The sequence below is a fragment of the Sphaerodactylus townsendi genome, linkage group LG05 (assembly GCF_021028975.2).
Source record: "Sphaerodactylus townsendi isolate TG3544 linkage group LG05, MPM_Stown_v2.3, whole genome shotgun sequence".
In the NCBI taxonomy this organism is placed as follows: domain Eukaryota; kingdom Metazoa; phylum Chordata; class Lepidosauria; order Squamata; family Sphaerodactylidae; genus Sphaerodactylus; species Sphaerodactylus townsendi.
In genome coordinates, this window is record NC_059429.1 from 93,726,727 (window position 1) to 94,015,084 (window position 288,358).

The window sequence follows — 288,358 nt, forward strand, 5'->3', positions numbered from 1 at the left end:
AGAGGACAAGTTCTCTCATAGATTGAGAGCTAACTTTAAAAAAAAGCAGGATGTGAATGTCCTTGTCAGTAGGATTTGGCACCATTGAAGGATGGCTGCATGGGAGATGGGTCTTTATAGAGCTGCAGTCAGGGGGAATTGCGCCTGGAGCACATGTGCACCCTGCACTCCTGCCATGCTCCCGCCCACCCCCGCCCCCACCATGCCCCTGCACCAGCGCCCGCCCGATGCATCATGAACCCCCTGTCCCCTTTATGCTACACCACTGGGTCTGTGTCTAAAGAACAATCTCCCTAGAAATCCCACTGAAATCAATGGGAGAGCTACTCTCGTATATGGTGTACAGTGCCCCATATTATTTGGTACGAGGGATAATCATTTGAATCTTGTACTTCAAGCATGGAAATGTTTGGATGGAGCCCAGCCCTGAGTTCATTGCAGGGCATGTTTCCATGTGGTTATTATGTGTTTCAGTTGTCATGAGAATAAGCTGTCCATCTTCTAGTCACAGAGAACTGAATAATCACAACAGTTACTGACTGCAACCTACTCAGTGGCCGCTTTGCCTCTAGCTAATATTTTTTTCTAGAAGATGTATGGCAGCGAAGGTATTAAGACCAATGGTCATTTGGTTCCCTTGCAATGTGCCATAAAGCACGGACTAAAATATACTTTATGCAGCCACAGGGCATTTAGTCAGCCAATATTAGTTTGTTGCTATATTACCTTTGCTTCCACAGACAGTAGAGAGCTGTTCTGGGCAAGGTAGATATCTCAGCTCAGTGATGACAAATATTTGTATTGTTTAGCTTTGCTCTTTGCAATTTACTTGGATGGTCCCCCGCAGACAAAACTTGGGTCCCAGAGCAAAACAGGGGAGAATGTTTAGATTACTGCTGTCAGAAACAGTTATTTGGAGGTAGGATTGGACAGCCAAAGAGATATGAAGGGGGAAGCTATTTTTTCCAAAGTCTCTTGCCTTAATGGATGGGGTGTGTTTTGATAGAGAGACAATATTGTGCTATTAGAGGAATAGCCTGGGGAGTATTTGCATTTGTGAATTTTGTGTGTTCAGAGTGAAGTAATCCACCCACAGCTTATTTCTGTGGATGATATATCAAAACAGAAATGGTTAGAAGATATATGTGAAGATTGGGTAAGCAGGGAGGGGAAATTATTATTATTATTGAGCAAATAAGTTTAAAAAGGCAGAAATGACTTGGGATTTTAGATGCTCTTGTGAAGTGGAAGATACTATATGTTCTAACTATTTTGAAAGTGTTCGCTCTAGAAAGTTGATGAGAAGCTGGAGAGAGGCAGAAATTCATGTGGTTAGAGCAGCAAAGTGCTGTCCCTCTTTCTCCCAAGCAGTGAGATGTTCCAAGGTCAGTGTCACCCAAGTATGGTTTCCTTGGGACGCAAAAGGAAGGCCAGGTCTAGTGAAAAGGTAAGCAGCGGCATCAGCCTGCCTGCCAAAAAAAGTCTGTTTATGAAGATGTTCATGTGCTGCCAAACACACTTCAAGCAAGCAGGGCAGAAGCCTGGCTTAGGATGCTGTGATTTGGTTGCCTAGCCCTAGTCTACTGTCTTTTCAATAGTTGCTTTAATTACTAGTATGCAAAAAACCCACACTCTTACAAGGCAGTGAATCTGCCACATCAGATCCCCAGAGGAAGAGACCTTGTGCACCAAAAGGCTTTGCTTTTAAATAGCTCACCACCCTCTTTCTCTGTCTCATTCTCTGAATTTTGCAAAACTACTTACCTGCTGTTTCTTCACACACACAAAATGTCCCCCCTGCCCCCCTGCCAGAGGCACCTTGTGGCATCTTACAGATGAATCACATTTTATACAAACACAAACTTCCATCAACTACTAGAGCCTATTTCCCAAACCCCCTTTCAAGAATACAGAACTAATGAAAGATTGTCTGTAGCCATTGGCTCCTATGGGGGAAACATGTACAGCTATTGACAGATATTAACATTCTTTTGTCAAAGGTTATCAAATCCCTTTACTTGTCAAATTATGCAGAAAGTTAGTGAAAATCCAGAGTGATCTGAGGCTAAGTTTACACTACAAAGAGCTTTCAGGGCTTCCTCTGTGCTGAGGTTTTTTTGTTCCCCAATGTTTGCCACTCACTCTTGCTTGGTTTTATGCCCTCTCTCCTTGCATGTTTAGTTAGTGAAAAGGAGAAGAAACTGAAATCTCTATGTAGTTTTGCTAAATCTGTCCTTCACAACTTCTGAAACAATTGGAAGCAAAAAAGTACACCTACAGTATGTAGTTGAAAAATTATTAATTTCACATTGTAATCTCAAAAAGGGCATGATGGTTGTTTTAATTAAATTTCAGGAGTATTTTTATTGTACTGGAAAGTCGTATCAACAAAAATTTCCATTAGCACTGGATCAGATGTCTGCCCATTATCCCCTATGGGGGAAAACAAAGAGGGAGGGGAACAATGGGTTTTCCGGAGTGGCTGTTTTTTCACCAAACGGCACCAAACTTTAAAAAAAACCTAGAAGTCCTTCCTCCCTACTAAATACCCACAAGTTTCAAATGAATTGGAGAACGGGATCCAATATTATCATCCCCCGAAGAAGATGTCCCTCAGTAAACGTTCTCATCGTTGTTGCATGTGTGTGTGTGTGTGGGGGGAATGGTGGGTTTTCAGAATGGCTGTTTTTTCACCTGAAGGGACCAAAATCTCAGTGAATCAATCCTTCCTCTCCACTAAAGCCACCTGCCCCCCACCCCCATTTTCAAGTTATTTCAATAACAGGTGCATGGCTTTCTGGAAAGGTGTCACTTGCTATCTTCTTTGTGGGGAAAAATGCCAGATTTCCAGAGCTGCTGTTTATTTTGAGGAAAAACAAGCAATGCACAAAAGTTAAAATAAGAACAGTATATTAATAACAACAAAGCATCTTCCCCTCTCTCCTACATAAGAGAACATAAATATGTTCCCTTCATATCTAATGCCCACAGGGAAGAAGGCAAAGCTTGCTGCTATTAATAACATTTTTTGTAGTTGTCATATGTGTATGTTTGCTGGTTTTGACTCAAGCCTCCCTCAAAGAGTTATTTACCCCTTAGCAAGTTTTTAGCTGTTTCCTCAGCAATTATCCCTGTCTGACCTACAATCTCACCTGCAGTGCTACATGGGCCATGTTGGAGTGTTGCCTGTGATCACTGATTCTGATATGGGATGGAAGTCAATGATTCTGGTGGTCTCTGTGAGGGCAAGGCAGATGCCAAGAGGCTTAATTGTCACAGTGCTTTGAGATGCAGTACTGCAGTACACTGACAAGGGACAGAGCAGGACTCTTCTGAGTGTGCCCTCCAGTTAAAAATCTTCATTCCCTGGAGCAGATCTGCAGTGACCTAGCAAGTGGATTGTCTAAATTTCAATATTAATTCTACTATGCCTCTCCTTTTTTTTAAAAAAAGAAAATCATTTTATTAAGATTCATTTAAAGGACAAACAAAAGCAACTACCAAAAATACAAAAAAATTAATACATTGAAAAAGGGAGAGGGCTCTTGATTTCCCCTCCGCCAAGTCTAACCGTAGTTAACGAATTGACCACTTGCTCTTTTGTTACAGTGAAATAATAAATTGTTAATTGATATTACTAATAAAAATCTTACCTTTCTCTATTACATCTATTTTATTTTTCTTCTACTTCTCAAAACCACTATTCATCAGCTCATTTTTTACTCAAAAAGTCTATCAGGGGCTATCAATTGCCCATGAATTTAGAAAAGTTCTCTTCTCTGATCAAAGAGGTAAGTTTGGCCACCTCTTCCAGTTCCACTAACTTCAAAAACCATTTTTTTAATTATCGGTATAGATGTAGGTATTTTGTACATATAATATTCTTGCTGCTGACGTCATATATAAAAACAAGGTGTTTTTTTTTCAAACTTCCTGTCCATAAGACCCCGAATCAAAACTTCTGGTTTCATTTGTATATTAATCTTCAAAACTTTATGAATTGTTAGATGTATCTATATATCCATTTTTTTTGCTTTACAAGTCTAGCATAAATGATAGAGAGACCGTTAATGATGTTCATATTTCCAATACATAATCAAAATATTTTATACATCTTTGCTGATTTCTCTGCTAACAAATATCAGTGATACATCATTTTGTAAAAATTATCTTTAAAACTTTGTATATTTTGCCCAGTTAATCTTTCACAGAATCTTTTACTCTTTCTTCTTCTGTTTGAAATCTTATACATTTTGGCAACAACAGGATTGTCCTTTATTCATAGCTCCACTTCAAATTCAGTCTTAGAAGCTTCAAAACCATAAGGTCTTTAATCTATTTTAAATCTTTCTAGTAATTGTGCATTAAAAAACAATTACAGGTATTTCTTTAACAGTCCAAACTCATCAAGACTTGGAATGTCCTTGTTTTAATTTAATCAGCATTGCCCAAAACTCATGAAGTCTTGATCTCTCCCAGGTTTTAATTCCATCAAATCATTTCCAACATCATTGTCTGTGCCTGAGAGAGAGTCAATTTTTCCTGCAACTAGACCGCCAAAATCCAAGGCAAATTGTACCCCTTTTTCTTTTCAATTCTGATTCTGAGTGGATTTCTTAAGGAAGTGACCTTTGTATACACTGGCGAACATCTCCTGCCCACCTCTTGCATTGCTGGTCTGTTTCCAGTTAATTTCCTTAACCATTAAAGAAATAGACCAGACCAATTTGGGTAACAGCACCAGGACTATTTATAATGCAACTACTTATTTAATTTATTTTATTTAAAAGATTTCTATGCTACCTGTCCAACCACATAGGTTCACTAAGGCAGCAAACGTCAAAACATTAAAAAAAATCAAAGCAGCCTTTAAAATAAGATATATAGGAATTATTTAAATAATTCAATAAAAACATAGGTGGATTCTGCATGGGCCAAAAATAGCAGTGTGACAATGGTGTAAAAGGGTTTAAAAGGGTGTAAAAGGGTATACACCATTTTCACACTGCTGTTTTTGGCCCATGTGGAATCCTCCACAGAGACACAACACAACCAGGGAAGAGGGCCAATAAAAGTAACTGGGATATACCAAACAAAACCAAAAAGTCTTCTCCTGTTGGCAGGAGAAATGATAGAGGGAGACAGATGGATCTCACTGGGAAGGGAGTTCCAAAATTATGGAGCAAGGACCAAGAACGCCCTTTTTGGGTAGCCACCCATCTAGCCTCAGCTGGTAGATGCACCCAAAGCAGAGTCTTCCAAGATGACCAGAGTGTACATGTATGGGAGAAAGCTTCAGGTATGCTGTCCCCAAGGCTATAAAGTTCAATACCAGAATCTTGTATTGAGCTCAAAAGCAAATTAGGAGTCTGCGTAGATGGAACAAGACTAGAGCACTATGGTCTATTCAGATCATTTATGACACAACACAATTTTAGCTTGGTCAACTGAGATGCAAGACCTGATGAGACTTAGAGCCAAATCACAATGATTAACATAGTGTAATGGTTAGAGTGTATGACTAGGATTGGGGAAGCCCAGGTTCAAATTCTCACACTAAAAAATGGGAAACACATATCTGAGCATGACCTATCTCCATACACAATTGGCATCAAATTTTCAGGAACTGAACTGGGAACTCCCCTTTTAAATTTCAAGAAAATAAGGCCCCTTCCGCACACGCAAAATAATGCGTTTTCAAACCACTTTCACAACTGTTTGCAAGTGGATTTTGCCATTCCGCACAGCTTCAAAGAGCATTGAAAGCAGTTTGAAAGTGCATTATTCTGCATGTGCGGGATGAGCCCCTGAGAAAGTGTTCCCATTCTGTAGACAGTATAATGAGTATGGATGGGCATGAAATGTATGAGTAAACTTTCCTTTCCTTTTCCAGACAGTGAGCCTATTATTTTAAAAGAAAGCAGAAATAATGGGAGCCAAACTGACCTTGAGGAACCGTTTCTGCATTTTTCTTCTGCCCAGTGGACTTATGGTATCAGAATCTGCCTAGGAAAAAATGTGCTTCAAGCACCAGAAAAAGATGTGGGGCAAAGTTTGGCATTCTTGACCTCTTTGCTCTAGTTGTCTTTAGAATGTGCTCTGTCCTTTACTTCCTGTCATGTATAAAGGAGAGGTTGCCTTTATTTTTCTCTTAGATTTGATTGCAGATGGGTGAGGGGTTCTGTGATTTGTGTTTAGTAAAAAGTTCCTCTGCTTACTGCTTTACCATGATGTTATAAATGTTGAGAGACCTCAGATCCCAAATCAGCAGTTTTTTCTCACATAAAGAATAATCTCATTCTTCCACATTACTGATCTCTTGCCTCTCACTGGGTTTGGTGGATGAGCATGATAGTTCTTAAAAGGCAGAAAGATGCATACTCTCAATAACTGTTAACACTTATTCTTCATTCTGTATTTCAGTTACAGACAGGTGATACATCTCAACAGCCAGCTTAGAGAATTGCAAAGATGAATGGAATTTATGCCTTTGTCAACTAAGTCTAGACAATGGCCTCCCAGATAGTTCTTCTCTCCCCTTTTGGCCCCATCCTAAGTCTATTTCTTTCCTCCTTTGTCCCTTTCCTTTTTTCCTTCTCCTCCTCTGTTCTTTCTCTGTTATCTTCCTGGCTGCTGAGAGGGAGACAAGAGGTAGGGAACAAAGTTCCATGCAGAGGCGAAGCAAGGGAAAACTGCACCTGGGGGGCACCGCCCACCCCCACCCGCAGCACCACCCATCCCCACCCTGCCCCAGAATGCCTCGCCCCTTCATGGCCTGGTCACGCCTTTGCCACAGCTCTGCCCGGGGTGTCGCATTCTCCCCTGCCCCGTGGGCACTACACCACTGGTTCCATATCTCATGTGCATTAAGCACTTCAAATTCCCAATTTTCATTTGAAAAGGATGTCTCTAGCCCTTTTCATTGCTGAGGTATGCCTTTCCCTTCTATGTCTGCAATGAAGGAGCATAGATCCTGCATGCAGGGCTAAGCTAACCTAGGCCCACATGTATGATCTGTACATCTATCCCCCTCTGATGCTTTTCAAGCCCTGCAAAACTTGAGAAGCATGGAAGGGGTAAATCCTGCATGTGGGGCCAAGCTATCTCAGCCCCGCATGCAGGATCTGGCCATCTATCCCCCTCTAATGCCTTTCTTCATAGGACTTGAAAAGCATTGGGGTGCGGGTTAGATCTTGCATGTGGGGTTGAGCTTTCTCTGCTGACAAAAAAACTGTGGGTTTGGGAAATGACAGTGGAGGGGAAACAGATTTTTAAAGTAAAAAAAACAAAAGTTGTTTGGCTTTTTAATCTTCAGGTGTATTCAGCTTTTTGAATACACCTGGGTTGTTGTTTTTTGTCCATAAAAGAAAACCTTGAAAAAAGTCAATATGGCTTTTGGGGGCTTCCCCCCCCCCCCGTGATTTGGGTTTACTGGATCACCAAGCCTATCTCCATTTCCTTCTTTTCTTGCTGCCAAGCCCTTCCTGCTGATGGACCATATCTAGTCTGTGCTGGTCCCCACTGACACTGTCAGCAGCCATCTGTCTCTTTCCCTTCTCTTGTTTCCTCTTTAGGGTGGGCAGGGTGAAGTGACAGGCCATCTTCATAGGAGCAGCTAGATTGGGATGGCCTCACTGTGGGGTTCTGGAAGCTGCATCATGGCCTACTGCAGTTTCTTCCTGCTCCTGCCTCTTAAATTGCGGGAGGGGACTCCTACATTGCTGGAATTGGTGGGGCTGCTGCTTCCCCCTTGTGTCCTTCATAGTGATTTTTGACAGCTTTGGGACAAAACTTTAGCTTCTGCCTCTAGCTATCTCACCAACTCTATTGAGAATATGATCATAAATGCATCAAATTAAACTGATCCATCAAATATTAATCCCAGTGTGCCTGCAGTGCAAGCAGGCTCTACATCAGCCACTGAACAAAGCCCAGCTGTCGGTTTCTCCCATCCCTGCAGCTCTTCCTGACAGGTAGTAGTTTTCCCACTTAGCTATGGTGCTTGCATGTGGGAAAACTGTAGCCTCTCCTTCTGCTCAATCCTTTCTGTTAGTGGATACAAGCAGTGCCGAATTTACCTATAGGCTTGGAAGGGCCTCAAAATCTAGGGGGCCTGCAGCAAAGTGTATAATATTTTTGAAAAATTCTTGCTCATTCCACAAAATGTTTACAAAGTTAAGTTTTGGCAAAAGTTTTTCAGGTTAATTATACCATTTATGCATTTTCCCCCAATCACTCCAGTAGTTAACAATAACACCTTATGTCTGTTAGAGGGGAAATTGTGAATTATGGAATTCATAACACCCATCATCATCATCCTTGACTTTACTCAGTTTTGTTTAAAACACTCTTCTATCTTTCTCTAGTCATGAGGATGGAGTATTGGGAGAGGTCTCTCAAGTGGAATAGCCTGGACCCTCTCTTCATATACATCTGGCACTGGATACAAGCAGAGAAATTCTCTGTCTCTCCTCTGCAGGACATATTGACAGCTTTTTCTTTTTCACTTTGGGGAGTAGGTAGAAGAAGAAGAAGAGGAAGAGGAAGAGGAGGAGGAGTTTGGATTTATATACCCCCTTTCTCTCCTGTAAGAGACTCATAGGGGTTTACAATTTCCTTTCCCTTCCCCCCTCACAACAAACACCCTGTGAGGTGGGTGGGGCTGAGAGAGCTCTGAGAAGCTGTGACTAGCCCAAGGTCACCCAGCTGGCGTGTGTGGGAGTGTGCAGGCTAATCTGAATTCCCCAGATAAGCCTCCACAACTCAAGCGGCAGAGCTGGGAATCAAACCCGGTTCCTCCAGATCAGAGTGCACCTGCTCTTAGCCACTGCTCTTAGCCACTACACCACTGTAGCAAAGATTCTACTTCCTGTCCATCTGCCCTGCCAACAAAGTCTTTGTCTTTCCCCTGTTTGCCTAGGATTCATGAAGCTCTGCATAATGGAATAACATAGGTAACCAGGATATTTTTCTCCCTGATTCCTTAAAAATGTTCATAGCTGCCCATGCATATACCCTGCTCTCTTTGTGTTTGTTTCTGTGTGTGTGTGTGTGAAAGAGAGAGATTTTTTCCTGGGGTGGTGGTGGTGGTGGTGGGATATAAGATGCCTTTAACCCATGAAAGAGTAGCTTTGAAGAAAAAGTGACATATCCTGCCTTGTTTCCTTCTTAAGCCCTCCTCCTGTCTTTCCATGCAACAAAAAGAAAATTCTGAGTATTCATATGTTCTAAGGATCACTCTGCAGTACATATACATACCTGTTTCCTATTGTCCCCTTTCTATCAGATAGAGGTTACAGCTGATTTGTTCTTGCACAGTAACCAATGCTGCTTCTTTTTTCCTCTACGCAATGTAGTTACTTTTTATTTGCCCTCATTTCCTTTTCTCTCAGTTCATACAAGAAATGACAATCCTAGACAAAAAGCGCATAGTGGATTCTTAGCAATGTTCTAGCCAACTCTTTCTGATTTGAAAGGCAACAAGGTTGCTTCAAATTCTTTTAACTGCTGGTCTGAAATGCTGATTATTCTGTGGTAACTGAGCTGGGGTTGAATGCCAAACTACCCCAGAGAACTACAAAGCTTCCCAGGTTGGTTGCATTTCATTTATACTTCCAGCGGTGAAGCAATGGCAAAGCACTCATCTGAAATTACACAGAAGCAGACCCAGAGAAGTGCTGCCCATTGAATTCCCTGCAGTGACAGCATGAAAAGCCAAGCCACACCTGTTTAAAAAGAGCTCATCTCAGCCTGCTTTCTGATATCCAAGATGCACTAAGGAGCCCACTGTGTTAGACTAATTGAATTTTCTTCCTAGTGTTAAGCCTAAGTAAATTAGTCTTTTCTAAATTTTTGCTCAGGGCATTAACTTTACCCAAAACAAATTGTCCTGCTGTGAATTAATAATAGTCAAGGATCTTTGTTTCACCTGTAGGTTTGTGAAAGCTGATGTGTATATATGTGGGAGCATGGAAAGGATGACAAGAAAGAGGCATTTCCTTTGTATTTTTTCCTTTGTATTTTTTGCCATCAAGCTTCAGCTGAGTTATGGTAACCCTTTAGTGGTTTTGAGACAAGAGACATTCAGAGGTGGTTTGCCATTGCCAGCCTCCCAGTCACAACCCTGGTATTTTTTGGAGGTCTTTCACCCATATATTAGCCAGAGTCAGTGCTGAGACTGTCTGAGTGGCGCAAGGTCGCCCAGTGAGCTTCCATGGCACCAGTAGGGACTTGAAACTGGGTTTCCCCTGGCCTAGTTCAACATCTTAATACCACACCACACTGGCTTTCTTTCTTTGCACTAGTAGGTTTGAAAGGTGGGACCACATTCTGGTGGAAAAGAATTCTGGTGGAAAATCTGAGTGTGAATCTCCCATCCAATATGTAACTGAAGCCTCCACTATTTCCATGAAGTATGCAAATTGGTTCAGTCTTGGTTCAGTGGATTTTTTTTAGAATTTACCTGCATTTTCCAGAGAAAGTGGAGATTTTTCTACCTGGGCAAGTGTTTGATCATTAGCTCCACATACCGAAATCCAGAGGGGAAAAAAGAACAGCACAGGTTTTCTCCCATTTATAAAAATGATGGTTACATTAACTGACATGTTCAGTTTTTTTTTTTAAAAAAGCAACCTGTTGTTGCTCTGCTCACTTAAAGGAAAGATAACTTCCCCACATCTTGAAACCTTGCTTTTATCAGGAAGTGGAATATCTTTTGCTGAATTCTCTGCTTAGGGTAATGAAGACTGTCTTTGTATTGTCAAAGGCTTTCGTGGCTGGAATCACTGGGGGGTTGTGTGGTTTCTGGGCTGTATGGCCGTGTTCTAGTAGCATTTCCTCCTGACGTTTCACCTGTATCTGTGGCTGATTCCTCTGAAGATGCCAGCCACAGATGCAGGCGAAACATCAGGAGAAAATGCTACTAGAACCGTGGTGGTGAACCTTTGGCACTCCAGATGTTAATGGACTACAATTCCCATCAGCCCAATTGGCCATTCCATTCACATAATGTATGTCTATAATTTGGATCTGAGCTGAGCATTTGTATATTGTGATTACCACAGAAGGTCACTTGGCTCACTTTGCTATTGACTGCTAGTGACCTTTCAGGGCAGAAGTTCAGTGGGAACTCTTCCAATAAATTGAAGGGTTACTGTGTCCTGGGCAGTTCAATGTATCAAAGTCTGGTTTTACTTTATAATGTAGATATTTCCTAAAGAGAAATGATTCATTTGTCTGCAATAGTCACATCTCCATGGAAATTAAATATCTGAGTACTTCAGGGAAGTATCTGATCAGAGGATGGTCATGTGATATTTTGTTCAAACCACATGATCAGTGGATGGTAACATGATATTTTGTAATTGCTCCTGCAAAAGGTATGATCTAAATTATTATGGGCTTCTTAGAAATAAAGGTTTTCAGGTAGCATTGAGACAGAAGTGTCTCTCTTTGCAGGATCTTCCCTTTGCTATGGTCCCAATTTGTCAGAAGAACAGTTAGGTGCACTCTTCCATTCTGAATGGTGAGACGTTCTGGGACTAGCAATTTCTGGGTTTAGAGGAAAGAGCACCTCAGTCTTATGGTGTTTTTTATTCTTTGCTTTTACAGCAGAGGCAAAAAGCATTCTTTCAGGGCAACAGATCTTGCCATTCCACAGCAAAGAGTGAGAAATCCTGTTCCAAGATGTTTCAGCCAACTCAGACTCAGTTTCTCTCTTTTTGTTCCAAACTCAAACTTGCTGTTTGTTTCTTCACATACAAGAGACATCCATATTTCGCTCCTCAAATTCACCCTCTTGAAGCCCTGAGTAGTAACAGAACAATCAGGGCAGTAGACTGGTGTTATTTTGGCACAGCTACTCCACTGGAATCCTTTTGTCATATGATCTGGCTCCTACTTGTCATGCCATGTTTTATGCCAAGCCCACTCATAGTAATTAGCCAGCCAACACTTCATAATATTTAAAGCCAGCTTCTGCAGAACTTTACTGCTTCTGTGCTTCAGGTTGCTCGGTTAATAGCTTCTTCTCAGCCCACACACAGTCAGTGAGGTTGTGTGAAATAATCGATCAGTCACAGACAATACTTCTCAAGACCGGCCTCCTGTAGGGTTGGAAGGAAGGCAGTTGTAAAAGCCTGCTGGGTAGAAGGTATGTACCAGCATGTGAACTAGGCTGGCCTCTGTTGGTAGGAGATAATTAGCTAGCTTCCCCAGGAGCTGGTGGGTCATGATCTATAAACATGATTGACACAGAAGGTGTCTGGTGGGACTGGAATGAGGCAGACTTGGCATCAAAAGGAGGAACAGTCAAGTGTTATGGGGCTGAGATCAGCTGTGAAAGTGGTTATTTCTTGGCAGGCAGCTTGGCTTTGCATTTGTGTTGTAAAAAGGTCAAAGCCACTGCAAAGGAAAGAAGTGGGAGAAGGACAATGTTAAGGATATGAGTGGGATAGAATTGGAATTAAAAGATACCTGGGAAGAAAGATTCTTTGGAGGAATCAGGGTGAAGGTCCCTTGTGGCAGGCTGTGGAGGAATCATAAAATGGATAACATGGTAAGGGTCCTTAGGATGGCAGTTTAGAACCTGCTAAGGATTGCTCCCTTCATTAAAAAAATTCCAATTTCACTTTTCATACCACGTTAACATTCCACAGAAATGACATATTTCCAATAAAAATGTGTAATTTGCTCAAAAGACCTGAATGGTTATTTCAGTGACCATTCTTTGCCCCTCTGTTCTGGTGCAGAAGTAGTTACATAATCTGGAACCAAAGTTCTCTTCCTGCCATTTGATTATTTCATACTTTAAAGAGTTTTTTCCCCATATATCATTATGAAAAGCAAATGAAAACAGGATGAATAGTTGAGAAGAATTATGCTAATATTTGTGATAGCATCATAAATTATCCATATCATGGAAATCCAAAGACTGTTATTGTCAAATGGCAATATAATCTCCACCAAAGATTCTCATTCCAGGCAGCACTTCTGTCTTCAGGATGAAATGTAACGTGGGAATACAGCTGAAAATGGCCACCATATGTTGAGTTTGCTGCTTCTCCTTCAAAACATTTAACATCACTTACCTTGTGTTTTGACATTTTACTGTGAATTTTCCTGCTTCTGTTCCACTACTGCTGGTAGGGATAGGACAATTCAAAACATGGTGATGTTATGGTGAGGTAGATTAATCTCTGTTATTTAGGAAAGTGGGACAGGTCAGTGCAGGGATGCCATTTTCAAAGTTGGCTCCCATTCTCACAGTGTCCAAAGCATCTTGACTGCAATCTTTCCAAAAAGATCCTGTCAGAAGCAAAGCAGGATTGCAACAAAATGGGAGTAACACTGAGGCAGAACTAATAGAAGATAGTATTGTATAGATGTTCCTGAAACAGCATTGTTGTAACAAAGCCAAGGCAGAGGAAAACATCCATATAGAAGAAGACTTAGTTGTCTGCCTTTTCTTAGAAGTAAGGACTATGGACCTACCCTTCAGATATAGCATTTTCTAATCCCTGTAGTGATAGTTGACAGTGATTCTTTAGACACATTATTTATTTCATTTATATCCCATCTTTCTCCCCAAGTGGAAACTAAAGAAGCTTACAACAGTTCCCTCTTCACCATTTCATCCTTGCAACACAGCCCTGTGGAGGTAGATCAGGCTGGCTAGCCCAAGGTCACCTACCAAGCTTCCATAGTAGAGCGGGGATTCAAATCTGGCAGAGGATGATGGGAATTGTAGTCCATAACATCTGGAGGGCTGAGAGTTTGACACCTGTGCTCTACACCAATCTGACCCTTAAATGGAAAACTTACTTCTGAAATGGATTGTGCATATAACTTTCCCAAAGATGATACTGTGAGTTAGAATTACTCAGTGTACTAATTCATGGTTTATTGCATTCTCATGTGCAAAATTCTTCTTAACATTTTTGATACGATGCAAAAAGATAGTTTTCATTTGATGACAGTAGTTTGGAGCCTCTACCTTCTTTATGGGTCCATATAAAAAACTGGTTGCAAATCTCAAGGGAAACTCAGGAGGAATGGAGGGGAGGAGCTTCATTGGGAAGGGAAGGTAAAATCATACCGCTTTCTTTTGTATGTGAACTTCTGTCCTACGAGCACAAGAATTTATGTAAGAATGAGCTGAGTGGATTCTACAGATGCCCTTTTCACCATAGTCCACATAGTTCACAAAAATCTCTCCCTATTTAGGAGAAGCTTTCAGTGGGGCTGCAATGACTTTATAAAGAAGAGGAAGGTGACAAAGATTCCTTCTGCAAGCCACTCTGTTCATGGTTAGTCAATGAAGTTCAATAAAATATGCAGATTTTCTATGCTTTATTTTGAACCTGTCTAATGAATTCATAGAAGCTGGGATATTTTCCCTAAAGAGCGAGCGGAAGGAGAGGCTGGGTGAGTGATTAATAATTGATAGTGTTTTATTATTCTGTATTTTAATTTTTTGTAAGCCACCAAGAGAACCTGTTTGATTGAGGAGCAGACTAGAAATATTTCAAACAAGTTTAGCCACCTTGGCAAGTTTAGCCACCTGCAGGACTTGGATGGTATTGAGGCACTCCTGGTGGCCTGGCTGGAAAAAAACAAACATGGCAAGGCCATAAGGGACAATTGGATGTCAGATGAAAGGCTGGGTCCACTCCAGTAAGCCACACCATCAAAGAATGGCCAACGGCTTGAGGAATGGGGTCAGCAGGTGGAGGAGGTGGCAAGGAAGCTCAGGGGGCAGGGGGAAGGAGGTGAGGCCAGACCTGAGAAGAAAGCTGAGCTGGGCTGAGGTGGCCAAGAAGTGCAGGCTGTGACAAGGCAGCAGGAACTGGGAGTGGCTGAGGAGCATTGCCAGGTAGTGTTATCCTACAGAACAGCCTGGGGACCCAAGAAAAGAAAAGGTGGAGTTGGAAGTGGGCAGAAGGTGGAAGGAGGGCATCTAAGCCCAACAGCAGCCAAGGAGGCTGGCTGACAAGAAGGCCTTGGGCCAGGGATATCCTCCTTCTGGTAGTAATTTGACCAGGTTCAAAACCATCTTACTGTTTTTTTCTCGTTTTTGCATTTAAAATGGTGTGTGTGTGTGTGTGTGTGTGTGTGTGTGTGTGTGTGTTCTGTATATGAGTCTCTTATCTGCCAACAGAGAAGCATACCTCTGAGCCTGTTTTGGACTTCCAGATTTCATGTTTTTGACAACAAGCTAGACTTACACATTTCTCTTTCTTATTTGATGCTATTTTGAGGCAGGCAGCTGTGGAACAAATCTTTGTATCTTCCCAAAAGGAATGTCTTCTGAACTGCCTTTAAAACTTCTGTTTGGATTTTTTTTCTCAGCAACAAAGCATTGTAAGACTATAAGAGATTAGAAGTGGAGCTAATTTTTTTGGGCACCCCAATCAGGAATCTAAAATTGAACAACTTGCGTCAGCAAGAAAATACTTCTACATATTTGTACACAAGCCTAGCCTGCATTCGTTCATAGACAATGCAGGAATATTGAACATGGGGCTCTCAGTCTAAAGCAATTGTAAACTCCTTTTAAACAGAATTTAGCAGAAGAGGTCAGGAAAGTTGGTTGTGGCCCACTGGCAAACTAGGAGCTAATTTCAGATAGACTATCTATGGTCTATTAACTACTGGACTCTTGCAAAGATTGCTATATTCAATGGACCTTGTGTAGAGCCAGCATGAGTCTGTTGCCCTGTAGGTCTAAAGTTAGCAGATGTTTTGGGTACTTTTAAGAATAGATACTTGTTAGGTGCAGCAGCATGCCATTTGAGACTTTTCTTCCTTGTCATTGGGTTTTCCCCCCTTTTCCTTGACCCCATGACATTTTTCTCCATATTTTCAAGAGATATGCTACTCTGAGAAAACGTCATAGGCCATTTATGCATGCACTACTTACCCCATGGCTGAGAAGCAGTTGATTCTCTAACTTTGCTCTGCAGTAGGGTTTTCCTGTTTACACAGCCTCTCCCCCCTCCCCCACACAGTTTTTTGTTCACACAGGTTACCCTTCTGTGAAGTGTCCCTATCTGAGATGATTTGCCATTTTGCCCACCCACCTGCCTGGGAGCCCCATTGTTTCCATGCAACCTCCATTTGGGGAGGTTGGCCTGCTGCCTTTTTGTTGTTGTTACTGTCTTTGGTCTAGCATTAATCCATGTATCTGCTTCAATTAAAGTAGGCGGTCAATAAGAAAAAAGAGCCTATCATGCTGAGCAATAAAAACTTATCTTGCAGGAGGCGAAGGAGAGGAAGGAAGGAAGAAGGCAGCAGTGGTTTGTGCAGGGGAGAGACAAGGAAGGCCAGCAAGAGCTTTGTTAATAAACCCAGCACTGTCAGTTTCACTGGGTTCACTGCTCCAGTGATAGTCCTTATCATAAAAAATACTTCCTTTTGAACGTTTTGAAATAGTGGTCTGAAGAGTGGGAAGAACTACTGTAGTGTGGGCAGGGAGAGGCAGAGAGGAGTGAGAAAGCCCAAGGAAAGTTTAACATATGGTGATCTCCTTTGTTTTCCCTGCAAAGGGAGAAAAATGCCACACTTAAAGAGTTTTCCGAAACTGTGGGGATTATCTGATCTGAGGGCAGGGGGACTGCCAACGAGGGAAAAATATGTGCACAACCAAGAATCAACCCCAAAGGGAATGTACCCTCAAAGCAACAGAGACAACACATTTGTAAATGGCCATAGTCTTTCACCTGTTTGTTCATAGAAGTTTCATCTGTACATTTTTATCCTATTAAGCCCTATTTATTTTACTGTCCCTAATCCAGCATTTGCATTATAGGAACTGTAAGTTTGTCTAGACAGTGGGCTTTTTATCACATGTTGATTTGTGAATAAAGTTTCATTCATGAAAAAAATTCATGTCCACTGTCTTGCAAACTATCCTTGGGGTCAAGAATAACTACCCTACTTCTGTTCAGCAAAACTGATAGGCTTTTCATTAATTATTGTGTAATCTTGGGTATACACTTCTCCATTGTAAATGAAACATACATTGGAGAAGAATGGGAATTCTAGTTAAAAGTTGGTTATTTTAAATGGAGGTCAGCCCACTCATGGGATAATGAACATTAGCTCCTCTATTTTCTGTGTTCAGCACAATTCCCCCCACCCCTTTTTAAAAAATTCTCAGCTGCTGTGTTTTATAAAAACTAGGGAAAGGATATAGACTGTGATATTGGAATATTGCCTTTCAAGTCACAGTCGTAATGCACTTTCCAGCAGCAGAGTGAAGAAGTAATGCACTCTCTAGCAGCTGAGATTATTTTTTTTGGGGGGGGGACGACACTTTGGTGGCCTTTAAACCAGTCTGTGAATAAATGAAACCTCTAGATCATTGAAACACCAGAGAATGCTTTAAAACAGCCTCCTTGGTGCAACACATTAGTTGACTATGTAGCTTCAGAGTGTAATGAGCAATATATTAATTTATAATTAGTGTAATACAGTAGAGCTCAGCAAATAGCCTGGTGCACTCTGGATAATTCATCAGCAAAAGGAGCATCCTTTAATGGGTTCAAAGGTTTGCCTGTCCCAGTAATCGGGAAGGGCAGGATTTATTGTGATGCTGTTTAAGGGGCAATTTGATTGCAACCACATATCTTCGTTTTGTACTTTCCCTTCCTGCTGCATGCTGCAGCATGGAGGTTGCTCTGAAACCAAATCATTACAATGTATCTTAAATGATCTCTTTTGCAGTTGGAATTTGACTCACTTGAACTTTGACCCTGAGAATTTCCTCCAGAATGTGCTCTGCTCCATAATGTTTAAGAGGGGGCCTTGCCAGCTATTAGTAGTTTCCTGGGTTGGGCTGCTTTTTTCTTCTAAATGTGAAGCAGGCAGTTTCCTCTGAGTGAAGAGGCAGAGACAAGATTATAGGAAGTGAAGAACATCTGGAAATAAGACGGTCAAGATGGCGGTAGAAACTGGCAAAGGGCAGAAGAGAAATGACAGATGATGAGAATGGGAGATCTTGTTTTTGAGAATGCAGCGGGGAAGGAGGAAGATGAAACCTATAGCTTGATTATGTAAGGAGAGACAGCATGGTGTAGCAGTTAAGAGCAGGTGGTCTCTAATCTGGAGAACCAGGTTTGATTCCACACTTCTCCATCTGAGCAGTAGTCACTTATTTGGTGAATCAGATTTGTTTCTCTGCTACTACACATGAAGACTGCTAGGTGACCTTGGCCTAGTCGCAGTGTTTCAGAATTCTCTCAAGCCCACCTACTTATTGTGGGGAGAGGAAGGGAAAAGAGTTTGTAAGCTGCTTTGAGTTTCCATACAGGAGAGAAAGGAAGGTATAAATCCAAACTCTTCTTCTTCTGTAATGTGTGACTTGGCCCTAGCATGAGTAGGTAGGTTGGTGTATAGTTGGCAGACTTTGAGAAAGAAAAGCCAACACTACTATTGTAGCCTTTCAAGTAAAGTATTTTTCAGGAGTTGCTTTCAAAGGAGACAGAAACAGCAGAGGAAAGAGGGAGCCAAAATTCAGTGATGGTAATCAGCTGGAAGGGTAGATAGAAAAAGGAGATCATGGTTTGCTTTCACAGGAAGCAAGTGGTGGTTCCAAAGAAAGCATAACAAGAAAGAGAGAAGTGTTAGTGTCAGCAAATAAGGGTGAGATCAGAATGGACCTAGTGGATGGGTTCCATATTTCGAGAAGTTGCCACCAGAAGGTTGAAGATAACACAGAAAAGGTAGGAAGGCCCAGACAGTCAGGAAGAGCTCCAGGAAAGGAGGAGAAGACTTTGATAGGACTGTGAGATAGGTTATCAATCTTCAAGTGGGGCCTGGAGTTCTCCTGCAATAGCAATTGATCTTCAGACTGTTGGAAGAGAAGGACTTTATGCTGTTTCCTGCCTCAACCCACAGAGGGGGTTTTACTAGATAGCCAGAGCCTAGATAGGAACCTAGGGATTGACACCTTTAGCATGCTGGCTCTATCCCTTTGAAGTTAGACTGATACTCTCAGGGACTTCCTTCTGCCTTCTTCTCTCTCTCTCTTCATCTTACTTCAACATGCCTAGAGGGAGGATGGATACTCCTCGTATCCATTTCCATCCAGCTAGATTAGATTAGTGAACCTATCTACCTACCCTTCTATCCAGAATGGAGTTCACTAATAAATACTCTTTTTAGTAGATTAGAAACTATGATTGACTCTGACTTTTCTTTGTGCTGAAAGCTTACACGTGTGTTGGGATCCGTGCATGTGCACATGTATGGTAAGGTTTTGCTGCGCTCTAGGCTCCAGTTGAACTCTGCTTGATGTGAACTGGCATAATCTCACAGGGGAGATTATCCAATACAGACTACTGGGATTGGTTTCCCTGGATATAATAGCAGCTTTGGGGGGCAGACTATATAGCATCACACCTCTGCAGAGCTCCGTCCCCTCCTCAGACTACCTCTCCAGTCACTGCCTTTATAAAGGCAATCCATCTCATGCTGGGTCTTCCTCTTTACCTGCTTGTGAAGGAGAGCACCACATGTTAAGCTTTCTTCAGGTTTTCTCTCTCCTCCCTGCCTTCCTCCACCCACATTACAGCAGTTCCTCCCAGTTTTCAGGCTACCATTTCAGAATGACCAGAAGGGCTTTCTTTTACCCCCCTTTAAATACCGAAGGGGGAGGGGATATTCAGTTGTGTGGTTTCCCTAGAGTAGACCAAAAGACAGCTTAGCAAGGAAAATTCACTAACATACTATTTTCCCATGCAGAGCAGGGTGTGTGCACACACCTGCATGAGAAGTGTATGGAAAATGGTGCTGATGTTGTTTTTTCCCCATTCAGAGCAAAGGTGTGTGTGCTTATGTGCACCTCCTCCTTTGCATGAAAGAGAAAGAAGAGAAAAGCTGCTGCAGCAGCTTTAAAAGGAAGGGTAAGAAAATGGGCAGCAACACTGGAGGAGTAGTGGAGAGCTACTTTTAATTGCCTGGAGAGGGACTGTTCACGCTGGAGTGACCTTCTGTCCATAGCTCATCTATAGCTCTCAACAGTGGGCAGAAAGTCATGTTTAACAAGTTTCAACAACAAGCTACTGATGACAGTGTGGATCTCCACTATGTCTGTTTTTTTCTCCTTGACTGCAGAATTGTCCTTGCAATGATTGCAAAAGAAAAACTACCTAGACTCAGCATATTCCGTTCCACACCTAAAACATTTTTTGTCATCTAAAAAGAGAATGTCTTCAGTGGGACATGGTTTTCATGAACTGTGAACAAATCCAAAACAATTTTGGTTATATAATCATATCAACAAGATGTCAATTGCATAAAATTTATCAAACAATAATCTGGTGTAGAACATAGGAGGATTAAAAAAAACACATTTAACTCATTCTGTCGGCTATTGGTTTTTCAGTGATAAAAGGTTATAACCTGAAAAGCAACATGCTATTGGGGAGTATTATGGGCTTTTCACTCAATTATTTTATTAATATTAAAAATGCACTTGATTTAGCTTCCTTGTTCAATAACCATTAAATTATTATTGCTATTGTCTTTGAAGCATTATGATCTCTGCAGTCCAAGGAATAAAATGTTAGAATGACCCAGGGCTCATTTTAAATGTGTGGATTCTTGGAATGGATTGCTCGGCCTGATGCAATTAGAGTGCTATTTGTTTGCATGGTTCCCACTATACATTTCCTCTACATGTGAATTATGTTGGCAATCCTTGGGCATGTGCTCACACGGAGAAAATGCTGCCATTGATTCGTTTTGATATTTATACCTTGCTTTTGTCCTCAGCAGGGAGAAAATCATTCTTCCCACATCATTCTCTCCTCCTGCATTTTATCTTCACAATAACTACCCTGTGAGGTGAATTAGGCTGACAGAGTCACTGGCCAGAAATCATGCAGCCAGCTTGCAGGGAAGAACAAGGATCAGAGCCTGGACCTGGACCTCTGACACTCTAACTACTGGCACACCCCACCTGCTTTCTCCTGGTGGTCAGCTGTGTGTGACGCCCCAGCACTTGCATACCAGGGAATGGCTGGCCCTGGGCTGCTCCTGGTTCACAGCACTTTCCAACCGCCCAAACTTATTAATCAATTCTTTCCCAAAGAATATCTCGGCAGTAACTATAAATCCTGGTGCTGAGCCTGGTGTCACCCTGATGAAACCCTGATGACCATCCTAACTGGAGAATAAGCGATTCAAGTTTCCCACTAGCCCACCCTCTTCCCTTAAAGAGATGGGGAGAGCAATTATCCCCTTCCCTGTTTGCTTGTCAAGGGAGGAATACCTCGCTGCTCACCCCTCCCCCATTTTTATTAGGGGCTCTTTGTCATATCGCTGGCGGCCATAACAGGGAAAGGTGGGAAGGGACAACTAGCACGGCCACGTGGGGACAGTTTAAGGGCGTCCCCAAGAAGGGGGTCTGCCGGCCGAACGTGTCGAAGGGACTTTTCAACACGCAAGGGCGCGGCAGGGAGGGAGACGGAGGGCAGGCAGCGGCGGCGCATCTCTCGGCGCTCCAGCCGTCCGGGCCGGGTCTCTGCAGTCCTCGCCGGGGACTCTAGGGGGCGCTGCGGCCCTTCCTTGCGGCCGCGCTCCGCCTGCCCCGCCACCCCCGGAGGAGGTTGAGGCTCAGGTTGGGCGCGCGGAGAGCAAAGGCAGCCCGATGCTGTGCCGCGCGGAGCCGCCTCCTGCGAAGGTTGCGCGCCGGGGTCGGACGGCAGGAGCGCGCAGCCGGGCCGCCTTGCCGGAGGGACGCGGAGAAGCGATGCCAGGCGTCCGGGGCACGTGGTGGCGCTGCTGACGGACAGGAGGACGCCCCGGGGCGCAGCCAGGGCCGGGGGAGAAGGGCTGCGGCAGGGCCCGTCGCAAGGACTCGCCGCTTCGAAGGCGACCCAACAGGTAAGCCGGCGGCAGGGCGCGACGGGATTCTCCGCCGAGGGAGCGGGGACGCGCCCCCGGACCTGGAAAGTTAGCCTTTGGAGCCCGCCCAGCGCCGTCGAAGTTTGGTGGAGAGCTCGGCTGTGACAGGCGCCCGGGCTGCTGGTCTCGCTGCCTGCTCTGGGCAAAGGTCCGGGCACTGCCGGGCCGGGTGAGGTGGCAGCGGCGAAGCGCTGGATCGCGGCCGCCCGGAGGACAACTTCGGCTACGGGGCTTTTTTCCGAAGCACAGACGGGGCGACTGCCTTCCCCCCTTCCTCCTTCCCTCAGGGAAAAGGGGAGCTTCGGCCTTGGCGTTGTGCTGCAGGCTGGGGGGACTAACCCCGATGGCCCTGGAAGGCGCGATCTCCGGAGCCGCGGAGGCTAAGCCCTTGCAGAGCAGCGGCAGGCAGGGCGTGCAGGCGGGCTTCCTTTTGTGCAACTCCGAGACAGCCGCAGAAAACGGAAGCGTCCCAGGCATGGCAAAGTCTCCTTACGAGCGGAAATCCAATCCCAGCCGCCGCTCGCAGGCGAAACGCCCGCGGCTGACTTCGAAGAAATTAGTTCTCGGAGACAGCCCCTCCTTTCCTGCTCTTCACAATTGTGTATGTGGGGAAAGGACAGGGGAGGGGAAATCAGGACCCCCCCCCCCCCATCGGCCCCGTAGCTGTAGCAACAGCTGAGAAATGATCTCCCTTTTGCAGCCTGCAAGAGTCCGCAGTTGGATTTCCTCGCTGTTTGCAGAAATGGGCTGCGGAAGCTGCAAAAAGAGGATTGCCGCCCACCGACCCTGACTGACATCCCGGAGTTCAGCTGTCAATGGCCTCATTATGGTCTTGCATGATCTTATGGGGATTGGCTGGCGGGGGATGTAGATCGTGCCAGGTAGATTCTGTCAGAGTTGGGAGTACAGCTGGAAACTGTAGGGTGGCGAGTGTGCATCTTCTTGGGTGCAGGAAATGCATTCATCCAACTCCACCTTAGAGAGTTTTTGGGTTATTTACAGAATGTCTTGAGTTTGAAAGGGGGCTGCTTCTTTGACAGTGACAGCTGAATCCTGTTCCGTTGCAGGCGATTCAGCAGCTACGCCTGCGTTGCCACAGTTTCAGTAGGAGAGCCCGGCAGCTGTTTGGAAAATTGTGGTTGTACCGGAGCTCCACTGAGTGCTCCCCTAGCCTGGGCCTGTCTGTTTGCATTGATGTCTGTTTCTTCCTGGCTGGAGGCAAAGCCTGCAGATGACATATTCTCCCACTAGTCAAGAAGCCCTGTCTCAGTTCTTGCATGTGCAGGAGGCAAAAGGCTGATTCATTTCTTATATGAAACATAATTCTACTTGCAAGCAATACTTTATTCTCTTACCTGCGGTATCTTTTTTTCAAGTCTCAGGAATGATCCTGTCAGCCACTCCCACAGTTGCATGCTTGAGTGGTCCAGGAGCACCCGATCCTATGCTGTTGGGTGACATGAAAGAGCAGATGTGGTTAATGCTTGCATGGCCAACCACTGGGACCTCTGTGTCAGCCGCTATGAAATTCCTAAAGGGAGAACAGCTTAAGAAGTAAGATGATAATTCTAAAAAGACATGCGGGCACACGTGTGGTTTCCCAAATGTGCACCCTGATACAGATGGTCTGTCTACAGTCTGCTGCTTTCACTAGATTGTGATGTGCCTTCAGCTGCATACTCTGCCGAAAGCAGTGCAGTGTGGATTGACCATCTGCGCTGTGGTGCCCATCTCCTTCCCACTGGGTTTGGTTCTGTGAGGAGATGGAAATGAGACTGGGAGGCTGCTCGTCTAAGAGTGTGCATGTTCTGGGTCAGTTCCTTCCCCAGCATTCCTTTAAGCTGAGACAAAGCAGTCGGAGTCTAGGTTAGACTACTGTAACTTGCTCTCTGTAGGGCTACCTTTGAGATTGCTCTGGAAACTCCTGCTGGTCCAGAATCCAGTGTCGTGGGTCCTCACGGGGATGGACCCCATGGAGAGCACAGATCCAACCAGTTCTCTGCCAGCTGCACTAGTAGAGTACTGAATGTGGTGTACAGGTGGTGTACTGAATCAAACTCAAAGTTTTGGTTCTACCCTTTAAAGCCCTAAACAGTCTGGGACCTTCATATTTCAGGGACTGGCTCTCTGATATACCCTCCCCCCCACAGAGCAGTTCACTCAACTGAAAACAACTTATTGGTGGCACCTGGGGGATCATATAGCTGTCCTCAACCAGAGCCAGGGCCTTTTCACCTGTGACTCCAGCCTGTAGGAACTCTTTGTCAAGTGAGACGATGGCTCTGCAGAATCTGATGCAGTTGCACAGGGCCTGTAATACAGAGATGCCCCTCCAGACTGATGTTCTGCCTTTACTCCTCCCATCTGGTTTTTTGTTTCATTTTTTTTCCTATACTGGTTGGTAATAAGCATTATTATTGAAAATAATAAATATTATTATTTTGCCATACTTATTTCCTATCTCCATAGTCCCTGTCAGTGATTCAGTTATTGTCTCCCTCTCTGACTGGCTTCCCTGTTTTTGTGTATTTGAGGACATGGTTCAGGGTTCATTGACAAAGGTTTTAATTGCATTATATGGCATTTTAAATTGTGATGTTGTAAACCATCCTGAACCTGACCTAGTTGAGAAAAGGCAGTGCAAAAATAAAATTTATAAATAAATAAACATGAAAGGGAGGAGTCTCTTGGCTGGTGCCTCCACGGAGCTGGAATAACCAGTGGAGTCATGTTGGCATTGACCAAGACACCCCCCCCTTTCCAGAATTCAAAGGGGCATTTGCATTGGTTTATTGCATTGGTTTATTAACTAAGTTAATAAGTGTGTGAGAATCTCTGAACTAGCAAAGGGACTGCATCACAGGGCATAGACTTTTCTGAAGCTGGGCTTGCTGCACTTACTGCTGAGGTGAAATGGGGACAAAATCATGTGGAGGTGGCAATTGTGGTTTAGGGGTCACAGACTTAGCTGCAAAGACCTCTTTGCATGATTCCAGGAGCTGCACACTTATGAATGAATGCAGAATTGATTGTGACTTGTCACTTTGGAATTCCTGATTAGAAAACATGCAAGATGAAATAATTCTGACATCTTCCTCCATACATGAAGGAGCTCACGAGGAGTGAAAATAGTCGCTGTTTGCTTCATAAGCAATTTAATTTTTGCAAGCCTGAGCAAGCATCACTTCAGCCAGTACAATTGTAGCTGCCACTATTTTTGTCAAAATCTTCTGGAAAGTGGGTGATGTTGCTTTATATTAGATGGTCTGGAAAACCACCATTCTTAGGCCTACAGGGATTCAGAGTTTTCTTTCCAGTGTAGCCACTAATTTGCTTTCCAAATTTGAGCAAACTCCTCCTTTCTCTGTAATGGTCTAAAATATATTGCCTATAGTCCTGGGGGGGAAATTCAGGATGCTGTATTGTCACTGCGTGCCTGACACTCAGTGATGAATATATCTTTTTTTTCAGCTGCCAAACCGTGAGCCATCATGAAATCAGTAGCGTGCAACATTATAGCTAGATTTTGAAAAGAAATCCTCCAGTGTTTGGCATGATATGCCCTAGCCGCTTGCTGTGCCATAAAACCTTTAATCTACTTGCAGTCACCAAACAAGAGAGAGAGAGAGAGAGAGAGAGAGAGAGAGAGAGAGAGAGAGATGGTGTTGGTTTCTCAGAAATCCATGTGCCTAATATTTTTGCACCACCAACTCAGCCACCATCCAAAACATGTTGGAGATGTAGAAACCAAATGAGTTTTGCTAGCGCACAGTACAAATGTTGAGCTGTAACTATTCATAGTAGTGGTGGGTCATATTGTTGTCCTACTTAAATAGAATGTTCTTTAAAAGTAGCCAAGTTTCAGTTTAAGAGTGGAGAAACTGTAAGCAAATCATTGAGGTTGGAAAATTTCTATTAAAGTTGGGAACATGTTGTAGATACTTTCATTTTGAGTTAAGTAATTGGAGGACTTCAGAGGAGAGTTGCATGGGGGTATCTGCTGCCTTTATCTTCCAAGAAGCTTAGCATAAATGGTTATACTTGCAAAAAGTGTAAAATAATTAGGATGACAGTACACGACAGGCATCAAGTCCCCCAGCAAATTTCATGGACAGTGTCAGGGTCTGAACACAGGTCTCCCAGTCTTCAAATGCTACACCACACTGTGTCTCTTATTGTGGAACTGAGAAGGAGAAGAAGAATTAGTGGGATATAGCCAGATGTAATAAGGGTAGAGGGAGTAGAAGCAGAAAGAAATGGGGACAATTTGGGAGAAATTATTTGGATGGAAGGAAAAGAAGAACATAAGAACATAAGAACATAAGAACAAGCCAGCTGGATCAGACCAAAGTCCATCTAGTCCAGCTCTCTGCTACTCGCAGTGGCCCACCAGGCGGAGCTCCCTGTCCTCCTCCCCTGGTGGCTTGTAGAGCTAAGAGCTAAGATGCCTGTGAAAAACTGCATGTGTGCCCATCTAAACAAGGTAATGTGAAGATCAGAGAGCTCTACTCAATGTTCTGTAAATTGTATATTTATAAAACATATTTAATCAGCTGTGACCACAGCAAATCAGTGTGCATCTTATGGGACTGTTGTGTTGATCTCAGGCAGCATAAGTAGCCAAAAGTCTTTGTTTTTGACAGTTAAGGTACATCAGCCCCAAAAATTTAGGGCTCAGGTGACTGGAAAGGAATCACCTGCTTGTGCTTTTATCATTTGCTTAGTGAAAACTTGGTTATTCCATCAGTGTTCCGGGATTTTTTTTGTAAAAAGCCCTTTTTCCTGTTGAATCAAATGATATGGAAGAGCTTCATTCTTTTTGCAATCAGGAAGAAAAACACGCACTCTGCAGCGGACATGTGACCTGGAAGAGCTAATCTGTCATCCAGAACTTTGTAGTGATCTAAACCTGAGAGAGGGAATCTGTTATATGTTGAAGTGGGCCCAGGAGATGACATTTTCACTTAGGGCCACCCCCGTTGTGATTCAGCAGCTTCTGTTTGTGTGTGTTAATTGCCCCTGAGAAGAACAGTCTCTTAAATGCTTTACCACCTTTTGCTGATTTAGCTGCTGCTGACGTTGGGTTTCCAGTGCTGCCGTCTTTTCCTCATTTTAGCTGCATTGTGAAGTCTGGGAGTTTTCCGGCACTGGATGAGATGAGGGGGAGACCTAGCAGCCGCTCTGACCTTCAGGATGCCAGATAGGCTTCAGTAAGTTAGAGTAATTCTCAGTTGTTGGGCTGAATTAAGGACTTCCTGGGTCTCCCCAGGCAAAGGAAGTTGTGATACAGAGGGAGAAGATAATTGGAATAGGAACAAGTTCAGTGCACAGGTTGATGGAACAGGCATGATTGTTTCTTCTGCACAGGGCTGTTCACTACTACCTGGTTATGGGAAGTTCATTGCTGAGAGCATCTTGAATGTGTGGCATTAATAAACATGGGATTTTTCTTGTTCTTTCTGTCTGAGCTGTAACCACCAACATTACAGGGCTCCACCTTTTCTCACAACATTCCAATGGCTTGTGGACCTTGCTTCCATGGAACAATATTTAGAATGCAATCCTCAAAACACTTTCCCAAAAGTCAGTGCCATTGAATAACTATGGACTCATTTTTAAGTGGACCTTTGTAGGATTGCTCTTCTAGGCATTTAATATGACAAGGGACCTGACTGGTCATCTGGAAGAAGGCAGCATGAACCCTGACATGATGTTGCTGTTTACCTAGTGACTCTTTAGCAAGCTACAGGTCCAGTTGATACCTTGCCCTTGAGTGGCAGCTGGGGATTCTCTGCCATGGAATGTACCACTTTGGCACAATAGTTTGGGCCAGTATGTACCACTTTGGCACAATAGTCATGAGCAGTATATAAATATCCTTGCCTCTATCTTGATCCTGTCTTCCTGTTAGGGGTCCAGTTCTCCAGGTGAGGTGAGGGGGGTCTTCTCCCTGCAGTTCCGGTTGCCTGGCATCGGTAGAAAATAAAGAAAAACCCTGCAGTATTGCATGTAAAACTGAATCATTTCTGATGAAAACCCCACACAAACCTGGTAATGACCCAGAATAGCTGTATTAATCACAGGAGACTATGGTTTTAGCTTCAGTGTCTTAAGTTACTCTGAGTAAATGACCACTAGCTCTTCCAAATATATCTTCAGGGTTTATTAGTTCTGGTGTGCAAACACCCTGCCTTAAGTGATGGGAGAGCTTCATTTGGGTTAGGGCTTATTGTTATAACCCATCTTGAAGGCTGAGGGGAAAGTTAGGGTTCAGATGTTTTAAATAAATGGACATTCTATTTATGCTTCTATGATCATCTATGGCCTTTTAACCAATTTACATTGGAGGAGTTTCATCAGTTCTTCCCTCTGCCCTAATTCAAGTGATTTCATTTCCAGAAATGTCAGTATCCAAATGGAAAATTGCCGAACTACTACCAATGATGTGTAACATGTCCCTAAGACATTGGCCTCTGGCTAAGGTAATACCCATTTATATATATATAAAAGTGTTCTGGAGGAGGGCACCCAGGAAATTACAAACAAGTTAGCTTAATGCCTGTTCTAGGTAAATTGATAAAAAGCATTATGGAACATGAATTACCAAGCATGTAGAAGGGCAAGCTCTGCTGAGCAAAAACTAACATGGCTTCTGCAAAGGTAAGTACTGTCTCACTAAACCTTTTAGAGTTTTTTGAAATTGTCAATAAGCATGTGGACAGCAGTGAGCCTGTGGGCATTCTATATTTGGATTTCCAAAAGGCTTTTGATAGAGTCCCCCACCTAGTGGTGTAATGTCCATTAGGCAATGTGGGCAGCTGCCCAGGGCTCAGGAATTTTGCAGGGCATGCTCCTGCGTTTTTGTTTTTTTGGTGTTTTTTCACATTTTGGCCTGCAGAGGGTGCATTTTTAGAGATATCGGCACCAAAATTTCAGGGTATCATAAGGAGACTGTATCATAAAGAGATGATGCCTCCCAAGTTTGGTGCAGTTTGGTTCAGGGGGTCCAAAGTTATGGACCCCCAAACAGGTTGCCCCATCCCCCATTGTTTCCAATGGGAGCTAAGGAGATGGGGGCTGCACCTTTGAGGGTCCATAACTTTGTCCCCCCTGAACCAAGCTTCACCAAACTTGGGGGGTGTCATCAGGACAGTCTCCTGATGATACCCTGAAATTTTGGTATCACTAGCTGAACAATTGCACCTCTAAGAGGCACCCCCAGAAATTTGCCCAAGAATCTTACTTCTGCATTGATTTTTTCCATTGATGTCAATGGGGAACTTGTGGTGCAGCCTGTGGGGTGTACATTTCTGAAGGCACAGTCACAGAACTTTCAGGGTATCTTCAGGAGACTGTCCTGATGACACCCCCCCCCCCCCAGTTTGGTGAAGTTTGGTTCAGGGGGGCTAAAGTTATGGACCCTCAAAGGGGCAGCCTCTATCTTCTATTAGCTCCCATTGGAAACAATGGGGGATGGAGTCTATTAACTTTGACCCCCCTGAACCAAACTTCAACAAACTTGGGGGGTGTCATCAGGATGGTCTCCTGACGATACCCTGAAATTGTGGTGTCACTAGCTTTAAAAATGCTGTTTTTTGTGGAAGCCAGCAGGCTTCATGTGCTGGAGCAATGATACCCTGAAATCTTGTTGCCAATATCTGTAAAAATACGCCCCCTGCAGGTTGAAATGTGAAAAAACACCAAAAATAAAAACGCATCCGAGAATCTTGGATGTTACCGCAAGTTCAGATCGCGCAGAGTTCAGAGGGGGTGGGCTCGGGCCCTTGGCCCTCCAAGCGCCTCCGAACCGGCTCAGCTTGGCCCAATCCATGGATTGGGCCGAGCCAAGCCGAACTGCCAAGCCTTGCTGCCTGTACTCTGCCTCTTGTCAACCCTGCTGCATCCTCGGATGGATCTTTGTGGGGTGGCAGGACTAGCAGTCAGGGGTGCACGCACACCTGGCCGACCCACCGACTGTGCCGCTCTCCCCTGGATGCCGCTGCTGCCCGCCACCAACCACCTGCCCCCCACATTTCATGCTCTTTCACCGGTAAGGGGGGTGCCTAAGTTCAGCCGGCAGGGAGGGGGGAAGCCACAAGCCACCAGGGGAGGAGGACAGGGAGCTCCGCCTCCTTCCGCCGCCCATGGGGGACATCAAACTCAGGTTTTTCCCAGGGCTCCACTTTTCCTCGTTACGCCCCTGCCCGCACCAAAGCCTGCTAAGCAAACTTCACAGTCATGGAATAAGAGGACAAGTTATATGGATTGAGAGCTAGCTAAAACATAGGAAGCAGAAAGTAGGATTAGATGATCCATTTTCACAATGGATGGATGTAAGTAGTGGGGTCCCTCAGGGATCCGTGTTGTGACTGGTGCTTTTCAACCAGTTTTATCAGTGACCTGGAGTTGAGGGTAAACAGTGGAAAGGTCAAGTTTGCAAATGACATCAAATTATTTTAGGGTGGTTAAAACAAAAACAGATTGTGAAGAACCCAAAAAGGATCCCTTTTTGAAGGAACAAGCATAAAAATGAGGTTTAAGTGTAAAGTGATGCATATTGGGGCAAAAACTCCCGACTTCACATATACACTGATGAGATCTGTGCTGATAGCAACAGATCAAGAAAGAGTTCTGGGGGTGGTAGTGGATAGCTTGATGAAAATGTCAATCCAGTGTGCAGCTGCTGTGAAAAGGGCAAATTCCATGCTGGTCATGAGTCTACAAAGAATAGAGACTAAAACTACTGTTCTCACACTATACAAATCTATAGTGGGTTCACACTTGGAATACTATATACAGTTTTGATCACTATATCTTAAAAAAGATATTGCAGAGCTTGAGAAGGTGCAGAAAACAGCAACAAAAAATTATCAGGGGGCTAAAGCTACTGCCCCATGAAGAGCAGTTAAAAGTCTTAGGGTTCTTTAGTTTAGAAAAATGATGGGCAAGGGAAGATGTGATATAGGTCTATAAAAGGGTGTGGCAAGAGTGGACAGGAAGAAGCTTCCCCCCCTCTCATAATACTAGAAAGAGGGTCATCTGCTGAAGTGTAATTCAAAACACATAAAAGAAAGTATTTCTTCGCATGATGCATAGCTGAGCTGTGGAACTCCCTGTCCCTGAATGTAGTGGTGGATGCCAACTTGGAAGGCTTTAAGAGGGGAGTGGACATGTTCATGGAGGAGAGGGGAGTGGACATGTTCATGGAGAATGCTAGTCATGATTCATATCTATTCTCTCTAGTATCAGAGGAGTATGCCTGTTATGTTAGGTGCCGAGGACCACAGGCAGGGATAATGCTTCTGCAGTTGTCTTGTTTGTGGGATCCCTGGAAGCTCCTAGTTGGCCATTATGTGAATAAACTGCTGGACTTGGTCTGATCCTGCATGGCTTTTCTTATGTTCCTATACATTCTTCTATTTCCATTAATTTTTTTAAAAAACCCAAAGAATCTGTTAAAATAAAAGTGCCTATAGCATAAGCAATTTTTCATTTTTTTCTTTTCTCACACAATTCAAAATGACAGTCTCCCTCCATTCTCCCTCTCCCATTACTCCCATTACTTCCAGTTGGCTGGCTGGACCCTGCAGAGCAATTTGAAAAAAGAAGGTTAGTAAAACCAGTCAGACTGGTTTCATTGTGTGTGTGTGTGTGTGTGTGTGTAAAACCTATGTGGTGGTTACTCAACAGCTGGAACAGATACTCTGTGTGTGTCATTTCATGCAAGCTTTGCCTGGACTGGTGATCTTTGAATGTTGAGCTTTCCAACAACACAGCAACCTATGTAGGAGGTAAAGTTTCTGTATAGGATATGATGAAATGTGTGAAGGATTCTAGAAATCCACTACTAGTTAGTGAGGTGCTATAGATATGTGGATTAAGATCTGGGATGCCCACATCTGAATCCTTACTGTTCTATGGGAACTTGCTAGGTGACCTTGGGGGCAGTCATATCCTTTCTGTTTAACCTACCTCACAGGTTTATTGCAGGGATAAAATCAAGGTGGGGAGGATGATGTAGGCCTTTTTGAGTTCCCTTTGAGGGAAGAAGTAGAGTTTAGATGTAAATACATTTACTTAAACCAAATATTGAATTTTGGTGACTTAGTTTTATCCAGAATAGTTGGTTTTTTAAACTGATGCCAGTGTTTCTTGGTTTTATCTATTGTTAGTTGCATTTGAGCACTTTTGGTCAAGAAGCCAGAATGTTAAACTAATGAATAAACAAGATAGAAATAAGAAAATATAATTACCCTCCGGGGATGGGGCGGTATAAAAGCTTAAAAAATAAATAAATAAAATAAATGCACAACAGAGGAGGGAAGAGAGGAGAACTGGTGGTTTGGGTGCATTGGATATTTCTGTGGTCAGAAGATATTTCCATTTGCAATGTAGGACTTCCGTGCCTTCCTTTCTGCATCCCTTGAAATTCCTAAGGTAAAGCATTCCCACAGGAACAGCACTGGGAGGGGAGAACTGGAGGGAACAGTTCCTCCACCTGTGGAAATTGTCCTTGGGATTCAAATCAGCACCTCTGAGTTTTCAAAAGTGATTATATTGGCAACTCTAGCCACTCTTACTGGGAGCCACAGGAGCTGATTACTGATTTGTGTGATCCATTAGTGAGACCTTTAAAAAATATGCTGCCCGCCAGCCTTAATATAAATCTATTGCTGATGTCATGCCATGTGGAGCAGTGTTGAATCTTCATGGTTATGTGCCTCTGATGCATTTATGTAAAAGTCCTGTTTGCACATTTTGGATCCATTTCTACAAAGTGTTCTTGATCCAGAGATGCTGCTATGTTTAGATTTGCAGACACCTGTTTAAGTATAATTGTGCTGCCCGCACCGTATCTGCTAACAGCAGTATTCTGGCTTCCCTTAACTCTGGGCATAATTCAGTGTGATAGAAAGGCTCTCATTAGCACCAGTAGGCAGTATTCAGCCTGTTACATTCTTTGTAGCTTGTTGGTAAGTGTTGGTGGTTGGGGGTGGGGTGGGGGTTGAAATTAAATGGCTCTTTATTCTAACCATATAATCTTTCACAAATGAAATCAACACTTTAGTGTTGAGCTTATAATTTCCCTTGCTCTCCATGATAAACCTTTGCTAAGTCGCAATAACAATTTCTCACTCAGGGTTCAATGCTGATTTTTAATATGCATGGATTAAAAAATTTAACAAATGGTTTTAATGACTGTGGCACAATGGGGAATTGAGTGGACAAGACTTGGGAAATAGAGGATGCTTAAAAAACTACTCCATTGCATAGTAATGATTAGCCTTGCTAGAATCTAGGGCATCAGATGGTGCTTCTCTTTAATCCTAATAATATAATCTCAGCAGCATTTGACAGGCCCAGCTAGTTGTACTCCTGGAGTGTCAGATTGCTGGTGGGGCTGGGGCATGAAAATGTGAAAATCATAAAGCAAGTTACAAAGCTGGGAAGGAATGCTAGCCCTGGAAAACATGGTTTGGCTGCTTAGTATTCCTGCCAGAGCTCTTTTTGGCAACTGAGCTGACAGGAGCCCGTGGTATTTTAACTGGCATTGTCAGGAAACACATTGTCTAGTTTGCAGTCAGGGCTCCATGCCTGGCATGCTTCATTTGCTGATTACAATATAGCATTTTGGCAGAGGTTGCACAGGCTTTGGGCTTTGCAGGGGGGACCATCTTGTCAGTTCCCCCTCCTGCCTGCTTTGCTGGCTTTGGGCAAAGCATGTTTTCATGACAGCGGTGTTCCCTGAAAAGAGTGCAGAGGAGCCAGCAAGAGGAGAAACAGAGGAAAGGCACGCACTGCTAGCTTGTAAGGAAATGTAAAAGGCACCATGTAGTGCAGGAGTCAAAGGTGTAATGTCTGTCATCTCTGGAGACCAAATACTGTGGTTATATCATAGACTGGATAGGGGAAAGTATGCCTTTACCAGCTAGTTCAAGAGGAGGTCTGAGGCGCCAGGCACATACACAGTTGCAGGTTCTGCATAATGAGATGAATCTGTTTGGACCATTGTTGACACAACTGAAATGAAGTCACCCCTACAGAAAACATTCCTGCAGAGTATACATGATGGGGATGTGTATGTCCCAGTAGATACTATATATGCACCGGAACAAATGCTGTACCCTGCTTCCCTTCTTCCACAGTATTCAAGATTTATGAGTTACTTTTGTATCAACTGTGAACTTGATCAATATTTGGGAAAGGCATTGTTAGGATTCCACCCCTCCCCTAAATTTAGGATACCTTGAACTTGCTGGAAGGATGCAGGTATAATATGCTTTGCTGCTGCTCCGTTACACCTAGCTCATGTGGAATGCCATACGGGCATTCATTAGGTTCTGTGAAGGATTTATCTCATGCATCTGTCTGGGATAGCAGCCACTGAATTTGTCTTGGGAAATGTATGCATTTTCTCTTGAAAACAAACTTTGAAAAGCAAAGGTACCATTATGGCAGAATATAGTCTTCTTTGTGTCTGGACTTCAGAGACCAAATCAGTCAGCACAAGGAGGTGACATGCATGACTAGTGCCTTCTGTCACCTACTATGCTAGTGCTGTTGCACCTGGGAGGACAAAGTAGGCTGCCAAGGTGTCTCTTATCCAGCTGGATTTCTGGAGGCTGTGATGGTGACATGGGAGGAGGGCACTTGCAACAGCTCACTGTGTTGAACTGGCCATGAATAACCCCCATGTCACCACACATCAGTGCAACACAATTCAGGGTACTGCTGAGTCACATGTACAGGCAAAAAATGCCTGCAGAGCAGACAACTGGTACAGGTAATCACAGCTGCATATAAAGGAATGAAGCATTTAGAAGACATTCTAGAAAACAAGTGTTTTACAGATAGGGAAGATGGGACAAGGGTGATCTGTGAACTCAAGTCATGAGATTCTAGGTAGAATTTTACAAATGTGTAATAGTCAGCATAAAATGCGACTATTCTAAGCAAATTGGTGAATCCACAATGGAGCACTTGAACAGATTTAACCCCCAAAGCCCACCTAGATGGGTTGACTTAGTGACTACAGGACAAAAAAGTCTGGAGAAACTTACTGCTACCAGCTTTGAGGTCTTGAAATTAGCCTGCTGTCACTGCTTTTGTCCACTGGTTGTGATTGCTCCCACTAGGCCCACAGATACCCTGGTCTTCTGGTGTGTGCTGCTGTGGCATCACAATTGGAGTGTATAAATGGGGGGTGGGAAACCCATGAAAGTTGCCACTTACACTCCTCTATGACTGGAGCAGCTGTCAAGTGAGAATTGCTGCTGCAGGTCCAAGAGAACAGACAGCAGAGCATAGTGGAAACATTCATTTATTACCTCTGTTCTGCATTACAAATGCCCTAGGTGGCACACAACTATCTTTCACCTGTTACTTTTCAGACACACAGGCTAGTGCTGTGTATGGATGCCTTCAGGTTTTGGGCCTGATGCTGCTCTGTTGGTTACCTGAACAAGGTACTCCGAGCATGAGAAGCAAAAGTGACAGTGTGGTGTAGTGGTTAAGCACAGTGGACTGTAATCTGGTGAACCAGGTTTGTTTTCCCCACTCCTCCACATGAAGTCTGCTGGGTGACCTTGGCCTAGTCACAGTTCCCTCAGAGCTCTCTCACAAGGTGTCTGTTGTGGAGAGGGGAAAGGGAGGTGATTGTAAGCCACTTTGAGACTCCTTAACAGAGAGAAGAGCGGGGTATGAAAATGAACTCCTTTTCTAATAATTTGGACAGTGAATCCTAGAGAGGCAGGAAGGGGGGGGGGGTGAACAGATGGTTGTGGTTAACTTGAAACCACCCTGTAATCTACCAATAGATTGCAACTGTTGTCCTGCCAGCCCTTTCCTTAGAAAAGGCTCCCTTGTTAAGGGTTACCCATTTTGTATTTTTATAGAAAGGGTTATTTCACTCCTGTCACACGAACGTACTGGAGAAGTTAAAACTCCTGATTGTGTTGTGTTGCATGGTGACTATTCATGTAAAAAGACAAAGAAGTGTCTTCAGGAGATAAGTCTCCAGTTGGTGCTAATAACAGAGGCACAAGAAATAGGGACATTGAGTCCAGCGAGACCTATTGAGGATGCAACGTGATTTGGCAGGTTGTCTTCGGGCTGTTGGGCAGAATGTGGCAAAGCCTTGTAGGTCTGTTCTTGCAACCTGGCTGTCCCTGTGAGAGAAGCAAACCGTCTATTCTATATGCAGATGGTGATGCTCAAGTAATTCATTCATGTGATAAGCATTTTTCTGACTTGCTCAAGGACGGAGGCTCACATTTCAATTGCCTGGAGGATCTGGAAACATCTGGCTGTTCTTGAGTGACCTTCAGCAGATGGATAAAGCACCCGGGTAGGGGAAGGTGGGGGACCCCATATGATCACATCTGCTCTTGGGACTTGGGGCAGTGCTCCTTTCTGGGAACGGTTTAGAAAGTGTGCCATTACAGTTGCAAAGTGATGTGAAAATAAACTGAGAAAACTGGGGAGCATTAAGGGTAGATTTCTGGAGAGGGAATCTGCCTGTGTCTACTTTTGTCCACGTGCAGCGCAATGCCAGCTTTTCAGCTCCCTGTGTCCCACAGTAGCGAGCAGTCTGTGAAGGTAGTGGTAGCTCTTAGCATGCCAGATAACTCCCCCACCTGCCCTCCACTAATATGGGAGTTTGATTCCTGACACTACTGAAACTTTCTCCTCTGTGCTAACCTGATTGGGTTAAATGCCATTATTGTGCTACAAGAACACACACTGTCAATGTCTGTGCCATCTGTCACATCTGCTCTTGGGACTTGGGGCTGTGTTCTCCAGAAACAACCAATACCTTACCCATATTCCACAAAATTTTGTTTTTAATCTGTGAAGGAAAAAGGTAACATGGGGCAGTGTCTTCCTCCCTCTTGTGGCACCATGAGGCCCAGCCTGTCTCATTGGGCAAGAAATAAACTTTTGTTTCCTCTGGTTCCTTGGACTCTCACCAGATATTTATCTGAGACTGCAGCCTTGTCTGTTCTATCTGAGTACTGGCATGTAGGTATTGTAAGAGATGTTGTTTCTGGAGTGCTTTCAGCACCATCAAGTGAAGGACAGCTCTATGGTTTATGTTCTGAAGCTGAGGCTTGAGCAGCATTGGCCAATACATACTTTGTACTTGCTTTGTAAAACTGATGGTCTTGTCAGAAAACTGATAACAGAATCCACATTTTCTTGTTGCTGGAGAATTCCAGGTATTGGGAAGAGAGAGGCACAGTGGCATGCAATTTTTTTTTTAAAAAAACACGTATTTTAAAAGTGTAGTGAAATGGTGGGGTATTTCTGCAGGGAAGGAGGTTGCATGCTTATATGCAAGGTCCTAACTATTGTTTCCACATCCAATAAGAACAGGCTATTTGGTGCAGTTGTTTTTTTTACTGGTTTATGATTTCTGATTTCTGATTTCTGTTACTCTTTCCTAGATCTTTCTCTCCTTATGTGTGAACAATGAAGGTGGGTCATGGGAGAGGCTTTGGTGAGATGGAGCAGTGCTTTCCAGTGATCTGCTGGTTAGCAGCAATTTGATGGAAGCTGATAAATCAGCAGTAGCACCCCTCCTTTAGTACTGAACTGTGAATGACCTCCACAGAACCAGGGATCTGATGGCAGGTTGGGAGGTGCAGTGGATGAAGTGTTTGATTCAGAAGAAATAGTTCTAGTGGAGGCTGTTCTAATGCTTTGCTCTCTTGGATGGATAAAAAGGACTCCCAGAAGTCAGACATGATCTAGAAAGTGAAAAAATGGGGTATTCAAAAGTGTTTGTTCTCCATCTCCCCTTTCTCCTATCTCCTGATTTCTATTCCATAGTGATGAGTGTGGAGCGCATAGTGCATTCTTTGGCTTGCTCTGTTCACACACATAGAGCCAATGTGGTGTAGTGATTAAGAGAAGCAGACTCTAATCTGGAGAACTGGATTTGATTCCCAAATCCTCCACATGCAGCCTGCTTGGTAACCTTAGACCAGTCACAATTCTCTCAGAACTCTTTCAGCCCACGCAATAGCAAACAACTTTTGAACATTTCTTGTTGAAACCTACCGGCGCCAGTATAACTCCGCACTTTCCACCACCGCATGCATACACATTGTTGCCAATAGTCACCCAAATAGAGTTAGCTACCCATATGTATTTTACGTAGGCCTATTTGTCAGAGGAGATATTGGAGCTCCAGATGGAGGAAATGATTTGCACAGGGCTTCCTAATGAGGAAGCCTTAATTTTATTCCCATTCACTCAAAAATTGCAGAAAGGGAATAATGAATTCTCTGCCTCCCAAAAACGGAGTTTTCAAAAAATCCCTGCTGGGATATCTTTGCCCTGCTGTCTTTGCCTTCTGCAGTGCTGTGTGGTTCTGCTGCTTATTGTTTATGTGTGCCTGTGCACACACTATCCTTGTTCCTTCAGCTTGTCTTGTAGCTGCTTGTAATTTTTTTTGTATAGCAGTAACTCTTTAATTCTATTTTTCTATTGATAATCCAGTTATATGGAAAAGGACTGAGCAAATGAAATAGGAGATTGGTGGGGAAAGGCAGTCAAAGGTAGTCTGGTAAAAATCCAATGGAGGCCAAACACCAGAGGCTATCTACTTTGTAACTCTTTGCCTGAAACAGTCATTGCTGCGCACTTGGAATTCAGGTGTTTCTGGAGGAATATGCAGCTTATTCGTTGTATTTAAAAGGTTCCTTTTATGTACTAGACATGGTTCTCCTATAGCACAATTCTTTTCCTTGCTTAAGTCTTCGGTGTGTAGCAAGGAGATCCCCTTAGACCAGGGGTAGGGAACCTGCGGCTCTCCAGATGTTCAGGAACTACAATTCCCATCAGCCTCTGTCAGCATGGCCAATTGGCCATGCTGGTAGGGGCTGATGGGAATTGTAGTTCCTGAACATCTGGAGAGCCGCAGGTTCCCTACCCCTGCCTTAGACCCACCTGCTTGAATAAACCTTCACTTCTTTTCTGAACTCCAAGGTGACTGTCCTTTTCAACACTGCTCTGTCACATAAGGTCTACTCAATGCTGGTGTATATAATTACCCACAGCTGTTCGTCCAGGTTCATTGCATCTTTTCACATGAGGAAATCAGTGATACCAGCACACTGGATTGTATCACAGCGTTCTGGATCATTTTCTACTTTTAATAGGCAAAAATGTTTCCTTTCTGTCGCATTGAAGCATTTTCAATTCTCTTTTATTTTATAAAGAATATAAAGAATAAAATTTACATCACCACATATTCTGTTTATAAATTGCAAACCTAAAAATGTCTACATATAACATTTTTCCTTGTCCAAATGACCACTGGTGTCACTTGTCCCAGATCTTGATCTAGATAATCCTAAAAGACACTCCATTTCTGTATAAATTCTGTAGGTGATCTGTTATGTATCAAAGATGTTAACTTCACCAAGTTGTGTCAGGCCTGTGCCATACTCGGCCTGGCATCTCGCACATCTGTTCCAAGGCCACAGCTGGCCCTGCACTTATCTCTGCCCAAGGCTCAGAAGGTTTCCATTCTTCTGCATGTAGCTAGTGAATAGTGCTGAACTGTTCCCCCTTATCTGCAGTTTCCTGTAGGGGGGAGGCGACTGTCTCACAACAATGACTCTGTTCTCACCATGTATTCTTATGCAATGTATTGGGAATGCGAGGGAGGGGGGACTGTGGGTTGAGCCATGTTGCAACTTATAGGTATAAACTGAGGTTTAGAGAGCAAAATGGTAGCTTTAGCTTTCTGAACTTCGGGCTGACACAGTTCCATTAAAGCTCTTGAAACTTTCCTGAGTCTTGTTTGCTGACTGGAGTAACAGACCCTTACAGTTCGCAACATTTCAAACACTCAGTAAAACTTTCTGCATGAAAGAGAAAGGATCTATTTTAAGCAATGTCATGTTGAAGATAGAGCAAGCTTGTTTTCTGCTGCTCCAGAGACTGGGACAAGGAGCACTGGCGTATTTGCCAAGGGACATGGGGTACCCCTTGTCCCCGGGCGCATCGATTGAGATCACGTGGGGGGCGCCAAAACATCCTCCTACACAGCGAGTGATTGAGCAAGCCCTAGCAAGCAGGCACTGAAGCAGCAGACTGCTCCCAGTGCCTGTCGTAGCCCCACCCACTCTGTATGGTGGCCTGGAGTGTCCAGGGGGCGGGGGAGAAATCCCACTGGGCTCCCAGGAGCAGGACTGGGGAGCTCCGCCTCCCATCCCTCTGACCTAGCATGCCTTATTCACCTTAAATTAAGTGTGGCATTACTCAGAAGCCTTCTCCCCGGCAGCCAGGCACCAGCAGGCACAGGAAAAGGCAAGCTGAGCAGGGAGCCCAGCAGCAGCAGAACTGAAGATGATGCCGACGTTTGTTTGGTAAACCTTCAGATGGGGGGTGACTTGTGAGAGATTTACATGCTTAAAAGTTAATTCCCCTTGGTTTGGAGCTGTTTCTCAAGCTAGCAGCCTACCTCACAGGGTTGGTGTGAGGACACAATTAGGAAAGTGGTGGGAAGAGAGCCATGTATGTTTTGCTGGGGGGTAGGAGGTGATTTGTGAGAGATTATGCTGATGTTTGTTTGGTAAACCTTCAGATGGGGGGGATCAGAGATTTTATGCTTAAAAGCACTCCTGGTTTGGAGCTGTTTCTCAAGCTAGCAGCCTACCTCACAGGCTTGGTGTGAGGACACAATTAGGAAAGTGGTGGGAAGAGAGCCATGTATGTTTTGTTGGGGGTGGGGGGTGTTTTGTGAGCTGGTGCAAAAAATCATTTTTTGGTCGTTGTGAAGGAGGGTGGCCACCTATGCCGGGCAGGGGTGGGGGTGGGGACAGGGTGCCAAGCTCAGGTTTTGTCCCTGGGCTCCAGTTTGCCTAGATACTCCTCTGACAAGGAGTAATGGATTCAAGGTACATGAAAGGAGATTCCACCTAAACATTAAGAAGAACTTCCTGATAGTAAGGGCTGCTTGACTGTGGAATACACTGCCTTGGAGGGTCGTGGAGTCTCCTTCTTCAGAGATTTTTAAATAAGCTGGATGGCCATTTGTCAAGGGAGCTTTGATTTTGTATACCTGCATGGCAGGGAGTTAGACTTGATGGCCCTTGGGCTTCCAACTCTATAATTCTGTAATTCTATCAGATTTTTATATGATGTCTCCTATATCTTTGGGACCTTTTCTGTGCATTCTTCTGCAAACATCTCAAGAAAGAAATAGCCATATATGGTGCACTAAGTGGCAGATTTGGATTCCATAAACCAGCAGTGGCTTCTGGAATAGATTCTGGGATCTCTTTCAGGTTAAAGTTTTAATTAAGAGAGTGACTTGTTCAGATAAGCTCACTTGAGGCACAGATTGTCCTCTTGTGGAAAGTGGTACATAATGCATATTCTGTACTGTAGCACTTTAGACCCTAGTGAGTTGGGTATGTCTGTTTCACATCATTTGTATTCTTTACTCCACAAAATACTATAATTTTCCTATTTGTTCTTAGAGTCCGAAGAGCATGGTATTCCCTACCTCTACCCCCTGTATGTTTGTCGATGAATTCTGGGATTGAGTTATTTGAGTAGATAGGAGGTGGTAGTGCTTCACAGTTGTTAAGCAAGTAATATTATATGTGTGATGTGTGGATAAAGAAGGGCTAGTGCTGGGGGATTGTTCTTTTGATGTCAGGTATCAATGCAAATGCATTAGTAGCTCACTTCACACTGCTGAGGATTAATCCTGACAGTGGAACCTTTGAAATCTAGTAGTGAAATCTGGGTGGAGATTTTTAGTGATTTAGATTGTTGTTTGACTCTGGAAATTGATAATTTCTGCAAGGTCACGAATGGCAGGAGAGAGAGAGGGAGGGAGGGAGTCAGTCCCTTTTGGCACCTTTAAGACAAATCAGTTTATTATAAGTTTTTAAAGACTAGTGCCCTGTAGATCTAGCCCACAAAAACTTATGCCATAATAAACTTGTTAGTCTGCTTGCTGCAAAACAAGCAGTAAACACCAGCATAGCTACTCATTGGGAATGGTGGTTCTTTGATGTTTTTAAACCACTTTCCTTCAGTTTTCTTGCTCTGCTAAATTAATGCAGGGCTGAGCTCTGACAGCCATTCAGCCTGGCAGAGAATTCTAAGACATAGCTGCTCTTTAGAGTTGCAGCATTAGAAGATGGGAAAGGCAGGCATCTTTCTCTCAGCTTAGCTTAGCTTTGCTATCCTCTGGTATGGTTGGTAATTAGTTACAGGTAGCAGTATGAGAGCAGCACAGTCTTATATTTAAAATATAATGAGCGCTTCCTGAGAAGTGGCATTTCCCTGCTGCTTCTACCCAGGAATCTTCCTGGCACAGCTGCATCCTCCTAGCAGCTCAAACCAAGCCCTTTAGAAAGACTCTTGCAGAATTTTTTTTTGGGTTGCCCTCTTCCTCCCTTCCTCTCTCTGGCAGCAGTCTGTTGAAGCTCAGTGGAGCTCAGAATTTCTGAGGCAGTATTACTAGAAGGATACCTTTGCAATCAAAATGTGTGTTGTGGTTCTGTTCTCTTGACACTTGGACTTCAGCAAAAATGGTGAAATTGGCAGGTTGTAAGATTAGGCATCGAATGCAGACCCAGAAAAAAAAATTCTTTGAATGGGAGGGGTGTGTGTGTTCCTTGTTAGTACATGTCACTTGCCTGATTCTCTGCAATATTTTGTACTGTTGATCCCCTGCACCAGGAAGTATATTACTAAAGTGATATGAGGGGCCTTTTTCAGGTGGTACAGTACATTCTATAGTATGGTATACTTCTAAACCATATTAGAACAAATTACTTTGGTTTGTCTATTAAATAACAATACACTATACAGTTTTAACTTGTGTGCTTAACAGAAATACAGTAGAAATCTGGACAGGCACTAAAACAGGAATATGTAATTTCACACCTCTTATGTAGTAAAAACATCTGCAGTAGCAGAACATACTCTAAACAAAACTGGACATAACATTTTATTTGAAAACACTGAAATTATGGACAACTCGGAAGGTTACTATGTCAGACTACACAGGGAGACCATTGAAATCCACAAGCCCCAAGAAAACTTCAACAAGAAGGAAGGGACTCTGAGAATTAACAGAATGGCAACCAGTACTTAAAAACACCAGAATCAAAGACCAAGGGCATTCTGGGTTCATGGACAATGGACTCCACCCAGACACAGGGTTTGCATTCACTAAGACTGTTGCTGCTGCAGGGAATGCAAATGTGAATCACTCCCTGGCAAGGACACAAGTAAAGGGTTTTTTCCCCCGGGTTCAACCTCCCCATTACATGTCCGAAGCTCCACCCCCATTTGTGGTTTCTTTTGTATTTTTAGTAGTTTTTCAGTTTCTGGCCTGTAGGGGGCACAGCTTTTAGACTAGCAGCACCAAAATGTCAGGGATTTTTTAGGAGACTCTCCTGATGATACCACCCAGGTTTGGTGAGGTTTGGTTCAGGGGGTCCAAAGTTATGCACTCCCAAAGGGGTGCCCCCGTCCCCCATTGTTTCCAATGGGAGCTTATAGAAGATGGGGGCCTTTGAGGGTCCATAACTTTGAACCCCCTGAACCAAACTTCACCAAACCTGGGTGATATCATCAGGAGAGTATCCTAAAGATACCCTGAAATTTTGGTGGTGCTAGCTTAACAGCAGGCACCCCCCCCAAATTTCCCCAGATTCTCCTTTTAAATCCACCCCCTTCGGCATGGATTTAAAGGGAGAATCTGAGGTCCCCAGTTTAAACATTGAAAGTGATGCTGTTTCAGGGTGGGGGATAATCCATCCCAAAACAGCATCACTTTCAATGTTGTTTTAACTGGGGACCCCAGATTATCCCTTTAGGGTGGATTTAAAAGGAGAATCTGGGTCCCTAGTTTAAACACCATTGAAAGTGATGCTGTGTGTGGGTGGATTCCAGCATCACAGTGGCTGCCCCTGTGGGGGGAGCAAAACTCAGATTTCTCACCGGGCTCCATTTTCCCTAGCTACGCCTCTGCCAGCTGGGAGCCCAGCAGGTGGGGCGGGGCAGGGTGGGCGGGGCAGGGCGGGGCAGGGCGGGCGGGGCAGGGGAGTCTCCTGTCCCTGGCTTTGGAGAGCTGCTTTTATAAGCACTGAGGCCGGGGACGGGGCTTGGGGTGGTGTGGCCATGCCCCTAGAGGTGGGTGGGGGCATAGCCCCGCCCCATAAAAAATCTATAGCTACGCCAGTGCTCCCTGGACTGAAAAACCCCACCCGCATTACAATTCAATCACCCACACCTTTGCATAGCAAGTTCCACCCAAACACACACTGATTGGTTCCCCACACTGGGACATGGACAATATATACCCCACTAAACTTTCCCTTCTCACTGAACACAGTGTGAAACAGACTTCTCTCTGTGATACACCTCTGAAGATGCCAGCCACAGATGCAGGCGAAACATTATGAACAAGGTCTGCCAGACCACGGCCACACAGCCCGGAAAACCCACAACCCCCCCCCTTTTGTTTTTTAGTGAATTAACTACAAAATTTTAGTAAATAGGCAACACTAATTATTAAGAACAAATTGTATCAAGTGCAGAATCTTCAGTGTACTGGAAGAAACGCTGTTTGACATTAAGCTGTCTTCTTAATGCTTTTTAGGAAGAATCGAGGCCATAGCTGAACACTGTAGTCCCTGAATTCTGCAGTTTGCTGCTTTTAAAGCATATATTGATCTCCTGAGAGATCTCCCATCTAGGCATCATCCAGCCCAAACTCTGCATGGCGACAGCAGGGTTGCTGTATTCTCTTTCTTCCAGCCGTACCTGGGGCTATTTTTTTCTCTTTACACTCAACCCACAAATTCAGCTGTGTTGACCTTTCTTCTTTGGGACAGCCTGCCGTCTATCAGCTGTCCTGACCGATGGGAAAACCAGGCGGGCAGAAGCGCCTTGAGTGTTTCAACGGTAGCCATTGCTGTAAGCATTAAGCAGAGATGCTGAAGCATGAAATTAGAGTCCATTTGAGTATGTCCTCAGGTGTAGGGCAAAGCCAGAATTTGTTGGCATTTCAGTTTCTTTCTTGCCTTTTAGTCTTGTAGTTTTGAACACCAATTTATATTTGGAAGTTGTGAAATTTTATTGGTAACTGGAACCATAGTGAGAAGAGTATTGAAATAATGAGAAAAAAGGTGACGTAGTACAAAGTTGCTTGGGCTCGGAGCAACAGGTGAGACTTTAGCTGAAGCCTTGCTCACAGTACCTCCACTGAACTCCACAATGGCATAGCGTAGGGCTTTTGTGCTTTCATTTGGAACTTTCTGTGGCTTGAAATGTACCAGGCCTCTTTCCCATGTTTTCCATGTGCTCTTTTCATGTCAGACACAAGCTTGCCTGTTTAGGGAAGCTTTAAAAGTATTATTAGATTGCTGAATTGAGCTTGATTTTAAGGGAGTGTTTTATAGCTGTTGATTCTAAACTTCTGCCACATTTAAAGGTTTTTTAAAACAGATGGTTTAATTTCTTTTATTGTACATCATTTTGAGTATTTTATAGAGTATTTTTATAGAGAAGGGACTAAAGCTTTATAAGCAAAAAGAAATGCTGAGTGTTTATGAGTGCTTGGTTATTGCGTTGAAATGGAAGTCTTTCACCCCCACGCTGCTCACTTCTGAAATGTTTCTTGGCCAGTCGAGCAATAATATGGACCCTAAAGCAGTGCAAGGCCAAATTGCACATTGTAGATATTGGGTGCTGGTAGGAGTTGGCACTGGCTTAGCTGCAGCACATATATTGCGTGTCTGTAGGTTTTTTAAAATCAGGTTATCTATCACTAGCATGGGGAACACAACCTAGAAGTAATTAAAAAAAACAGCCAAAACAGCAGAAATAGATTCATGAAATGGAGGAATGTTTGCTCTTCTTGTATGCATTACTGTATTCATTTTTTGTTTTGTTTTTTGCTTTCAAGTTGCAGCTGGCTTATGATAACCCTGTAGGGTTTTGAGGGCAAGATATGTTCAGAGGTGGTTTGCCACTGCCTGTCTTCAGAACAACCCTGGCATTCTTTGGTGGTCTCCCATCCAAATACTGACCAGGGTCAACTCTGCTTAGCTTCTGAGGAGATGGACTAGCCTGGGCTATACTCATTTACCATTCATCAGAGCTTGCACTTGATTAAGAGGTGGTGAATACTAAGCCTTCAATGATGATCTCAACAGTTGCATGCCTTCCACTGTCCTTTTGACATAGTGTGGTTAACTTTGTAACCTCTCCCTCAAACCACTGTCATGCCTTTACCCAAAGACTGGGTTAAAAGGAGCCTATTGCCCTACCTTGCAGGTTGGAGAAAAAAGATCAGAAGGAAGTGAGGCAGAAACTACCAACGCCTCAGACGAAAACTGAAAGTTTCATTGAAAACTTAGCTCTCACTAGCCAGATAACAAAAATTGGGGTACATGTGCTAAAATAGCACAGGGTGCATCAGCTTGCAGTTTTCTCTCTAGTATTTGGTATATTAGTAATCTGTTTGTACAGAATTAAGCCATTTAGATCCTGAAAAGGAAAGGGTGGTGTAAAAATCCCATAAATTAAATAACTTCTAAATTCCATAAATATGTCAACATTGTAATTTTATATTCTAAGTAATAAATTATGCATTTCATGTTGTTAAATCAGTTAAATTAGTTGAGGTTTGATAGGACAATAAAAGTGTTGCATGTATTTCAGTTCCCCCCAATTTTTTTCAAAAACAAACTGAGATAATTCTCCCCTCCCCAATGGCTTCAAAATTTCTAGAAATGTTATATCTCTGAGTATGCTTAATCTATCATCAGCTGTTAATAAGAGGAGCAAATAGTCAGTGTCAGAGATAGCTAGCACTGGGAATCTGTGGAAGTTGAAGGACTCACAGGTGATGATATAACTTTTCCTCCCCAACCAACTTGTACAGTAAAGCTGGCAGGGGCATATGTATAGAAAATGGAACCCAGGGCAAGATCACAAATTGAGCCTCCCCTTCTCCCATACTAAATAAGCTTCAGAAAGTGGAGAGTTGGTGGGGAGCTGGCCCGGAAGTTCTGCTGCTGCACAGGTTGCTCTACCATGATATAGAATTTTTTGTTTGTTTGCTTGAAACATGATACTGTTCTTCAGTGATGGAATGAATTTTATTATTATGACTTCATAATGGAAAGGTCAAACTATATTGACTAAACCATTGTGTAATGAGAATAAAGACATTCTTTTAAGGCACCTTTTCCAAATTCTGCATTTTCGGTCAAAGGCAGCAAAAGAAGTACAACTGAGAGATCTTACCACAGTGGCAGACAAAATCTAGGTAGAGCCCGATAAAAGAGGCTGGAAAACACCTTGGATAGCATGTCTGACTTTTCATGTTTCTTTCCACCTTTCATGTTTATTTCCATTGATAAGATACACTCTGTATAAACATTTGAGGGGATAAGTGCCCTGGTATAATCATGTTCCTGTCAGGGTTCATTTTTAAAAATCTCTCTACATCCTTTCTGAACTGTCTCTCACAACACAGACCTCCAGACAAGCCATTACCCTTGTTTGTACTTACAACCCCCAATGTCTGGCACACACACATTAAACTTCATAGTTCTTTCTTAGAGAAGTTCACTGTACATCCATGCTCATTCACAAACACCCCCTATGATTCTCTCACAAACACCTTCACACATATACATGCATGCTCCTATTCTATCTAACACCCCCCCTTACAATCCTTTTTGCAGTTCACTCACAAGCTTTCTCACCTCCATTCTTTCTCCCTCTCACACACACTTTATACTTTTCTCATGAGTTCAATCCCAAGCTTTTTCACAGAGATGTTCCAGTTTTCTCATGGGACTTGTCATTAGGCTCCTGGTTTTCCCTCATGAACAGCACACCCAGCCCGCACTCACACACATCTTACAGTCTTGCATCTCTGATTGCATTGGCGCCTTTTCCACCATAAAACTGCACGTTACTTAGTTATCTCCCTTTTAGGTTGCTGTGCACTGATACATGAAAAACACAGAGGAAAGGAAATGGGGTGCAAATGGGGTGGGGAGGGTGGTTCTGTTGACACAAAACAAACTCGTTTGCTAGAATGGACGGCAGATTCCTCCTGTCAGGATTTTCCCCAATCTATTTCCTTCCTTCCCACCTGTGGAGTCTAAAATTCATAGGGAAATTGATCTGCATATATAGTATTCCTGAGCAAGCTACAAAGTGTAAAATACGCATTGTCAATGAGTTTGCCAGCTCCACAGGGATAAAGGAGTGCATAGGGGGTGGTGGTGGTGGGAATTTTAGAAGTGTGCCTGCTGCCAGTTTCATGCTCCAAAAGGGAAACAGCACAATTTCAGATCTTTTTATACAGCTGGAATGTTGAGACAAAAGGGAACAGTTGGGGAGTTCCTAAGTGCCAGAAACACTTTGCAAGGGCAACAAGAGCAGGTGTTTGTCTGGCATCATGAAGAACTACATCAAACCTGGAAAGCTGTAAAAGGGCTGAGTTGGCAGGAGCAGATGAAGGGTGCAGTCCTAAACAGAGTTACACCCTTTTAAATCCAGTGGATTAAGGATTGCACTGTGAAGGACTGCACTATAGAGCAAAGCATGAGGGAGGGGGAAACTGTGGATCCTGGGAATAAAAATATGTGGCTTGTAAGGATGCTTGCTTCCTTGTAGCATGTTTGGAAATAATGGCAGATTTAGTTAGGAAAGGAGAATCAAAAGCTGGAGACTGAGGCACAGCAGGGAACATTTTCTTGGAAGAGAGTTTGGCAAAACAGAAAACCAGACCCTTCCCTCCACACTCCCCCAGCTCCCACTCATCAGTACTGCTCCTGCCCAGCAGGAGGCCAACTCCCCGAAGAGTAGCAGCAAGCACTGACCAGGCCACCTCGTTTCATTTGCTGCTAGTCTCTGTTGCCTCCATGCCTTCCTGGTCTGCCGCCCCCAGAAGAAGGATTCTTCGCAGCCTGGCATGCTGCCCCAACTTCTCGTGGGAGGGAGGGGCATTACAGGGAACATTGCCAATCGCCAGCCTGCTCCTTCTTGCCCTTCCTGGCCGGGGTGGGGGGAGGAGGGAGGAGGGAGAAGACAGGTGGCCAGATGCACTCCATGTGACCGAGGTGAGTGAAGCCTGGGCTGCGAGACTCTCCCACCCTCCATAGATATGCCTATGATAGATGGAAGACCTCATAGCCAGGCAGAACTTGTATGGGCCGACAAATCATGTCATATTCTTCCAATGATATCTTTGTTGTGCAAGTCAGGTCAATTTTCTTTTTTTATAGCATCACAGAGAGGTATTAGTTTTGTGCCTCACTGATATAGTATTGGACAATATTAGGGTAGAAGTGGGGAAAAAGAAGCCCTTTTGCTGTCATCTTTTAGAATTCTTCAAAGGATAGATAGGCAACAAGCATCCTTGCCAGGATCTTTCTGTTTTTAATATCAACCATTCCCATAGCTATCAGCTGCCATCTGCACTGAAATAATGCATTTGTTAAGCATCTGCTGCTGGTATAAATTGCTCCCAACACCACTAACCCCCCCTCACCCATCCATGGTAGTATCCACTGAGCCATTTCCAAAAAATAATTCGGGTGAAGAGTTGGATTTAGGAGCTATATCATGAAGCAGTCAGCAGGGGAAGAAAGCAGGAATGGACTAATCAGGAGACTACAAGAGAGACAAGGTTGTTGTTGTGGGTTTTGTCCTTAGTAACAACAAAGAGATAGTGTTGTGGAGAGTGTGTCTTGATGGCTAGGTCTGTATCCCAGATGAGAGAGTGGGATGGGGAACAAGAGAGGGTTCCTTATAACAAGTAGTAGCACTCTGGACTTTGCCCTAATATATTCTATGCCAGAAAATTCAGATTTGAGACCTAGGTCTTGTGACAAATGATTTATCAGCCAGAAATGAAGTAAACTTCTCTGTTGGGAACCATAAGCAGCTGACTCAAAAGCAAATTGCTTCTTGCAATTACAGTAATCCTGTGCCCTACAAGATATCCATGTTCTGAGAGGACTGACTTTTTATAACAGAGGTTATCACTTGCTTAAAATCTCCATTCCTTTATTTTATTTTAGGATAATCTGCTTTGAGATATCTAGGGAGTGGGAGGGAAACACAAAAACAATACCGGGCAGTCAAAAGAATAGAGAACTTAACACAGAGATCTATGTAGGGACTTCTGTTGTGCTTGCTTAAGTCCCATAGTGTGAGTTTCTTGTCTTCTATGTTTTCCAGAGGCAGATAGCTTGTGCCTTGATCATAAATATTTACTGTGAGTGTGCACGTACATGCATGCACAGTGCTGTAATAAAATCGTCATCTGGGAAGAGAACAATTCTTGATTGTTCAAAGTGGCTCACAGTGTACGTTACGTTACTGCTGCAAATTACTCACCCCATCACTTAACTCTGCTTGAATCATTTATTAAGGTAGGACGCTGTGTAGCAGTGCCTGTAGGTCGACTAGGATAACAGCCTGCCATTGGCGAGAGTGCTTGGGGTACAGTTTGGGGAAACTGTCCAGTTGCTACAGGCTAAATGGAGATCCCTGTGGGACAGGATGCTCTGCTTGCTTAAGGGTCTGTATCTTGACACCAAGATCCCATTTCACTTCTCTGCCAGCATGAAGGGGATGGAAATGACATGAACACTTGCTCTGAGACTCTTCACTGGCAGTGCACTGTGAAGCAGCCATTGTGTAACTGAGATCTCATTTGCACAGTGGACTTTCCCCCCCCAGAGGATCAATTAGCTTGCATTAGTTAATACAGGTAATTTTAGGCTACAAAACCCTCCTTCTTGCTTTTCCACAGAGCCTGCTCTGCCATCACATTTTAAAGATGCACTCATAAAATGCTTTATGTGAACATGTAAAAATGTTATCTTGCTCAGTGCCATGTTCAGTAGTCTCTCTCGTAAGAACCTGTGCATTGTCTGGGATTCTTTCCACTATTTCTTATGGCTGTTCCTAAGCCAGGATCTATCAGATCAGTTGCATCTTGATCATGAATGTTCTTGGCTGTGGCACCATCCCTGTGGATTAGATTCCTGAAAAGAGTTCAGAGGGTACCTTCTTGTTTGTTTCCAGAGGACCTGTAAAATAGTACTGCTGAAGAGGACCTTGAATGGGCACTGACAGTTTTGCCTAATGGTTATTTTTGGTGGAGGAGAAAGAGCTTGAGAATGTTGGGCTGTTTGGTTAGTATTTTATTTAAGTTGTTTAAACAGTTCTAATTGTTCTCATGCTGTGTTGTTTTGGCACATGCCGCTCCAAAATTTGCTTTGAGCCTCTTTGGATGTAAAGGTGGATGTAAATCTTTTAATAAATATAGGTTCACTCACCAGGAAACTGGAGTTGCCTATAACTTCCTATTGAGCTCAAATGCAAACCCAGATTTATCATTATTGTAAATATGCAGCATGAAAGGACCAATTTCAGAGACTGTTAATAAGCCTTGGTTGGTTGGTTAGTTAGTTAGTTAGTTAACATTTATACCTCGCCTCATTCCTACATCTTTAAGGCCCTTCGTGGCCTGGGGCCCTCGTACCTTTGTGACCGTCTCACCCCATATGTCACAAGTCGGCCTCTGCAATCTGCAGAGGCCAACTTGCTGACAGTCCCCTGCCTCTCCATGATGTGGCTGGCCTCTACCCAGGCCAGGGCTTTTACGACCCTGGCCCCGGCCTGGTGGAACACTCTTCTATCAGCTGTCCGGGCCCTGCGGGACCTTAGTGAATTCTGCAGGGCCTGTAAAACCGAATTGTTCCACTGGGCCTTTGGGCCGGCCGCGGATTGCCTTCCCCCTCTGATGCCCCCGTGTTGTTTGTTATGCCATCTTTGGCGCTGCCAATATAACATCTATTCTGCATTTTCAGTCCCTTCCCGGCCTTGGGAATGGGCACCACCTCTATTATCGATTGGGTTTGTTAATGCTGCTGTGTTTTCTAGCGTTTTAAATCACGGATTTTTATTTAATTATTTATCAAGTATTACTGTTCTACCCACTGTTTTGTTGTACACTGCCCAGAGCCCTTTTGGGGTGGGTGGTTTATTAAATCAAATTATTATTATTATTATTATTATTATTATTATTATTATTATTATTGTTGTTGTTGTTGTTGTTGTTGTTGTTGTTGTTGTTGTTGTTGTTGTTGTTGTTAATCTCTAGGTGTGTTGTTGTTGTTGTTGTTGTTGTTAATCTCCAGGTGTCTTACACAGGTTAAACGCAACAAATAAAAAACCATCATAAATAAAACAATTAAAATAACAATTAAAACAACAGTAGGACCTGAAGGGCTTTGTCAGTGGGGCAGGGGTGCTCAGGAGCAATCATGTCAATGGCCTTCCTGATCTCACCATTGCAAAGGGAGATCAGGACCTCAATGGGAGCGTTGGCCATATCACCAGGAAAATTTCCCAGAGTTCTCAGGAATCCTTGGGATTCCATCCTCCTCCAAGGGTGGACCATCCACTGCTGCAATGCGGGAATGCCATCCCAAACTTCACCAGATAATGATCCATCCATGACAAAGGACAAGATCCTAAGTTCCCAACTAGCAGATCACCTCAAACCCACCCCATTGCAAAGACCACGTTGAGAACATTTCCAGCTAAATGTGTTGAGCAAGAAACAGACACAGCCTCGTAGTTGCCATGGCTGCTATGAGGTCCTGAAATGGACCATCAGAGGCATCCTCAATGTGGAGGTTGAAACCCACTGGAACCACTGTACTGGAAGCCTCCAACGCTACCTCCAAGTTGGCCTCCACCAGCTCAGGCAGGGAGGCAGTTGGGGAGTGGGGTGGGCAGTACACCAGCAGCAGTTCCAACTTGCCTCTCTGGCCAAGAACAAACTTTCTGCACCAGTCACAGAGGGTCATCTGGTGAGGGTGATGAAATCTCTATGGACCACAGCCACTCCCCACCCATCCCGATCCATTTAGGCTGGTGTTGCACACAGTCATCCAGGTGACAGAGCTGGGCAAGTGCTGGGCCCCCCATCTCTCCCACCTGGGTCTTTGTGATGCACACCAGGTTGACCCTCTCAACCAGGATCAAGTTGCAGATGAAGACAGATTTATTTTGGGCTAACCTGGCATTCACAAGCAGCACGAACAGGCCAGAGGGTTGGACATGCATCCTTGCTCTCCAAGGTTGGGGGGCAGAGTAGAAGGGTGATAGCATACAAACATCTAAGGCCCCTTCTCTACAACCTATTTCTCTGTGCTCACTGCCCATCAGCACTAGAATACAGTTCCCAGACCCCCCTTCCTCCTTGCCCAGACTCATGCCCCTGATCAGCAGAGGTGTAGCTGGGCCAGAGTGCACCGGTTTGCACTCTGGCTTTTTCGCCTCCCCCCGCGCAGCGCCCCCCCGCAGCGGCGCCCCCCTCCCTCTCCTATTTACTTTAGAAAACCAAGCTGGGCTGGAGAACAGGCCTTCCTGTTCTGGTGGGAACTCCATTTCCCAGGGTCTCTTGGGAAATGTAATTCCCACCAAAACAAGAAGGCCTGTTCTGCAGCCTGCTCAGTTTCCTAAAGTAAGTGTGGGGGGCCTCTGTGGGGGGAATCACGCCGGCCCCCCCGCGGTGCCCCCTCAATCCCACTTACTTTAGAAAACCGAGCAGGCTGGAGAACAGAAAGGCCTGTTCTGCAGCCTGCTCGGTTTCCTAAAGTAAGTGTGTTTGTGTGTGTGTGTGTGTGGGGGGGGGAATCACGCTAGTTGGCAGGCAGACTACTAGGTCCTCCACCACCAGCAGGATGCTGTTGAACTGCTGTCCTGTCTCCACTCAGAATTACAACCCACTCTCCCAGAGTTACCCTCTCACCCAGCGCTGTGCACCACCAACATCGACCACCACCATGCCCAGCCAGAACAGGACACAGAAAACCGAATTAGCACGCAGCTATATGAGATGGAGGAGGTGTGTGACTGGAATTTTTATTTTTTTATTTTTTTATTTAGCTTTAACAGGCTGCCCCTCCCCTTCCATGCTCGGGATGGCTTACAACATAAGTGTAAATGTACATTAAAAACATAAAATCACCCACAAATATTACAACCTTCAAGTAATTCCAATTGATTCCAGTTATGTTGGTGTCTTTTATTTAAAATTTGGAGCCATGGACCCTGAATTGGTCTGGGGCCATAGTTCTAGGGAAGAGAAAGTTAACTATCCTGTTGCAGACCCTGATTGTTAATTGTATGTGATAAAATGAAGTAGGCCTGAGGATTTACTGTCATGATTTCAGCAAAATTCTTACTGCTATATGCTTGGAAAGCCAACTATGAATCATTGGATGCATGCCCAGAATCAAATCTTACAAAATGATGAATGATAAGATCACTGATTTGCAAGATTTCTGTGGGAAATTTCATTCCAAAGTTAGATACGCTTATATTATATTTTTGAGGAGATTAATTAATTGGTTTTGATAGAGTTTCACAAAACACATAGCTAACTCTGTCAGATGTAAGTTATTGTGACTGTCTAAACTTTATGAAGGCACTTTGGTGAAAATCAAAAATGGTATTTTATCTTTTAATCTTAAAATCAACAATATAAAGGTTGATATGTATGTCTGCCTGTTTCTGATTTCATTTATTGTTCTTTGATTGTGATTCTTTCAAAGCATTTTAAGAGTGGTTAGATTGATTTTTTAATGAAAATCTCAGAAGATAAATATAAGTGATCTTTGTTTAGTCATACAAGGTTTTCACTTGACACCTGGAATAAATAAACTTCTGACCTCTTTAGTCAGAGGGCAGGTAACCTATAGATCGGTTACAGAGAAGAATAATCATCTCATCATAGCCCTATGGTTTAGTGGTTAAAGTGTTGCTTTGGAACAGAAATAGATTCTTCTTTTCTGTGTGTTTGTTTTAAAAGGAATCCTTACCTCACAGATGGGATAACACTCTGTAACAATCCCTCCTGTGCAGTTTTCTTTGATGGAAATCCCCCCTCCCCTTTCCTGACTAAGTCTACATCTTTCCTCACTAAGGAAAAAAATAAAGTTATCTGTATGTTTTCTTTGGGGAGAGCAATTTAGATTATGAAAATTCCACAGAGGAAAAAGTAGATCTCCCCCAAGACAACTCCAATCCAATTAGGAGTCCTTAATGGCAGCTAAGTAAAATTAAAGATGTTGGGAGATCTGATTACATATAGCCTAAGTTTTGTCTAATTTATCCCAAAGGACCAGCTCCTGTGGGGTATTGGAAGTTCCATGATTGAAGCTCCTAGCATTTCCCCCTTTAAACAGTAGGTTCACTGGGGTTCAGTTTAGGTCAGGACCATTTGGAAGAGGGATTTAAATTTGTCCTCCCCCCATAATTTTCCCAATCTGAAATGTTCCATGGAGTTCTTGTTTTACCTGCTAGGGAAATCTGGAGGTACAGGTACCTGCATTGTAGCCATTGGGCAGGTTTCTCTCTCCCCCTCCCCTTGCCTTATAAGTAGGAATGAATTGGCCATTCCGCCAGCCTATATCCTTTTTAGGTTATTCAAGCCATCTGGTGCTGTTTGGTCAGCAGCTACACACAGTAAAGCTGCTGAAAGCACTAAGTCTCCTCTGCTGTTTGTATGAAGATTGGTTAGCTGTGCAGACCCCCAGTTCAGACAGATTTCTTCCTCCCTCCTCTTTGGTTGGACGAATATAATATATGATGTGCTCTGATCAAGTAGCATATTTTGCAGTTCTGTCACTGGACAATATATGGAAGAACTTCACTGTTGAAGGGAAACTGACTGGTAGATATTGTTTTTTCTTCCTTATTCTTGGCTTATGAAGGAAAGCTACAGTTATACAGTACAGATCCTTGTGTTTTACATTTGAAGTACAGGCAAAACAAATATCAAGGTAGTTTTTCTTAAAACGTGGAGCACTCTTCAAGAACTAATTGTACTCTTTCTGTTTATTCCTAAGCTCCACAGTGCCTGCAGTCAACTGACAGGTTTTTTTTTTATTTTACAAAATTTATAGAGTTCTGTTTAGCCAAGGCTTTATAGTGGTTCACAACACATAACAAATCATGTAGAATAAAAACGGTAAAATCAATATATAAACATCACAAAATCACAAACAAAAGCAGCTGAATGAAAATAAACAGCCAGCACAAATTCCAGCTCTTTCAGCCTTATGTCAGAAATGGTTGGTGGACAGACTTAGTCTGAATTTACCTCCTAGAACTGCTCAGGGAGAGGACGCAAGCAAGCTTCATGAGGAAGAGTATCTCCCAGTGTTGGGCCAGACAGACTGGAAACTTTTCTCTAAAGCAGTCCTCATTGGCAGTATGTAAGGAGTGTACTGGTTCACAGGGAAACTGACATTCCCTTGTGTACTTTGGGCTCATCCCAAACTGACAGTTCTTTGCTCACCGGCACTGAGCATTGGGGTGAGGCCCTGCCACCTCTTTTTGCCTTTTACAGACAATCTGTGACTGCCTAGAAATAGTTACTGAGGAACCTGTTGCTTAAACCTACAGGTTCTGCTTTTCTCTTTTGGGTTTTTTAAAAAAAACTCACTAATGTGTGTGTACATGTTTAGATTTCACCTTTTCCTGCAAACTTGGGCTATTTTTCAGGTTTGGTGGATGATGTGCTTTCCCCGTTCACCACTATAGTCTCTGGATTTAAGTATAATCAAATTTGGCCAACTTCACTTTATAGACAGGAAGCTGCCAAGAGCAGCTATCCCATTTTCCCCACCTTTGCTTATTGCCCTTTCCCTGGATTTCTCTCATTCTTTCACTTTTTCTCCTTCCTGCCACCCCTTTTCTTATTCTTTCCCCTCCATGCCTGTCACTTTCTCTCTCTCTCTGCTCCATACCATCTTTCTTTCGCTCACTTCCCAGCCCATTGATTTTGCTTTCTCCATTGAGCAAGAGGACATCTGGGTTTTGCTGGTCCACCAATCAGGGAGGCAGGAAGTTCTGAAGTTTTTTTGGAGTTTCCCCTCTGTGTCGTGGACCCGCCCTCTGCTTGCCAGTTTGCTTCCTGCCTCCAGGGAGTGCAGTCGCAGTGGTCTTAGTGACCACTCTTTCTTTACAAATTCTGTTACTATTTCTATTTCTATCCTTATTCTTATATTCCCCTTCAACTCTACTAACCTCCTTCCCTACCCTCCGCTACGCTCCAGCTTTGCCTTTTGAGGGAGAGGTGTATCCAGTTAGCTTGGAAAAAGGGGCTGCTTGGTTTTGCTTTTGCTTTCACAGCCGACAAGCAGCATGCCCAGAAGGAAGCAGGTCAGCCTATCCTCTGAGGAGGACAGTAGGGAAACAGCCTCTGGCAGACCGCACAGAGGTGATTCGGGGCAAGAAGACCACTCTCCTTCCCCCCTGAGCCATAGCCGTAAGAGTGATCCCCTTCAGGATGGCTCTTTGCGCCAAACAGAAAAGGCTGCCGGCAATGCCAATTCTCGTGGCTCACCACAGCATAGCCCAGTGCACCCTGGTGTCCCGGGACAGGGCTCTCCCACTTCCAAAATGGCCCAAAATGACCAGGTGGCATCTCAGGCCACACCTGGAGTACTGTATGCAGTTCTGGGGGCCTCTTTTCAAAAAGGATGTGGACAGAATGGAGCAGGTACAGAGGAGAGTGAAAAGGATTATCAGGGTCCTACAGACCAAGCCCTGCAAGGAAAGGCTAAGGAACTTGGGGATGTTCAGTCTGTAGAAGTGGAGGTTGAAAGGGAACATGATTTCTCTCTTTAAGAATGTGAAAGGCTGTGACTTAGAGGAAGTTGGGAGTTGTTCCTGTTGGCAACGGAGGATAGGACTTGCAACAATGGGTTTAAATTACAGGCAGAAAGCTACCGACTGGATATTGGGGGGGGACGGGACTTTTTTTTAGAACAGTAACAGTAACAGTAGTTTAGCAATGGAATTGGCTATCAAGGGAAGTGGTAAGCTCCCCTCACTGGTAGACTTCAAGCTGTGGCTGGATGAACACTTGTCAGGGATGCTTTAGGCTGATCCTGCATTCATTGGGAGTGGGACTGGATGGCCTGTATAGCTCCTTCCAACTGTATGCTTCTATGATTCTAATCCTCAGTAAAAACGAAAGGGGAAAGAATGTTAGATTAATGATGCAGAAGGGTAAGAAGTGGTGCATAATACCTAATAAATAAAATTAATAATAATAATGTGGTGTATTGGAAATGCCATTCTCAAGTGGACACCTTTATTCATTTATGAATACATGTCCTTCTGTTAAAAAGACAGGAAAATGCGCCTGTGTTGATGAGTAAAATAACAGCTCATGAGATCCAGCTAGATCTTATTGTGTTGTTTCTGAGGCATTTTCCACTCTCGATACAGAATGCTATAAATCAAAAGACCAGAAAGAAAATACCAGTAATTTATTAAGTGGCTAATGAATTATGTTGTATAGACAGCTGATGCTTTTTATCAAAACAGATACAGTTATTGTTTTTATTTTGTGGGGAATTATATAAAGTGAATAGGTGAAATGTGTGCTATATGTTATTAAATTCCTTTCTTCCTTCCTTTCTTTCTTCCACATGAGCAGTGGACTCTTATCTGGATTTGTTTTCCCACACCTACATTCCTTCTGGGTGACCTTGGCCTAGTCAGAGTTCATTCAGACTCTCTTAGCCCCACCTACCTCAAAAGCCCCACCATCTATTGTGGGGAGAGGAAGGGAAAGGAGTGTGTAAGCCTCTTTGAGTTTCCTTACAGGAGAGAAAGGGTGTGGGGTATAAATCCAAACTCTTCTTCTTGTTTCCTCTCTTCTCTTCTCAAGCAGCTTCTAATCTTTTAAATTTGACTTTATTTCTGTCACAGAGAAAGAGAGAGGTCATGGTGTATCCTCCCAATCAGTATTAATTTCTAGCACAATAGTATTGCATTGTCGATCAGTTGTACTGATTTCCTCCTTGCCGTGTTGAAAGCAGGAAGGACATATGTGGTGATGTGTACATGCAGAGGCACAAAAAAAATTCACCCTAATAATGGCTCTTCTGCAGATGTCAGTTTAAATGCATGCAACGTTGCGCTCTGCATAGCAATAAATGACTATGAAACAAACAGATAGCAAACAACCTTTGTTCCATTTATATGCCTGAGAGAATTCTGAAAGGAAGGCATACATTTTAATATGGTCCTCTAGTCTTGTATGGACAGCACCACTGAAGACAGTGAGATGGGGGTCATAATGTCTTTTTAAAACTCTAGCTGGAAACAGTTAACCTTTTCCTGCTGGGAGGCTGCCATTCAGGAAACACCTTTTAGGACAGATAATACAACTAGAGTTTCTGCTCTTGTATAGTCAAGCAGGGGGTAGTTTGGGAATGAGAACTAGAAGCCTGATATAGTAATGTCTGCCTAAGGGAAAGAAACAATCTCAAGCTTAGAGCCCCATTCAAAGAGGGGGCTGAATCTGCTCTTGGGAGTACCACACTGGCAGATTCACCCTTCCTGGGGCACCTACCCTGGTAGAGGGATGATTTCATTGGTGTGCAGCCGCTGCTCCCCCTCCCGGCATTGGAACATGATGCCAAATGACATGCTAGTGTCAGGGTGTAGCAGGGTGGGCTGGGAGTGTGGGCTAGAGATGGAGCTGATGTTAGTCAGCTCCCTCCTGACCTTTGCTGGTGGGATTTTTCTCAGACTTAAACCACTCTTTTGAGTACCATAGATCTATTGAGGCCCAGAGGCTTTTTGGTGGTGGGGAGACTCCCAAAGGCACCTGGTGGGCCACTGCGAGTAGCAGAGTCTTGGACTAGATGGACTCTGGTCTGATCCAGCAGGCTCTTTTTTTTGTTCTTATGTTCTTATGACTCTTTCAGTTTTCAAGCCTCCTCGCATCTCTGGGAAGCCTCATTGCAGGGGGGGGGGGGCAGCTGAGCACAGCCATGATGCTACAGCTGGGTGCCCAGCTCTTGGTTGGGGCTGCTCTGATAGCATAGTGGCTTTGGGTAGCTTTGGTGGAAAATTAGTCATGGCAGGCAGGATGCTTAACCCTTTCTCCCTGCACAATTTATCTGACCTCAGTCATTCCTGAAGATGAAGTTAACTGCCCAAAAGAAAGATACACATATAGGGAAAGGGTTTAACAGCCTTCCACCAGTACTGCTGCCCTAATCCACCTTGGGCATGATCAGCAGTGCCTTTTAATAAGGTTAAAGATTTGGAAGAGTTTCTCATTGCCATTAAACCCCTCCTAAATAAAACTGCCCTACACAACTTTCTAAATGTCATTAAGTTGATGACCTTTCTGTCTGTTCTGGATGGCCTTTCTAAAAACTTGGGAGTTTTATAGAGAAAGACCATGAGTAAGTTGAATCTAATATTACAAACTTGAAGGATTGAATAGCCAACAAGAGCTCTTCGGAAGGGTATAGTTTTCACACAAGTTCATAGAATAAAAAGAAGAATTTGGATTTATATTTTGCCTTTCTCCTCTGTAAGGAGTTTCAAAGTGGCTTACGAACTCCTTCCCTTCTTCTTCCCACAACAGAAACTTTGTGAGGCAGGTGGGGCTGAGAGAGTTCTGCAAGAACCGTGATTAGTCCAAGGTCATGCAGAGGAGTGGGAAAATCCAGTTCACCAGATAAAAATTCGCTGCTAATGTGGAGGAGTGGGGAATCAAACCCGGTTCTCCAGATCAGAGTCTTCTGCTCTTAATCATTGCACCACACTGGATCTTTGATTCAAAGGCAAGTATGTGGGTCCTAGATCAAGAATGGTTTTAAGAATAAAAATCAGTACCTTAAATTGAGCCCAAACGAATATATGTAACTAGTGCAGGTATATGTTATAATCAGCTTGCTGCTATCCAAAGACAATTGCCCTAGTTGTTTAGTTGTCTTAAGAATGGCCCCATATGGAGTATTTCACAGTAACCCAGTACTGAGAATTACTATTCCATCGATCGATATGCCTGTCTGGCTGAGTGTAGAAGAAAAGATAATTTTTATTCCAGATGTAATATAGTAATTATGTTGTATATTGAGTTTATTGTGGTTTTAAGAGTTTTAATTATAGTATGCATTTGTTGTTGGCACTCTGAGCCCTACTAGACAGGCAAGAGCAGATTATCAATGTAAACAAATACATTTAAAGAAGGCTCACCAGGCAGCCATTATAAACTACGTATCCAGGTTGAACCTGCAAGCAAAAGAATCACCCCACCACAGTAGGTCACTCAGTGCCCTCTAGAACATCAGCCTTGTTAATAAGCATCTCACTATTTTATCAAGATTCAATTCTAGGTTGGTCTGAGAACCTGGAGAGTGATTGACAATGTAAATAGACAATGCTGATCTTGACGGACCAAGGGTCTGATTCAGCATTAAGCACCTTCATGTGAACAGCAAACAAATAAACTTGCTTTTCCTCATAGGAAAGTCCTCATGTGACTTTCTCCTTGTCTCTGATGGTTTTTCTCTCCTGTTCATTGACCACTGAATTGTATGCTCTGTGGGGAGAAAGTATATCTCATTGGAGCTGCATAGTGATTAACGGTAAATTTCTGATTGGTTTCCAGTCTTTTTTTCCCATTAAATTTTTTATTAGTAATTTACGTCACCAGAATCACACAAAAAGAAATTCACCAAAGTACAAGGTATATACTCTGTAAAGACTCTCAGTTTCTTCTGTACCGAATACTAACTGCTTGATTCGAGGTCTCATGTGCTGATGATTGATTCTGAAACAAATTAAGCTTATCCCCATTTCCAGTTCAAATATAATTAGGTTGATTGTTTAACAAGTCAGAACTTTGGTTCAATTAGAACATGTTTAACTAGTTTGAATTTGTTAAAATTCAATTAAGCTACCTGCATAATGTTAATAACAAATTACAGAATTATTGAATTGACAAAACCTATTAGCAAATTATTGAAGGCTGCTGTGTGTTTTGGGTGCAAAGCATGTTTCCATTTGCAATCTTTGACAAACTTTTGCAGCAAGCAACGACTCTAGATGCTCCTTTTGTGGGGTTTGGAACAGTAGAGTTTAGGATCCACAATAGCGTTAGATCAAGAGTGTGGGGTTTGGTTTCCCATTGGTGTGCTTGAATTTTGAGTACTGAACTCAGAAGCATGTACAGAAGGTGAAAGGAGGACAGCAGAGTGTTGGGATAGAGTGATTGAGTTACTAGGATTTTGGACTGGCTTGGGCTGGTCTAACAAAGCTCCCTAAGCTTGGAATTGAACTTGTGACATAAATTGAGTAGTAAGGAGGGTTTTGTATGCTCAGGTTGTCATCCAGCAAACTTGAGTCAATTACTTCTGGGTTGAGAGAGCTTTTGGAGGCTGAGGATAATAAGGCTTTTACTCAAGGTGCTCCTTGGGGCATTTTATTAGGTGAGTTACTCAAGTGTAAGAGCATTCAGGAGAAATTCCTGTTAGTTCTGGGGCTCCTACTTTGGCATTAAACTACATTATTTATTCAGAGAGTCTTTTGTGGTGTACAAAGATAGGGGTTCTTGTGAAGGTATAATATATACTTAAGCTCATTCTGACCTTAGAATGTTGCGAGCTTAAAGGGTTACCAGAGACTGCAACCTGATTGGCTAGAGAGAGCTGCTGGACGCTCTTAACCTGAAGTTGGTGCTGAGGTGAGAACTGTTGGGAATACCAGAGTGAGTGTGTTATTCTGATATAGATCCATGTTATGGAGGCTGAGGGCCAGTTCTGTGAGAGCTGAGCAACTTGGAGTCAATAAAGGCAGATTTCTGTGTAGGAATCTGCACCAAGGCCCTGTAGGTAACCATTACACCATTAATCTCACTGGTGATTTGGGCCGTTTCCCAACTCACCTTTTGTTATGTGCTACTCGTGGCAAGTAGTGCGGGGTCCAGCCGCACTCCCCACTACAGCAGCGGTGACAACGCAGCTGCTCCAATTCTGCTGCTCTCCTACCCCCTCAGCGTGCGTCATTTCTGTTCCTGTTCGGAACAGCGCCTTTTGGAAAAACAGTGGGAAAGCCCAGGGGGCGACTCCGGGTTTCAATTTTCCTGCCACTTAGTAATGTGACCCTCCTGTCCAATCAGGCCATGGTGGGGTGTGCGCGATGCGCGCACAGCCGGTTATTAAATTTTTTATTTTTAACACTAGAAATCTACGTCTGCACATAGTTTGAGCACACATGGGTATAGACACATATTGTGTGTGCTCAAATAGCCGTGGAGACGTTAATTTGTCCCTTTGAAAACAAAACAAAAAATTCCCGCCCCAGCACAACGCAGCAGCCAATCAGGACACCCCCTGAGCAGATCATGGGGAATCCTACCTGGCTGCTGCATGGCTGCCACGTTCATTGGACCAAGGGCAGAAGCTGTGGTGGGGAACATGACCCCGCGCTCAAAAGGTCCTGGAACAAACGAAACCGGTGCATATCAACCACCATCTTAGAAGTGGGGAAACAACCTTGGTTTAGTTTCTCTGAAGAGAACTCATCCAGATATGGGACAGTGAAGCTCCTGAGGGTAGTGGAAATGTAAATAGAGAAAGAATTAGGTTTTCTGGAGGAATACCACAGGTTGTTCTCTAGTAAGCATGGTGTGCAACAGATGACTGGGATAACTGAGATAGTCTAAGAGTTAGTGGTTTATGACCTGTATTGGTTACCCTTAACTGAAATAAGGAGTCTTGTCAGCACTGGAATTGGAGATTTCTAAACAGTAAAAGAAACAGTTCTTGAGGATTAGGATAATTTTTTCTAAGCGACTGTAACAAACTTTAAGGCACTAGAGTTAGTGCCCAGTGCTACACTTGTAACAGCAATTTAAAGGCATTGAAACTGTGGCGCTTCCCCTTCCCCCCCACCCCCCGGGCCTTCAGGTGTGGGCTCCTTCCCTCCCTCCCTTTCCTGGGGGCTGACTTCCCCAGAGGTGTTCTCTTCCTGTTGGCCCGGAGGGCCAAGAAACAGTTTTGCCCACAGGGCACCTAGTGACGTAGGCTGCCCACCCTGGTACCCAAACCTCACCACCCAGGTCCCCGGTGGCTTCCCTCCCTTGGACTGGCTGTAGTTTCTTCACTAGCAGCCAGTTGTAGTTATGCCTGCAGTCCCGTCCTGGCCAGTTGCTTCACTGAGCCTTTGACTGCTTCTCAACGTCAAGCCAGCTCCCTGGCTTGCCCGCTCGTCCTCCTCCCTTCCTGGGATTTCTCTCTCACTAAACCATCCCTCTTCCCTCCCTTCAACAGCCCGCTGCAGCGGCAGCTCCTGAGCTCTTGGGCTCCCCTCCTTAAGTAATCTCTCTCGCTCCAAGGTCCTCCCCCTCCCCAGCTGCCGCCTCTCTGAGCTGAGCCAAGCCGGCTCAGCTGTGTTTCGGGCGCGGCCAGGTCTCTGCTCTCTCCCCACTTCCGCATTCCTGGCTGCTGGCTGGATGCGCCTCCCCCACGGCGACGCGTCTCTTTCCCGATCGCCCATTAGTCTGGGTGCGGGGAGGGAGGGGGCGGGAGTCCCAAATGCCGGGACTTCGCCCGCACCCGGACAGAAACATCTTGTAAACAAGGATCTTCTTTGAACAGTTTCTTTTATATTATTGATGTGATTCTTGGCTTAAAACTCTTCATGATTTACTTCAATTTCCTTGTAAATAAACATTTAAATTTTGGTTTGAACTCTACAGGCCTCTTAATGTTTGAACTCTACATGCCAATTTAACTCTACATGCCTCTTGATGTTTGAACTCTACATGCCAATTTAATGTTTTTCTGAGTGAAAGGATAGATTACTGAGTGTCCACATGAAGCTACCCAACTTCTTGAATGTAAAGTGCCAGGTATGTGTGTGGGGGGAGAGTTCTTGCATGAAATAGTTATGCAGTGGTGGAGAGCAGAAGAGCCAAACTCAGGCCATTTATGCACTTGTGGTCTCCTGAGCAATGAGCATATATTCCCTTTGGGTCTGATTCTCAGTTATGCACGTGTTTTCCCCTCTTTGGAACTCACCTCACTCTCAGATTAGGGAGAGTAAAGAGACCACAAACAGGGGTGGGTGGGGGTGGGGGTGGAGCTTTGGACATGTAATGGGGGGGTTAAACCTGAGGGACCCCCCCCCATTACCTACGTCCTTGGCTATCTGTTTGTGGAGTGGTTGAGGTCCTTGTTTAAGTCTCACGCTGGTACCTTAAAGTGGTTCTCCACTTCCTTTTCTTACTTTGGGTGCACTGGTTTGAAACAGATTGTGGAGACTGAAATGTGGGAAACCCAATATAGGGAAAGATAGATCTTGCTAGCTCCGGCTTCTGTCACTGCTTCAGAAGGCTCCTCTAACTGCTTTTGCTAAATGCTGTAATCAGGGATAAATCAATTGTCTCAGATGGGGCATTCGGAAAATCAAGCTTACTTTGTTCATATTGCCTCAGCTTTTCTGCTGAGTTGACCCATCTCATATAATTACACTGATTAATAGTTCACATTTTAAAACACACCATATTGAATAGTTTTGTGTATTCACAGTGGCTGCATGGCACTTAGCCAAGTAGCTGTTGTTAGTTCACACTCACCATTTACTTGTTTGCTGAGTTTGTGAAGCATGGATAAGACATGCATCACTGTTTAAATCAGTACATTTCAAATACACATGCTGCTTTTGTGCCTGTGTAGTCAAACAGCATTCATCAGTCTGGAACATTTATGATGTTGACACATGCTGAAATCTTAGTACATTGAACTAGTTTCCAGATGGCAGTGAGAGAATGTGTACTATTCAGAACTCATAACAGATTCTCACTCTACTTTGGGAGATAGACATGAAGACAAGGCTGTCCCCGCAGGCTCTCAGATCACTAAGGAAAGTACCTTGGGTTTTTTCTCCCCATTCGGTGTGTTGGTTGGACAGTGGAGGGAAACAAGGAGAGCCTTGAGAAAGTAGTGAGAGAATTTATTTTTGTAAAGCGCTTATAACGTAATTGAGAACAGTGTTGAATGTTGGGGGAGGAAGGGGCCAGCAAACCATGATAATGGTCTGTCATAAAGTGTTTATGATTTTTTGCAAGAGAATGAGACACACAAATGCCCACAGATATATAATCAGAAACCAAGTGTAATTTTTGACAAGGAGCTGTCCTGAGCAAGCCCTATGCCCTGGCTTAGGCTATGTCAATGAAATGCACTTACTCTTCAGCTTACTGTTAATAAATTCTGATTGGGCACTAAAGTTTTACTGCTTCTCTGGTTGTTCACTCTGGACCCTGTTAGATCCCAGGAGGTGATAAATAAGGCCATGAAATTGTCATTTCCTCTCCATATCACTGGTAAATTGAGCTTGCATTGGCTAGGCCACTTTCTTTCCATAAGCTTGCTACCCCTTGTATTTCCTGGTGAAAGGGCCAAGTGGATTAATATAAAAGGGTTTGTGTATGAACTTTAGGAAATAAAATTCTGACTAGTGTTATCAGTCAACAGTGTTTGTATCACAAAGTTAGCATTAGCTTTTCTGCTTTGGACTGTAGCCCAACTCCCCCTCCCCCTTTTTCCTTTGTGGCTCTTGAATTTTGGCCATGATTCCAGCCTAGCTTTCCAGATATATTCCGAAATCCATTTAGCTGCTGCAGCCAGCCTTTCTTATTCTTGATGAGGCTGAAGTCCTTGGCCAGTCACTTTGTAGTGTTCAGAAGGTACTTGGGAAAAGTGCCTAGGAGGAAGATGCCTGGCTTCCTTCCCCTGCTTGCTGGCACACTCCCACACCTGTTCCATAATTGGTCTACCTGTGCCAGTAATTGCTGCCAGTACTTGCCAGACCATTTTGCAGCAGCCTTAGAATTAAAATTACCCCAAGACTGCAATATAATAGAATCTGGGTTCAACGTTTTGTTGTTGGTTTTCAGCAAGTGAATGTCCCTTGGCAACCATCTGAATGTTGATTGGAAAATATCTTTGTTTATTAGAAATTAGAAACATCAACATCCAAATTATATGAGAAAACATCATTTTCCATAGCTTCTATGCTTAAAAGGGATATTAGAGATACTGACATACTGAAAATTAACCAGTCTATATAGTTTGACACAAGAATTTCAGTCCATTCCTAGATAGATAATATTGAAGGAGGAATAGTAGAGTTGCCCTAAAGGGACTTTTCTCTTAGTTTTTTTTTTTTTTGTGCTAGTGGTATCTTACTATACCATGTTCCCAACAAAAAACCGGAAAAAGCAAATGACTCTGGGAGATGTAGTTCAGAGGGTGCCATTTCTCATGTACAGAGGGGCTGATGGGATTACAACTCCGATGACACCTCCTCACTCAGCCAGTAACTCTGGGGCCCTTGCAAGGCTGTCCTATTCCTTGCCTAAACCAACTCTCCAGTTGGGGTCCTTGCACAGCTGTCTTATTCCTTGCCTGATGCAACTTTTGAGTAAGTCAGCAGCAAACCTTGACCAGCAGCCAGGACTGAACAGGCTGCCCTGCCCAGGCTGGGGGCGGGGGGAAAGGGAGGAGGTCTCATTGCACCCAGAATGGTTCTGGCTGAGATGGTGAGAATGGGGCTGTGGCAGGGAGAGACCTCACCACACCCATTGTGAGCACTCCAGGCAAGCTACCAAGTATTGGGCTGAGGGAACAGAGAAAGAGAGAGTTGGAGTAGGGGCAGAAACATAATGAATGCTGTGGAGAAGTAGAAAGAGAAAGAGAGAGGTAGGGTTGGTGGCCAGAAAGAGAGAATGAAAACTGGGTTGGGGTGGCAGAAACATAGAGAATAGAGAGTTGGGGAAGGAGGAGAGAAAGAGAGAGCTGGAATAAGTGGGCAGAATGAGAGATCTGGGGTAGCAGGGCAGAAAGGGAGAAGCAAAGCTGGGGTAGTAGAGCAGAAAGAGTTGGGGTAATGGGGCAAAAATAGAAAAAATTAAGAGAAGGGGTGAAAGGATGGGAAGTGAGAGCCAGAAAAGAAGGGGGAGAACAGAAGAAAAATGATGGGGGTAATGTGTTTTTGAGTCCCCACACACAGGTTCCCACTTGTTACAGCACTTGTATTTCTTCACATAACAGGCTCCCCATCTTCACAGGCTCCCTGCTGGCTCCCCCTTTTGCAAAGCTAGGAGGATGCCTATGGATATGGGGAGAACTCTGCCTATCTTCACAGGCACCCTGCTGGATCCTCCATCCTTTGCAAAATTGAGATCCAGCTTTACAAACAGGGGAATGCCTATGAAGATGGGAAGAACTCTTCCCATCTTCACAGGTACCCTGCTGTCCCTTTTGACATATGATTTGGGGGAAGGGTGCAATTTCAGTGTTTGCTCTGGCACCATTTCCTATAAGTATGCCCCATCCATATATCTTGCTCTAGGAGGATTAGTTTTCTAGAGTCAGTTGTATTTTTCCCCACAACGGGCTTTATTGTTAGTCTTATTATAATTTACATGTAACCACTTGATAGGGTGGTTTGCCAAGCTAGTATTGTATCCTCTCTAGATTTCTGATCAGATGTAGAAACATGGCGAAAATCTTCATCCATTTGGGCAAGAAGCCTCAATTTGCAGGTTTTCCAGCTGCAAGTTTTGAAGAGGTTTTTGCCTTCATATTCTCAAAAGTAGCTTGTAGATTTCATAATCCTGGTTTCTTGTTATAGCACCTTTCACATATATAAGGGGATATCATGGATGAGCATGATAGAAATTGGATAGCTGTAACAAGCTCTTACCTTGCTTAAAGTATCTTTGCTAGCATGTTTGTAGAGAGCCTGTACAGGACTCAGTGTAATGGAAACCCCTGGAAAAGCAGATTGAGTGGATGGAGCAGTTGTGTAATTGATTCTCTGTGTGGGCTATTCCTGGTTTTTAAACTATCCCATCTTTCACATACTGCCAGAGACAGTATAGTTAAAATGCTTTTGGGTTGTGTGTCAAAAGGTGTCTATATTGTCAAGCTAAGGATTATTTCAAAGTTTGTTGGTAGCTCTCTGGGACAATAATTTTGCTGGTTTTGTCCATGGAAACATCTAAGTAGCTGTTTTTTTTCCTCCACTTTCAGATGCACTGATGTTTGCCCTTCTTCACAAATACCGAGTCTATCTGAGATTGGCAAATGTGCAGACGGTAGCTGTGAAGCCCTAATAGGAGGTAAATAAAATTGCTTAATTGTTTGTTGGAATGATTGGCCTTTCCCTGCCTTCTTAAGAGGTGTTGCTGTGAGAAAGCTGTTTGAGTCTTTGCAAAGGAAACTATTTTCAAACAGGTGAACATATCAGCAGATGGAACGGGAAAGGTTTTTGAATGCCAAGTTGTCTTTAAACCATTCTTTCTTCTCCCCACCCCTTAACTTTTTAATCCTAATTTTTTATTTTGCTACTTTTGGCAAAGCTACTTTTGGCAAAGCATTAGACCCTGGGAAATGTAGTTCCCACCAGGTCGTTTGCAGCCTGGAAGAGAACAGGCAGGCCTTTTCTCCAGCCTTCTCTGTTTGCTAAAGTAAGTGGGGGGGGGGGAGCGCAGGGGAAGGGGGAGGGATTGGGGGGAATTTTCTGCCCCCCATGTGACCCAAAGCCGTGTGCCCGGTGCATGGCGCGCACCCCCCATGCTCCCTGGTAGCCCTGCCACTAACTCGCGTATAAGTCAAGGGGGAATTTTTCAGCCTAAAAAAAGGGCTGAAAAACTCGACTTATACGCGAGTATATACGGTAGTTATTTGGAAATTTTAATAGTATTGATCGTTAGGAGTTTCCCAGAACTTCCTGACCTTTTTAACTACTTATGAACTGCAACTCAAGGAAGTGGTGCTTACAGCACTATGCTATTTGCTGTGTTCAAGGACAGGTTATTATCATGGCCATTGCTCAGCGTTATTTTCCTGTAATTGCTGGGTAAATGCCTTGCCCCACTGAAGTTTGTGATGTACCCTAGAGTACTATGCACAGAGAATATATCATTTTTCCTTAGAAATGTGTGGCTTCAGGTAACACCACTCTTTAAACCAATCTGTAGGGGGTTTTATAGACTGTGATTTTTTTCCAAATGTTTTAATTTAGAGATGTTGAACAGTCCATTGTATAAGTTCTAAAAAAAGAATAACTTCATCTAGTCTGCATGAGGTGAAGTTGTAGTTGTATCTTTCAGCACTTGGGTCCTCAGGCTTTCCATCCCTGTCATTTGAATTTTAAGAGTGTTTTTTTTGTCCTTCCATGGCAGAATGAGTGAAAGGGATATCCGAAGCTTGAGCAAAGGGGTATTGGTGCTTTCTCTCTGCCTTATAACACTATGGGGAAGGCTGACGCTGGCCTCATCACACCACAGAATCCATTCAGGTAGGTCTAAGGCTTTTTCCAGCTGTGCAGTAATATTGTAGCTATGGTCTTTTCTGCACAGCACAAATATAACATTTTCAGGACATTATTAAAAGCGTTTTGGGGAGGATGTTTGCACAGCTTTTTCCCCAAAACAATTTGAAAACGTGTTGTTTGTGCTCAATCCAAGTTTTTCAAAAATCGCTAAACTAGTGTTCTTTTTTCCCATGCTGGGTTGAAGACGTCTTCTGCTTGGCTTGCGTGAACAAAGGAGGCAAGAAACATATTATTTCTCCTGCCCAATTTTAACCCCCCCATTCCACTCTGCTACTTAAATTTTTACTGCCACCTGTCATTTTAGGCTGACTCTGCCCCTCCTAATATTTTGTGAAACTCCCAAGTAAATGTTCTCCTTTAGTAGCAATACTGTCTGCCATTTCCCTCAATGGCACAATTATTACAGCATGCCTGTTTCATTAAAGTGCTGTTTTACCTTTAAAAAAAATCATCTGTTGAAAGTGCAAAGCTACACAGTTGCACATGAGGGAAACCATGACGGGGTGTTTGCAAGGGGACAGGGAAGATTCTCATGTTTATTAACATTGTATTTTTATTGATTATATCATTAATTTTTAAGAAGGATGGGGTGGGGGAATTCATTCCGTTGTTATAGTTCTATATTGTACTGCAGAAAAAGAAATCTGAGGGGAATGTTTGCTGTGCTGACCAATAGAAGTGAAGGAGACAGGGAGCAATGCGTCTATCCAATCAGACTGCAAGAAACAGCATGGCTGCAAAGATTTTTGTCTTTGTGGTTTTGAAGCTATGCAATCATGATAAAAAAATAAAAATAAAAAGGAAGTATTTTCTGTGTAGAGCCCCTAAACCAACCTGAATTATTTTCAGGAACTTCACAACACTTGCAGAACATTATGAAAGGCATACATGTGAAAAGGAAGAAAGAAAACTGATCTTTTTATAACATCCTTAAGGTGGTATATTTGTGCTGTGCAGAAAAGACTTTTGACTAAATGGTGCTGGGTGGTAATTTGGCTTTATTCACCTCCTTTGGAGCAGTTGTGACTGGTCTTTCTATGGAGATGGAACTGATAATTCTGTGGGGTTTGCACTACAGAAATGTGACCTGGGGGCACATGTAAACTAGTGTTATGTTAGGAATGTTTCTGATAGCTTCAACAAACCACCAGGCTTTTCACAGTTGGAGAAGGAAAGAAGCCAGACCCATGTGCACTTCTTCCAGCACTGAAAACAATGTGTCTAGGGCACAGGTCCTTCTTCCTGTTTGTGAGGCTTCTGGGGAAGGGAGAAACAGCTTTTGTGTCTGCCTTGTTTTCTGTCAGGCAGAACTGAAATGAGCACTTTTTCAGAGTGGGTAGAAACTGGAAGCAGTTTGGTACTAGTGTCTCCACTTGTAAGACACTGCATTGTTGATTCAGTTAAGGAATTATGTGACATATTGCAAGTCTTCCTTAGATAACAGGTCCAATGTGACAGCCAAGAAAGCCAATGCAATTTTGGGTGCATCAATAGGAGAATAGCGTCTAGATCAAGGGACGTAATAGTACCTCTCTGTTCTGCATTGATCAGACCTTACCTGGAATTCTGTGTTCAGTTCTCAGCACTACAATTCAAGAAGGATATTGACGAGCTGGAATGGGAGGGCAATCAAAATGGTAAAATGTCTGGAATCTCTGCCCTGGAAGGAGAGATTTAGGGAGGTGGGTATGTTTAGTTTGGAAGAGAGAAGGTTAAGAAGGGACATGATGGCGATGTTTAAACATTTGAAGGGATGTCATCTTGAAGAGGGAGCAAGCTTGTTTTCTGCTGCTCCAGAGACTAGGACAAGGAGTAATGGGTTCAAGGTGCACGAAAAGAGATTCCACCTAAACATTAAGAAGAACTTCCTGACAGTAAGGGCTGTTCGACTATGGAATACACTTCCTCAGAGTGTAGTGGAGTCTTTTTCTTTGGAGGTTTTTAAACAGAGACTGGATGGCCATCTGTCAGGGGTGCTTTGATTGTCTTTTCCTGCATGGCAGGGGGTTGGACTTAATGGGCCTTGTGGTCTCTTCCAACTCTATGATTCTATGGTAGGAAACCATATTCTTAGAAGTGTAAGACAAGCTCTTAGCCATGGGTTGGGTGGCCATTTGTGCCTGGATAGAGGGGGGGGGGGAAGTAAAGTTGATTTTGTGGCAGTTGGATCCAGCATTGGCTGCCAGCCAGCCAGTCAACTCTCAAGGAACTTCCTGCAGCCCCCTCCCACCCCACCCCCACCCCCAAAAGTTTGCCTATCACCAAAATGAGCAGGGCATGCAGACCTCTGTCCTGACAAACAGTTGAGTTAAAAGGATCAGACTGAAGATGTACTTGGCATTCAGCTACTCTCTCTCTCGATGAAAATTCATTTCCCCACCCTATGTTCCCGGTGTTTATTAACGGTGGTGCTACTCATCCTTAACTATGACTCCAATGGGTTTCTGGTTAAACAGACTGGAAAAGAATTTTACCCAGCACTAATTGGCTGATAGGCCCTGAAAATTTCACCTTTCCCATAGTGAAGAATATATTTACTGTGTTTACTGTTTGCACTGTTAAAAAGAGCATAATTGTCACAACTGTCTGCTGGCATTTAGGCACTGGCTGGGGAACATAGTGCAGGGTGGGCTCCCTCAATGACCAAAAGGAGCTCGCAGGTGAGACACAGGATAGCCAACCTTGGGGCTGGCCATGCCCACAAGAGGATGGTGATGGGTGTGTATAGCAGTTTCTACCACTGCCAGCCTTCTGTTCTCAGTTACTCCAACAGTTGGGCTGTTACTTGCACCTGCTGTCCCCAGCCTATTCTGTGCTGAGATCTGAGGAACCTGTAATAAATAAAGTTATGGCCTGATTTCCTCCCAGTGTGGTGCATCTGTTATTTTTCTTCTTCCCTTCTCTCCGTGGGCTGGTCTGTACTTCAGGCACAATATATCTGACCTAGTTGTTTGCATTGTTTTAAAAAAAGAAAAGCAGAGATGCCGTTTCCTAGCGGCAAGGCAGCAGAAACTGGGGTCCACCTAAGCTGCCTTTTTTCTCCTCTTCTTCTTGCAGGGTTTTAGCCTGGAGTGAGGTAGGGAAATACACTAAGGGGGCAATGGGTTTTTGGCACATGACTCACAGTTTAGGATTTGCACTAGGCAGCTTAGCAGAACTGGGCCAGAACCCCTCCCCCCCCACCGAGATTCAGAAGTGTGTATGTAGTAGCAACACACATGTATTGTGTATGCCAGAAATCTGTTTCACTGTTTCTTCCATCTCTGAATAGAGTGCTATGAAACCCTAGGCAGAAGGAGAGCCGAATAGGATAACTTCAAAGGGTTTCTGCCTGAGTCTTGCTTCCCTAATTGCTCCATGCTATAGGGAGCAATTAAAAGAGAGTGGCTGTCTAAGAAACTTCTGGAGCCATTCCTATTCGCAGGCTTGGGGGAGCCCCTTTAGTTTACTGCAGGTGCTGAAATCCAGTTGCTACTGTCTAGCATGTGTCTCAGAGTGTGGTAGGAATTATAAAGAGAGAGAGAGATCAAGAAATGCATAATAAGCACCTGTCTGGGGAGAATAAAGGCAAATGCGGCTTCAGTCTCTGAGGCATGCTTGCAATGTAGTCCTCTGAGTTGTAAATACAGTTTTGTCATTTTTAGTATGCAAGTTATTTTCAGTTCTCATTTGGAAGCTGAATTCATTCTTTTTTGAAAGGGGTGGGAGTTGATAGAAGTTGAAGAAGTACCTGCCTATTATGATTTCAATTCCACTCACATACGTTGCATCTTGAACCAGAGTTAATACTTCAACCTCTGTGCCTAGAAGTAGGCTGTAATTGTAGGCTTCTGAGATTAAAGAGCATGTGTGTAGTGGGTCTTTGGCATGTTTTGGCTTCCTGGCCAAACCAATGTTCCTCCAAATTGCTTAGCAAGCCAGTGTGGGACAGTGATTAGAAGGCTGGACAGCAGCAGCTCATGGGCTCAAGGAATATCCCAGCCTCCACAACTATGAAAGGTGGAAGAGGGAGATGATACCCTTACCAGCAGATAAATGACGGTGATGGTGCTGCTGGGCTGCAGCTGCAACACTGTGTAGACGCACAGCTTTTAAGAGGCCATTGGAATCTGGTGGCAGCAAACGTCCAGTTGTTATCCGTGCTTTTATTTTTTAAATTATATTTATACCCCACCCAATTCCCAATTGAAGTCGGGCTCAGGGTGGCTTACAAGCATAGATTAAAATAATACAATAATTTTCTCAGATGAAGGGCTACAATAAATTCAAATTTAGCAATTATAGGTTACTGCTTAAAACCAACACAGATGGCTGCCAATTAATATCCCCAAGCCTAATAGTACTCTCTCTCCATTTTCCATTATTAATTTACCAAGGAGAGAAAAAGGGAAATGGAGGGGGAGGCAGATTCTAATGGTATGGTGCTGATGGTAATGAGTCAACACCAGATGTAAATATGGTATGGGAGGCTGACTACTATAGATGGCATACCCAACTCATGAGATGGCCTCAACCAAAGACCCAGTAGAACATCTCTGTCATACAGGCCCTGTGGATCTGATTAAGGTCTCACAGCTGACAAAGAGTTCCACCAGACTGGAGCCAGGGCCAAGAAATCTCTGGCTCTGGTTGAAGCCAACCAGATATCTTTCAGGCTGGGGACAACCAACAAATTGCCATCAGATGATCGAAGTGACCTCCATGGGCGATATGGGGAAATACTGTCTCAAAGATATGAGGGTCCTAAACTGCTCAAGGTCTTAAAGGTTAGAACCAACAGTTTGACCATGATCTGGAACTTGACTAGCAGTCAGTGCAGCTGATGTAAGACTGGTGTAATATGCTCCCTTACCAGTGTCCTGGTGATGAGTCTTGCTGCTGTGTTCTGAACCAGCCTCAATTTCTGGGTCAACCTCAAAGGGAGGCCTGTATAGAGTGAGGTACCTGCTTGTGCCTGGTTCCATTAGCCACTCAGAAGCTAATGGAACACTCCAAATCCAAATCCAAAACCTTTATTAGGCATAAAACCAGTGCCAAGAATAATGGAACACTCTATATGGTGTTGCTTCTGTGACCCTGACAATTGTCTTGCCATTTTTCACTGCCTTCTTTTCCTTTTTCACTGATGTAGGCTGGGATATTCTGTCTGTCACACCATACAAAATTACTGATGCTTTTTGGCTGAGACTGGGGAGATGCAGGTTCAAACAGTGACGCAGATTGAATGACCTTGGGCCAATCACTTGCTCTTAGCCTAGTCTATCTTTGGAAACAACTGTTCCTAATGGTAGAGTACATGCTTTACATGCAGAAGATCTCAGATTCTTTCTCTGGTGTTTTCAGTTAAAGCAGATGATGTGATCAGCCTCAGACCTGGAGACTAGACAGTGCTAAGCTTGAATAGACCAAAGTTGTGATTTAGTATAAGGTGGTTAGAGATGCTCTGTCTAAAAACCAGCCTATTAATAGGGTTAGGGTTAGAGTTAATGGGGGGGGGGCACTAATTACATTTCTATTGCAGACTGAACATGTAATAGTGTCAAAATGTCCTTGTAGTACTTTTCATTTTTTCTGGGAGCTCCGCTCTTGATTTCTTAATGGAACGCCAGGCTTTCTATACATCAAAAATTCCAGTCTGTTCTCCTCGAGCTTTGGGCATCCTTCCCAAGTATAGAGTTATAGCCAATTACCTAGCAGCTACTTTACCGGTTGCCCACCGTCGGGCATTTATGTTAGCCAGATTCAACAGTTTTCCTTCAGCCTCTACCAACGGAAGGTATCACCAAATTCCAAAACAACAAAGACACTGTCGCTGTGGCTCCACTGACTCTCTTACCCATGTCCTCCTAGAGTGCCAAATAAATGCTGATGCGGGTCTCAGATTAATCCACCCTTTATTAGTGGCAAGGAAAAATTCTAATCCTACTGTTGCCATACGTTTTCTTCTTGGAGATTACAATGCTCATACAACACGTATGGTAGCTCTATACTTGACAACCATTTTAAAGTGCTAATTTATTCCCATTTTATTATTTTTAACTGTATTTTAAAAATATATAACTATATATATTATACCAGCACACCAAACCAAATTGGTTCATTATTATTTGGCACAGAATCAAATTTTAAATATCAAATATGATATACAAAACAAACGTAGATCTTCTTATAAAAGATAGGTATCTTCCCTAATCTGTCTAATATTCGGCATGGTAGGATACCTATTGCTGTATTATTTTGCTTTTAACTTGCTAAACAGATCTATTTTTATTGTAATTTTATATTAGATTGTATTTTTATATCGATGTGTAGAGGTATTTATTATTGCTCTGGTTATTTCCTTTTAAAAAAAAATCTGAAGTGATTTGAATCCCTCGAAGTCAACCGTCAAGTTATGTGGACTATTTCCTTGCTACTGAACTATACTTGAGACTGCAGAATGTGTCTGTGTAAATCCTGATCCATTTATGCCTATTAAAGGTTGATAAAGATAAAGATAAAGATTTCTTAATGGAATACTCGCATGTTTGGAAATTAAAGCGAGGAATGCAGAAAGTCTGAAGTCTGAGCTTTCCCAAGGAACAATGTGGTATACGTATATCAGATAAAGCTGTATTTGTTACCTGGATGTATATGAATACCAAGTCAGATAACTGAGCCATCTAGCTCAGTATTATCTGCTGTAGAGGTGTCTTTCAAAGGTCTTCTAACTGCAAATGCTCTGGATTGAATTTGGAGCCTTCTACATGCCCAGAATATACTTTATCTCTGAGCCTCAGTTCCTTCCTGCTGCTGTATTTTTAGTATGCACCTCATATTGAATAATGCAATGCTATTCACATGGATGTAGGAATTAATTATGATCTCTGTGCCTGTGGAATTCCAAGATGACAACAATGAAGCATGCAGCAGAGTTTATTTTTTATGCACTACTGTCCAGATTTTCTGGGGAAAGCTGGAGGAAATGTGCTTCGGGCTAAGTTGCCATTTTTGACACATTGAATGTAATAATGTACTTGAGGTCACAATCAGGGGGAGAGGTTTTGAGTGAATCAGTCCTCGATATTTTGTCGTGTCATCATCCTATTAATCGGAATTAAAAAACAACATTATTGTAATGGTTATAAAATCAATAAAAATTATTTTTAAAAAGTGTTCAAGTGTGATGTTTTTGGGGTTGTCAACCTCTGGGGGGTGACTGGAAATCTTCTGGAATTACAACTTGGAGAAAATGGCTGCTTTGAAAGGAAGATTCTATGGGAGGGGTCTCTACCCTTTTCAGTATGAGGGCCACATTTCATGCTTTACAAATATTCATTGGGTAGAAAAAAAATCAGTTTTATAAAATAAAATGAAATAAATTTAAACTAATTAATAAGTTCTCCTTAGAAGGTTCTCCGCAATTCTTCCAAATTGCATGCCCTATGCAGCCCTTTGTCTGGAGTTAGGTCAAAACTCCTTGGAATCAGCCGCTTGCCTGAGGGCTTTTAGATTCTGGCTGCGGATCCGTTTTCTCTCGGACTGTAATTCCCTGGTCCACCGTCTGCTCTCTGACACCCATTCCAACCCCTGGTTTTCCATAATCGAAGAAAAAATGGCTTCTATTGGACTGTCAGTGGATTCATTTTGCCCTTTGTCCTATTCAGAAGCCTATAGAAAATTAAAAGGTCAACTATTGGATAGAGAGTTCTCTACCCTAATCACTGCAGCCAAGAAAACATGCTCCCCCCTGTATTTTTCTCTCTCATTTGAACAGGGCCGCTTGGCACACTACCTGTATTGTTTAATAAACCCTGCTCAAAGGAGAGCCATAATGCTCGCCAGGTTTAATGTTATGCCTTCTGCCTTGTTACATGGCAGATTTAACAAGCAAGAAAAGGCTAAAAGATTGTGCCCGTGTAATGATGGCTCAGTTGAATCTCTGGCCCACCAATTACTACACTGTTTCAGATTCAAGGAAATCAGATCCAAGTATGTGAATCTTACTCCTTTACATTTACCCGATCTCCCCGATTTATTTAGAGTACACTACTTGCTGGACAATCCTGATCCTTCTCTCTGTATGATAGTGGCAGACTTTCTCCTGGAAATTACTAAATGCCAGTAGATTTCCCTCCACTTAACATTTATTTCCTGTACTGTATATATATTAAATCAATTTTTTTACTATTGCTGTACTGTTGTCTATGCCAATAAAGGCTTGCTGATAATAATAATAAAAAGTTCTCCTTAGATCTTTTTCATAATCAGCATAATCATACTTTTTCATAATCTCCACCTTTGCTTTTCCCCAGGAGCCAGCCTTTAAAGATGCAAATAGCCCATCCCTTCTCTGAGTGTGGTGTTGATTCACTCCTGCTTTGTTTCTCCTACTGGGTTGCTGGATCACCCCTCCCTTCAGCTGTCCTGACACCAAACTGAGAACTCCAGCAGGGCCCCAACAGTCTTTCCTTACTGTGTTGGGTCCTAGCTGTTTTTTCTGCCTGCATGTGGAGTTGTGGTGCCAGGGAAGGACCCTGTATGTTGGTGTACTTTTCCCACCACCCCCAGTCCTTAAGACTGCAGAAGTCTGCATCCATTGGATGAATTTTTCAATCCTTTTGTAGTCATTGTGAAGAAGCACTCTCTTTAGGTTCTGTTCCTCAGAGTTCCATATAATTTGAAAGAAGGTTGTTGGAGCAAAGCTCCTATATTATAGAGAGCACAAATCCTGATCAGGATAGATCAGGTAGAAAACACTCTTCCCCAGTATTCACACATGGCTTTGCTGAAGTGAAAGCAACAGCTTCTAGAATAGAATAGAATAGAATAGAATCTTTATTGGCCAAGTGTGATTGGACACACAAGGAATTTGTCTCCGGTGCATATGCTCTCAGTGTACATAAAAGAAAATACATTTGTCAAGAATCATAAGGTACAGCACTTAATGATTGTCATATAGGTCTAGTAAGCAATCAGGAAACAATCAATAGTAATAAAAACATAAAATGTAAAATCATAAAATAAAATGAAATGTAATGTCAGCACAGGCTATAGTCATACAGTCATAATTGGGAGGAGATGGGTAATAGGAATGATGAAAAAAGTAGTGCAGTAATTATATAATAAATATATAATAAATAGTTTGACATTATCGAGGGAATTATTTGTTTAACAGAGTGATGGCATTCGGGAAAAAACTGTTCTTATGTCTAGTTGTCTTGGTGTGCAGTGCTCTGTAGCGACGTTTAGAGGGTAAGAGTTGAAACAGTTTATGTCCAGGATGCAAGGGGTCAGTAAATATTTTCACAGCCCTTTTTTTGACCCGTGCAGTATACAGGTCCTCAATGGAAGGCAGGTTAGCAGCAATTGTTTTTTCTGCAGTTCTGATTATTCTCTGAAGTCTGTGTCGATCTTGTTGGGTTGCAGAACCAAACCACACAAAAGTTATCAGAGGCTAGGATAACAGGAACTCAATGAATTCCTCTGTAGAACTGTATCAGCAGCTCAGCATTGGGCAGTTTGAGCTTCCTGAGTTAGGCATGCAGAAAGAACATTCTTTGTTGTGCTTTTTTAATGACATTTTTGATATTAGGTGACCATTTTAGGTCATGAGATATGATGGAGCCTAGAAATTTAAAGGTCTCTACTGTTGATACTGTGTTGTCTAGTATTGTGAGAGGAGGTAGGATGGGAGGGTTTCTCCTGAAATCTACCACCATTTCTACGGTTTTAAGTGTGTTCAGTTCTAGATTGTTCCAGTGGCACCACGAGGCTAGTTGTTCAACCTCTCCGGTATCTGTATCGCGGTTTCATCGTTGTCTCGAATGAGACCAATCACTGTTGTATCATCTGCAAATTTCAGTATTTTAACAGATGGATCATTTGAGATGCAGTCATTGGTATACAGAGAGAAGAGAAGTGGTGAAAGTACACAGCCTTGGGGGCCCCCTGTGTTCATTTTACAGGTGTCTGATGTAATAATACATCAATACTCTAATATGTGGGAGAAGATGTGAAAAATCTTTCCACCGCTTCATTTGCTAATGTATGACCTTATATCCAACCCCTCTTTCATTTCTGCCATTTCATTCTGATCCTGTAATCCTGAATTCAGTTGCTAAAAAGCAACCTATATCTCCCTGTGTCACTGTTTCAGACTAATGGGCATCCATTTTCTACCCTCTTGCTGACCTGCAGTAGGTGTGTGTGTGTGTGTGTGTGTGTGTGTGTGTGTGTGTGTGTGTGTGTATAAGAACATAAAAACATAAGAAAGAGCCTGCTGGATCAGACTAGAGTCCATCTAGTCCAGCACTCTGCTACTCTCAGTGGCCCACCAGGTGCCTTTGGGAGCTCACATGCAGGATGTGAAAGCAATGGCCTTCTGCTACTCTCAGTGGCCCACCAGGTGCCTTTGGGAGCTCACATGCAGGATGTGAAAGCAATGGCCTTCTGCTGCTCCTGAGCACCTGGTCTGCTAAGGCATTTGCAATCTCACATCAAAGAGGATCAAGATTGGTAGCCATAGATCGACTTCTCCTCCATAAATCTGTCCAAGCCCTTTTTAAAGCTATCCAGGTTAGTGGCCATCACCACCTCCTGTGGCAGCATATTCCAAGACAGAGCGCCAATCACACGTCACAAGCAGTGAAGAAGTGTTTCCTATTAGTCCTTATTCCTCCCCAGCATTTTCAATGAATGCCCTGGTTCTAGTATTGTCAGAGAAAGAGAGAAAAATTTCTCCTCTGGTCAAGCATTTTCTACCCCATGCATAATTTTATAGGAGCTTTCCAATCTATATCCCCCCCCTCAGGACGCCTCCTCTCCAAACTAAAGGGAGTCCCAAAACACTGCATAGGCCTCTCCTCATAAGGAAGGTGCTCCAGTCCCTCAATCATCCTTGTTGCCCTTCTCTGCACTTTTTCTATCTCTTCAATATCCTTTTTGAGATGTGGTGACCAGAACTGAACACGGTACTCCAAGTGCGGTCGCACCACTGCTTTATATAAGGGCATGACAATCTTTGCAGTTTTATTATCAATTCCTTTCCTAATGATCCCCAGCATAGAGTTTGCCTTTTTCACAGCTGCCATGCATTGAGTTGACATTCCCATGGAACTATCAACTAAGACGCCCAAATCCCCTTTCCTGGTCTGTGACTGATAGCACTGACCCCTGTAGCGTGTATGTGAAGTTTGGATTTTTTGCCCCTATGTGTATCACTTTACATTTTCTACATTGAAGCAGTGAGATATAATGTACATATTATTATTATTATTATTATTATTATTATTATTATTATTATTATTATTATTATTTAGATTTAATATATCGCCCTATCCCAACAGGGCTCAGGGCGGTGAACAGTATAAAACATCATAAAATAACAATTTAAAACAGTTACATTCTAAAACAGTAGCCCACAACCCCACATATAAACCCCAAAACAACCCCCCCTCAGCGAAGAACAATGGGTCTCAGTGGTGTTAAAGACCCTTATAAGCAGAGGGGGACACGGGCATGGGCATGGGCACCATCAGTGGCTGGACTCTCTGAAGGCCCAGTGGAACAATTCGGTTTTACAGGCCCCGGCGAATTTCTCCGGGGTCCCAGCGAGGGCCTGGATAGCTGGTGGTAGAGTGTTCCACCAGGCCGGGTGCCAGGAAGAGCCATAAAGGCCCTGGTCCGAGTAGAGGCCAGCCGCGTCATTGAGGGGCCAGAGGGATCTCTCCAGTGAAAGTTGGCCTGGCCTGCTGACACGCAGAGGTCGAGCCTGAGATATAAGGGGTAATGTGGTTCCAAAGGTACGAGGGTCCCAGGCCGCGTAAGGCCTTGAAGGTCAGTACCCACACCTTACGAAAATAATTCGGAATTCAACTGGTAACCAATGGGCGAGCGCTAAACTCCAGGGTGAATATGTGCTAAAACTTTGAAAGGCGCCTCCTGTAGCGAGCAATCGAGCCATGCGCAGATTTTGGACCAGTTACAGTTTTCTTGCAGATCAGACGCAAGCGGAAAGGCCTGCGTGAGAGCGAGAAATTACAATAGTCCTAGCCTGGAGGTGACCTCAGCTGTAATGGGATCACAGTGGCTAGATCGGTGTTGGAGAGGAAGGGAGCCAACCGACGGGCCTGTCGAAGGTGGAAAAACGCAACCCGGGTTATATGGGCCACCTGGGCCTCCATTGAAAGAGACAAATCCAGGTGGACCCCCAGGCTGTGGACGGAGGAGGTCAGCGCCAATGTGACCCCCTCCCACACCGTATATGTATGTATGTATGATTCCAAAGTATGGATTCGGTAAGAAAATTTATGAAAGACTGCAATTTATAACTAATTGAATGCAACACAAGTACTGAATGCTCTGAAATGTCCCTTAAGGCCAAATGCACTGCTCCTCATTATTCAGGGCAACAAGGAGCAGGAGAAAAGGAAGTACAAAAAAAGTACTCTCAGACCTAATTGGACCTCTAGTCCCTTCTGTTGGTGGAAACAATTATATATAGACTTTTATTGATGCAGCAAGCAGATTTGCCCATGCGTATATTCTCAGATCAAATGATCAAGTATTGAATAAGCAGCTGTTAAAACAAGCATGGAAGAACGCCAGAAATTTTATTCTCAAATAATAGGACTGAATACAGTGCTAGTAAATTCCAAAATTACCCAGGACAAGAAGGTATGCAGCATGCAAGATCAGTGATATATTCACCTCCTCAGAATGGTCTGCCAGACTGTTTTAATCATACAATACCAAAAGCTGGGATGAAATATAAAGTTGTCTCCATGAGAAAAAGAAAAATGGATGTTGGCAGTAAAAGACGAATTAGACTCTTTACACACAAAAATGTTAGTGAATGTACTGACAAAACCACTTACCAAGGTGCAATTTGAGAATTTCTGTTAGAAATTATGCCTGGTTGTCTTCTGAAGCTAACACTTAAGAAGGGGTGTGTTAGGATTTTACAAGTGCCTGCTTCATTCAGTCAAGCAAGAGTTAACTGCTGAAGTCACCTGCCTAGAATCACATGAGCTTCTGGAAAGATCTCTCTGCTTCTTCTTCCAGCAAAAGTGGAGAGACAGACACACAGGCACATGTAGACTGCACAGACACCCAGAGTAAACACTTGCATGGAGTTTGATATTCCTATATTTAGTGTAAATTCATTTGTTATCAAGTACAAAACAGTTCTACAAAACAGTTCAGTCATATCTCTGCCCTGTTATTTGTTCTGCTAATTCATTGCAATACAATAGTTTCTGAACTAGACAAAGAAAAAGTTACCTTTGGAACAGAACTATAAACAAATTAAGCTTAGGTGCATTTTAAACTACTAAATACTTTACAGACTTTAGAAAATCTGCAAGTGATAAAGACCTTGTCCCTCTTCTCTTACATTTAAAATATTGTTTATAACCTGGCTTTTCTGAAACTTATGAAAGAAGTTTCCTTTGACAACAAAAGCAAAGCAACTTACCTATAGCAAAGAGGGGGCACCATCACCATATATCTGCAGTTTTTTGTCCATACTCTTCTGTCTTAAAAGGTAATTCTGGCCTTCAGGAATACTGTTCATATTAACTTTCTTTCCAGGTCTCCCCTCTCCTAAGGAGCTCCTAAGGAGCTGTAAGGAGCTGGATACCTTAGTGAGTGTCTGCGCATAATTTTGTCCTAGAGAACTGAACATCTGGTGAAGATCTCATACTCCTTTCCTCCTTCTCTCTTCTACCCCTCTTCTCGGTTCTCTTTCCCCATTCCTCTTTATGGTTAGCTAGAAAAAGGGTATTATGATAAGAACTAATGATGGAAAACAGAAGCTGCTGACTGCATCTATTTAGACAACCTTTGCCAGCTTAAGCTGGAAATTTATTTCCTTGCTCAGCCTAATGCCACCATTGCGTGCAGGAATATCTTAATCACACGGTTTGATTTATGTGTCTATTTAAATTCCTTGTTGAAAAGCAGTACCATGATACTTTTTCATCCTGCTTTCTCAATGCACTTATTGGGCCTTGCTCATTTCTAATGTCATAAACTGAGTTTTTATTAGGAAAGAATGCTCTTGAACTAGCAAATTTTAAACTGAAAGTGCTAATTAGAGAAATTGATCTGATTGCCCTACATATGAATTCCAACTCTGAGTGCTTGGCTCTTCCCAAATGCCTTGGAAATGATTGATCATGATTTTTATAGGCTATGCTTTCCATAGAAAATGCTCAAAGTGAGTTACAAGTTAAAACTGAAACAACATAATTGTTGACATCTAAACCTGTGAAAGTCTTCGACGATACAAAGCTAATTTTGTCATACACATATGTTGAGGATTTGTAAAGAATTTTGCTAAGGTTGTATTTAGACAGTTTATGAACTGTGGTTTAATTAAAGACCAGTTAGATGTGATAACTTAATGAAGATACTCCAGAAAGTTTTTAGTTGTTGTTGTTTAGTAGTTGTTACTAACATGAGATTTCAAACTCAGTTTTGTAATTGGTTTGTTAACTGCAGTGTGCACTAACCATGTCATGATGGATAGCAGGACTACCCCTTGTAGTTTAACAAGTATTTATTAAAGTCAACAACAAGAACAATTAATGGCTACTTATCAGCTCCCAGTCTGAACTGTCTCAGTTCCCACTCCAACTGCATTTTCACAGTTCTTCCTTAACCCTGTCCGTCAACTCAGACTCCCTCTTAAAGGCACATGTCACCACAAACTATACTATGCTGTGAGTTCTCAGTAACACTGTCCCATGCAGCCACTTGGCCACAACGAAGATGCATTCACTGGTGGGAGAGGCAAGGGAACACACAGAGGAGGCAAGGGAAAACAGACTGGGTTATGTTACATGGCTTGATAAACAACTTGACCAGCATCTGGAATCATAGGCCTTTTCCTCAGGACTTGTTGACAATGTGTCTTGCCTCCAAATGCTACTATTTTTTTCTTTTTCATTCTGCACGTTTTCCCTCTGTTTGGTTCCAGACATGTTGTCCCTTCATTTTTCCACTTTGGTTTTCCTGAGCACTTTTAATCAAGCTTCCTTCGAGCATGCATTCATATTGAAACAGTCTATTTCTCTGCCGCACTGTTGGAAATAAAAGACCACCAAACACTGGGGGTGTTGGTAAGGTAAAGTTTATTAGCTGGCTGATAAACAGTAGATCATGCTAGAAAGGCAGTTTCTCAACTGGTGCTGTGCAGAGCACCATTTTTATACTCATGAGTAAACAACTCCAAAAAAGGTAATTTTCATCTTAATCATCTTGAGGGTATTTGTCATAAGTTGATCGGTTTTCCACTGTATTACACTTTCTATTAGCTCTGTGCATGTGAGGGACTTTAATCAAGCAAACTACTTCATGCTCATTCAAGACTGGAGCGAGAGGAAACTGCGTCTGCAGCACATGTGCACCCTGCGCCCCTCCCCATGCCCTCGCACTGGTACGCACCCGGTGGATCGCGCACCCCACCATCCCCTTGGCGCAACGCCACTGTGTTCACGTACTGCTCATGTTAGGGACTTTCCTTAAGTAAACTGAGCAATTCTACTTCCCCTTTTCCTTTACAGGGTCAAATAGCAGACAAGGAGTTAGTTAGGCCACCATAGTTGCTGCATCGGCCATTGGACATACAATATCTAATCATCTGCTGTTTGGTCTGCCCTGACTGTTTGTCAGCGACCTTCTCCCAATCCAAAGGTATACCCTTTTGTAGCACCCTTTGACTGTCCTTCTCCCATCTCAGCGATTCTCCCTATGGGTAACTTACACATAGAGAAATTACATCCCGACTTACATGGGTCAGCCCTAATGGATAGGGAACTTACTGGTCAACCTTTTTTCATTACCTTCCAACACTGTTAATTTAGTGAGGACTCTCAACCCCGAGCCACTGCGCCTGAACTTGAGACCCAGCCCTGGGAGCTGGCCAACACAGCCGGGGGGCACCGCTCCTCTGTCAAGCATAGCATGTCAACCCGGTCACAGCTGGAATTTCCCATCTGGGTTGTCAGGAAATCTATTGGAAATAAAAGACCACCAATGCTGGAGGTAAGGTAAGGTTTATTAGCTGGCAGAGAAACAGTAGTTCATGCTAGAAGTGCTGTTTCTCAACTAGTGGTGTACAGAGCACCCATTTGAGTAAACTAACTCCCAAAAAAGTAATTTTCATCTTAAGAGTATTTTTCATAAGTTGATTTGTTTTCCACTCTATTATACTTTCCATTAGCTCAGTGAATGGTAGGGACTTTCCTCAAGCAAGCTAAAAGTACTGTGCATGTTGGGAACTTTGCTTTTGCAAGCTAAGCAGCTCCCCTTTTCCTTTACAAGGTCAAACAGCAGGCAAGCAAGTGGAGTTAGTTAGGCTAACTGATGAACAGACCCTGTACCCTTCACCACCAAACACCTGGTCCTTATTCTTGTCAATAAATGGGTGAGGTATAAATGTAATAAAATAAAAAATAAAATCCATGTCCCTATGTAGTCGACCAACTTCGCCCTTCACCCATTTTCTCCCTGGCCCCCATCCTCCATTTTCCAGAGGAAATTTTAATTTTTCTCTCTCTTTGTCATATGACATTGGCAATGTAACATTCAGACAGGTTGCTTGTATCTGCTTTGTCAATTTCATCTCTAATTAGCGATGTAATGTTAAGGCAAAGATACACTGCATCTGTGGTTAAGAGTGAGTGAAATTGACAAGAGAAGTTTCTTTTGCAGAAGGAATTTGCAAAGTTATTGCAACACTTAATTTGGCTGAAAAAATGTGATTATGTGTTTATGGGATATGGACTATGTGTTTCTGTTCCTTCAGATAACAGTACCTGCCCAATTTTTGTGTAGGGGGCTTCCATTTTATGTATGTAGTTCTCAATGATAGAAATGGAGGCTGACATTCTTTGAATTTCTTCTTCAATGTAACTGTTCAGTAACACTAGAGTGACTGCACAAAACAAAAAAGGAGGAGGGTTGTGTCACAGATGACATCCCACCTCCATTAGGAATAATATGTTTTCAGCAGTAGCGTATAGAATAAATGTAACTGAACAGGCAAGGGTGAAAATGTTGGGGGAATAGAGGTGGGTGGAATGATTTCACAGAAATTGTTTCCAAGACATGAAGTTTGACCACTGGAAAAATCTGCAGTAATCTGTGCATACAGTGACGGCCATAGAGGCATCACCAGGAATTGAGTCCAGGTGTCCTGAATCATATGCTGTCCTAGTAACAATAGAAGAATGCTGATTTTTTATTCCATGAGCAAATGCATGAGAACTTACCATTGAAAATCTTAGTTCATATCCCCTCTTAATGCTCATCTATTTTGGAGTTGATTGACTCTGAGACTGTGTTGCACATATGAGAGATAGAATGCTCATTATGGGTTGTATTGGCAATCTGATAATTTCTCACTACTCACTTCTGAGAACTTTGCAGACAGTGTTTTTCCCCCTGTGTGTGTCTAGGGATCTGAGGAGCAATTGCATATCTCTAGTGCTCAACACCTTGTGCCATTCCAGGTTAAGCAATAAAGAACATGTGTGGCTGCTCATTTAAAGGTCAACTGGAATAAAACAGGCTTTTAATTTTATTTGTATATGCAGGATTCAAAAGCTTGGTGCTCTTACAATACCTATATGCTTCTACAAGATAAGATTTTTCATTTTAAAAAATCAAAAGGGGAAATAACAGTTGGAGCTGGAGTGGAAAGCAGTGCGTATAGTGCAGGAAATTGTCCCAAGTCCTCAAAGGGTTTCCTGTTGCTCAATATTAAATACTCTCTTTGATTTACCTTTTCAGTAGCCCATAGGAGATTTCTTTCAACTCAGCATAAAAATGGGAGAGAGGGTAGATTTTCAGGGGAAAAAAATCTTCTCACAATCGTTACAGAAGCTTTCCAACTCAGGTCTTCTTTCCTTCATGGATACAAGATGAAGAATGGTAGTCCTAACAGATAGCTAGATTGTTGTATCTAGAAAATCTCAAAGCCACTTCAAATGCCATTGCTGCATGAGATGAGTAGCTATGAACTTTCCAAGTTTCTTGCTGTTTAGTGATATTGAGTATATTTTTCCTGGATTCTTCACTGGGTAAAGCTAAGAAATGCGGTATGGAGATTTTCATGTTTCCCTGAGGTTCGTGAATGCAGTTTGGATCAGGACCACAGCTATAGGTGGAAGAGTTAAAGGCTTCTCTGATGTACCATTTCCTTGCTGTGATGTGAGCCTGAGAGCTGGTTTCAAGTCAGGAAAATGACAGCAAGCAGAGGAGACGTTTTAAGTTCCTTTCAGTCCATCAATCAAAAACTCACACTCCTGGAAAGCACAGAACTCTCTGTGGCGGGCTTCGACCTGGCCTTGCTCAGGGAGGCCTATTTCAGCCCACCTTACCCGGCTGTTGTCTGAGCCGTCCTCAGCCCCAGTCTCTTGGCACACAAGAGCTTCTTGGCCCACAGGATGCCAGCCCCAGTTGTCTCTCCCTAATTAGTGATCCCTCCTCGCCCCTTTTCTGTTCTTCCACCCCTCCAACTACCGCTCTCCCTGCAGTCACTCACTGTCTTTCCTTCCTCCTTCACTTGCTCTCTCCACTCTCTCTCTGCTTTCGCCCCTCCACACACACACCACCCCGGCTGTGCCAGCTTCCTTCTTTTGTATCTCCTGCCCACCTCCCCTGACTCAATCCCACCCCGGCCAGCCACACGGCTTCCCACCCCCTCCGAGCCTCCTGGGCCCGTCTCAGCTGGGGGTTGGACAGTGCTTGCCAGTCTCCTCCCCCCATGGCAGGTGACTCGGCATCCTCCGGGTGGTCTGCCACCGCTCCTGGAGCTGCCCTTTCAGGCTGGCCTGACCCCAGTGTTTCCTGGTGTCTGCTACCTCTGCCCAGCAGTTCGTTCCCCAAGGACCCATCTACCAGAGCTGGGGCTGTCGTCATCTTACCGGCCTCCTGCCTGGGTCTCCCCATTGCACTCCCTGGTGGCCTCCCCACCCAGAGTAAGCTTGGCGGAGCGTGGGGGTCCCCAGGAGGGTTGGCTAGGGTGGGAAGTTGCCCTGACCTCAGACACTCTCAGGGGCTGTATCAAAGAAAAGTGTATCATGTAATTAGGCCTAATGAGTCTAATACTAAAGAACCTTTTCATACATTGTTAGGTATGCAGGAAACATTGCTATATTACACATGTTCTAGTGGTAAAAACTGTGCATAATTGCACCTGAGGTAGCAAGAATTAAGACAGCTGCTTAAAACAACTTTCATGACCCATGAAGAATGGATTCCTCGCCAAGTGGAATATTGACCTCCAAACAATTCTTCACCTAAAACAACTTATTATCTATTTAGAACATTTTTATTCTACCTCTCCAGGACCCTGCCTGAGGCCCCTTATAAAATAAAACTAATAAAAACAAAACATTAAATGATATTAATTAAAATTCAGCGTTAAAAAGCTCCAGCATAAAATTAAAGCAATAAAAAAAATAAAAATAGATCAAAGACAGCTTGAAATGAGAATTGCCAGGATAAAATAATGTGTAAAAATCACTATTTTAATTAAAAGTCAAGATGAACAGAAATGTTTTGGTCTGGTACTTAAAAGAAAACAATATAGGTTTCAGGTGAGCTTCAAGTGGAAGGGCATTCCACCAAAAAGTTTCAATTCCAAAAAAAGTCTCGTCTCTTATTGCCAGCTACTGGTCCATTCCGTATAACCCAAATAATACATTTTGAGGTAGGAAATAAAGCATTTCCTCAATGGCATGTTCACCATTTGATAGTTTCTGATAGAAGAAGTTGTTATACTACTTGGAGAGTGCTGAAACTGAGGAGTAGGATGACCCCCCCCCCCGTGGAGGCAAGAGATATTGTACTGACGATAGTGTTATCACAATAACCTTTTATTGATTCTATTTTTCTTCCTATTTTTTTCTCTTTTCCCTTTCTATCTTTCTAACTTGCCTGATTTTCTCTCTATGTCCTTTTAATCTCGTATCTCTCATCTTCTCAAACTGAATTAAAATGAATAGGTAGACAAAGTTATGATTATAATGAAATAATTATTTTACAAATTATAACAAGAATACTTTTCAGTTTTGTTACTAGACAAAAACGATATTATATTCTCTGTCTTCATATCTCTTTCTTTTTCAATTTCTGTAACTTCTTTCCTTTTAAATTTAATAAAGCATTTATAAAAAAAGAAGTTTGAAACTAAGACCTTCCTCCTTAATTTATTGGTGCTCTCCCTTCCTTAGAGTACAAGAGTACAAGAAACCCTCACAGTAAGTGCCAGTGTTACTCTCCATAGGCATAAATATAATATTTTGGTTTTTTAAAATAAAAATGACCTTGTTGTCTAGGAAGAAGGGAATAGTATATAAGAATGCTCCATCAACATTCCCAAATGTATGGCTACACTTCCTGTCCATTTCAAGCAAAAGACCAAAAGCTAAAGACTGACTTCTTTCCCCTCAAAATTCTCAGCCCCTTTTCCTGCACAAAAAGGTCAGAATAGACTCTGGAATGCTTATATATAGACTAGCAGGGTACCCACGCTTCACTACGGGGAGAGGGAAAAGCGGATACTCCACCCGTAAGATGGTTATGGCCAGTAATATCTTGGAGCATCCTATTTAGGGCCTCGAAATCTCATGTGTGAGCCATGGTGCAGTCATGGTGCTGGGGTCCCGCCACGAGGCTTCCTATTCTGTGATCACAGCATTTGTATGAATTTGTTGAGTCACCCTGTAGCGGTTGAAGAAGAAGGAATGGGTTGCTGTGTGTGGAGGAGCGTCGTGTTGGATAGCAGGGCACCCGTGGTTTGGTATGTGTTGTTGAGCGCGGAGTCTCTGTGAACTTCAGGATGACAGTCAGCATACTTCTTTGCAGTGTGTTTGTGAACTGAGGGGTGACATGCAGCATGTTTCCTTACAGCGTGCCTGTGGTGTGACGGGGTGGGTTTTGCATATGTTGCAGCAGCTTTCTGGCTCTGTCTGTGTGTAATGCAATCTGTAAGTTGCTGTGTGTATGTAAGGCATCGCACCAGTGGATCAAGCGTGCCTGTTGTTTGGTGGGCAGTACCACAGCTTGTCAATTTGGATAGTGGAGTTAGAGCAGCAATGTCGCCGTCACTGAAAAGTCCTGTGACATGAAGCTGTATATGTAAATGCGGAATACCAATCACTGTTAGAGTGAGTGACTCATCAAAGGAAGTGGGAAGCTGTTCCATTAGTGGGTATTTTCAGTGGGTTGTTCCATTCTTTTACCCAGAAGGCAGGAGGGAGAACCCTTTCTTATTGAGCGCCCTGGGCACACGAGGAACCGGCGTGCCAAATTTCAAGTGCGTAGGTTCGGCAGTTTCTGAATTCCATTGGCGAATGAGTCAGTGAGTGGAATTTGCTTATATATATATAGATTACCCTGTTTCCCCGAAAATAAGACCTACCCCAAAAATAAGCCCTTGCATGATTTTTCGGGACTTTTGGAGGATGCTTGAAATATAAGTCCTACTCTAAAAATAGTTACATATTCCCCAGCACAGCTTACCTGGTCATGTGGGGGGCACAAAATATAAGACATCCCTTGAAAATAAGCCCTAATACATCTTTTGGAGCAAAAATTAATATAAGACCCTGTCTTATTTTCGGGGAAACACGGTAGTAAAACCAACAAACAAAAAAGATTCAAATAGAAAATTTGATCACTAATAAATATTTAATATGGATACATTTTACTACATCTGCAGAAGTAAGTACATATATCATTTTAAGCAGGAAGAAATATAAATATGCTGGTGCAGAGTCAGACCCCATTGTTTTTTTTGGTTGCTATTCCTGTGCGATGCCATTGTCATTCCAGGTGCCTAATTTGTTCATGCCATCGCTGACCTTTTTTTTTTCTTTTGAAGAGCAAGAGAGAAGCTTAGAGCCTTTTGGTTTTTCATGGCTCATTGCCTGGAGATCTGGAGCTCGTTAGCAAGTAGAAAAATGCAATTAGCCACAGAAAAACAAGCTGGCAGCAGGATAAATAGTGCCTGATGTCACCCCTCTCTGGTATAGGGGATAAGGGCAGTTTCATATCTAATCTTTATGGCCTAATTTCATCTCAGTGTCACCTGTTTACTCTGCCTATTGATTCTGTGTTCTATATGGCCAGCTCTCCAATTGTTATTACAACTTCAAATGAAGCATGATCTGTGTATCTTTCCAGGCACCTAACCTGGAGCAAGCCCAATTTGCTGCAGGAAGAAGTCGGGGAAACTGGCGGATATGAAAGATCACTTTGAAGCAATCACAGAATTCACATATTTCCATTTTCTCAGAAACTCCTTCCTCCCATTTCATCTTTGTCAAGATATACTACAACTTAAAATAAAATCTATGTAGGACTACTTGGTTGAACAAGAGGAGATACCTGCAGTAATCCAGAATTCTTAACCCTAGCAGTGCATCTGGTGCTACTGTGACACTGAGGTGCCTTTGAAGTATGTACACAGTTACTTCTACATTTACTATGGCACCACTGATTCTAAGTAATGATTCCCACCCCACCACCTCTGTTTCTGTGCAGTTTTTGGAATGATTTTTAAAACGTTTTTTTTAAAGTTCAGTAAAGGCTTGCTGTTTTAGCTTAGTCGTGCATGCAGTACTTCTAAAAAAGCAAATAAATGGAAAGTTATCTTCTTTCTACTCCTACCCTTGCCAGCAATAGTCCAGATATTTGCAGAGTTTTTGTACTGTTTTTTTCTTTGAATGGCTACTGAGAAGGAGAAACAAGTACAAAATTTCAGGGGCTCTGGTGCTCCAGAGACCCATGAAATCAGGCAAGATACCAGTGTGCATAGTGACAGCATACCTGGTGCAAGTGTCCTGTGTGTCTATTTTTTAATGTGAATGGAGCCAAAATGATGGAAAGCTCAAAGACAACTGTTGTTGGGAATCCTGTGGTGGTGACAAAGAGATATTTTCCCCCATTATCCCATCTTCCTTTTTTTTTTGTAAAGAATTTAACAGCGTCATGGGGAAAAACATTAAGCTTCATTTATTATTATTAATCCATTTAGTTTAGTTTATGTATAGCCTACCTTTCTCATTGAGACTCAGGGTATCTTTAGGAAACTATCCTGATGATACCAGCCAGGTTTGGTGAAGTTTGGTTCAGGGGGTCCAAAGCTATGGACTCTCAAAGGTGTAGCCTCCATCTCCTATTAGCTCCCATTGGAAACAATGGGGATGGGGGCACCCCCTTTTGGGAGTTATAACTTTGGACCCCCTGAACCAAACCTCACCTAACTTGGGTGGTATCATAAGGAGAGTCCCCGAAAACTCCCTAAAATTTTGGTGCTGCTAGCCTAAAAACTGCACCCCCTGCAGGCCAAAAACTGAAAAACACTAAAAATACAAAAAACAAACCTGAAATTTTTGCTGCTTCCTCCTCCCCCCAGGCACGTGCCTGGTGCAACACACACACTCTGGCCCCCTTGGGACTGGCACAGCACATGGCAGCCAAAGGTTGGTAACGTATGGGAGGAACCTTTAGAAGACTTTGCTCAGATGTCCTGACAGAGTACAGTGAGAGAGGTGATCCTAGGCCATGAAGGGCTTTGTAAGTGATAGCACTTCAAACTCAACCTGATTAACTGATCAGTAGCTAGTGAAGTGGCTGTATGCAGTATTCCCAAAGTTCTAGCACCACATATTTGTAGAAAAGCATTATGAAACTGGCTGGTTCTTTTTCAGCCACAATCCTAACAATCCATAGCAATTTGATGTATTTCTGATGTAATATTCCTGCTGACATGCTGAGAAACCAAAGAAGTTACTACAAAGCTGGAGTTGGTAAAATCCATGATACATTTAAACATTTCCCCTCCTTTTAGCACATTTTCAATAAAATATGTCAAGAATATCAAATATATCTTTGTTCCTCATTTTTATAAATAATATGCTTTCTATTTATCTTGAAAAATAGTTGTTCTTTTGTTTTCATTGTTCATTTTGCCATTACTACATATTCAGTTTATTTTACAGTCTTCCCAGGATGGACACTCTTTTGCTTTCTACTTTGCCACGAATTTTGCTGCAGCTTCAGCTATCACATATCTAAACAATTCTTCCAAAATTTTGGATTGTTTTTTGACAAAATGCCCAACAGCATACACTTAGCTTATATAGTCAATTTAAATTTCAAAATTTTCTGAAGTTCAGCATGTATTTCTTTCCATTTTTTTGTCGTTGCACATTCACTATATATGATAAAAGGTACTGTCCATTTGTTGCATTTCCAACATTTTATTTTATATTTTTTATCCATCTTCTCAATATCCTTTGGAATAGTATAGCACTTATAAAAGATCTTTTACCAATTTACTTTTAATGTTTGACTGGCTGTGAATTTTATATCTTTTGCCATAAGGTTTCCTATTGTTTCTAAAATTTTTGCAACATTTTACCATACATGTTCTAACTATGTCTGTGTCAAATTGAAGTAATAACTTGTAAATTCATCCTAATAAATGTTGTTTTTCTGTGATCACTTTTTAAAATTCAGTCAGCTCCCTTAATGTGCCTCTTCCTATGTGCCTCTTCCCTTTTATAATATTGAAACTTGTTGAAAATATTAGCCATTGTACTTTTTTGCCTCCACCTTTTGCCAGGACTGAATCCCAAATTCTGAATCTGAATTCTGAATCCATCTCTAATTACATACCTTCCATTTTGCATTGATAGTATAGTTTAATATTGGGTATCGCTAGTCCTCTTTTCTTATCTTGTAAGACAAATTCTTGGTTTTTTGGCATTCCAGATAAATTTAGTTATTCGTTTCTGCCATTCCTTCAATTTTTTTTCTCATATTTAAATTGTTAACATCTGAAATAGAATGTTTAATTTTGGCAGTACATACATTTTTATTGTATAAATTGTTCCTAGCCATGAGATCTTTAGCTTAGACCATCCTTGCAGGTACTCTTATATCGTTACTCACATTGCTTTGTAATTATGTCTGAGCAGCCACTGTTCCAAACTTCACCCATTTGCCTGGGACCCATCCCCACTGCCATGGTTGCCTGGCACTCCACCCACCTCCCTCACAGACTCTGGGGCAGTCCAGATGCTGAGCCATGGAAGGTGCCATCGCTGGGCAATCTCCAGGGAGTGGGGCAATGAGGCTGGTGGAGCTGGTGTCTGATGGAGGAGGACGGCAGCGGCATGAGCAGCAGATGAGTCTGCGAGGATCCAAAAGGTCCAGGCCACCCTCAAAGATTAATTCCTTTCCACAGGGCCCAGCAGCAGCAGGCAGGCTGTGCCAGCACAACAGTGGGTGGAAGAGGACATGGGCACTGCCCTTCCCGGGCTTAAAAGAGGAGGTGGGACCCTTGAAATATGAGACCAGCAGGGGCCCTGGCTGGGCCAGACAGATATCCCGTAGCCCAATAGGGAGCTGGGGGAGGGTCTTTGAGGGGCAGGACTAGGAGTGGGAGAGGATAAGAAGCAGCAAGAGAAAAAAGAAGGAGCAAGCACAGGAAGGAGACATGGAGAGCAAGATAGAGAGAGAGACAGGGAGATAGAAAGGATAAGAAAAGGGGTAAAAGGAAGAGCCATGGAGGAAGGGGGCCTTTCAACCTCAGGCAGTGAGGCTCTGCCCAGCCCACAGCCTGAGACCACCCACCATGATTTGCCAGCCAGTGGAACCCAGTTCAGCAGCCTGAGAGGCATGGCCAACCACTTCCCAACCATCAACATTGAGAATGGGCTGAACATCACCCAAGAAAAAGAGGGAGGAGGGAAGTCAACCCTGTCCAGTAGGAAGGAGAGTGCCCACAAACACATTTATCCATGTAGGTATTGATATGTATATCTATATATAAAAATGCTTAGCAGGTATTTCCAGTGAAAGCATTCCCACACTGTGTGTATGTGTGAAAAGTTCTATCAAGTTGCAGCTGACATGGCAACCCAGTGGAGTTTCCAAGGCTGATTTGACAAGAGCTGATTTGCCTTTCCCTGTCTCGGCATAGTGACACTATTATTCCTTAGAGGTCTCTCATCCAAATATTAACTAGTTCTGATCCTGCTTAGATTCAAGATCTGAGGAGATCAGCCGAGCTTGGGCCATCCCAGTCATGGCATTTCCCACACTATACATATATAATGCATGCAGCTCCATCTGTGCTTCTGAAGTGCATTGAAATCATGAGTTTTAGACTAGTATTGTCCTTTTTCCTTACTGCAAGACCCCTGTAATTGAAACTAGGGTTGAACCAAGAACACTTCGTCCTGCCAATTTCACCATCCTCTATCACCTTCATCACCCTCTGCTTGGAGAGATGAGAAAAAGTAGGAAGTGTTTGCTACACATCAGAAGTGATGATTGGCTCATGTTAATCATCCTGAATCTGTTTTAGCTCGGTGATATAAACGATAGCCCTCTTCAGATGACATAACTCATGCTGAAATCAGTGTATTTAAGGGACAGCAGGAATGAACATACCGGCCTCACATTTGTCTATATATAGATACTGAAACATGAGTATGGCATCTACACACAGTTTTGCTATTCAAAGCCAGCTTCCCAATGTTGTTGTTAGCAGTTTAAAGGAATAAAGTGGCTTTTTAAGAGGACCTATTTTTTAAATGTGCCCATTACCGCACATAACATGCAGTTTTAATTAGTATAATCATGGGCAATTGAAGCATTAACCTCTGTCTCATCTCTATGCATAACTCTGATCTGAATTGGAATCATACATACTATCAGTTTACCTTTTAAAGGTGAATGGATATGTCATCTTTGTCATGGCTGTTTGCCTCTGAGTAGGGGTGTGCTCCAAGAAAAAATTCATTATCGATTCAGAGAGGAGGCATTTACCATTTATTCCTAATTTTCAGGTAGGACAATACTATTTCTGGATTCAAATCCCAGGATTTTAGGGTCATTATTCAATGGGAGAACCAATTTGAAGGTCCTGTGCAGGTTATCTAGAAAGATAATGGCACCAAATTTGCACAGAACATCGTCATTCTTCTAATATAAAGACCTCCTAAAATTTGAGTGGAGTAGCAAAAGCGTTCAGTTTTACAGACCTCTGAAATAGGTGTCAGTTGGTGCACTTCTTTCCACTGATTCCTACGGTTTCCTACGGCTATATCCAGGGTTTTTTTTAAAAAAAATATCTTACACTCATTGGCACACAAACATATATTTACATCTCCCACACCCTGCTTGTTGTGGTCCACTTCTTTTTACAGTGTTATGATGGTTTCCTTTGCAACACCCCGCCCGCCCTCTCCACACATTGCAATCTTTGGAAACAGTTCAGTTTTCTTTTTTAAAAAAAGCACCTGTGTTTGCGGATTGCTCATGATGAATCAATCACCCAGTTGCTATCAGACACATGTCTTCATGCTGTAGGGGTATCTTAATTACTACTACTATTTAAGGAGTTCCTCGCCTATGTAGTTTGCTCACCTATGGTGGTCATACCTGAGGACACACTCTCACAAAAACCCACATTTTTTTCCCTTGGGTATTTTTCTTAATGCCTAAGAATCCCAGTATGGGTGAGCAGAAGAACCTGCCTTCAAGCTGATTAGTTGAAAGTCAACTTGGATTCCCACCCCAAACCTCAAGGTGTTTAGAACAACTTTTCCCCAGAGGTAGACCAGAAACTCACTCAGCTGATCGCTCATCAGCTGGGAGTCGGCTTCAAATAGCTGCAAGTACCAACAGGTTGTAAACAGCTCATCAATAAATAGGCTTCTTGATCACCACTGATGAAAAGGAAGTGAGCCAAACTGGCAGGTGTTTGAGCATCCCTAATAAGCATAAGGAGCTTCCATATACTGAGTCCAACTGACAATCCATTTCCACAAAGTCGTTTTCTTTCCAAGGCCTTCTTCCTAAGGTTTTTTTTAACTGGAGAGCCAAGGAAATAAGCCTGAGCTCTTCTGTATGCCAAACACATATTTTTAATCTCCCAGCTAGGTCCCTCCCTATGGTTTACTGGCAATATGAAATGTTGTTTTCATGTCTTTAGGGGCAAAATGCCCCATTCTCAATGATAAATGCATTCCTTAAGAGGATTGTGGTGTAACAAAGCACAAAGGATGTGATTAAAAATGAAGTTCTGTTCAGAAGAGATTTAGAGAAACAATTATCAATGAAAGTAAGCAGGTTTTTGCCTTAAGTATGGCTTGGTACTCATGGTGATGATAAACCTGTGTTTGGGCTCTGCTGCTTCAGATTGCTGCTTGTCAGAGATCTCCTACACATGTAAATCTACATTTCAGAAAATGTACCAGACTGGAGTCATTTTCCTTTGCATCTAGCTTTCTATGTTAGAACAAGGGCTTGCATGTTAACTGTAGAATCAGAACCAAAGTCCTCCTTTCCTCAAATATTAGTGTGGGTTTTATAAAAGGAACTCTTCCCACTTGGGAATTGCATGTTCCAGATGTTATGGATTAAAAGCAGTGGATACATTTTCATCTTCTGCTGTTTATACAGATGAACTTCTGTTTATAGAGATGAACTAGTGTTGACAGAGACAGCTAGCTTGGGAAAACTTCAGGACTCCTGGATCACTAAGTTTTCATACCCTGTATGGAAAATAACAGATACCTTCTGATGTGAATCCCATGACAGTAGTCCAGTCATCAGGACTTCAGAGCCCAAATTGGTCCATGACCTTTGATGCACCTGAAGAGCAATTGAATAAGAGCTCTTTGTGTGTGTGTGTGTGTGTGTGTGTGTGTGTGTGTGTGACAGCCACTGAGCTTCCTCCATGCATTAACTCATTTTCTTCAGCATGGGGAAAGGGGGGGGGGAGCAAATGCCAAGACAGAAATGTTCTGTTAAAATATAAAAACAGAGCCTGCATCCTCAGTTTTGTAGTCTGTTCTTCCTAGAGATGTTGATAGGGGATTCAAACTTGGTAATGTTTAAGAGTTAAAGAGATTCCTTGTTGTTACCACAAATAGCCCCATTTGATGGTCCCTCTGACATCAAACTGAGGAGAGGAGTGAGTTCCTGGAGGCCACTGTAAGGAAAGGGCCTCCAAAACTTTTAAGAAAGTTGGGAAGCAGTGAGGAATGGTTGGGCTTTCCTTATATGAAACAGATTCCTCCTAGCCTGTGGGAAGGGTTGCAGTTCACTTGCCTTCTTGCTGACTAGTCAGTCAAGGCAGAAAAGAAATTAACCTGAAGGATGCCAGGGTGGAAATGTTACAGTTTTGTTTTTTGGTCATCAAGTCACAGTCGACTTACAGCAATGCCATAGAGCATTCAGGGCAAGAGATGTTTGGAGGTGATTTGCCATAGCCTGCCTCTATGTCAAATTTATTAGCTCCCATTTTATGATTATATTTACTTCCACTCATTGAGACAGTTAAGTCATTGGATGCTAATAAAATTCATGAATCACTGTTCAAAAGGGATACTTTTTGAGATATCAAGAGAGCATATAGTACGAAATTTTCAACTTGGTATCCTAAAGGATCTCTCCAATCCCTCCTTAAGGCATTTACCAGCCTTCGTTTTCATTCTTTTCCTACCAAATATCTCCCTGGTAGATACCGAAAGCTTCTAAGAGACCAGCACCTCTGTCTGTGTGACCTCGACCAGCCAGAAGACTTAGTCCACCATATCTTATGCAGCCCTCTCTATGTTGACATTTAAAGCAAATACCTTAGCCAAATTCTATCTGAAATTGATGATAGGTTGTGTGAAAGTCATCCTGAATCCATTAGCCAGTAACATCTAACTGAACTATCTTTAAGTAAAGAACTTCTCATAACATCTAAGCAACTGGAAAAACTTATGAAGCTTAATTAAGAACTGGGCCTGTGCCAAAATTGATATTTGCACATGATTATCTCCTGGCTGATTTTCATCCACAGAAATATCTCCTGATCCTATCTAGTTTGTTCAATAAATTTTACTTCTGTTTGATGAATTTGCCTCAGTTCTCTGGTGCCTTGAAAAGGGTGATTTGCCATAGGGGGGAAAAAGACTTCCTTTACCTTTTTGGAGTTCTTAAAACTGAGCACCTCACACACTAAGATGAAATCAGCTCAGTTGTTTGAAAAGGTGGGAAGAAGTGGCGAGTGTGGCTGCCTGAGCCTGCCACTAATAGTTCTGAGGGTGAAGAGGCCTGCCACACTCTGCTAATGATGACTATGTTGCTTATTATTCTTGTGAATGTGTCATTCAGTTTGGAGCAGGCTGTAAGATGAGAAGAATGGTTGGTTTATTGGCCTTGATTTATGTGTAGAGAAGGGAACAATCATGACTTTGGCTCACAGATGGGTAGGAAAATCAATATTCTCTACTTTCATGGTTAGATTCAGGCCAGCTTGTTGACGTTCAGTGGAAGATTTTGCCAGAGATAGTAGTTAACCATAGGCCCTCAGCTGCTGGCTGAGAGTGCTCATTCTAGAAGCTAGCCCTGCTCCCAACCCCCATGACTTGAAATCCATGCTTCTTAGAGTTATCTTCTCTGCTAGCCACTATTTGTCAATATTTTCTAAAAGGTATATAATAGGGATGCCAGCCTCAAGATGGGTACAATTCCCCTGGAATTACACATAATATCCTGTCTCCATGAAAATTGCTCCTGGAGAAAATATTCTTTGGAGGGTGAACTTTTTGACATTGTACCCCACTGAGGTTTCCTCATCCCCAGGATCTATCACCAAATCTCCAGGGTTTTCCCAAACTTGATCTGGCAACCCTACCTCTCCCCTCACCCGTAGCCAGGGTAACCTCCATAAATACGGAAAACATGGTGACCAGAGTACCTGACAGTTCTCACTACTTCTCTTTCTCTCCTAAGAATTATCTAGAATTTCACTGCCAATTTGATGCTTGTTCCTAGAGACCCCTGAAGCAGGCATTCACATTCTTCAGCTGCTTATTTTAGATGCTTCTCAATTGATTGAGCTGTTAGGGATGCATGAATGATAAGTATGCTATGCCAATCTGAAGACTCGTAAAGGTAGAGAAGTGTTTTGCTGTTCCAATGACTTGCAGACAAAATCAGCTCAAAACCTCCTCAAGAGATATAAATACTTCAGAAATCTTGAAGCCACACAGACAGCTTTCTTCTGTGTTTTTCCCCTGAAATGGATATGAGGAGGGGAGATTGAAATATATGTGATTCTTTTTTATTAGGTTTAAGAATGTAAAGAGCATCATTCATAACTTTGTTGATCATATGAAATTGTTCTGTTTGGCATATTTATTCAATTTAAAAACATAAATGCCTTGATTTTGTTCCAGTAAAATTGCAAATATACACTGCAAACTGTTACATGCTGTGCTACTTAAGTGCATATATCTTGGGTTTTGCTATCAGAACTGTAGGGAAATTAGAAATCATATATTTTGAGGGAAGCCAAGGCAGGCTTACTTGGACTTAACAGCAGTCATCAAACAGTTACAGTATTATCATATTTGAATATTAACAGTATGGAAAAATCAACTTCAATATTATTATATGCACATAAAATTACTCATGTTTAAAATATATATATCCTTGAAAAGTTGTATAGATCTATAGCATATCAGGAATTATTACCAAATTTTGTAGATTGACTTGCATAGAAATCTTCATATTATACAGTTGTACTATTTATTTAAAACATCATTATCATGCCTTTCTTTCCAAATAGGTCCTCAAAGCTGTAAAACATCAGATATTAAAACAGCTTTTAAAATATAAGTGTATATAAAATATTTCAACAATGTAACAACACATAAACACACCATCGCACATAACAGCACAATCAGGATTAGGGTTGTCAGCTTCCAGGTGGTGGCTGGAGATCTCCCAATATTATGATGGATCACCAGGTGACAGCGATAATCTCACTTGAAGAACATGGTTACTTTGGAAGATGGACTGTAAGGCATAGGGGGGGTCATTTCATTTCCACAGTGTGGCGCACCAAGTGACGCTCTGTGGGGAACCCGTAAGCTAAATCATTCGTAGACTCCACCTGATTCTGGGCCTGGGTTTCAGATGCAGGGCAGAGCAGCTCCCTCGCTGCGATCTATTGAAAGTCAGCCCTCGACACACGCTTTTGTAAATAAAAGAAAAGGAAAAAGGACTGTAAGGCATTATACCTCACTGAAGTTCCTCCCCTCTCCAAACCCTGTCCTCTTCAGGCTCCACCCTCCAAATCTCCAGGTAATTCCCAACGCGAAGCTGACAACCCTAACCAGGGAGGAGAGCCGATAACAATTAGTGGGGGAAAGCAGGGCCTCCAAAGTTGGCCTGAGGGGATGGGTAGGTTCATACAACAAAAGCTGGTCATGGTATTCAGGTTCCAAGCTGTATAGGGTTTTAAATGTCAGTACCAACACACTGAGTTGGTCCTGGAGGCAAATTGTGTACCATTGTACATGGAACAAGACTAGAGGGATATAGTACCTATGACCCACATCTGTCAACACACATTACACCCATTCAAAACACACACACACACACACACACATTTCTTAGAAGTTTCCCTCCAAATTCAGAATTCCAGTTTTTCCTTGGGAAAATTGAATTCAGTTTTTTAGCCGACGGAAGGATGAGGGAAAAATAACATGCATTTCTTGCAGATTTTTCAGGGGCCTTGATATCTTTGACTTCCCCATTTTCTTACACACTGTGGTGCTAGATAGAAATGAAATTCCATTGTACAGCTGAGAGACAGTTTATCCCCCAAAGGCTTTATAAGCTACAAAGAACAAGAAAGAAATAGGAATAGTGGTTGTGTCTTGAACTGAAAAAAGGCTTTTAGAATATATTTTACTATGTTGTACTCAAAATTGAATCTGAGAAAAACAGATTAAAAGTGTTGAATTAATAGAAAGAAATGGCTAAAGGACAGTAAAAACAATGCCAAGCATGGAAGAAGTAACAGCTAGGCTATAACAAGATTGCCAACACCTACCTAGAATACTCTAGGGATGACAGGACTCCTGCTTTTGGGCACCTCCTCCATTGCCTGCTGGCACCTTAAAGGCTAACAGATTAAGGAAATAGGGTGGGCACACTAGTGTTGACTAGTGAACAATATCACTTCAGAGGAAAACTGAAAGTGATGTCATAACACTAGGTGAGGGGGGGGGAACACTCTAGGATTTCCCAAAAATCTATTGTGTAACTGGAAGAGAAAGTGTTTGCTGGTGTGATACTGGTGCCCCTGTCCCACCCTTCAAATCCTCCTGGGGATGCCAGGCAGCCTGGCATATTTAGGATAATCCTGGCCAGATAGGAAATTGTGAGTTCAGCTGCCCAATTGAAAGGCAATCCTCATAGTCTTAGTATGCACTGAGGATTCTACAATTCAATCCAGCGCTACTGACCAAACTATGGCTGCATTCCAGACCATGTGATTAAACTGTTTGGTTGTGATGGGGACAAACATGGCGTATTGTGCTCAGGTGCTCCCTACTTCTTTCTGTTGTGCATAGAGTGTGATTGAAGGCTTCTTGGTTCTAGAATATTTTTATTATTTGCTAATTAAAATATTTATACTCCACTTCTCCTCTGTTGAAGGTGACTGAATAGAGCATCTTGATTTATGAATGGCAGCTCCACAGCAAAGCTTCCCTAGAAACCCACATTGGTTTTCAAAATAATTTGCAGTGAGTTTGACAACTTCAAACACCTGGAAGTCTTCAATCACTGTCTTAAGTCTGATTGCAGACCTGTCTTGAACTTTTTTTGCCTTCCCTTTCTCAGCTTTCCAGTGCTCTAGGTTACTCCACATCTTTCTGTGTAAGGCCCATTACTCTTTTGAGCATTGTCCTTGTTATTCTGCTGTATTTCTGCTGTCTGTGCTTGGGCATCTGTAGTTCTTGCCATGGCTTTGTGAAACTCTTTATGGCTCAGCGAGCACATAAGACTCTTCAGCATTTTGCACATTTCTTAGCACCCGCTATTATATTTGAGCTCTTTCTGCTTCCTTGCCTGCTTGCCAGATCTAATGAACAAATGAGCTAAGCTGGCCAAAATCCTCCTCTAAGAGCTATAAGAGGCTGGCGGAACTTGAAAGGAGGAAATGAAAGAGACAAGCAGCACTTAGCAGGCGCCTTTCTGAGCTGAGGAGAGAGAGCCATTGTCTTTTAAATGGGTTTGTGCAATGGGCAGCCAAGGACGCTTTGTCACCTGTGTGGCTTTGGCTTGACAAGACAGTGCCCATTTATGAGTTACCATCCAAGATTCAGAGTTGTATTCTGTGGCCCATAGATTCATCCCTCATTTTTTATTTGCATGGGTGTCCTTATCACAGAGCAATCATACACTGATAAGAGTAGGAGTATCCCTTAAGAGTGGTCTCTCACAATGATTAAAATAATATTTACTACTCATATTAGACTGTTCAATGTGTATCATCTTGTGCATTCTTGTTGTATAGTAGATCATTATTATGATCATACATATATCATTGCAGATGGGCGGATTTTTATTTAGTTCATTTTATTTACTTCATTCCACCTTTCTCCCCCTTGGGGAACTAAAACATCTTACACTGATATCCTTTCCTCCATTTTATCCTCCCGACAATCCTCTGAAGTAGGTTAAGCTTAGTGAGTGGCCCAAGGTTATTCAGCAAGCTTTAATGACAAAGTGGGGATTTGAACCTGGGTCTCTCAGAGCCTAGTCTAGTACTTTAACCATTACATTACACTGTCTAACTGGATAAGGCTAAGAGAGGTTTTGTTAGGGCCATCTAATGACTTCATGTTAATTCTGAACCCATTCCTGATTCATAAATTAGTTTAGCCACTAACTTTACACATTTGCCTTAACCATAGCTAAATGTTATTTCTGAATACCTAGCCTAAATCATAGCAATGGTGCCCAATTGGATATGAAACCATTGTTCAAAGTAGATTAAGCCACTTCTGTCTGCACTGAGGTGATCACAGTTAAATGCACCTTCCTCCACCCTTCTTCAAGGTAATAGAGGTCTTGCTGGTGCATTTCTCTGTCATCCTCTGAAGGGCTTAGTTTTGCACGCACAGTCTTAACTGGACTTAAGTTAGCCATCCATTGTTGGTTCTATTGATCATTCATTGTGAAGTGCTTACTGGACCAATGAATGTTAGACCTCACTGATACAGGACTGTGCCCTCCTGGATGGCTATGTGCAACAAACACTGACTGGATATAACTTCATAGTACAAACTGAGTAAGCAGCTCCCTGTGAGACTTGATTGCACCTTATTTTATTAACATGGTTAAAAGTCTTCCAGGCCATTTGGGAAGTTAGTCTCACAAATGACTTATCATGTGGATCTGTTTCCATGTGATTTCATTGTTATCTACTTTCACTCAGGCCAATGTAGATGGGTAGGAAACCCAATTGTGATGGTTTATATAGAAGAGACGAATTATGGTATTTGATCCAAGAATTGGAAATAGTCAAGAAAGGTGGATAAGGTAGTACATGGGTAAATGGAGTATAAGGAAACTAGATAGCTGGCAAGAAAGGTGAGGTCATATATTCAGGAGTGGAAAAAGCATAGCAAGTTTATTAAATCATGACCCAACAATGCTCAATCTACACAATGGAAAAATACATAGTAAAATCCTTTGGGAATGTGGCCACTTTGAAATACTGATGGGATATATCTTCAAATTTGTTGAACATACAAAACTAGGATTTCTCCCTGACATAGTAGTTTTCTGTGGGCAAAAGGGCTCCCAGTATGGGAGAACCTCAACCCAATTTATCACTTTTTTTTGCTAGAGGTCATTATTGCCTGAGTCAAGAGTTCTTTAATGGATTGGAGTAGTCAAAGAAGCTCAGTGAGGCAAGGTACCTTGACAACACAAATATATTTAAATTACAGACAAGAAAACAAACCATAATATTCTTGAAGATAGTTTGTTCCATTGCTTTGGTTAAAGGAGGCTTCCTACATCAACAGCTGTTTTCAGCTGCTCTAGGTATCCAGCCTTACTTGCTACTGCTCCTCTTCTTCTTTTATACTTTTCAGCCTGCTTATATACAGCCTTCCAGTATGAGCATGCGCCCAGTACTTTCTTATTAGACAGGCTTAAGTTGAGGAGGAAGTAATCCTGCAGCTACTTCCGTGATGGAACCTATCTGCCAATATGCTCAACACCATTCCCTGATCTTCTGGGGGTGGGGCAGGGTAGTTCTTCCAATGCCACTACTACACTCACCTACATTTGCAGCATCACTCTTTGGCTTTCCTACCCTCAGTGGAACCAGGCAATACCTGTTTGGGAAATGAGCACAAGTTTATTTAAAACTGCCATTCATAGTTGTTGAAACTCAGGCATTTTTGTTGACTCATATTTCAAGTTATATCTCATTAATCACAGAGAAAGGAATACTGGATAATTTACTCTATTAAAAGTTGCATCTTCTTCTCCTTCGTTCCTCAGTCCTTAAGCAGCTTTGTCATAGACTGAAAGAGCCTCAGTTTTGTCGTGATGGAGCATGGGGGACAGGCTGGATCTTGGGACTCCATAGTACAAATGCCATGGAACCAAATAGCAGTCCACCAGCATTACCTTCTAGAATCTGTCAGTGAAATAAGAACAGAACCACTGAAGCATTATGCCCCTCTCAGCTTTTCCAGAAAGATGTCATGGTCTACTTCTGTTAATATCCATATTCTTTCACATACAGAAAATGGAGACAAGGTTTCAACACAGAGTTAACAACGGTATTTAAGAGAGTCAGGGAGGGAGAAATTTATGGCCAAGAGTGTTATTACTAAATAGGTAATTGTGTAATTATTATGGGCAAAAATGAAATGATTGTTCATTAATAGAAAATATCCATGAAATAGCAGTAAATACAGTCAAATGGAACTGGTAGTAATGCAAAGCCGATATTAGCCCTGAGCCAAGGGCTTCTGTGGGTTTCTTGGCATGTATCTCTGTTTGGCTCTTGTAATGGAATAGTCTTAATCAGCCTTATACATTCTTATTCAGAAGTAAATTCCATTTAGTTCAGTCAAAAAAGTATGCATAGGACTGCTGTCTAATTCATAGTGTCAGGGGTGAGCTCTCTGTCCAGTGATCTTCTCTGGTACCTGGACTTGTATCCATGGAACTGTGCGACTGATGATTTGCTGAACAGTACTGGACCTGAAGCCAGGCAGCAATTGTTTGCCTCTATACCTTTTTATGTTAGGATCAGTAGGGAAAACCTGAACTATCTGGGTCAAACTCTGACAAGACAGCTGTGAGCCCTTGGGCCATTTGGGCAAGAAAAATGGGATATTATGGGTACACAAACAGCCTATCTCAAATCCAAACAAGGATGTTTGCAGTCAGCAATTTACAAAGCAGTTTGGTTTAAAATCCCTTTTTCTTTTTGTGGATGTCCATTTTTTGGTATGTACCACATGAGGCTTTTGGTAGAAATAGTCCCAGTTTGAAGTAATTATTAAAAGTGGAATATTTCTTTCATATTAATAAGTCAACAAAGAATAAAACCCATTTCCTTTTTCTGGCCAATTTTGAATCAAATTTATGTGTGTGTGTGGGGGGGGGGAGGGAAGTAAAAGTAAAGTGAATGTTGTTGGTCTAGTTTTGAATAACGTTACTAGACCATTTGGAAGTTTTCTTTGACATCCCTTCCAAGGGATATGTGTCTCCTCCTGCTTATCAGTATTCTTCAATCTAACAAGAAACCTGTTGGAGAGACAAGAAGCAATATAATATAACTTGTTCAGGATAAAGATGACAGGAGATTTGTCTATTTATCTGCCATTTTCTGGACTTTGTTCTAGAATGCTCCATCTTTGTTCTAAAATACTCCGTTTGGCTCCTAGCTCCTTGGGGGCAGAACTAGGTAGGCCCTAGGACACAAGTGAAGCATTCTAGAAGAAAGACAGTTCAGAAAATGGCAGATGAATTCACAAATCTCCGGTCATCTTCATCCTGAACAGGATATAGGAGGGGTTTTCAAGAAAAACCTTTGCAGACTTTTCTTACTGAAGTGGTACTCTGACTCCTTGAACACAGCCTTAAATGTTTCAAAGAAGGATATTGTACATGATGTCAAAGCAATCTTGATGGAAGATGTTAATGAAGAAGATTCTGTGCCATTGTGCAGCAGGTACAAAGGAAGTACTTTTTATAGTCCTGATAGCCCTTTATTAGAGCTAAAGCCAGATAATTTGCTCAGGCTCTCAGCAGCTGTGATTACGTACACCTTCCAAACACCTTTCTTTCTGCCCAGGGGCTGATCAGCCAAGGAGATAAGTGCATCCAATTTTCCCACCCCATGCCCCTGCAAATGGTGGGGAAACGCTCTTCAGAGACTCTTTTTGGAATATTTGTAGCTATTGTTCAGATGACAGACAAGTTTGGCTGAGAAGTTCTGCTAATTTGCTCAAATTCTGTCCATTTTTTGAATCTCTTTGACTTTGTTTAAAGTGGCCTTCTTGCTAGTTTACTCAACTTTGCGGGGGGTTTTGCTCTTCCTCTTGGCAGGAATTTTTAGCTACTTTGACCTGACATGAAATTCTAGAGGACATTTTTGTAAAAGTAGTTTTTGGGTTTGGCTTACATATCCCCAAGGTTTATTAAAGAACTCAAATGTAAAATTGTTAATCTTCTAACCCATATATTTTCCTTTCTATACTGTAGGACTGGAAACTAGCAGATGTAATAGCAGTTTTTTAAAAAGGAGCTGAGATCCTGGAAATTATTGACCAGCTAGCCGTAATGTCTGCTCCAGAAGTTATTATTAAAGATGAACACAGAGATGAACAAGACCTGCTGAGGAAAAATCTGCCTGGTTGTTGGGGTTGGAAGTCCTACCTTACCAAACTATTGGAATTCCTTGAAAGTGTTAGCAGGGTGAAGCTCCTGTTGTAGATTAAAAAATCACTAAACAGAATACAAAGAATAGGAATAAATAGGCCATTTTTGTTTGTGATGAGGATGTCCTGATAACATTTGGGTACTCTTCCGATTGTCCTAAGGAGCAGGAAATGCACAGATTCTTCAGGCTCTGTGGAGTGTCCAGATTGAAAAATATTTACCTTCCATGTAGCTAAACTTCCTTGTCAAAGCTGTTTGGAGTCCTTACTGTGTAGATGTTACACTGGAAAGAAAGGGAGGAAGGGAGAGAAAGAAAGAAAGAAGTCTGCCTCACCTTTCTTCCCTCCTCTTCTCAATTAGCAGATCCTTGGGCTTTTCAACATGCACAGCTTACCACAGATTTTGCCAGTAATAAAACTTTGTGTCTTGGAAACATTTTCTGTGAAATAATTCCACATACCTCCATCCCCCCCTGTTGTTTCCCCCTTGTCTCTTCAGTTTCATTTATTCCACATACTATTTCTTAAAATGTGTTATTCCTAATGGTAATTGGATGTCATCTATGACACAGAATAGCAACTCTCTCCTTCAGCCATTTTCTCCTCCCTTTTCCCCTTTATTTTCAAAAAGGATTTTAAAAAAATGTTCTTGAACACAAGAGTGCAGTTGGGAAGATCTAATCCCCAACAGCTGGCTGCCATGTACATGGAAAAAGTGCCTGGGAAGGTGAGTGAGCAGGAAGCTTCAACCCTTCCTCCCATTTCCTTTTGGCATTCCTTCATTCTACTACCATAAAAGTAATTTCTAGTTAATACTGGGTGCTGTGCTTGGATTTCATGAAGAATAGATTTGTGCAATTCGTTATCCTCTTTGTGAACTGGGCCTCTCTATGTTCATTCACATGGAGTGACCTGTCCAGGATAATAGATGATATCCTCATGGCATAAAGGAGGTGCTTTTACCTCTCCTGCACCATGAAAATGGAAGAATAGCCTCAGCAAATGTGTGAACTGGGCGTTGTGTTGGCAAACACAACAAAGAATTTTGAACAAAGACAGGTTTGTAATTTTCCACAGTTATACCAACTCAATTTTGAACTAAAGTAGCCATTTTAAAAAGCATTTCATAAACTGTAACTGTAAAATTAGAGTACTTACTTTATCTTGTTAATATGCTGTGAGATCTTTTATTAAAGACTAGCAGGGCACCCGTGCTTTGCTATGCATACTTCATCACAGGCTCTCTATGAATTTCGGGGTGACATTCAGCATACTTCTTTACAGCCTGTTTGTGAACTTTGGGGAGACATGCAGCATATTTCCTCACAGCCTGTCTGTGGACTGTTTTCGCATATGTTGCAGCAGCTTCCTGTAGTTGTCTTTTTCTAATGCAATGTGTTATTGCTCTCTTTCATCTGGTGGGCTCCAAAAGACGTCATTTGGAAGCAGCCATTGTGTTTTCAGGATGCAGAAAGGAAGTGTTCTGTCATTGGATGCTGATGTGTGAGAAGACTGTGAAGAGGTTCAGGGTAGGGTTGAAGGGCAGGGAGCTGGACTGTACCACCACTGCAGCACATTCCTGGGGACTCATCCCGCCACTTCAGAGCATGACACAAAGCACAGGGTGATCGGAGGCCAAGAGCAATAAACTTTTCTCCACAGTAAGCAATCTGATGTCCATATGCAAAAACCGACAAATGTTTAGTAGTCCAAGGTGATAGTGTGGTAGTCCAAGGTGATAGTGTGGTTTGTAATCTATTTTGGTAGTATTTGGCTGTAGCGGTGTTAACGTGAGGGTGGGTGGAGGAGTACTTTTTCACAACCTGTCTGTTAACTTCGGGGTGACATTCAGCATACTTTTTCCGCAGCCTGTTTGTGAACTTTGGGGTGACATGCAGCATATTTCTTCACAGCCTGTCTGTGGACTGATGGGTTTGTTTTCAAATAGGTTCACATACATTGTGGAGGGCGGTGGTAGAGTGCAGTTAGTGAAGGACATGAAGCTGGTGGTGTTTAACTGTCGCCCTTAGAATGTCCGTGCGGCATGTCTGTGGACTGGGTGGTTGGTTTGCCCTTAGAATGTTCGTGCAGATGGCCAGAGATAAGCATTGAAAACAGTAAATAGGTAATAAATCGAGTGAATTTGAAAATTTTGGGAAACCCTTTCTTAGTGAGCACCTGGAGTACGTAAGGAACAGATGTGCCAAATTTCATGTGTGTGGCTTCGGTGGTTTTTGAGTTCTGTTGATGAGTCAGTCAGTGAGTGAGTGGTATTTCGCATTTATATATATAGATTAGAGTGGGAAAAGTTGGGTTCTGTTTCCTCTTCACAGAAAAGGTCACATGTTCCATTTTAAGTGATTTAGCAAGGTGCTTTTTAAAGTAGTTAATTATTTAAGTATTTTGTCCTAAAGAGCCTTTAAGAGCAGCTATTTGGATCTCTGAGTATTTGGAAACTAAGATGGTTCATGAGGCATTTCACCTTAACGTTCTGTGACTATTATCACATACCTTTTTTGTTTTTGGCACACATGCAAATGTTTGTTTTGAATGGTGTCATCATAAGAAGGATACCAGTTAAATCAAGTTGTTCTGTTGTAGATTACAGTGGTGTATGTTCTTTTCAAGATTCCAGTGGGAACAAGCCCAGCTACATATATTAGTGGATAAATTTATGAATCAAATCAGTCTATTAAATATAACAGCATATTACATTAGCAATTGCAAATATCAAGTAAAATAATACAAAACATGATATACTACCTTATTCACTGAAATTAAGATACTACCTGAAGCTACAGAAGGGCCAAATGATCACTTCAAAGGTAGAGAAATTGTCTGGTCTTGTTGGGGATCTTAAGGATAAAGCTGTAGTAGCAGCCTGGATATGTAGGGGTATATTTTATTAGACATAGATAGTGACATAAATTGGTCCTTTGTAGCATGGCTGAATCAAGGCGAAAAACTAGTTCTTTCCTGTTTACTTAAGCATTTTGCCTTCCTTGCATATACTCCTGAATGAAGGTCTTTGTCACTGCATGCTGCCTCTGTGAAATAATAGTAGATGTCTTGAAGGCCATAAGTAATGCAGGGCTCTTTTTTGCCCAGCCAGTAGTTACCAGAGATATAAATATAGTCTGCATCTTTGAAGGAAGGGTCCTTTTGTGCAAATACCAGCTCATTCAGGCCTTCAGAGCCAGATACTTTTTTCCCTTTTAAATAAAACTTGGCATTCACTGGGATTTCTTCTTCTAAAATTATCTGTATACCCAAATAAGCTGAATACCATTTTCGGTGTACCCGAATATATATTCGGATATCCGAATATATTCAGCCCCAATTCGGGCATATTTGACGATTCGGGCAACTCAAATCGCCAAGCCTAGTGCTAGCTCCGAACATGGAGTTCTCAACAAAGCCACCATCCAAATTTGTGCCTGTATTTGCGCCTGCAATGTTGGATTTGAAAGGTGTAGAAAAATCTTGTTTTCCAGGGATAATATCTCTGAGTTACTTTGGATTGCTCTGAGTTCCCTTCTTTAAATGGTCTATATTTAAAGAAAAACATCTCTATTGCTTTCAATGAGAAGGTCAAAGGTTAGTTACACCTTCTCTCTGTTGCTGTTTCTTCCATTTGTATTCTCAACCACATCATGTCTTTTGCCAAGTTTCAACTTGATTATTTGTACATCTTGTACCCTAAATTCAAGGGGACACAGGCTACATGGTCTTGTCATACTCAAGGAGAGAGTAAAAAAATAACTGCTACTTTAGGATCACAGCATTGTGATGCAATGTGCATGCTAACTGATTAATGCAAGTTATTTTATCTTGTCTGGGGAAAAGCTCGTTTAATGTGGAACTCTTGCAGTCAGCTACATGGCTCTAATCTGCAGTTTGACAGATGTTCAATTTAAATGAACATCTGAGGTACAGTGTTCAACGCCATTCCTCTTCCAAGCTGCTAATTATATACTAGTATAATAATGAAGAACATTTGGTATTGGAGGTAGCCCCTTAGCAGCCTCAGCTATCATCATGGGCATATGTCACCAAGGATTCAGTGTAGACTTCAGAATGTAGGTGGAGGACAGTTGATATGAAAACATTTTCATATCAAAATTCCTTCAATATGCAATGGAGAAGAATTCTAGCATGGTCTTGTATCTGCTTTACCGGGTTGCCATCTAACTGTTAGGTTTGTTGTTGGTTTGTTGTTTGTATTTTAAATTAATTGTTTTTACTGTTACTTATGACTTTTACTTGTTTTTATGTACAATGCCCAGAGCCCTTCGGGGGTGTGTGGTACAGAAAATTAAATAATAAATAAAATAAATTAAAATGCTAGTTTTCTTTGTACAGGGAGGTTCTAAACCTGCAGTTCCCCACGTGAAACATTTGAATGTGATCTCAGTTTCAGAATACAGTTCAATTATGTTTTAAAAATTTGTTTTGCTACAATGATAATCAGAAATGAATTGACATTTGTCATGAAAAAACTGATACCATTGCCACACAAATCTATTAAAGATTTAGAAAAAATCAAACATTACTCCTATTATTTAAATAACTGATTTGATCAACTTGGTTAACAACCCCATCCAAGGGGCCAGGCACCTGTCTGTGGTGCCACCATTGCAGCAGGCTGGCCCCCTCTGCAACGAGGCTTCCCCAGTGGTGTGGGGAAGCTTAAAATGCCTTCCTGCCACCAGGAAGCCCCCATTGGGCTGCATAGACTAGTGTCAGGTCCCTGCACACCATGTCAGAAGCCTCGGATAGTGAGTCTGTAGAAGAGAAGGCTGTGGCTGGGCCATCAGAGGTCCGGCCATCAGAGGTCCAGCCATCTCAGGCAGACTTAGAGCCTGAGCCTTCAGTAGTGTGCACAGGATCAGGGCCAGGGGATCAGGCAACACCTGAGGAAGCAGCCCCTGGGATGGAAACTGCTACCCCAAAGCTATTGCCAGATTCCAGCTCTGTCCTTCCCCAGTACCCAGTTCTCAGTCACCTGAGTCCCGGGAACAATGATGAAGGCAGCTGCAGAGCCACCTACAGGAGTGGAGGCGCAGCAGCAGGTTGGCAGCTTTAGAGCAAGCAAGGAGAAACAAGGAGTCCTTGCAGGAGCCAGACTAAGTAAGGGAGCACAGCTGGGGGAGGTTGGCAATTAATGGGAAGGCCATTCTGTATATAAGGCTGTAGGAATGGAGCTGCTGTGGGGAAGCAATGTTGTTTTGGGATGAGTGAGCCTTTGCTTGTGTGGATCCTTGCCTTGGACTAAATAAACAGTTAAGTACCGGACTGCTGTCTTGACTTCTGCTTGGCAGGGGCCTGGGCCACAGCAACTTATACCACTTTTTCAGTGATGTAAGTCTGCAGTTGCAGTGGGGCAAATGGCTGGGAGGGAGCTGATGCCATGCCCCCAGACTGTCTGTGTTGTGTCCCGAACAACTGGGGAGGGTGGTGGACACACATCAGCAGATTCACCCCCTGCCAGGGCAAGTGCCCTGGGGAGGGCAAATCCACTGGCACTGCCGTGTGCCACTCCAACTGGTGGATTCCCCGTGGATGGAGCTATTTGTTTTGCAAGTATAATAAAGAACATTTTGTGTGTGTATATATTATGTCACCTAAATGCTAATAAAATATAGAAGGCAATGGGGTGCCCTTTTTAAGTCCTGAATTACCTAGGAAGGTCTTAGATACCAAATATTTCCTGGGTAACTGTCCCAAGGGAATAATTGCCTCTGGTCACTGGAGGAAAGCCAATGTGTATCTTTAATATGACTGAAAGGTAAGTAGCCTAAGCAGGTTTGGATCTGGTCAGTGTCTGGATGGGATAGTAGTACCTGGTTAATCTGTTGAATTGAGCTCTGTAATGGGTTATATCCATGATGTAAATGTGCTGCTTGTATCTGAGTGCAAGCTCAGTTCCACTTGGTAAAGACACCCAGAGTTAGCAGCAGCAAAAAATACTGTAAGTGCTAAAAGATCCGTGTGAAGCAGCAGCCTCTCAAATAATTGCAATTGAAAAATGAAGAGCCATAATTTGGAGGGGGGTTGGCATGGAAGAGGAAATAAAGAGGCCTATCCCTACTATCTGTGGGAGCATCTCTCCCCTGTGCTTTTGGATCAGTACTCATATCTTTCAGCTCTCTGGAAGGTGCAAGACTGTATCTTAATTTGAATGTGAAAATTCCTGTGTTTTGTTGCATGGGAGGGCAGGTTCCCCATCCCCTGAACATTCTTCATTTTTGTTTTGTCTTGTGTTGCTTTCCCTGGTGGTCTGCTGAGTATTTATTCATTCACAGAAGAAAATGCCGTCCTCCCTGAAGAGACCAAAGTGGCATACAACACTAGAATAAAACTATGTGATTTAAATAAAACAATTAAAGAAAAAGAATCACACTTTCAGTCTTGAGGCTGAAATGCACAACCTGTGGGCCATGGGCAAAGATCAAAAGGGCCAGATGCCTTTGGTTTGTACTCAAGGCCACATGCCTCTGTCATGAGTTGCCCTTGTACCTGCAGATAGGAAGGTGGGAAAAACACAGCTGAGATGGTGTCAGCTAGAGATGTGAAGGCCCAGAAAAATCTGGAAAAAAATCCTGTTTTTTTCAAGGACCCCTTTCAGTTTTATAAAATAGATTGGGAGATTTAATAGCCTATTCTTATGAAAATAGATTTCTCTGGGGTATTTTTTGCTCAGGTGACACACAAATACAAACGAATTTACTTAAAAGCAATTTTAAAACAACACAAAATCCTAAGAATGTGAAGGCATGGGTTTTGTGTCACAGCACAAAATTGAAAATCATGTCTGTGACTCTTATGGAACCTTGTCAGATTTTCCTAAAAGCATATACTGTGTCTTGAACCCTTGGAAAATGTGGTCTTTCCTTACACTGGGAAGAGACTAGTGAACAACAAATGGGAAACATGTATTTATTGTGCTAAGTAAAAGAAAAGGCCTTAAGGTAAGTTGTCTATGAACAACTGGTATTTGGAGAAACAATTGTCATTAAAAGCTTCAAGGAACCAATTGACTTCTTGGACAGATGATGTATTCTAATCATTTGGTCTGTTAGTCTGATGAAAGTGAAACATGTAGCCCCTAATCAGCTGACATGATGAAGTCCTGGTACCTGGAAGCTACCAAAGGGAGTTTGTCATCTCTGTTTTTTGCTTCTTACTAGTTGTCAATAATTTTTCATGCCTTTGCAGCAAGGAGCTTTCATCTAGCCATTCTCTTTTGGGATACTGGAAAAGACCTACCTTTCCTGCTATTGCTTTCTGCCCCAATTTAAATGAATGTCTTGTTTTCTTCATGACAGCTTTGATCTAACAGGGCTACATACAGGCCAGGCTTTAAAAGAGGAACTGAAAACATAATGGTTTGTTATAGCTAGATAATCAGCAACTCTGATTCGAAGATTTGGCATTACACTAATAGGATACTACCCATAAAATTAGCATGATCATTTAACAGCTTTATTGTTGTTTTTTACCCTTATTCCTGTTAAGAATTGTCCTGGGGAAAAATGGCAGTCTAGCTCATTGACTTGTGCTTTGGATTGAGAGGTTTTGTTTATCTTATTCAGTTGCTTTTGACTTGTGACCAGTTGGTTGATTCAGGAGTTTATTGATCTGCATCATCTGTTCTGAACACATGTGCGCAATTTGCTTCTCTCAAAAGGGAGACAATTTTTAGGTGCATTTGAACTATAATATAAAAATCGTCAAACAGAAAACTCAACTTCAGTGTTATTATTATACCTATCTCCTTTGGGGCAAGATGGTTGGTTCCTTGAGGTTGTGGTCCTTGTTTTCAGGTGGGCTGAGTTTCCATGTTTTTTCATGGAGTGGTATCTTACAAGTCTAGTAGGATGAGCTACAATTCTGCATCACCAAGACCATTTGCCCAAGAAAATTATCTAAAATGTGATCTACAAATAGTGCCAGTGTAAGACTGTGAAGGAAAGGCATGTAGCTGTAGACAAAAACTTAACGTTCATGTTTTTCAAATATGATCATAATCACAACAGCTATTGGGGGGGGGGGGGCTGTGACTGAATGATATAACTAGCCTTGCATGCAAAAGATTCCCTGGCACGTCCGGCTTAAAAAATCTCCAAAAGTATATACTAGGAATGGTCCTGCTCTGCCTGAGATCCCAAAGAGTTACTGTCAGTTAAAATATCGGTCTTGATCTAGACCAGTGGTTTGATGCAATATAAGGCAGTTTCATGTACAAAATTAGGAGGAAATCCTCTGTGCAAGCACCAGGTCATAACTGACCCATGGGGTGATGTCACATCACAACATTTACTAGGCAGTCTGTGTTTATGGAGTGGTTTGACATTGCCTTCCTCAGTCATCTGCACTTTACCCCCAGCAAGCTACTAATTTTACCAACCTTAGAAGGGTGGAAGGCTGAGTCAACCTTGAGTTGGCTACTTGAAACTGATTTCCATCAGGATTGAAGTCAGGTTGTAAGCCGAGCTTTGACTGCAGTACTGCAGTTTACCACTCTGTGCCATGGGGCTCCTACATGTAAAATTATATTTAAAAAAAATGAAAAGTGGGGTTCATAGGTAGTAGATTTTGCACAAAACTGTATACACATGTATTTGTAGATAATGAAGTTTAGAGAGACGATGTAACACCATTTCACACATTTTCAAATTAGTAGATATGCATCTGTAAGTCATATATATTCCACTAATGCAAGACACTGTGAAAGTAATTACTTGACGAAAGGGATCAATAGGCATTGCAGAATATTCAGGGTTGGGTTGTTGCTTGTATAATAGGGGAGAAATATCAGCTTGTACCAAGAGGTCTTTGGGCCTTCAGATGTTGTTGCTTTCATTCTAATCTCAGTTTCTAATGCTGCAATTCTTCAATGATATAGTGTTTCTGAATTAAGGAGCAGGCTTACATGTGGATGCTTAGTTCTAATCAAGTATTGATTAACTAAAGAGAGAAGAGCAATAGCAGTATATGCTTTTCTTCCCCGAGGACATGAAGGCACTGTTCTAACTACTGAAAAGTTTCAGAATATTGATTATCTACAAAAAGGTTTGAATTTATGAAATCCCTCCCTGGACTTAATTTGCTAAGTGTTAAGACTTGTGCTTAAGCTGCAGAAGTCACACTGTGAGTTCCACACACATATATATCTCCCCCCCCGCCCCTGGTACTAAGCTAGTAGTGACGGGTAGTGATCCCACCTGGTAACAGAACTGAGGTTTTTTTAAAGCCAATGTTTGTGGAAGAAAATATGTTAGTAAAATAAATTAGCTGGATCAAATGTGGAGATTTGATTGAAGAAAGTTGTCATTTCTTTAAACCAAAAATCTTCAATAAAATATTTGGGTGATGGGGTAAGGAATTGAAAATTAGGTTAAGTAAAACACTTTAATGCACTGGGTCCAGAAAATGTAAGCATAACAGCCCAATCCATAGAGCTTTGACAACTGGTGATGGCACTGCTGGTCATGCTGCCTCCAGAGGGCTTTCAGGTGGCAGGGGAAGGGCAGCAAGCTTTTCCAACTCCCCGGCCTCCTGAAAGCCATTCATAGGATGGTGCAAGTCCAAAGCCTATTTTGGGGGTGTTCCCTGTTCTAAATCTCAGTGGAACTGATTAAAGTCAGCTCCACTCCTGGGAATGCCCCTAGCCTGCTCCCAGCCATGCCTACAGCTTTAGACTAGTGTGGCTCTGTGGAGTATAGACATTTCTGGATTGGGTGGCCCAGAGCTCCGCAGCACCCAGTCACCTTCTAGTTTGTCCTCCCAATTGGCGTGGATTCCCTGCACAGGCTCCAAGAGTCCAGTCACGCCCCCTCCTCATGATTGGGCTCCCCAACTTGTAGAAGTGTGGGCTTTCCCTGAAGCAAACATTAAAAAGTAGGAGAACTTGTTGTGTAAGGAAGAAGATTGGAAAATGAACAGTGCTAGTCATCTACATTTTGAAGACAGGAATGATTTTGGGGGACGTGATTTGGGTATTTCACAAATACTTAACATGCGTGTTGATCTTTAGTAAGGCAGATATAAAGCACAGGCTGCACAAAAATTCCTGTTGATGCAAAGAATAGAATAGAATAGAATAGAATAGAATAGAATAGAATAGAATAGAATAGAATAGAATAGAATCTTTATTGGCCAAGTGTGATTGGACACACAAGGAATTTGTCTCCGGTGCATATGCTCTCAGTGTACATAAAAGAAAAATACATTTGTCAAGAATCATAAGGTACAACACTTAATGATTGTCATATAGGTCTAGTAAGCATCAGGAAACAATCAATAGTAATGAAAACATAAAATGTAAAATCATGAAATAAAATGAATGAAATGTCAGCACAGGCTATAGTCATACAGTCATAAGTGGGAGGAGATAGATAATAGGAATAATGAAAAAAGTAGTGCAGTAATTATATAATAAATATATAATAAATAGTTTGACATTATCGAGGGAATTATTTGTTTAGCAGAGTGATGGCATTCAGAACTGTTCTTATGTCTAGTTGTCTTGGTGTGCAGTGCTCTGTAGCGACGTTTAGAGGGTAAGAGTTGAAACAGTTTATGTCCAGGATGCGAGGGGTCAGTAAATATTTTCACAGCCCTTTTTTTGACCCGTGCAATATACAGGTCCTCAATGGAAGGCAGGTTAGCAGCAATTGTTTTTTCTGCAGTTCTGATTATTCTCTGAAGTCTGTGTCGATCTTGTTGGGTTGCAGAACCAAACCACACAGTTATAGAGGTGCAGATGACAGACTCAATGATTCCTCTGTAGAACTGTATCAGCAGCTCCTTGGGCAGTTTGAGCTTCCTGAGTTGGCGCAGAAGTACAGATATCAAAGCATATGAATCTGAGATTAATGTGATTAATCCTTCATGTAACAGATTTTGGCACAGTGTGCCTGTTCAATAATAAGATATGTCAGCACCAGTTCCTCTTGTCATGTTTCTTTTCTAGCAGGTTGTCCTTCATGTCTGGTCCTTCTGTGCACAAGCTTTCTTCTTCTGGAATTGAGGATTTATTTGCTATTTGATGATTCTGAATACGTATAACTGCACCCATATGCACTCCCAATAATTGTTATGCAGTATGCTACAAGGGAGGACAAATCTTGTGCTGTCTTTGCAGAATTGTGAAGAAACTGGAAACATGTAAATTCAGAAATTCTGCTCCGTGATACAAAGTTGACAAGAGATGGGAGGAAAGCATGAGTAGATATTATGAGTAGATAAATATATGCAAATTAACCTGTAAGGACTTTATAGAGAAAAAGATTTAAGTAATAGTGAACAAAGCAAATGGGTGCCCATGTGCTAATTTAACAGAAAAAAATTCTGAGACAAGTAGCATAGATAGGAAAACATCAAATAATTTTTTTTCATATACAAGCATCAAAATTGTGAGGTACTTGGTACCTCTCTATACCTCTCTATTAAAGCACTATGAAGAAGCAAAGACATCAAGAGTTTTATGGACAGAAAATGGAATGAAGTGCTGGCTGCCCCATCTTCTTGCTTTATAATTCAATTACAGTTGGTGCAAAAATGAACTGGTGCAGACATGCACGTTTTGACACATGAATTTATAACAATTTCCAGTGTGTCAAGTGAGGCTTGTCAGACACTTAGTGACAATTAACACTGCACATATTTTACAACACTCCCCTCTTCCTCGGGAGGTGAGAATTTTCTTTGGATGGGAGAATGCTAATGGCATTGTTTCCCTTACTTGCAAAAATGCAAGTGCACAGCATAAATGGAGGCAAAGAAGTACTTGAACAAACCAGCAGATTTGCTCCCTCACATCAGACTGTAATCCAAAGTACAAGGTATTTTCAGCTAACACAGATTTTTGTCTTCCCTTTCCTATATGTTTCTCCTGTGTTTCTTCCAAACTGCGCACACACTGTCCTGTTCCATCCAGCTGGAAATTGTGTCTCTTTCTCTAAGCACGAATGGGCTATACTTCGCCTATCATGCTCTGATGGATGTTTCCACCATATCAGGAAACCTTTGCTAAACACATTTATAAAGCATCAACCTACCATCCTAAGCTATTAACCAAGCATTTGCCAGAAGAAATGTAGATAAAATATGCTTGTTTGCTTAGTTTCAACAACAGGTTTAGCCACTGAAGGAAAAGGAGAAAAATATAGAGCAGAGTACGTGCTTTTTCTTCGTGGACTCAAGTAATCTGACATACAGTTTTGCAGTTCCCAGAGTTTTCTTGCACTCTAGACAGGAAATGGACATTCTTTTGTAGTGCGTTCACTAAAGCATTTTGTGCTTCAGAGACAGCCCTGATATTCAAGTTTCCTTTTGTCCACCATGAAAGCAGCAACCATCTCTGAGCTCTGCTCACATTCTTCTTTTGTGGGGTATGGCTGGTTCTTTTGTTCCCTTGCCCCACAGTTTTTATTTTATTTTAGGAAATGTTCTTCTCATTGAATCATCTATGCACCATTGGCACAGCTGGTAATTTCTAAAAAGTGTCGTGGCTCTGGTAAGAAATCCTAATTTCAGTACCTTTGAGTCCAGCCTTATTTATGAAGACTGCAGTGCTCGTCATAGCCAAAAATTATCACCTTCTCAGCCTTCAGTGTGGTTTCTGGTGTTTAAATTTGGGGATCTGTGTAGGAAGAAGAAATTTAATGTGGACTCGCTCTTTGGGTCATGGTAATACTTTAGCCCAGTGATTCCCAAAGTGGGCACCCCTGGTTGGTGCTGCATCAATCCAGGGGGGAGGTGATGGCCACAGGTAGAAACATTAATACATATATCTTTCTGTTTAATTGCTATTAAAAATTTAAAAAAAATAATTTCCAGGGGCCGCTAAGTAATATTTTTTCTGGAAAGGGGGCGGAAGGCCAAATAAGTTTGGGAACCACTGCTTTAGCCCAATCTGTTTAAAACCTACCAGCACATCAGGTGCCAAGACCTAGTTTCTCTGAAAGATTCCTTCAAAGAAAATGGATATTTGGGGCACTCCTTTTGCACTGCTTGGGTCCAAACATGTCAGGCTAGCAGATGACTGGGGTGATCAGGAGGTAGTTGTACAGGTTAAACAGCTCAGTTGCCTAGGCAGGTGAGGCAAGGCAGCACAGGTTTAAAAGTGCAGAGGTCAATCAGGTAACATCTGTAGGCAAAAGTCAGACAGTCCAGGGGTCAAGGCAGGCAGCATTCCTAAGCAGAGATGAGGCAATCCAGGAGTCAGTGGCTGAGGAAGAGCTTCTCAGGGAATCACACTTGTTGCACCCAGGCTGAGACAAGCCCAAGACAGGGCTTAAGTAAGATGCCCTGCTAATGGGCCAGGCTCCCACAAATACTTAGTCCTCATAAAAAGTAGATATCTCTAGCTCACAGAGGCTTTTGACATACCCAGCAGTCAGACAAGCACTTCTCCATTAACTGTGTAGCTGAAGCCTCTGTCTTTGTTTCCTTCATGCAGCTGGCTTGTTACTTAGCTCATCTGAAGTTACTGATGGCTCTCCAAGCTGCACAGCATTAGGCTCTGCCTTGGCTGGCAGAGAAGGTCTTGGAGCTGGCTCTGTTGCTAGTATCTCCTTACAAGGAGCTAGTTCTGGATCCATGGGGCCGCCAGGCTCTATGTCAGAGTCTTTGTCATCCAGGGACTGGCTCATAATTCCTTACCTACTTCATAGGATTGTTGTGTGGATAAAATGGAGGAGAGGAGAATGATTTAAACTGTTTTGGATCCCAATGAGGGAAAGGCTGGAAATAAAGTAAAATAAAAATATATTTCTGTGAATATAGTGGAAAGGGGAAGAAGCATTCCTAGTCTTGGGAAGCCTGTAGAGTACTTTTCCTTGCTGTCCCTCCCTTTGTAAACTCTTTCTTTTCTTAAAAAACAATACTACCACCACTGTAGCATTTCTATTATTTCTATTAGGGAGGATGAAAACATTTAATACATAATACCTTCATGTATAAGAGACAAAGAATCACACTATTTATTTATTTTGTTTATTTAAAACATTTCTGTGCCATCTTTCCACCCAAATTGAGTGCTCAAAGTGGCAAACATTAAAACAGCATTTTAAATAAGGCGCGGATATATATATTATATATATATATAAAACAGCATTTTATATGATATTATATAAAACAGCATTTTAAATAATTGGTTCTAGAAGAAAATAGGAAGCCAGTGTAGATGGAACAAGAGAAAAATGATATGGTCCCTGTGACCCACTGTAGTCAACATTTTGGTCACAGCATTCTGTGCCAACTGTAACTTCTGGGCAGGCTTAGATGGCAGCCCTACATAGAGCACATTGCAGTAATTTAACCAACTGTTACCAGGGCATGTACCACAGAAGGGCTGAAGGTGGTGGCAACCACTGTCACCTGTTTATTCAATAGGAGACCCAGGTTCAGCATCACCCACAATCTATGAATCTTTTCCTTTGGAAGAAGTGCATCCGCACCCCCAAAAGAAAATATCCCAGTTCCTGAGTCAAACCTTCCTTCCACTGGTAGCACTTGCATTTCATCAGGATTAAGATTCAGTTAGTTAGCCTACATCAATCACAGAAAGAGACTCTAGGCATGTGTTCACAGAGAACAAATTTTGAATGAATGACTATAGCAACCTTCATGTGGTTAGTCAGAGGTACATAATTTTATGTTAAAATAAAAAGTTGTGCAAGAAAATTATACATTTATGAGAGATTTAAAACGATAGCAAGCAGAGAACTCATACAAATGTGTGTGTTATATACTGTCAAGTTGTTTCTGATTTATGGCAATCCTATGAGTAAATGATCTCTAAAACATACTATCTTTAACAGATTTTCTCAGGTATTCAAACTGAATTTATACTTCCTTTGATTAAGTAAATTGGGGCCCTTTCTTGCCACGAGGTGCCATTTACAGCGGCCCAGGGACGGCAAAAATGCCTGGGCAGCTGTTCGCACAGGAGGCACTGCTGGATCGCAGCAGCGCCGTCCTGGCTGCCCAGGAGTGGCGTGAAGCCCCTCCTAATAACCTCGCTCATTGAGTGAGGTTATTCTAAAACGCCATCTTCCCATTGGCGCGGTGCGAACCGCACCACTGGGAAGATGGTGCTTTCCCCGTCCCTTCCACTCACGTCCTCCAGTATGCCAGGGGTCAGAGGGCAGCGTGGGTGGGTCCCTGACGGCCTCCAGAGCGACACTGGAGGACGAGGTGAGTGGAGGGGACGCAGAAGAGGCGGCTCCATGTGAAGCCACCTCTTCTGCGCCGGCTTCTGTGGGGCTGCTCGCACACTCCCGTGCGAATGGCCCCCACCCCTCCACCAGCATAATTTCTGCCGGTGGAGAGGTGCCCTTTCCGCTGTGCAGAAAGGGCCTGGGTTTTTTAATCTTCTTTTAATGCTGCCTTCCACTTTGCCAAGTATTATTGTCTTTTCCAGTGAGTCTTTTGTTCTTATAATGTGATCAAAGTATGATAGCCTTTGTTTGGTAATTTTAGTTTCTAGGGAGAGTTCAAACTTGATTTGATTTACAACCCAATTATTTGTCTTTTTGGAAGTCCATGGTATTCATAAAACTCTGCTCCAAGAATAGATTTGAAATTAATCAACTTTCTCTTTGTCAGATTTCAAATGAATTAGCTTTTTCCTGACAAGAGCTTCCTTCCTGTCATCTTCCTTCAATGCCCATCTTTCACATCCATACGTAGTAATGCGGAATACTGTTGTGTGAATTACCTTGATCTTGTCACCAGTGACACATACTTACACTTAAAGCTCTCATCTAGTTCTTTCATGGCTGCCCTTCTCAGTGTCCTTCTGATTTCTTAGTTGCAGTTCCTCTTTTGGTTGTTAACTGAGTCAAGGAATAGAGAGTCTTTGACATTTTCAGTTTCTTCATTGTAAGCTCTAAAGTTGTGCAATTTGTCATAAAACTCAAATCACAAAATAGGGAAAATAAAAAAAATATTCATGCACTTTCTGGTGCCAAGAAAAAAAAATCCAGCCAAGTTATGAATTTTATTCAGGTTGTTGGAATTGTCCCTTTTTCTCAAGCTGTTTTCCAAATGCCTTAATATTATTCAGTCTTCTCTGACCAAAGAAGTAGCTGGAAGTATAAGCTCCATCTGACTACTGGAAGATCCAAACTTCAGTGAGTGAGAGGAATAAAGTCTTCAGCTTCAGTTGGCAAGCTTATGTTTCTTAGCCATCTACAGAAAAAAAAATCAAGCGAGTCAATCACAATTAGTGAGACCCAGATTTATTTTAAACCAAGTGGGTCATTGTAAAAAAAAATCAATTTTCTCTCACAACCCAATGAGCCTTCTTTGGGAAGAAAAATGAGATTATAAAGGGTATTTCACCAGGATTTGTGACTTTCTCTTTCAGATACTTCCCAGTACTTTGTTATTTGTTGGCTGCTCCATTATGACCTGCCATAAGGTTGGAGAAATCTGTAGATCTGTTATGTGATTGGCTCTTTTTTTTGTCCCTCCAACCATTATTTCTGAAATTGAAAATCAGAGTGGTGATAATGCCTCTGTAGACATCTCCTGAATTTAATTATTGCACAATCCAGGGTAATCTTGTAGAGGTTAATAACCAGTGGTAAATTTCGTTAGAGCAGAGTACAGAAGGTTTTAACTCAATTGATAAAAGTATAAAGATCTCTAAAGAGTTTTTTCTTGGTATCCTCCTATATCCATTTTATTGAAGGTAAAGCCTGAAAAATGTGCGATGTGTTCGGTCATAGAAATTGTTTATTCTTTTCTGTTTACAGTACAATGCTTATATGAACAGGAATGTTGGTATTAGTGGTTGTAGCAGATCCTTTGGTTGGATGTTTATTCAAAGTAGCTGGACCTTGTTTTAATTTCTTGATAAAGTATTCTCTCTCTCTCTCTCTCTCTCTCTCTCTTATATAGCACTTCTGTGGGCCATTCAGTTCATAAAGATAGATAGTTCTTCATTTGTCAAAAGATATCTTTCCAGCAGACTTAACTGGAAATGACTGTCAAGTAAAACTGCATAGTCTACATATCATTAAATACATTTTCTTGACAAAGTAGAAGACAGATTACCATGTTCACAAGCTCCTATCTCCTCCCCTAGCATAAGTGCCATTAAGGGTTTTTTGGCTACTCCAGTTTTCTGTGACATCTGAAAGCAGGTGGCTGGGAAAATTGGAGTGTTTCTTCTCAGCAAATCAGAATTTTAAATCATTGTTTGTGAGAGAAACGAGCTCCTATTTTCTCAGGCATCTGCATTTGGTTGTCACATCAAATTGGAGTTTAAATGAAGGCTTCTCAAACCAGAAAACCTGCAGTTTTCCACAACTGAGAGGAGAAGGGAAGGAGCATGTAAACATAGCTCCATGGCTACATGCCCAAAGATTTCATCATGATAGTTGAATGTAGCCCTAATCAGTTGTCTGGGAACAACTTTACACATTTCTGGAGATCATTTAGCACAGATACCAAATCCAGATGACCAAAGAATATTACCATTAAGCTGCCTAAATCTTTTTAACTGGGGCAAGTGAAATACCCCAAAATTTGGGTATTTTCACATTTACAAGACATAGGCTACAATATTTTGAAGTAAATGGCTACTTAAATTGGAACAGATGGTTAATGAATGATGTTTAAGTTGTGAGATGCAAGGGTAATTGCCCAAATGGAAGATGCCGTAGCTCTAATGAAATCCTTGCGTTAACTCAGATGGAAACATTTTTTTCCTCGAGGACCAACCTTAGGACTATTATGTTTAGTATTTTTGTTGGCATCTTTAGTGAGAGAAGTAAGAAGTGTTAATGAATGACATGAAACTGTGAAGAACTTTCAGTTCAGCTGAGAACTGGGGAAGTAAATGGGATGATTCATAAACTGAAGAAACAGAAAATGTAAGGGATTTAATAGATCCAAATGCAGTGTCATAAGCTTGGGACATTTTTGGTACCTGCTAGAAATTTATAAGCAGAAAATGCTACAAGATCATAGGTGAAATTGTATAATATCTAAGATCCACCAGTGTTATGTATTCATTGGGAATGTGGTATACTGCTAGAAATATTATCCAAATCACTTGGCACTTTGGGACAGGATGAGCTTGCATTTCAAAACCTCATTTCGCATATTGAATCCTGGTTTGTTTGTTTGTTTGTTTGTTTGTATTCAAAAAGTTGGGACAAGTGCTTGAGAAAGCAAATGGAATAGTGAAGGAGAAAGCATATGCAGGATCCATTCTGAGTTAGACTTGCACCACCAGCATAACTCTTATTTCATCTTGATTCTTTTAACTTCCAGTTCCTTGGGGTACAATATTTCTATGTGCCGTGCCATAGCAGAATTATAAGATGAGCTGTTCGTGATTGGTTCAACTTAACTGAAGGGAGTATATGTCCTGTTATCTTTCTGTGACTTTTACCAAATGGTATCCAGGCTGGTGTACTTCTGGAAATTATGGCAAAAAAGTTTTATCTCACCTATTCTTATTTTTTATTTATATTCTTTTATTTTATTTTATCTCACCTATTCTTTTTATTTATTTATTTATTTATTTATTTTTATTTATTTATTTTCAAGCACTAGCTGCGCTCTCAGAGTCAAATGACCATCAGTTGTCCAATGAGAATCTATGAATAGTGTGATAAATTTTTGTGTCCAGGTCTTTCTTTCAAAGCTATTTTTACCATGCTTTATGTCATACTTGGTTCTGTGATATTTGCACTCTACGCTGGCTAATATAATGAATCACCTTGTATAATTTACTGTGCTTTCTTTCCTTGCAGTGCACATAGAGCCTGGCACATGTGAAGTCATTGCTGCCCACAGATGCTGCAATAAGAACAAGATTGAAGAGCGTTCACAAACTGTGAAATGTTCTTGCTTCCCAGGCCAGGTGGCTGGGACAACCCATGCTGCTCCTTCATGTGTGGATGGTGAGTATACAGACCCTCACTAAACTGATGTGTGGTAATATGGAGATGGATGAAGAAATCCACTCATTGCTCTGCATCCTTTAACCTCAGGGGAGATTTACATCAAAATCTTCCTATGTTACAGTAGTTTAGTTAAAGCCCAGGGCTGAGCTGAACATTCTCCTGTGTTCAAAGCAGGGTCTTTTGAAAGAACTCCCAAAACATACCATGTTTTGTGACAGTTCGCTGCTCAGAAGCTGTGGCTTGGGTGCCATATTTGTTTTGAAATTGTTTTCCTCTGAAATTGTTTCCACTCTTAAGTAGGGTCCTTTATCCCTGAGTGATGTCATCATGTAATCCAAATGCTGCCATTGTAAAAGCTTTTAATTACTTGTGAGCAAAGCTTCAATCGGTCAAGAAAGCCTCAGCTGGACAAAAAAATGGGCATGTTGAAATTTGAATGTTGAGGCATGTACCTAGGATGCACTTGGCACTTTGCTAGTCAGTCAGCTGGTAGGAATGACCCCAGACTCCTTTTTTCTGTTCTGTTCTGACATGTTCAAGAACCCTCAGGTACCAGAATGAGAGTTGTTACTTTTGGAAAATGAGGATTCCTCACTAGGTGTGCTCACAGCATGCAGATCCTTAAATAATTTTTCCCACACATGATTCTATAAAATGTTAAAATTACTATCTTCTTACTTGGCTATCAAATGCCTATCTCCAACAGGTCCTTGTCATTTTGAGAATGAGTTCAAACTCCATACTAAAATGAGCAGTCTAGCTCCTGGTGATGCTCTGGTAGACTGTCTTTATTCTTTCCTGCATCCTTGTTGGTTATCTGTCTTTTTTGGATTAACAATTGAGTCCACTAGCTCCACCATGGCTTTATTAATACTGCAAAGGGAACCATCAGTGAGACAAAAAGCAGACAAAGCTGGTCTCCAATCCTGTCAGCTAGGTAGCTAGTACAGTAGAACATGGGCAGCATTCTTATGATCCCACTCCAGTTCTCATAATTCTAGAGAGAAGTGGTATAGTAAACCCATAACCCTAATTTCGGGGGCTGTCCTTCCATTCTGCCTGACTATGCAGTTGATAGGGAATGTACGATGAGGAACCCCAACATGTACAATATGAAGGAGATGATAGTAGGAATCTGCTGGTGATATTTCAAGATTTTGTACTATTGTGAATTTTTATGTATTGTTTAGCTGGTTAAAGCAGCACAATTGATCAGATCTGTTTACTGTGGAAGAATTCCATAGATTTTAAGAATAGTTTTGAAATAAATGGCTTGTGGATTAAAGTTTTAATTAATTCACATTCCTGATTTTGAATTCAGAAGCAATTTAGTATTCTTGTCTATTGTGTTAAATTAACTCTGGAAGAGGCTCACTTATGCCGTGTCTCTCCTTTGGTGTTGGCTTGGCACAAAGCAGTCTAAGCTGCCTTGTCCAAAAGTTCTGCCTTTTTTTTTACATTGAGGAACCTGATACTGCAGTGTAGGTGCTGAACACATGAATAAGAACATGCTGTCTAATCACCTGTGCAAAGCACTCCACCCCCCCCCCCCAAAAAAAAACAACCCTCACAGCCCATCTATTTTTTATTGAGCACTGCCATTCTGGATCTATCTGAAGTGGCTGGAAGCCTCTGCTGGTGCATTATTGATTTGTTTGGCAGCTTGACTAGTGCAAATGGATTTGTGCATGATGCCAAGAAACTACTTTAAAAACACAGGATACAATTCCCATGAAAGACTGCATCCCAACCTGCTTCACAAAGGTATTTCTTTCTGTGTGAGTATAACAGTTTCCCTGAAATTACCAACTGAAACTTCACTGAAATTATCATGTAGGCAAGAGATAAAAACTAGATACACAGTTCTTAGGCACTTTATTTACCTCAACAAATGAAATACAGAGTGGGGAGGGAACTAATAGGGAGTTAATGCATGGTTGTCCAAACTTTGAAATGATAGGGCCTGAACCTGAGCATCTATCGTTGATTGTGATCTGATGAAGTTTAAGAATGTGCTCAGTGGTGGTTGCTTTTTTAGCACTTTGCATACTGGGATCTTAGGCTTCTGATCAGTGATATGGATTTTCCAGAAAAAAAATATGGATTGGAAAATTTACAGTACTCTAAATAGAGTGTGGTCTGATTTTGCATATTTATTTTGACATATTTAATGAACAGTTTTTTTTAAAAAAAATGTGTTCCATATTATCTGTGCCAAAATAGCAACAAATACATGAACTGAAACATTTGATTAAGAAGAAAATATAGATCAAATGTGGTTTAAATGTTATATTTAGACAGAGTTTTATATAGAAATTATTTTATTGGAGCAATATTTGTAAAAATTTAAAGACAATAGAACCTTTACTTCCTTTACATTATTTAAAGTTATAGGGGCTGGAACCCATTAACACTGTGACAGTGCAATTATATGCGTGTGTGTATATATATGTGTGTATATGTGTGTGTGTGTGTGTGTGTATATATAGAGAGAGAGAGTAAATGGTTTTATTATTTAGACTTTGAAAACATACAAACAAAAAGGAAGAAAAAACACAAAAAGTACATATAGCAAATTTAGACTCTGCAGTCTTTCATAGGATTGAGCGATAATGCTGCAGTGAAAGAATTATGCATGATGTAACACAGACATGGTTGTCCACCCATCTCTTTCAACAAATTAAAGCTCTTTTTTATGGTGGTCACTGGAGCATCTCAACTTGCTTGACTTATTCATTCCATATTAGATTGGTGATTATAATATCCCTTCCGCTATATGAGAGGATGCACGTATATAAGAATTTTAGCAGTGGTTTTGATTTGACCTGCACTGCTATTCAAGTGAATTGATAACCTGATTTTTGTTTGCATTACTGTATGCATTTGTGGTTGTTCCTCTCTCCCCCCCCCCCGCCCCACTTTTAAAGATCAGTAAAACTCTCTTACACAATTCCTAGGAATAGCTGATCACCAGGAAAATATGAATTACAACTTTGATAATGCCATGCTTGTCAAATATTGTGTCTGCAATAGCATCAGTTCATTGTTAATTTTATATGTTGAATTTTTAGGTTTTCCAATCCACATCTCTGGTTCTGATTGCTGCCCCTGAATGGATTATCCATGTAAACTGCTGTGTATAGTCTCAAATGAGGAGACAAAAACTCTCAAGTTCAGAATGCTTTCCCATGATATCTTTTTTTACCTTCCCCCGCTCCAGCCTCAATAGTGATCCAGAAGTGGTGGTGCCAAATGCAGCCATGCCTAGAAGGAGAGGAGTGTAAAGTGCTACCAGATTCATCTGGATGGAGCTGCAGTAGTGGCAACAAAGTGAAAACAACCAAGGTATTTCTTTGTTGATTTCTCTTTGAAGTAGTGTTAATCCAAAGAACAAGAGAAGGTGTACAGACCCATCCAAAGGAGGGGGATCCGCAACTGGTGGTGGATTGGCCCTCCCCAGGGCAGTTGCCCAAGCAGAGGAGTGGATCTGCTGGCAGTCAGCCACTGCAGCCCTCCACAGCAGTCAAACACAATGCAGAGCACTATGCCAATGTTCTTGCGCCCCTGGTGCAGGCATAGTGGGGGTAGTCCAAAAGCACAGACAGGGGAGGAACTGACTCTAGTTGGCTTCCACCCAGCTGTTGTCGGCACCTGGAGCTTTGGACTTATGCCACCTTTTCAGTGGCATGTGTCCACTAAGCCTAATGGGGGCTTTCTGGTGGCAGGGATGATTTTTGTGTGTTTTGCCTGCCTATATTGCCAAAAAGCCCTCTTGGAAACAGTGAGGCGGAGTGGCTGCAGCGCTGCATCCAGGCACCTAGCCCTTTGGATGGGGCTGTCTGTCACACAACCTCTTTTTTTTCCTACTACAGAATATTTTTTGTAATCTCTTTTTAATGAGCTCTTGTGAATGGGGAATACAATGCATTGAATCACTTCACCATCTTGTACTTGATAGATCCAAAAAGAAAAACTCAGACTTGCTGAAAAGGTGGTGATTCAAGAACCTCATTATACATATTCTCAGTTTAAAAAATCAGTTATGGAAAGAAAGGACTCATAGGCCAATTACACGCAAGGTGTTTGCTATGTGGTGGAGGTAAATTTCCCCTGTGGCAAGATTTCTTGTATGGATATATTTCCTCTAGCTCTGTTTTCACTTTCCACTCTCTCCATGTCAATCAGATCCACTTATAGCATGATTTTAATTTTGCTTTGCTACCTGAGCAGGACAGATTTGCCAGTGGGCACAGCTTTGCTCTGGACCTCTTCCCTCCACACACAGCCAGCCTGTCTAGTCCTACCCCCTCACTCCCTCATGCTGTTTTGCTCGCTTCCCCATCTTCCTCCTCCCTGTTGCCAACTACTTCTCACTTTTTGTCCTGTCGTATTATTTGTATTGTTCATGACCTCCCTGCTCCTGCATATCTTTAGATCTTTTAAAAAAATTAATGACCATATTGATAGATTGAATCGATGCTAACACTAAAAAATGTAAAAATAATAAGACCAATTGATCAGTCCAAACACCCAATTTTCCCTTGCACTTGATCAACAAACTGGGATGTCTCTAGCCTCATAGTTCTATACAGAAGCAATCCATGATTCCTGACCACAACAAGAAAAGCCCCTTAGTCTTGATGCTTGGGTTTACAGCACATTGGGAGACAGATGATCATGAACCTGGGAAGCTTACCAAGTGGCAGTTCAAGTAGTCCTTTTGCAGTTTTGCAGCTGTGGGCTACCATTATTCCCCATTCACTTCCCACCATAAAAGACAATCAGTGTTCAGGCAGAGTGTATAGATGCCGTTTTCAAGACTTTTATTTAATAGTTCACCTTTTTATGTTGATAATCGATAGATTAATATATCAATCTATTGATAAATTCAAGATAAACATTAAAGATTATATTAAAGATTAAAGCACATATGCACAATAGAGAACCAGTGAAACACGCCCCGCCCCCCCCAAACACAAGCAAAAAGCCAACTGATGGGTAAAGCCTGCCCCACTGCAAACAGGGCGGTGGGTAATAATTTTAAACATACAAACAAAACAAAGACTCCCTGGCCAATTCACTTTGAAATCATGGAAATCTTGCCATTTGTAATCGGCCATAGAACTGCCAAGGAGCAATTGAATCAAGGGACCCATTGGAATTGCCTGATGTAAATCTCAATTAAACTTCAAACATGCGGGCCAACCTGCCAAATGCAGACTAGGTTTGTTGTAGGCAGTACTGTTGTTGTTTCCAAGAATGGTGGTCATGATAAAAAATATAGAAAGACTAAATAAGTCTTTATAGAAGGAACATGTAGAAAGACTAAACAATTTCTTACTTCAACGGGTAATTTAAAATGGCTTTGGATGAAGAAAGCATACAAAGCCAGCAAGACTGTACAGAATGCTTGAGTTGTTTCCTAAACTTCTCCATCATGTCTAATGTTTTTCTGAAGAACTTTGAAAATCACCTGCAATGAAGGCTGCCTTTTGATTATTCAAAGCTAAAGCATCAGCTCAGATGCTTTATGAAAAACACTTGGTTCACCCAGTACAATAAAAGGTCCTAAGAGTTGCACTTCAACTCCCAAAATGCATGTCAAACTCTATGGTTCAGTTAGAAATTGGCATGCTGAGTGTCAACGCAAGGTTCTGTCTATCCTTAATTCATATATATCCATGGTGGCGAACCTTTGGCCTTCCAGATGTTATGGACTACAATTCCCACCAGCCCCTGTCAGCATGGCCAATTGGCCATGCTAGCAGGGGCTGATGGGAATTGTAGTACATAACATCTGGAGTGCCAAAGGTTCGCCACCACTGATATATATGGTTTCAGATTAACTTTATCTCAAAAGGTCTTCTCCCACCAATACCAAATGACAACTTTAAATCAAAGGCTGATTCCGCATGGGCCAAAAACAGCAGTGTGAAAATGGTGTAAAAGGGTTTTAAATGGTGTAAAAGGGTTTATACTGTTTTCACACCATTTTCACACTGCTTTTTTTTGGCCCATGCGGAATCAGCCAAAGTGATGTAAAGCCATAGAAAGTAAATTAAACAGCTTGGATTCTCCCCTTTAGCATTGTTTCAGATAGGGTAGGAACAAGCTAGGCAAATTATAACTCAGTGAGTCAAACATATTGAGCGCAAAGCTGGTCTTTCAAGGGACTCTTGGTACCTCCTCATAGCAGATATATTTCAGCACCATCTGCTTACCTTTATTAGCTAGAAATAAATAACGACAGGAGGGCTTATTCACTTGCAAAATGCTCAGCCCTACCTTCCACCATTTTCGAAGGGAAATTTAATAGGACTTTGACTATTTGTCTGTCTACCTATTTATCTACCTACTACCTACCTCCTCCCATGCCTTGGCTGGAAGCCTTTTAGACTCTTGTTTAAAATATTCAATTATATCCTTTTCTTATTTTCAGCCAAAAATATTTTTAACAAAACCAATTTTGTTCAATACAAATTATTCATTTGCGTTTAGCTCATTCAAAACTGTGCATCTATGAGTCATAATAAAATAGTACAATAAGAAAAACTAGAAGATGACAAAATTTTGGGGAAGTAAAGCATCTTAAAAAAACTAATCTCATCTATTAATTTTTACAAAATGGATTATTTCTGAAGGAACTAAACTTTTTGTAAATCATTGAAAATTGCTATTTTTATCTATTGAAGAGTTTCATTCAATAATTGTGACTAGATTTTCTCTAAATACCTTGCACAGAATTCATAAGCAGAATTACCCAACAGAAAATGACATAATACTGCTGAGGAACAAACCGAAATAAATATGATCCCAGAGACATAATTTTTTTATCTAGGGCTTCTTTTTTGATGGGATTCTAATAGGAGCTGTTCGTGTTAGGATCAGGGAAGTTATTGATCGAAGCTTATCATCCCACTCAGGTTTTATAGTGACAGGTGCTATATCTATCAGACTTCTGCCAGTCACCTTCTGGTGCAGTGGGTCTCTTTTTCTTAATCACAATCTAGCAAAAATCTTTCCAGCCTGTCACTGCTTCTCCAGTTGGAGCAATCATCTGTGACAGAGAGCTACATGATTATTATTTTCATGGCTTGCTGAATATCCTGAAGAACAAGGTATAATTAAAATTTTTATCAAACTCATTAGTAATTACATGTATGTCATGGTTAATCAGTTGCATAATTTTGTAATCATTGTTCATACAATGGAGCATAATTATTCTTCAGGCTTTGCTTCCTTCGTGCTTCCATCTCCATTCCACACAAATACCCCATAAAATTATCCTGTAAAATAGCAATGTGTTGTATTTTTCTTACCTTATCTCCACAAATAGCATGTTCACACTGAAAGTCCCCCCCCCCCAAATATTAGAGCAGCCTCAGTTGGCTCAAGAATCAGAATGATGATGAATAATCATACCAACTTCAAACTATCCCCTTTGTCTTATCTTTTACCTGCATTCATTTTGTATATATATCATTTTTGTGAACAACGTTGCTTTTCCGTCCAGAATGCAAAGCTCTTGGCAATAACCTGCAGCTACATTTATACGTACCTTCCATCAAGAAAACACTTGATCTTATGGCACCTTTTTAACCTATGTTTGACTTGGTCCATCTATGAACAGCTTGAAAACAAATTGCTTAGAGCCAGTACTGGAACCAATGGAATGTCACTTACCGTATATACTCGTGTATAAGTTGACCCAAATATAAGTCAAGGCACCTAATTTTACCACAAAAAAACTGGGAAAACTTATTGACTCAAGTATAAGTCTAGGGTGGGAAATGCAGCAGCTACTGGTAAATTTCAAAAATAAAAATAGATAGCAATAAAATTACATTAATTAAGGCATCAGTAGGTTAAATGTTTCTGCATATTTATTTCAAAGAAAAACAGTAAACTAGCTCTGTAAGTGGAAAAGAGGGTCAACAAAAACAATATGGTATCAACAATAACTTTAAAAGTACAAAAACCTTAGCTCAATCAGCAACCAAGCTAAAACACAAGAGTTAAAATCCTTCAAAACTGGATTCCTCCTCATAATCTGTATGTCCAAATGTAAACCAACTTAGATTTTAAGAGGGATATTATCAGAAATGGAAAAGGAGTTCAAGTCTTTGACAGTGTGATCCAACCTTGTGACCCTTAACATTCCCCAGACTTACAACAAAAGAAACTTTAAATCTGTTTTCTGTTTCATAAACAATAGTGTGCAGTATAACAATGACATATGGCAAACCAATACAGAAACAATAATCAACATATAATAGTTCTGGCCTGCTATGCAAAACAGACTAGCAATTAACAATTCTGAGGAAAATAATATTTATATAGCACCTATTATAACATTTTATAACAGGAGACCAAAATACAAACGAATAGTCAATCTATATTAACACAATATCCTCTTCTCAACAATTAATTCAAACATTCTCATACCTGAAATATGCAAATACAGTTCATAACAACTGAACTCTGAGGAGCTGAATTCTGAGGAAATGGAGCCTTTTCTTCCTTATATGGAAAATCTGAGCTCTTTAGCTCCCCCTAATGGACCCTGGGTTACACAAACAGAGCTTCAGCTATAGCACATACAGTTGTACATAAATACCATTTATACTTGAGTATAAGACCCGAATATAAGCCGAGGGGGGCTTTTTCAGCATAAATATGTGCTGAAAAAGTTGACTTATGCACGAGTATATACGGTAGTTTGTGCTGAATGGGTCAACTTAGGAAAGCATATGCCCTTATGAAAAGATCAAAAGCCTCTAATGCTCAGCAGATAGGACAAAGAACTTTATTCTGCTATAGGGATGAAATTAAAAGTCCAGTAATAAACAAGGTGAAGAGATGGACTGATATCTACTAAGCCAGAATATGCTGTTCAGTGACAAGGGAGAAAAATCGGTCATCACTGCAGGATTACTTCTGTTCAATTCATTCTACTGACATTATGAAGTGAACTTTCAGTGGGGTGCTGAGAAATGCGTCCCAGGTTACTTTTTGAAGATGTTCCTTTGACATAAAAATAACATAGAGACAGAGTGGAAAGTGTAAGGAATGTTTCCATTTCCCAGAGAACACGTGGATTCAGGTTTCATAGGACACATGATTTCTCTGGAAAATAAGGATGCAGGTCTGACCTTTGCAGAATTCAAAAAAGCATTACTTTGGTGAGCTGCTTTTTCCCCAGGCTGATCATTTCAGTCTCTGCTTTAAAGCAGATCACTTTGGTTTACTCTGTCCTCTTTGAAGCCTGAGATATAATATCTACCACATTACCAGCTGGGCAGTTGAATAATAAGCGTATCTCCCCTCCTTAGCTGTGGCTTTCTCGGCTATGTACAAATTGAACTTCTTTTTTATGGTTCCAGTTTGATCTCTCTGCCATTTTGTGATGGATTTGCTAAATTGTTCCTGCTGAATCTCTATCTTGTTTGGCATGCACACAAGGCCAGGGAGAGAATTTAAATAGCAATATTTCAGATGCATCCATGGTTCTGATGGCTGCCTTGACTGAAATCACTAGTCCTACTGTGAAATCTGCAAGAAAGGACATTGTAATGGGTAAATAGGGTATGGAATGTCTGACGGCTGTGAAATCATCCACAGTCATCAGCACAACCCTACATTTCAAAGGCCGAGACACAATTTTCAGGCTGCTACTCGGGGAGGAGAATTTGTGTAGATTACTTACTGTATACCAGGCATGTAAAATGAAAGAAGGCAGCTACTGGACTTCTGGTAAATCTTTACCTTTAGAGCAAGGAAATCTTTAACTCTTCCCACTCTTCAGAGCTTCCTTAATTATTTCTCCTGTGAAATGCACATGCACTTCGGTTAATTTTTTTCCCAAAGGCTTGCAAACCTCTGACTTTCTTTGCAGATAAAATGCCAATGTAACGGTGTTAGATTAATTTTAATTCTTAAAAATATCTTACACATTGGTTGTTAGAAAGGTCACTTGAGGTAATTGTGAATATGGAGGGTCTGAAGAGTTTGAGGGTATTAATTTTTAAAGTACTTTTAATATTTAAGTCATTTGGAATAGATTTCCTGTACGCCTGTTCTGAAGTAAATCTTGATTCCTGCATTTTCTTGGCTGGTGTGTTTAAACCTGGGCATCTGTGGATATGTTAAATCTGACTAAGTTGTCTCCCTTATTGCCTCTTTCTGTGTAACTTGCAAAAAAAGCATATTCATTGTGAACACAAAGCAGCAAAAGTACACAACATTGGACTACTTCATATATATTGCAAATCTTCAACAAGGTAGTATTCATATGTTGGGTAAATTAAATGGCTAGATGAAGTATCGTTTTTTATTAGATATGATTGCACTCAGCTGTCTTCGGGTGACTTCCAAGCTTATGATTCTATTAGATGCTTTTTTAATGGATGGTCCAAGATTTAGCTATATGAAATGAAAATCTATTGATTTTGGGAATAGAGCATTGAACGCTTTCAGTGCCCACTTAGTATATTTTATAAAATAGTCTCTTGCCTACCAATCTTTGTGCTAAAATTCATGTGCTAGTTTGAAAGTGTTTTGAGATTGTTCTTGTAGCTTTTACTGCAGCAGACAAATATTGTCAGTATTCCAGCACACAAGAGACTTCCTTTCCTTGATTAATATTCTTTCTAATCAGAAACTATTTGTAATCCTTGGGAACTTGCATAGGATTTTACTGCCCTCCAAACAAAATGTTGTAGCTTTTTTCAGTGAGTTATGCCCATAATTCATGTTCCAAAGTTTATTGATTTCTAAAAACTGTACCATTGTAAATGGAACTGGTTCACCTGCAGAGGCTTTTCCATTCTGCAGTCCATGCATTTGCAAAGGTCAACCATACAGAGTGACTCCCCATTGAGCTGAATAGAAAAACCCAGTCAAGCAAGAACTCCATATGCTTTAGAAGCACATGAGGCACAGTATTTATTGAAATTATACTATAGGCCAACAGAAGTTTGTCTGATTCATTGTTCTTTGTTTGCAGGTCACACGATAGGTCTGGAAAGATCTACTCTTCTGTGACATGACCTGCATTAACATGGCCAGCATTGCAGAAGTGGCACACCATGGCTTTTGTTCAGTTGCAAGATGTTTCCTGCAAAACTGGAAACAGGAGGACTTCCTTGGCACAGGATAGAATGCGTCTGTGTTGGTATAGGATGGCTATTCTTCATGCGCACTTTATTGTTCTTCCTCTAGTACATCTGCCAAGGGAATGGTACCACAGTTTGCTTCCTCCTGCTAGAACAGCTCCAAGGATTACAGAAAGGCAATGGCATACTTGCCTGGGCACAGATCTTGGGATATATACCTTATTTATGAAGACAAAATGTTGCACCAGTGACTGATTCAGTGCAGCCCCTGAGGTATTTAACATCAATTGCTACTAAGTCTACAATAATGGGTCTTGAGTGTATCACACAAACTCTCTTCTGCTCCACATTTCTCCTCCATATCATGGATGTATCCGCAAAAAAAATGCATTTCTTTCCTTTTTGCTCAATGAATGTTAGAATCGTACAGTCTCTTGATGGCTACAGAGAAAAAGCCGCTTTCCTTCCTTTTATTTCTCATGTGTCTGTAGGTTGGCTATAATGATTGCTAAGAGAATGAAGTTCATGGGTGGGTCTTGCATTTACTGTTTAAAATTAGTGCTTTTAATGAGATCTTTCCAATTTATATTTGTGTTGTTTTCATAGCAAACAAATTTGGAATTAAAGGTCTGGAAACAATGAACCAAATTCTGATCTCCAAGGGTATGAAAAGAAAGGAACTCCAAAGAAAACTATGGAGTTTCTCGAGTACTGACCTAGGTATGAGTTTCAAATTCTGCATCAAAAGTATAAAACACAGACAAAAATGTATTTCGTCTTGTTATGAATACCAGGCACCTGATGAGAGCAGCCGTTCATAGCATGTTCTAATTTGGGGGTGGGTGTTCAAGAAACAAGGAATGTTCTCTCATGGTCTCTCACCCGCCCTTTTTATCCTTGTATAGTAGTTACAATTAATTATGCTAATAGTAGTCTCTGTATTTTCATAGATACAGGAATAGCACTATTTCTGACATCCACAATAGAATTTGCACTGCCTACTGCAGTTGGGGGAAAGTGTTTTTCTCTTGGTTGTGTTGTATCTGGTATAGTCAGAATCTTATTCAGAGTCTTGAGGCTAGCTTACTTAACATTTAGCATTAAATATTTTATCTGATGATTATAATGAGCATAGACCCCTTTCAGAACCCAAATTATTGCTTTTTGTAATCCGATCTCCAGACAGTAAAGTATTTCCTGACTGGCATTAAACTCTCCAGTTTATGATTCTGTTGCTGTTTCTCCTAATATCAGAAGGGGGAAAATCCCACTTCATTGGAGAAGCACAGAAATTCATTTCAAATGTTGATGCACAAGCAGAAATACATATTCAGAACCTACTTAGCATTATTTATAGGAGGCATGGAAGAGAAAGTTTTCTGTAGCCAAGAGTGGTTGTTTCCATGAGGGCTGTTTGGATTCATTCCTAGTTATTTAATATTCACAAACACTCCTATATGTTTTTCTCTCATTATAACTACATTGATTCATGAAGATTTTGTGGGTGAGGATGAGAATGGTTGCATCCCATGCCATCCCATGCCAAGTATAACCCAAAGTGAACATCTGACATTGACTGAAATGGAAAACATTTCAGAAATACTCAGAGAATGGAGAAGGCAAACAAAACTGTACCTCTGAAACTCTGCCCTGACCTGTCCTGTTTGCAGTGGCCTGGCCTCCATGCTGTGACTGTACTACTTGCTGACTTGGTTATCTAAACTTTTTTTGTAACAGACTATGTTATACCTGCTTCAGATGCGATGTAAATACAAGACTGTGAAATATTAAAATTCATTTTAATCTCTGCAAAATGATTTACTCATTTAAATTAGCTGAGGGAGGGGTGTTCTTGTCATGTCTCATGGGGATCCCTTTTCTTACAAGTCCTTTGCCCATTGGGCTGGGATCAAATCCATATTTTATGTAGGTGATTGTTCTTGATCAGAATGCTGTCGGAATAACAGATGGTGCTTTGGAATAAAGGCCATGCAGATTCATTTTACATCATATTTGCAACTCTCATGCTTATTTGAGGCATACCTTATTTGGAGATCTTTTGTCCCCAAATGCATATTTTTATATTTACATTGACTCTTATATGCTGGTCTATCACACATTCATCCAGTTTGTAGAGATCTTATTCTCAATCTTCTTTGGACTTTACCATCCAGAATACTTCATCCTCTACTTTTTATTCCAGATCACTTTTGAAAGATGAAATACCGTCAGTTGTAGTAGTTCAGTTTAACTCCTTTTATAAAAATAGTTTTTCATTCAACTTTCTCTTTTCCACCAGTTATTGATCTCATGATTCTTAATTTTTCCGATGGCCTTGTGAAGATCCTTTTGGTAAGTCCAGTACGTGCCATTTAGCCCATAAGAACTATTGATAAATCACAATTTCATTGCCTCAGCAAGGCTTTTTCTTCACTCACTGCTGAGTCTCTAAGGATCATTCCAAACTGTATGAATGAGCCACAAAATGCCAAATGAGGTTGATGGAAGTGAATGTAAATCCTAGCTTCATATATACACTGATGGGAGTTAATTGGCAATGGCTTACCATAGATATAGATTCTGTAAATCCATTCTGCTTACAGTACAGCCTTCCTCTGGTGCAAAAAAGCTTCTGCCAGTGTAATATGGCTCTTCTACTGGAGCAATGTGCCTTGTCAAATGGATCTCTAGTACCCAACTCCAATGAAACATCTTGATTAAGTTGATACGAGGCAGCCATGAAAAATGCAGATGTTCTTTATACCTTTATAGCAATCCTTTATATTGTGTGTCCATAGTCAAATCCACTTGTCAGTTCAGTGTCTCCCCCCCGACCACCACCCACAGTGCCAGAAGACACACACAACTAGCAAAATGAACAAATGATTTGAAAACCTTTCCTATGAAGCTGATTTGTAGTAGATTCAGGAAAGACAACAGGACTGTACTTCACATAATGGATTTATAGAATTCACTGCTATCAGATATGGTGATGGATTGAGATGTGGACTATACACATTTATGGAAGTTATCAAATTTGTTATCTGAATGGGAAATGGTCACCTTGCATCTTTTGGCTACTCTCAATAGGACTTTTTTCAACTTGATTGTGTTTTTTATTTTAAATGTTCTCTGGGTCTTGTGTTTGGGTTCTGAGTACAATTACAGCATGTGCTCATGACTACATTTTTATAATTTCAGAGTTGTCATAAGCCTTAATTTAGACTTGTACACAGAGTGGGGAAGAAAAACTTTGGAGAAGTCCTCATCTGTTCTGGTGATTTTTCATCAACCCTCCATTCCAATGCATCTGTTTGTTCTGATGCCATCTCCGGTTCCAGTGCAGTTGTCTGTTCCAAAAGTCTTCTTGACTGTGAAAGCTCTGAAAAGAAAGGGACAAGGCACAGGGGAGGAGCAGTCTAAAAGACACTGCAAGTCTAAAACCAAAGAGGGGAAAGGGTCCAAACCCTTTAAGACCATGACTAACACCTCAGCCACCATGGCTCTGGAAGAACCCCCAAGACTCCTTTGATGCACCTGGAACTGCCATCATCTGCCTTCTCCAATCCTACCTAACCAGGCACTTGCCACTAAGGTCTGGAGGGAACCCAGGTGGTTGCAATTTGGGAACCAGGAGTACCAGGGATCCTTGAGACAAGAACATTGGGAAGTGACTACATGTTCATAGGCACAAATTGGCACTGGGTTCCAAGACCCACTCTGCATTACAGAAGAAGAAACTGGACCAGTAGAGGGTGACATCTCAGCTGAGACTAGTCCAGAGGAGAATCCAGAAACCTCCCCAGATGAGAGGGTAGGTGACCCTAACCCCATTTTGCCTTCACTTCACATAAGTGAGGATCTTGGACTCCATGCCGATAGAGGTTCTGGATTTGGACAGCCTTAGTCCTGGATGTTGCAGTGGTTGACACCAGACTGAAGGACAGGATACTAAGTTATCTACACCCTGATACACCAGGGATAGTTGCCTTTCCAGAATTAGAAGGGCTCTTTGAGCTTATACTTCCTATGTGACAAAAAACATTCTCTGTTCCACCTTCCTCTCAGAAGATAGAGAACTATTATAGGATATGGGTGAATCCCTGATTATGCACCCACAACCCTCATCGGTGGCCAATAAGGAATTGCAAAGTAAACCTAGGTTGGGCTATCATGTGCTCCCATCTGATGAGAGCAAAAGCCTAGATGCCTTTGGCCAAAAAGGCTTACGGTATTCCTCAGGAGCACTTAACTTTGATGTGGCCAATATCCAAACCATCCTTGGAAGATACCAGTTATTCCTCTGGGAGAATATGTCACTCCACCTAGATGCCATCCCTTCCAATGACAAGATCAACGTACTGAACCCCCAAAGATTCATGTTGCTAAACAGCAGATTGCAATCCAAGAAAGGCTCACAGCAGATATCTGTCTAAACTAAACCAATTTACAGGACAAGTCCCAAAAATCATAAAGAATCAGTTAACCCAGACAGATACTCTGGTGTTATTTTTTGTAGGTTCTAGGTATACAAAGTATTCTCAAAGGTAATACAACTCAAACCAGCATCCAAAGGTGCTACACAGTTACTTCAGTGTTAGCATGCATTTTTTGTCAATACATTCAAATGAGAAATCCAGTCATTTAAACACAAAGCTAGTTGGTGTCCAGATAAAAACTGACCTTGAGTCCACTTCAATGGCACCAAAGACCTCAATGAACAGCAGTTACAGATAAATGCAACTCTATTTTCCTATTACTTCCAAATAGTATTTTGAAATAACAAAAATTTCCCTAGCAGCTCTGAAAGGAACACACTATGATCACTTATCAGATGACAGTAGCAGCAGTGAAAAAAATTAATTTATCTCTTTGGCTGACTACTTTTCACTTCTAGCTATTCCCTGAATTCTAGATAGTGACTGGTTTCACTGTATGGGAAAATTGAGGCAATTTGCACATACTGAGATGCCAACATCTTACTGGAGCACTTTGCAAATTCGTCACTGCTCTTGGAAGATTTGGCTCAAGTGTTAGGTTTGTGTTAATTTCATTAATCTTTGAGACAGCTTTTAAAGTGAGTTAATGGGCCAGTGAATAATCAGGACTTTACTAAGCCACCACATGAGGAGATGTGCTTAGAAAGTAACATTAGGCTGGCGGGTGGTGGGGGTGGGGGTGGTGGTCTATAATATGTCAAAACATACTGTATTGTAAGAGTTTGAAATATACGGTGAAAGTAAGAATTTTACAGAATAGGATTCCCAGAAGGAAATGCTTTGTGCCATATTTTGTAATGTGTCCAACAACACTTGTGAAGAATAGGTTAGTCACTATTCAGTGGCTAAATTATTAAAATGTTGATTGGAAAGTCTGATTAATTGAGAGTAATTGCAAAAATATGTGTTTACAGCTTGTAGACAAAGGAGGCAGGATAAAGTAGGAAGTTGAATCAAGACTTCTAGAAAGTTCAGATTGTTGATATATGGTGCTATAAGTGATTGTAACTGTACACATCCACAGAGGAAGCTGGAACTAGCTGCTACTGTGGTGGAAAGAATCCTAATGCCAGCATAAAACTCTAGTTTTAAAATACTTTTTTAATTTTAAAAACTCTATACAGCCAGGAATCTGGCCATTTGGCAGCCATCTATCCTAGTCGGGAGAAGTGACATGGGGGGACAAGGCAAAAGAGGCAGTACCTGCAGTGTCAGTGCTGGTGGCCAGCCAGTCCCAGATTATAAATAGAGATGGAACATAATCATCACTGCCCTCAACCATAATCCAGGCAGAACAGCTCTACCTTACAGGTCCTACAGAATTAAGAGATATTCCGCAGGACCCTTGTTACCAGACAGACCCATGGAGGGTGCGGGAGGTCTGTTTCTAGGACAGCAGTTTCTCTACCTATCCTGCCAGCCTTAGGCTCATTCCGCACATGCAGAATAATGCACTTTCAAACTGCTTTCAATGCTCTTTGAAGCAGTGCAGAATAGCAAAATCCACTTGCAAACAGTTGTGAAAGTGGTTTGAAAACGCATTATTCTGCGTGTGCGGAAGGGGCCTTTGAGACAGCTAGCAGTACAGTCTCAAGGTGGATGCCATCCCTGCTCAGTGATACCAACAAGGAAAAGGTATTTGTCTGGAAAGTCTGCTGCCAATATTAACTTGCAAATAGCCAGCTTTACCTTTTCTATAGCAATTAGGAAAAGACAAAGCCTTGAGCCTGGGAAAGACCAGTTCCCACCTCATCTGCTGCACACCTGTCTCAAGTGAACAAAGGGCATGCAGATAGCCTAATGCAATCAACTTCTATTCAGCCATTCTTCAAACTCACTAATCTATCTTCACATTTGCTGACTAACCTCTAGAAAAGATAACCTCTATTTGAATTGGCATTATCCTGGAGCTGTAACTGTATCAGTCCCACCCTAAAATCTAATCAACTTGGGACACTTCCTGGGCTTGGGTTATTAAACCTAAGTGTCCACCTCTTGTTCCTCTCCAGAGAACAAGAGCCACCTTTGTCGAGGAAGATTTACCTCTTTTAACATTGCTTGAGGGCCAGATTTTCCTATAAATAAGCTGCCCACCTGGAAGTCAGTGCCCAGTGTGTCTATTGTACTTTGTGTGAGCTGCTTTCACCCCATCTTTTTGGAGCTCAGTTCAGGTGTTGAACTCTGCTTCTCTGGACCCCTTCTTCAGAATCAGGTAATTATCACCTTATTCCTCCCAAACTCCAATCTATTCCAGACTCTTTCTAAATCCTAGGACTGTAAATTCTCTGTGTGGTTGCATTTATCATTTGTGTGCTTGTAAGTTTATTATTTTCACTTTTCCCACATAAAACTGTTAAACTCTATGTCACTGACTCTTATGGATTTCTAAGAAGAAAAACTTAACCTATACACAGGTGGAAAAGTTATTGTGTTAGTTGCCTCCTCTCCTACGCAAGGTCTCACTAATTTCCAACTCTAAAAGGGCAGACTCCAGCATTTTGGGTAACATCCTGGTCTCCACACTCATTGTGTTCCACCAAGCAGGGCTGTGACCGAGAAGGCCCTGGTGCTGGTTGAGGTTAGCTGGCCAGACTTTGGGCTAAGGACCCCCAGGATGTTTTGAACACAAGCACCTTGATTTTGATCTAGAAGCTAATCTGGAGCCAGTGCAGCTGGCAGAGTACTGGTGTAATGTATACTCTCTAAGGTGCCCTCATAAGGATTTGGGCAGCTGCATTTTGGACCAAATGGAACTCCTGAAATAGCTTCAAGAGCAACCCTGCATAGAGTGAATTACAGTAATCAAGCCTAGAGGTGACCAATGTATGGATTGGAGTGGGACAGATGGGGGCTAGATGCTGAGCTTGCTTTAGATGGTAGAAAACTGTTCGGACAACTATGGAAACCTGCCTCTCCATAGAAAGGAAGGCATCCAGCATAACACCTAACTCTTGACTGAAGTCAAGAGTCAAGTTGCACCCCAGTCTGACTCAGCCACAAGGTCTCTGTCTTAGCCTGACCTAATTTCAGCTGATAGTGTTTCAACCATCTGATGGCCTTTAGATACCCAGCTAGGTCTGGGATCATATATCCCACTTGGTTGTCCAACAAAAAACAGAGTTGGGTATCATCAGTATATTGGTGACAACCCAGCCCAAAGCTCCAAACCAACTGGACACAGTCATGTTTGAAAGATGGTGTACAATGTTGGTCATCCCATCTTTAAAATAGCATAGTGTAGTTGGCAAAGGTATAGCCACAGCTGCTGGAGGTGGTGTCGGACTGGGCGTTGCGGTTTCCAAAGCTTATTGTTTTGGGGGACTTCAACGCCCATGTCGATGCCGCCTCATGTACAGCGGTTGCGGACCTAGTGTCATCTATGGCGACGCTAGGCCTCTCCTTAATAAATTCTGGCCCCACCCATGAGGCTGGGCACACGCTGGACTTGGTCTTCGGGTCGGGGATAAACCTGGTCGTATCCTCTACTGAAAGAGTGCCATGTGGAACTCACCGACCACTGGGCCCGGAAGGTGCGGGTGGACTTGCCGCGATCACCTGCTCTAGGCGACGGGCTAATTCTGTACGCCTGCCCGCTGGAGACTTATGGATCCACTTGGTTTCCTGAATGCTCTGCGGGACCCTGAACCCGCCGGCACGCTCGATGAGCAGGTGGAGGACTGGAATTCCCAGCTCTCCGATGCCATCGATGCTGTTGCTCGGCGCGCTCTACGCTCGCCCGCTACAAGGCGACGCTCTCCGTGGTATACAGCGGAGTTGCGCCACATGAAGCGGGAACTTAGACATCTAGGAAGCGGAAGTGTGGAGAAAAACTTCGTGACGAAGCTGCTTGTGAACACCCTATAGGTACGCTTTTATGAAAGCCTATGAGGTGGGCGACAAAGAGGAAGTGAAGAGCAGGGCTTTCTTCTCCTCCTCCCTCGCGATCCGCCCAGCTCTCGCCCAGCACAATTGTTCCGCATAATTCGGTCATTGACTCTCCTTATCGGAGCAGATCTTCAAATTCCCAATTGAGTGGTATTAGCTGTAGAGGCATTTATGAGCTTTTGGCGGATAAAGATCAAGCGTCGCACCGGCCATGACCTTTTGTCCACATTAGCTGCTAATTAGGTGAACCTGGAGACTCCCTTGCCGCCTTCAGGCCCTTACTTTGCTTTGGGCCCAGTTTTCCCTGCTCTCTGAAGCCAGCTGGCTCGACAGAGCCTTAGCTGCTGTTAGACCTACTAATTGTCCTTTTCTGGATCGATTCGCAGGCCTCGCCCTGGTTTGTGAAAACCTGCCGGGTGGAGCTACGACACTTCCATCTGTTGAGTATAATCAACGGTTCCTTTGAGCAAGGAACCTTCCCGGATGGGTTAGCGAAGGAGGCAGTGGTCCGCTTCGCACTCTTAAAAAAAAGACCATATCCGTTAGATCCGCCAAGTGGATCTGGCCAATTACCGCGCCTGCCTCTGAATCTTTCGCTTCTGGGGAAGGTAATTGAGAGGAGTGGGTGTTGGAGCAGCGCTTCAAGGTTTTCTGGATAGACGCATCGGCTTTAGAGCCCTTCCAGTCCGGCCTTCCGTGGCTGGGCATGGGACCGGAGACTGTTCCCTCGCCAGCCGTCACAGGGCTGCATCACTCCGTGATTCAGCTTGACCGAGAAGGATGCGGCGCTTGCTGGTGTTGTTAGATCTCACCGCAGCGTTTGGAAAGCGTGAGTCGACCTCACGCACCTTTGACCCACCGCCTGGCTGCGCTCTGGAGTGCGAGGCACTTTGTCCTTCTAAATGGATTGTCTCGCTTTCTCCGGGTGCCGGAGTCAGCAAGTGAGGTCGCGGGGATCAAGCCTCCTCCTCGAAGTGCCTCGGGCTTCAATGGCCCGGTGTACTCCCAGGGGGCACTACTATCCCTTCGCCAAGCTATTTAATATCTATATGCGACCCCTTGCTCAGCTGGTACCGAGGTTTCCGGGCTGAGTATGGGTCATCAGTACGCTAGATGACACACTCAGCTCGCTCTGTTGGATGGAAGGGGAGCAGCCGCCGCCTCCCTGTGGCCTCTGGGCCAGCACTGTTTGGAGGCGGTCGCTGGTTGGCTACGCGGCAGAGCAGGCTTGAAACTGAATCCATCGAAGACGGAGATCCTCCTGGCTGCGGCCGTGAGGGTGGGTGCTTTCCAGCCGCCGGTGTGGGAGGGGGGGCCACTTTGGCACTGGACCCCCCTCTGTGGTCGCAGGCGAGGCCTGGGGGTCCACCTGGATTCGCCTCTGTCAATGGAGACTCCAGGTGGCCTCTGGCTACAACCCGGGCTTTGCTTTTCTTCCATCTTAGCTAGGCCCGGCGGCTGGCGCCCTTCCTCTCCCAAGCGGACCTTAGCCACTGTGACATCCACGCGAATGGGTCATCTCCAGATTAGACTATTGTAACTTCGCTCTACGCTGGCCTTCCCTTCGCGCTTGATCCGGAGATTAAAACTGGTCCAGAGCATGCAGCGGCACCTTCACCTGCTTGCAGGTAGCGCCCACCTGGCTACATATTCAACTCTATACTGGGCGCCAGCTGCACTGGCTCCCGGTGGAATTCGGATCATCTTCAAGGTGCTGGTATTGACCTTTAAGGCGCTTACAGCCGCCTGGGACCATCGTGGGTCGCCGTGACTGCATCACACCCATACGATCCCTGCACGGCGCTCCTCCGGGATCGGGTTTGAGGCCAATTTACTGGTGGTCCCTGGCCCCTCTATGATACGGTTGGTTTTCTCACACGGGCCAGAGCCTTTTACGGCTCCTGGCCCCGGCCCGGTGGAACGCTCTCCCTCCAGTTGGGTCCGGGACACCTGCGGGACCTTGGTGAGTTCCAAGCAGGGCCTGTAAGACGGCGAGCTGGTGTTCTGCCGGGCCTTTGGAGGAACCGCCGCTGATGGGTGCCTCTCGCATTTCTGTGGCCCGCCCTGACACTCTGGGCCGGGCCCTGACATCTGGGCCAACTGTCATCTCAGACTCGCCATTCCTCCCTTTTGGAGGGGGGAGGGAATTTTTAGATTAGAATGCTGGACGCCTTCCCCCCCCCTTTTTGGGGAGGGGAGGAAATTACAATAGTATTATTAGACTATTGGAAATAGCCATCTATTTTACTGTAATTTATTATATTTATTAGGAACGTTTTTTATGGTTGTCGCTGCTTTTAAATGTTTTAATTACTTATATTGTTTTCCCTCTGCTGTACACCGCCCAGAGCCCTCCGGGGATGGGGCGGTATAAAAGCTTTAAAAAAATAAAAATGAATAAAATGACAACTATGATGATCAAAGACATTCAATGATTTATATATGAAGAAAGGCTAAAGTGTCTGGAGCGTTTTAGTTCTGAAAAAAGGCAACTGGGGTGAATGGGATGGGGAGTGTACAGAGATTTTTCTCCTCTTGTACAGTTAGAAGTCAAGTTTATCCAATGAACTTGATTTGTAGCATGTGCAGACAGACAAAGGAAAGGACTTCTTTGCAACAAACTTCATTAAGACAAGAAATGGTGGTTGTATGGATGCATATCAATAGTTGATATATATTAACAGCTATATAATTAGAGTGGGCCACTTTTGCATAGCCGTTTCCTGCATGCCTCAGTAATATATATAACAGGAATATTTCACAGGAGAGACCTATGATGGACTATTTCCCATAACAATTCAGCTTGCTCCAGCGGATGTGGGAGATTGATACTGGGATATAAATTGGCATATGCCTGACTCACTGGTCCCTGAATTACACACGTTATTGGAGTATAATTATTTTGAGAGGCTTCATGGCTCAGTGAAAAAGTATCTGTTTTGCATACAGAAGGTCTCAAGTTCAATCCCAGAATCTTGTGAAAAGAATAAAGTAGAAAATAACATGAAAATCTTCTATATGTAGACTCTGGAGAGCTGCTGCCAGCCAGAGTAAGTAATTCTGACTTTGGTTGAACAAAGGTCTGAATCAGTATAAGGCATTATTTGACTCCTTCCGCACATGCAGAATAATGCACTTTCAAACTGCTTTCAATGCTCTTTGAAGCTGTGCGGAATAGCAAAATCCACTTGCAAACAGTTGCGAAAGTGGTTTGAAAGCACATTATTCTGTGTGTGCGGAAGGGGCCTTTGAGAAGTCATAAGAAGAAACAACCAGAGAGGTATGATAACATAAGCATTGATCAAAAAGTGTGAGAGCCACATGATTGTTTCATTGCTTAGTTCAGTGAGCTTGAGGTTGAAAACATGTATGCAATTGGTGAAAGGGGAAATTCTCCAGGAGAAGGCAGCCTGTTAGAAATTACTGTGAGTCAGTCAAAAATTCATGAACCAAAGCAAGCATCTAGTGCTTTTGCTCTAAAAAGATGTATTTGGAATTCATGCATTAATTTATGTCAGAGCAAATATGTGCAGGATAGAGTTAAGGGTTGTTTTAGAAAGTTAAGGGAGAAAAAGGATACCTAATTACTAGAGATGACAAAAGATTGAAAAGAATAAACCTTCTGGTAAAGATTGGGCTTGGGAAAGTTCTTGAATTTTTAATTTACACTTTGAACTCTGTGTTACTCTGGTATCTAAATAAATCTTCCCAGAAGAGCAATTAAATGGAATGACAGACTCTTACTGCCCGATTTGAGGGGAAATTAAAAATGACACAGGGAAAATGAATGTCTGGTTACAGACAACTGAACCTACACCATAAATGATTCTTATAAAATAAGATGAACTATGAATATTAATGTTTGGTTTGTTCACTTATGGAGTATGGAATGGAATATGAAAACAGGAAAATCCAAGACATGTTGATATCACTCGCCTGTTCTTGCTGCTATTGAAAATTCTAGCCCAAAAGCTCAGAATCAATTGGAAATGATTGCATTTGAGAATAATCCTAAACAGGTCTGCTCAAGAATTTCATTTTCTTCAATGGTCCTTAATCCTGGAAAGCTGTTTTTAGGCTTTCAGCCTTTGGTCAGTCTCATACTGAGCTTTGGAAGCAGATTAACTGCATATGTGTACAGTGTGTGCAGTGTTTATATTTCTTTGTGTCCTCTTCTTCCAAATAAACCTGTTTTGGTGTCAAAGATTGTGACAGTGGTAAAGCACATGCTTTACATAAGAAGATCTTAGTTACAATGCATGCCATTTCCACTTAGAGCTACAGTATAATGATTAGAATGTTGGACTAGGGGAAATGTGGACTGAAATCCATACTCAGTCACAAAGCTCACTAGATGGTTTTCGGCCAGTCACTCTTCCTTAGGCTAGGCTGCTTCACGGAATGGTTATGGGATAAAATGGATGAGATGAGAACTATGCACACCATTCCTGAGCTCCTTGGGGGAAAAGAGTGGAATAAAATGTGATAGATGTTAGGTAGAAGGTATTGAAAAAGGACTGCATAAAGCCCTGAAGAACAGATGCAAGCAAGTCACAACAGATAGTACTGGAGCTTGATGGACCCAGTGACCTGACATAGGCCGATTATGTACAACATGTCTGCTGTGTGATGAGGGCAAATATCTGTTGCAGCAAGATTTCTTGTACAAACCTATTTTCTCAAGCCCCACTTTCACTTTTTATCCTTCCCACGGCAAACAAGAACACTTCTTGCATAAATTTAATTTTGCAGCAGCAGAGAGAGGGGGAGGGACAGAGATGGGAAGGGAGGGGGCAGAATAGCAGTGGAGTTAAGAAAACCAGAGGTGGGTAGAGTTCAGAGAAGCAGCAAAAAGGAAAGGCTGGTTGAGACTACCAAGCAACTGTGAAACAACCACTGGGCTGTCTCCTCCTGTGTAAACAAGAAACGTGAGGAAACCACAGGAAACATGAGGAGACCACACTTCAGCCTCACTTCTCAGCTACCAGCCCCGAGGTAAGTGCTCTATGAGTAATGGGCCATAGTAAAGGGCATCTTTCTATGGCATAAAACGCCACTTAAAATCTTGGCTTCTGCCTTTTTGTTTGATTGGTTTCTAATTTAATTGTGACATTGAGACTGTGGAATCTCAAAAAGTTCAGAGTCCCTGCAGAGGAAGTCAATGTCAAACCACATCTGCCTCTTGCTTTCCTTGAAAGTCCCTTACTAGGTTCACCATGAATCTGTGACAATGCGAATGCATATACGTATGCAAAGAATCAGATTAGGACTAAATGGGGAAAGAACTTCTAAACACAGAGGCATATCTGCCTAGGGACATGGGGTAACCAATGCAAAATTGGCCCCTCACGTAACCAGATGCCTTTTGGGAACACTACAAGACTACAAGTTCTGCTGCCTCGTCATCTTTGGGCCCCACTCTGCCATGTCATCGTAGAGGCGGAGTACGGTGCAGAGGGAGGCTGAAGACCACTCCCCTTCCCCCTCCCCCGGGCTCCCTGTAGCCCAGCTTCTCTCCCCAGAGACTTGGGTCATGCCCCCAAGCCCCGCCTCAGCCTCCCATTTTTTAAAAGCACGTTGCTGGAGGCCATGTTACTTCTCTCCCCAGGCTCTAGCCATCTCCAGAGCTCCACTCCTGAATGCAGGGGGGGGGGCACAGGGGGAGGGGGGTGCCTGGAGAAGGAGTTGTCTCTGTGCACCATTTTCCACCCCTCCCACCCCCACACCTCTGTCTAAACCAGTGGTTCTCAATCTGTGTGTCGCGACCTCTTTGGGGTCGAATGACCCTTTCACAGGGGTCACCTACGACCATCGGAAAATGGTCTTTTTATATTTTATATACACCAATTTTATGGTTGGGGGTTGCCACAACATGAGGAACTTAAAGGGTCACGGCATTAGGTAGGTTGAGGACCACTGGTCTAAACAACACTAAAAATCATTAGACCAGAGGGGAAAAAGCCAGGGATCTTTGGCCTTTGTACCTTTTAAAAAAAAAACGCTGGAAGCAAATTGAAAACATTTTAAACTAAACCTCTGAGACAATGTAAATTGTTTGTTTAATTCAGTGTTTTGTTTTTTTGCCTATTCACAGCACTTCCAAATGGCTGCTTCCTGAAGCTGAAACAGTCCAGACAGGAGCTAATGAATGCAAACAGACTAAACTGTTCATCATAAGTAGAACAGCAAAAATTGCATCTAAGCCACAGTAGCAGCACTAAACGTGCACAATACTTTGTAGCTCTTTTCTTAAGTACTTTCCCACCACTTGAGACACTGCCCAGTTATAGAGCCACATGTCTTGAATGCTGAAGATCCCAGCTTCAGTCCCTGAATATCTAGTTAAAGTATTTCAGTGGTAGGTGCTGGCAACAACCTCAGCAGAGTCACTGTCACTATTGAGCAAGATGGACTGACTTCCTGAGTCAGTTTAAGCTAGCGTCACCTGAACATTCCTTGTTTTTTGCAGCATCCTTTCAGCCAACAAGAGCTCCACACTTCTGAAATGTCTTCATCAGCCACACTCAGAATGCTTCATTTTATGTCCTTCCAGGCTCCAAAATAGTCAGCAGCCTGGAGTATCTAATTGGTCAACTGGCCAGAGGAGATTTCACCAGCCATCACCCACATTTTGAACTTCGTTTTTCCACCAAAATGCTGAAGGAGGAGGAATAAAAAGAATGAAGGGAAATGCAATGTAAACCATTTATTAAGACCCAGCATACTTCAAATCAGAGATTTCTTCAAGGATAAATTTATAGCCTAACCCAGAGAAATTCTATTCTTGCATGTTGTAAAACAAAGGGTTTGTTTGTGGGTGGGGACGGGAAGGAGGCTTAATGGCTGCAGAATTTACCCAGTACAAAGTTCTATGCAGGAACTGCACACTTAGGAGGAATTGTGGGGCTCACATAGCATCTGTGACTCCTGTTTTTCCCCAAACATTCCATGAGGGTTATCCTAAATTTAAGCTCAGTCTGGCAATTCATATCTCTCAGCACACATTAGATTTTCCAAGAATTGCAGACATTGTCAATATTCATATAAATATTTTCTTGTTTGGGGCAACAGAAATGTGTGCAGTTGACATTTCATAAAATAATATTCTGTATAAATATTCTCCCTTAATTTTGCCACTTCACTAAATGGCTTTCCCACAGAGATTTCATAGTTATACAATAGACTGAACTGATGAAAGGCAATTTTGACAAAATGTGCATAATGACAACATTTGTCATTCTTTCAGTCATCAGACCTATTCTTGAGGAAGAAGACAGCATTACAGGTAGCAATATGATTTATGTACAATTTTTATGCTAATGTTTGTTGAACTTCACTGCCATGGTATCTGACTATAGATCCATAATCTTAGTTAAAACTATCTCTTGGGCCAGTTGTGTGTGGAGTATACCTGACAACAGTACAGCAATGTATAGAAAAGTGAGAGGGAATTAAGGGATCATGGAACACTGAAAGATTATATAAGGGCATATAAGGACAGTCATGCCTAAGGCTAATCAAGGTCTACAAAGAAATTGTGTTTATCCATGTGAATGCAAATTGGAAGGAAGTCAGAAGACAGGAAGGTAGTATTTGGATGCTTGGTAAGTAGGTTGAGAGAGCAGAAGCAGCAACACAGAACTTAGTTATCAACAGATATGGGAATAAACTGAGGCAAGAAGATCCATGTATGTTGCTCTGAACTCTTTGAAGGAAGGAGAGGACAAAAGTCTGACAGAATAGCTTACCATGTTCATGGCAAACTTAGAACACGGTATTTTTTAAAAGAAGTCTTCAAACCTATGCTTGATTCACATATGCAGGATATATATCATTTGATTTCTCTGTACTTAATTATTCTGATTTGAATGAGTAAATTGATTCCACTGAAAAATAATGCATGTGATGTGACATGAAAGATAAACCCTCGTGGTCTTTCTAGACTGAATCAAAGAGTCTAATGAGGAATCAAATGGCTTTGCAAAAAAAACTGTTCAGAGACATGCCAAACTAGGAATGTGTTAGGCTGCATCAGGGAGGAAGTATATAAGATTAATTAATTAACAACAACAACAACAATAATAATAATAAAAAATTCAGAGACAGTAAACCTCTGAATACCAGTGTTAGGAGGAAACATCAGGAGAAGGCCTCAGCCTCTACGCCCTGTTGTTGGACCTCCCGAAGAACTGTTGACTGCTGTGTAAGGCAGGATGCTGGACGAGATGGATCACTAGTCCTATTCAGTAGGGCAAGGGTGGGTGGGCCAAAGCAATTGGTCCTACAATGCTCCTAAATGTACTTGCAGCACAAAGTCTCTCTATTTATAAAATTGACCACAAGCATAGCTATTACTCAACTGGTAAGAATGAGTGGTGGTCAGGCTGGACAAGAGGCACATTTTGTACAGGGCCTGTGTCTGAATCTGCCTGTGCCGTCTTGTTCATCATTTTGGTATATCTCTTGATGTTCAGCTGGTGTTCCTCTCCCTGTCTTCATTACCTTGACACTGCTGGACACTGTCTTCCTTACCTTGACACTGCTTGACACTGACACTGCCTAGATCAGTGGTGGCGAACCTTTGGCACTCCAGATGTTATGGACTACAATTCCCATCAGCCCCTGCCAGCATGGCCAATTTGCCATGCTGGCAGAGGCTGCTGGGAATTGTAGTCCATAACATCTGGAGTGCCAAAGGTTCGCCACCACGGGCCTAGATACTGAAAGGTTGTACCACAATCCTACAAGATTCCTGTGAATGAAAGCCATATGGCTGTTCAAGCAGAAAGACCTTATGAAGCTCTTCATCCCATATACTATGACATTCTATCACAGTTTTAATTTTTCCTACTATAAAGGAAATGTTTCTAAATTTTGTTGTATCCTAGAACCTGGAACGTTTAAACACTGCCTATCAATAGCAGTGACAAAAACATTAAGATCAAATCTGGCACTGAGAGGATATAGAAAGTGATGTGACATTGATAATGGGCCCAACTTCAAAAGTATTCTGTTGTCAACAACTGTTAGCTCTATGTTTTTTGCACTGGAAATGGGTGGCAGTCATAGAATGGAATCAAATTAATTTTCATTAAAACCTCATTTACTTTGGCTGCAGAAGCAGAAGGTGATATATCTTGACATTTTTTATTACTATCCAAAGCCCAGGTAGTTCTTGATTTATTCTGAAAAGGCCGAGGGCTTCATTGCCCACAGATACCACAGTGATGGTGATTAATTATGATACTTCTCTTTCATTGGTAGGAAACCAGTTAACCCTAGCAATATATCCCTAAATCAAGGTATTGGGTTTATATGTACAGGCTATCCTTGTTAAGCAGTGCACATGTAACCTCAGCTTGTGGGTTCTGTGGGGCAGTACTTGGAAGGAGTTGCAAAGAACCAAATTTAAACAAAACAGTTTACTTCTCTTTACAAATAACATTAAACATCAACATTTAACATTACAATTCAAGGTCCTGTTCAGGTTGCATTTCAAGTCCTTCTAGTTACAGTCTACTGATACTGCCAAGTCCAATTCTTCTTTGCAAGTGGGTTGGCTCCTGAAGACTCCAAGGGCTTGATGAACAGGATGCAACATGATGAAGATTTCCAGGAGAACTCTCACCCATTACAACCACAAAAAGAAACCCTGAAACAATAAACTCCAACATTTACAACATACCAAAAACAAACAACTACCTTCCCAGTAGTTCCCAACAATATTGCTGTTTACCTTAACAAGGTGTTAAGGGCTTATAGAAATCAAGGTCCGAGTCTGGTAGCCTTGTCTTCTCCAAAGAGCTCTGCAGCCTTTCTGCTGCTCTGAGTCTCCACCCCCTTACTGGTTCAACCCATTCTGGGCATGGGGGTTACACACACACAGGGAAGAAAAAACACCAGGCATGTTACCTGTCTCATTTCCTTTAGAAGGTTTGAAGTGTATGCGTGTGGAGGGGTTGTATGCTGATTTGATTATTTCTTCACTTCTTTTGTTGTTTCTAATTTATTTTTATATCATGGTGTAAAGTTTTAATACAGAACAGGGAAAAGATGATCCTAACAGAAAAATCCTTAGTCTTTAGAATTAGATTAGCTTTAAACTTGTCAGCTGGAAGCTTTTATTTATTTATTTCTCCAATTTATACCCCACCCTATACCGTAGTCTCTGGGCAGCTAACAGATGGGGATGAAAACCCGTTGAAACATACAAAGTTAAAATCAGAATAAAAACATAGTTAAAACAATACATAAAGTCTGTTTTTTCCAAATCGAATACCTTTAATACCTTTAAAGTCTGTTAAAACCCCATCAAAAATCCCCACACCACACCCCCTGTGACTGGCAGTGAGAGGTCCCAGGGGTGTCAACCACTTTTGGCTCCATTCCAGTTCTGGCCTAGTCTGCCCCTCAGTAAATAGTAAACCTTTGTGAGGCAGAGATATATGAGGAGAGATACTGCTTTTTAAGAAAGGATGTCTACTTTTTGCAGTTTTGGGCTGTTTAGTTATTCCCCTTCATCTCAATTATTGCAGGTTTTGATAAGAAGCTGGTAGTTCTGGTAAATGCCACTTTTATGGCAATTAACTAGTACTGAAAATGCTTATGGAGTAATCTATGAGGCTTATCTTGAAGCATTCTCCCTAAGGTTTGTTTATGTGATGCTGGCATATTAGTAGTAGTAGTTTATTATTACAGTTACAGATCATCATCATCATCATCATATAAATAAAATATAGAGAAACAAATCAGAAAAAAAAGTTTGAATAAGATAAAATGAGTGTGTACAAAATTGATATTGGGATGTTGTGGGTTTTCCAGGTTGTATGGCTGTATTCTAGCAGTATTTTTTTCTGATGTTTTCTGATGTTTTGCCTGCATCTGTGGCTGGCATTTTCAGAGGATCCTCTGAAGATGCCAGCCACAGATGCATGGAAAATGTCAGCAGAAAATACTACTACAACACAGCCATACAACCCAGAAAACCCACAACATCCTAGTGATTCCAGCTGTGAAAGCCTTCGACAATAAAACTGATATTATAAATACTATATACACAAAGAATAGAATAAAATTATTTAGGGTCATTACCTCAGCACATCTTCACTTTCTTGCTGCAGATTTTAACAACATTTGCATGCTGGCCTTTTGAGATTTTTATTGATCAAATTCTAACATTATAGTTAGAACGAGAAAACACTGGAACTCAAGTTCCTTGGTATCTAGTATCACTTCAAATTTTGACTCAGTCTATCCATTGTTTTGCAGTTGTGTTTTCAGTTACCTTAGAAAAAGCCTGTGAATTAGATTAATGGCTACCCAGTAAGCTTCCACAACTGACCAGGAATGTGCATTTTCTTAGTTCAGAAAAAAAATCATACATCATAAATAGTTGCAGGGCAAGGCTTGCTTGACCTTAGCATACAATTTTGGGAACCTTTGCCTTGGTATCAACAGTACTATTGATAGTGCGAAAAAAACTTCAGTAAAAGACAGAAGTTCTGGCAACATCTAATTTCCACTTTCATTAAAGGTCTAATGTGATAAATGGAAAGACTTTCACACATTTATGTCATTTTTTTTGTACAAAGATTTTGAACCTACTGAAAGACAAGCAGAAATTCAGTAGGTTTAACTTTCCTCCAGAATGATAGAAGTCATACCAGTTGAATTTATGTGGCGATTCATATGGCTATTACAGGTGGCAACACTAACTCAAAGATTACTTCTCTGCAGTTCATATTCTTTAAGTTGGGTGTATTGGGGCAGGCTTAAGAGCCTCGCTGGACGAGAGACACACTCAGGGAAATGAGGAAAATTTTGGTGAGGCTGACAGCTTGAAAAGATGTAGCTTTACCCAGAGAGTGACCTCTGTCTGGCTTTTGCATTGATCAGTTGTTTGCTAGAGTAAATAATTCATCTAGTTGCTTTTCAGACTGATGTGGTGGAGACGGAAAATTAAGTGCAGAAAGTGATGTGTTTTGATTTCCCCCCTTTTAAAAAAGGGCTTTTGCACTTCTGAAAATCTCTTTCTACTTTGGATTTTGCAGCTTAACTTTTTAATCAGTTATTTCCTTACAGCAAGTACCTTAACCAAAGAATTAAGGTGTCAGGTGCTTTACATTAGGAATAGCTAGGCTTTGCCTTTCCTGTCTTTGTAGTTTTTAGTTCAACTTTTATTTTTAACTCTGCATTGATAAAGATGTGTTTTTGTGAATTTGTTTTTGGCTTTTCCTTTGTGCATAATCCTTTCATAAAATATATGAACCTAGAGCTCAACAGCAATAACTAAATAAAACGAATCTGCTAAAGTGGAAGCATTATGTAAAGAGAAACCTCAAGAATTACATTTAAAAGGGAGTGTGTGTGTTGGGGGGAGGGGGTGGGCTAAAGTGGACTGTGTCTGACAACCACTCCAGAGACCTGTAAATCACCTGAAAGCTGATTTAAAATTTAATTTCTTAACAAGCCAAATTTCTGTGGCAACAAATTCCCTAATAAGATCTTTAAAAATGTGCTTTCAAGCATTCAGGGCATTTGAATCAGACTGAGGGAGGCACATTTAACTCTTCCATTCCTGCACTTTTAAAATTATTTTTTATTATTTTTGGAATTTTGTTTAAAGACACACATCCATTTTCCCCTTTTCAAGAATAATTGGAGGGGGAAGGGGTTGATAGCTGAAACTCCCCCTCCCTTTACTCCTTGCACTCCTCCCCAACTAGAGCCAAGTATTCCTGCAATTTACCTTCAAAAGTTGGGAAATCCATCATCTCTGTCATTTTGACTCTGATAAGATAAAGTAGTTCTCAAACTAAATGTTGGGGGAAAGTATATAAAATTGTGACCATAAATATGGTTATTGTAGCTAAGTCGACGAGCAATGGCCAACCCCAGTTTTTTTTTATTTTCTTTTGGCACTCCCCAGTTCTTCCATTTTAATGTACTGCTGTCTCTGCTTTCCCAGATCCTGCATTGTCACTCTGGCGTGTTTTCATAACTAGCAATGTTTCTGGTTATGGTTCATTTCTGTAAGTCCTTTATCATATTGACCTTTTGCTTTTGGACCTGTTAATATGGCAGTTTCTGTTGATCCCTTGTAGGCAGTGATGGAAAACAAAAATTATCGATATTTTTTGAGTTCAGATTTATTAGACCTGGAAATTTTCAAAACAATCTGAAAAAGCTGATATTGCACACCAGCTATTTCAGTTTTTTTCTCCCTGAAAATGTCCAGGTTATAAAATTCGATTTTTTCCAAGTTATTAAACTTGAAACTGAAAAAAATACATCTGCCTTTGGGCTCCATGAGGATCTGGGAGGCAGAATCTTAAGAACTAAGATTTTACATTTCCAATAGTGCAATACTGGAAAAGGGCACCATACAGGAGTTGTGCAATTGATTTGGCTTCACAAAATTTAAGTGCTGCGGGAATCATATAATGGCCACGTTTCATCTTAAGGAGTTTCAGGATGGCAAATGAGCTTCTCTGTGCATTTTCAGCAACATAGTTCCCATGGGCCTCTCTGCTACCAGAGGAATGGAGGACTACCCCCAGATATTTGAAGCAGGGAACATGTTCAATCTTATGGGCTTTTTGGCAAATGTCATGATTGTGGTATTATGGTAATTAAGATCTACAGGTAAGAAAGGGAAAAGGGGAGGGAGATGAGTTTTTTTAAGGCAGAAAGCTGAATTGGCCCGAAAGTGCAGAAACAAATCATCATTTTTTTTTGGGGGGGGGGGTCCAATTTGTTGACTCTCTTTTATTGCCATCTTTTTTCAGGTAAAAAACCTGACAAATACCAACAAGGTATTTTTCAGTAAGGGGAGGGGGATTTTACTTCAGATTTACATCCACTACTACTTGTAAAAACAGCACTGCAGATAGAAATAGCATGGCTTCTAGCATCTGGCAGATTAAGGGATTTTACTAGAAAAGACAGCTTTCCTGAGAATTATCAGTAAATTGTTTTCTAATAGTCACATTTTTTTCTAAGGAAGGGTGGGTACGTTCAAAATGTGTATACACTGATTTTTTTTCTTTTTGAAATAAATATAATTTTTTTATCCTGGATGACAGCTCATTAATCACACTTCCTGCTACTATGCTTGGGAATGTGTTCTTTCTTCCCTCCAAAAATATGGCTTCATACCAGCTCAGAAATTCTGGTCCAGAAAAGTTTCCTTTGTTCTCAGCTCAAAAACAGAGGTGGGTGTGAGCATGTCTGTATTAATAAATGGTAACTCTGCCAAGACTGCTTATGATTTCTTGAAGCAATGGAAGAACATACATTATAGTTTCATCTTGTAGTCCTTAACTTTTCCTCGTTACATAGCCTCTTGCAGTGTTATCTGTTACAAATGGCTCTTCAGCATCTCTAGGCAGATAAGACAGGTGAGCAGAAACTAATGTCTCCTCCCTATTTTTATGTTGTTGACTAGTTTTCACTTTCACCCAATCTGAAACAGCTTTGGAAGTCCAAGTGCCTCTTCTCTGACTGCTAGTGAGTTGTATATTAGACCTTAAATTGGGTTCAGTGGCTATCTCTGGTAGCTTTCACTCAGGAAATATGACTTGCTCTTGCTATAGCAAAGGATGAGGTGGTAAGGCAATAGGCAATAGGTAAGGCAATAGGTGAGGCAATAGGTGAGGTGATAGCAAAGGATGAGGTGGTAAGGCAATAGAAATAAGTGAACAAGCCATTACAAAATTATTATACTCAGAACCTGTAACTGCTAGAAGCAAAATAATAGATTTGTAGGTAAAATAAAATTAAAAATATATTTCTAGCTCACTCTATGCCACTGCTATGATTTAAAGCAAACTATTTTCATGTGTTTAGTTGCATTACCAGATAGGAGTTCTGAGATTTGGCATGGCTGCTGGCAAGCCTATCCCTACCATGTTTCCTTATCAGACAAAAGACACATGGTACCAGAAAGCATCATCCTGTCAAAAGTAGGTGGTTCAGGGAGTATCTACCTGTGTGTCCCCTTCTATTGGGTTTCCTCAAAAGGTGTATGGGTTAGTTAAGTGCCATCAAGACACTTCCAACTTATGGCAACACTATGAATTAACGACTTCCAAAATGTCCTATCATGATCAGAGTTGCTCAGGTCTTATAAACTGAAGGTCATGTCTTCCTTTTTTGAATCAATCAATCTCCTGTTGGGCCTTCCTTTTCTTCCTGTTGTGTCCAACTTTTCCTAGCATTATTGTCCTTTCCTCATCCCATTTTTTACTCCCCTCCCTTAACACTATCGCAGCAGCTGCCTGTTCAGTATGGAATGGCAAAGTAATGCTGAAGTGCCTAAGTGAGATAGTTGGTTAATAAGTGAAATTTCCAGTTTCTTTTGCTATTCTCTCCATGCTGTTTTGTTTTTAGACCTATCATTTTGCCCAAGAGTTGATACTAGTGCGCTCATGAAAAGAAACCTCCCTTCCTTGCACACGGCAAAGGCAGGAGAAAAAGAGGGCTGCCACCTGATCCTCCCTCCCTAGTCTAGCATCCTGACTGCTTCATCTGTGAACTGAATCTGGTGGAATTTACTTCTGCATAAATATGCTTAGGATCATATCCACAGGGGTGGGGATTATAGAAGTGCTAAAGAGAAATATGGAACCTATTATTCAGAGGAACCATAATTCTAATTTAAAAGAAGGATTCCTCAGTAGCATCAGCAGACATAATTATGTGAAAAAACAGTTTGTATGGAAATTGGAATTGTCTGCAAACTATATTAGTACAGTAGTTGGTACTAGAGAAAAATGGTAATGTTCCAGGAACTGGTTTAGCTGAGATCTGCATTTTTCACATTTATGACACCTCTACAGTAGGCAAACAAAAAGAGTAACCTTTATAGCTGCTTTCCCCATATCTAAGAAAGCATGTTGTTAATTGCATCTTGAGCTTAAGTGTATGCCTTAAATGTCTCTGTGAAGATGAGGCAGTGATGGCAGGCAGGGAGCCCTCCTGATACTTGCAGGGACTTCATTCAATCCTCTGACTGAAGTGTCTGTCTATCTTGTGGTGCCAATTCTTTAAGAGCAGTTAAATATGAGTATGTTTCCAAGGGTTCTCATCATCAGAAACAAGAGCAGATGGGGGTTAATCTTTATTCAGAGAAGGACAGTGTCAAGGACACAAAATGAGGAGCAGCTGTTTGCTTCTCAACTGTAGATGGTATTTACAGATTACTAGCCTGGCAGTTGATAGGGTTGGTTGACATTTTCTGGATTCTGGTATTTTCATACAAAAGATTTCTGAGATTTTCTTTTCTGAGGGGTCCAACAAGAGTGGTTTTGGCCTGAAATGGAGCAACTCAGATAATTTGATTTGCTTGGTAAAGGCAGAACAGGTAGGATTCCTCTTCAGCAAATGCTACAAACAGCTTTCATTTTATGTACCAAGTGTGGAACTCAGGTCAGCATACATAGAGTTCCCAGGTGGTTTCCTGTTCAAGCACAAACAAGACCCAGACCTTCTGAACTTCAGCAATATTGCCGCACCACATGCCTTCAGGACATTCCCTTGGAAGCTGGACCGATTCTGATTGCGTTGTATTCTTTTTTTTCCTTTTGCCATTTTAGTGTAGGACTCAGTTACTCTCCAGGCTTCCCTCACCTTTACTGCCATAATGAAGGAGGCAGCTGAGAATAGGGAGAGCATACATGAAGGTTTTTGACTAATGAATTTGCCATCCCCTGAAGCATAGTGTTTGTTTGAAATAAGCTCTGAATGTCTCTTTAGCAATCAAAGAATTCTACCACATGCAGTTGCCAGCTGTGTGTTTTGCTGTGCGCTATCTTCCACAGTTTCTGCTTTTATTCCTTTATCTTCAAATACAAACAAACTGCAACTTTTTTTCTATTGGGAAAATAATTGATCAGTCACTTCAAAAACTGAACACATACCTCCGCAGATGTGTTAAAACTGGTGCTAACTTGGGAAGTTGTGACACAGGGGGCTGATTTCAAAGTTAGTAGCTTTATTCTCCTCTTAAGGAAATTCTCTTTTTAAAAATGATTTGAATGAAACTGGAATGGGGAAAATGCAAAACTTCTAACAATTGATTGCCAAAGAAATGTTTTTTAAAACCTGCAATAAAAATACCTTTGCGTCAGTTTTAAACACACTTACTAGAGAGTCAACCCTCTGAATTCAGTAGCAGCATGCAACTGAGCAGACCTTCTTATGGTTCTGCTGCTGAGATGAATCAGGAGTCAGCTAAATCAGCAGCGAGTATTAGAGGACAATGAGGTAAAAAAGAATACTGAAAGAAGGATGGGAAATTGCAGGGTCACAGAATTAATCCATCTTCAGTGCACAAGACATCGGAAGGCAATCCCAAAAATCTGGAACTGTTTCAAATGGAGGTGATGGAGCAAATTTTTAAAACAGAGATTATTAAGTAAAAAGTCAGGACAGTAGAATGAGAATTAACCTTTAGACTTTTACAGAAAAGTGCAATAATTTGATCTTAACCAAGTATAACTTTAAAATATAATATCAGTTTTTGTTTTTGTGGAGCAGCAGGATTGTCAGAAACAGGCCAGGAACTAACAGTCCTGCCCTATCCCAAGGAAGCTGGCAGAAAACTTTATTAAGGCAAGAATTATTAAACATGCAAATGAGGAAAGCTTTCTCGGAGAGGATTAGTGTGCCTTTTGCAAAGAGAAGTGTTGGTTCACTAACCTTGTACATTTTTGTAGATCCAAGCATGTCAATAGACAGATCTGATGATGCTGAACATTATTTGCTGGGCTTTTCAGAAGTCTTTGACAGTTGTTTAATGATAATTTCTAGAGAGAAGTAGAGCTTTATCTTCGTACTCCTGGGCTGATACAGCAGATTGCTAACTAATTAAAAGACAAGAAGCAGAGTGGAGGGAGCATTTTACAGCACACGGAGGTAAGCACACAGATTCCACAAGGACTGGTATTTCAGCCAAAAAGATAGAGATTCAGACTTGGTGACCAGACAACAGAACAGCAGATGAAAGTTACCATAAGTGCTAAGTTAATTACTTTGGGGAAACAATCTGATCTTCACTTACATGCAAATAGTGTCTAAACTGACTGTATCCATCAAGACAAGAAATCTGGCTTTCCCCCTGTCCTAAACTTGTGACTCTGAGGATTTCATATATTATTACTGCAACGTGTCTGTTTCTGCATGGCTGAATTCTGTCCTTCTCCATTAATGCCTGTAAGAAGAAACGTCACTTGGGCAAATGGTGTGCTTTCTTCCCACACAAGCATTATCTTTACTAGGGACTGATATAGGAAAGCATCACATCATTTGAATCATACAGTTTCTCCTTTCAATACAGATATTGCACTGGAACAAGGTGAGAGTCTGTGCCACTATGGTTGTGCACACATTGGACTCTAGCTATATGAGCAATTTTTAAACTGCACACACACTACCAGAAAGGGAGGGGCAGCATAGAAATCCAATAAATAAATAAATGGAACCCTATTGAAAGTCAGGCCCTTTGACCTGCCCGTTATTAATGTGAGTTTTTTGCCCATCCTCGACAATGAGGTTGTAAAATATTGAGGTAGCCATAAATGCACTACTTAGTTTGGATGGCAGGTGGTAGAGTCAAGTGTTGGGTGTTCCTGTGCATTAAAAGCTCAATGCAAACAAAAAAGGAGCACAGCATGGAGAAGAATGCCTCCAAGCCATAACTTAGCTTGTTACCTTGATTTTCTGTTTGAAGAAAGTTTTAGTTAGGTGCAAATGTTTGAAGTTTTGGTAACTGACTTTAAAAAAGCTGATTTCAATAAACTTAGGGAACTACTAGGTGTGATCCCGTGGTTAAGAATACTGAAAGAGAAAGGAGTGCATGATGAATGGGAGTTTGTTAAAAATGAGATCTTGAAGGCACAATTTGAAACAGTTCCAATGAGGAGGAAAAATAGGAGGTTTCTAAAGAAACTAGGATGGATGTTTAAAGAACCTTCAACTGAGCTGTGAAACAGACATGTAGAAATAATGGAAAAGGGAGGAAATCACCAAAGAGGAATTCAAAGAAATAGCCAGGATGTGTAGGGAGAGAGTCAGAAAAGCTAAAGCAGAAAATGAGCTCAGGCTTGCTGGAAAGGTTAAAAACACTTAAAAAAACCTTTTTTTTTTTTTTGCTATTTTGATAGCAAAAGGAAAACAAGGATATGATAGGGTCACTGCATGGAGAATATGGCAAAATACTAATGGGGCAGAGAAAAGGCAGAACTATTCAACACCTTCTTTGCCTCAGTCTTTCCCCCCAAAAGAAAACAGTGCTCCACCAGGGGAAATGGAATGGAAGATGAAGTTAGGGAAATTCAGCACAAAATAAATAAAGAGGTAATACATGAATACCTGGCTACTTTGAATGCATTCAAGCCTCCAGGGCTTGATGAACTACGTCCTAGGGCAGTGGTGGCGAACCTTTGGCACTCCAGATGTTATGGACTACAATTCACATCAGCCCCTTCCAGCATGGCCAATTGGCCATGCTGGAAGGGGCTGATGGGAATTGTAGTCCATAACATCTGGAGTGCCAAAGGTTCGCCACCACGGTCCTAGGGTATTAAAAGAATTGGCAGAAGTAATCTTAAAATCACTGGCAATAAATCTTTGAGAGTTCCTGGAGAACAGGACAAGACACAGCAGAATGGAGGAGGGCTAATATTGTCCTCATCTTCAAAATGGAGAAAAAGAGGACCCAAACAATTACTACCCAGCCAGCCTGACATCAATACCAGGAAAGATTCTAGAGCAAATCATTAAATCGTCAGTCTGTAAGCAATTAGAAGGGAATGCTATGATCACTAAAAGTCAAGATGGGTTTCTCAAAAACAAGTCATGTCAGATTAATGTTATCACTTTTTCTGGTAAAGTGACAAGTTTGATAAATGAAGGGAACACTGTGGATGTGGCATACCTTGATTTCAGGAAGATCTTTGACAAGGTCCCCCATGACATTCATGCAAGCAAGCTAGTAAGACAAAGCTGCTGTTAGATGGATTTGTAATTGGTTGATTGACCAAATTCAAAGGGTGATCACCAATGGCCCATCTTCATCCTGGAGAGAAGTGACCAGTTGGATGCCACAGGGTTCTGTCCTATGCTATTCAATATTTTAGTGCTATTTAGTGCTTTTCAATATTTTTATCAGTGACTTGGATGATGGAATAGAGGACCTGCTAACTAAATTTGCAGATGACACCAAATTAGGAGGGGAAGCTAATACCCCAGAGGACAGGGTTAGAATTCAAAATGACCTGGACAGATTAGACAGCCTGGCCAAAATTAACAAAATGAATTTCAACAGAGATAAATGTAAGGTACTACACCAAGTCAGAAAAATTAAATGCACTGATATAGGATGGGGGACACCTGGCTTGACGACACTACATGTGAAAGGGAACTGGGAGTCTTAGTAGACCACAAATTGAACATGAATCAGCAGTGTGATGTGGCAGCCAAAAAAGCCAATGCAATTCTGGGCTGCATCAATAGGAGTATAGTGTCTAGATCAGGGGAAGGGAACCTGCGGCTCTCCAGATGTTCAGGAACTACAATTCCCATCAGCTCCTGTCAGCATGGCCAATTGGCAAGGGCCATCAAGTCCAACCCCCTGCCAGGGGCTGATGGGAATTGTAGTCCATAACATCTGGAGTGCCAAAGGTTCGCCACCACTGATCTAGGGTATTGGGATTTGTTTGGGTTTACCTCAGTAGAGAGTTTATGTTTTATTTTGGTTTACATCAGTAGAGAATTTATGTTTATTTTGAGGGTTTTTCTCACTGTGGGCTGTGTGAGGGTACTGTGTATAAGCACCAAGCCATTGTTAGGATTCCATATGTGAAGAAGCCAATTGCCAATACCAGCTATAAACCAACTGTACAATCTGTAAAACATCTGAGAAACTATAACATCTAAGCTGAACTGAAACTGTACAATCTTATTAAGTGTGCTGAAAAACAAAACCTCTGAGCCTCTGTATCAACCTTTTGTGTATTAGATAGATAGATAGATAGAGAGAGAGAGAGAGAGAGAGAGAGAGAGAGATCCTGCCTCCTGCCTTATTTGTTTCATCAAAATCCAACTCTAAGTTAGTATTCCTCCTGTCCCATCTCCTCTATCTGTTAATTAATTTTAATCTGTTTTAAATCTACCTCAAGAATTTATTTTAGACAGCCTTAGTGAGGGTTGTGCCTGGAAAGGAATAAAGTCAATGGGCATCTTCACCTTCAGCATGTGTTACAGAGCTGAGGGGAAGTGCTGTAAACCAAACACTACCATTTTCTGAAGCACCTCAGTCCCTGAAGGGAAACAGAATAAGTCAGTGAATGGTTCCCTGTCTGAAGAAGATAAGTAGGTGTCCATAAGTGGTGATCTGTCTCAGCTCCATTTTTTTCCAGAACCATGTTAGTCAGACTTTTTTAGGACACTAGGGGCAACAGTATCCCCTTGTGGTCTGTTTTTGGCATCTGTTATTCAGAGATATTCTGAAAATGAATTTCATTTAGCTATTATAGCTAATATGAAGGACTCCGTAGATAGAATGGGGGCAGGAGCTTTGGTGGATCTAACTAACAGAATGTGTGATGTGTGATGTGTGATGTCTGATAAAGAGGACTTTTGAGGGCACCAATAACACTTTATTATGGCTACCACCTCTGCAGAAAATGGGCAAGTCCAGATTTACACATACAATATGATTTAGGAATATAGGTGTAAAATGCTGATGTAGTAAATGACTGCATCATTTCAAACAACAGGAAGGAAATCGCACATTACAATATTCCCCTATGTTAAATTGTAAGAGACAGAACTGAAAGCTGCATTGGCTCCAGCTATTCCCCAGTCCCTACTTCCAGTTACCATTTAAATCCATATAGAGGGTCATTAATACTTCTTTTACATAAACATTACATATTTCTTTTACATAAACAACTTCATGACTATTATGTGACTTGCTTTGAGTTAATGATATGGTTTTAGTCTTTCACCATCTGGCTTTACTAAAATTTGGGAAGATGACTGCTTGCATGAGTGTGAGTTCTAGGACAGCCAGGTCTCATAGAATCATAAAGTTTGAAGGGACCACAAGGGCCATCAAGTCCAACCCCCTGCCAGATGGGTTGATGGGAATTGTAGTCCATAACATCTGGCCAATTGGCCGTGCTGGCAGGGGCTGATGGGAATTGTAGTTCATAACATCTGGAGTGCCAAAGGTTCGCCACCATGGCCCTAGATCTACTGGTATACAGGACTCCTTTCCCCAACAGAAAATATTTCTATCCTGGTTTATTATGGCCCTACAGCTTGGCCTTCCAATAAACCCTTCCACCAGTATACTTTGTCTGTGCATATATTTGCTTTCACCCAGCACTCAGACTGATAACAGTAGCAGTCTCACACTTTGACTGATTACTTCCCTCAGAGAGGTTTAGTTTTTCACACACAGTTAAGGTAGACAGCACTTAACAGCAGGAATGCTGAAGGCCAAAAAGCCTCACTGATTTTTTGACAGGGAATTTATCTCCTCCCCCTCTGCATGATACAGAGTGCAGGGGGCCACAACCAATCAAGTGACTCCCATGTTCTTAGGCCTTTCTGCCTCATTCTGACTGTAAACAGTAAGTTGTTTTAGACAAAACTGCGATTTTAAAAATCATTTTTCCTTGCAGTCTGTCACAGGAGACAACTTGGCCAAAACCAGAAACTGGATCTCTGCCCTTTGACCTATTTCAGGGCACTGAAATCCAGCACGAACAGTTTTCTGGGCTCACTGAATTTGTGTATGTAAAGCGCCCTCTGGTTGCAACTGACTTGTGGTGATCCCAGCAAGGTGCTTTAAAAGCAAGTGAAAAGCAGAGGTGGTTTGCTATTGCCTTTCTCTACAGAAGCTTCCTTGTAGTCTTCCTTCCAAGTACTGACATTGCTTAGCTTCCAAGATCTAACAAGATTGGGCTACATACCATGCCACTTTCCCTCCTGAGTAAACCCTACTATCAGGAGGGACAGTATGCATTTTAGGAATGAGAATATGACATGAGTTTGTTTCAGAGCTAAGATTTTAAAACAATCCCAGATGCAATAAATTTGGCATGTATGCAACTATTCTTAAGAGACAGGAATAACCCTTTAATTCCCCAAGCCTTGTGATTGGTCATTTTCCAGCACTGCTTTGAATGGGGAGGCAGGGGAAGAAGTTGTGATTGGGACAAGAGGTTGAGTTGAACAGTAGGAGTAGTGGTGGGATTCAGCAGGTTTGCACCACTTCGGCAGAACCGGTTGTTAAAATGGTGCTTGTAAAGAACCAGTTGTTAAATTATTTGAATCTCATCACTGAGTAGGAGGTACTATGCTTCGATTTCTACAAGGTCAGAAAGCTGAAGCTCTCATTCAAATTGCAATATAGAGAAGGGGATAGAGGGCCACAATGCTTACGAGCCAGATGAAGCTCTTTGGATATGAGTTCTATCCTGTTGGGGACCTAGCAACATGACTTATGGTGCCTGTAGTTCTCTATAAGAACAGGACACCACCCTGTGTTATACTTCACTTTCAATATTAACATCAGTTCATGGTTCACATCAAGGAAAAAAGCTGTAATTCATTTTCTGATATGCTGATAAGATGAAAGATAAAGTGGATGAGTCTTGTCATGTTCTAAAACGGTTTGCATTTTATGCCTATCTCACTTCATGCTGCATGTAAAGCTTGATGATGTTGCCCAAAAAATGAGAATCCACAGCCCTTTCACATTCCTTGTGTTTAACTCCTCTGATTAAAGGAAGGATTTTCTCTGTTCCCTGTACTGACATTAGAGAAAGTGCTAATGGAGCTGGGAGTTTTAATTGATTCATCTCCATAGGCCAGCATTGGCTTTTCAGTTCAAGTGAATACTGAAAATGTCCCACATACCAATTCTGTCTCTTCCCCAGAATCACCATTTCTAAACCAGGATTTTCACTATCACAGTAGCTGAAGTTAACCAGAATGCTAGCAAAGCAAGGCAACCCAGAATACAAGGAAGCCAGAAGACAATGATAGTAGAACAAGATACAGGTCCATCGTCTTAACTGAGTATTCAGGAAATAATCCCATCTCATCACAGAAAATCTCTGCTGTACATTTTGCTTTCTACTTTGAGGTGCTGCAAATAAAATTCTGATTAGGTGCAATCCATGATCAGTTTCCTTCCATTTCACAATGTTTAAAATAAAAGAATAAAGAGTTATGTTTTGTTTATTGCCTCTGGTTAGATATGTGCATTGTGGAATTCCCGAACCGAAGATGCTCATTGAAAACTCTGGTTCAAGTTGTGATAGTGATAGGAAATACAAATCTGGGATTCTTAAAAATTACAACTCCATGTTTTTTACAACAATCCATGGGATTCCCCCCCCCCCCCACCCTGAGTTCAGATGCTTACCAGCAATGCACATGCATGTATATTTTTCTGTGAATTTACTGATTTCCCAGGAAATGGCAGTTCTCCCTTCCAGTCAAATCTTTGCAAGGGAGGTTTGGTCAATGATGTTGGTTGACAAGCTGCAGAGAGCTGCTCTTCTCCTCAGCTGCCTGCTTTGGGGATATGGAATCTTCTCTCTCTCTCCAAATAGGAGAGCTGGAAGTACATTGTTCAGGGGCCTTTGGTCCAATTTGCTTGAAACTTGAGGGTACTTTTGTGGACATGCAGCAGTAGTTCTGCTGAATTTTTTTTGTATAATTTAGTTGAAAAATAGCAACTCCAGCCCAGGGCCACCCTGAAGTTCCTCCTTCAATTTGTGAAAAGAAACTCCTCATCAGCCACATAGGTAAGTAAGACATGAAGAAATTTAATTCATTTACCTACTTTCTTGCTGAGACTCAAGGTAGATTACAATTAAAAACACTGCAGTAAGAAACACTGCAGTAAATAGAACCATCAAAATAAAAGAACACAATAACACAGACAATAAAGACACATTACAAGCTTACAATGCAGTGAAAACTGGTTTTATGACAAAATATACCCAGTAAGGTAAGTCTCAAAACAGGTGATAACGTGATGTACATTTGGCAGGGATGTTAATTTTAGTCCAGCTGACTCACTTTTAAAACAATGAATCAGCCAATTAAATGCTGAAGGATTTTGAGAAGGACATTCTGCAGCTGTTTGAAGATGATGTATTGCTTTTGCCTCTTTTTTCTTCCAAAAAACTTATGGCACTATCTGGTGGTGCAGGAGAGCATGCTAGGAGCTGACTGGTGCTACTTCAGCATATACCCAGGATATACCAATGGAGCACTGAAGCAGCACTGAGCCCTAGCTGGGTACCAGTGTGGTAATGCCATGGAGAAATACTGGTGCAACCCCCTGCACAGCAAGGATAGAGGTAAGATAACAGTTGGTTGGCTTTCTAAATCACCTCAGCTTGGGAGTGCCACCCCAGCAGAAAGTTATGTAATCAAAAACCACAGCATAGCCATAGCCTATCGCACCCATACAATAGAGAAGCCCAGGTGCTCTCCATAGGTGCAGCCATGCCCAAAAGTTCAGGTGGAGACAGGATGCTGAATAAAGATGCAACTAATCACCTTGTCGCAGGGTTGATCAAACCCCTTTTCCAACACCCAATCACAGCTCCTCCCCAGCACTATATAAACCCCAGCCAGGGCACCCCATAGTTCAATAGGTAGAAAGCACAGCACTAGACTTGTTCAGCTGTATCTGCCATGCATACTAGTCTCATTCATCATTGCACTTTGGTGGCAGAAAAGGCAGAGAGAGCACTTAAAATTAGGAAATTTATCATTAACAGTCAAGGGAGAGAGTGGTATTTCAGATGGGGGTCAGGTATGTTGGCATTCCCATACCATGCCCTTAGCCAGTATGGTGTACAGGCTAAGGGCACCATGTATGATTCCCCACTCTTCCACATGATTGGCGGACTTTAATCTGGTGAAGCAGGTTTGTTTTCCCACTCCTCCACATGCAGCCTGCTGTTCTCTTCGAATTTTCTCAGTCTCACCTACCTCACAAGCTGTCCATTGTGGGAAGGGGAAGGGAAGGAAATTGTAAGCCACTTGGAGACTTCTAAAAGGTAAAGCAAAGTGGGGTATGAATCCAAACTCCTCCTCCTCCTTTTCTCTTTTGCCAGAGTGTCCCCTCTTCAAAGGGAATTTGGGATGCCTGGCTAAGAAACCATGGAACACATTGTCTTGCAGGATCAGGGCCCTATGCAGCAGCAATGAATGGAGCAGCTGCAATTGCAGAACACTTCCTCACAGGCTCAGTAAATATTATTTGAATGGCTGTAGCATGCGCCTCAGGGGCCTTCCTGTGGCAGTTAAATTGCAGACCCTGCCAAGGCCCCATAGGTATTTTCCATTGTGGCATATATTTCTGTTTAGCCTCTGTACAGATGCTAATTCTACAGGGAGACCTGGGAGCATGACCAGTGCAGGCTGTGTCACCCTGATCAGTGATCAGATTCTGGAGTGTCTTGCAAAGGGCAGCTTTTGAACCAGCACGTCAGCCTCACTCACATGCAAGCTGTACTAGGGACTGTTCAGCTAGTCTACCCATAGCTCCTGGGAGGAGCTCATGAAGGCACAGGTGCCAGACTGAACAGAGGGATTTGGCAACCAGTGGCTGGCCGCCATAGCTACAGTGGCCCTTGGTATTGCACGGCCTGTTGAATTAGAAATGTATTTTTTCTACTTTTCCTAAACTTTGAACATGTTTGTTACCTGCATACAACCATGTTTTGAGCACTAAACCTCTTACCTGATGACATCTTGGATGGAAATCCACATTTTAAAATGTTGATTGCTGTTTCATTAATTGATGAATATCTCAGTAGTGGCAGGCACATTCACGTTTATACGGAGTTAGTAATTTTGATATATTCAGCCTGTTCTTGATTATGACTTATTCAAGCTGATTCCTTTGTTTCTAAATATGCATCTGTGGTGCCTGCTATTTGGAGGAGGTGTGAATCTGATTGGCAGTTCATAGCACAAGAATGTCATAAATATTTATCTATAATGCATGAACAGCCTTCCCTTGCTGTTGTGGCTCAAGCTGCTGCTTAACTGTGGACTCTGGTTAACCTGTTTAAAATTCCAAGGATCTGTTTTTCAGGAATCTGACTTTGCTGTTATAAAAAACATTTTATTGTTCACACAAGCAACCACCTCTGGTGCTTATTTTTCACTTGCTGCAGTTCTTTAGCAATGCAATAGCCCCTTGGTGTCCGTACTAAGTGCTGACCTTGCATCTTCCACACTGCCATCAAGGTAATGCATATAAGTACAGAAAATCACCAGCTTTTCTGTTGAATGTAACACATTTTAGAGGTGCAGTTACTGCTAGACAAAAGCAGCACCCTCCCTTCTCTATATCATAAGGAGAACAATCAGAAAATATGCACCACAATGTTTTTTAGATAAAATATTAAAAATTGAATGTGCTGGGCATATTATACAGCTATAGGATGCTAGATTTATGATTTACAGAGCAATTTTATTTTGAGAAGAGAATAGCCATCTGTAAAAGATCTTTTCTCTCTAAAATTAGTTCCATTATAATTTCTTAAGGAAGAATTATTTTTGAAATAAAAATAACTCTATGGATAGCAGGCAACAACCAACGACTAGAGCTTTGGTGGTAAGAAAATGCTCATGAAACCGAATATGGACTAGGCAATTGTCTTCTCACTGGTCTATAGGGCAGGAAAGTGTTCTAGAAACAAAGGCACAGCCTAACCGTGAATACAATAGAAAGCAGTATTCTGGTACATTTAATAATTACATAATTACATACAAGAGGAAACTGGAACAGATGACCCTGGTCTGTTTTAGTACTACTGGAGTGGCTACTATTAAAGGTCACAATTCCATAAAATCACCCTAGGTGGGAAAAAGTGGGTTTGCAAAAGTCTACTAAGATCTGTACTTGCTGGCCTGTTGCCTAGATGACTTAAGTCAGTAATTGCTGTTTTAATGGGGTTTTATTGTAATTGTTTTATTGTGTTGTTCACTGCCCAGAGCCCTTTGGGGGGAGGGGCGGTATATAAGACCAATTATAAATAAATAAAATAAAAAATAACTGGAGAAAATGCCCATCCCTACAGAAAACAGGATGTCAGGAATAAAGGTTCTAGCCCAAGGATATACAAGTTGGACTGGAGCTTTATGCAGATAATATGTATGTCTGTGTTGGTTTAATTCTTCCACCAAGTGCTATTTTCCTAACAGAAATTGCTTCCCATGACCTGCTAATATCCTCAGAAGGGGATAACAACACATGGTTCTGTCTTTTTCCCTGGCAGAGCTGGTATTGCTGAAAGGGAGGGAGGCAATCATGCTCAGTGACCCATTGGTGCAACTTTGCATCCTGTTTGCTGGTCCTGATCAGAGTGTTAATAGTTTGCTGATCTATTTGGATGTGTCCAAATGATTTTGAATATTTTTGTGTGCATAATTGGACTCCTTTCTTACAGCTGCCACTTCTCCACTACTTGTCTGCTGCCACTTGCCTCCAATTGTTGAAAGGGACAAAAAAACTCCTGAGATGTTTTAGTTCAGTGATACTACTGAGATGTAACTGTGCACTTTTGTTGCCTGCCCAAGACCTTAGCTAATTTTGCAACCAATTCTTGCAATTATTTTATAAGTAAATGTTGCTGCAAAAGTGAAAAAGCAGGCTGTATATCCATTGTTGTTCATTTAATGGATACACTTGCCTGTGTAAGAGTAAAGCATAGATGATCTAGTAAGCAGCTTGCCTCACATGTAAGCATGGAGGTTTGATTAAAGTAAGTTCATCTAGCAGCCATGTTGATGTTAAAGTTCTCAGCATGACTAATTCGCATAGAGAAAGCTGGGAAAATGCAACACAGGGAAATGACTAAATGTTTCCCAGATTAAGTGAACTTTAAGTATGCTGGATGATGCATTGTGTTGCCACAAATGCATCTTGTTATGTGTCCTCACCCATATGCATCCTCTATGGACAGCTTGCTTTAGCCCAGAAAAGGATTCCCATATTTCCTATCACTGTAAAACAACAACTAGTACCATTTCAGTATCAAGCACACTCCATAGGGTTGCCAACTTCCAGGTGGGGTCTGGAGTTCTCATGGAATTACAACTGATCTCCAATCTACAGAGATCAGTTCCACTGGAGAAAATAGCAGCTTCTGTAGTATACCATAGGCTGATTACGCATGGGCCAAAAATAGTGGTGTGAAAATGGTGTGAAAACAGTATAAACCCTTTTACACCATTTTCACACCGTTTTCACACTGCTGTTTTTGGCCCATGCAGAATCAGCCATAGATTCCAGGTAAAATTTCTCCTCAAATACCTGCCTCCACAGGCATAGCCCCAAATCCCCAAGAATTTCTCAGACTGGAGTCAGCAACCCTACATAGCGGGTAGTGATCCAAGAAATCAACTGTTGTGCTGTGTGGTTGGAAGAGCTTTTACTTGAGTTGAAAAAAATGGTTAAGTACCATTAAGCAGTGATGTATCTGCCAGAGGGACAAGGGTGGTCACATGTCCTCAGGGCCCCACGTGTGGGGGGGGCAAAATCACCCCTGGCCCCCTGCTGCCTGCCTCTCCATATCAGTAGGAAAAAGCATCTCTCCTTAATTATCTTGAGTCCTCCTGATTCCCTCTGGCCCACAGCTCTATGTTTTCATGAGGGAGGGTAAATTAGCCCTCCAACATTCTGAATGCGAACAGCAGAGGCCGAGGGAAGATGAGTCTTTCCTGAAAAGGCATGCCGCCGCTGGCCAGCAAACCAGCTGTAGGGAGTAAGTTAGCTGGTGATGGGTGCAGGGGGTGGGGGAGGTGTTGCCCCAGGTGCCATTTTCTCTTGGTATGCCTCTGCCATTAAGCTAGTTACCAACCGCACCACTCTGCAAAGCAGTCTCCTGTTCTTAGCTGAGTCTGCATAATTCTGATAGTGTTGATTTATAAAACTGAAATAAACCGATATTAGATATACCATTTCCCCCAACTTTGCCTCCCATTTCAATTTTACAACTTTTGTCATAATGCTGGGTTATTAATTATGTTTCTCTTTTTTGGATAATGTTCTTCTTGTTCTTTGTCTTGTAGCTTCTCTAATCTTTTTTAAATTTTTATCTTTCATTTCTTTTTCTAACAGACTCTAAATTTAGTTGGCTAGGAATTTTAGGATATTTTATATGTGCTGCATTTATTATTGTGAAATAAAATGGAATCTTTGTCTTTTAATTCACTTACTAATCATTCTCCATCAAGGCTTTAATGCAAAAGTTTCTCTTTGCCCTTCCCCTTAAAGTAATCGATCTAGGTGTAATTATAAAACCCCAGGAGATTAACATACCTGACTGTGACAATCCTATGCCTAAAAGCACACCTCTTGAGCTGTTATAATTCTTGCCTTTGTAAGTTGCCATATCAACTAATGCAGGGGGTGTTCAGAATCAGAGTTAGTGCTGACCTCGATCCTTGGTGGCTCAATGGCTGTGACAGAAACAAACTGAAAAGCTGGGGTAACTGCCAGCAAAATCCATTAAAGTATACTCAGTGATCTTTAACCTTTCCAGACCTATGGCCCATTTCCCCTCATATCCACACTTTCTTCTTTTTAGCACATAAACACTTTTTCTATGTATCACTTTTTCATTCTTACCATCCTCCCTAGGTCCATCTACTTTTCTCTTTTTATCTTCTCTGTCCATCTCTGTCTTTCTTTTCCATTTCCCTTCTCTCCCTTCTCTTCTCTTATCTGATGCTCTCTTTTGCTTCTTCAGCAATAAATTAGAATCCCCACATCATCCATAAACCTGTACAGGAATTATTAAAACCCCTCTTTAATTACCCTAATTGCTTTGTGGCTACTGGGTGTAACTAATGAAAAGGGTAACTAATCTGTAAGAAATAATGTTTAGTGTGAATTCAATTTATTTTGCAGAAAGGATACCAAGGGTATCAAGGAAATTTTTCTCTGAAGAGAGTGGAAAGGGGTATGGGAGGGATTGTAGCATTGAGATGACTTGGTTGTCCAAAGAGAGAGACATTACAGATGTATTGTGGAAGGCTTTCATGGTCAGATTCAACTGGTTGTGGTGGGTTTTTTTCTGTAGCTGGCATCTTCACCTCTGTGATACCCCTCTGAAGATGCCTGCCACAGATGCAGGCGAAACATTAGGAACAAAATCCACCAGACCACGGCCACACAGCCCGGAAAACCCACCACAACCACTTTACAGATGGTTCTTAGTTGTCCATTATCTAATGAGAGAAGTTCAATAAATTTACTTATTTGCCTCAAAAATGATTTTTTAAATTTCATAATTCATTTATAAAAAACCCCACAAACCCTACCATGTTTCTTATCAACTGAATGATAGAATGATATAGTAAAGGTATAAAATACCTGCAGGACTACAGTACTACAGAAAAATTAATTCATAAAATTCATGTAATCACCAGCAGCTCACTGATCACTGGAGAAGTAAGGGCTAAAGGGACAGTGAGCTCATCCTTCAGAGACTTGTCCATGTGATTTGAAATAAAAAAAATAGTTTAATTTAGCTCAGTTTGATTTCTTTGGAATATCAACAGATGAATCTTACTTTGAATTCATTTAAAACTGCCCAAGAATTAGAACTGCTTTGCTTGCTATGCCCAGGTGTATAGACTTCACAGTTCAGGGGAAATTGCCTGAGAGTGACCAAGGGAAGAATGGGTTTGACGAAGACGTTTGGTCTACTGTTGTAAGACTCTATGGACCTCTAACTTTAGATGAAGTAGAGATTGTTTAGTGCATCACTGCCCCATGGCCCCTCAAAAGTTTATTCCTGTTTTTGGCCTGTACTGTGAAATGGAGAATGGACTAAATCAACAATTAAGCCAATGTTCCTGGGAGAGCCAGAAATAGAATTCTTGTCTCTTTTACCTTTTAGGCTACAGGTTTTTGAGCCTTTCTTGTTGATTGCGCACATCTTTCTATTCCAACACACCCACTAAGAATACCTCTCACTGTTAAATTACATGGTATATGCAGCTCCTTCAGAACAATGCTATTATGAACCCAACGTGTTTGTTCTGCTTAATGAAACTATGATGGGTCCTGTTCAGAAGGCAACCAAGGAGATGCCAAAAACATGGTCTCATGTTTTATTAAAGTGCATATCAGTGAGAATGGGCTTGTGGAACAGAATAAATGAAATATTCATGCTCAAACTTGATGTGCAATAAAAGCCAATGGAATGGGTAGTGTCCTACTGTAGGCATAATTCCAAAGCATGGTCTTTTGCTCTCCTCCAGCACAAATTTACCCCCCCCCAAAAAAAATCTCTTTATGCTCTAGAGAGGCTGTTGGACAAACACCATTACATCAGTGTTGATTTATTTATTTCTTTTCTGGAGTACCACTGACAGATTCAGAAAGAGGTGATACATGTTTTATGAATGTAGAAAGAAAAATTTCAAAAGCGTAGAACAGGGGTCCCCAACTTTGTCAGCCTTTGGAATTCTGGTGGACGTAGCCACAAAATTGCTGTCATAAGATGGTTATCACAGGAGGTAGAGCCAGCCACAAAATGGCTGCCACTGCTTATTTTCAGACTCACAGTGAACATTCTTGTGTTGTGGTGGCAAATGCTGCCAAAGCAACACTTTAAAAATCTGCAGAGCCAATCACATTTCCAGTGGGTAATAAAAATCCATTCTGGGCAAACTCTCCACCTGGTCCTGCCCACTTTCTAAAGGCAGGCAGAAGGAAAGGTATCAACGGGCCTTTCCCCACTTACCTTCTGCTGCACGCTACTCTGGCCAAGTAGCATGGGGTCCCGCGGGACTCCCCACTACAGGGGCGGCGACAACACAGCCACCCCGACGCTGCCTCTCTCGCGCCCCCTCAGCGCGCATCATTCCTGGCGTTCTTCAAAACGATGCCTTTTGATGACCCCGTGTGCGGGGTCGTGGGGAAGCCCGGAAGCGCACCAGAAATGACGCACGCAGTGAGTAGCGCGCAGCAAAGGTGGTACAGGGAAAAGTGGGGAAACGGCCAACATATGCTAGGGTTAGGGACTAGGCTGGGGATAGCAGGTGCTAGGGTTGGGTTTTGCTGAAAAAATCAAGGGGTTGGTAAAAACATTTTAAACACCCTGAGATAAAACTCTCTTTATTAAATTTGGGACAAGCATATTTTTAGGGAAAATATCAAATGTTGTCTTCGGACAAAAGGTATTTTAGAAATCTGTTTTGGTCTACTTGCTTCTTCTTGACTTCATGCCTCATTGGGTTTCATGCAGTCAAAGAGGTTGAAAAGAAAAAAATGATGGAGGAGAGGTTTAAACAGTCCCTCTCTTGCGGTTTCATCACAGCTTGTGCATTTCTTTTTCATTAAAAATATGTTTCCTATGTAATATCTAATTTGAAGCTTAGAAGCTGACATTCATGCAGTTAGACCAGACTAGCCTGTACATGCAGGAGAATGAAGCAGTAATGAACTTGTGGACCATTGAAGTAGTAGTATGGACTGTACCACTTCAAACTAAAAGGAAGGGATTACGTGTTTCAAAATCATTGTAGTTATTCACTGTAAATGGAAAGCTAGCACAACACAGAAAGGCTACGACAGAATTTTTCTCCCTGCTATCCTACTTTATATTTTATTAATTTGTGTTTTTTTAAAATATGGTGTTGTGGTTCAGTGGAAGAGTATCAGTTTTGCATGGAGGAGGTGAGTGAAGGATTTGAAACCAGATCTCCCATGTTGTATTCTGGTATTTTGTTTATAGCACAACACTGGCTCTTATATTGGGTTACCTACCTTTTAGCAAAAACCTTGGAAGCAATCACTGTTGCTATTTCCTGGCTTTTGGTGGGGACATTTTCCCCCTGTTATGTAAGGGGCTCATAGAATTTCACTTTCTATTAAAAAATCTGGGCAATAAAGAATCTGTAAACAAAGATTTGCTGTGGGACATAGTATCCAAATTGTGTGCCAGATAAAACCTATGTCCACAACTTGTCTTTTAAACATATTGTGCAAGGAAAAAAGAGTTGACGCCAATCCAGCAGTTTTAGGAACAGAATATTAAATGCCCAAAGGGTGCTTTTAAGTGCTGCTGTACTCTTACTGATCCAATGCATGCAGCAGGGTTATTTTAATTGAATGTGCAACTAGAGGAACTATTTATTTACTTACTTATTTTAAGGCTTGTCTTTCATGCTGAGATTTCAGGAAGCTCACATAATTAGGAACAGTATAATACTGCAGGTAATGCAATAAAACTGGATTACAAAATCAAAGAACATTGTCTGTCTGTCTGTCTGTCTGTCTGTCTGTCTGTCTGTCTGTCTGTCTAGCTGTGTTGTATATCTATGTTGTGAACCGCCCTGAGCCCTCCGGGGGAGGGTGGTATACAAGTTTAATATTATATATATCAAGGACGTGTGTGTGTGTGTGTGTGTGTGTGTGTGTGTGTGTGTGTGTGTGTGTGTGTGTGTGTGTGTGTGTGTGTGTGTGTGTATATATATATATATATATATATATATATATATATATATATATATATATATATATATATATATATATATATATATGGGACATAGGCATAGATTTTTTTATGGGGGGCCCCTCTGGGGCATGGCCATGCCTCTCCAAGCCCCACCCCAGCCTCGGTACTTATAAAAGCAGCACTATGAGGCTGGGGATGGCACTCCCCTCCCCCTCCCCCTCCCCCGCCCTCCCCTACCCCCCATCAGCTGGGCTTCCAGCCAGCAGCCGGTAGCCCCTTCTACCCTCCCCTCTGGGCAGAGGCGTAGCTAGGGAAAATGCAGCCCGATGCAAAACCTGAGTTTTACGCACCCTCCCCCCCCAACGGGTGGCCACTGTGATGCTGGAATCCACCCTCAAACAGCATCACTTTCAGTGGTGTTTAAACAATTCTCCTTTTAAATCCACCTTAAAGGGAGAATCTGGGGTCCCCAGTTAAAACAACATGGAAAGTAATGCAGTTTTGGGGTGGATTATCCCCCACCTTTCAATGTTTAAACTGGGGACCTCAGATTCTCCCTTTAAATCCATGCCAAAGGGGGGAGATTTAAAAGGAGAATCTGGGGAAACTTGGGAGGTGCCTGCTGTCAGGGGTGCAATTGTTAAGATAGCAGCACCAGACTTTCAGGGTATCTTTAGGAGACTCTCCTAATGATACCACCCAGGTTTGGTGAAATTTGGTTCAGGGGGTCCAAAGTTATGAACCCTCAAATGTGTAACCCCATCTTTTATAGCTCCTACTGGAAACAATGGGGGATGGGGCACCCCCTTTGAAAGTGCATAACGTTGGACTCCCTGGACCAAACTTCACAAAACCTGGGTGGTATCAGTAAGAGACTCTCCTGATGGTACCACCCAGGTTTGGTGAAGCTTGGTTCAGGAGGTTCAAAGTTATGGACTCTCCAAGGTGTAGCCCCCATCTTCTATTAGCTCCCATTGGAAAAAATGGGGGATGTGGGCACCCCCTTTGGGAGTCCATAACTTTGGACCCCCTAAACCAAACCTCACTAAATTTGGGTAGTGCCATCAGGAGAGTCTCCCAAAATATCCCTGAAATTCTGGTGCTGCTAGCCTAAACATTGTACCCCCTGCAGGCCAAAAACCAAAAAAACTCTTTAAAATATTAAAAAACACAAATGGAGCGGAACTTCGGACATGTAATGGGGTTGTTGAACCCGAGAACCCCCCCCCTTACCTACTTCCTATATATATATATATCCCACACAAAATAAAGCATGATTACAAAATAGAAGAAACACCACAGTCAAGGAGAGTGTATTACATACAAACAATGTAATGAAAATCCATGCCTGTTTGGCATGAACAAGCTATGTTCAAAATTAGACAATGAACACAGTAGTACACATTATGAACACTGCACTGAATACTCTGTAAGTTTTTATAGACCTCAGCTGCATATAGGAAGAGCTTTCTGTGTGACTGTAGCATAGCAGCATTTGAAAGCATGACTCAGAACTTGTTAAGAGCTGAATCCAAAAGCTCCATGCCACATTGCCTCCATACCACATTGACCTTTTGAAGGTCAGAACAATCTACCACTTCTGCAGGTTGTCTGTGACCAGGGCCTGCCCACAACAAGAATGTTATTTGCATGTCGTACCATTAGATTGTCTGCCAGTGTGCTTTGGGACCCTATGCAAAGTGCTAGGGTTAACCTTTCAGGATCAAAATGGCTTGGTAGCTGGTAGACAGTCTCTACAGGTAGCAGCTCATGTTTTGAGGTTGCCCAAGGAAGCCTTATTGTGGGAACCCTATATAGATTCAATTGGAAAGCTTTCTTGGCAGCTGCCTCTTCTCTGGCACTTTCTCTTAGGGCTGCCAACTCTGAATTGGAAAATTCCTGGTGATTTAATCGTGAAGGCTGGGGTGGGTATGATATAAAGAGGGGTGGGACTTCAGCAGGATATAATGCCAAAGAATTCTTCCTTCAGTTTGGATATTTCTCCAGAGGAACTCATATCTGCAGACTTGGGATCAATTGTAGTTCCAGGATATCTCCAGACCTTACTTCAATGTTGGCAACCCTAACCACTTCACACTGCAGAGGATTCCCTCTTCAGGGGTCTTCTGATTTCTATGGGATACTTTTAATTTTTTTTATTTTAGAAGTACTTTTTTTGTTAAATCTGTCCCTAGCCTTTGAAAGGTTCATTGGCCACAATCTATTTGTTAATCATTTTGTTTGGATTTTAATATTGTAAACTTCCCTAAACAGTTACTTCTTAATAAAAGGGTGAGGTATAAAATTCTAGTAAATAAATAAATAAGGCTATGTGCCAAACAACTCATGACCTAGTGCTGGCCAGGATTCTAAGTAAGTGCAGATAATTTCTAAAAAGAACAGATAGCTGAGTTATGAAATCTTTATGTACATTTTGATCTACAATTTCTGAATGTTTTTCTAAGAAGGCTGAACAATAGAGCAAACAAAGTGTTAAATTGGTTGTTGTGGGTTTTCTGGGCTGTGTGGCCATGGTCTGATCGATCTCGTTCCTAACATTTTGCCTGCATCTGTGGCTAGCATCTTCAGAGGTGTATCACAGAGTGAAGTGTGTTACTGTGTCCAGTGAGAAGGGAATGTTTAGTGGAGCATATATTGTCCATGTTCCAGGGTAGGGAACCAATCAGTAAGTGTTTTGGGTGGAAATTGCTATGCATAGGTGTGGTTGACTACATTGTATTGCGGGTGGGGTTTTCAGTCTATTTACATTGGAATCCCATTTACATTTCCTGCTGTAGCAACAGTATTAGTGAATGCAAATCTTGTGTCTGGGTAGAGTTCATTGTCCATGAACCTAGCATGCCCTGAAATACTAATTCCAGACCACGGCCACACAACCTGGAAAACCTACAACAACCAATTGAGTCCAGCTGTGAAAGCCTTCGATAATACAAAGTGTTAAATGTTTAACCAAGTGCTATTGCACATTTGTTTTGTCATTTGAAGAAACGAAAAACCAATCATCCTCATAATGTACCTTGGAGTTCTTACAATTTTAAAATAATAATTTGTACTGTTTTCAGAGTACAGTCTATATGTGCTTGTACTAGTGAGGCTTTGACAGCAATTTGCTGAGCTGATGGAGTATCTGCAATATTTGTGACATCACAATTGATCAGGGAATGAGAAATAATAGAATGTTTGAATTCTAGGTTTTTCAAGGGAAAGCAATATTGTATATTTTGCTGAGATTAGTACCTCACATAAACCTTGAAGATACGAGATTTTGTGTGAGACAGGTTAGAAAGCAGAATGACAAGAGGCCCCAGAATGAACAGGGATTCCCGAGGGAGGGTGAGTGGTGGGTCTGATATAGGGTACTAAAGAAACAGTAGCTGGGGGATCAATGGTTTTGGGGAAAAGGAGGGTAGCATGGAGAGGGAGCTGAGGAAAAAACAGCTGACTGGGGTGGGGGGAGAGAATGCTATGAAAAGAACCAATAGGGCCAAAAGGCATGGTGTTGGGACCAATTTCCCATCTTGATTTGAAATACCAAACCAATTCCTTGGCAATAGGCTTCTAATGGGCTAAAACTGCAGAGTTAGAGAATCATGGGGAAGAATGTGTATTTGTAAGATCACATTTAGTCAATAATAGAAAAGGTTGTGGTGGAATACCTGCTGGATCAAAATTTCTCCAGAAAGATTTTCTTATTGATCTTGTTGTAGGAGGAGGTTGAACTAGATGACCTCTGGATCATCTTACATCTTTATTTTCTTTCAACTTTTTAAATGTTTTCCGCAAAGGAATGTGTCACTTGTTGGAAGTGAACATTTCAATTGAAAGTGTTGAGCCATGTAATTAATTGCAGTGAGCTATATTATTGTGAGAGTCTTTGCAGGAAAGAGTGACAGCTGGAAAGGCTCTGATAGTTTGATGGCCATTCATAACCAGGGCTCTTTAAGTGTCCAGCAGTGACCAAAACACATATCTCAAACCATCTACAAGCAATACCAAGACTGTTAGTTTAGTTTATCTCAAGGCATGTAAATAAGCAATGGCATGACATACTCATAATCACCAGATAAATCAGAGCTTTCAAGGATGAATAGAAATGTTGTCAATTATGGCAGCAGTGAAAAGACTATGGAGCCTAGTTCAAGTTGTGTGAATTCAGTGTTCCACCTCCTGACCAGTCAAAATTTACACAGAAACTATCATGGGCCAGGGGGAGGCACACAGTCCAATTTTAAAAATTAACTTATGGTGAGTTATCTTTTACAACAGATAAAAAAATCCTCTCTGCTGTGGCACATGGACTGCCCCACTCAAGCATCAGTTAAGCTTGCAACTGTTATTTCAATTACATTGAGGGAGGGAGGGATAATAGGATGCAGTATTCCACACTGTCATTTATTCATTTAGCATTTAAACTGCAATCATCCAATAATAAGACTCATCAAAACCACCCAGAGTTTTTTTCCATTGGATTCATGTAGTGTTTCCTAATTTTGAATAACTGTGACTTCTAGCATATACCTGGCCCCTTCCGCACATGCAGAATAATCCACTTTCAATCCACTTTCAATGCACTTTGCAACTGTGTGGAATAGCAAAACCCACTTGCAAACAATTGTGAAAGTGGATTGAATGTGCATTATTTTGCATGTGCGGAAGGGGCCCCTGTCACTTATCTGGTCATTTATGCATGCCTTACTTACCCTGCAGGTGAGAAGCAGCCAATTCTCTAATTTTGCATTACATTTTTTTTGTCCCCTGTGGCTGTTTGCTTTCCTATCCCAGCCAATCCGCCATTTTGCCTGCCCCTCACTTCTTTGTTATTGCCATATAACCTCCGCTTGGGAGGTTGAATTGCCACCTTTTGGGGGAAGATAGTTTGTCTACTGATAGTTTGCTGAAACAGCCTTGTCAATTTCACCGGGTTCACTGCTCAAGTTTACTACTCCAGTGATAGACATTAAACATGAAAATTAAAAGAAGAAGCCAGTAAGGGAATCTCCCCAATCATTCTGAAATTGTGGCTGCTAGTATGAGAGGGGAGGGTGGGGAAAGATGGGAAGGAGTGAGAAAACCCAAGGAAATGGTAACACACTGGTAACACTCCTTCACTTTCCTTGCAAAGGGAGAAAAAAAGTCACACTTAAAGAGCTTTTGGAAATTGCAGGGATGCTCTCATCTGAGAGCAAAGAGGGGAAAACATGTGTGTAACTGAGAATCAAACCGAAAGGGAATGTACAAAAGAGACCACATGTATAAATGGCCATCTGTCTCAAGAAGTTTGTGGAATTCTAGGAATTGGTTTTTCAGCCACTAATGGTCAATATACATATGACACTAACTGTGTTTAGTATCTTCCTTCCTTCCTTCCTTCCTTCCTTCCTTCCTTCCTTCCTTCCTTCCTTCCTTCCTTCCTTCCTTCCTTCCTTCCTTCCTTCCTTCCTTCCTTCCTTCCTTCCTTCCTTCCTTCCACCTACCTACCTACCTACCTACCTACCTACCTACCTACCTACCTACCTACCTACCTACCTACCTACCTACCTACCTACCTACCTACCTACCTACCTACCTACCTACCTACCTACCTACCTACCTACCTACCTAAAACAGTCACACAGACTATAATACCTAACAGGAAACTGATGCAGAAGGGTGAGGAAAGAGGTATTGTATCTTACCTAATTGCTGTCTGTTTTTTACTTCTAGGTTCCTTCTCCTCCTCCTACCAGCTCCTTTTGGTCCTCGGTAGGAAAATAAATGTTCAGTACGAAAGGCACTGTTTTTGTAGGCACTGATTTGGAGATAGAAAATTCTGACACCCTTCCCCTGCCCTGTACCTTCCACAAAGCTCCAAAACTGACATAATTTGGAGGACAAAAATAGTCACTGAACAAAGAGGAAAAGTAGGGTTTTATACCCAACTTTTCTGTACCTAACTGGCCTCAAAGTAGCTTACAAACATATTCCCTGCATCTCATCTCAACAGGCACCTGGTGAGGCAGGAAGGGCTGAGAGAGTTCTGAGAGAATTGTGTCCAAGGTCACACAGCAAGTTTCATTTAGAAGAGTGGAGACTCAAACCTGGTTCTTCAGATTACAGTCTGCTGCTGTTAATTGCTACACCATGGTGGCTCTCAGAAAAAAAGTAGTTCTTTGACTTACTGGAGTGGAAGCGGGGGTGGGGGTCATGGAGAGCTGCAGTGCGGGAGAAGCCGGGAGAGTCCTGCTCTTTACAATATGGTTCTTTGAATCTAGTTTGATCTGTACCATGGCAAATAACTTACAAACTATTATTTCAAGTCTGTTTTGGACTGGGAAGGAGAATAAGATTTTATGGGATTAACTCACAAACCAGGCTTAACTCCATGTGGCATGTGAATTTCATTTATCCTTTAAAACCAGTCCCTACATATAATATCTCTCAGAAAACCAGAGGAGTCTGCAAACTGGAAAGACAAAAAAAGTCCAGGTGTTTTGCCTTGGACGAAATCTAAACAGCTCCCCCTCATTCCATTTCTTTGGGATTTGCTTCCTGTTAAACAAAGGATTGCAGTGGTGCTTGGTTTTTATGCACTCTGCAAATGAAATCCCCATTGAATTCTGATGATTTCAACATCCTGTGAAATATCAGCGGGGGAGTGGGGGCTAAAAGCAATCCGCAAAGACTCTAGCTCTGTGCTAATGGGCTGTGTGTGTGATACTACTATATAGGAGCGCGAAGGCACTTCGGCTGTTAGAGAGTGCTCAGAATAGTTTGCATCTTGTCAGGATTGCCTTTCATCACACACTTCTTTTCCTCTCAGGCAGTTCTTTGCCTCCAGCATTGTTAGCCACAGGGCATACTCACAAGCTGAAGGAAGGAGAATGCACATTTTATTTCCCTCACCATGCTGAGCAGAACCCAGAAAATAATCTGCTAAGGGTTCACTTACAGAAAGGTTTCCTTAATAGTCCACACTTCATCAGTTACAGGAGAAATGAAAGACAGAAGTGCAAATCTAATCAGTCTTTAATAGGAGAAGTATTTTAGGAAGACTAGTGATTATGGTTGCCAATTTTGGTTGGGAAAATTCCTGAAGATTTGGGGGTGGAGTATGGAAAGGCAGGGTATAATGTCATACAGCACACTGTGCAAAACAGCCATTTTCTCCAGGGCAACCCTATGACGGTATATTCTTCTTGGCTTCATATATTATAAGTTTGCTTAGCAAGTGCTTGAAAAAAACATTCCTGACAAATTTTTCTAACTGGTACTATTGGCACATGGACATTGATGGCATCACACAGGCACACCTTATAATATTGCCCCCTGGGAATTCTAGTTTCCAGCCCTAACTGCAAGAGAGAGCTGTAAGAAGATTCATTTCTGGGGGGAAAAATGGAATTGATTTTAGATTTAGATTTATCGTCAAGGAGGCAGACAACAATCATACAAAATATTCTCAAGGAATGATCAAGAGTCTTGATTTGAATAGGGAAAATATGTAACAAATAAAAGTATGTTTGGTTGGGTGGTCTGTTGTTATATTTGATAGCCATCAACAAAAATTTCAACCATTGTAAAGACTTAACATTAGAGAACTTATGGACAGTTTAAAAATGCAAGAAAATAACTTTGGGGCAATGTTCTTTGATTCATAATTCAGATGCTTTATAAATATAAATGGAGAATGGAGGATATTGGATAAGAACTTTCCTCTGCTATCTCTCTTTTACACACACACACACACATGCGTGCACAAACAAACATTACACACATACCATACATACATTCACACAACCAAGTCCTCAATTAATTGTTTAAAAAACAAGAAAAATGAAAATTGCCTTCAACTAAGCAGGTTGGTTTTTAAAAAAAACCCAAAAACAAACCCTTTGTGTTGTAAACTGATTGGGATGAAAATATTCAGCGGCGGATGGGGAGAACTAGCAGTGGATTTGTTGTGTGTATAGGAAAGGAACTGCAGGTCCTTAAAACCCCTGTTTAAAGCCATGATCAGAAAGCAACCTGTTTGTGTATTATACCTGTGGAGAGGCAGACAATGGCAGTAATCCAGAGGTGTGGAAAAGGGAACTATGTTCTCGTGTTTGAAGCAGAATGCTGCACTAAATCCCAGTGATGTCTTGGCATAAATTAAATTGGGGGAAGAACCAACAGAATGCACGAGGAGAGATTGCTTAGCACAGGAAAGAGGAGGAATAGTTTCACACACTGAGTTTGTTTGCGAAGCATTGTGGAGAGATTTTAGGAAAAACTATACACTGGGTTGTTGTGTGGAAAGGAACAGACTACGCTATCTTTTTATGGTTTGGTGGCCATAGGGGTGAGGTCAATAGAATCTGTGTGAAAATATGATCTTCCAAGTGCATTGGGAAGGGAAAGGGCATAGTTGCTCACTGGGGAGGGGAAAGCATTCTGCATGTGCTCAGATGCACTTTGTTATTACTTGAGCTAGCGATTGATTGCTGTTTCTCAGTGTTTCTCAGCAGCTATAAAAAGTTTTGTCAGTGTCAGAAAAGGCAATCTAGTACATATATGTGCATAGGACATCTATTTGACTTGCTTTGCTGCTTTTATCACCTAGAGTCATCAGCTACTGTGCAGTTCTGATTTGCACATTTGAGCTGGCTCATCATCATCCACCAGATTCACAGCCTCTTCCTCTTTCATTACTTCATCTGTGGAATGCAGATGGGAATGCAGTGCAGCAGTTCAGTTCAGCATACTCCATTCACTAAAGATTTATTCCATTAGGATTAATTAATTGGGATTAAATTAACAACCTCAGATTTATGCTTCTAATTTATCTACTCCAAAATCCTATTACAAGTAAAGTGGTGGCCTGCCAAATTATATTATCATGGGAAATGATGCCTGTTGGTGCCATGTAATTTGGAGGAAGGTGTTGGTTTCACTGAAATGGCATAATTTCTGCAGGATGTAGGAGCTAGGATTAATGCTCACTGAATATTTTTTAAAATTACTTTAATATTGGGTGAAATAGCTACTCTTTGGAAACTTCCTGCACACCAGGTGTTTTGGAAACATGCTGTCTAATCCCACATATTCAGGACCAACAGAACATCAAAGACTAATGTTTGTTTTTTAGATTTATAGGCCATCCTTCTCTGGAGGACGGGTTCAGAGAAGCTCACAATGATAAAAAAATTACAATATTAAAACTGATCAATTTCAATACTGTTTCCCTGAAAATAAGACCTATCCCGAAAATAAGCCCTAGCATTCTTTTTTCGGATTTTTGGAGGATGCTTGAAATATAAGCCCTACTCCAAAAATAAGTCCTACTCACAGATTTCCAGGTGCAGCTGATCTGGTCACATGGGGAGTGCAAAATCATGGGAAAAAAATAAGACATCCCCTGAAAATAAGCCCTAACGCATCTTTTGGAGCAAAAACTAATATAAAACCTGTCTTATTTTCAGGGAAACACAGTATACATATCTCAGCACCTCACTATTAAGGATAATAGTCAGCCAGAGGGAATAAATGAATTAATGAAGAGGTATAAAATCTCTAAAACAAAAACTAAGAAAGACAAAAAGGGAAGGGGAAGGAGGAGAAAGAGGAGAGAAGGGAGACCAGCCAAGTTAGATACCTTTGAAACCCCCAACTTGGTACAACAGCTCTGCTTTGCAAAATTGTAACAAGTTCTGCAAGGCCTGGGTCTCACTTGAGAGAGTATTTCAGGCCAGGGCAAAGTCAGGGCAAAGTCAAAAAGGCTGTGGCCCTGGCTGAGGACAGCTGGACATTTTGGGGCCAGATTCAGAGTTCCCAGGCTGTTCAGGTTCTTTAAGGTTACTACCAAAAACTTGAACCTGATCCCGTACTCCACCTAGAGTCTGTGCAACCGATGAAGCACTGGTTGAATATGTCTTTGTCATGGCATCCTCATAAGGACCAACACAGCTACATTTTGGGCCCGCTGCAATTTGGACTGCTCTGGAGTTTCTAGAGCAGTCTCAAGGGTAGCCTTGGGTAGAGCAAGTTACAGTAGCCTAGCCTGGAGGTGACCTTTGCATGGATCACTGTAGTTCCGGGGTATACTGCCCACAGGAACAGGGGGTCAAATGACCCTGGGCACAATGGCAGCCCCCCACAAAATTGTCCCCCTCCCCCATGCTAGCTCAGAAAAGCTGGGTCAGCGTGGGGGAGATGTCTAAAGACAGAGTCAGCCTGCTGCCAGGAGCCGGCCTGCTGCTATACCGCCCATCCAAGCCACTTTCTTCCCTCCCCAGCCCTCAGGGGTGGGGGCTGCTTGGATGGGCACTGCGGTGGCAGGTCTTGCCCCCCATGGTGCCTTGCCCCCCACCTTTTTGCAGGCTGGCTTTTGCCCTCCTGAGGGCCTGGAGAGGGCAGGAGGAGGCCTACAAGGAGGCGGGGAGTGGCTCGGGGAAAGCGACTTGGATGGCAGCAGGTCAACCCAGGAGCTGGTCTGCCGCTGTGGTGCCTGTCCGAGCTGCCCCCGCCCCCCACTCCTGAGCACAGGAGGTGAGGGGGCAGGGGGCACCTGGAGCAGGTGTTGTTCCTGGGCGCCATTTCCACCCAATACGCCTCTGCTGTAGCTAGGTGTCAAGATGTGATTGATGAGTCTTGGCATGAGTTTCCAGCTGGAAGCTGGGGATGTGGCAACTGGGGCCACTCGGAGTACCCCAGCCTCTGACTTCGATGGATTTAATTTCAGCTGCCTCTGCTTCAGCCATTTCACTCCAGCCTCCAAGCGACTGACCAGTACATTTGGGTGGCATTCGGTTAGTCACCCATCAATAGATATAGTTGGGTCTCAAAAGCATATTGGTGACAACCCAGCCTGAAACCTCTGAGAAACTGGGCAAGAGGGAGCATGCTGAACAATATCTGTCTCATCACTATTAGTGTAAAATATTTATCCACACGAGAAGAAGAAAGATCCCAGGATGTAAAATCAGTAGAATCCCTATGGCTCATATATCAAGGAAGGCAAGATCCAGCATGGTGCAGTGGTTAAAGTGTCAGGCCAGGATCTGGGAAACCCAGGTTCAAATCTCCACTCTGCCACAGAATCTTACTGGGTTACCATGTGTCAGTCATATTCTGTAAGCCAAACCTCACAGTGTTGTTGTGAGGACTAAATGGAAGAGAGGGGGATTATGTGAGCCACTTGGCAGGACAGAATGGCTATTTAACTTAAAGGGAAATTTCCCAGTGGGCCACTGGAGGCCAGGAGCAGGCATACCCAAGTTCTAGTAACTGACCCTTTCTGCACAGCACAAATAAAACATCCTGAGGACAGGGGAAAAACATTTTGGGAAAGAACTCCACACAGCATTTTCCCCCAACATCTCTTCAGGATGTTTCATTTCTGCTCAACCTGAGTTTTTTTAGAAAACACTAAACTAACAATTGTTTTTCCCCAAGGCCAGGTCAAGTAATTTTCTCTTGGCTGTGCAGAACAAGAAGCATTTTATTTTTCCAGCTCGAGTTTAAAGCTCTCACTTTCAGTTTCTCTGCAGTTCGTGCCTGCCATTTTCTGCCCTCTTCAGGAGGCTCCATGCTGCTGCCATTTGCAGAATGTCCCCACACAATTTCCTCAGCTTACAGCTCATCCATGTGTCCTTTCAGTGAATAAAGTGCATTAATAAAGTTAGTTTTTCCCAGATTTTTTTTCTTTTTTAAATGAGATATCTTCAAAGCTACAATGTCACCAGAAGCATAGCTGCAACAGGGAGGGAGGGGCACCCCGCCTCAGGCATGCACCATTGGGGTCATGTGGGGGGGGGGGAAATCGCCCAACAACCCTTCCCCCAAGGTCTCCTGGGAAGTGTAGTTCCCACCAGGCTGCTTTTTCAGCCTGAACTGAACAGGCTGCTTTTTCAGCCTGAACTTTTTTGCCATGAACATCTGCATTATATTTTTTCTCGTTTGAATAGCATGTAAAGTTTATAGGTGATGCAGCATTATCAACAACAACTCTTATTAGCAGTCACTGGTGCTGATGATGTCATTGGTGCTAAGCTTTTTTATTACATCTGATTGTTGTGTGATTGATATTACAATGTCTGTGCCACCCCACTGGAAAATAGTGCCTTTAAACACACTTTAAAACAAGTTCCAGCAATAATACATAAAAAAATGTTTATTGCAACTGGAGTCCATTTCAACATTTTAGATTGATAGCAGAAAGAGGATGGGAGGAATCTTGGTGCACCATTACCAAACATAACCTCATATACCTCCCACTTCCGATTGTGTCCCTGATGCTCAAGGATGGAAAATTCAAATAACTTAGAGAGAACCGAAGACAAAATCTGCTAGATAGATGTTCTAGTGACAGCGCTGATGGATGAATCTTGGTCTGTCATCTTGGAATATCTAACTGCAGCATTTTTAAGGCATTCTTCCTTGGAACTTTCTCCTGAGCAGAAGTGTTTACAGCTATTTCTGGCAAACCTGTGGGAATGACAGACTGGAATTTAAAGAGATTAAGTCAAGTTCTCAGTGCCGCACAAGGAATCTGTAGTGATCAGAGACCTGCATTTCCAGTTATTGGCCTTCAACCCATCCTGGTTGTCCTCTCTCAGATCCATAGTTTTATTTATATGATCCATTAATTAACTACAAACAAAGATGTAATGCACTACAAATGAGAGACTTCTGCCCCTTGGTAATCCTTTTATTATAAAACAATGCTGCAGAAATCAAATGCTTGCAATAAATCAGGGGATTAATAACAGGCTGAGAAATGTACAAATTAAATTGTGCTTTGCACAAACCAATGGCATTGTTCCTAGACCCATCCAGAGCAGCAGGGAAACAAGGTTAGAAATCACTTTATAAAAATGAACATCTACTTTAATCCTTGATCCAATCAGTAAATAGAATCGGCTCAGAAAGCAACCAGCCCTTGTCTTGCCCTTTGCCTCCCTTGCTTGCATCTTTTTTCACTAAACATTATCTAGGAAATTGGACTGCGGTCTCTTGTTTCAAGGCAAATGCACTTGAACTCAAAGCTAAAAGCTTCAGAGGCTGCCTAATAGTATACATCTTTCTACAGGCAAAAAAGGTTCAAGAAACAACCCTCTTTCCAAATCACAGAAGGACAGACATCTAAAAACCCCCAAACTTCGGGCCTCTTCTGAGATCATGGGTCTTTTTCACAGTCTCAAAATGTGTGTAGGGAACTGGGCAGAATATTGCTGATGTAGCCTTTGCAATCTCAAAGAACCATTGTCCAGCTTCCTGTTCCCCGCTGGAAAGAGTAAAAACAGGGCTTTAAGGAATTTGGTGGTAATTGGACTCTGGCTCATTCCGCACATGCAGAATAATGCACTTTCAAACTGCTTTCAGTGCTCTTTGAAGCTGTGCGGAATAGCAAAATCCACTTGCAAACAGTTGTGAAAGTGGTTTGAAAACACATTATTTTGCGTGTGCGGAAGGGGCCTCTGGTAACTAAAGATCTGCTGACTGATCTTCCATAGCTGCTATGGTGGAAAATGAAGAGCTTATCAATTTTTGAAGAGCTTATTTGTTTTTACTTTGACCAGTTATGAGGTTCCCAAGAGAACTGGCTGGGGAGTCTTTGGCCGTTCCCGCATGGCAGCGGAAACGGCTGGGTCGGCGCTTCTCGCACCGACCCAAAGACACTGGGACCGTCCGCACGGACGGTCCCGGGAAGAGGCGGGCAGCTGGCGCCGTGGAGCGCCGGCGCCCGCATGACCCGGCTTGTCCCTGGGCCTCCAGCGCTTCGCGGAGGCCTGGGGACACACCCCCCTGGCCCTGCGCGCCTGCTCGAGCGGCGCAGGGCAGGGGGGCGTGTCCCCAGGCCTCGGCGACGCACCGGAGGCCCAGGGACAAGGTGAGTGCCGGGTGGGGGAGTCGAAGTGAAGCCGCTGCCGTTCGCTCGGCAGCGGCTTCACTGCGGTGTTTCCCCAAAAAGAGCGCTAGGAAGCGCTCTGGGGAAACGCCGGCTCCAGGCTGGGCGGGCGGCGCGAGGGCGGCGTGGCTGCGCTGCAGCTGCGCCCCTCGTGCGAATGGCGGCCTGGAGACGGTGTTTTTACCGTCTCCAGGCCGTCATTTTCTGCCCGTGCGGAAACGGCCTTTGTTTCCAGGCATGTTTAGCATTATTACTCACTGCCTTGTTTGCAGTAGGGCAGGCATTACCCATCAGCTGGCTTTTTGTTAGCATCTATGGGGGGATGTTTCATGGGTTCACTGTCATGCATGCATGCTTTATCTATATACATAAAAAGCTAACCATTCGTTTGTTGGTCTTGCCCTAATGCCGAAACAGCTGGACCATGGGTCAGCAACCTTTTACACTCAAAGAGCCATTTGGACCCATTTTCCATGGAAAAGAAAACTCATGGAGCCGCAAATACTTTTTGACATTTAAAATGAAGAAAACACTGAGTATTTTGGTTTTTTTACCTTTAAGCTTTGTATAAAGGGCAACTCTCCTCTTTCCTCAACTTCTCCCTTCTCGTCAGGGTCCGCTTCAAACCCTCTGATTGTGACCTTTTCCCAATCTGTTTCCTCCCTTCCTCCTTGTTCTCTCTCTAATATTTCTACCCAGCTTTCTGTTCCCTTTTCAGCTCCCCTCCTCCCCTTCTCTACTACATTCAACCTCCTTCCCTGCTGTTCCTCCCCTCTCTGGGGCACAGCAATTTCCCTCTCTCTCTTGTCTCTCTCTCTCTCTCTATCTTCTCCTCTCTCCTAGGCATGTCTGCTCTCCTTTCCACCCTCCACCTTCCCCAGCTTCTTCCTTCTCCTCGGAGCCTCGTTCGGCCTCCCCACCCCGCCTTCTGGGGCGTTTCTCCCCTCGTCCTGCAACGAGGCTGCAATAAGGCCGGGCCAGGGAGAGGCACCCGGGAGAGGCATCCTGCAACGACGCTGGGCCCGGGAGAGGTGTTGCTGCTGTGACTCACTCGGCGGCCTGCCCCCGCAGCGCTCGGCACGTTGCCCCAGAGGCCGGGGCCAGGCACGTTGCCACTGGGGCTCGGGGCTGTGCAGCCAGACTGGGGCCTGCCGCCACTGGGGCATGCAGCTGGACCGGCGCCCACCACCGCCCTGTCAAGTCCGGGGAGGGGCCTCCAGGCACCCCCGAACACCCATGGTCCCACATGAATGGGGAGCGTGCAGCCAGCCGCCCGGTCTGAGTTGGGCGCTGCTTTTTTCTCCCCTCCCCTCAGGGGAGGGGGATTCCACATGCTTTCCAGGAAGGGGCAGCCATGCCGGGAGCCGCACCACAAGCGGGAAAGAGCCATTTGTGGCTCGCGAGCCGTGGGTTCCCGACCCTTGAGCTGGACGGATCGCCCCCAAATTTTCAAATGACGACCCTCCCTGTTGTGGGCAGGTAATCGGACCTTCAAATTGCCAAAAGTCCATACCTGAGCCAGGTACAATGTCTTTTTCCTGGTGCACCAGGCCATGAAGCTGGCTCTGTTTAACTGTCACCCTTAGAATGTTCGTGCAGCCTGTCTGTGGCCTGAGAGCTTGATATGAAGGCTCAGAATGTTCATGCAGATGGGCAGAGATGAGCAGGGAAAACAGTAAATAGATAATACTGTTAGGTAATACGAGTGGAAATGAAACACAAACACACTTTGCTGTGTGAGACGTCAGGTGGGTCCCCCCCACACACACATGCAGGTAACTTTCACTCTCTGTGCCTCACCCACTGCTACCACACAATACACATCCAGCTCATCCTCACACACCTCACTCTGCCCTCCCTCACATCCAACCACCACTTACTCACTTCCTCACCCATATTCACCACAGCTCTCTTTTACTAAAAGCAAGCTGGAGTTCGCCTTTTTCTTCTAAGAAAATCCGCAGGGTGGGGGTGAACCAACACTACTGGCTCCGCTTCTTTTGCATGTGACCCTTTAAAAACCCAGGCAGCTGGCCTCGATCTGAGCGCCTCACCACCCTGCCTCTGCTGCCTGACAGGGATAGCCTCCTTGCCCCATTTCTGCCTTACCCAAGCCAGCACTGTGCGTGTCAACCAGCCTCAGGGACAGTGGGATTCGCACTCTGGACAGTTCCGTTGTGGAATGGAAAGGGTTACCTTACACTAAAAACCAAGACAGCACCATATAATAATGTGAATTGAAAAGGGAAAGAGGGATTCCATTTGACCACTCCAAAAGAAGAAAAAGAAGAAGAAGAGGAGGAAGAGGAGGAGGAGGAGTTTGGATTTATATCCCCCCTTTCTCTCCTGTAGGAGACTCAAAGGGGCTTACAACCTCCTTGCCCTTCACCCCTCACAACAAACACCCTGTGAGGTGGGTGGGGCTGAGAGAGCTCCGAAAATCTGTGACTATCCCAAGGTCACACAGCTGGTGTGTGTGGGAGTGCACAGGCTAATCTGAATTCCCCAGATAAGCCTCCACAACTCCAGCTGCAGAGCTGGGAATGAAACCCAGTTCCTCCACATCAGAGTGCACCTGCTCTTAGCCACTATGCCACTGCTGCTCCCAAAAGGCTATGCTGGGGATCATTGGACCTGCATGGACGTCTGTGTGGGTTGTGGACTGTGATGAGAAGGACAATTGCCACAGAAACGTGTGGCCGGGCCCTGCTAGTTTTTAACATAATCTTTAATGTTTATCTTGAATCTTATCAGTAGATTGATATATCAGTATATCTATAGATCAATATCAATCTATCAATAGATCGATATATTGACATAAAATAAAAGATTAACTATTAAAGAAAAGTCTTGATTATGATATCTGTACACTTTACCTGAGCATGCATAGGGAGGAGGAGGAAATGTGCAAAGCAGCATGAGGGAGTGGGTGGTAAGACTAGGCAGGCTGACTGGGGGCAGAGGAAAGAAGTCTGCGGCAAAGCTGTGCTTATAGTACAAATCTGTACCGCTCTGGCAGTGAAGCAAAATTAAAATTGTGCTATAAGTGGATTTGCTTGCTGCGAAGAGAGTGGAAGGTGAAAGTGGGGCTAGACTAGAGGAAATATGTCTGTACAGGAAATCTTGCTTTGGGAGACATTCACCTCCACCAAACCACAAACACCTTGTGTATTTTGTTCATTTTGAATACCTAGTAAGTAAAATGCTCATTCTAGACTTTTCTTTGTATTGAATGAGGGAACCAAAATCATAGTTCATCTAGGATGCCAAAAAACTTGAACTGGTTCAGTCTCCCACATCCTCCTAGTTTACACAGCTTCTGCCCTATAGATAGTGGCAGTAATAATGTTATGGATGGAGAAAGGTCTGACCATCTCCTGCCCCTTCGCTTCCCTGGGGCTGCAGTAGTTGGGCCAAGAATGACTGAAAAGATTTTATCTTTCTCAGCCTCCACATCACTGGTGCCCTGAATGCTGTCACTATAGCATTCAAGGTGGCAAAGACCCTGAAAAATGTAGTTGCTTCCCCTCTAGGTGTCTTATGTTCTGCCATGGCTAATGCCAGCATGAACAGCAGCATGAACTATACAGGCAGTGAGTGGGATGGGTTCTCTGGATTAAGTTAAAATTTCAGCACAGAGGAATGCAGGGCTGTAATCCTCACCTCATATTAAAGGAAAGTATCATGACCCACCAATGTTAAGTATGAATTTTGGTGGAATCACTGACAGTAATTACGAATTTATATGTATTATTGTACCAAAAGAACTCAAAGTTGCTTTCCACTTGTTAATGTTATCTGATCCACATTCTCCCACCCACAATCTCCCAAAGTACATCTTTCTCAATATTTTATTGAAGTCAGAACCTTCCTGAAACTCCCACCCCATCCTTTTTATTTAAAAAGGGTATATCTGGTTCAATTGGCTATTTGGAAAGTATGTTAAGACATAATACCTACCTTTTGTAAAATATAGGAGGGTTTTTATTGTTTCCATGGGTGCCATATGAGATTAAGATAATATCATTAAGTTGACCTGAATATAAATGAAGTTAGAAATCCTTAATAAGTGTCTGCTCACTGGAAACATGAACAAATTAGTTCATGCTCCATTGCTTCTAATCATGTCTTGGCTTCCTATTTCAGCTTCACCTTCTGGGAGCAGAATTCAGTGAGAGCTTTTTCTTGGCCACTTGGAGAGATTTTAGATTCTGAAGAGAAATGAGGAGTTTAGAGAAGGCTAGTACTGCAATGCATGCTGAGGCTGACTTGGAGGAAAAAACCAGATCAGGCCTTCTTTATGCTTTGCAAGAGTCTGCCAGGCCAGGTGTCACCACCTCCTGGGACAGCATGTGGCTCAACCAGATGCCTCACATCTGGCTATTGAGCTGGCTTGGCCCAGATTGGGAGGGTAGGGCATCACCTGACCAAGAGAAATCCTGGAGGCTATAATGGTCAATTTGCCCTTCAGAGGCGTACAGTGGGGAAATGGTGCCCGGAGACAGCCGTTCTCTGGGCACCCCCCTCTCGCTATGCTAGGGGGTGAGGCTAAAGGGGTGGGGCCCTATCCCCCAAGACCCACCCCCAGGCCTCACCCCCTTCCCGGCTCTCAGCTGGCAGCCAGCAACCCCCCAAGCCCCACTCCCATGCTTATAAAAGCAAAGAAGTCAAGAACAGTACCTTTCCGTTCCTTCTGTTCTCCCCAGAGGGAAGAACAGAAGGGGCTGCTGGCTGCTGGCCAGGAGGGGGGGGTCAAGGCTTGGGAGTGGTGTCCTCGAGCTTCCTTGGCCCCATCCACATTGATGATGACATGGATGGGGCCGAGGGCTCCTGACAACGAGGCAGCAGGACTTCCTGCTGCCTTGCCGTCTTCCTGGTCATGTGGGGGGCTGATTTTGCATCTCTCCATGTGACCAGATTAGTGGTGCCTGGGGACAGAGGGTACCCCCTGTCCCTAGGCAGATATGCCACTGCTGCCCTTGCATGCATGATGTTCATCCCAGTTTAGGCATTTCAGCTTCTAGGGAGGGTACAGGTTTAATTTGATCAACAACCCATTTATTTATATTGTTTGGCAGTCCACAATAAAAACAAATTTCAAACAAATCAGTTTTCTTCTTGTCAGCATTCTTCACTATCCAGTTTTTTGGGCATATTATAGTATGAATGATCTTAATCACCAGTGACACATTCTTACACTTCAGAATCTTTTCTAGCTCCTTCATGGTGCCCTTTCCAGCCTCAATCTCCTTTTGATTTCCAGGTTTCAATCCCCCTTTAGGTTGATGGTGGAGCCAAGAAAAAGAAAATCTTTAACAATTTAAAATGAAAATTCTGCAGGGCCCTGAAAACAGAATTGCTCCACGTGGCCATGGTTAAGGCAGACGTGATTTAACATCTAACCTGGTCTCATTTCTCCCCTTTCCCTCATCTTATTCTTTGTTCTTTTCTCCTTCCCTATTCCTTGTCCTTTCCTTTCTCTTCCGTGCTCTTCCTCATTTTTCTTGTTGACTAGAAAATAGGCAAGCTTCAAGATCTAGGAGGGGGGAAAGTTTAGGGTGTGCATTTTACTGGGAAGAGGGTCTTCCATTTCCAAGGAGGCCTTTGGGCAGCAGGAGAGTCAAAACCGCTCTCTGTCCTGAACTACGTTTGCCAAGTTCCAGGTGGAGCCTGGAGATCTTCCGGAATCATGACTGATCTCTGGATGACCATAGATCAGTTCTCTTTGAGGAAATGCCTGGTTTGGAGGGAAGACTCTATGGCATTATGGTCCCCCCTCCTCAAGCCCTTCGCTCCCCTCCCCCGCTGCACTTCCAAATTGCCGGCAGTTCCCAAGTCTGGAGATCAGTTGTAATTCCAGGACATTTCCAGGCCACACCTGGAGGTTGGCAAACACACATGAAGTAGGAGTGTCTATATTACTGCAAGAGGACTCTATTGCTTCTCATTCTTTTGCCAGTGATTGTTGAGCTGGTTCCTGAAGCCTAAAGTAAGTAACTTTTTCTGGAGTTTCTCTCCTTACATATGTTATTATTTAAAATCAATCAATCAATATAATTATACAAAGAAGAAATAATACACTACCTTTCGGTATATTGCTTTTTTTAATACTTTAAACGGTCATGATTTGAATCTAGAGACAGGGTGAAGGGGAACTGCACCTGGGGTGCATGTGCCCTGTGTCCTTGCCACCACCCCACCTAGGAATACCCCGCCCCTGGAATGCCTGGCCATGTCCCTGTCATGCCCTGCCCAGCCCCACTGGCGCTACGCCACTGTTTGAATCCCACCACCATGGGAACCTGTTACTAAAATTTTTGGATCCCACCACTGGTTGTAATCCTGCTTTGCTTCTTTCAGTTTTCACCATTTGTAGTTGTTTCAAGTCTTCCTATTTTTTCTGCCAGTAATGTGGTATCATCTGCATGCCTCAAATTGTTAGATTTCCTTCCATCAGTTTTCAGTCCACTTTCATCTAATCCAGATTTCCTTATGGTATATCCTACATAAAGATTGAAGAAGTAGGGAGATAAAATACATCCTTGTCTGACATCTTTGCCAATTGAGAACCATTCTGTTTCTCCATATAGCATTACTGCAGTTGTCCAGCAGCTACTCCTTAAGGATTCCTCTGCACCCATCAACATTGGAACTGCCCATTCTCTTCTGCTGATGTGGCCATTGATTCTGGAAGGGATTGGACACATCTTAACCTGTTTTCTGAACCTTGACCATTTCACCTTGAGTGTGTGACCATTTCTCCTGCTAGGAGAGTAGCCATAGCAGACAGAGTGACATAGTCTAGACCCCCTCTGGTACTTCTGTTATCTTCAGTGATACACATAACCCCCCTTAAATACACATATCCAAGAGGGGATTTTTTAAAAAATATAAAAAACAAGACATAAAAGTAAATTATATATCTATATCTATGTACACACAACCATAGTACCATCTGATCCCCCCCACACAAACACTTTAAAGTACCTGAAGAAGAGAAAAAAAGTTCAGCCCAGGTCTTTTACAGCTGGTTCATTTGATCTCCAAACCCTTGGTGAATTTTTAAATATTTGCAAAGGCTTGTGCTTTGACCAAACCTCTTCCCTCATTGTGAACATTTACACAGCTTTTGTCCTCTGTGAATTTCAAGATGTTTTGACAAAGGTTTCTGCTTCAGTTAGAGCTCTTTCAACATTTTGAGCAATTATATGGTTTCACTGTTGTGAAATCATATATTTTTCCCCAAAGGAAGCTCATGCCAGCCTCAGCAGCACTATAGTTTCACTCCCATATGAATTTTTTAGAATATACCAAATTTTTTTTTTACATACTTCTCTCTGCTCATACTGACAAACGTGCTAGCATTGCAAAATATAATATTATGGCCAGACATTCCACTGCACTAGTGTCGGGACCTTCCTCAGATTCAAAGAGTCTTGCTCTGTTGGACAAGTTTGTTATTTTGTCCCCATTAAGTAGAAGGCCTGTATTCCTATGGATTCATATCATCCTGATGGGTATGTGACTTTAAGTAAGATGACATGGACTCTGAAGTGTTACTGATATAAATTAATCATTTATTGGGAGGCACTACTGCATAATACGCTGCAGAATGAATCAAATACATGACTCATGAATACATGTGAAAATACATGATTCCAAAACCATCAGAAAGATATGTATGGCTATTAGGGGATGGAAACTTTTGGTTCAACTGTAGACTGCAACCATAGATCACTACTGAAAACTCCCAAGAGGGCAACAGACATTAGATCAATCTGTGATAAGAGCACTTGAGGTTCTGAAAATTAAATTTGTTTCAAATTTTTGAGAGCACAAAATTTAAAGTACTCCAAACTATGAAAAAAGCTGACAGGAAGAAAATAGATTCCTTTGTAATGTGGTATTGGAAGAAAGTTGTATGAATGCTGTGGATTGCAAAATAAACAAACAGATGGGTTCTAAATCAAATCAAGCCTGAACTGTCCCCAGAAGCTAAAATGACCAAACTGAGGCTGGTGTACTTTGGTCACATTATGAGAGGACAAGAGTCACTGGAAAAGACAATGGTACCAGGAAAGGTTGAAGCCAGAAGGAGTCAGTATGAGATGGATTGACTCTATAAAACAAGTCACAGCCCTCAGTTCATAACACCTGTTAATGATAGGAGATTTTGGAAAACATTAATTCATAGGGTCCCCATGAGTCAGAAGTGATTTGACGGCACTTAACCCACACACAAACCATCAATAACTTTTTAAAAAATCCTGTGCTGGAGACTTCCATCATTACCAACGATGGGACTATCATTAGTAGAAGCAAAATATTGTTCTCAAGGTGGCTTGACAGCTCCAATGTTCTCACACTTTTAAGCATAGAGAATCTGAATTAAAGCTAACTGGCCTATTTTCACAGATCCTTTTTGAGAAATTGTAGGCACTCACTCTTCTGGAAAAATAAATGGAAGTATATGTTTTGATATACGTTATTAATGATGGCAGACATTCTCATTTAGTTATAAGTGCATAATAATAACACAACAAGCATCCGATCAAAATGCTGACAGTCTTGTCTCTGTGCTGCTTAAAGGAAAGGCATAAATAACAGCTGGAATTGTGGAGTCATATTGGTAGAGGTTAAGAAATGCATCAGCAGTATCATATGATTTGGTTTGCAGTTGCTGGATATGAATGAGCAAGCCATTAAGATCCTCTCGCATAGCAACAAGCAATGCACCTATTGCTTCAGATGATGAACAGAGAAGTTGCCTTTTCAGCTTGAGGAGCTGAGTCCTCTGGATTCTGGTCTCCCACTTTTCAAATAGATGATCCTTAATGGGTCAGAGTTAGTGCTGATAACTTTCCATTGGTGCACTTGGATGGGGGACCCACAGAAACTAGAAGTGGGAACATTTCCCCTTGCAGCCCTATACTGTGTTCATACAACTAGATCAGGAGGAGTTATCTGTGCCCCCCAAAGTCTTTTTCCATACACCTGTGGATAACTTTTTCTGGAATAGTTTTGAAAAGCATCCCGGGAAGGTAGATTGTCTCACAATAAATGTGCAATTACGGGTTAAGGCAGAATTTTTCAAGACAAAACATCTACAGTAGATAACATCACAGTTGCCAGGTATTTTATGTTGTCCAACTATCTCTGGAGGATGCCTCTCATTAAAAAAATGAGAAGAAAAAATGAAAATACACAGTTATTGCTTTCTTCTCCAGCAAAGACACATGGCTGTGTTCTCAGACATCATGACAAAGTGGTTTGTATTGTTGCACTTCTCCTTTGCCAAACCTTCTTTTTTTACATAGGACAGTTCTCATATTGGGAAGCCTCAAGTCAAGTTTCAGTTAGCCCTGGCAGCTGAATGAAGGTGCTTGGGTGAATTGGTATTTATTTCCCTGCAAACTGGGATTAAAGTGAGGTTTAGAACCATATGAGCCTAGTAACAAAGACTGGAGTTATTCTGTGAAAATGGGAAGTATGGAAAAATCTGAGGTCTTTGGTTATCTGTGCATGTCCTTAGAAAAACAACTGGTCTCTGTCTAGAAATTCCAGGAACTTCTTACAATTGCTTAGAGGCATCCAGAGAACATCTGATGAATTTATCTCAGTGAGGAATGTGTGGAAGCAGGAATAGACTGAAGCAGCACCCCCTCCTGGGGCTTAAACACATAACTGACATGAATTGAAGCCCCATGCAAATCAAAGGAGCAAATGCTAGATTTAGGGAGATATGCATGGCCAAATCTCTTCCCCTTGCACCTCAGAGATTTCCCTTGTAGGATTCCAAGATAACAAAAATAGTAATATTTGGTTGCTGTCAGTCCAAATGGGCCTTCCTTCCTGAGTTTTGGAACTGACTGCACAGAAGGCTGGGGACAGCAAAGAATTTCTCAGGGAAATATTTGGAAATGGGTCAGATCTTTTTAAATAATTGATACACGTGTGTGTGTGTGTGTGTGTGTGTGTGCACACATGCACATACACACATACACACTATTATATGAAAAGCAAGGTGTATTGGCAATTCACTTTGTAAAGAGATGCGCAGGTGTGCGAGCCAAGAGGGCAGGTCACTTGTGTGTCTGTGCAGCTCTTTAAAAAGTGATTTGTCGCCAACAACAGTTTTCTCGATGAGACTTGCCAGCCACAAGTAAATGGCACCAGCGGGAGAGGAGGGAGGGAGGTGGCACTGGCACTAGCAGAAGCACCACCAGTAGCCAGGAACAGCCTGATAAGCAGTGGTAGTGGCAGCGGGGACTGCTTAGAAAACACTAGTCAAACCTGACCCCATTGTCTGCATGCCTGTCTCCGTCCTCTGCCACATGGTAAGAATGGGGTGGGGCTGGTGGCAGCAGCACTGAGAAGGAGCCACAACCAATGCCTGCATGTCGTGAGGGAAAGGAGAACCAGAGATGAAGCGGAGGGGTAGGGTCCGCCAATCACTGCTGTTGTTTTCTAGAGCCTATGTATTTTTTCTCACAATGGGTTTTATTGCTAATGTTTCTCAATACACACATTTAGTGATAGCATAAAGAATAGCGTAGCATTTAAATATATCAATAGATTCAAATCTGGTTCAAACTGGGAGGCCAATAAATGGTTCTAAAATGAAAAGGCCATTTTCCATGCTAATGATTCAAATAAAGCAGTCTAAACTGAATCACGCTTATAATTCCAGTGTCTCTACTCCCTGACCAATTGCCTCTCAAATATTTATGGATGCTTAAGATAGTTTTGCAGCCATTAGGTTGGAGCACTTATGTGTAGGAAGTATATTGTCTAGGAAAGAGACAAATACACAACCCCCCCCCCCAAAAGACAACCAGTGTTTGCTGTTTTTTCCCCCCATACTGGAGTTTCATACTTTTGTAATGACAAGGTCATTGTAATTCTGTGCTGGCAAATTATCTGGCCTGCCTTCCTGCCTTCCTGCTTGCCTATCAGCCACTGGGTACTTGCCAGCCCTTGGAGCTCAGCACAGTCATTCACCTCTGCTACTCATTTTCCCCTCCAAACTGGAGGAACCAGGAATTTCTGATTCCTTAGTTGAACTGGAAGTGTATTTGGAACACTTTCCTTGGTTGAAATAATGTGGATTTATTATGTCACAAAACATAGGGTGTCTATTCTGTATAAAAATGGTCTGTTTCTGACTCACTGGCTCTCCTGAAGCACAGCACCCTGTAGGAAAATACAGTATGTCCATTCTGTCAATGTGATGATATTGCTCAGTATGCACAGATCCAAGCTCTAGCACACTCCAGACTTTCTGGCTCATAGTAACCAACAAATTGTCCAACTCACTAGTTTAGATAACATAGCACAATACTAATTTCTTTCCCATTCTTTAGCAGACATTTAAAAAACTGTTAGCATCATTAGCATCCTTGTTCATTGTTTATGAACTATAATAAAGCAAGGTGACAAAATGTTCATAAAGTCACATGACTTCAGTGAGCAAGCACTGACAGGGGTCTTAAGGAAGTGTGTGTGTGTGTGTGTGTGTGTGTGTGTGTGTGTGTGTGTGTGTGTGTGTGTGTTTAAACAGTTTTTGTTTTATTATCTTAGTTGTAAGTCACCTTAACCAGGTCTCTGGAGAGGTAGCAGAAATTTTCTAAATCAATAACTAAAGTCTGCATTAAGAAAACTTTCACAATGCAACTGTGCTTAATTTTATTTCTCACATGTGCAGGAGGTTTAGATTGGTCAACAGCTGTTATTTACTACTAAAGCACACCCAAGAGACCCATTCTCACATCTCCCAGTTGTTAATTTCATCCTGAGATCTCTCTCCTGTGCCTCCCTCACCACTCTTATAGAAAAGCACAGAAAAGGCTCAGCATCCAGAATCTCTATTAATCTTCACCCCATAGTAGCATTACTGTAATACAGCGCTACAATTGAATGGTCAACTCATACCTAAAACCTAATGTACTGGAACCAATTTAAGGATGTAGGGATTGTCAAATTGCTACCAAACCCCATTTTCCATACTTCCTTTCAATTGACAAGACAAAGGAATAGAGGAAATAGAAGGACAGAAAACAGCCATGTCTGGTTTTGTTGGATGATGAATACCAGACAGAACATACCCTCTGCCAATGATTCTTGAAGGTGAAACTGGAGATTTGTGAAAGAACATCCAGCCATCTGGACTTGGTGAAGAGGAGCAGTTAGTCAGGAGAGCAACTTCCAATGAGCTCATCTTTGCAGTATTCCCCTCATCAGTCAGAGAAACGTCTGACGCATAGCCCCATAGTGACCTATTGGAGTGGTTTTATGAAGATACATGACTCAGGCAAGGCCTTGTACAAACTGCTTGACTTGGCTCCTTCTGTCACTTCAGAAACAGAATGATTCTGTATAAAAAGATCCATCTCTTAAAGAGGATGAGCGGGAATAGAAAAGGAATGGCGGATAGCAAGAGGGAGCTGCATGTGAAGAATGGTTGTGTGAATTGCAGCTATTTCTCCAGATATTTTGCAAGGGTGAGCCATTACTGAATATTTATTTATGCTAAGTGGGTTCTTAGGTCACTTGACAATTTTCTGCTTATTTTCCAGTTGCCTATGAATAAAGTTTCTCATGGATTCAGTATGTTCTGGATCATTTTAATTACCCCTTTTCTGCATAACCATACACTTTCAGGCATCTCTTCCTCCAAGGAGGCATATATGGTCTCCCTAGTTTAATTCTCATTACAACTCTGTTATATAAATCAAAGTGTGAGATAACAACTGGCAAAGGTCATGAGAAAATTCCATGGCAAAAGGGAGAATCTTGATCAAAGGATTGCTACTGCCATTTTGGATTAGTTGAAGATTTACATGAACATATTGGAAGGCTGGAGAAGAGGCTACTAACCCAGACACTGATAGAGAGAGTAGAGGATAGAGAGGATGATATTCTTCTACTTTTGTCCCAGTCTATGGAGGCTAATAAGATCTAGGAACCTGAATTTGGTAGGAGATTAGATGGATTTTATGGGGTTCCTGTTCATAAGACATTACTATGTACTAACAGCTTGATTTTGTGAGGAAATTGAAGTGATCACTGATAACAACTGATATGCTTCCAGACGTGTTGGGCCTGAATTAAGATTTATGAAGAGTCAAGCATAAGTCAGTGTCTTGGCTCCTTTGGCCTCCTCAGAAAAGAAGTGATCCTGTATGAAATCATCAATCTGTTAAAGAGAATATAAGAGAAAATTGGAAGGTATGGTAAATATCAAGCTTGAATTATGTGTGAAGATAAGTTGTTTGTTGTTGCTGTAAGAGCAATCATTTATGTTTTCTCCAGAAACTTTGCAATAGTAAAAAGAGATTGGTCATTCATTTTGACTTAAATGTCTCTAGGCTTATTTGGCAATGTTCTGTTTCTGTAAAGAGTTTATTTTTCAGTTGTCTCCTAATCAAGTTTCCAAACTAATATTGACAGAAATTAAGAGAGTTTTTTTGGGGTGGGGGGTGGCAGGGTTTCTATGTGAAAGCTGAAAAACTTGGAATTGAAACTAACATATTATGGCTGGATGAAGGTCTTCCACTATTCAGTGAGTGGGGATGTAGCAAGTACTGTACTTTGTAACATATTAAGATCACATTCTTGATCAAAAACCTTAATCTTGACTACCAAAAGTCAGCCTAAATGAACAAAAAATCCCAAGCTTTTACACCTGAATGGAATGAAGCTGTTGTGAAAGACCTCACAGTAAAATAGAGGATTAAAAGTACAAGTTAGTCAGTGGAACAAGATTCTATCACAACAGAATGGGGAAAAACTTCCTAGGAACAGGAAAACACCTTGATTGGGTAAGCTGACTTGCATTCTGATTGGTGGAGCAACCAGTTGGCTCAAAGAGAGAGGAGGTATCTCTAAGGCCTGTTCTGCATGGGCCAGTGAAGTGGCTGCACACCGGTATATATGATACCAGTAGGGCCCTGAGGCCATTTGCATGCTTCTGTGCGGGTGGTCTCGGAGCTGTCACAGCCTGCAGAGGCGCCTCCACACAGAGGGGTGTCCTGTTTTTGAAAAATGTACCTTTTCGCCCTGTGCAGCTCCACAAGGATGAGGAAACATGCCCCCGCAGCCTCGGTGATGCCTTGGGGTTGGAGGGCATGTCTTTTCATCCCTGTGGAGCTGCACAGGGCAAAAAGGTAAGTTTTTTCAAAAAACAGGACATTCCTAAAAGTGGCACCTCTCACCCGGTGCTGTTTGCTTGGCACTGCATACAAAATGGTGTTTTGGAGAAAAAAACTTGCTCATTGAGGGAGTTTTAAAAACACTGGTTCCCCCCTGGATGGGGCGGGGGGAGCACGATGCTACCTCTTTTTGGAGGTGGCAGCCATACAAAGTATTCCCCTGGAATGGTGGTTTTACCAGACCTGGAGCACTATTTTTGGCCTGTGCAGAGTGGGCCTCAGAGAGGAAAGGTTTTGTGAGGTTTTGAATTTGGATTTTTGAGAGTTAACATCATGTTACTTAATTGTGTATGTTAAATATCTATTCTGAGGAAATTTCAGTCAGGGAGTGGATCTGACTTGAAATATACAGAGGATATCCGCTTGTGCTGAAAGCCAAAAATACCCAGACAAGAAAACTGGGAGTTTTATTTATTGGTTAAGGCTGAAGATGGAATAGTAGTGAGACTATCCATAGATGAACATAAATAAAAGGCAAGTTAGAATGGGAGTTATACGTGCAGGTGAATTCCCAGTCTGGCATATTAGTGTTGTGCTGTAGTTACCTCAGGAGAGAGATTTATTTGAAGTGGGGTTAACAGTTTCAAGGCTGTATGTGTACTATGAGCAGTGATGTAGGTATAGATTTGGGGGGGTTCGGGGGGGCCCCACCTTCCCCTGGGGGTGGGGCCATACCTTCCCAAGCCCTGCCCCAAGCCTCAGTGCTTATAAAAGCAGCTCTCTGAGGCCAGGGATGGCAGATTCCCGTGCCTCACCCGCCCCGCCGGCTGGGCTCCCACTTGGCAGTCCCTTCTGCCCTCCCCTCCGGGCAGAGGCGTAGCTAGGGAAAATGGATCCTGGTGCAAAATCTGAGTTTTGCCCCCCGCATGGGGGGCTGCTGTGATGCTGGAATCCACCCCCAAACAGCATCACTTTCAATGGTGCTTAAACTGGGGACCTCAGATTCTCCCTTTAAATCTGTGCCAAAGGGGGTGGCTTTAGAAGGAGAATCTGGGGAAATTTGGGGGGTGCCTGATGTCAGGGGTGCAATTGTTAAGCTAGCAGCACCAAACTTTCAGGGTATCTTTAGGAGATTCTCTTGATGATACCACCCAAGTTTGGTGAAGTTTGGTTCAGGGGGTCCAAAGTTACGGAGCCTCAAAGGTGTAGCCCCCATCTTCTATTAGCTCCCATTGGAAACAATGGGGGATGGGGCACCCCCTTTGGGAGTCCATAACTCTGGACTCCCTGAACCAAACCTCACCAAATGTGGGTGGTATCATCAGGACAGTCTCCCAACAAATTCCTGAAATTTCGGTGCTGCTAGTGGCTAGCATAAAAACTGCACCCCTGCAGGCCAAAAACCGAAAAAACACTAAAAAAACAAAAACAAAAACAAATGGGGGGCAGAGCTTTGAACATGTAATAGGGGGTTGAGCCTGAGAAAACCCCCCCTTACCTACGTCCTTGACTATGTAAAAAGGTACCAGCCTGTTAAAACCCAAAGTCAGCGTGAATCTGTCAGCCAGTAACATCTAACAGTATCATCTTAAAGTAAAGAACTTTCCATAATATCTAAGCAACAGAAGAAACTGATTCTTTTCTCAGTTCTTGTTGGTGCCTTGAAAGGGGGGGGGGGAGGCTCCCTTTACCTCTCCGGAGTCCCCAAGGCTGAGCAGACAAGCATAAAACTCCTCATATGCTACCATCAAACAGCTTAGTCGTAAAAAGGTGGGAAAACCTGCCCACCATAGTTAGGAGGGTGCAGGGTTGGCCACAGCTGCCTTATACAGAGTCATGCCATGACACATCATTGTCTGCTCTGACTGGCAGTGACTGTCTCATAGGGAGTCCTTCACATCACTTATCATCTGATTCCTTTAATTGGAACATAAGAACATAAGAACGAGCCTGCTGGATCAGACCAGAGTCCATCTACTCCAGCACTCTGCTACTCACAGTGGCCCACCAGGTGCCTTTGGGAGCTCATATGCAGGATGCGAAAGCAATGGCCTTCTGCTGCTGCTGCTCCTGAGCACCTGGACTGCTAAGGCATTTGCAATCTCAGATCAATGAGATCGACCCCGGGTCATTTTGCCAGATTGGCCCGCAACAATTGGTAAGTGGGGAAAGGCCCTCTGTCAACATTTTTTACCCCATGGTAAGATGGTGAGGATTGAACCTGGGACCTTCTACATGACCTTCTGCCACTGAACCACAATGTGTCTCCTCAGGAAAAGAGTGGCACAGCTGTTAAGTATTCACCATATAATTTTAGAATACCTCTTTATTTGCCATCCATTGTCTCAACTTGGTGATGGAATTAAGCAAGCCTTTTTTATATTCAAGAAACTCTCCTTATATAATTAGGAGGTGTTGGTAGTGGTAACAAATAGTCTGGCACTCAGTATACATCTTTCAAGCCATTTGACTGCTTCCTCCCGCTGACAAATAATTTATACACAACACAGAAAAATCTCTGCATTCCAACAGACGTAGTAAATTATTTCCAGAATTTTCGTATCCTGCAGTTTGTTTTTGCAGAGTTGTAACATTGTCTACATTTATTCCCATGATGACAAAATGCATAATAATTCCACTGATTCCATATTCATAGTCTCTCATCTTTGCAGCTGAGGCAACTATTTTTGAAGCCATAGACTCATTCTTAGAACCGTGCATCCAAAATCTTTATCATTGTTATGAATGGAAGACAATTTCAACTCCTTTAATAACTGCAGGATGAGATTCCCAGTACATTTAAATAATTGATTGGCCTAGACATTTCACACCAATACAATTGCATCAACAAGTATTAAATAGGATCATGGTTTGATCCCAACACTGTTATGCATTGTGTTCCTTGTAAATCAGCTTTACATTTTATTCTGTATATTTCATATTTCTAATGAAATATCTTGGCAGCAGCTCTAGAAAAAATTACCACTCATGAAACACATTCATGCTATATTGGACTGCTTACATCCTATGCCATTGCTGATTTGTATATGTGAATGCTTTTAAGCATGTGCAAGTTTCTTATTAGAAGGAGCCCTGGGGCACAGAGTGGTAAGCTGCAGTACTGTAGTCAAAGCTCTGCTCCCGACCTGAGTTCAGTCCCAATGGAAGTGGGTTTCAGGTAGCCAGCTCAAGACTGACTCAGTCTTCCATTCTTCCATGGTCACTGAATTGAGTACCCAGCTTGCTGGGAGTAAAATGTAGATGACTGGGAAAGACAATGGCAAACCACTCCATAAACAGTCTGCCTAGTAAATGTTGTGATATCACATCACACGCTCAGGGGACTACCTCCATCTTTAAGTTTCTTATTCATTACTTAATATATAACATTGTAGTTGGGTTTTTTTTTAATGATCAGGCCTTGTCAGTTAAGAACCAGTGTGATATGAATATGCTAAGCTTATAATGTTTTAAGCCATTGTATTTAATCATATAAGTTATGTGAGTGTAATTCACGGGGCACCAAGCACTTCAAAAACTTACTTTCTTTGGAAGAAACAAAATTCATAGAGCAGCCTGACACTGAGCTTTGATTTGGGAAAACAGGGCCCCTCAGTAGAGATAAGAAGTTAGCAGAAGCTCACAAATACAGATAAAGGTGAAGTAAAATCTTAGTTAGTATAGAAACCAGTAGTTGTTATAGAAACCTTTTACATAAGGTGTTTTTGACTTAAGTTTAACTAAAAATGGGAGTGGGCAAGGTGTATAAGAGGTGGGATGAAATGACCAGGTCTGTACGTCTTCTTGACTCAAACCAATGAGCAAAAGACAAGGAGGTATGTTTTTACAGCTATAAATTATGTTACACAGACGGCAGCACTCGGAACATCCTCTCTGTCCTGCTTGACAAAGGAGAGTTCCCTCTTCTGCGCAGAATTGAAAGAAAACAATAAATTTCTGAACACTGAAGAAGCTTTGGGATGGTTATTCATAACCGGCTATTGCCTTGAGGGCAGGGCTTTTGACCTGTGCCTAACAAGTGCAAATAAGCAACACCAGTTTTCTTCTGAAAGCAGCTTCAGGCTTAAAATGTAGAGATATTCATTTGCTCAATTGTTTTAGAAATTTCATATTCCAATATATTTCTACATGTCTGGGAATAGGGCTTCCAATGCCCAGCAGCCCACCTCGCACCTCTTCTTTTCATGGATGGCCACTCATGGATGGCAGCACCCTGCAACTGGCAACCCCACCCCCAGACTTATCAAAGGCACCTCATGGAAGCCAGAAGCCAGGAAAAGCTGCAGGGAGCAGAAAGAATAACCTGGGCAGAAGAAGCTGGCCTCAGCCCTTTACCAGAGCAGGGCAGAATTGACACAGGCCTGACAAGGCTGCAATCAGCAGGCACCATTCTTTCCTAAGATTAGGGCAGATCTTGCACAGCTCAGTCCAGGCTGCAATCAAAGGGAAGGGGCAAGAACACTAGAGGGCTAATTCCAAGTCAGCAGGGCTGGACAGACAGTTCGCTGGTCATTGATAGCCTAGAGCAGGGGGATCAACAGGGGAGAGAAACCCTTTTGAGAGGGATAAAAAGAGGAAGAAGGGACAGCACAGGGTGGTTGATAGGAGATAAATGGAGAGAAGAGGATTGTAACTGCTTGAAGTAGAAATAAAGGCCATCCAAGCAAAGAATCCTGTGGTCTTCACCTTATCTTGTCGTGCTAACCAGTTTGGAGGGTCTGAGGATGCAAGGATGGCGGAGAGGGGTGGTACTCACACTAAATAAAGAGGGAAAGAATCAGAGCCTCTCTTAATAGCTTTATTGAGAAATTTGCAGACCTGAGGGCTTTACAGTTGTCAGTGGCACAGCATTGGTTCCCCCGGTCACCTGACTTCTGGATCATAAAGATTCTGGGCTTTCCTCAGCTTCCTGCAGTTTCCTTCTCCAGTCAGCAGCACTGATGGCAAAAGAAACAAGGTGTTGGTGCATCTTAGTAGTTTTCTTTTATGGCCTGTTTGCAGCAATTAGCAAATCATAGAGTTAACAGCCATATGGCCCAATCGTGGGGGGAGGGGAGAATGGGCTTTGGGAGCAGTATGGAATGACGCCAATGCATTTGCCCACCCCACAGTGTAAGAGGCACCTATGTTGGTGGCAAGAGCAAACATTCTGGCAGGCAGGTGCTGCAGAGCTGTGTGGCATCCAAATCTGGAAGCACCTGCTGCTTGGTATGCCAGCACAGTGGGGCGCAGGACAGGGGTATTTCTGGGATGCAGCTGACTTCAGTCTGCTTCCACTAGGTCTTCACCCCAGGAACTCCCCAGAGCAGAAACACATGGCATAAATTACTTGTTCCAGTGGAGATTTTCTGGTCATCAGCAGGGGGAGGGGGGCAGGGTCCCATGATGACTATAATCTGGAGAACTGGGTTTGATTCCCCACTCCTCCACATGAACTGCAGACTCTAATCTGGTGAACCAGGTCTGTTTCCCCATTACTTCACATGAAACCAGATGTGACCTTGGGCTGGTCACAGTTCTCCCAGAACTCTCTCAGCCCCATTTACCTCACAAGATGTTTATTGTGGAAAGAAGAAGGGAATGAGTTTATAAGACATTTTGAGACTCATTAAAGGCAAACAGATGCAGGGTATAAAAACCAACTCCTCTTCCTCTTATGATGATGATGGTTTAAATGAGTGATGGTTAAACTCAGAATTCTCCCAGTTATCTCAACAACCATTTAATGGCTCGGATGTTAATTTCAACTAAATAATTTTTATTTTATAATGTCTCCAGAATAGGCTAACTCACTAAGTTAATAAAAAGATTTCTCCCCCTTTGAGACTGTGAGAAATTTTTTATCTCAAATGCCTTAAAAGTGATAATTTGATTGATAAAATAGTGAGATTTGCAGCTCTAAAGGGCATTAAAACTCAAAATCAATCTTGATACATTCCCCTCTCGGTGCTAGATTCATTGAATACATTGTTGAACTCACTGAAGAGTGTGTTAGTAGAATTAAGTAATTAGTAAGATTAATGCCTTAGCAGAGCTATAACCTGGGCAGAATCCAGATTCATTAGATTTAATTATTTTTTGCTGGTTTGAATAATTTGAGTTCACTAATCCACAGGGAACAAATAAAAAGCCTTCCTCTAGGTCTTGATATAGGAGGAACTATACAAAACAGAATGGAATTGGGTTGATCTCATAACTAGAAAGAAGTGCCGGTGGTGAAGACAATGAAAATTTTTTATAGTTCCTAATTCTGGAAGAAGGATTATGATTTGCATATAACCAGTTGAAAAAAAAATATGGGCAAAGGTTCAACTCTGCCATTTTAAAATAGCAATTTTGAGAAATGTGCAAAATAGCAACATGTATTTAATTACAATAACCTCATTAACCATAAGCTACATCTCCCAAACCCATTCTCCTTCAAAAATTTTTAGGAACTATTTGATCTCACATTCCCAAATCTGTAATTTGTACTCTAGTCTCACAACTTACTATTCATTAAACAGGACAGGATTGCACTACAAGATAAACTATGAAAATGTCAAATTGACCAATACATTCAAATTGTACCAGAAGTAATTGCTATTGGTATATATAGTGAAAGTCCTTGTCTAGTACTTTAGAGTACTGGTTCCAACATAACAAATAGTTGGATGGAGTGGGTAAATTCTGCATTATTAGGAATTAGATAAATACTTCTGTGGGGGAACGGGTCTCACAACCATTCATTTTTGCCCCGTAGGAATTTCAAAAATATGTAGTAATTTCTCCATTCCCTAATCCTTTTTCTCTCTCTGGGTACACTGCTGCCACCACTACCAAGCCAATTAGTATATCATGCTCTGGTTGAGGGCTTGAGCTCAGACAGCCTCTGTCACTTTGCTGTTAAAGACTCCATTCCATGTCTCCCTCTGCCTTTGCCACTACGAAAGAGACTAACAATTAGTTGATGATAAGTGAGTAGGGTTAACAGCTCACCCTTCTGCTCTTTGGTGTGCATGGACTGATCAGAGGCTTTAATGCGGGTCACAGAGATCAGACTAGTTGTATTGAAAGGGTAAATAAATTTAATAAGAAAATAGAAAGTGTACATCAAATCTGTAAATATACTGTGCAAAGACAAAAAATATAAATAAATCTGAGTCCTCTAAACCTAATGGTGTACATGTCCCTACAGATGGTAATTACAGATAGGCAATACAATTCTTGGAGTTACAAGTAATTAGAAATAATTCATCACTATAATTTCAGCATTTAGAGGTCATCCCCTATTGAGTTCAGTACCAGGTGCTTATGGTTACTTTTTGGAGTTCAGATGGAGTTCAGATGTGAGAATGTCTTACAGTAAAATGTAGACAGCTCTTCTTCTTCTTCACACTCAGGGGTTTTATAGTCTCACCTTAAGTTTTTTGCCTTTTCAGACCCTCCTTTTCCTGTCTGTATGAAGGTCTTCTCTATGCTTTTGGCTTCCTGCCCTGCTCCAGCCTGCCCTGGAACTCCCCCCCCCACGCCCTGGTCATGCCCCCGCACAGGCGCATGTCTGGGGCATTGCGCCCCCCCCGTCCCATTGGTGCTACGCCACTGGGGCTGAGAGACTTTTAAAGAACTGTGACTAGCTCACCCAGCAGGCTTCATGTGGAGGAGTGAGAAAAATCCAGTTCATCTGATAAGAGTCTGCAGCTCATGTGGAGGAATGGGGAATAAAACACAGTTCTCCACATTCTCCATCACTCTTAACCACTACACCATGCTAGCTCTGAATGACTCTGTGCCTCTTACCAATTCCTCTTCTCTTGCCAACCAGCAAAAGGTGTTTTATGAATCCTGAGTTTAAAATGAATCCTGAAATTAAAATCAGTAATTTTATAAATTACTGATTGCAATCCAATTATTATCTCTTTGAGCTGTGAACTTTGGCACAAATTCAGGTGTGTGTGTGTGTGTGGGGGGGGGTTTACAGCATTGCTTCTACTTTCACTAGACAGTTTGGATAGAATGCATTAGGAAAAGGAACAGTTCTGTTATCACTATTCTAGCATTGTCCTGTTAGAATTAATAGAAGTACTCTGCTATTGAATCTTATTTCCGTGAAAATTGTGATCATGAGGTCTTCATGAAGACACAATTACTGACTATTCAAAGAGTGCTCCTCCAGTCTTGGGTACAAGCAGTGTGAAAAGTCCTCTTTTGCAAATGCAACCTGCCAACCCACCAGACATCAAAACTCTAGTGTTATTTCAAGTCATCCCAGCATAGCAATGCTTGCAATCGAGGGAAATGAAAAGGTGAGAATGCATTATTGATTAATTACTTAGTCGTCTCCAAATGGTTATTGAGCCTGGCTGTGACTTTGACAAATTACTCTTCAATTTTTGTGACTGATGTACAATTTGAATAATGCAGTTTTGCCATCCTCCTGTCAGAGAGTGACACTGAATATGATTCTGGAGGCTCACAAAAGGCAGTGGTGTCACGTTTAGGTAATGGATGATATTTGCCAACATTTAGCTGGAGAAAAAATAATTAAAGGCTGTGATATTTGGTTTGAAAAGAACACTGGGTTAATTAGTTGAGCTGAAAATAAAACATCAAGTTACCTTCATAGCAATGTGTGGTTGAATCCAGTGATCTGCCATTGGAAGGTGCCGCTGTCATGGATGTCCCCTGCTTTTCCTTCCCACAGAAGGACCTCAGGAAAGTTTGAAAACTACAAATAATTTTAGAAAAACTATGATTTTAAACAAAATTTATGACTTCAAAATTAAAGTACTAGTTAGCAATGGTTTTGGCCAAAGATTATGTATAGTGTTGCCATCATCTATGTGGGGCCTGGAGATCTCCTAGAATTACAACTGATATCCAGATAACAGTGATCAGTTTCCCTGCTTTTGGAGAATGAATGGTATGGCATTCTATCCTGCAGAATTGCATCCCTTCCCTTCCCTGAACCCACAAATCTCCAGAATTTCCCAAACCAAAAGTGGAAATTGTAGGGGTGTGTGTGATAGAATTCATCAGCTGAAGTAGATTATGGATAATTTGGAGGAGGGGGGGTGGGCATTTAGGGTCAGTACATTGCCTATAAAACCTAAACTGGGAGGGAAATGAATGCAGGACTTTTATCCTATATCCAGAGCCTGAAGACTTTTCTTTAACTATTGTCTCAGCAGATAAGCATTTTTTTATCGTACGAGTCCTCAGGAAATGAATAACTGACCTCATAATAGCCATAGTAAACAACATGCACGCCAGAATCCATTACCTCTCCTTACACAACACCCCATTTCAAAGAGACTCCTGGGGACTCAGGGTGCTTGAGGTTAGGCTGGGTTTAAATTTGTTGTTGCAATAATTTTCTTTGCTCCGAAAAGTGACCATGCTAAAAACAGCAGCAGCTTCTTCTTCCTGCCATCTGGCAGCGCATCAGAGAAGCAAAAGCTTAATTGGGTTACTTGAAAATTGATATTTACTGTTATTTTACATCTGTATTGTCATAAATAGTGGAGGAGGAGAGGAAACATCCTAATTGGGCCTGTTTTTTTAATTTGGAAAACTAATGTCCCAGTAACATTTTTGAATCAATCTCCCAAGATGTGGCAGCACTCATTATTCACTAGTCACCCTGACAGGTCTGGTTTGTATAAGTTGCTGGTCCTTCTCCATGAGGATGACAGTTCATGTGATTGCTTCCCTCAATTATTTTAGAAAAAAAATAGGTCATATAATTTTCCCCCCAAAAAGCCTAAGCATGTTTAAAATAGATCTGGGCATCTCTTTTGCCTGGTTGCCTCTGCTGTGAAGCAGTCCTGAGAGAGTTTTCTTTGACAGATTTTCCACAGCTTAATGCCCAGTGGTAAGAATTTAGGAAAATAAGCCCTCTCCCCTACCCACTACTCTGCTTAAAAATAACAAATAAAGTAAATCAAGGCTGCACTTTTAGTTGGCTGGGCCACTGTTGTTTTAAATATCTTCCATGTAAGCTAATTAAAAAAAAGTAATGTTCCAACGAGGAAATGAGGCAAACTCTAAAATTAATGAACATACTTTGAGTGTGGATAGTGCAGGGTAGAGCAGTGGTAAAGTGTCCCCCCCCCCCCCCGGAATCTGTTTTTGGTGCCCTGTACTTGGCTAGGACAGAGTGGGGGAGACACAAGCCAGGTTCAACAGTTCTTACAATAGGTTAATGAAATATACTTTGAGTGTGGATAGTGCAGGGTAGAGCAGTGGTAAAGTGTCCCCCCCCCCCCCGCTGAATCTGTTTTTGTGCCTGTAATTTGGCTAGGATAGAGTGGGAGACATGTTGTAATTCAAATAGTTCCCATACAGGGTTTGTTACTGGAGAGAATCAAGACCCTAACTCCTCCCTTGGGTCTATCTAAATCAGAGTACTTGCTTGTCTTGAGCAGGTTGGAAGCTGTAGACTGTGTCTTCTCTTGGCTGCTCTCAAGAAAGTCCACTGTGTCTTGCTTCCTTTCAGTTCTTTCAGTCTTTGTTTAGTTTTAACTGCTGTTAAGCTTAACTTGTGCTCTATGGACCACCATATACTAATATGTATGTCACGAATATTCCAGTCTCCAGCTACCCTTGACACCTCACTCTGACTGACTGGCCAGAACTAAAACAGGGGATTGCTAGGTAAAGAAAGGAAACTGCCTATTGGGAAATGTTTTAAAGGGACAGGGGCTAACTAAAATACCCTCCCTTAGAAGACTTAACAATAAACTAAAACCATGCTAACTATGGGGAAACTAAAGCTTAATGGGGAAATAACAAAAGCCTCTGTGGGGGCATGACAGTAAAGCATCTGCTTTGTATGCAGAGAGTCCCAAGTTCAGCCTCTAGATCTCCAGTTAAAAGGATTAGATAGTTGGTGATGTGAAAGACTTCTGCTTCAGACTCCAGAGAAACTGCTGCTCATAAAGTAGACAATACTGGCTTTGTTAGACCAATAGTCTGACTCGGAACATGGCAATTTCATGGCTTCATATGCAGAGGAACTGGTTTGTGTCTGATGTTAAACTAAGTGGTTTTTTTAGGGTTCCCATTTTCCTGCTAAGGGGTGGGTGATCTCCTGCCCCCAGCTCCCATTGCCTCTGCTCAGCTGGTCAGCAGGAGGAAATGCCTGAGAAAATGGAGAGGACACATCTGGGGTGTGATGTCATTCTGCTGGAGCAGCTGATCATCCTCCCTTAAACTGTGAGTCACTGCTTCTCTCATCTTCCTATGGTTTTGTCATTAAAAAATGCTATTTTAATGTTTATGAGTCCTGCCATGAGAGAAAAGGAGGATAAAAGTATCTGTAAGTATTGGAAACTTGTGTGGAATTTGGAGGGGGGGGGACACATTTCAAAATTCCCTCCCAGTCTCTTTGATGGTTTTGGAATCTTTCAAAGGCTTAAACATCTAGAGTTCTAGCATCAGGTTTCTGGAGTCAGAATCAGTGACGTAGGTATAGATTTGTTATGGGAGGGGGGTTCGGGGGCGAGGCCACGTCTCCACCTGCCTCTGGGGGCGTGGCCATGCCTCCCCAAGCCCCACTCCCAGCCAAAGTGCTTATAAAAGCAGCTCCCCGAGGCAAGGGATGGCAGACTCCCGTGACCTGCCCGCCCCGCCTCCCCCACCAGCAGGGCTCCCAGCTAGCAGCCGACAGTCCCTTCTCTCTCCCCTCCAGGCAGAGGGGTAGCTAGGGAAAATGGAGCTCAGTGCTAAATGTGAGGTTCATGACCCCATGGGCTTAACTGCTGTGATGCTGGGAATCCACCCCCCAAAGCAGCATCACTTTCAATGGAGTGTTTAAATTAGAGGAGCCCAGATTCTCCTTTTAAAATCCACCTTAAAGGGAGAATCTGAGGTCCCCAGATAAAACAATATTGAAATTGATGCTATTTTGGGGTGGATTATCCCCACCCTGAAACAACATCACTTTCTACAATGTGTTTAAACTGGGGACCTCAGATTCTCCCTTTTAAAGTCCATGCCATATGGGGTGGATTTAAAAGAGAAATCTCTAGGGGAGAAAATTTGGGGGGTGCCTGCTGTCAGGGGTACACATTGTTAAAGCTAGCAGCACCGAAACTTTCAGGGTATCTTTGGGAGACTCTCCTGATGATACCACCTAGGTTTAGTGAAGTTTGATTCAGGGGGTCCAAAGATATGGGCCCTCAAATGGGTAGACCCATCTACTATTAGCTCCCATTGGAAACAATGGGGGATGGGGCACCCCTTTTGGGGGTCCATAACTTTGAACCCCCTGAACCAAACTTCACCAAACTTAGCTGGTATCATCAGGAGTGTCACCTGACGATAACCTGAAAAATTGGCGCCACTAGCCTAAAAACTGCGCTCCCTGCAGGACAAAAACAAAAAATATAAAAACCCACATATGGGGGGGCGGAGCTTCAGACATGCAATGGCGGGGTTCTGAACCCGAGAACCCCCCCTTACCTATGTCCTTGGTCAGAATTCACTGCATTAGATGACCACCTCATTCATCTACTGAAGGGAGCTCTGGCACATGAAGGCTGATGCTGGAATCAATCATGTTAGTCTTTTAGAAGCCAAAGGACTGCTGCTTTAGTTTTCTCTTTAGCCATGACTCTTGCAGTACGCCACACTACTCCTCCTCATTCTGTTTGCCTCTGTATCATGGATTCTTGCCATTTCTAATTTCCATGTGTTAATTTATCGAAAACAAATCCAAATGAAAAACAGCCTCCTCCTTGCCGGATATTGAAAAAAGTAGCAAAACAAGCCAGGTTGGCTATAAGCTATCAGCAGGTGGCTGGTTTAATTCTTGGCATACAATACATTTTTAACTTTGCTTTTTGCTGCTTTATTTCAGAAAAGAGAGCCAGAGCAGCAGATCATCCTTTCAATAATACTGCATCATTAGTATTCCCCAGCATGCTGTTGTAGTTAAGAGCAGTAGTCTCATCTGGAGAACTAGATTTGATTCCCCACTCCTCCACATGAGCAGTGGTTTCTAATCTAAAGAACCAGATTACATCCCCCTCACCCATCCACATGCAGCCAGCTGGGTGACCTTCAGCTAGTCACAGTTCTCTCAGAATTCTTTCAGGTCCTTTGTGCACTTACAGTTTTCTGAGCCGCTGTGTGCTTTGCCCATTTCCTCATTTCCTCTCTCCATTTCCTCATTTACATGCAAAAAGGTGCCCTGCTGCTTACCTCGAGCTTAATAATTTGGTTTTGACCTGTATTCTGTCCCAGAACAGAAAACGATAAAGGTTTCCAACCAAAAGATAGAAGGGGTGAAGGAAGCACCCTCCAATTTAAACAGTGATTTATTAATGGCAGGTCTAATTGAAGATAAAAGGGTGAATAGAAGTTATGGACCAATGTACAAAATTATGATTAGAGCTGCACATATGGTGATTGCATTGGGATGGAAAGGTAAAAAAAATGGACAATCTCAAAAAGGTTGGAATATGTTTGGGAACAAATACAGTTAGAAATTTTTGAGATGAAGTCAAAAAATATGTTATGGCAAGACAAACTAAGAGACATTATGAAGATATGGTCAATCTTTGAGAAATGGATGAGAGAAGCCGGATTTAACGAAGAAATATGGGAACAAAGAATACAAAGAATGAACTTTCTGCTGCTTGCTTGAACAAACAGAAAAAGAAGAAGGGGGGAGGGAGAAAAGGGGGAAAATGTATAGTCTTATTAAAAGCATAGCATGTATCTGTTATATAACTATACTATACAATAAATTTTTTTAAAAAAAGGAAGCACCCTCCAAATATCACCTAAGAAAAATAGTTCAGAAAAATACCCAACAGGACCACTTATGGCACAAGGCCTTAATTTTTTTAAAAAAAAACCTTAAACAACCCTTAAGCAAAGCAACAGGGAAACCAAGCAAGCTGTCATATTCCCTGTTCAGACAATAATTCACTTGATTGGTTCAAGGCTTTTATTGAAGACATGTCAGGAGCATAGAAAGAGAGTTCTGGCGAAAAGCGCACCAGACTCTTGATAATATGAGTGTAAGATCCTCACCCCCACATGAGAAGCAGACAGTTCACATTGTCTAGCCTGGAGTCTCTTCCCAGCCACAGAACTCCAAGGCTACAGTCAGAAGTGATAACACTGCACCTGAATAAGCGAAAGCAAATTCCCCCTCCAATAGCCCCATCATGACACAACCAAACTCAAAGCAATTGAGTTTAGGCCTCACAAGACCCTGAGGCTCCTACTTCCCCACAACAGGCCAAAGAAAAAATGTGCCACCGACACACTTTATTTTAAAAATGAACCAATTATTTCAATACACTCTACACTTTCTTCTTCAGGCAACAGGAATCCAATACAAGCTGGCAGCAATCAAAGGGTTCAGCAGTCAAAGCACCAAAACGAGGAAGCAGCAGCAGCTAAATCCAAGCTATGGACTGAACTCTTTCAAACCTCTACCTGTGTACTGCATGCAGGTATCAGCTATGGCATATCAGACAGACCAAGGTCAAGGAGGGTAGCAGGCAAAGATGTGGTGAGACAGTACAAGGTCAAGGAATGCAAAGGCAAAGGCATAGTCAGACAGACCAAAGTCAAGGCAGGCGGCAAGCAAATGTGTAGTCAGTCAATCCAGAATTAAGCAAGTCTAGGAGTTCAAGCAGGTAGGCAGGCTAGGCACAGAAATACAATGTGTGGTGCACAGTGCAAACCTGGTGCACGGATCTTTCCAGTTGAAACACACTTGTTGCACCCAGGCAGAGTCAAGCCCAAGACACGGGCCCAACCCAAGACACAGTTTATATACAGGTAGGTGATTCTGGTTAATGAGGATTTTGCAAGAACTCAGTCCTCCTCAGATCCATATACCTCTTATTTTGTAGAGCCTTCTGCCATACCTAGCAGCATTTAAAACTCTTCTTTTATTATTTAAGTGTAGCCTCTGCCTTTGTCTCCTTTGTGCAGCTGGCTTGCTACTTGGCTCTTCTGAGATTCCTGATGGCTCTCCCAGCTGTACAGCATCAGGCTTGCAGAGAAGAGCTTGGAGCTGGCTTTGCTTTCTGCACTTCTTCATCAGGAGCCAGCTCAGGCTCGAACTCAGAGTCTTCAGTGTCAAAGGACTCAGGGACAGAGGGAGAGGGAACTCCTAGGGCACAACCTGCTTGCGCTCCCCCTGCCCCTAGGGAGGGGGGTGTCTGGGGGTGATTTTCCACCCCCACGTGACGCCAATGGCGCATGCCTGGGGTGTGGCGCCCCCCTGCCCTGTTGCAGCTTTGCCACTGAAAGGACTGGCTTATGATACTCTGGAAGAGAGTTTGCTGGAATTAGGCCTCCTATTTATGCTCTTTGGCCATGCACAGAAAAAAACCCTGAAAGAAAACCAAGCCAAAAGCACCTTCTATGATTGGCCAAAGAGCAGTATTGTCCCAAATCTGAAATACTATTGGTCACTTCACTTTCTGCCCCTATTTATACCCACCCCCTACACACACACAGTGGTTTGTGCATTCCACTTTAATACTGCAGCAGCCCAGCAGAACTGCAGTGCAAAATGTATTGCAGCCATTAGCCAAATAGAAAAGCTTCAGTCAGATCCCCTACTTGTCCCTTCCAGATTCCTCTCCCCCTCCCTTCTGTTGCACTGGAAACCATCCACAGGGCAGGAAAAGCGTAGCATGGGATTGGTCCTTCCAGAGCAATCTAGCAAAGGGAGGCACTTTTGCCAGCCAAACAGAACCCACCTGAAAGCTCACCAGAGCATCACTCAAGGGAAGGGTTTTTGGGGAAGGGGTTGAGTTCGATTTAAGGTGAACTTGCCAGCCTCATGAATGGGCTTTTTTAGTTGTTGTTTTTTTTAATTATGACAGCCCTTTACATCGGCTGTGGGAAAGCTGAAAAAAATATTTTTCGCTTTCTGGCTTCATGTTTATTTTTAAGCTTTATTTTTGGTTTGGCTTATCCAAGTATGCAGCCCTAATTGACCACCAGCGTCACTGAGTTCTCTGTGTACTTGAGATACAGTCATGCTGACGTAGTAGCCTGAATAAGCTTTCATGCCACTCTCCAGTTCCCCAGTTTCTGAGAACTTGCAAGTTTTCATTCTCCTTTCTTAGCCTAGCCGAAGCATCTTAGCATTTGTGTCGCTTCTAGCAGAATTTAGTTGCTATTATCCCACATGTATTGCATTGTGATTAGTTTTAACACCTCCTTAGAATTTATTATTCAATCCAATATTGCACCTTTCATGTTGAGATTGGCTTGATAAGTAATGGGTGATGCATTTGCATGCATGGCGAACAGTGCTATGTGTGTGTGGGATGGATGGAAAGAGTAGATGTGTGTCTCTCCTGCTGACTCTGCTAGCTCTTGTAAAGAGTTTTCTGTTCTTCAGGACAGTCTCATTAAAAAGGAATCAAGCGAGGGGGCCTGAGGGGTCAGCCCAATGATTTAGCGGTCACAGCAGAGTGCCAAAACTGTCAGGTGCCCAGACAAAACAAATAGGAGGAGTGAAACCTGCTTCTTATTTTGCAAAGGCACAGTCACATTGCAGTGGCATTATATCACTGAAAGTGGGAATAGGAAAATTTGATCTGGACCACAGCCAGAATGGATAAAGGGGGCACTGTCCTCCATTGGGATATTCAATCCAAAGACACATTATAAACATCTAATAAGCCTATTATTTGTTGTTCAGAGTTTCCACCAGTTCAGCACCAGTTCAGCACATTAAGAGTTGGAAAAAAAGATTTGCTAATTCACACAACCCCCAAACAGACTGCCATTTTGACTTCTTGATATATGTTTTAGCAGAGAGGAAAATCCACTCCAAACTTTTATCATGAAGAAAGCCCACCTTAAGGAATACCAACAGTTTATAAAATATTACTGGTTCTGATCCTTTTATCTGTCCCATGCTGGATGGGTCCCTACATTGTCTAAATGACCTCTTTTGCTAAAATAGTAGTCTTGAAAACCTTTAACACTTCACCTGTGGCTTACCAGCTATGGTCTTGGATGAACCAGCAGAGTGGATCTAGCACCAGTCCAAAATATAGTTTATATATTTTGACTATTATTTAATTGAATTGTACTTTTGTATTTTTATAAGCTGCTTTAGAACCACATTGGGGAGAAAAGCAGGGTAGAAAATAGCTAAACAAACAAACATGAACCTTAGATAGAGAGTATGGGGATGTTCTGATAAAGGTGGGGACAGAGAGTTCTTTTTACTTAGGCATATTGGAGAGAAAGCGATTATTCCTGCTAAAGAGTAAATATTCTAACCTAGGTAAATTTCTGACCCTGTAATAATTTCTCAAGAGCGTCTACATATGGAACGACTATTGCGTGACTGAGTGTTTGTATCTCACAGCATCATTGTTATATACATGGGTGAAATAGTCATCTTTTTTGTACAAAGAAGCCTAATTCTTTGGTGCATATAGCTAGAAACCTGCTTCCTTCTTTGAAGTCTCTGGCACTTCTGAATGAATTCTGAAACTCGTTAAAAAGACTATTACAAGTGCTTAGCAGGTTCCCTCAGCTGAGCCCCACATTCTCGGGAAATGTCTAACCAGATAGATAAATGGAAAAGAACAAAGGTCTGTTCCTTACCAAACTGAAGACTCTTTTCTGCAGTGTCTGGACTCTCCTCCCACTTCAAACTGAGGATGCTAGTACAGACACTGAACACAGGAGCAATAAACAGTATAGATTGCAATCCCAAAAAGGAAATGTTGTTAAAATCCCCAGCAGGGAACCAAAAGATTAACCACCCGTGAATTCCATACCTGTCAATCCTTCACCTACAATACAGGCCATTTTGTCTTTAAGCCCTTAACATTTAGCAATCTAAATGCTGAACAACTGGGTCTAAATTGGACTCTTTCTTTCTCTCTCTAGCAAATAACATCTGGGATAACAGAGAACGTTAGACACTGCAAAAGGCCATCCTCCTCAGCCAAAAGGTGAGCGGCCTCATAAAGAACAATTTCACACTATTTAAACAAGTCACTGCGAGCTGACCTGCGGAGCTCCCTGTCCTGGTCGCTTCGGGGACTCTGCTGCTTTCTTTAGCCGTACAAAAATCCTTTTGAAGAAAAACACTGATTGAAAAAGACAGTTAGAGAGAGTCTGCTGTTTTATAGGAAAGGGAAATGGAAATTACACAAAAGTAATTGGTATCCTGTCTAAGGGTGATGGCCGTTTTTAGCCCCATTATCCATTTGAATTTGTTAGCATAATTGTTGTTAAATTGCCCCATGATAAGTAAGAACTCTGAGAACCCCTACTAGGGATTTGAAGGAAATATTTAAGGAAGCATTCTTACTGAATTTGAGGCACACAATCAAGTCCCTCAGTTTGAAAGCCATGTCCACTGCTTGATATAAATTCCTTAGTAAATTCCTAACCTCTAAATTTGAAAAGGCCTATTCAAATTCCATTTGAACAATTACATAAATTGAGAATTTTCATCTGCTTTCTTTACATTGAATTATTGGTAGTTCCAGTTTTAATTTTAACAATTTTTTTCTGATTAGTTTGTTGATCCAGTGTATAAATGGTACCTCTGAATTGGAAAGTGTGTTAGATCATAGCAGCAGTATTAAACATGAGTCCAGTGCTACTTTAAATTATAACAAAATGTATTGCAACATCACCCTTTGCGAGCCACAGCTCACTTCAAATGCACTTCACCCTTAAGAGTCCTTGTCAACAACGCTCCTTTTGCTTCTCCATTGACAGGGGCATCATGCTACATCACAGGTGTCAAATTCGCGGCCCTCCAGATATTCATGAACTACAATTTCCCACCAGTCCTTTCCAGTATAGCCAATGCTCATGTTGGGAGGGACTAATGGGAATTGTAGTTCATGAACATCTGGAGGGCCGCGAGTTTGACACGCCTGTTCTACATCATGATAGGTTCTGGGAGAGAGATCAGTCTTCCTGCCTAAGCCCTAGAGTTTCTAAACAGAAATTCTGAACCCGCCTATGTAGCTTTAAGGATCACAGAGCTGCTGCTTCCTGTCTTGGACTCTTGTGGATTTCCTTAGCACATGCAATGTGGTCCTGTCAAGAATAATCATTGACAGCTGGTGACACTTGAGTTGAAATTGGCCACTTCAGTTGTTTTCTGTTTTCTGAAACAACCTCAGTTCCTTGCTTGCTGTCATCATAGCAACTACAGCATTTCAGGGGCCTCAATATGCCACAATTGAGACCCATCTCCCTGCTCTTCACAATGGGGAACAGAATCCAAGCAGGGCTTCACACCCTTCACCATCCATTCTTGTGCATGTACATGTGCATGTACAAAATGTCTCCCAGCACACAAGCAGCCAAAATGTTATTGTACATTTGCACTGACTGTATGTACATTATCGAGGCTTCAAAGGACTGGCAGTGCAGTCCTAAGCAGAATTACATCCTTCTAAACACATTGACCTGAGCTCACTTAGAAAGTCTTAAATTGGCTTTGTATTGCAATGTGAATTGTGCTATCTGACTAGAAACGTTCAGAACTATGTGTATTCTTGAACTAACCCTTCCTTTTCTGCACAGCTAGAATAAGCTAACGAGGAAGGGATGCCCAGAAGAAATAATGCAAAGTGCACACATCTTGTTTTGCATAATTTATTCTGCATTTGAGGTTCTGAGAAATTAAAAAAGGGAGAGAAATGCAAAATAGTTTTAATCAGCTATACCACTGATCTCTAAAGCTCTGAACTATGCTTCCCATTTGGTACAATTCCATGCTGAAATACTGCAGACAACTAGCAACAAATGTAAAGAAAAAAATCCAATCAAATAAAAAAACCCAAACACCAATAAAAGCCAAAATATTCAAACAATTTTCTTCCTCATGGGTTGTACTACCATAATTGGGAAAGCTTCAGCATAAGAAGCTATATCTACCTATGAAATGCATGCACTACATCATGCTACATCATGCGGGGTTGCTCCCCAGTTTGATCCCCCAGCTAGGGCCCTATTGAGCATTCAGAAAGCAGTTTACCTTGGAAATGAGCTATTGCTCTGGACAAAAGTTGAACTCTCACTCAGCTTACTTACTTTATGAAACTGCACACCTATCTAGGCATAAGTCCCTCTCCTTAGGACTACCATGGGTAGGATTTGGCTGCATTCATATGTGTTAAGTTGATGCTCAGTGCACCATGGGAAGTCCCATTGGAAAAAAAAGATCTTAATACCACGGATAATAACTGTAATGGGCAGATATGTCAGGACTCAGTGGGATCGACAAACACAGCATTTGGGGTATGAATGTGTGCTTTTAAAAATCCATTTGGAATTATTTCTGCCCTGTTGCTCAGTGTTTTTATTTACAGTTTCATATGTTTAGCAATATACGTGTATATTCAGTTTCTTTTTCTACTGAGATCTTTATTATATACTCGCTCAGATACACATGTTAATAATTTCTCTGGTTGAAATCCATCCTAGGGGAAATTCATTCCAACATGAGCAACTTTGATTGACTTTTTTTCCTTAGCACCTTTTTCATTTGGTACCTTTTTTGCTGGAGGTATTAAGGTTCTAAAGTTCTCTGCATGCAATGAACAATTATTGACAGTACACAGAGAGAATGGAATTTTAAAGGTGACAAGTACTAGTAATGAATATTTTAACCACTTTGGTAGAATAAATTAAGTATGAATGAAGCAACTGGCAAATGTACTTCCTAATCATAAACCTACTGGTTTATGCAAAAACAGGAGTAGGGAGGCATTTGTAGATGACAAAGAGTGGGAACTTTTTTTTGTTTTTTATAAATGCTTCTAATTTTTGCCAGTTTTTATCAGCTTACGCTAATTTATCTAATGGTCTTTACCAACAGCTTGGTTTCTGACCTCAGAACTGAACAGGCAGAGGAAACAAGCAGGGAAAAATACATTGTGGTTTTTGAGGGACAGAAAAGGCATTTTCTCCCACTCACCTTAGCTCCAATTGCTCCTCACCCATAATGCATAGATACATCATGCTTTCCCTATTATAATGTTGTTCTGCCCAAAGCCAGCAATGTAATGAAAAATCTTAAAGGGGACACTATGCAGATATGAAATAAATTAATTTTTATCTGACGTGCATTGCAAGTCTGTATGTTTCCTTTAATGCTGCTGATCTAGCCGTTCATATTTGATGTCAAGAGCATGAGAAACCGGTGAGTTTTAACACTACATGGGATAATTCACTGACTGTTTACTTTGACTTCAGTGAGATATACCAATGTCACGTGGGCTGTGAAATGCCCCATAGTTTTGTAACTAGAAGCATGGTATGAGGGAATTTTCCATGTGAGTTTCAGGTTGTGGTGAACATTATGCTGCCTGAAAATATAGCATATTTATTGGTAGTTGCAAAGCCTTCTGTTTATTGCAGCTAAAGTCTGCATTGTGACCTGTGAGTGCTTACAGATTTTATAGGCAGACCAAAGGTTATGCTCCAATGGGGAATGTTTTAAAAGTGAGGCAACATTTCATAAACAAGCCTGTTTCATAAGTTTTGGGTTTCATGCAGAAGCAACTGGTTGAATTTCTTTAGCTCTTGCAGTGCAAGAGGTCGTGCTAGAGATTGTTTGAGTTCCAGCAACTAGAGTTGAGATGCTCAAAATTGTAAGCAAAGTTACATCCTTCTAAGCCTAAAGACTTCAATGAATTTTGAACAAATGCACTACTTAGGAATGGACTGTCAGTCGCTTCCATCTTCACTTAAATAAGGATCCATAAAGTTATCAATGGGCACCAACACCCTTAGAATAAAATCAGTGCTGTGGGTATGTTGGTCCATATTAGGAAAACCTCCATTTGAGTGCCTTCTCACCCATTATACTCATTGGGTGATGCCAAATAACCTGAGTCAGTACAATCCAGTTTCCAAGTATGCCCGTTCATGAACTCAAGACTTACTCATGAATGACAAAATGCAGTTCACATTCTGTTAAAATGCTGGCAGTCCATATTTAGTCTGTACTTGGCAACTGGGAGAGACTGCTTCTCCCTTACTGGCTTCCCCTTCCTTGGTTTTATGCTCACTTAAGAACAAATTGGCAAACTGGGCCTTTTCAACACTGACTTCTCCAGTACATTACTGAGTACATGTCAAGAAAAGAGGAGGGAAATACCCAGGAAGACTCAGATATTAATTCAGGAGCTCTGAGAGTTTATCCGTTGTTTTTCAATGTTTGTTTGTACTGGTTTTAATTAGTGTGTTGATTGCCTTTCCCATGACATCCATCTTGTCTCATGGGGATGTGGAATGAATGCTTAGTGTAACAGCATATGTCATTTAAAGAGAGAACAGGAACAAACAGCAAGATGTTTTTAGTGTATCCAGATTGCCATAATCATTGCCAATTTGGGAGACACTTGTAGCTAGTCCTTTTTTAAAAAAGGGAGTCTGGATACACTAGAGCCTGATTACAGTGTGCCTATGTACTGATGTTATTTATTTCTGAAAAATACTATTCAGACAGGCCATACAGCTGGAATATCTGTATATGACAATGACCTACACACATTCTGTCTCTTTCCCTTTTTCTTTCCCTAGCTACCTTCCTGTCAATGCCACAATTTATACAGTTACCATGTAATCCCAAGGGTCACCTGAGCTGTAGTGGTTGGGTGCTAGCACACTCATGAAGCTACTAGTTCATGCTCTAAAGGGTTCCTGCAGAGACAAAGAGGCAGGAAAAAGACTGAGAAGCAGGACCACATGGACCTCAACCATGGCAGCACCCCCAGGAACCTGTAAAGGACAGGGCAGACAGAACCAATGACAAGGCAGCAGGACCAGGGATCCAGGCCTGTGTACATCATAGCCAATGGGTGGGAAGGGTGATACTACAGATCATAGGACTTTGCCCATGGCATACCCCTATACCCCCTCCCTTTGATAAAAGGAACAGAGTTCTTAATGGTTAAAGTATTAGACAGGGATCTGGGAAATCCAGGTACAGATCCCCACTTGTGCCATGGAAGATTGATGATTTTGAACCAGTCACCTACTCTTAGCCTAGCCTACCTCACGAGATTTTTGTGAGGTTAAAACAGATAAGAGGAGAATGATGTAAGCTGCTTTGGGTCTCCTTTGGGGTGGAAGGCAGGATATAGAGTAAAATTAATAAAAAAAAACAGGGTAGCTGATAGAGCTGGCAAAAGCTTCAGTAATCTCTCACCAGTGCTGAACCCAAACACAATCCAAAGGCTCAATCACCAAGAAAGGGAGAGAAGAAGGAGAGTGCACCCAAACTCTGTCAGTCATTGGCAAGATCACCTCCTAGCAGCCCAGCCGCACTGCCAAGGCCACCCCTGGGCTACTCCCAACAGTTGCAGAGCAAGAGAAGGGAGCCATTGGGGTGGACTTTGGTATGAGGGCATGCAGCACTACTAAACAGATCCCCTGATAGACTCCTCAATACAGCAAAAGTATTCTGGGACTAGAATGACTGTCATTCCACTCTGGGCATTGTCATGGCAATCTCAGAGCAATGTGATCATGCTTAGAAACTCTCATACTAACTCCCATACTAAACTCTCATACTAAATTTGTTGTAATTTCATGTATTTCAGTGGAACCCATCTAGGTCAACTAGCATTCCTGGCTCCCATTGTTTCCAATGGGCATTTCATCCTATCCAATTGTTTTAATTCCATTCATTTTAGTACACACCCTCCTGATGCACACCTGGCTATCCCCAATGTCTTTCATGATAGGCAGCAGTTCCTCTAGAGGCTGAAAGCTGTTGTCATAGATGCCGGCAGCCCTTCCATGCACTGGTAACCCTGGGAGAAAGCAATCTTCCCCTCATGGCAGGTCTCCAGACACTACCACTTGATCACTGCCCACATGGAAGAGAGGGTGGAAAAGAGTGACTGTAGTTGTTCTATTCCCCAAGCAAACTAAATTCAGAGTTCTGCAATGAGACATGTTAGCCACACATGATGGACTTTACTCTTCCCCTTGAAACACTAAGAGTTTGTCCAGTAGTGCTAAGTTCCCTTTCCGTGCTTTTCATACCACCAAAGTGCTGCACCAAGCACTCTAAATAAACAAGGCAGGGATCTCTGAAACAGAGTCCTGTACCACACACCCTACCTACTGAATTCTTGGCTATACAGGCCTGGGTTTAGTAGGACTGGGTGGCAGCAGTTGGGTGCTGGGGAGATGGAAGAGATTGATTGTATCCATAGTTTAAATGTTTTTAAATGTTTTTAAAGTAATTTATTGGTCTTTATTGTATTGTGAACCTGCCAGAGCCCTTTGGGGATGAGGCAGTCTACGAAATAATAATAATAATAATAATAATAATAATAATAATAATAATAATAATAATAATAATAATAATAATAATAATAATAATAATAATAATAATAATAATAATAATCCCCAAAGGGCACTACCTTGGCGTGGTGGTGGGGCTTGTGTGCTCCAATGAGTCAGAGGGCTGTGCTGGAGGGCCACCCAAACCAGATGAGGAGCCAGACTAAATGTGCCCAAAACCCAAAACCATGGTGAAGACAAGAAAAAGAAACTTTATACCGGATCGGCCGTCGCCCGGGTCAACAAGGACCGCGTCTAGTGCTGGAGTACCTGGGCACTTGGCGGAAAATGGGCTACAGGACTCAGGATCTTCAGCTGAGCAACCAGGGCTGAAGACTGCAGGACTACTGGAAGTACCGAACAAATGTCGAAAATATTAGGTGTGCAGAGAATAGAGAAATTATGGCTTGCTACTACAAATCAAACCCATCAAAAGAGGATACCTCAAGCAGAATGTACCAAGTCTGGAAAGAACTTCACCCCAGACACAGAAATTACTGAGCAAAGACTTGCTGATCAAAGAAGATATATTGAAAGGAACAAAGTTTTTAGTGCACTAGAACTAGCAGAAATCCAGCAGAAAGCACAAGACAATGGTATTGAAAACATACCAAGGAACACTCAAAGAAATTCAACAAAATTGGCAACAATTCAAGGACTGCAAGAGACAGAGGAGGAAGAGGAGGAAGAAACAACAATCATCACACCTCCAAAGGAGCCAACCCAAAGTTCCCAATTGACAAAAAAAGCAAGAAGAACTGATGCAGAAGATCCTAGAACACGTGAGCAATACAAATGAACGATACAAGATTGCCACCATTGAAGATTGTTCCAAGGAAGGATCTACTCAATTCACTGAAGGATGCAAACAAGGTCATTGCTGGAATCCAAAACAATGTCACTGCATGAAACAAACCAGCTTATGTACAGCACTGCAGTAGTGATTACTAAAAGAGCTAGGGGTAAAGATTTATCACCCAGAAAGAAGGCCGAAAATAGATGCTCCAAAGTGGAAAATCAGACTGGGAAGAAAAATCAGCAAACTACGATTAGGATGCCAGCAAACTGAAAAGCATGAAGGAGAAGAAGCTGAAAAATGACAAAATCAAAGCAGACCTAGTTAAGAGGTACCACCTGGACAAGAGGAAACTCAATGAGGCAATAGAGGTGGTCAAACAACAGATGGTGGCAGTTTCAAAGAAGATTGCAAGATTCAGAAGCAAGGGTTGCTCAATTCAAGCAGAATCAACTTTTCTACTCCAACCAGAAATGATTCTACCAGAATGTAAGTGGAGATGTGAAAGCGAAACACAGGAGAGCCAGACAGAGAACAAAGCGATTGAGTTCTGGAGAAACATTTGGGACAGCCCAAAGAACTACAACCAAAATGCAAGTTGGGCCAAAGATGTGGAGGCTGAACTGAGCAGCAACAACATGGACAACCTGGTAATAACAACTAAAATGGTTGGAAAACGAGCAAAAAAGGTGAAGAACTGGACTGCCCCAGGCAGTGATGAACTACATGGATTCTGGCTGAAGAAACTGACCAACTTGCATTAAAGAATTGCCCAACAGTTGAATCAGGTGCTGCAAACAGGCCAAATTGAAGAATGGATGACAACAGGGAAAACGTTTCTGATAATGAAAGACCAAGAAAAGGGAGCAATCTAGCAATTACAGGCCAATCACTTGCCTACCAACAACCTTTTAAGCTTTTACTGGCCTCTTACCTGCTGCAATCCAAGACCACCTGGAAGGAAAGAACTTGCTGCCCCCAGAACAAAAAAGGAAACAAACGAAACAGTAGAGGAACAAAGATCAACTGCTCATAGATAAAATGATGCCTGAGAATTGCAAAAGAAGGAAAACCAACTTGCATGTAGCTTGGATTGATTACAGGAAAGCATTCGATTCACTGCCACACAGTTGGATACTTCATTGCCTGGAGATAATTGGAGTCAGTGAAAACATCAAGAAATTGGTCAAGAATGCAATGCACACTTGGAAAACAGAATTAATAGTCAATGGAGCAGGAATAGGGGAAGTCAACATCTGAAGAGGAATATTCCAAGGAGACTCCCTGTCCCCACTACTCTTCATCATTGCAATGATTCCGCTCTCTGTAATTCTGAAGAAAACAGGTCAAGGATATCAGACAGCAAGAAACTCACCAAAAATTTCACACCTTCTATACATGGATGACCTAAAGCTCTATGGAAAATCAAAAGCAGAGATTGAGTCACTACTGAACACAGTGAGAGTCTTTAGCACTGACATTGCAATGGATTTTGGACTTGACAAGTGTGCAACTTTGGAACTCAGTAAAGGTAAACTTGCAACATGCGAAGGTGTGAATATGCCAAATGACATAGAAATAAAGAGCTTACCAGTGAATGAAAGCTACAAATACTTGGGGATACTGCAAGCAGAGAACATCAAGCATGCAGAAGTCAAAGGCACAATTAGGAAGGAATATCTTAGAAGGGTAAGAAAAATTTTGAAATCAAAGTTAAATGGAGGAAATACAATAAAGGCAATTAATACTTGGGCGGTGCCTGTAGTACGCTACACTGCTGGCATAATTAACTGGACACAAGCCAAATTGGACATCCTGGACAGAAAAACAAGGAAAATTATGACCATCAATCGAGCACTGCATCCAAGAAGTGATGTAGACAGACTCTACCTAGCAAGGTCAGAAGGAGGAAGAGGACTGCTCCACATCAAGCAATCAGTAGAGGAAGAGAAAAGAGGCCTGAAAAAATACATCCAAGAAAGTCAAGAGCCAGCATTGAAAGAAGTCCACAAGGCTGAGATGCTGAAAGCCAAAGAATCAAAAGAGTATAGAGTCCAACAGTTTAAAACACAAAAGGAGCAGTGGCTAAACAAGCCACTCCATGGGCAGTACTTTAAGAACATTGAAGGGAAGGTTGACAGCAAGAAAACATGGGAGTGGCTCAGAAGGGGAACTCTAAAGAAGGAAACTGAAGGCCTGATTTTTGCTGCCCAGGAGCAAGCATTATGGACAAATGCAATAAAGACACGAATCGAAAAGTCCTACAATGACCCAAAGTGCCGTCTCTGCAAAGAGGGTGATGAAACCGTGGAGCACATCATCTGCTGTTGTAAGAAAATAGCCCAAACTGACTATCTTGAACGTCACAATAGGCTAGCAGCAATGGTGCACTGGAACCTTTGCAAAAAAGTACGGCCTGCCCTGTAGCAAGACCTGGTACGAGCACAAGCCAGAGAAGACCACAGAAAATGAAGAAGCAAAAAATACTCTGGGACTTTAGAATACAGACAGACAGACACCTGGCACACAACACCCCAGACATAACAGTGATAGAGAAAAAAACATGTTTTGGATCATAGATATTTGCTGTGCCAGTTGACAGCAGGGTGAGAGGACAAGAAGAGCTGGAAAAAGATCACAAAATACAAGGGACCACCACAAATTGAAGTTGAGCGATTGTGGCAGAAAGCAACAAATAACAGTAATCCCACTAGTAGTCGGTGCTCTAGGAGGAATCCCAAGAAATCTTGAAAAACATCTGGAAAGCCTAAACTTGGACAGAACATCAGTCCACATGCTGCAGAAAGCAGCACTTCTAGGAACTGCACACATTCTACTCAAATACCTCTAATATCCTAGGTCCTTGGGAAGGACTCGATATTCAGAGATGAATTCCAGACACTTGTGCTGTGTTGTTATGTGTATAATAATAATGATGATGATGATGATGATGATGATGATGATGATGATGATGATGATGATGATGATGATGATGATGATGATGATGATGATGAACATGCACTGGCAGATTATGTGAAAAACAGTGAAGAACCAACATTGATGGAGGTCAACAGCAGAAAACTGCTCAAAGTGCAAAAGACAAAGAGTGAATACCGTAAAAATACACTGTAAAGCAGAAGAGAAAACTGGCAAAAGAAGGCTCTCCATGGACAGTTCCTAGAAAAAATTGAGGACAAAATTGACAAGGAAAAAACCTGGTTGTGGCTCACAAATGGAACTTTGAAAAAGGAGACTTAGAGCTTGATTCTTGCAGCCCAAGAACAAGCAATGAGTCGGAGACAAAGCGCCATCAACAAAGCCAGAATTGAAAAGTCGACTACAGATCCCAAGTGCAGACTCTGCAAGGAAGCAGACGAAACAATAGATCACATACTTAGCTGCTGCAAGAAGATCACGCAGACGGACTACAAGCAGAGGCATAATACTGTTGCTCAGATGATTCACTGGAACTTGTGCCACAACTACCATCTGCCTGTGACAAAGAACTGGTGGAATCACAAACCTGAAAAGGTCACCAAAAATGAACACGTAAAACTACTCTGGGACTTCCGAATTCAGACTGACAAAGTTTTGGAACACAATACTCCTGACCTCACGATTGTGGAAAAAAAGAAAGTGTGGATAGTTGATGTTGCAATTCCTGGTGTCAGCAGGATTGATGAGAAGCAACTGGAAAAACTTACACAATACGAGGATTTAAGGATTGAACTACAAAGACTCTGGCACAAACCAGTAAAGGTGGTCCCAGTGGTGATCGGCACACTGGGTGCAGTGCCTAAAGACCTTGGACGGCACTTAAAAACAATTGGCGCTGACAAAATCACCATATGTCAGCTGCAAAAGGCCACCCTACTCGGCTCTGCACACATTATTCGTCGATACATCACACAGTCCTAGATGCTTGTCCGACGTGTGATGTAATACAAAATCCAGCATATTGATCTTGTTTGCTGTGTATAACTGTTTTTGTATATTAATAATATTAATAATATTAATAATATTAATAATATTAATAATAATAATCACCATCTATATATATAAAGCTAACAGTGACTTTGTTAGTCACGCCCTAACGCTGAAACGGCTGGATGGATCACCCCCAAAATTTCACATGACGTCCCTCCCTGTTCTGGGCAGGTAATCAGACCTTCAAATCGCCGAAAGTCCATATGTGAGCCTGGTAAAATGTCTTTTTCCTGGCGTACCAGGCCATGAAGCTGGCTATGCTTAACTGTCACCCTTAGAATGTTCGTGCAGCATGTCTGTGGCCTGAGGGGTTGGTATGCCCTTAGAATGTTCGCGCAGATGGCCAGAGATGAGCATTAAAAACAGTAAACAGGTAATACTGTTAGGTAATATGAGTAGAAGTGAAACACTGATACTACTACTCCCCTTTACATGTGGAGACATCAGGTATCCCTCCCTCAATAACACAGGTAACTTTCTCCCACTCTCTGTGCCTCACCCAACATACCACACAATGGCACATCCAGCTCATCCTCACACACCTCACTCTGCCCTCCCTCACATCCAACCACCACTTACCCACTTCCTCACCCATATTCGCCACAGCTCTCTTTTACTAAAAGTGAGCTGGAGTTTGCCTTTTTCTTCTAAGAAAATCCACGGGGTGGGGGCGAACCAACACTACTGTCCCAAACCATAGGTGAAGGTATGCATTCATGATACTGGGAATAAGATATAGGTAAGGTGCAACTATAATTCTGTACAGTTTCAGCTTCTTTCAATCTTTTAGATATGTGATAAGAAGAAATGGGAAACCAGAGATATTAAGAAGTATGGAAAATTACATACACATGGAGCTGCATGGCCAGAGCAAAGAAAACAAATTACAAATATGACTACAATAATCCATCTATTGTTGAGCACTTTTAATCCCACAAGAGGAGAGAGAGAAGCATACCCTTTGCTCTTTGAGCAAGATCACAGAGATTTAAAACAGCTTAACTTTTGACTGGGTTTGGCTGCTTGCAGGCATTTGATATACTTCCACTCTGCCCCCATCCCCTGGAATCCGATTAGATTTTTTTCCCATTGAAAGTTATGGCTTTTAGGAATATAAGGTACCTTTACTAATCACAAACTAGTGTTTTCTAAACAAGAATGAGAGAGCAGCACCAAGATACTTATCTCAAGAGCCTTCTGCTGGGCTCTGAAAAGAAACCAGGATTTTTCTCGAAGTCTTTTGAAAGTATGAAAATGATTTTGAGAGAGTATCATCAGCTCTTTTTACTTTAACACATTAGATATTGATATGTATTGGCTGTAGCTTCTGATTATCAAATGTTGTACCATTCAGCTGTGTGTGGCTTATATTTTTGGGGTTCAGTTTTAAGAACCTGAAAATTATTGGCTTTTAAAATATAATTTTCAAGTTTTCTGAAGCTTAACCTAAAAAATGCTTAAAAAGTTGATCTCTAGTAGTGACCACTGTGTATCTAGTTGTTCTAATGTCATTGCCAACTTGTCTTGTTCCACCCTGGTCCCAGCAACATTGTGAACCACTAAACACCCCTCCATATTTGTATCCATTATAGGCATCCATTTATGTGGGTATCAGTACCTGTGATTCTGTGGTCTGTCAGTGAAGCTCTCAGTGGTGTAGCTGCCATGGGGACATATGGGGACATGTGTCCCAGGTGCAGGTCAATTAGTCATATGGGGGTGCAAAATGGCCCACCACATCCCATGACTGTACACTGAGCCTGGGAGCAGGAAGAAGCACCACTGTGGCTGGAGAGCTCCAGCCGTGGCTGTGTTGCTTCCCACTCTGAGCAGAGGCTGGAGCACACCTCCCTCTTTGAGAGGGAGGAACGCTCCAGCCTCGGTACTTTTTTAAGTCAAGAGAGACTACCAAGCTCCACCCCCTCCTGCCTCCTGCCTGGAGCTTTTGAAAGCATGGAGGCAAAAGCACCCTGAGCCTTGCCCCCTGGTCTGTATGGAGATCAGGGGCATGGCCCCCTTCTTTTAGTAGTGTCAGCTGGCTTTCAAAAGCACGGAGGCAAAGGCTTGTGGTAATTTGCATATTTAGCAAAGGTTCAAGGTATGTTGTCAAAATTATCAGCATAACTGGAAAAAATAGTCCAAAGCAGGACTGGGCCAGCTAAAAGAAGGGGGCCATGTCCCTGATCTCCGTGCAGACGAGGGGGCAGGGCGGGGTGTGGCAGGCACGGACTGGGTGCCATTTTGCCCCCCTATGCCTCTGCCTTTAAGAACTTTGTAGGTGATAACTGCCACCTTGAATTGAATTTGGTGACTGAATGGTTACCAATCTAGTTACCAATCAATGGTAATTTTATCTCCATTTGTAGAGATCAGGAGTGGCACAAGGTTTATTTATTTATTATTGGACTTGTATGCTGCCTTTCCCTTATGGATTCCAATTAGGCATTCCAAAGATCTTCCTACAAAGATGGCACTTTGCCGTCTTTTTCTATTCCATATTCTATTCTGTGGTTGGGTGAAGGCAGTGCAATGTCAGGGATTGTGCAATGTTGCAATGTGCAATGTTGCAATGTTGGCATTAGTAAGCATTAATTGGCTACTGTGCAAGATGGGGGGCGTCAGTGGCATGCCACTTCATAATGGTGGGTTTTGTGGGTGAAGATATGAACCTCAGATCCTTGAGTTAGGAAGTATTTTGGAATTTCTTTTCTGTGTTGAGAGAACACAGGATGCCAACTAGCTATGCTGGCATTGCACTGGCACCATTGACTGGGCTGTCAGTTGCAGGGGCATAACGAGGCAAACTGTAACCCTGCAGTTTGGTTTAGGGTCAAAGGGGGTCCCCATCCCCCATTCTTTGCTAAGGAGATGGGGCTACCCTTTTGAGGGTCCATAACTTTGGACCCCCTGAACCAAACTGCACCAAACTTGGGGGGTCCCATCATGACAGTCTCCAGTCTCCTGAAATTTTGGTGCTGATACGTCCAAAAATGCACCCCCTGCAGGAACATCCCAGAAATTTGCCCAAGAATATTTGTTCTGCATTGAGTTTTCTGCATTGCTGTCAATGGGGGTTGCAGGCTGGGGGGGAACATTTCTGAAGGCACAGTCTCAAAACTTTCATGGTCTCATCAGGAGACTGCCCTAATGATACCTTCCAGGTTTGGTGCAGTTTGGTTCAGGGGGGCCAAAGTTATGGACCCTCAAAACTGTAGCCCCCATCTCCTATTAGCTCCCACTGGAAACAATGGAGGATGGGGGTACCCCCTTTGGGAGTCCATAACTTTGGACTCCCTGAACCAAACATCACCAAATTTGGGGGGGGGGGGTAGCATAAAAACCGTCTCCTGATGATACACTGAAATTTTGGTGCTGCTAGCCTAAAAACTGCGCCCCCTGCAGGCCAAAAATGGAAAACCACTAAAAATACCCAAAAATGAACCCTGCATTTTGATGCCCCCCACAAGGTGATGCCCTGGGCAGCTGCCCACCTTGCCCAATGGGTATTACGCCCCTGGTCAGTTGTACATTTTAGATATCAAATAGCAGAACGATAGGAAGTAGCTCAGTGGTGGGATTCAAATAATTTAACAACCGGTTTTGGCGGTGGGATTCAAATAATTTAACAACTGGTTGTTTACAAGCACCATTTTAACAACCGTTTCTGCCGAAGTGGTGCGAACCTGCTGAATCCCACCACTGAAGTAGCTCATGCTTCATTCTTTTGATTTCTGTGTTGAAGTTTTATAGTTTTGGTCTTTCTTTGTGTTTTGGTGTTTTAAAAAAAATATTTTATGTCACACTGCTATATTGCTCTTATTGCTTCTAATAACACTACTTTATCAAAACTATATCAGTATACAGTTATAGCTTATTCAGCTGTGTACAGATAAATCATATTTGGAGTGGTTGTAACTCCTTTCTATTAGTTTGTGTAAAATGATTTTTTCTGCACTATTGAAAGTACAAGGAGAGTTCTGGTCAGGTACACTATAGCTGCAAAAACAAATTATAGCTTTGGTAAAGCATTCATCACACAATAATGGAGATTCTCTGTACCCAAGATAGTTCTCCAACCAGACTATACTACAAGTGAAATTATCACTTCTACCTTCACCCTCTGTGATTTTCATCAAATACAAATAAAGCAGTTGAGTGGGATGAAACTACTCTTAAAAGTCTCTTTAGATGAGATGTTCTTCTGTGTAATGTTGCATCATAAGTAAATGGAAATTTGCAATATCTGCCATTACTGGATGTAGTTGCATATTCTATAGACTGCAGGGAGTTAAGACAAACAAAGCGGAGAGCCAAATTATCCAGGGTGTAAATCTACCAGTTCCTTCTAGTTTATTCTGGCTATGAATTCTGCTGCTAGTAAAAACACAATGAGTATCTACAGTACGTATCAGTGATCCATTTCTCTGCAAGAGTCTCCGAAGAGGTCCAAGTAAATTGAAAGGGGATGAGAGCCTTGGCAAAAGAAACAGAATCAATCTTGATTTTGCTTCAGGTGTCGGAGACTCTGGGAAATAGTCCAAGGATGTGCTCTTCAGCACTAGTGAGATGAGCAGTAGTTACCAGCCTCCCTGCTCTGCTGCCTGGGTTCAGCAGCAAGAATAATTGCCTGCTGAATATTCTTCCTTCTGCTTCTTTGAGGTCTGCATCTCTCTGCCCAGTTTCAAGAACTTTCACTTTATAAGTACATATTCTGTTTTTGTTTTTAATAAATATTTTATTATCATTCCACCCTACTGTTAGTCAGATGAAAGCATTATATTGTGGTCTATAAATCCTTCGTGAATAAAATATTGATAAATCAGTAATGAACCAGTTACCAATGGTACAACAGGCTACTCCAAACATATTATACATTGCAGAATCACACGACATATATACTTCAGCATTATTGCTCACTTACCAAATATTTCACAAAGGACCAATCTTCAGTAAAAATAATATTATATTATGTTTTGGATGGTATGTGTCATATTGACTATGTGTAAGTCTCCCTGAGCCTGGCCTTTGGCTGGTATATGTCAGGATAAAAAAAACAAAACTAAAGTTGTTAATGTAATGAATGTTGATTGATTCTGTTCATAATTTGTCAACTGTACTAAGTTGCCAGTATACCAGTATTTACTAAGCTACTCTTTAATGAAGGGTACCATACTGGTTTCCCATGTTATAGAAAACTGATTATTATCTACACATTTTTGTGTTACTTGGTCATTTCTAGAGTTGTTTTAAAAAATAGCTCCCTGATTTTGGATATCCAAATGTACCCATTGTAGTACTGAGAAAATTGAAAGCTGCAGCAATTACAGATTTCTGTTTTTAGGATTTGCCCTGCAGATAGAGATGAATTGAAATAAGAAATATGCATGTCCTTACTCTCAGACAAAACCTGGAGTCATACAGAAAGGAAATAAACAACAAAACCAAAGCCCTTTCCCTGTGGAAACTGTGTTGTTTTAAATAAATAATGGGGCTTTGCAGAGAAGAGGTACTCATTTATGCATCCTTAATAATTTGCTTATTAACCAAACGTATTCCAAGTAATATCACATATGGATTGTAACAGAGTTATGCCTCATGTGTAGTGCATGCACTTGGCCATAACCACCCATTTTAGACCTTAATTTTTGGATCATCCCATTAAATATTTTGCTTTTGCCTCATACATTGTCAGTGTTTAAAATATCTTGTACTGTACATCTTCCACAATTTTTCCTCCATTAAATATATTGAACATTTTGTAAACATTCTCCTTAGAATCATTGCATCCAGATGCTGAAAGAGTAAATGTAAAGATATGTTTTTGATTTCTTTTTCAAAATTTGAATTTCCCAAAGCTTTTATTTGAAATTCTTAGAATAGCATTTGTCTCTTATAATCTCATTCTTATTTTAGATCATTGGTACAAATGCAAATTTTAACACAAATGTTAGTAATAAAGCCACTATTTTTTTTAAAAAAACCTCATCTTATTTTGTGAATTGTTCAGTATAATACTACCCTCTAAAATACTGATTCTCATTAAATAAAATTGATCAAATAAAGCGAAGAGCTGTTTGTTTCAGTTGGTATGAATTAAATGTATGGAAGTATAGGAAATCAGGGTAAGATGGTGTGTTATACCATGATAATGAGTGTTTACATTATATTAGCTCTTGAAAACTATGTCTAAGATTAAGATATTTTTGCAACAGGTATTGCATGTCCCAATGATGCAAAACTGAAAGAGTATAGATCTAATTGGAAAATAAATAATAATAAAATAAATAAATAAATAAATAAAAGCAAGACAGAAGTCAAGAGATAACAGTTTAACTCTAAACAGAGTTACACTTTTCTAACCACCTTTGGTGGACTTTAAAAGTATAACTTTACTTCAGAGTGCACTGTTAGAGCTCAATCCAAAGTGGAGAATGGGTTTATGGAGCTGGTGTACAGCTATGATGGCGCAATTCCCCCCCCCCCCCCCGTGTAAGTGGTTGTTGAATAGGCAGAGAGAAAATTAGGAGGCAAGCAGGCGCTGCCCAGCTCAGCAGCACCCAACCCAGAAATGGCTACCACCTGAACAGCTGTGACTGCCTAAACCTGGCCATTGCTGGGGGCAGGGTAGGGCATTCCCAAGGGAGAAACTGAGGCCCTTTCCACACGGGCCATAAACGGTGGCTTGGGGACGGCAAACATGCCGTCCCCAGGCTGCCGTTCGCACAGGGGGTGCAGCTGCGTTGCAGCTGCGCCGCCCTTGCGCCGTCCGCCCATCCCCACGCCGGCGTTTCCCCAGTGCGCTTGGAAGAGCACTTGTTGGGGAAACGCCGGCTTCCCGGCACTTCCCCCCCTTGCTCCCTGTACTTACCTTGTCCCTGGGCCTCCAGTGCGTCGCCGAGGCCTGGGGACACGCACCCCTGCCCTGCGCTGCTGGAGCAGGCGCACAGGGCCAGGGGGGCGTGTCCCCGGGCCTTGGCGACGCGCCGGAGGCCCGGGGACACGCCGGGTCGGCCAGGCGCCGGCGCTCCATGGCGCCGGCTGCCCGGCTCTTTCTAGGACCATCCGTGCGGACGGTCCTAGCGTCGTCGGGACGGCGTTGAATACGCCGACCCGGCCGCTTCCGCATTCGTGCGGAAACGGCCTGATATTAGTTGGCTTCTACCTGGCTCGGAACATTAACCTAGGGGCCTCAGACTTATTCCACCCAAAAGGGTGGTGTCACTCCATTTAGCCCTATGGAGGGCTTTCCAGGTAGCCAGGGATTTTCAGTTTTGTTTTGCCTCCCTTTGTTGTCTGGAAGCCAACTAGAGGTGGTGCAGCAGTGGAGCTGTCCCTGGCCACGTCAGCCTCTGGGCTGGGCTGTCTGAGTGATTTTCACTATTACTTGAGTGTGGGGAAAGAAACAGTGCAAGTATGGGAGAGAAGTGAAAATAGCTTCTGCAGTTCCTTATAGAAAAAAGTCTCATACATTTGTTCAACTATTTTCAGAGATTTTGTGAGTTCTCTGTGTGATACTGTGTGATACTCTGATTTTTCTCCAGAGACATGGTCTTCAACATAACGGGATGGGTTGTTAGAGGCCATAGGATAAAATGAGCCCCCAAGTTTGTACTCATCCTATACCATTTATGATGTCAGTTTGCTTCATATTCATTCTCCAACTGTGCTTCTGATCCAGGAACTTTCAGTGATGTTAGTAAGTCAGGTTTTTAATGCAAGGAAGCTAATGTATCAAATATAAACTCTATTGAACATAACACTTTTTCTGAGTAAATCATTGACTCATTTCTTGTGATTCACATGAATAAAATATGAATATCTGTTGGTACAGTTTGAACATTAGAGTGCAATCTGGGAAAATAGTTTGGGGGCCACCCAAAGCACTGACAAGCCGAAACTCTGATTAGTTGGAGTGTCATTGGCTCAGTGTTACCTCAACATGGGACAGAGTTGAGAATAAATAATTTATTTTCATTAACAAGGGCTGGCTAATTGGAAGTTCTGAGCCCATATATTAGTTCACCATAGCATGATTCCAGCAGCACATTCCATGCTCAAGTAAAGTAGGGGGAGGGAGGGAGAAGGAAATGAACAGCACTGCTCCATTGCTTTGGTTGCTCCTCTATCAAATGAAGCTGTGCTTCCTTACTGGGAGGTTAATACGCTTGATTTGCCACCTACGGTGATATCATCTTTCTTATTAGTGTTCACCATTTTACAGTTTAATTAAGGTCACCCAATGGGCCTATAAATGACATCTTAATTAATTGCCTAAGATATCTGCTGGTGGCAGCCAGTTTGCAAGTAAGTCCCAATGTGGAGAGAGAGATGCATTAGCAGAGAGCACATATGCACCTGCAGTGATTAATAGAGGCTCATGCCAAGAGCAACTGATGAGTCTCCCTGCTGTGGTTTTTGTGAATGAGAGAAGGGCCATGGGGCCATGGACAGCACACTGGAGGCCTCAGGAGCTGAAAAGGTTAGATTTATGATATCAGGGGTTGACAGAAGATCTTGGCATCATCATTAAGAGCTCTAGAATTTGGCTTGATCCTTTGGGAGAACAAAAGATCCAAATTACCATACGCTGTTTATACATTTAGTCTTGAGAGAGGGGAGCAAGGCAAGATTACTTCCCCGGTCTGACCAAGCATGAGGGTGGAGTGAGTACTGATAGCTATTCAGCCTTTAGAGGCATTATTAAAATGCATGTTTCTTACTCTGTAGGCTGGTGGAAGTTTGACGGTGATATCTGATATTTGGTCTGACTTCACATCAATTCATGGCTCCTGTAGTTGCCATGATTTTAACTGAGCCGCCTGCAACTCACTAACTGAGCACAAAGGTCATGGAACAAGATTAGTTATATTCAAATATTAAAGCATTGCCTTTTTGCTTATAACTTATGGATTTTCAAAAGCCACTTTGCACTACAATGGGAATGGGAAGGTAGAAAACTGATACAGATGTTTGAAAGGGAAACAAGGCTGCAGTTTTATTAAACACTATTATCTGTGTGTAAGCATTTGGCTCCTAGTTTTTATATTCCTTCAGAACCGAGCAGCGAGGTGAAAGTATCTCTCTAGTTTGCTCTTCCTGGACTAATATTATCATATAATACCAACACAAGGTAGGCTACAGACCACCAGACCCAACCCTTCCACTCTCTTTCATTGCTGATGCTCCTCTTCAAATCCCTCTTAACTCTTGCTGCATGACAGGGCCCGATTGCCTGACAAGCCATTCTGGTTGGTGAAGCAGAGACACACTTTTTAAAGTTCCATTTTGTTTCACAATTGTACAACATGAAGATTGCCATTCCCAAAATGAATGAAGAAGAGGAATGGACAGAGAGATTCTCTTCCTGCTGATTGGTTGACATTAGCACAGGTGGTATAGGAAGAGAAAGAAATGGGAAAGGAATGTGTACTCCTGGTCTTCTTGAACTCTCTAAACTAAAGTTCAGATTAACAAATGAACCAATGACAACTGGTGATTCATAGTTTTCCCCATCACTTTATTATTCACAGAAAGTACGTTTTAATATCCCCTCATGCCTTCCATTTGGAAACCAGTGCATAGCCATACAAATGAACTGAGCAATTTCAAAGTAATGTAGATTAGCAGAGTTGTAAAAAAAGAATGCAGAGTCAGTAACTTTACTCAGTATAAAGGGATAAAAAGGTTACTTTGGGAGGAAAAACAAGAAACTGCTTGCTATCTATGCTAACTGAGCTAGCTTACTCTAATCTCACATTACTCTAACGACTGTAGTTATCACTACTGCTACTGCTATATGCTGCTACTGCTGCTCCTAATGCTAGCTCAACAAAACAGTTAGCTCTCCAATAGTTAGTCAATAGACTGGTTACAAACACTCTGACCTCACTAACTAATTAGCATTAACATTTAACTTTTTCGTGTCTGAACTGTGTGACAGACACTTGCCAAATGCTAACACAAAGCCTTTCCACGAACAGACCACATTGGGGATTCAGAAGAACATTGCCTATTGACTAGTTCCACTTGAATTTCAATGGTTTGATTCTTCTCAACTGAAGGCTTGAATTACAACAGCTGAACACCCTTCCATTCTTCCTGCACTGCTGCTATCCTTGGCAGACAATTAAATTTTATTGTCTATTTAACCATATAAATCAGTCATAAATTAATTCTATATTTTAAAGAATCCCGCAGTTTGCAACATTAAAAGATGCTGGTCTGTGGGATCAGCAAATTTTTGTTCACTGACAGCTTTGTAAAAACCTGATGGAAAGCTGTTTTCCAGGCATTTGAATCATTTCATGCTGAACTGAACAGACCTGGTGATCAGCTCAAATCTAATTGACAGAGTTGAACATGGTAGATTTGACAGCTGAGCATGTTCACTGAGAAATCTGCAACACCCCTATTTTTAAATACTTTCCACTCTATAAGATGTCAATGCTTATTCTCAATATTGCTCAGTTTCTTTAGATTTTATTTTGTTGGTTGGAATTTTCCAATCCAGCTAGCAAACAAATTGCTAGCTAAATATGATTAGCATCTAAAAGTTTTGAATTATGTAGTATGAAAATATATGTATTTGGAATGGAGTAATAAACAGAGAAAAGGTTAACTATATTAGTATGTAGCTCCTCTAAGAACCTCAAAGAATTATCTACCCATTAAATTTTCATGTAATTTTTATTTAGAGGGACCCCACAGTGAAAATCCTAGGATAACTACTCCTACATTCCACAGGTATAATAAGAACAAGGATCCTATCCTTATCCTTGCAATTGACACAGAGAAAATCAGAGTTTGGGAAATGAGAAAAATATGGATAAGGCAGCAGAAAGAGGACCAGTAAATAGTAACAGCAATTGATGTGTCAGAAAACAGTTCTACTGCTTGGGTTGGAGGGCAGTGTGACACTGTACTGGATTCCCTTATCATGGAAGATCGAACCTTGGGGCCACAGTCAGTCAAACCTTGGGGCCACGAAACTTGACACATAATGTTACATACATACATACATACATACATACATACATACATACATACATACATACATACATACATACATACATACATACATAGTTTTGAACAGCTTTATGGAGAGGGCTTCATTCATAAAATAAAAATTGAATCAGTCCTTATTTCCAAGAATGCACATTGATCTCACTTTTTTTGGTTGACAAATGACTTATGGTGATCTCCTGTTAGGTTTTCAAGGCAAGAGATGTTTGAAGGTGGTTTGTCATTGCCTGCCTCCACATCATGATCCTGGTATTTCCTGGAGATCTCTCATCCAAGCACTAGTTGGGGTTGTGGCTGAGAGTATATAAATCACCCAAGGTCACCCAGCAAGCTTCCTAAGCACAAGTAAGGTGCCAAATACACATGACAAGTCTTATAAATATACAAATGCATCACAAGGTGGCCAGAATGTCCCCAGGATGCCTTTATCACCCATAGTAATATCATCTCACCCCACATTCTTGCTCGGTAACATGATTTGACCTTAAACCCTTCCCCCTCATTCTTGACCAAAAACTAATTCTTGACTTGTGGCAGCTTAGGAAAATATACATTAAGAACTGCACAGTAGTAAATACATAATTAGGAGGAAGTGATAATGGTCTAAAAACAATCTCTTTTCAAACAAAACCATTTCCTACTCTGCAAAATGTATTTTAAATTTCAATGAAAGTACCGCTAACAACAACCAATTTGTATGTTAATGTACTGTTTACGTATACACAATGCATTTTCCTGTCTGCAGACCAGCTTCTCAGAGTTCCATCCTGAGATGAAAGGGCTGACTTCATTCGAGATAATTATATAGAGCAGAGATGGTGTGGCTATGATTTATGCATACCAAAAAACAGAAGTGTGTATCAAGAGGTTGTGGAATGTGGTCTCCTATCCAATCCATGGAGGGCATTGTGAGTTGGTGTGCCTTCCTGAGTGCCACATTCAAAGACTTCGAAATCTGTTGACTTTGTTCCATTTAACCTGAGGGGCTGTTTTTCTCTCTTTGACCTTGTTTCAATCATGCAGCGCCTGCCCTGGTTTGCCCTGCATCAGCACCGTTTTGCTACTTCTTGACAGAGCTGAAGGAATGGCTTTGATGATTAATGTAATTTGCCAGTGTTTGGAGGCAGCTGTTGGGTCATGCAGTGAGCAAGATTTTTTGAGAGGACATTCTGCCTCCTGAGCAAACAATGGCTTCAAGTTTGCTGAGTCAGAAGCAGAGGTGATCTCAGTTTGAAAAGTAATGCCATGTTGAAAACATCCAACTCAGACATTTTGACAGCCAAAGATGCAACAAGGTGACTGCCTGAGGGATTTCTGGGTACTGCCTGCTATCTCCCTGTCCTTGACAGAAGGAGACCTGCTTCAGCTGAGGAAAGAGACAAGTCAGGTGGCCATGGTGGGGTGGCAGACTGTCTTTGAGATTCAATAGCCACAAAGTGTCTGGGCTTTCTATCATTTCCAATTTTACAAACCTGAGGCAAATCAGTGTTTGAAAACTCTAGGTTTATCTTCAGTTGTGGTGACTTGTCCTGTTCTTCCTAATCAAACACATGACAGTCCAAAATGCAGGTTTTAGATTAGAAGCTTAAGGCAATTTTTTCTCTTGCTCTTCTGTGACAGCAGACCTGCTTTCCTCTAAAGAAGTATCACATCATATACCATTAGATCGGATACTTTTTCAGGACAAGCCCACCCATAACACAGCAGAGATGTTTGCCGCAAGACTATGAAGAGGCAATTTCTCTAAACTACCAGCCACAATGATTTTTCTAAATTCTTCTCTCACCTTTCGTTCTTTGGTCAACCTGGCCATTCTCTTGAGCTAGAAAGAAAGTTCTACTGGACCTTTTATTTTATCTTCAAGCAAGCCTTTATTGGCATAGACAACAGTACAACAATAATAAAAACGGATTAAAAAGCATATACAAAACAGGAAATAAATGTTAGGTCGAAGGAAATCTACTGGCGTTTGGGAATTTCCAGGAGAAAGTCTGCCACTATCATACAGAAAGAAGGATCAGGGTTGTCCAACAAGTAATGTAATCTAATTAAATCGGGGAGATGGGGTAAATGCAAAGGAGTAAGATTCACATACTTGGATCTGATTTCCTTGAATCTGAGACAGTGTAGTAATTGGTGGGCCAGAGATTCAACTGAGCTGTTGTTACATGGGCACAATCTTTTAGCCTTTTCTTGCTTATTAAATCTGCCATGCAACAAGGCAGAAGGCATAACATTAAACCTGGTGAGCATTATGGCTCTCCTTTGAACGGGGTTTATTAAGCAATACAGGTAGTGTGCCAAGTGGCCCAGTTCAAATGGGAGAGAAAAATACAGGGGGGAACATGTTTTCTTGGCTGCGGTGATTAGGGTAGAGAACTCTCTATCCAATAGTTGACCTTTTAATTTCCTATAAGCTTCTGAATAGGACAAGGGGCAAAGTGAATCCACTGACAGTCCAATAGAGGCAATTTTTTCTTCAATTATGGAAAACCAGGGGTTGGAATGGGTGTCAGAGAGCAGACGGTGGACCAGGGAATTACAGTCTGAGAGAAAATGAATTCGCAGCCAGAATCTAAAGGTCCTCAGCCAAGCGGCTGATTCCAAGGAGTTTTGACCTAACTCCAGACAAAGGGCTGCATAGGGCATGCAATTTGGGAGTCCAGTTTATTTTATCTTGAACAAAGTACAAAAGAGATATCCAATTCATACATTGTTATATCAGACTTCTAGGGTCATTTATCATTGGACAGCAATGTTGCATATTTATCTGCCTGATTCTGCAAGCCCTTCTCTTTCCTTTGGAGCACTAAAGTGAACAAAACTCATGCTTACGGAAAGGTTATGAGGCTAAAGTTTCCTGTCAATACAATGAATACCAAAACTCTTGAATCCAGGCCACTCCCTTCCATGCTCAGAGGCATTATACCTCTGCTACAAACACCAGGATAATTCTCTTTGCACCTGCCTTCAGGATGTTAGAAACAGAATCTGGGTCTAGCAGAACATTGGTATAACCTGGTGTCAAGAGATAATTCATTTTGTTTGCTAAAAGTCTAGTAAAATCCTTTTTGCCTTTCTCGTGAGCTAAGAAGTTTCAAAAAAGCAGATGTCATTAATTGGGAATGTTTGTACTATCTCTTCAGGTCACAGTGCTTCTTACAGGGCATGAAATCATCTTCATTAATTTCAACCAGCTGGAACTGGTTGGTTTGGAGAGTAATTGAAAAGGTTTCATTTTAAAGGGGAGGGGTAGGCCTGAAAATCACTGCTTCTGTTTCCCTCAACACGGATTCCCCTACCACCACCACATGTTTCCTCTAGGGCCTTCAGGGGCCATTCCATGGACAGAACTTTTTTCACTTGCATATTATCTGAGGAAAGACTCTGTTGCTCATGAGCCTGTTCCTCACCCTCACTGAGAAGGGAGGGAACTTCAGTTCTGTAGCTTCAAACTCACAGAATTTCACTTCTATTGCTGCTAATAGCTGGGAGTTAGCAAAGCTGATGTGATGTATCAGCGTCCCCCTCACTGTGATGCCCTGAGCTGCTGATAGCAGAACATCTGGCCCTGAAGAAAACAAAAAATAGATGGTATATAAATGGGCCCTCACTCTGAAAGCAATTCACATGTCTAGGTGAAAAAATGAAATTGGGAAAGGACATATGTGAGTGGTGGTGGTGGTGGTGGTGGTGGTGGTGGTTGTGAGTGCCATCACATCACAGCTAGCAAGAGGCATTCAGAGATGGTTTTTGCATGCCTCTGTGTGGACTGAGAAGGTTCTGAAAGAACTGTGACTAGCCCAAGGTCACCCAACAGGCTTCATGTGGAAGAGTGGATAATTGAACCCTGTTCTCCAGACTAGAGACCATCTCTCTTAATTACCACACCACTCTAACTCTTTGATATTTGAGTACAGCTAGAGAATTTGCTACAATCAGTTTGGCCCTCAAAAGTTCATGGTAAAACATTGTTTATGCTTTCTTTGCAGGGCTGCCACTGGACTATTTTTAATACTATCATAGGGATGCTATACTACAGATGTAATTGCCACAGATCAAGATTATAGATTGCATATGTAGTTAATTGTGTGGATAATCACAGCTTTGAAATTGTCTACAAGTGGTCTGTGAAATGGCTCTACAAGTGGTCAGGATGCTCAACCACACTTGAAATCCAGTTAATATCAGAGTTCATCCTTTGAGATCCTGGCAGCAACCATGTCTCCAGCAGAAGGTGTAAATCAGTCCTTAGAATCACAGTATTGGAAAGGGCCAATGAACTGTCTAGTGCAAGTCCTTGCTCAAAATTAGTGCTGTCCATCTACCAACCTCTTTCAAATCAACATGACCCCCCCCCCCAAATATAGTACACCACAAGCAGAAACATTTAAATGAATGTCCAGACTGGCATGCAAAAATATTGCCAATGAAGTTGTCCCATTTACAGCCCAGTCACCTAATAACATATCTACTTTTTTCTATTTGGTACAATTTCCTCTCTCATTTCTTCTGAGGCTATTCTTCATTTTTCTCTTTCCCATTTTGCTTGTATCTTTTATACTCTTGGAGAAGATTCTACATGTAACTTTTTTGTTGACTCTTTCCTCACCCTCATCACTGAGAAAGAACAGACTTCATTAGTTTTAAGGCACCAATGGACTTTTGATTATTCTGCAATAGACTAACTTGGCTCCCTCTCTGGAATTATCAACAGAATAGAGATGCTTATTCAGCAAATAGCTGCAGGTAAGTCACACCAACCAGCCAATCTATATGAAGATAGAAGGACATACAAAGACTAGACTTTTTCCTGTGTATATTGTGTATATTGCAAGCTCAAGAGTGATAAGAGACAATTTTGTATTTGGATGCCTGTGGGTGCATTCTGAAGAACACTTTCCTGGGACTAAGCACCATTAAATGAAATGGAACTTATTTGTAAATAGACTTTCCTAGAGTTGCTTCTTTTCTAGTTTACAAAACACTCCTAAGTAGGCGTGCTCAAAATCCTACTCAATGGGCCTTAGTCCCAGGAGTATATGATTAGGCTTGTATGAATGTTTTTGCCTATGCTGCAAAAATCCTACCAGTGGGAGATAAGGGTAAGGGTAGAACATGCAAGTGTGACTGTCAGTGATGGTGTGATGTCACTTCCAAGGAAAGCCCATATGTGATATCATGCCTCTCTAGGATTGCCAGTTGCCTCTGGAAATGAGTTTTACCATAGAATTTCCAGCTATTCCTAAAGAGGCATGTCATAACTTATGGGCTTTCCCCAGAAGTGACCCTACACTGTTGGTCTAACAGCCATTTTTATTGTATTTATATTGTATTTATATTGTATTTATGAGATCCAGCTTTTACTGTTTTATCGCTGCTTTTAAATATTTAGCCATTTTATGTTATATTATGTTTATTGTTGTACACCGCCCGGAGCCCCTCGGGGATAGGGCGGTATAAAAATCTAATAAATAATAATAATAATAATTTTTAAAATTCTCTTCTGCTATCACTCTGAGGGGCAGTGGGAAACAAGAACTGAGGTTGGAGGATTCCCCACCCCAACAGGGGGCTGACAACTGATCATTGTTCATGCAAACAGAGGAGTGCCATTTGGTGACTGTAATTTTTGTATTTGCATTACAAACCCAATTGTAGCAATAGCTGCTCGAAGACACAAGTGTAAAAATACTCCAACTGCAAAACATTTTCTGCAACACTGATTTCTTCTGCCTGAGATGCTGAACTGCAAGGCTTCAGGTGATCGCCACTGATCACAAGGGCAAGGAAAATACCTGAAACAGGAGAAGTAATTCACTGTGTAACATGCTGGGTGACTACAGCTCGTTTTTATGACCTTGAGTGTGGGATGCCTCCCTGCATGACCCAGACATTTTTCACTCACATACCCTGTCAGTGGTAGCCAGAGTCACTACTGAAGTTCTTAGACCTCATGTAACGACTGCCCAAAATGGTTCGCAAAGCATTCTTGCCCTATTTGCTGCAAACATGTTAATGCACCCGATTTACTATCCTATAGTTCCATTTACAAAGCACGTGTCGTCAATCCATATCACTTTTGTCACACTTGCCAAAGGCTATGAACAAGCAACACTTTCTTTCAGTATGTCCAGGCTCAAACTGCAGAGCAGCAAATGTATATCATGTAAAAGCAGGGATCTCTGTACTAAATCAAGGATGCATTGATAAACACGGCATGGATAAACACAGCTTTTAAATCTGCTTGGGTTAGAAAGTAAAGAGATGATTTGTGTGTCTGTCCATTAAATCTATCTGTGCATTTCCAAACTAATGTGCAGAATGGATGGCAAAGGACTGGCCAAACCACTCAGCATGTGTGATACAGTTGCATGACTTGCTATTCAGCGTCGTAATCAAATCCATCCATCTAATGATTCATGATTTGGTGACCAGATTTATAGTTCCGCATCAACTTATAAGTCAGTCCCTTTGGTTATCCATCAGTGACACACAACTTGGATAACTCAGGAATAACTTTGGAATTAATTGTGTTACTTATAAAGTTACTGACATGACTTATAAATTGCCGTGTTGCCAATAAATCAGTGAGACACCTAAGAGATTAATCATGTTTTTTTAAAAAAAAGATCTGAAGCTTGATGTACCTTATAAATCAGGATCCTATTTGAACAACCAGCTTACTTTTTTGGAAAATAATACCTATTCTAAAATCCTTATGAAAGCTAATCATCTGTAGAATTGTCATAGGCAAATGTATTCTTGTTAATAATCAGAAGAGAAGCATGAGTATTTTGTTATCTATTTCTCTGCCTGTCTAGAAACATGCATACTTTTGTAAACAGATCACCCTATTTTATCCTCTTCCTGGCTGCCTTCCTACCTACCTATCCTGAATGGAGAGGTGTCCTTTGCAAACCGAAGGCAGCGTTATCCTGGGAATGTGTCTGTTCAGGCCTATTTAGTTCCAGTAACAATGCCCCTTCTTGAATACATTCTTCTTTATAGTTCCTACACTTTTTTTGTCTACATATTTCATTGATCCAGCTTGTTCCCAGCTTGTTTCACTGCTAGAGTTTCTTTCAATGACACTATACTAATTTTTAAAACTGTTCTTGCAGCCATCCTGGGACACTAGGCATCCCTGCAAGGGGTTGGAGGGAACTCTCTGAGAATTACCTCCTAATGTCCAGTATATTGATATTATTGTCTGCTGTCTAATATTGCAGCCCTAAACAGTGTTACGCTCTTCTAGGTTCATTTGAACTCCATGAGTTTAGAAAGGTGTAACTCTGCTCAGGACTGCACTGTATTTCCCTTAGGACGGGGTGATGAAAATCACCCAACAATATAGAATGAAGCTACCCAAGGGATACTAACTAGAACACCAGAGTTCATTAAACTGTTTTGGGGCATTCAACAAGTTTTTTCATTGGGTTCTTTTCTAGTCATGCAGCACGGAGGAATTAACTTTTTATGCATGAGCACTGTCACATAGCCCATAACCCCCTCCCCCATCTGTGCTGCATAACTGCTCCACTTAGTAGGCAATTGTTTAAAGAAATGATTACTCATAAATCATCTAATCAGTCATCAATAAATGCTGTGTTTCAATAAAATCCTTTTTTTCAATGTTTGTCAAAGTAGCCCTTGGGGACACTAATGAGCACCAGTTGTTTTGAATTCGCAGCAACTTTACACTTATAAAGGTTTGAGAATCCAAGTGCAAACCAGTTTGCCTGGTACTCATAGAATCAAATAATAATGGAAACATAGAGTTGGAAGGGGCTATACAGGTCATCCAGTCCAATCCCCTGCTAAATGCAGGATCATCAGAGCATCCCAGACAATTGTTTGTCTAGCAACTGCTTAAAGAATGCCAGAAAGGGGGAGTTCACCATTCAGGGCTGCTCAATACAAACCAAAGAGACCAAGTGATCACCTCATATCTAATCACCATCTTTGAATACTGTTAAATTTGACAGTCAAATGTATTCACAGAAAACTTCACAACATTCTCTCTCTCTCTCTCTCTCTCTCTCTCTCTCTCTCTCTCTCTGTGAGTGTGTGCGTAAAACAGACACTTTTACTAAATTTAATAATATATTTCTGTAATCATAGACATTTAGAATTCCACACATCTGAGTGTTATGAACATGGAAGTAGTCACAACTAATTCCTACAGGTATACCTACATCTAACATATTTGCTTCCAAAATGATCTCTTCTCTATTATTTCTGTTTTTAAAACACACATTAGTTTTTCTTTGGCTTTTTTTACAACTCTTTCAATTTTCCCTGGAGATGGTACATTGGTCCCAGTAGGCCTAAAGTGAGGCCTACCAAGAAGGGGAGGCGGGTTTGGGGTGGGGGTGGGGGGGGAAGGTTCTGCCATCAGGTCACAACTGACTTATGGCAAGCCTATGGCAAACCTAAGAGACATTAAAGAGTGGTTTGGCATTACCTTCCTCTGCATCATGACACTGGTATTCCTTGCTGGTCTTCCATCCAAATACTAGCCAAGGTTGACCCTGCTTATGAGATCTGATGAGATCAGGCTAACCTGGGCTATCCAGTTCAGGGTGAGGAGGAGATCAGGAGGATAAAATTCTGGGGGCCCTGGTCACCTGGAGACCTGTGAGTTACTTTCAAATAAGTTACTTTCATAAAACTTGTGAGTTCCTTTCATATGAGGTTTGGGTGTGATCAGGATGGCGTTGCAGAGTCCAGAGGGTCACTTTGTCTAAGGGTCCAGGATCAGCTTCAGCAGTCCAGCCGAAAAGTTTTTTTTTAAATTTCTAAAAGGTCATTCACAAGATATTTATTTATTTATTTATTTATTTATTTATTTATTTATTTATTTATTTATTTATTGGGTTTATAGACCGCCCTCCCCTGGAGGGCTCAGGACGGTGAACAACATAGAAAGAGCACAATTAGATTAAAATACAGTATAAATATAAGTTAATGTGGCTCTAATAAAAATAAATCCTGTTAAAATGCAGCATTAATTAATTAATTAAAAGATTGGTTAAAAGATTGGTTACAGTAATCTCCATCAGTATGTATCACAATACAATTTTCCATTTCCATCTTGATAAATATTACATATCTGTTTTAGTTTTAACTATCAGAGCATAGAAATCAAGAACTTGTTAAGCACATATAATTCTTATCCCAATTTATCTTAACAAACACATCTTAATGTTTCTATATGTACTGCTGCTAACAGTTATTTTTAACTGTTCAAGGGTGCTGTATAATTTTGGGCAAGCCATAGAGAACTGAACTCAGGAAAACTTTCTAGACTAATAGTGCAAAAGTTCAACAGATTCACATTTCAAATCTTGTGTATGTTTAGGGCCCTGTTGAGTCAAATGATCTTTCACTGATAATGCAAGACATGGCCATGTGGCCATTTGCCTAATGAAATATTGAAATCAAATGAGAAAAATGACCCAAATGGCCAGGTGAAAGATCAGATTTATTGACAAAGGCGAAAAGTTGCTGTATTTTGTTAATGGCAGAATACCAGTCAAAATAAGATGCTCCATCAAGATGCTCCCTCAAAATAAGATGCTCATTTTTAAGAAATTGTAATTACCTTTACCAAAATCAATTCAATCAAAACATTATTAGGAAAATTATATCTTCGGCATCATTTCCCTTGCAATGTGCAAAAATCTTGTTGATAGTATCATGTATTCAGGTCAAGTGATGCCAAATTTTGCCAGAAAAATTTATGATGGCAAGCAACTCAAACTGAGAAAAAGTCGGAAAACATTGCAAATGAGTTGAAGAACTAGCAGAGGACTTTTAAGTCTGAACATTGTTAGTGGGCTGTAAAAACCTTTATTCGTTTCAGGCATGAATGCAGCGCAATTGAAAAGCAATTGTTAATATTCTTCTAGAGATGAAGCATGCACAGGGTAAATGAAAACTGGGTGGGTTATGAATAAAGTGTAGCAATCAGTTACTCTTTCTGTTTGGTGGCTTGCAGAACAATGCAGCATGTCTTCTACCTAACTAGTTTATTGGCTAAATATAAAGTATATGTGTGTTGAAAGTGAGGGGAAAGGCAGAGTGAGAAGGGTACCAGAGCATAGTAGAATTGGATTTCTTCCCCTGTTCTGCTATAGACCTTGGAGAACGGGGAAATCAGAGGTTTGGTGGATTCTGCACAGGTCAAATATAACATCTTTTTAACAGGATGTTATAAAACTGGGGGGTTGGGGGGGGACTTCACACAGGTCCCATTCTCAAAATGAGTTTGGCCCAGGTTCTCCTCAACCTGACATTTTCAAAAATCACTAACCCAGCGATCCTTTTACACAATCTCGGATTGGAGGTGCTCCCGCATAAACACAACAGATGGTGATAGCGGAGCCAGAAGTGAAATTCCTCCACTTCTGGACTGTATTCGAATTAAAGGTTAAATCTGTTTTACTTTTCTGTGTTAGCTAGGTAGAAATCAATGGTATTAGCTAGGAAAATAGGATTTGTAAGTTTCTTTGTATTTGTGACTGTATGGAACCTCCTTAGCCCAAGGCAGAGAGCCATCTCCGCTCCACCTGGGCACATCCTATTCACGTGCAAAGGTTCCTGATGCACGCGGACAAAGGAAGACCTCAGTCGAAGGCCCTCGCATCCTGCCTAATCCACGTCAGCGAACTTGGGCAGATAAGGAAGCTCGTCGTCATCACCCTCTCTGCTTCCTGACCCCCGGACACCTGGGGAAACCTTTGTGTTTCCACGCCCTTGGTGGACACGTCATTTGCCATAAAGCCCTACTCTGGTGCTTGAGAAACTCAAGAGAAGGGAATGCTTGTCCGAACTCTGATTGGTTCCTGCATGTGGCAAATGTATGATTGGTGGTTCTGAATTCTGTTAATGAATGGTGGTGGGCTGTCTTTGATTTCTCCCGGGCTCCCGGCGGAGAGAAGAGTGTATATAGGTGTTGTAAAGGAGGCTGCCTAGGCAAGCGCATGGTTGTTGTCTGTCTCGAACTAAGAGGTGCTGACACTTAGGTCAGCATCTCAATAAATCACTTTATTTTACCCAAGCCGTGTCGGGTCTTGCTTGGGTTCCTGGGCGCTGCCGAGAGCGGGATACTCTAGAGCAAGGAAAGTGTTACCCTGAGCAGCGCGGTAACAGTGGGGGATGCTTTATTTCCCTCCAGTCCACACATTCACTTTGGGTTCCCTGCCAGGTTGCCCAGCATGCAGTGGACAGATTCTCTGAGCACCCGCTAGTGTACACAGTCTCCCAAACATGTTTTCTTCCTGTAGCAGCAAGTATAACCACCATATACCAGTAGATCTACAGCAAACTAGTCATTACTGCCCAGCCACTTCAGGGAGATCCTTTTTTTCTTTTTTAATTGTATGTTTCACATGTGTAGCTACACAGGTGCAGCCAATTGGATTGTGGAACAATAGGCATGGCTGCAGGGCTTCATTTCTGTATGCTTGCACCACTATGCATGGGTTGCAGGAAATAAAAATAGAGAGAAAAGCATCTCCATACAAAGCCACAAAAGCAACCTATGAATTCCAATCGCTGCCTGAATGGGTGAAAGGCACACTTGCGAACAGAAAAAAGGAAAATGGGTTCCTTTACAATGATTGCAACCCATTATACACATGCTGTGTGGAATTCACCTTTAGAAGAGTTTGCTTCTCTCTGTATAATGATTGGACAGATTCGGACTGTTCTCTAAGGTCCTCTTGTGCATTTAGCTGAGTTCCTATCAATGTCAGTGTCAACTAGTGAAAATTGTTGTGCATTTAGCTAGTTTCCTATCAATGGTAGCTGATTTCCTATCAATGTCAGTTGTCAACTAGTGAAAACGTGTTTATTTATCTGTCACCCCTTTTAAAGTGACTTACAAAATTTTATAAATGTGGACATCCTCAAGGACTTGCAGGGAGCATCTCATTTCGGGCTTCACCCCCAATATTTTCACTTCCTCTCCCTGAAAGCCCCCGTAGCTTCTCCCTTTTCCTTCTTCCTTGGCCCATTATGCATGGAGCCCTTTCCTTGGGGCTTTTCACTGTGCAGTGGGGCCATAGTGGGGCCATGCAAGAAGGTGCCTCAGTGCCTGCTGCACAGCTTGCCTGCTCCCACTTCCAAGTTGTTCCCAATAGTTGCAAGATTGCCAGCTTTGTTAAAGCTGTTTAAGTTGCTGTTATATCGATATTACTGTTGCTGTTATATTGATATTGCTATATCAATATTGCTGTGTTTTTGAAACAAAAGAAGCAGATCTTGCCAACATGTTTACAGTGGGTGATATCTCACTCTGAGTTCTTGGAGAAAAAATGGAGCTATGTAATGCTCTCTGAAAAGGAGGGCAGGGGAAAGTAAATGGAATCACTGCACCAACTGGTCAGAGCCTGACCATGTTTCAACCCCCCTGCTGTGTCACTATTCCATTGCAACGTTTAAAAAAAAATCACGCACAGAGATAGAAGATGACTTTCCAGGCAAAACTCTTTTCATACATGCTGTGGGCTGAAACTGAGTTCCCCGTGTATCACTGTGCATCAGTGCACAAGGATCTCACACAACTTACTCAGAGCAGAGATGTAGGAGTTTCCATTGAAATGTAATTACACGTATTAGACAGCAAAAGGGTATGCTTTTTGCCCTCTACTGTATCACACTGTTGTATCACACAAAATGGTCCAGTGTGCTTGTCCTAGCATAGACCCCATACAGCATTCTTTTCTGCCCCTGCTTATGCTGTGCCTTTAAAAGAGTGCTTATATGTGTATCAAGAGCACCCACATCTGTGCAATTACCTTTGCACAGGTATTTGGTGTTTCAGAAACATGGTTAGTCTTTTTGTACCATCTGTTCCTTCAACAGCCCCAGCAATGTTGAAGTGCCTGCACTTGCCAGCTCTTTGCTGATGGGATACAATTCAGATGCATATCATTTGCCTAGATTAAATCAGTACTATATTGCAATCAGGGTTACAATACAAAACACAAGATTAAACCTCCTCAACCTGAACCATTCCGTTCCACATGGCTGATGGCCAAGTGCAAAAAGGTTGATTAAGGCACATATAATAAGGTTCATCCTGGATACACAGGCATAGTACTCAAGCTGTTGAAATTGTATAATTGCCACCTCAGTGAGGCCAATGAATGATAATATTCATCACAAACATTTCTAAGCAATTCTAATAAGTGCAGGATCACAGATTATGGGCAGATCAGCAGAACAAATGGCTTTGGTTCAGAAAGTCTTTGGAATTTTTTTAAAAGGGTGCTCAGGAAGTATTTGTGTGAAATGTCATTGAATTACCTGAATGTGCCTTAATTGCCATATTTTATTTTGTGCAGCAAAAGCAGCAGAGAGTAGCCCATACCTGGTATTATTCTGAAGGTTCCAAATTCCACTTCAGAACAGATCTAAGCACCAAAAGGTCTAAATAACCAAACTTCCTAAAATGGGTCCTATTCATCATTAACACATTGGGACAAAATGTGATTCTAAGCAGAGTTACGCTGTTCTAGTTCCATGAAAGCTAGCACAGAGAAGTGGTTAAGAGTGGCAGATTCTAATCTGAAGAACCAGGTTCCCTCCTATTTCACATGTAGCTTGCTGGGTGACCCTTGGGCCAGTTATCTCAGAACTCTCTCAACCCATATAGATGGGGGAACCCTTTTTTTAGACAACAGTGGCTCCAGCCATCCTGCCAACCCTTGGGTGCCTAGCAGTAAAGAGCCAAAATGGGCCACCCATTCTCTGTGCTGGATAGTGTACCCACAAGGACAGAAAATCTCCCATCCTAATGGGATTAAAACTAAGATAATACCTGCCTTTGGAACCTTGATCCCCAACTCCAGTCCTGAACCATCTGTCTTAATAAATACAAAGAATTTGCTAATGTAATTGTCCCAAGTGCTCCTGTCAGTACTATGCTAATCTCAAACTTTTTCTTCCTCTAAGTTCTCTTCAGGACTTTCTTATTTACATTTTCATTGTTTTTCAGCCTTGATTGAGTCATTGTTTTTCAGCCTTGATTGAGTCATTAAATTACTTTCAAGTAGGCCGTTTCCACATGGCCTTTTTATGGCGCCCTGGGGACGGGAAAAATGCCGTCCCTGGGGAGCCATTCGCACAGGCGGCGCTGCTGCGTTGCAGCAGCGCCGACCTGACTGCGCTCCCCCTCCCCCAGGGCGGCGTCAGGCCGCCCTAAAAAACAACCCTTTAAAGGGTGCGAACAGCACCGCCGGGAAACACGCTGTTTCCCTTCCCTGTCCCGCTCACCTTGTCCCGATACCATTGACCTGCTTTTGGCCTCCGAAGCCCGATCCACGCTTTGCCCCACTCCGACCCTGGAGGTGGGAGGGGCAATAGCGTGGCGGGGCTTTCGGAAGACCAGCTGGTACAACGACACTTTGAGCCTGGACAAATGGTGGAAGGGGTGCAGAGGCGGACTCCATCGCAGGAACCGCCTGCCGCATCCCGCTGGCCTCTCCTGAGGGCCTTGCGCGTCATGCGTAGCGTCGCGAACGGCCTCCGCCTCCATGCCGGCAGAATTCTTGCCGGCGTGGAGGCGCCTGGGGGGCGGTGCGGAAACGGCCGTAGAATGTTGTGGGTTTTCTGGGTTGTATGGCCGTTTTCCAGTAGTATTTTCTCCCAATGTTTCGCCTGCATCTGCATCTTATGCCAGCCACAGATGCAGGTGAAACATCGGGAGAAAATACTACTGGAGCACAGCCATACACCCTGGAAAACCCACAGCATCCTAGTGATTCTGGCAGTGAAAGCCTTCGAGAATACATTAATTTCAAGTATTTTACCCGTCAACTTGAGCATCACCACTCAAGCTGATCATTTTTCTCTTGTCTTTCCCTGGAAAGGCAGGACTCCCTTTGATCTTGGGAGATTAGGGGTTACTCTGCATAACATATGAAGAAAAAATGCTCTGTCTGGCTCAAAAGAACAGCAATAAAACCATAGACTTTAATAGAAATGATTAAAAATACTATATCTAATAGCCCAAATATCAACCATGGAAACAATAATGCAATACATTAACAACATTAACAGACAGAAAAGGGATCCCAAAATATGCACAAAAGATAATGAGTCTCTGTATAAATAATATCCCTTCAATGAAAACCTTGCAATTCAATTGTAAGCATCTAGCAGACCTCCAGTAATCAAATCCACTGAAATGAAATGAATGTTTGTCCTATCCAAATAGCAGGCTGCTTATGGCTCTAACAATAGAAGCTTAAAATACCCCAGTTGCCAGATCTCACCTGGATACCGTGTAAAGAGATAAACTGGCCATGCATAAGCATGAATAAATATCACAAGTTGGAAGTGCTCCAGTTGCCTGATGTTCAGCTGGATGCTACGTCAGGAGATAAGCTGGCCACATGAAAACATCAAATAGATATCGGTAGTGCTAACCCGGGAAAGTTAAACATTTTCGACCTTTGTCTTCTTGAGCCACAACAATTATATACAGAAGGTATCAAGGCATCTAGCCCAAGTATAACTTCAGAAGATGAAGCATCAAAATTCTCAAACCAAATGCATCTAAGCATAATTGATGAAGGGATATTATTTATATAGAGACTCATTATCTTTTGTGCATCTTTTGTGCTTAAGCAACTCTCCATAAAAGTTGGCAACAAAGATTCCAAGCTTGCCCAACCCCTCACTAAGTTAAATGTCTGCTGTTGCTAATTCCCCAGCTCTAAAGGGGTCAGGCCTCCACCATTTCAGGTAACACATAGGTTGGCAATGGAAAAACACCTCTGAATGTCCCTTGCCTTGAAAACTCTATGTGGTTGCCATAAATCAGCTGTGACTTTTTGGCACACATACACACACATACTTCAAGAAGGTAATTTTCAGAAAAGAAAGGTGGGGCTTCAAGAAGCCTGGAAGTTACCCTTTCATCATCAACTGAGGAAACAATAATTGATTAATTAGTTTAATTCCCTGACCTGGAAAGCCCCAGGCTAGCCTGATCTCATTAGTTCTCAGAAGCTAAGCAGCCCAGTTTAATATGTGGATGGGAAACCTCAAAGGAACACCAGGGTTGTGCATAGGCAGACCATGGCAAACCACCTCTGAACATCTCATGGCTTGAAAACCCTATGGGGTTGCCATAAGTGAGCTGGGTTTAGAAGGATATGACTCTATTTTTACTACTTATGCTTTGTTTACACCATTTTTGTTACTGCATTATGGGATCTTGTACAGCAGAGATTGACTCCTGATTTCTTGGGGGCTCTTACAGTCCATGCACCTTGGAATTGCTTGTAATTAAATGAATGGGACCCTTAGAAATAGGATTGCCAAGTTTTCCCAATATTTTCATAATAATGCCTTCAGTAGTAATTTGGTCTACAGCAATTAGCAGATGATAACATTTAGCTCCGTGCCAAAGGATTCAGCTGCTCAGTTCTTACATATCAAATGGCATTTAATAGTGTAGCAGAAAGCCAAACCACTTTTTCCTGACCAGCTGGGTAATTCTACTCAGAAGTGGTCAGACTGCATAATGCAGTTATCACTCTCAAGCTGGAGTACGGAGTGGTAGAATCTGGTTGATCTGTGGACTTGGGAGAAAACGAGGTTCCTTGCTCATTAGTTATGGCTGCAATAGATTGGTTATTTCATTTCCAGTACCTTTGCTAATAATTCCCAATATATTGTTTGCATTTTTTCACTGCAGATGCACAGAAATTTGACCTTTTCAGTGAACTCTGTACCATTCTTTCTGGATTGCTTTCCTATACAACCGTTCATTCAGACTTCCTCAGTGATGGACAAACAGCCTGGAAACCCCACAGTACTCAGTAAGCTCCTCTTTACTTGATTCAGAATAGACTTAGTAAATATTAATTACCTCAGAAAGAAGCAATTTGAAGAAAAAAAAACAACCACCCCAAACTCAAGCGGATTTCTGAGAATTCTCTCCTGGCTTATCATGCTGGTGCTAATGGTGCTATGTACATCATTTCCACCTGTATGGAAATTCAGCTACCACTTATTTCCAGATGAAAGCATCATAGACTAATCAACCATTTGAGATCTGGTTGGAGGACAGCAATCTCATGACATGCTGCTCAGAAACAAGAGAATGGACCTAAAGTAGAGAGGAATGACCCACGAAACAAAATACTTCTTGGACCATTGGCTTAGTCATGAAAGAGTTTCATATGAGTATGAGTTTTGCATTTCTGCCGCAGGACTGGGACTACTAGTAATGATGGGTGGGGCTGGAATCTCATTTCCTCTTTCTTCCCTTGTCTTCATTCCTGACTCCCCATCCCCAGAGCTGGATCTACTTTTCTTTCCCCCTACCCTTGTTGGCTTTGAATTTTCTCCTCCTGGTTGGCTCCAGCTTTCCTGTTCCTTTCAACACTACTGATGGCTCTAGTGTTCCTTTCTTTTCTGGTTCTGGACTTCCTACTCACCTCTGTGTGGTGCATCAGTGAAGAGAGGTAACCTCTAATCTGGAGAACCAGGCTTGATTCCCCCTTTCCTCAAAATAAGCAGCAGATGCCAATCTGGTGAACTGGGTTCATTTCCCCACTTCTCCACATGAATCTTGCTGGGTGACCTTGACCTAGTCACAGTCAGGGGTGTACCGCCCAGGGAAAATATGGGGTCAAATGTCCCTGGGCTGCAGCAATTTAGTCATGTGGGGTGTGAAAAATTGCCCCAACACCCCTCCCCCCCGGGTCCACACAGTGACTTCAAGTCAGGGTGCAAAAAAACATTGTTTGGTCATGCTGGGGCAGGGCAGCCACCCATAGTGAGTAAGTGAGTGAGTGAGAGAGAGTGAGTGTGTGTGTGTGTGTGTGTGTGTGTGTGTGTGTGTGTGTGTGTGTGTGTGTGTGAACTCAGATTTTGCACTGGGCTGCATTTTCCCTAGATATGCCTCTGGTCACTGTTCTCTCAGTCTTACAACTCTCTCAGCCTTACAAGGCGTCTGCTGTGGGGAGGGAAAGGGAAGGCAATTATAAGCCACGTTGAGACTCCAATCGGAAGAAAAAAGTGGGATAGAAATAGCAGCCCTCCTCTTCCTTGTTGCCTCTTTCTCCTGGTAGCCTCATCCACCTTGTCATACCTGTTTTTATGATGTGTTGCTACATAATCCAAAACGGTTCCTGAGGATGGGTGTTGGCACCATCTGAAAATTTTTACTGCAAACCTTGGGTTCCCCTGGGTTTGGCTAGGTCCTCAAATGTAGATACAGTGATAAATTATAACGGTGACCCCAGAAACACAGAAGATGAAGTATTTCTCTATTGGGAAATATGAAGGTCACTGCTGAACTGGAATACAACCAGAGTGCTTTTCAGAGTGCAAGCTTATACCCTAGCAATCCTTTTGAGGCAGAGTGTTCTAGACAGAAGCTGGTGGGAAGAATGATGGGCATAAATTCTCATTAACAGCAATGATTTGTTCTTCCTTTTGCTATGTGCAATGCTGATGGGCTTTTGCCCCCAATTTCATTTTCTTTTTTTGTCATTCACTCATCTTAACCAAGTCATCTTTTGATTTCCCTTTCTTTAAAGGCCATTTGCAGTCCCAACCTGTTTACTTCTGTCAGCTCATCTGTTTGCATCTTCCAGTTCTCACTCTTTCTTCTGTCACACCCCATCTTCCTAGTCAGTTCTCTTCACCTCCTCAACTAGACACCTGCCTCATTTCCTCAAATATCACTCTGCCTTTCAAGATATTAATTTCTCAGGCCCAATCCAGAACTCATTTTAATAAAGAAATTGTTTTCTTAATGAGCTGACCAGTTGATCAGATCCCTGGTTCTCACCTTTCTTCTCCAGACAAAGGAGAATGAGTCTATAATTATTAAAGGCATTTCAATAGCCATCATTCATTTCCAGCAACAGAAAACAGCACGTGTAGCTGATTTGGAAAGAAATCTGTGTGGGCATCCAAGAATTCATTAATTTATTGCAAAAGTATAAAGTAAGAGGATAATTTTATACAGCCTCTTCCACTGACAATTAGCATGTAGGTGAACCATTTTTTTAAATATAACACTTGGAATAAACATCGGAGACACCAGTGAGATGGATTAAACTAAGGCTTTATTGGTGATGGATTGACCTAAAATAAAACACTATCTTAAAACTGAGTGCAAAATTAATTAATTTACAAAAAAATATATGCTGCCTCTCCAGAGAACTTTCTCAAGATGGTTTACACTAAAATAATTACAATTAGCAGTTATTAAAAACCAAACCATAGCATAGCATTACAAGCCAACCACAGCAAACAAACAACCCCTTCCCCCAAAAAGCAGAGAACATTTAGCAGCCTAAAATAATCATCATAAACACTCATCAGGTTGCAATCAGATTGTAAAATTAGTTTTAAATGATCTACCCCATAATTAAAGCTTGGGTAAAAAGAAACATTTTGAGAGTGAAGCAGGCACCAAGCAATCCTTGGGGGGTGAAGGGCTTTTCGCAGGCAAGGTCACCATCAATCTTGCCTCCTGTGCAGGAAGGTGAACAGAGTTTAGGGCTTGGGAGAGGAATCTTAACTCATGTCCCAGACAATACAGGTAGGATTGCCAAGTCTGGATTGGGAAATTCCTGGAGATTTTGGGGTTGGAGTCTAGAGAGAGGCAGGATCTCAGTGGGTATAATGCCATCAAGTAGCTAGTTTCTTCAGAGAACTGATCTCTGTTGCCTGGATTTGAGTTCTAATTCTGGGAGATTTCCAGGTCCCACCTGGAGGCTGCCAGTCCTAGATACAGGAGAATGCTGTCTTTCAAGTATTCTGACTCTAAGGCAGTTAGGGCCTTAGAAGCAAGAGCCATCACCTTGAATTGTACTTGGAAACAGACAGGCAGCTGGTATTAGGGTTGCCAGTCTCCAATTGGGGCCTGTAATTGCATCAGATCTCCACACTGCAAAGATCAGATCCCTTTGAGAAAATGGCTGCTTTGGAGGATAGATTCTATGGCATTATATCATGCTGCCATTTTGCCCATCCTCAAACCTCACCTTTCCCTAAGTCAGCAAGAATTTCTCCAATTGGACAAGGCAACCCTAGCCGGTTCATACCTTTCAGTATCTGACAGTTTCCGTATCCCACCCCTGACAGATACATTTTGACCCCCTGATCTATCTATTGACACCCTAATTATGGTTTACATAGTCCCAAGATCAAACTGAATTATAATTATCCATTAACCCTTGAAAAACCTGGATCAAACAAAAAAGTGTTCTTCCTTGCTAAAGAAGCCCACAACATTTCTGCTTAGCTCATAAAAAGCAATAACCAATTTCCATATTTTTTTAATCAGGGGGGGGGGCAACTTGCAGCACAATGATAACAACAACAATATAGTCTTAACTAGTTTCTCCCAATGTCATTATGCACATGCCACACAGAAGAAGGCTTCAGTGGTCCAGCCTTTGCCCAATATTGTAGAGGCTGTCACAAAACCTTGACCACATCTTAATAAACTGTGAAGTGGCAATGAAGACTTACATGAATCTCTGCCATCATGAAGATTCATAAACAGGCTCTGTTGATCTCTCTGTAATGTACATGGTACAGTACAGAACTCTGGAGTCAGTATGAAAGATATATTCCATATGGGCAAAATAGTAAGGCAGCATTGCACAGTACCACTCCCTATTTTGTAGATGCGGCTGACAACATTTCTGATTTTCACTGACGCTCTAGGCTGGGAGTTCATGGAGATCCCTTGTGTACAGATATTTTCCAGCCTCTCCTTCTATCCTCTTCCTTTAGAAGGGACCCATTTGGTGAACAATCGTACTAGGCAGAAGATAATCCACCATTCACTTATTACATGAGATTTATTGAGCATGCCTAACAATGCACCAACACCAATGCATCAACACCAACACCAACACCAAAAAGTGCACATACAGGGCAGAATATATGAGAGCTATCATAATTATTCACTTAAGGTTGTGGCAGAGAGGGGAGTATTAAATGACTAAGGAGTGAACCCTTAGGGAGCATCTACACAATCCCCCCCTTCCCCAAAATTTCATAGCTTTTTAAACACAGACACCACCTTATGAATGGTTCTGTTCAAACTATAGGCTGGGCAGTTGTTGAAAGTCTTCATTTCTGAAGGAGAAAAGAAAAATGTAATTTGGTGGTATTAATCCATCTGAAATACCATTCGTTTTCTGAAATGTGTCCTGCTAAACCTGAAGTCTATCTGGAAATCAAAACCTATGTCTTGCAAGCTCTTAGACCTCATGGTAGGATTGGCAGTCTTACCCTGGCAACCAACAGGAGATGGGGGGCGTAGGAGGCAGCCATTAATGACAGAGTAACACAACTTCTGGGAAAAGATGGAACTAATGGCACAGTTTTCTAAGAATCACCAGAAACTTTATGGCAAAACCAGAGTTTCCAAAGATTCCTAGAGAGGAGTGATATCACTTCCAGGTTTCCCCAGCAGTGATGTCATACTATCAGCTTGGAGGCCAGTTTTTGTCTCATTTGTTCACAGTGGTGGAAAAGAGAGCTGGAGGCTGGGGACTCTCCCCTCAACTGGGGGAGGGGGGCGGGCAACCCTATTTCATGGAGGGTGGTTGGGATTATGAAGAGGTTAAAATGATTTCTGTGTTGAAAGGTTCATTGCTTTTATTGGGTTGCCTGTTTCAAAGTCCTGAGTGACTCTGTCTCCTTATTCATCTCGAGTGTCTCTATGTCCAGCGTAAAGTTACAGTTTGTTAGGCCTTAGTATGAGTTAAGTTCTGGAACAAGATTCCATCAACTATACTGGCACCAAGGTAAGGACGACCAGGCAAGGCTTGAGCTCAAAGTAATATTCAGGAGCCAGATAGCAGAAATGACAATATAAGTAATCATGGCCAGCAGTCAAGTCCTCAGTGGAAAAAAGTAGCAATGGTCCATAGGCACTCTCAAGCCAGATATTAATTAGGATCTAACCCAAACAAAGCTCATTTGTAACTATAATAAATGCTCTGAATCTGATCAGAATTATTTCTGACATTCAGATGTAGGCAGAAACGTTCTGATAGAATAATTCTATCGCCGTGCTCTCTCAGTTCAAGCTTTCTACCTGAGACCTGGACAGCTGCTAGTATGAATAAACAATGCTGCCCTTGATAGACAATTGTCTGATTCAGTATAAGGCAGCTTCATGTGTCAAAAATGTACACCTTGTGTGCTGAAGACAAGTTTTCTCATTTTAGGAGTAAAATTCTATAGGCAGGAATTCCATCATTGGAGTATACCCCTCAGTGTCTCCTTGATGACAGAACCTGATGCATGGATTGTAACACTACAGTATGAAGTATGAAGGCTACAATCCAGTGAGTTTATACTATGAATGCAGCTGTGGTTTTTATATTGTCAGCTGTGTAGCAGCAGATGCCAGGATCCCTTGCATAGATACTAGTGGGACTTCCTTGTGCTCAGTTGCAGGATAAACCTCTGACTTTTTCAAGGCAACCCGCCTCCTGGAGCAATTGTGCTGGGGCAATATTAGTGCATCAAATTGATCTTTTCTCAGAGGAAAGCTAGGGATGGAGAAAGGTCTGGGGAAATAATCTCCTTTCATACATTATGCTGGGAAAACAGCATGAACAGAATGGCTGCCAGAGGAATTCTTTATCTGCTTGATGTTTGTCAGTTGCCCTTGCAGCATTTCCCTGAAAAGAATAAAACTGAGTCATAATCAGTTATTTCCTCAGCCAGCTTTTGTGTGTGCAAGGAATTGATTCTGTGGGCAAAAGGGTTGGCTCTGTCTTTAGACTGTTACCCTATTTTTACACTGATAACTGTTTAAATTGGTTTATTTTTGCTGAAATTTTAATTTATGATAAAAAGTAGCTTTTTGTTTTTTATATGTCTTTGATATGCAAAGGCAGAGTAGAATATTTTGAGGAAATAAATATATAGACAAGACTTAATATTACAAGTGCCCTTGTCTTTTGAGATAACTCAGTGTACTAAGAATCACTAAGCTGTATTTGGGAGTTTAATTTATTAGATTTTTATACTGCGCCTCCCTTTCTGGGCTTGGGGCAGTTTAGAATGATATGCAAACAATAAAACATAATACTATATCTTTAAAAACAACAACACAGTTTAAAATCTGTACTATAATTAACTCAGATGACAACCCTATCACTGAGCTTGAAATTACCATAAAGGAGAGGTTGGAATCATTGCTCCTGATAGAGGAAGTGGCAGGACGATGGTGGCCGATGGATAGGAAGGGGGTAGGCCAGAATAGACAACCTTTGCTGCTGAACTGTATGCCTCCATCTTGCAGGCCCTTTGGAACTGTACTAAGTTTCACACTGACTCAAAGACACAGGCCACAGTCTTACACTCACACAAGCTTGGCACCAGATAGTGTTCTCCTGGCTAGTAGAAACTGGGCCTTTGGTCTCTACAGCGATGCAGTGCTGACAGCATAGGTGTACCATTGTCTTTTAGCCTTATTTTAATAGGAGGTATTTGTAAATTTCCCAGTTCCTATTGCAATTCTAGTGGAAAGTCATCTAGGTGATGGATCAAAACCACTGCAACAGCTCAGGAGGTTGTTGGATTGAGTTTTCAGTACATAAACATTGAAACTGTAGGCTTTTTCTTGGAAATAGGTTTGTGCTTGGAAATATCCCATGCAATTCCTGGGCTAGAGAATATGCAAGAAGTTTGGTAAAAGCGAGGATGGTTCTTGAAGTGCCTGTAATCAGATTCTGAAATCACATTCACATCAGTTCTAGTATGTATTCTGAATTCCAAAGGAAGACCCAAAATTTGCAAAGAAACCACCCATGGGTCAGTTATGGGTTCGGAGCAGCTGACTGGTCCCAAAAATAACTGGACAGAGGCACTTGCATCTTTAGATGCAACTTCTCTTACAACACGAGTGAGGCAAACTGTGGCAAACTGTCCAATGGGTTTGCACTTGTAGCACTATGCAACCTTTGTAAAACATTCTGCCCACTGTGCATGCTTTTTTCCAGAGCGTGTGCACTTAGGGGGTCTCACTATGGTTCTTCTGGAAAGGTCTGGGATTTTTCCTCATGGGGGTGGGATGTTTAGGAAACTTTGCAAACCTAGAAACCTCTTGAAGTCCTTTTGGAAAACTCTGTTCATGGACTTGTGCTTTCTAATTAGTCGGATTGCAACATCCAGAGTAAGGTCACTTTTAAGCTGCAGCTGCTGAGAAAGTTCTGTGTCTGAAATACCCATGACTCATTGGTCTCTGATAATTTCACTTTTTCTGGTCCCAAAATCACAAACATTTGCTTGCTGATGTAGCCATCTTATATAAGCTTCACCAGGCTGCTGCTTTTTTTGTCCAAAATGAGCTCTGTCGTGGATAAGGTTGCGTTTGGGCACAAAATATTCTTCAAATTTTCCCAGGACCTGGTCAAAGTTATTCTTATCCGCTTCTGCTGCAAAGATGAAGGAGTTGAAACTTTGCTCTGCTTGGGATCCCAAGGAATAAATCAAGGAGCAGACCTTCCACTTTCTCATGCAATTTAGTGACAATTCTGAACCTGTTTCCAGGCAGACCATCCGGCAGGCTGATTAAAGTCAAAGGCTTCTGGTAGGGAAAACTGGGCCATTTTTTCTGCTGCTTCAGTTCCCTTCTCTCTTTCACAAGCCTCAAAGGAAAAACTGCAGACCTTTGCAGACAGCCGTGGAGATGACTGGAAGTTCAAACTCCGGACACCATGTTTAGATGGATGCAGGACAACTGTAATGGGTCTGAAACAGCTATAGAAAGTTAACAATGTGAACTATTAAACAGTGAACAACTAACAGAAACTCTACATTTGGACTCCTTCAGGTCTCAGTCCCAACTTCTTTTCCTGGGTCTCTTAACTCTGTCCATCAACTTGAATTCTAAAAGGCATATCATCACAGCAGTCCTGGGTCAACCCCAGAGATGCTGTAATTCAGGTTGCCAACCCTGGCTTGGAAATGTCTGGAGATTTGAGGGTGGAGACGTTGAGAGTGGGGTTTAGGGAGGGGAGGAAGCTTGGCTGGGTTCAAATCCATCCAGTCCACCTTCCAAAGAAGCCATTTTCCCCAGGAAAAGTAGAATAAATATTTAAATACAGAAATAGTCATAAACAAATGATTCATATAGTCTGGAGATCAGTTGTCATTCCAGGAGCATTTCAGCCCCCACCTGAAAGTTGGCAACCTAGCTATAACATCTAGTTATAGTCACAGTATACAGAGCAGTGCTGGTGGCCCTTTTCTGTCAATCTCCTTTTAAATCTAGGTTAGAATATCTAGCGAGTTAATAACAGCCAATCAAGGTGACTGGATAGACAGAGCAGATGGGAGGAGGGAGTCGGAGCAAAAAGCTGTTAACAGGCAAATTTCTTTCAGACACAGATTAGCCATTACTTAGGTGATTCTAACAGTTCTAATAGTTCTAATCTGGGATTTAGTAACTCTTGGTCCAGTCATTCATAATTTCTTCTCCCAGTGCAGGCTGGCTGTACTCAGAATACATTGTTTTACCAGTAACTGTTTCTATGTTTCTGTCCAGCAGAAGCTGAAAGTTATATCTATACATATTTTTATGTTTTGCTGCTCTATCTAAGCCTTTAACCCTTATTGGTAAGTAAATAAAGGTTTTTTTAACCTCAACACTTCTATGCAATTATAAAGTATACACTTAAGAAACCTACGAGACCACCTCTCCCCATACATCCCCCCAAAAGCCTTGCACTTGGCAAACAACAACTTCCTAGTTGCTCCTGGCCCAACATTGTCCAACTGTTCTCAAGCAGATCCAGGTCCGTTTTAAATCTTAGATTTATTATGATTTCACAGGTCCTGAGAGGCATATGGTTGTGGACAGCAATGATTTCATCTTTCTGGCGGCCTCCCTTTCCCCCTTCCCTTCTCCCTTTTTTCTGTCGCCAGTATGATTGAGTTGTATACTAGTATGGACGATGGTTCAGTGTATTTATCTTCCACATTTTAAGGGGTACTAGGATTTTATCAGATTTAGTTCTATATTTTACTAAATGCTTTTAATGAATCACTGTAAGCCTCCCAGAACCCTTTGGGGAAGCTCAGCCTAGAAATCAAATCAATCAATAAGGTATTTTCCTGATTAGCACAGGAAACAGGAGAAGGAATAAGAGGGCTAATATACCTGTACCGCTCAAGCAGGAAAGGGATGAAGCTTTACACAGTTCTTTACAGGTTTCCTAATGGTTACCTAATTATAAGTATCTATGCACCAAAATGAATTTATGAAACCTCTTGGTTCAGGTGAAAGATCCTCAGAGAAGGCTCAAGGTGAGGGCTACAAATAAACTCCATAATATGCTCCCTGAGATTTTACATAGATCCCACCTGAGTCTTCACAGGACCAGTGGAGTGGAACACTTGATAAAGGTTCCAAGAGAAGGGGGGGGGGGGATATTGCAATTCCCAACTGGCAAGTGCTTAAACGAAGTCTAATGCCAGAATTGCTTGGTTTTCAAACCAGCTCAGCATATGAAGGCATAGTGACAATTCCCTGCAGTTCCAGATGGCATAAGAACATAAGAAAGAGCCGGCTGAATCAGACCAGAGTCCACCTAGTCCAGCACTCTTCTACTCGCAGTGGCCCACCAGATACCTTTGGGAGCTCACATGCAGGATGTGAAAGCAATGGCCTTCTGCAGCTGCTGCTCCCGAGCACCTGGTTTACTAAGGCATTTGCAATCTCAGATCAAGGAGGATCAAGATTGGTAGCCATAGATCAACTTCTCCTCCATAAATCTGCCCAAGCCCCTTTTAAAGCTATCCAGGTTAGTGGCCATCACCACCTCCTGTGGCAGCATGTTCCAAACACCAATCATGCGTTGCGTGAAAAAATGTTTCCTTTTATTAGTCCTAATTCTTCCCCACAGCATTTTCAATGTATGCTACCTGGTTCTAGTATTGTGAGAAAGACAGAAAAATTTCTCTCTGTCGACATTTTCTACCCCATGCATAATTTTATAGACTTCAGTCATATACCCTTTCAGACATCTCGTCTCCAAACTAAAGAGTCCCAAACACTGCAGCCTCTCCTCATAAGGAAGGTGCTCTAGTCCCTCAATCATCCTCGTTGCCCTTCTCTTCATGTTTTTTATCTCTTCAATATCCTTTTTGAGATGTGGCAACCAGAACTGAACACAGTACTTCAAGTGCGGTCGCACCACTGCTTTATATAAGGGTGTGACAATCTTTGCAGTTTTATTATTAATTCCTTTCCTAATTATCCCCAGCATAGAGTTTGCCTTTTTCACAGCTGCCATGCATTGAGTTGCATGGCAAAATTTTCTGTGTGTTCCTTGCCTTATTTACAGCTGCCATTTCTTCTCCCAAACCATCAGGGAGAAAAAAAAATCACTATAACATTATAATATTACACCAATTTATCTATTAGTCCGCTGAATCCCCAGCTTTCATAAAAAAAATAAGGTAAGTCTCTATTCCCCTTTAGGTGGGAAATAGAAGAGTAAAGGTGTATTTCAGTAATGAAATAGGCTAGGGATCTGTTTGTTTAAGAAATATAAGTAAGAAGACCTTGCAGATAGATCATTAAATTGCTATAGCACTACAGCTTTCCTGATATTTTTTAAAAGAACTAAAAAAAGGCACCCGGTAGCACTGTGGAGGTAATGGTGGCTATGGGTGAACAGGGTATGGGAAATGGTGTTAAGGTAGGCAGTATATTTTCAAGCACAGCATACTTTTTACAAGGAAGGCAAATGTGCTTCAGTTGCATGCCAGGGGAAACATCAGATCAAAAGTGCTTTGAGAAAGCATGAGGAAATCTTGAAAAGATAATGGATGTGGAAGCTTGGAAATAATCCACTTCAGGCTCATATTGTATTTGGGCATGTCATCACAGTGCAAAACTGCACTAGAGCATCCCCATGCGAACTTGTAGAAGTAAAGTGGGAGCAGTGGCAACTAAGTGGAGCCTCTAGAAAAGGGGTCTGCAACCTGCGGCTCTCCAAATGTTCATGGACTACAATTCCCATCAGCCCCTGCCAGCATGGCCAATTGGAGAGCCGCAGGTTGCAGACCCCTGCTCTAGATACAAAATGCTGGATGTGCAGCTCTATTTAACAGGAAAGTTGCTTGTGGCAACAGTTGTTACCCAGTTTATTTAACCCCAGGGAGTGAGGGAAATGAGTGATGTCATACAATGGAGACTCAGGATGGCCATGAGGTTTTCTGATCTCTTGGGGACAAGCCTGAAGCAACAGGTGTGTGGGGGCAGGGCAGGGTTACAAGTCTGTTCCTTCCCAGATCCAATCAAAGCTCCATGTGGTGGGTTGATGATGTTTCTCTCTGGGTGTTCTGGTCACAAACCGAAAAGAACCAAGATGCATCTGGAAAGTACAGAACTGTCATCACATGTACAATACAAAGCCCTCATTTTGTTTCCCCAAAACGTGTACATGGAGCCTAGTACAGAGAGATGCTCCTTTACATCTCAGCAAAATCCCTCACCAAATGGCTTATTGTAAAGGATTCAATGGTGTTGATGGTGAAGTAACCTTGAGTGCATTCCACAGCCCGGGCGATGGGCCAGATGCATCGGCGGAGACTTTATCTTTGCGCGGGAGATGAAGACTATGTTCCCATGGGAAGCAGGAAGGGGGGATGGGGTGAATGGTATTATAACCTGTGCTTCTGGCGGGAAGTGTCATTCCTGCCACTGCGTGTACTTGAGCTTTCTAAGATGTCTTAATAAATGGACTTTTACTCCTAAAGCCTTTTATTTCTGCGTCTATGGAATTCCTTACACTTATATCATTAGCATGGTTTTTGTCATTCATCACACAAAACTATTCTGCAAGGATAAATGTGCAACAGAACTTACCCAGGACATTCTTTAAAAGTCATCTTTTTTATGCACCTGTGATCAATTTGCCATAAATTATATATGGAAATGTAAAAACTAATCAAGCAGCAACACAAGTGGAAGCCATACGTGTGGCAGCAGAAGTTAGATATAAACAAATTAAATGAATACATTGGAGAAGATCTGAATACATCAAGCAGATTTTGAAGTAGTTCCCGTAGTAACACAGGCAGCAGAAATCTGGGTTGCTAATAGATTGGGAATAGTTGCCAGTAAATATTTACATTCAGAGCATTTGATGGAGAAACACAACTCAAGGCAAAACTGTCTCATATTTCTCATTCATATCAACAGCAAGTTTTTTTTTCTATTGCTGCTCCTCCCAGTAGAGAGCAAGATCTTAGATTTAATGTTTTTCACTGAACATTTTGCCTGAAAGGGAATCTCCTGATACAGCTAGGCTCAGAGATTTTGTGATTTCATATAACAATCTGCATATGCCATAGTCCTGGAAGAATAAATTGGGCTGTGTCCTACAGCTGTAGTGCTTAAACTTTCTCTAGGGTGATGAGTCTCCTCCAAGAGATTCTTCCATTTGCTAAAGACTCTTCATACTGGGAGAAAACTCTAGTGTTAGCAGAATAGACTCCTAATATATAGCCCATTGCTCCCAAGTTTCCAATTGAGATGACAAGTGTATTTACCTAACCAAGTACAAGGAGTCAATAGCTTATGTATTAAGGGTGGTGAGGCTATAAGCTATGGAAATAAAACAGTGTCCAAGTTGCCACAGTTCAAAAATTGTAGTGCCTTGCCTTTCCAATATGAAAAAGAGCTGCCTTTTACACCTGCTTTTCTCTACTGTAAGGAGTCTGCTTTTCTCTACTGTAAGGAGTCTCAAAGTGACTTACAAACTCCTTTCCGTCCTCTCCCCACAAAATACATGCTGTGAGGTAGGTGGGGCTGAGAGAGTTCTGAGAAAACTGTGACTGGCCCAAGGTCACCCAGCAGGCTTCATGTGGAGGAGTGGGGAATAAATCCTGGTTTCTCAGAGAGGAGTCTGCCATTCATGTGGGGGAGCAGGGTATCAAGCACGGCTCTCCAGATTAGAGTCCACCACTTGTAACCACTACACTATCCTGGCTTGAAGATTTTTGGACAATGTTTATTTATTTACTTCATCATTCTCGCTGACCCTCAAGACGGTTAAAAAATTTGGGAAAAAATGCAGTGTAAGAATCTAATGTACACAATACATGCATTATTGCAGGGGTGGGGTGACAGTGGCCATTTATGCCCTTGTGGTTTTGTTCGCATTGAGTGTACATTCGCTTCAGTAGCAACCCCACAATTATGGAACAATCTTCTTAGAGAGGTGTGACTGGCACCCTCACTCTCAATGTTTATGAGGCAGCTGAGGACAGTTTTATTCAGGATGGCATTTGATTCATTTCAGTTATTCTGCCTACCAGCAGTTTTAAATCATTTATTTTAATGTAATGTTTTAATGTATTTTCTAAGAGGGGGCCTGCCGGGGGCGGGGGGCCCTCCGGTCTCCACTCTCACTTTATTCCTGGCTACAGAAGCAACCATCCCATTTTATCCCCCACTGCTTTCTTCCATCACCCCATCGCCTTTCTTTTCAGACTCCCCTGCCCCAGCCTCACTCTTGGGGCCTCACCCGGAGCAGTCTAGGTAGGCACACTGAGACTGTTCTCAGTGGTCAGACCTTGTGACTTGGAAATGTTTTCTGTGAAAATCATTTCTCAAATCTTCTTTCCGCTCATTGCTTTAGGGGGATTTATCCCCTTGTCTTTTCAGTTGCATTTATTCCATATGCTACTGCTGAAAACGTATTATTCTTGATGGAAGTGGGATGCCATCTGTGATACAGAAGAACAACCCTCCTCCCCTTTTTCCTTTGTGCAGGTGCTCTAGAGTTGTTGCACAGTTACTTTTTGAAGCAGCTATTCAAAAATTATTATTGTGGCAATCCCTTATCAATTTCCTATTGCAATATATCATTAATGTAATATAACAAAGATATATTTTTTAAAAAACAATATTTTGAAAACTGAGGGCAAGGAGGAGAAGAAAATGGCTGAAGGGGAGGTTGAGCAACTAAACAGGTGTGTGGATGAGGCAGAGGCATTCCTCCCATTGGGTAAAGTGGGCAGTTGCCCTGGGCGCAGCCCTGTGGGGGGCGCGGGTTTGTTTGTGGGATTTTTTGTATTTTCAGTGTTTTTCCATTTTTGGCCTGCAGAGGGCGCAGTTTTTAGGCTAGCAGCACCAAAATTTCAGGGATGTTTTGGGAGACTCTCCTAATGCTATCAACCAGGTTTGGTGAGGTTTGGTTCGGGGAGTCCAAAGTTATGGACTCCCAAAGGGGGTGCCCCATCCCCCATTGTTTACAATGGGAGCTAATAGGAGATGAGGCTACACCTTTGAGGGTTGATAACTTTGGACCCCCTGAACCAAACTTCACCAAACCTGGGAGGTATCATCAGGAGACTATTTTACTGATACCACCCAGGTTTTGTGAAGTTTGGTCCGGGGGTCCAAAGCTATGGACTCCCAAAGGGGGTGCCCCATCATCCATTGTTTCCAATGGGAGCTAACAGAAGATGGGTGCTACACCTTTGAGGGTCCATAACTTTGGACCCCCTGAACCAAACTTCACCAAACCTGGGCGGTATCGTTAGGGGAGTCTCCTAAAGATACCTTGAAAGTTTGGTGCTTCTAGCTTAACAATTGCACCCCTGCCAGCAGGCACCTCCAAAATTTCCCCAGATTTTCCTTTTAATTCCCCCCGCCTTTGACATGGCTTTAATGGGAGAATCTGAGGTCCCCAGTTTAAACATTGCAAGTGATGCTGTTTCAGGGTGGGGGAGAATCAACCCCAAAATAGCATTACTTCCAATGTTGTTTAAACTGGGAACCCCAGATTCTCCCTTTAAGGTAGATTTAAAAGGAGAATCTGGGCTCCCTAGTTTAAACACCATTGAAAATGATGCTGTTTGGGGGTGGATTCCAGCATCACTTGTTTAAACTAGGGAGCCCAGATTCTCCTTTGAAACATTGAAAGTGATGCTGTTTCCCCCAATTGGGGGTACTGGATACAACACCATAAAATGTTTTCATAGCAGTAATAAAACATTTTGAAAGCATTTTGAAAATGTTTTTAAAAAATTATTTCTGCTGTGTGGCATGGCTTATTGCTGTGCTCAGATTTGTGAGTTGGGGCATGTTCTATAATGTGATGGTGACTTTGAAACAACCTGGTGTAAAAAATCATTGCTTGGTCACAGTGGGGGAGTGTGGCTGCCCATGGGGGGCGCCAAACTCCAGTTTGCCTAGATATGCCACTGGGCGTAGCTACAAAGGGGGGGGTGCGCGTTGCATTGGGCACGTGCCTGGGGGGGCATCAAACTCAGGTTTTGCCCAGGGCTCCAGTTTGCCTAGTTACGCCACTGGGATGAGGGCCAAGTGTTTGGTTTAGCAGAGAAATAAAGACAGTTTCAACATGGTCACATGCTCAAGGGAAGCTGACTTGGAAATGGATTGGAAAAAAATGGTAAAAGTGCTTAGGAAAGCAACAGAGCAAAAGTGAAGGGAAAACATTTCCAGAACCAAATGAAGGAAAACATGTGTAGAATTGGAGAAAAAATGTAGCATTTAGCAGCAAGATAAGTTGTAAACAAATTGTGAAGAAAAGGCTCCCGCTCTCTCAGCAGCTTGCCTGGATGGGCAGGTGTGCCAGGCTTTTCTGTCTCTCTCCTTCCCTCTCGTCGCAGCTCACCCAGATGGGCAGGTGCATCAAGGCCCCCACCGGGAACTGCAGAGGTCACCAGTGGACCCAGCATGATCCCAGGCAGATACTGCTGCAAACAGCCTCAGATAAGTGTGCTTTTTCATTTTAGTTTATTAAAAAACATTTTGGATTTTTCAGCCTTGAACTCCAATAGGGTAGAAAGGTGGCTAATAAATGCTCTGAACAAACAAAACTATTTAATTGGTCAATATGGAATACAGATGTTCACTCTCTTGTAATGCTATTGATGCTTGATATTTCTCTATGTGAGAATAGCAGCTGGCTACCAGCTATCAGACATCTCTTTTGTGCAATTGTTTGGGTGGTAGGATTACAGACCTGGTTGCAATACTTTGTCTATCAAGTTATTTAAAGGACTGAAGCAAATGCCTAATATCAGTCTTTGTTTTTGCATTAATAGTTAACCCAAACTTATCCTATTTATGCTTTTCTGTACAATAAACCTGTGATCTACCTGTTATTCAATATAACAGGGATGAAAGTAACTTGGATTTCTTATTGGTACAGCCGCTCTCAGGGAGCTCAAAGCAATGCCCCTTTTGCCTCTTTCATACCCATGCCAACTTCCTTTTATCCCTGTTTTCTGTTGAGATGGTCAAACTCCCTGTGGCTTGAATCGTAATTGGGTCACTGGTGAATACTTGAGAAAAAATTGCTTTTTATTGAGAGTTCTAAATTGTCTTTTTTCCCTATGTGAGCTTTCATGCTTCCATGTGGAAATTGTGAAGAAGCTGTGCTGCCTGGACAACCATGTGATACTCTGTGTCCTGTGTACAACACATGTCATGATGTCTTCCCCTGTGATTGGCATGTCAGCTGTGTCTACCACAACAGATCTCTTCATGGCAGATGTTATGGAAGCAAAGAAGTCCATTGGCATCCTAGTTCAGTTACTGTTGGCAGTTCAAACCCAAAGTGACATATCAGTTTGAAATTGTTTTTAATTTTAAATCCAGCAATAACATCAGCGCAAGGAGGCGCAATGTGTAAAAAATCATGCATAGGAGGCATTCAGATTATGGACCTTCTATTTTCAAACTTCACTGCATCCATAAAGATTTTTCTTTGCACAGAAAGTGGCAATTAGACTAACCAGGTTCAAGGGGTGGAGAGTGGGGTCATGACTGTGGTTCAGAGGCAGAGTACATGCTTTGCGTGCAGAAAATCCCACTTTCGTTCCTTGGTATTGCCAGTTCAAGGATCTCAGGGAAAGACCTGTTTCTGTCTGAGGCTCTGGAGGATACTGCCTGGTCAAGGTAAACAACAGCAAGCTAGCTAGATCAGTGTTCTGACAACCTAGGACAGTTCTGCATGTACATATATAGGAAGGTGTCCAGCTAGCCCTTTTGTAGAAAAGTCAGAAGAGTTTATGCCCTATTTTCATGGTTTCATGCAACGTTTTGGATGAAAGGCACTGGCGAAATGCAAAGACTTTTATCAATGCAGCACATTCAGCAGTACATGCTAAGGGGCTCTTGCACATCAGGCAGTCTGTAGTGAAGATCAATTATTATCTGTCTTGCACTAGAGAAACACTCTTTCAGCGAGAACTTTGTTTACATGCTCCCTGACTGACTGTGCTGACAGTAAACCTTGCCTTTTTGTATAGTGCTTGCTCAACCACAAAGAATTCTATCAGGCTCACTGGGAGATATTTCATTATCTCAGCAAGGGCCAAAGCTTACTCAGGACGTGAGTCCGCATTTCTCCAGGACATCAGCGGCCCCAATCAAAAGAAAGGCAATTCAGCAGGGTAGGTCACATAGCTCATGTTTGACTACTAGACAGTGAACAGTGCTAAGATTAGGCAGATGACTGCTTTATAAAAACACATGTATTTGATGTTTTCTTAGGCTGAGTAAGACACACCCCAAGACATCTCTGGTCACAACATGGATAAAGAGTAGAGAGAATTCAGAGTTACAGATTGCCCTGTAATAGATGTTTGTAGTGCATGAAAAATTATTTATTTATTTATAGAGTAAAAAAAATATAGACTGCAATTCAACTACTAAGTCCAAGGCTGTTTACAGCATTAGAGACAAAAAAAACCCCTAACTCCCCCAAACCCCAATTCAAATAAAGTAAAATCAAGTTGATACAAATCAACAGCAAAAACAGACCATCAGCAAACCCAATAAGCAAGAAGGTTTTAGCTCTTCATCCTAAGACCGTTGTGGAACAGAAATGTTTCTCACCTGCTTCATAACTGAGTTAAGGCAAGAAAGCACAGAAGGATCCTCGCAAAATGCATTCTGAACCACTGGGAATATCAAACAATCAAAACCTGAAAAGAAAACCCAGGTTTGGAGTAAAATCTGAAATCTTAGAAAAAAAATTAGGGGTGAAACCCGCTAAATAATAGAAGCAGCAACTGCAGCTTTTAGAAAATGACTGCCCTCAGTGGCTGTTGCTAGGCAATCACAACAGTATTGCCAGTTCCTCAACTCTGGTAAGGGGGTAAGGTGAGGCAAAATCAACTAAACTAAACCACTGGCGTAATGCCCATTGGGCAAGGTGGGCAGCTGCCCAGGGCATCACCTTATGGGGGGCATCAAAATGCTGGGTTCGTTTTTGGGTATTTTAGTTGTTTTCCATTTTTGGCCTGCAGGGGGCGCAGTTTTTAGGCTAGCAGCACCAAAATTTCAGAGTCCCATCAGGAGACTGTCCTTATGCTACCCCCGAAGTTTGGGGGGGGGGGGGTTTGGTTGGTTCAGGGAGTCCAAAGTTATGGACTCCCAAAGGGGGTGCCCCATTCCCCCATTGTTTCCAATGGGAGCTAATAGGAGATGGGAGCTATAGTTTTGAGGGTCCATAACTTTGGCCCCCCTGAACCAAACTGCACCAAACCTGGGTGGTATCATTAGGGCAGTCTCCTGATGAGACCCTGAAAGTTTTGAGACTGTGCCTTCAGAAATGTTCCCCCCCCAGCCTGCAACCCCCATTGACAGCAATACTGAAAACTCAATGCAGAACAAAGATTCTTGGGCAAATTTCTGGGATGTTCCTGAAGGGGGCGCATTTTGGATGTATCAGCACCAAAATGTCAGGGTACCATCTGGAAACTGTCCTAATGGGACCCCCCCCCCAAGTTTGGTGCAGTTTGGTTTAGGGGGTCCAAAGTTATGGACCCTCAAAGGGGGTACCCATCCCACATTCTTTGCTAAGGAGATGGGGGCTACCCTTTTGAGGGTCCATAACTTTGGACCCCCTGAACCAAACTGCACCAGACCTTGGGGTTGCCATCATGACAGTCTCCAGATGATACCCTGAAATTTTGGTGCTGATACATCCAAGAATGCCCTCCCTACAAGAACATCCCAAAATTTGCCCAAGAATCTTTGTTCTGCATTGAGTTTTCTGCATTGCATTCAATGTGGGTTGCAGGCTGGGGGGGCACATTTCTGAAGGCACAGTCTCAAAACTTTCAGGGTCTCATCAGGAGACTGCCCTAATGATACCACCCAGGTTTGGTGCAGTTTGGTTCAGGGGGGTCAACGTTATGGACCCTCAAAACTGTAGCCCCCATCTCCTATTAGCTCCCATTGGAAACAATGGGGGAATGGGGCACCCCCTTTGGGAGTCCATAACTTTGGACTCCCTGAACCAAACCCCACCAAACTTGGAGGGTAGCATAAGGACAGTCTCCTGATGATATGCTAAAATTGTAGTGCTGATATGTCTAAAAATGCACCCCCTGCATGCACCAATGTTTTGGTACAAAAAAATTTGGTCGTGGTGGAGTGGCTGACCATGGGGGGGGGGCATCCAACTCTGGTTTTGCCCAGGGCTACAGTTTGCCTCGTTACGCCCCTGAACTAAATGAAACTTGGTGTCTGCTGGTGAAAGGTAGGAAGAGCAGGCAGGGAATTTTTAGGGCTGTGTTGGCCTTTGAGGGAAGTATCATTGGAATCAGGCCAGCCACAACTACTACATAACTTAATAGTTCACTTCTGTGCACACATGGGGCCTTTCCCCACTTACGGTTTGCGCCGCGCTACTCTCAGCGTGAGCGATTTCCGCTGCGGGGTCATGTTCCCCACTGCCCCGCGCTCTGCTCTGCGCGCGGGAGTCAGAAGGTGCCATTTCTTCAGTGTCAGAAATGACGCGCGCTGAGGGGACATGAGAGCACAGAGTCGGGGTGGCTGTGTTGTCGCCGCCTGGACTCGTGGGGAGCACCGCTGGACCACGCGCTATTTGGGGACAGTAGCGCACAGCAAACGGTAAGTGGGGAAAGGGCCATGGAGTAACAGTAAATCCCACTGCAAATTAATAAATACATCATCATCATTTGCATTTGTGAAGATACAAAGAAAGCAGCACACATGTGATAAGAAATGGTAAAGGTACGTAAAAATATCTGGCATAAAGTAAGTACAAATCTGCTAGCACAGTTCTGAGCAGTATACTGCAAACTTCTAGATCTAGAAAAGATCTATTTAAACTTTCTTATAGATCTCGAGGGAAAAACTCAGATATTTACTATCTCTCAGATGGAAGCCATGATACGAAAGTCACCTGCAATTGGTTTCTATGGGAACAAGTTGAGTTGCTTGATTAAAAAACTGGGTGGCAGGAGAATGTTGAAAGGTGTTGCTGATGAAGAGATTAATTGGTGTGAATCGGACTGAGCTGATGGGCTTCTGTATCATTTGCACAGCCATCTGCCTTCCCACCTCCATGATGTAGATAAGACATAATGGACAGGGGATGTTTGCTAGAGAACAATCTAATCTCTCTGGAGAAGACACAGCTCTGTGTCAATATGGGCCAGTTTCCAATTTACCCACCAAATTCATATTAATTATGATACAAATGATAAAAGATGCCTATCAAATACAAAAGCCATTATTTCAGAAAGTGCAAGGACGATCTGACTTGCACACAGTCTGCAATGTTCATTAGTTGCCTATTGATGAGTTTACTTTTAGATCAGTATTTAGCTGGGATATTGTGTCAGTTGTCACAACAAAGACAACAATATTAATAAATCTATTTGTTTACAACTGGAGATGTAACAATCCTACCTAGGTGATACAAAGCACAGGCTCAGTTCTCATCACACAAAACCATGTTTTAATTAAACTAAGTACAATCAATGTGATCATCTGAGCATGGAAAACTCTAATAAATATACTCAGGGCTTTTCAACCAGGCTCTAAACCCATGCGTTGGAGTTGGTTTATTAACCACATAGTTAGTCTTAACTATGGTTTTGTATGATGTCCAAACGTGGCTCTGTGCCCAAATCTGGCTTGTGCCCTAGTGTTTGCTTTGACACAATGGAGTCTGAGATTCCCTGCAGTGGAAAAAACAAAAGCATTGTAACCACAATTTGTTGAGGCATTTGTAAGCTGAAAACTAAAATAAGCCATGGATTTGCATTATGCCTGAATTGACAGCATAATGGACTACCAGTGTGGTGTAGTGGTGGGCAAATATCTGGAAGTCCCAGATTTAGATCTCCATTAAACTTGTATACTGACCTGGTGCTGGCCACTTTCTGTTAGTGTAGTCTACCTTAAAAGGTTGTTGTGAGGATAAATGAAGAAGGTGTGTACC

The 288,358-nt window shown here is 42.1% G+C and overlaps 1 protein-coding gene across 1 annotated transcript; it reads left to right on the forward strand.

The window, feature by feature from the left end:
* The first annotated feature begins 21,591 nt into the window (after positions 1-21,591).
* Positions 21,592-140,816, forward strand: TAFA3 (TAFA chemokine like family member 3). The gene is made up of 6 exons (XM_048497258.1): positions 21,592-21,888; positions 68,868-68,956; positions 70,022-70,137; positions 127,736-127,885; positions 131,109-131,233; positions 138,894-140,816. The coding sequence occupies exons 3-6, from the start codon at positions 70,023-70,025 to the stop codon at positions 138,903-138,905; spliced, it is 402 nt and encodes a 133-aa protein (XP_048353215.1). The 5' UTR covers positions 21,592-21,888; positions 68,868-68,956; position 70,022; the 3' UTR covers positions 138,906-140,816.
* Positions 140,817-288,358: the final 147,542 nt, after the last annotated feature.

Coding starts and splice junctions, on each gene's coding strand:
- TAFA3 (XM_048497258.1), top strand. CDS start 70,023: ATGAGTGAAAGGGATATCCGAAGCTTGAGCAAAGGGGTATTGGTGCTT. Junction 70,138..127,735: donor ACACCACAGAATCCATTCAG/GTAGGTCTAAGG, acceptor CTTTCCTTGCAG/TGCACATAGAGCCTGGCACA. Junction 127,886..131,108: donor TGCTCCTTCATGTGTGGATG/GTGAGTATACAG, acceptor CCCCCGCTCCAG/CCTCAATAGTGATCCAGAAG.